Below are 288,358 nucleotides of genomic sequence, written 5' to 3' on the forward strand. Positions count from 1 at the left end.
CAATATGTCCTGAATTTTCTTACCCGAATATGGCGGGGGTATATATAATGAAACAATGCAAACCAAACGATTAAAGATTTTACACACTAAAAAAACATACTGACCATCCTTATCAATTTTAACCTCTATTTCCTCAAATGGAGTATTTGTATGGATTAAAACCGACACCCCCCTTGCATAGTTGGAGAACGTCGAGTGATATGCCTTGCTCACCCAACGCTTCTGTAACATAACTTTTTCCTCCACTAAGTGGGTTTCTTGCAGGCAAATCACCGAGGGCCTCTGTTTCAGCAAATACTGAAATATTGCCGCCCGTTTAGTAGCGTCCGCCAACCCCCTAACATTCCAACTTATAATTTTAACATTCCCTCCCATTTCCTAAAGAAAGACAACATGTGTGAACAGTCTCCCCCAGGTCTCCACCAATACCCACCTCCCCCCCTCCCTTCCCCCCAACCAAACCATCCTTCCCCATCTGAAACTCAACAAAATTCAGATATAACAAACTTTCTTTCTCTATATGAGAACTGAGAGCGCTTGGTACAACCTAGAACAATGTCCTTTACCATCCCTCTCTCCCCCTCCCACCGCGACCAATATGAACTATTCATTGCGCCGCCGAACACAGTATTTTAACTTTGGGGAGCATTTTGTCAGAAAACACAAAGCGCGCTCAAAAACCAAAAAGAGGCATAGCCAGTGGAATCACGAATCTTCAGAATCAGACTCAGCGGTTCCGGTCCGTGCCTATTTTCTTGGCATTAATATCCAGCCAGTGCATAGCCTCCTCCGGACCCTGAAAAAAGTGAACACGGTCCAGCGCTACCACCCTAAGCTTAGCCGGGTAGAGCATTGAATATTTTAGGTCCAGTTCTCGAAGCCGTCGCTTGACCTCACCAAACTTCATTCTAAGTTTTTGCACCGATGCCAATTAGTCCGGATAAATGGAGATCCGATTTCCGTCTATGCTCAGGCCGTCACTGATCCTGGCCTTCCTTAATAGGGTTTCCCGATCCCGGTAGTCCAAGATTTTTGCCAATATAGCTCGAGGGGGAGAACCAGGTGGCAGGGGCCGAGTGGGGACTCTATGAGCCCTCTCCACCGAGAAGTGATTTGTAAGGTCTTTGCCTCCCACCGAGTTCTTAAGCCATGCCTCAATATATTCAGTGGGATTATTCCCCTCCACCTTCTCCGGCACCCCAATTAGTCTTAAATTATTCCTGCGGGAACGGTTTTCCAAGTCATCTGTTTTAAATTCCAATTCTGCAATACGTTGGATGTATTTCTTTTCTCTTTTTAACAGTTCGTTAGTCTGATCCTCCACACTGCCCACACGTTCCTCCACCACCTCCACTGTCTTCTCCACCTTGCGCATAGCAGAGTTAAGGGACTTCATTTCGACTTTTGAATCATCCACCCTTATGTTCAGCGCAGCCAGGGCAGATTTGCAGTGTATAACAGAAAAAATGTCCTGCAGTGTTGGTTCCCCCATGTTTTGGTGCTGCACATCAGAATCATTAGTCAGCACTGGGCTGGCAGCAGGAGTCACACTATCAACGCTGTGCACTCCCTGAGGTCTTCCTGGGGAAAGCGGTTCCTCCCCCACACTGGGAATGTCCTCCCCTCCTCTCCTCTGCCTTTGCGGGGTCTCCCCTTCTCCAAGCCCCTCAGGATCCAGCAGCAGGGCACCCCCGTCCTCCGTGCGCGCAAACCGCTCCAGCCGGGCGATTACCTCCAGCCTCCGGCGGTATGAAGCGCTGGCTTTAGCCGCCTCCTCAGCCACGGCGCCATCTTGAATTTTCGCGCCTGCCGCCGGCGCTGACTGTTTTCGTGTGGCATCGCCGCTTCTCTCCGCCCGTTGCCTCCGGTGATTTCCTCCTTCCGCAGGGGTCCAGTGATGCCCCCCTGCCCAGTTTCGGCGTTCAGCGGCGCCTCCAAGGGTGAGTTATAGGAGCGGTGCGGGGAGAGAGAGCCGTCGCACGTCCTCTCACATGGCTCGCTAGGCCACGCCCCCGTGAAGTCTGTGTTTGGTGTTCGTGCGAGAACACTAGGTTTCAGTACAGACGCCGAACTTCACTGTTTGGGTTTGCCCATCTCTAATTTTTGCCACTAAAACATTGTCTTAGCCCCAAGTTTTAAATTTTTTTAAGAGCTAAAAGATTTTTTTTTTTTTTTAACATACTGAGGTCCATTTTTTCCGAGTGAGCCAATACCCTACATGTAAATCAGGAAATATTTTTAGGCACAGTGCAAAGCTCAGAAGGCAAGGATCGCCAGATTTTACTGTTATGGTTTGCAGGTGCCATGAACCACTGGGAGAGCCCATGAGGTGCCAGAACAGCAGAACCCCCTATAAGTGACCCCATTTTACAAACTACACCTCTCAATGAATTCATCTAGGGGTGCAGTGATCATACTGACATCATGGGTGTGTCACAGAATTTTATACCACTGGGCAGTGAAGAAAAAATAACTACATTTCAAAATTTCGTTTCAGCCCCAGATTTTACATTTTCACACAAGTGGGTAAAAATGACACCAAAATTTGTCCCACAATTTCTACTGAATGTGGCAATACCCCCATGTGTGGCTGTACAGTACTGCTTCGCCATACAGAGAGACTAAGGAGGGACGAGGCGCCATTTGCCTCCTGGCGCGTAGATGTTCCTAGAACAGTTTGCGGACTCCATATACAGAGCTCCTAAATGCTAGAAAAGCAGAATCCCCCCTCAAGTGACCCCTTTTTGGAAATTATACCTCTTGGGGAATTTATCTACAGCTGTAGTGACGATTTTGACTCCATGGGTGTTTTCCAGAAACAAGCAACAGTGGATGTTATCAAGTGAAAATTACAAAACTGCCGTTGTAGTCACCAGTACATTATGCCCAGCCCGTGCTTCTGGAGACACGCACCTGTAAATTAGGCGGGCTCTCATTGCTTCAGAAATGCAAAACATGGACGCAATATGTGGTTTAGGCACACTGGGGTTCAGAAGGGAGGAGGACATTTGGATTTGGGAGCACAGAATTTGCTGAATTTCTATTGGCGGGTGGGGAGCCATTTCGCTTTTCCAGAGACTTTGTGCTACCAGTAACGTGGAAACCCCCTATATTTCCATTAACAGATGACAGATCTGAGTGGGGACTTGCTTTCTTTGTGGATTGAGTTGAAGCTTTTATTGGGAACATTTTACATAACGTTTGGGATCACATTTATCCAGCGCTCTACGATGAGCACTTTGGGGTTTCCATCTAAATCTGAGTGACGCGACAGATGAAACCCCTGAGGGATCCATTCACTATAACGAGGCAGCAGAGTTACTCTGGGCTCCGTCTGGCCTCTGTTCAGCGGCGTCCTTTTCAGAAATGCACAAAACTGTGGCCAACTGTACTTTTATGCAATCCTAAAAAGACAGACACCGCCGGATCACAGGTCCTATGGCGCCCACAGTGCCTCCATCTGCCTCATTATAGAGAATCTTCCACCGGGGGATCTGTCTGAATCACTTATTTCAGAGATTTACACGGAAACCCCGATGCAAGCACTCAGAGCAGACCGCAGAATAAATGTGCGCTGAGCCTTACTGAGATCTTTGGGAGGCAGAATGAAAAAAAATAATGCATGTGCAGAATTGGTTTTATTAATTTTTTATGTGGTTCCTCATGCGGGATAAGTGATTAGGCGACTTTATTCTTCGGGTCGGTGTGATTACAGTAATACCAGATTTATAGCGGGTTTTTATGTTTGGCTCCTGTCACACACTAAAAGACGCTTTTTATTTTGGCCCACAGTCAAGTGAGGGCTTGTTTTTTGCGGGACGAGTTGACGTTTTTGTTGGCACCATTTTCGGGCACATGACATTTTTTGATCGCTTTCTATTCTGATTTTTGGGAGGCATAATGAACAAAAACAGCATTTCAGTGTGTGGCAAAATTGATAAGGCAGTTTTATTCTCCAGATCAGTACGATTACAGCGATACCTCATTTATATCTTTTTTATATTTTGGCACTTTTACACAATAAAAACCATTTAATAGAAAAGAGAATTACTTTTACATTGCTTTATTCTGAGGGCTATTACTTATTTTTCCTCTGATGGAGCTGTATGGCAGCTTGTTTTTTGTGGGACAAGATGACGTTTTCAGCAGTGCCATGTTTATTTATATCTGTCTTTTTGATGGCGTTTTATTCCACTTTTTGTTCGGCGGTAGGACGATCAAGCATTGTTTTTTGCCTTGTTTTTTTATTTTTAGTGGGACAGTTTTATAGGTCGGGTCGTTGCTTAAGTGGCGATACCAAATGTGTACTTTTATTGTTTATACTTTTTTCATACAAATTATTTATAGATACAATATCTTGATTTTTTTTCTATATTTTTACAATTCTTAAAAAAAAAAAAAAAAAAAAGTTTTACTTTTTTCCCCACTTTGTCCCACTGTGGGACTATCATTTTATGAAGGCTGATCGCTTGCACAGCATGGAGATGAAGCAGCATCCCCATGCTGTAGAAGCTGTCAGCGCTGCACTGACAGGGAAAGTTGCTGATCATGCACTGCGCATGATCACCAACTTTCCTAGCTTTTGTGACCCTGTGCTTCTCCGCTCTTCTAGTTATGAAGGGATGACCAATTTAAACAGTTTTGGAAAAAGGTTCAGGATAAATTTTACATCTTCTCCCATTCAATTAATGAGCACCTTGACTGCTGGAGTGTTGATGAGAAGGGGGAAAAACCCATGTATCAAACTATTTTTTTAAAGATTTGCATTAGTCCAAGGCTGCATATTTTATTGGATGAATGCTTAGTATGTTACATGATACAATTCAGTCCGGGATACACAACGACACATACAGCAAGTAGTTTGGCTCTTTTTATTAGGTTTTAAAAAAAAACAAATTCATGGAAAATTACATTAAGGTATTCATAAAAGTAATCAAATCTGCTACATCAAGAAGTGTTAGTGCTACATTAACATTATGCAGCCTGTTAATGCATTTTGATCAAGTTACTTATATCACAAGTTATTTTGTTACAGCTCACGTTCAGGATGTCTATAAACCGAACAGATATACGGTTAGAAAAAAAAACATTACATTCATGTTACAAAGTAAAAAGTGGCAAGTGAGAAAAAGCTTGCAGTATAGTATTTCATAAATAGGACTAGATATGGCACTTCTATATAAAGGCACTATAGAGCGGGGCACAGCCACGTACCCATCGAGGAAATTAGAAATAAAGGCGGCATTTATTCAACATCTATGAAATGCATTTGGCTTAAGTTGTATATCCCTGAAGAAGGTGTACCTGGGGCTAGCACTCACCACGATAGATACGGCTGCATGGATCCCATATATTTTGGGCCAGGAAACCATAAAATAGAAAAAATATAAGGCACTAACCGAATGTGATATTTGTAGCTCATACATTACAGGATATTGCAAAATGAGCAAGCTTCTTCTAGCATTTTACTGCACCATAAGGTCACTTTTTTTTTGCAACACACAAGCTAAAAGATTAGTAAAGTCTACAGAACCAAGACATTTAGCAGCAATAGTTGGGTTTCCAAGCTGCTCCTACGTAAGCCCGGACCAACAACTTAGTATTCAAAAGTCTGCAAATGCCACAAGAGTTCACCATTTAAAGGTGTTGTCTGATGCTAGGAAAGAGAATTTTCTTAGGGATGGGCTATTATAATTAGTGATGAGCGAATATACTCATTACGCGAGATTTCCCGAGTACACTCGGGTGTCCTCTGAGTATTTTTTAGTGCTCGGAGATTTAGTTTTCATAGCCTCAGCTGAATGATTTATAGCTATTAGCCAGGCTGAGTACATGTGGGGGTTGCCTGGTTGCTAGGGAATCCCCACATGTACTTATGCTGGCTAATAGCTGTAAATCATCCAGCTGCAGCAAAGAAAACAATCTCCGAGCACTAAAAAATACTCGGGAGGACACCCGAGCATGCTCAGGAAATCTTGAGTAACGAGTATATTCGCTCATCACTAATTCTAAACTAAAAAGAGGCATACTGCCTTACAGTCACCCTGTAGATCCAGCACAGGCAGCTGTGGTCAGAAATATCGGATGACGTGCTGTGCCAGTCACAGGCTTCCATGGTCCGGTGACATCTGGACGGCACAGTCACAGCTTCTAGAGCTTGAAGCGGATCGCCAGAGCAACCTGTGAGGTCCACGGGGTGGGTTGGGAGACAGCAGGCAAGTATATGCTGGCATTTCTTATTTTACAATTCATTTCAGTCACTGGGGCTCTTCCATTGATCCCGAGAACTGGGGCCCTAAGGAGCTCCATCTGAATGGAGCAGAGGTCAATCATGGGCACTGCCACTGCACTCGTCCCAATAGGATTGCTGAAGATCGGTTGAGCTCAGATCTCTAGTTATTGGATCGATCGGGGCTCTAGCTGTCAGACCTTCAGCGAACAGGAAGTCATCCTCCATTGCCACGGGTAAGTTGAGAACACCCTTTAAATTTGCCATAAATTAGGGATTTCAGTTCGTTATTCCACCAATTCAAAGTGTTTACATTCTAGTGCAAAATACTTTGAAAATGTCCTAAATTTTGCACAACATGGGGTTGTGTAAAAGTTGTGACACTGATATTTTCACACCAATTTCAGCTAGCTCTGACTGCAGTAAGATTTGTGGTGAGGCGTATGCCACATTTAAGACTCGCCTGATTCAATAAGAGGAGTGCACCTCCTAATGAATCCGGCAACTCTGACTTCTATACAACCCCTCAATCAAGACTGGAGTGAACAATGCACCAGCGTATTTTTTGGCTGTCCAAATTATAAGTTTATGACCATTACTCAGCATGAGAAAGGAGGGTCAACAACTTGTCGAGGTTAAAGGGTTTAACACTGTGGACAATCCCACAGCGTGTCTCAGGGAACATCCCTCTTCATGTGATCAGCAGCAATGTGAGGAGGAACCCAGGATTGAGTGTTCAGTTCATTTGCCCCATGCAAAGAAACAAAGCAGGAGATTTCATCATAGGACAGATCTATTCTAGCCAAGAAATGAGGGATTTGAGCAGTGCAATGCAGAGCTCCCTCTTAGGCCGGGGTCACACTTGCGAGTTAAATGCGAGAAACTCGTGAGTCTCTTGCATCAATACCCGGCACTTGGGACCAGAGAGTGCGGCTGCACGTATTTCTATGCAGCCGCACGCTCCAGCCCAGAGTGCCAGCGGCAGTGCTGGGTATTCAGGCGAGACTAGTGCGAGTTTCTCGCATTACACTCGCAAGTGTGTCCCTGGCCTTCAAATAAGTTTCTATACCAGATAACCCCTTTAAATTGCTCATTCTCGGCTTTAGTGGCACCTACATAATAGATGTGTTTTTATAATATACAATATGAAGCTGAGGGTTCATGTATAGTTTGCTTAATGCAAGATTTTTGGGGGCTCAAGAACAAACAAAAAAAATCAGAACAGCAATATATAAAGAACGTGCACAGTGGTTAACTATAAAACAAATGGAGTGTTCAAAAAGAAAAAAACGCAACCTGAAATATTGAAACCAACTCAAGGGTGACGAGAATTTGCACATTTGAAACTGGATAAGGAACACACTTGTAAAGTAGCTAGACCCAACCTAACATCGCATCAGGAGAAGAAGGATGGATGGTCTGATGTTTGGGAGGAGAGGGTTCTTTCACAGTTGGTCCCATCATTACCATCAAGGGGGAATGGTCACTGCTGGAGAAAGATGTGGGTTCACACAGTATTTACAAAGTGAAATCCTTAAGTTCTGAACGTTCCGGGCCTTAACTGTCAAACTTGGAGTAGGGATTATCTTCCTTAAACAAACCTACAAGTGAAAAGAGAAGTGAAGACATGTTATAAAGGAACCATAGCTTAAGTATGCCGTGAAAATTATTGGGAAAGTTGTTTTTTTTCTTTTCTTTAAGAAACATCAATTTGTTGTTATATAGCAATAAAGAACATTGTAGATTTTATTCATAGGCTATAGGTTGAGATTAATGGACTAATTTCTACCTTCAACCATAAAGCAAACCGGTCAGCAGGATTTTGCTAAGAAAACTATAGGCATTATCAGTTATACTGATTAAAATGATACCTCGGGTGTATAGAAATCTGTCTTGTGGTTCCTGTGTAATCAGTGTTAGAACTGTTCAGTTAATGATATGCCCATGCTCCGGGGTGAGACTGTATCCGTCTCTATGATGAGGAACATGTTTGTGCTTCGGGGGCAGCCTGTAGGCAGGTCTCTCCTTGGTTTCTCTGGCTTAGAGCAGGAAGATAAGACTCTGCCTACAGTCCTGCCCAAGAGCACAAGAATATCATTAACTGAAAACTTTTTAACACTGATTACACAGGAACAGCAAGACGATTACTTAGCAAAATCTTGCGGACAGGGTCGCTTTAAAGGCCAACTAGTTGGTCCTGAGGATGGCAAAAATCCCACGGGGTAGACACAAAATAGCTCCATATTAGGGGAAAATAATCTTGACTTCACATACGTCAAGCAGACTAGCTCCCTGGATCAACGCTCCAGGACAGAATCTAGTGCCTAGGACCTGTAATATATTTCAAGAAAGTCATCCAGACCCTCCTAGAATGTTCATAGTGAATCAACCATTACAACATCATGTGGGAGATTTCCATAGTCTCACTGCTCTTACAGTAAAGAATTTATATTACATACTCTGAAGAAATAAGTAGAAAAGTGGTTATTTATCCCTCACCAAAGAGTTCTATGGCTCACACATTTCCCATGACACCCACGTCAAGCCATAATAGAACAAAAAGGAGGGCTGACAGCACTCACTCAAGGGAGCACCCGTTCCATGTCCAGGGAACCATCATGGATACTTCAACAGTCCAAAAATCGATGAACAGCGCTCCAATCAACATGCTTGAAAAAGACCAGTTTCTGGTCGAAACGTTGCTGTTTTATGGCGAAATAAATACTCTTTTTGATACCATTACACCTGATTGGAGCGCTGTTCATCGATTTTTGGACCCATGTCAAGCCGACTCTGCTATCATTTTTCCCTAATCCTGATTCTACAGTTACCTCCAGAATCCTTATCTAGGCATACATGCCTACTGTAGTGGCCGCCATTTGAAAAAAATGTAAAATTGCATGATGGAACATGAAGGAATGCCACCACGATTCTGGCACTGAGACCTTATAAGAACCTTAGACCTGAGAATGGCTGCACCATCTCCAACTATTAGACATCTAATACAGGCTGGTTCATAGGGTTGTTTTTTTTTTAATTTGCATTTTACAGCTTATGGGCAGGGAGAGGCAGCATCCAAACATCAGTACATCCCAAAACCCTACTCTTATATTTTTGACTGACACTTTAACGTGCTGTGCTTTCTTAAACAGCTAAGGAGACAAAAAAAACCAAACCCTGAAACTTACCGTATTTCTTCCTTATTTCATCGTGTCGGGACTTCATCTGGACCCTCCTAAAAATACAGAAATACACACACAATATAATATGAAGCCATAAACCAACTGGAGCCCAGTTATACCATGTGCTAATGACAGGATGGACACCATCCAATTCCAGTCAGTTCATGGCACCCAACACATGTCCTGTCCTCCCCCTAGTATGAGCACAATACAGGGGGACCTCACCGTGAACGCACCTGATGGGATAACGGAGTAGCTCCAATCAGCTCTAACAAACGTGTTTTGTACTTTGAATAGTTCTGTTTATTGCCCGGGTGCCCTACTAAGTAGATCACATCGTTTCGCACTAATGGGACCAACAGGCATCAGATGAATATGTAAGGGAACCTGGCAAAGTTTTATAGTTTCTCTACAGTAACTGAAATCACACATTGCTCAGTCATATTGGAGGCTGTCGAGTTAACGAGGCCCACGGCTGATGTGTGAACTGAGGTCCATACTCTCACCACGAGACATGGATGAGCCAAATTAATTTTCTTCAGTCACAACATGGAGCTGTGCCACTGTCGCTTTAATCAGCTGATCACGAAGGTGCCAGGAGTCAGACCCCCATTGGTCTGATATCGATGATGCATCTTAAAATTAGTTAATCAATATTAGGAGTCCCAGAAAGGTCATCTAAGAAAGAACAAGCCAACTCTCTAATATTTCATTACATACAGAAGGAAGCCATGACTATGAAGAAACAAATCAGCAAGGCACTCGCATAAAACAAAAAATAAATAACATTATTACTTGCCATCATGAGTGGCAGTGCCTGTTCTTTAAATACATACACTACCGTTGAAAAGTTTAGGGTCACTTAGAAATTACATTATTTTTGAAAGAAAAGTACTGTTTTTTCCAATGAAGCTAACATTAAATGATTCAGAAATGCACTCTATACATTGTTAATGTGGTAAATGACTATTCTAGCTGCAAACGTCTGGTTTGTAATGCAATATCTTCATAGGTGTATAGAGGCCCATTTCCAACAACCAGCACTCCAGTGTTCTTATGGTACTTTGTGTTTTCTAACTGTGTAAGAAGGCTAATGGATGGTTAGAATACCCTTGAAAACCCTTGTGCAAGTATGTTAGCACAGCTGAAAACAGTTTGGCTGATTAGAGAACCTATAAACCTGACCTTCCTTTGAGCTAGTTGAGAATCTGGAGCATTACATTTGTTGGTTCCATTAAACTCTCAAAATGGCCAGGAAAAAATAACTTTCATGTGAAACTCAACAGTCTATTCTTGCTCTTAGAAATGAAGGCTATTGGGCGTGGTTTGCCAAGGGACAGGAGTGGACGTGCTTTTGCACTGCTCTTGTTAATCCCTTAATTGCTACTAATTCAGCATACGTAATTCTGGACTATTATATTCCCCAACATACATAAACATGCCAGGATCAAGAGGGAAGAGGAAAATCGCTGGCACACCTAAGAATTCTCCCTCATTTGGGCAGAGAAGTACCCGGGAGAAAAACAATGGCGGCAGCAGGCTTCCCCCTGGTGGGGAAGAAAGAAGTCCCGTGATCCAAAGCAGAGGAGCTGCCGGCCGAAAACCAACGGTCCTGCGGACCCAAGACTCACAGAAATTCACTCAGACAGCAGCTGCTCCGAGGTCCCCTGCCCCTGCACCAACTCTGACAAAGACCGCAGGTACATCGGTGGGAGGCAGAGGGACCACGGAGATCTGTGATGCAGCGTTGCGGCGGAGGGACACCTGGGACGGCGAGGAGGTGCCTACTACAAGAATCCCGGCGCCTGTCAAGTCAGCGTCGCCGGGCAAGTCAGCGACGCTGAGCGGTGAGGAGAGGAGGGGATCCTTGTCAGCGGCGCCAGCCACCGCGCCGCTGTGGGAGCCAGGAGCGGGGACATGGACGGAGCGACAGACCGGCAGCGGAGTGATCCACCCGAAGCACCGCGGCTCACTGAGGTATGACGCGAAGGAGTTCATACCCGGAAGTGACAGGAGCAGGAGACACCAGTTGCCGGGAGCCGCAGCAGGGGACAGAGAACCTGCAGAGGAGCGGCAGGTATCGCCTGCTAATGCATTGATTTATGAAGGAGGGTGCTTGGGGAGACGATCGCCCCCCCAGAACAAGGGGGGGAGGTTGCTCCCTAATAAAAGTAAAAACAGCAGTATTGTGAATGACATTCAAAAAGGGGGCAGGTCTATAAGAGATGGGGCAGAGCCATATTGTAAACAGGAACTCAGCCACAGTTATGGCTCCTTGTCACCCCCATTGATGAGCTATGATGGGAAGGAGGCAATGGAGATGAACCAAATGGACACCAACAATAAGTGCCTATTATCATTAAGGAATCCTAATCTGCATGAGGATGAATCCACTTCATTTGCAAAAATAGCAGAAATTACTGCTTTGCTGCCCAAATCATTTATTAAATCTATCGCCACAGGGCTTGAAGAGAAACTCAAAGAACAGCTTCACTCTGATAACCCTTTCTTGACCCCTGACCTTTCTATGACATCTTTGGTAGAGAGGGGTGCACAATCAGACAATCACACAGTTTCTTCAGCTTCCTCTGACCGTGATTATAATGATCTTATGGATGACTGTGACAATGAGGGGTTAACAGATTTAGAGGGGTGCTCAGAGGAGTCCAGTGATATGGAAGACTTAAGTGGTTCAGATGACATATCAATAACCTCAGATGTGAGCGTCATGGAGCAGGAGCAGCCTTGTACTGAGGTCCCTAATTACTCCCCGATTGATAAAATTGTGGCCTCTGACGAGTATCCCTCTATGAAATTCATGGTTAACCTGTGTAAGGCTCTTCTGTCATCTATGGAGCTAAAGGGAACTAGGTCATCTGAAAAAATATTCAAAAATCTATTCAGAGAAGTTTTTTCGCAAATTGATGGTGCCCCATTCTCTAACGTCAGCACGACCTCTGATGATTCCCCCAACATCCCGAATAAATCCTCTCCAAGCAAACACCAAAGGTTGGCGTTTTGTAATAATGCGGAGGGCGAGCCTGCACGTCCAGATCCCCTGGTCAATCTAAAAAAAGATATAGACTCCTTCAGGGCCAAATTAACTGATTTTGAAAATTACAAAAGAAAAAACAACTTGAAAGTCCGTGGTATCCCGGAATCGGTGGGGAAACTTCAGTTAGAAAAATATATTTCATCCATGATATCTTACATGCTCCCCGAGACTAAAGGTAAAAACCTAATAGTGAAAGCATTTAGGATACGGAGACCTCCCTTTCTCCCGCCTAATACTGCCGCGGATGTCATCGTCTCATTATACCCCAATTGGCTAAGAGACTCGCTGCTAGTCGCCGCAAGGGAGCCAAGGTTTCTCTCGTCTCAGTATGGACACTTGTCCTTGTACAGGGATCTATGCAAGGACACTATGCAAAAACGTAAACTGTTTCAGTTCGCCACCAATAGACTGCAACAGGCTGGAATGCAATACAACTGGCACCAGTTCTCTAGTCTAAGATTCCTCTTCGCGGCAAAATGGCGTACTTTTACTTCTCCAGCAGAGGCGATGGACTTTCTAAACCGTGCGGGTATAGGACATCCCGGGTCTTCTTCTGACCCTACTTTCAAACCCAAACTAAACCCTTGAATGTTTCTCTTCTCTTTGTATAGTCCAGATCACAACATGTGATTGAACCGAACTTGTTGCCCAATAAGTCTGTGGACCATCAATGATGGTCCTACCTTGACAGGCTTTCATTTTTTTCCCTCAGCTACTCAAACTTTGGTTACCAAATTTTTTCAAGATTTATTAAGCGATGTTACTCCTTTTATTATGCAGTTTTAGTTACAAATTTAGCTGCTGGCCTAAACTAACTTAGTTATTTCATAGCCTACTGCACCTTTAAAGTTGATATAATCATCCGTTATTCTACGCATATTTTACTTAACCCATTCTAAAGTATTACTTTTAAGCCACATTTATCATGTGAAATTCTACTGATCTAAATGTCTGCTTGTCTCCCCTATTGTATAGGGGTCTTTCCCTATCCTCATATCCCTCCCTCCCATCCTTCCCTCCCTTGTTTACCCTTCCCGGTTAAATACAAAATTTAATAAAGTTCCTTTGAAAAGAAATGAAGGCTATTACCGTGTATACTCGAGTATAAGCCGAGATTTTCAGCCCAAATTTTTGGGCTGAAAGTGCCCCTCTCGGCTTATACTCGAGTCATGATCGGTGGTGGGGTCGGCGGGTGAGCACTGTCATATACTTACCTGCTTCCGGGGCTCCTGGCGCTCCCCCTGCACGTCCCACTGTCTCCGGGTGCCGCAGCCTCTTCCCCTGAGCGGTCACGTGGGACCGCTCATTAGAGAAATGAATAGGCTGCTCCACCTCCCATAGGGGCGGAGCCGCCTATTCATTTCTCTAATCAGCGGTGCCGGTGACCGCTGACAGAGGAAGAGGCTGCGGCACCGAAGACCAGCTGTCCGGGGGAAGGAGCGGGACGCCGGGAGCAGGTAAGTATTACATATTCACCTGTCCTCGTTCCACATGCCGGGTGTCGCGCCATCTTCCCGGCGTCTCTCCGCACTGACTGTTCAGGTCAGAGGGCGCGATGACGCATATAGTGTGCGCGCCGCCCTCTGCCTGATCAGTCAGTGCAGAGAGACGCCGGGAAGATGGCGCCGAGGAGCTGCAAGCAAGAGAGGTGAGTATGTGTTTTTTTTTTTATTGCAGCAGCAGCACAGATTTATGTGGAGCATCTATGGGGCAACGGTGCAGAGCACTATATGTCAGAGCTATGGGGCAATAATGAACGGTGCAGAGCACTATATGGCAGAGCTATGGGGCAACGGTGCAGAGCACTATATGGCACAGCTATGGGGCAACGGTGCAGAGCACTATATGGCACAGCTATGGGGCAATGGTGCAGAGCGCTATATGGCACAGCTACGGGGCAACGGTGCAGAGCGCTATATGGCACAGCTATGGGGCAACGGTGCAGAGCACTATATGGCACAGCTATGAGGCAACGGTGCAGAGCACTATATGGCAGAGCTATGGGGCAATGGTGCAGAGCGCTATATGGCAGAGCTATGGGGCAACGGTGCAGAGCGCTATATGGCAGAGCTATGGGGCAACGGTGCAGAGCGCTATATGGCACAGCTATGGGGCAACGGTGCAGAGCGCTATATGGCACAGCTATGGGGCAACGGTGCAGAGCACTATATGGCACAGCTATGAGGCAACGGTGCAGAGCACTATATGGCAGAGCTATGGGGCAAAGGTGCAGAGCACTATATGGCACAGCTATGGGGCAATGGTGCAGAGCACTATATGGCACAGCTATGGGGCAATGGTGCAGAGCACTATATGGCACAGCTATGGGGCAACGGTGCAGAGCATTATATATATGGCACAGCTATGGGGCAACGGTGCAGAGCATTATATATATGGCACAGCCATCTATGGGGCAACGGTGCAGAGCATTGTATATATGGCACAGCTATCTATGGGGCAACGGTGCAGAGCATTGTATATATGGCACAGCTTTATGTGGAGTATCTATGGGGCAACGGTGCAGAGCATTGTATATGGCACAGCTTTCTATGGAGCATCTATGGGGCCATAATGAACGGTGCAGAGCATTATATATGGCACAGCTTTATGTGGAGCATCTATGGGGCCATAATGTGGTATGGAGCATCTATTTCTAATTTTGAAATTCATCGGTACCTGCTGCATTTCCTACCCTAGGCTTATACTCGAGTCAATAAGTTTTCCCAGTTTTTTGTGGCAAAATTAGGGGGGTCGGCTTATACTCGGGTCGGCTTATACTCGAGTATATACGGTACATGCGAGAACTTACCAAGAAACTGAGTATTTCCTACAACAGTGTGTACTACTCCCGTCAGAGGAGAGCACAAACAGGCTCTAACCAGAGTTGAAAGCAAAGTGGGAGGCCCCGCTGCACAACTGAGCAACAAGACAAGTACATTAGAGTCTGTAGTTTGAGAAATTGACGCCTTACAGGTCCTCAACTGGCAGCTTCATTAAATAGTACACGCAATACGCCAGTGTCAACGTCTACAGTGAAGCGGCGACTCCGGGATGCTGGCCTTCAGGGCAGAGTGGCAAAGAAAAAGCCATATCCGAGACTGGCTAATAAAAGGAAAAGATTAATATGGGCAAAAGAACAGACATTGGACAGAGGAAGATTGGACAAAAGTTATGGACAGACGAATCCACGTTTGATGTGTTTGGATCACACAGAAGAACATTTGTGAGACGCAGAACAACTGAAAAGATGCTGGAAGAGTGCCTGACGCCATCTGTCATGCATGGTGGAGGTAATGTGATGGTCTGGGGTTGCTTTGGTGCTGGTAAAGTGGGAGATTTGTACAAGGTAAAAGGGATTTTGAATAAGGAAGACTATCACTCCATTTTGAAATGCCATGCCCTGTGGACAGCGCTTGATTGGAGCCAATTTCATCCTACAACAGCACAATGACCCAAATCACACCTCCAAATTATGCAAAAACTATTTAGGGAAGAAGCAGACAGCTGGTATTCTATCTGTAATGGAGTGGCCAGCGAGGTCACCAGATCTCAACCCCATTGAGCTGCTGTGGGAGCAGCTTGGCAGTATGGTATGCAAAACGTGCCCATCAAGCCAAACCAACTTGTAAGAGGGGCTTCTGGAAGCATGGGGTGAAATTCCTCCAGATTGCCTCAGAAAATTAACTATTAGAATGCCAAGGGTCTGCAATGCTGGAATTGCTGCAAACGGAGCATTCTTTGACGAAAGCAAAGTTTGAAGGAAAAACTTATTTCATATTAAAACCTAGTCGAGACATTGACAAGGGTGGAAAAAAGTTTTTGGATTTATTTGGCAGCTCATTTGGTTAATAAAAATATGAATTTTCATGAAAAACACAAAACTGTGTGGGTGACCCTACATTTTGGAACCGTAATGTACTTAGGACAACCACTTCATGAACTAAATGCTTGGGCCCCAGTAAAATAAAAAAACTATACTCCCCTCCTGTGCCGATGCCATTCCAGCGGTGTCGGCACTTGTGGTCTGTGGCTCTCGTGCAGTGGACGACATGTGGTGCCCGGCGCCCATTCAGCGCTGGCGTCACAGTCCCCACATTAGCACAAAGTGAACACGAGTATGTCAGATCAGCTGCAGCCCAGACTTCCTCTTCATGATCAATCCTTGCACAGGGAGTATAGGCTTTTCTCATTTTAAATTGGGGCCAAACATTTATTGAAAGAAGGGGTTGTCCTAGTAGTGGACAACCGCTCTAAAAGGGAACCTGTCACCAAGTTTTCCTTATACAAAGTACAGCCAGCATCTGTAAGCTCTGATATACAGCATACTGGTCCAGTAGTTTGCTCTGCCAGTACGCCTGTGCAGGAGCGTAATGCTGGACTTTGTATGGACGCGTCATCCACATGAAGCGGAGAAGGAGGACGGCGATCATAAGAAGAGAGCAGGTATCAGGTTAACACCAGAAACACCCATCAGACAGGACCGTCTAAGTAAAATAAAAGCTATTTTTTTGTGCCTTGCCGAGCTGGTTGATGACAAGTATACTAGAACGATGTCACCCAGGACTTACCGGTGCTGGTCCTACTTTATATGGGGGAAACCCTGTTTAACCCCTTCAAGTCGCAGCCCTTTTTCATTTTTGCGTTTTCGTTTTTCACTCCCCTCCTTCCCAGAGCCATAACTTTTTTATTTTTCCGTCAATATGGCAATGTGAGGGCTTATTTTTTGCGGGACGAGTTGTACTTTTAAACGACACCATTGGTTTTACCATGTCTTTTACCAGAAAACGGGAAAAAAATTCCAAGTGCGGTGAAATTGCAAAAAAAGTGCAGTCCCACACTTTTTTGTTTGGCTTTTTTGCTAGGTTCACTAAATGCTAAAACTAACCTGCCATTATGATTCTCCAGGTCATTACGAGTTCATAGACACCTAACATGTCTAGGTTATTTTTTATCCAAGTGGTGAAAAAAGATTCAAAACTTTGCTTAAAATAAAAAAAGTGCAATTTTCTGATACCCGAAGTGTCTCCATTTTTCGTGATCTGGGGTCGGGTGAGGGCTTATTTTTTGCGTGCCGAGCTGATGTTTTTAATGATACCAATTCGGCGCAGATACGTTCTTTTAATGCAATGTCGCGGTGACAAAAAAAAACGTAATTCTGGCGTTTTGGATTTTTTTCTCGCTACGCTGTTTAGCGATCAGGTTAATGCTTTTTTTTAATTGATAGATCGGGCGATTCTGAATGCGGTGATACCAAATATGTGTAGGTTTGATTTTTTTTTATTGTTTTATTTAGGATGGGGCGAAAAGGGGGTGATTTAAACTTTTATATTTTTTATATTTTTTTCATATTTTTAAAAACTTTTTTTTTTTACTTGTGCCATGCTTCAATAGCCTCCATGGGAGGCTAGAAGCTGGCACAACTCGATTGGCTATGGTGGCCTCCTCTCCCAGCAATGCCAACTCCTCCTCGTACCACACAACCCACTGACTTTTTTGGGTATTTACCTCCGGCTGCAGTCTTTCCTCCATTTGCTGTGAGGATCCTTCCTCAGCGTCATCTTGCAGGCGAACTCCTTCCAAAGCCTCAATTAGCTGCTCCTTGGAGAGCCCCTTGTAGCTGACTCCCAGTTCACGGGCCTTTGTTTGTAAGTTCACCACAGTCCAGTTCTTGTACTCTGCAGTGCTGGTTCCCTATGTTGGGCCGTTGTCCTCCATTCCTTCTGCTCTGATCCCACTGCTGCCACGTTTGTGACGGGGTGTACGGCAGAGCAAGAAGGGACAACAGGCCAAGGGATGATTCCACAGATTTATTATCAAGAACGCTGGAACAACACATGCAGGTAGATCTACAGAGTCCACAATTAGTCCAACAGAACAGGTTCGGGGGCACCTCCCGATAATCCTTGTGCCAGCTAACAAAACAATAGTCCACACGAGTCCAAGCGATCACAAAAAGATCCCTCGAACGACGAGATATGTCCTCAGCTCATGTCTCGCCCCGTTCGCATCCGCAGTCACAGATGTACGTGGGGTCTTGCTTCAGCTAAGAATCCCCACTACTTCTCCTTCAAAAGTCAACTCACATCTGATCTCAAAATAAGAATGGATTGTCTGAGCTCCTGGGATCCACCCATGAAGGGGGGTAGGGGTCACACCTTCTATTCAATGGTTGGGTCCATCAGAAGATTCTAGACTGTTCGGCTCCGTAGTATGTACATTTGACTAGCCACCTGCTGTGAGGAAGAATGGCTATTCCTTCACTAGTTGACAAAGCTTAATTACATTATAGTTTAGGGCTGCAAGTATTGGGGGAAGGAGACATTGTTACAGGTAAACTCCTAGCACAAGAAAATACATAAACTACAGCTAATAGAAACCAGAGAACAGTTACATACATCAAATGGCATATTATTCAAATACAGGACAGGGCAAAAGTACAGATCATGACACACAGCCTGTATAGTATACGGCAATATAACTGTACACACAGCCTGTATAGTATACGGCCATATAACTGTACACACAGCCCTGTATAACATACGGCCATATAACTGTACACACACAGCCTGTATAGTATACGGCCATATAACTGTACACACAGCGCCTGTATAGCATACGGCCATATAACTGTACACACAGCCTGAATAGTATACGGCCATATAACTGTACACACAGCCTGTATAGTATACGGCCATATAACTGTACACACAACCTGTATAGTATACGGCCATATAACTGTACACACAGCCTGAATAGTATACGGCCATATAACTGTACACACAGCCTGTATAGTATACGGCCATATAACTGTACACACAACCTGTATAGTATACGGCCATATAACTATACACACAACCTGTATAGTATACGGCCATATAACTGTACACACAGCCTGTATAGTATACGGCCATATAACTGTACACACAGCCTGTATAGTATACGGCCATATAACTGTACACACAGCCCTGTATAGTATACGGCCATATAACTGTACACACAGCCCTGTATAGTATACGGCCATATAACTATACACACAACCCTGTAAAGTATACGGCCATATAACAGTACACACAGCCTGTATAGCATACGGCCACATAACTGTACACACAGCCCTTTATAGTATACGGCCATATAACTATACACACAACCTGTATAGTATACGGCCATATAACTGTACACACAGCCTGTATAGTATACGGCCATATAACTGTACACACAGCCCTGTATAGTATACGGCCATATAACTGTACACACAGCCCTGTATAGTATATGGCCATATAACTATACACACAACCCTGTAAAGTATACGGCCATATAACAGTACACACAGCCTGTATAGTATACGGCCATATAACTGTACACACAGCCCTGTATAGTATATGGCCATATAACTGTACACACAGCTCTGTATAGTATACGGCCATATAACTGTACACACAGCCTGTATAGTATACGGCCATATAACTGTACACACAACCTGTATAGTATACGGCCATATAACTGTACACACAGCCTGTATAGTATACGGCCATATAACTGTACACACAGCCCTGTATAGTATACGGCCATATAACTGTACACACAGCCCTGTATAGTATATGGCCATATAACTATATGCAGCGCCCCAGAGTCCTGGTCGTTGCAGTACTGTGGCTCCGCCACTAAGGGGAGCTATGGTGCGTCCGATGGCACTGAAGGAGTTCATCTGATCAGGTATCACAGACACCAATACATTTCACAGCCGGGCCTCCGGGGGGAGCTAAGGGTTCTATTCATTAGGCCACTCCCCACCATAGTGGGTAAACTGGGGGTCAGGCAGGAAGTTAGATCAGAAAGCTGACTGGATTGGAACCAGGCAACACCTTGTGGCAGAGGGTGTTGTGGGGGAAGAGACAGTAGGGTCTCTGTCAGGGGTGGGATCCTGACAGAGGCTTGGCAACTTGAACGAACGTAAAGGGAGCGTGCCTGCTCCGGGTAGCGGCGGTGCCCAAGAAAGGATTAGAAGAGAGATAGATTGTGCTGAGTGAGAAACGAGATCACGCAAAGGAGAAATACCAGTAGGAGTCGTGCTGTAAGACCGGAGCAACATCCTACTGAGGCGCACTACCGGTGGCCGGAACGCCGAGGGAGTATCATAACATTCAGCTTCAAGCAATACTCTAAACAGCGGCAGGACAGTCAGTCTAAGGCGGGCTGTCTAACTTAAATCACCTATGCAGTCTTGGGGGGCACCTTGTGGAGAGGGGCGACTCTAGGGTCCAGGAAAAGCTCCGAGCCTACCCGTCAAACGGGTGCCGTCCCAACCAGAACATCAGGGAGGGACGGAGGATTAGAAGAACATCATTTAATCGAGTTGTGAGGGAACTTAAGAAACAGACACAACAGTTGTGGGGGACTTTCTGTAAGCACAGCAGGGAAGGACCACAACACATAGCGCTAGAAGGAAGGCACTGATTTCCACCTGTGAAGAGAACTCTGGAGGTGCCATTGGACCGGCCGGACTTGCGCAGCCTGGTGAACCGTATTCTGGACTGTGGACTCAGAGATCTTCAGTAAAGAGGTAAAGAGACTGCACCCTGGTGTCCTCGTTATTTACTGCACCGCACCACCACTACCAACATCCGTCATACTTATCACTGTGCGCCCCTCGGCAGGGTCACGGACTGGGCCTAGCCACCGTGACGACCCCAGAGCAGAGACTCAGAGGCCCGGTACCGGGTACCCCTCGGCCCTGCGGCAGTGGGGGCGCTCCAACTTGGCGTCACGAACAGGATCTACTTAAGCCTAAAGAATCAGGTCATGTGTGCCTTGGAACTGTGATTTACTGTACTTTATTGCAAAGACTGCGGACTGTCATTTGCCACCAAAAGTTCGAGCCAAAAACCACCACCATTGCAGCGTCACAGGGAGCGCAGAGGAAGAAGGAGGGCGTGCCATGGGAGGAGACTGCCAAAGCAGCGCCAGAAGTAGCGACCGCCCCCTGTGCCTCTTGCTGCAAAGCGAGGACCTGCCTCAAAGCAGAGGAGAACCGCCCCCTGATTTGCAACGGCGGGAACGAGGTGAAGGAGGAGCCCGACCTCGGAGAAATGGTGGAGCCAGGTGCATGCGTTGCCGCCGAATGCCAGAGAGCGACGATGAACAGCAAGTGCCCGAGCAACGGCGAGGTGATCCCGGCTTGTCCTCACCCATCAGAAGCGGACTCGCGTCCACCGCCGGCGAGGGACCTGAACTCCTTGGAGACACCAGTGGAGGAGCCGAGCCTACCTATCCTAGCCACGGAACCATGGAGGGCGGAGCTACATCAAGAGGTGATTCTGTAGGAGCCGCGGTCCGGGCTGCAGCCGATTCCAGTGTCCTTGTCAACGGACCGGAGCGACATCGGTGGAACCACATCAGGCGCAGGTATGGACGGTGTTGTGAATTGTGTTTGTGAGCTCCCCAGGTGGTTATTCATGGTAGTGCTTCTTGTGTGCTTTCTGCAGTTTCTGCTCACCTGTGGCCACCTTTGAGGGGAGTTTCCTATTTAAGGCTGCTTGGCTGTTATTCCCATGCCGGTCATCAATGTATTCAGTATCTTTCTGTTGCATGCTCCTGCCTCAAGTTTCCAGTTCAGCTAAGTTGATTTTTGTTTTGAATATATGAGAAGTCTTTTGTCCAACTTGCCGTAATATTTTGTTTTGCAGTTGGAAGCTCTTGTTGGGCTGAAATTGCCACTCCAGGGACATGAGTTGTCACTGGAGTCTTAAAGTAATTTCAGGATGGTATTTTTGAATAGGGTTTTCAGTTGACCGTGAAGTTATACTTTCCTATCCTTCTGCTATCTAGAAAGTGGACCTCTCTGTGCTAAACCTGCTGTTCATCCTACGTATGTCATTTCTTCTGAACTCACCGTCAATATATGTGGGGGGCTGCTATCTCCTTTTGGGGTACTTCTCTGGAGGTAAGGCAGGCCTGTTTCTTCCTCTCATAGGGGTAGTTAGACCTCCGGCTGGCGCGTGGTGTCTAGGGCATCGTAGGTACACTCCCTGGCTGCTGCTAGTGTTGGGTATAGGTTTAGATCACGGTCAGCTCAGTTTCCATCACCCAAGAGCTAGTCTGTTGTTATTTAATGTTCCCCAGCCATTGGGAATCATGACAGTATGACCGGCCTGGAGTGTGTTAAAAACCATGCACTAAGCAGGAAAGAAATGAAAAGGTTTTGAAATTTTTTTTTTCCTTTTCCATCCTGACTATTTTTGAGATTGCTCCTTAGTTTCTTCATTTGTACTCTCTGCTTAAAACTGCAGTCTTCAGCCTTTTTTTTTTTTTTTCTCTCCTCTTAATCTCTGAATGGCTTTGGTTTCACCTGTTTGAATCATGGATCCACAGAGTCTGGCTGTAGGTTTGAATAACCTTGCTACAAGGGTTCAGAATTTGCAGGATTTTGTTGTGCATGCTCCAATCTCCGAACCTAAGATTCCTGTGCCTGAATTTTTCACCGGAGATAGGTCTCGTTTTTTGAATTTCAAAGAAAATTGTAAAATTATTTCTGTCTCTGAGATCTCACTCTGCTGGAGATCCTGCACAACAGGTTAAAATTGTGAGTTCTTTACTGCGGGGTGACCCGCAAAATTGGGCATTTGCATTGTTGCCAGGAGATCCCGCGCTGCTTAATGTGGATGCGTTTTTTCTGGCTTTGGGGTTGCTTTATGAAGAACCTAATTTAGAGATTTTGGCTGAGAAAGCCTTGATTGCCCTTTCCCAGGGGCAAGATGAAGCTGAGATTTACTGCCAAAAATTTCGTAAATGGTCCGTGCTTACTAAATGGAATGAGTGCGCTTTAGCGGCGAATTTCAGAGAGGGTCTCTCTGATGCCGTTAAGGATGTCATGGTGGGGTTCCCTGCGCCTACAGGGCTGAATGACTATGAAATTGGCCATTCAGATTGATCGGCGTTTACGGGAGCGCAAGCCTGTGCACCATTTGGCGGTACTTTCTGAGCAAAAACCTGTGCACCATTTGGCGGTGACCTCTGAGAAGGCGCCGGAGCATACGCAATGTGATAGCATTTTGTCTAGAGGCGAACGACAGAGTTACAGGCGTAAAAATGGGTTGTGCTTCTATTGTGGGGATCCAGCTCATGTTATATCAGCATGCTCTAAGCGCACAAAAAAGGTTGATAAAAAGGTTGACAAATCTTCCTCTATTAGTACTTTACAGTCTAAATTTATTTTGTCCGTGACATTGATTTGTACATTGTCATCTGTTGCCGTGGATGCCTATGTGGATTCTGGCGCCGCTCTGAGTCTTATGGATTGGTCCTTTGCCAGGCGTTGTGGGCTTGATTTAGAGCCTCTGGAAGTTCCTATACCCTTAAAGGGTATAGATTCTACACCTTTGGCTAGTGATAAGCCACAATACTGGACACAAGTGACTATGCGCCTTACCCCAGACCATCAGGAGGTTATTCGGTTCCTTGTGTTATATAATTTGCATGACGCTTTGGTGCTTGGATTGCCATGGTTGCAAATTCATAACCCAGTCTTGGACTGGAGAACAATGTCTGTGTTAAGCTGGGGATGTCGGGGGGTTCATGGGGATGTTTCTTTGGTTCCCATTTCTTCATCTATTCCCTCCAAGATCCCAGCATTTTTGTCTGATTATCATGATGTCTTTCAGGAGCCTAAAATTAATTCTCTCCCTCCTCACAGAGAGTGTGACTGTGCTATAGATCTGATTCCCGGTAGTAAATTTCCTAAGGGTCGTTTGTTTAATTTGTCTGTACCTGAGCATACTGCTATGCGGGAGTATATCAGAGAGTCTTTGGAAAAGGGTCATATTCGTCCCTCCTTGTCTCCTCTAGGGGCAGGTTTTTTCTTTGTGGGCAAGAAGGATGGTTCACTGAGACCTTGTATTGACTATCAACTTCTGAATAAGATTACAGTTAAATACCAGTACCCTCTACCTTTACTGACTGATCTGTTTGCTCGTATAAAGGGGGCTAAGTGGTTCACTAAGATCGATCTACGTGGTGCGTATAATTTGGTGCGGATTAAACAGGGGGACGAGTGGAAAACCGCATTTAATACGCCCGAGGGCCATTTTGAGTACTTGGTAATGCCTTTCGGTCTCGCAAATGCCCCTTCCGTTTTTCAGTCCTTTATGCACAATATTTTCCGTGAGTATCTGGATAAGTTTATGATTGTGTATTTGGATGATATTCTGATTTTTTCTGAGGACTGGGAATCTCATGTCCAACAGGTCAGGAGTGTTTTTCAGGTTTTGCGGGCTAATTCTCTTTTTGTGAAGGGCTCAAAGTGTATTTTTGGGGTTCAGAGAATTTCTTTTTTGGGATATATTTTTTCCCCTTCATCTATGGAGATGGACCCTGTTAAGGTTCAGGCTATTTGTGACTGGATACAACCTACTTCTCTTAAGAGCCTTCAGAAATTTTTGGGATTTGCTAATTTTTATCGCCGATTCATAGCTGGTTTTTCTGACATTGCTAAGCCTTTGACTGATTTGACTAAAAAGGGTGCTGATGTTGCTAATTGGTCCTCTGCTGCTGTGGAGGCCTTTCGGGAGCTCAAGCGCCGCTTTTCTTCTGCTCCAGTGTTGCGCCAGCCTGATGTTTCACTCCCTTTTCAGGTTGAAGTGGATGCTTCCGAGATTGGAGCGGGGGCGGTTTTGTCGCAGAAAAGTCCTGATTGCTCAGTGATGAGGCCATGTGCGTTCTTTTCTCAAAAATTTTCTCGAAGGATGTCTGTCATCTGGGTGGTGTGTGACCGTTTTTCCAAGATGGTTCATTTGGTACCTTTGCCCAAATTGCCCTCCTCATCTGAGTTGGTTCCTCTGTTTTTTCAGAATGTGGTGCGTTTGCATGGTATTCCTGAAAACATAGTTTCTGATAGGGGCACTCAGTTTGTGTCTAGATTCTGGCGGGCGTTCTGTGCCAGGATGGGCATTGATTTATCTTTTTCGTCTGCATTCCATCCTCAGACTAATGGCCAGACTGAGCGTACTAATCAGACCTTGGAGACCTATTTGAGGTGTTTTGTGTCCGCTGATCAGGATGATTGGGTTGATTTTTTGCCTTTGGCAGAGTTTGCCCTTAACAACCGGGCCAGTTCTGCCACTTTGGTTTCTCCTTTTTTTGTAATTCGGGGTTTCACCCTCGTTTTTCATCCGGTCAGTTGGAGTCTTCGGATTGTCCTGGAGTGGATGCTGTGGTGAATAAATTGCATCAGATTTGGGGACAGGTGGTGGACAATCTGAAGTTGTCTCAGGAGAGGACTCAGCGGTTCGCTAATCGTCATCGGCGTACTGGTTCTCGTCTTCGTGTTGGGGACTTGGTGTGGCTGTCTTCCCGTTTTGTCCCTATGAAGGTCTCTTCTCCTAAGTTTAAGCCTCGGTTCATTGGCCCTTATAAGATTCTGGAAGTTCTTAATCCTGTGTCCTTTCGTTTGGACCTCCCAGCGTCTTTTACTATTCATAATGTTTTCCATCGGTCATTATTGCGGAAGTATGAGGTGCCGGTTGTTCCTTCTGCCGAGCCTCCTGCTCCTGTGCTGGTTGAGGGTGAGCTGGAGTATGTTGTGGAGAAGATCTTGGACTCCCGTGTTTCCAGACGGAAGCTTCAGTATCTGGTTAAGTGGAAGGGCTATGGTCAGGAGGATAATTCTTGGGTTGCAGCATCTGATGTTCATGCCTCTGAGTTGGTTCACGCATTTCATAGTGCTCATCCGGATCGCCCTGGTGGTTCTGGTGAGGGTTCGGTGCCCCCTCCTTAAGGGGAGGGTACTGTTGTGAATTGTGTTTGTGAGCTCCCCCGGTGGTTATTCATGGTAGTGCTTCTTGTGTGCTTTCTGCAGTTTCTGCTCACCTGTGGCCACCTTTGAGGGGAGTTTCCTATTTAAGGCTGCTTGGCTGTTATTCCCATGCCGGTCATCAATGTATTGAGCATCTTTATGTTGCATGCTCCTGCCTCAAGTTTCCAGTTCAGCTAAGTTGATTTTTGTTTTGAATATATGAGAAGTAGTGTTGAGCATTCCGATGCTGCAAGTATCGGGTATCGGCCGATACTTGCTGTATCGGAATTCCGATACCGGGATTCCGATACTCTTGTGGTATCGGGTATCGGGTATCGGAACAACATTAATGTTAAAATGTGTAAAATAGAGAATTAAAATAAAAAATATCGCTATACTCACCTGTCCGACGCAGCCGGGACCTCAGCGCAGGAACCGGCAGCGTTGTTTGTTTAAAATTCCCGCTTTTACATGGTTACGCGAAGTCCCGGCTTGTGATTGGTCAGGGCGGCCATGTTGCCGGGCCGCGGACCAATCACAGCAAGCCGTGACGAAAATACGTCACGGCTTGCTGTGATTGGTCCGCGTCCCGGCAACATGGCCGCCATTAACCAATCACAAGCCGTGACGTCACGGGAGGCTGGAAACGCGCTCATTTTAAAAAGGGCGCGTGTCCAGCCTCCCGTGACGTCACGGCTTGTGATTGGTTGCGTCGCGGTCAACCAATCACAAGCCGGGAGGCTGGACACGCGCCCATTTCAAAATGAGCGCGTCCAGCCTCCCGGCTTGTGATTGGTTGCGCCGCGATCAACCAATCACAAGCCGTGACGTCACGGGAGGCTGGACACGCGCCCATTTCAAAATGAGCGCGTCCAGCCTCCCGGCTTGTGATTGGTTGCGCCGCGATCAACCAATCACAAGCCGTGACGTCACGGGAGGCTGGACACGCGCCCATTTTAAAATGAGCGCGTGTCCAGCCTCCCGTGACGTCACGGCTTGTGATTGGTCAGGGCGGCCATATTGCCGGGACGCGGACCAATCACAGCAAGCCGTGACGTAATTTCGTCACGGCTTGCTGTGATTGGTCCGCGTCCCGGCAACATGGCCGACCTGACCAATCACAAGCCGGGAATTCACGTAACCAAGTAATAGCGCGAATTTTAAACTAACAACGCTTCCGGTTCCCTCGCTGAAGTCCCGGCTGCGTCGGACAGGTGAGTATAGCGATATTTTTTATTTTAATTCTTTCTTTTACACATTTATATGGTTCCCAGGGCCTGAAGGAGAGTTTCCTCTCCTTCAGACCCTGGGAACCATCAGGAATACCGTCCGATACTTGAGTCCCATTGACTTGTATTGGTATCGGGTATCGGTATCGGATTGGATTCCGATACTGTGACGGTATCGGCCGATACTTTCCGATACCGATACTTTCCGATATCGGAAAGTATCGCTCAACACTAATGAGAAGTCTTTTGTCCAACTTGCCGTAATATTCTGTTTTGCAGTTGGAAGCTCTTGTTGGGCTGAAATTGCCACTCCAGGGACATGAGTTGTCACTGGAGTCTTAAAGTAATTTCAGGATGGTATTTTTGAATAGGGTTTTCAGTTGACCGTGAAGTTATACTTTCCTATCCTTCTGCTATCTAGAAAGTGGACCTCTCTGTGCTAAACCTGCTGTTCATCCTACGTATGTCATTTCTTCTGAACTCACCGTCAATATATGTGGGGGGCTGCTATCTCCTTTTGGGGTACTTCTCTGGAGGTAAGGCAGGCCTGTTTCTTCCTCTCATAGGGGTAGTTAGACCTCCGGCTGGCGCGTGGTGTCTAGGGCATTGTAGGTACACTCCCTGGCTGCTGCTAGTGTTGGGTATAGGTTTAGATCACGGTCAGCTCAGTTTCCATCACCCAAGAGCTAGTCTGTTATTTAATGTTCCCCAGCCATTGGGAATCATGACAGGACGGCATCCCTACTCCCCTGGCCGATTCTGCTCCCCCGACCGATCCCACTCCCGTGACCGCTCCTCATCCCAGCAATGATCGTTCCTTCCTGGTGGAGCGGGTTATCCTCACCTCCAACGCGATGGGGAAGCTAGTGCCTCCACTACCAACCAAGATGGGAGAACCCATAGGTGTGGGCCTAGACGGGGTGATTCTCCGGTGGGACACCCCCTGGACAGGGCCGGATGGGACCCGGGAGGATGGCCTCACCCTTGCGGTACTTACCTGGGAACAGTATAAGCAGTGTCTAATACAACACTGGAAAGATCGAGACGAGACCGAACCACCTGACACACAACGTAAGAAGTCTACTCCCAGCAGGAAAGACGTGGTAAAGCGGGGAACCGTGCTGGCCAACCACCCGAAGAGGGGATGGGGCTCCATACAGGAACCGGGGCTACCAACTGATGTCTTTGTTACTAGCAATAACGTGAAGACCCCCTGCTGCAGTCGAAATGGTGAACCATTACGAAAGGGGGATCAGGTGACTTACACCCGCCATCGGAGTGCACAAGGATGGTGTGCTCGGAACGTTCGACGGTGTGAGCCTGAGAGAGCGCCCCCTGTGGCCCCGATCGTGACTGATCCCGATTTGCCAGACCTTGTTCCTATCACCACCGTACGCCTTGTGGCGGCTGCCGAACTCGCAAGTAGGCTTAGCCTTCAGATCCAGGCGCCGGCTGATCTGATGACATCTGAGAGACCCACTACCAGTACGGGTGTTGCGTCGGCCGGGGGACAAAGATCACCCCCAGGCTTGGAAGAATAAACCTCGATACACTGAGCAATGTAAATAGTTGTTGTTTTACTGTTCTCTTATGTTGCTGCTAAAACCCGTTTAGGGTTAACTCTTAAGGGGATCCTTCTGTTGACCCGGGATCCCTATTGTTTTGTTTTTGTTTGTTTTTCCAAAGTTCTGCACAAGTTTTTAGTTGAAAAGAACTGCTGAAATCATGAACAGTGCATGATCCGAACTTTTTGTACATAGTTTGCACCTTATTAAAGGCGCCCCCTACTGGTTTTACTTCAAAAAGGACTCTTTGTGAAGATACCGCACTGGAACCTTTGATGAGTATGGACTGGTAGCTTGAGAAGATATGCTACCTCATAGAGACTTGGTCCCCTCTTAAAGGGGATGTTCACCTGTTGCACTTAAAAGAGTGGCATCGCTTTAAGACTGAGAGATAGCAATAATGCTTGATGAAGGAAAGTGATGATAATGTTTATATGAGAAAAGTTACATGTATTCAACTAGTTAATTGTGAAGAAATGCTGATGATGTTCTCTGAAAAGAAAAAGTGAAAGATAGAAGAAGGATGCAGTGGGCCCGTAGGGGTAGATGTGGTGTCCAGCATGCATGTTAGTGAAGAAGATAATGAGAAGGTTTAATGTTATACAAAGAAAATGGTTGATAATGTTGATAGATGATGAAGATAGAAGGTAAACCCTGAGTCCTCATAGGAGTCATGTAGAGATGGCTCAGTGCTCTTAAACTGAAAGTAATGTTATGTTCAATACTGTGTATAGTAGTTGAAAAGGCAGTAGGCCCTGGCTGAACGGGGCGGTCCTGTAACAGAAAGGAGAGGCAGAAGGTCTGGTGCCGATAGGACAGGCGGTCCTGCAGACTTAAAGAAGGAGAATGAAAAAAGTTAAATTGCCTTATAATGTGATTGTAAGAAGGTCTTTAGTGGATTTAGAGTGTAGGTCCTTAAAGGCAATGTTAAATTATTGTTCAACAATTGTGCACTTAGTAGAATACCCGGTTGGGTAAGAAAAGCTAGTTATAGCATGTTGCTATGATATTTTACCATGTTTGTAACGTTCAAGTGTCCTCACCTCCCATAAAGGGAAGCTCTGTTTAAATATACTTATTGTTATTGCACTCAACAAAATTGTATGTCTTTTTGCTAACTTGTATTGTTGTTTTCTTCCCAGTCCCGGAGTACTGTGTTTAACCAGGGGGGAGTGCAGCGCCCCAGAGTCCTGGTCGTTGCAGTACTGTGGCTCCGCCGCTAAGGGGAGCTATGGTGCGTCCGATGGCACTGAAGGAGTTCATCTGATCAGGTATCACAGACACCAATACATTTCACAGCCGGGCCTCCGGTGGGAGCTAAGGGTTCTATTCATTAGGCCACTCCCCACCATAGTGGGTAAACTGGGGGTCAGGCAGGAAGTTAGATCAGAAAGCTGACTGGATTGGAACCAGGCAACACCTTGTGGCAGAGGGTGTTGTGGGGGAAGAGACAGTAGGGTCTCTGTCAGGGGTGGGATCCTGACAGAGGCTTGGCAACTTGAACGAACGTAAAGGGAGCGTGCCTGCTCCGGGTAGCGGCGGTACCCAAGAAAGGATTAGAAGAGAGATAGATTGTGCTGAGTGAGAAACGAGATCACGCAAAGGAGAAATACCAGTAGGAGTCGTGCTGTAAGACCGGAGCAACATCCTACTGAGGCGCACTACCGGTGGCCGGAACGCCGAGGGAGTATCATAACATTCAGCTTCAAGCAATACTCTAAACAGCGGCAGGACAGTCAGTCTAAGGCGGGCTGTCTAACTTAAATCACCTATGCAGTCTTGGGGGGCACCTTGTGGAGAGGGGCGACTCTAGGGTCCCGGAAAAGCTCCGAGCCTACCCGTCAAACGGGTGCCGTCCCAACCAGAACATCAGGGAGGGACGGAGGATTAGAAGAACATCATTTAATCGAGTTGTGAGGGAACTTAAGAAACAGACACAACAGTTGTGGGGGACTTTCTGTAAGCACAGCAGGGAAGGACCACAACACATAGCGCTAGAAGGAAGGCACCGATTTCCACCTGTGAAGAGAACTCTGGAGGTGCCATTGGACCGGCCGGACTTGCGCAGCCTGGTGAACCGTATTCTGGACTGTGGACTCAGAGATCTTCAGTAAAGAGGTAAAGAGACTGCACCCTGGTGTCCTCGTTATTTACTGCACCGCACCACCACTACCAACATCCGTCATACTTATCACTGTGCGCCCCTCGGCAGGGTCACGGACTGGGCCTAGCCACCGTGACGACCCCAGAGCAGAGACTCAGAGGCCCGGTACCGGGTACCCCTCGGCCCTGCGGCAGTGGGGGCGCTCCAAATACACACAACCCTGTAAAGTATACGGCCGTATAACAGTACACACAGCCTGTATAGTATACGGCCTTAAAACTGTACACACAGCCCTTTATAGTATACGGCCATATAACTGTACACACAGCCCTGTATAGTATACGGCCATATAACAGTACACACAGCCTGTATAGTATACGGCCATATAAATGTACACACAGCCCTTTATAGTATACGGCCATATAACAGTACACACAGCCTGTATAGTATACGGCCATATAACTGTACACACAGCCCTGTATAGTATATGGCCATATAACTGTACACACAGCTCTGTATAGTATACGGCCATATAACTGTACACACAGCCTGTATAGTATACGGCCATATAACTGTACACACAGCCCTGTATAGTATACGGCCATATAACTGTACACACAGCCTGTATAGTATACAGCCATATAACTGTACACACAGTGTGACGGCGTGTACGGCAGAGCAAGAAGGGACAACAGGCCAATTGATGATTCCACAGATTTATTATCAAGAACGCTGGAACAACACATGCAGGTAGATCTACAGAGTCCACAATTAGTCCAACGGAACAGGTTCGGGGGCACCTCCCGATAATCCTTGTGCCAGCTAACAAAACAATAGTCCACACGTTTCCAAGCGATCACAAAACAATCCCTCGAATGACGAGATATGTCATCAGCTCAAGTCTCGCCCTGTTTGCTTCTGCAGTCACAGATGTACGTGGGGTCTTGCCTCAGCTAAGAATCCCCACTCCTTCTCCTTCAAAAGTCAACTCACATCTGATCTCAAAATAAGAATGGATTGTCTGAGCTCCTGAGATCCGCACATGAAGGGGGGTAGGGGTCACACCTTCTATTCAATGGTTGGGTCCATCAGAAGATTCTAGACTGTTCGGCTCCGTAGTATGTACATTTGACTAGCCACCTGCTGTGAGGAAGAATGGCTATTCCTTCACTAGTTGACAAAGCTTAATTACATTATAGCTTAGGGCTGCAAGTATTGGGGGAAGGAGACATTGTTACAGGTAAACTCCTAGCACAAGAAAATACATAAACTACAGCTAATAGAAACCAGAGAACAGTTACATACATCAAATGGCATATTATTCAAATACAGGACAGGGCAAAAGTACAGATCATGACAATCCCTTCCCCTCCCAATTTGTGTACGTACTAGGGACCTCTACAGGTCGCTGGTTAAGTACACACAGGCATGGCTGACCAGACTCACGGCTCCTCTTGCCTGGACAGTCCATCTGCATTTTGGTGTTGGCTGCCTCTTCTAGATTGTATGGTAAAGTTATAGGGCTGCAGAGCCAGGCTCCATCGTAGTAAGCGTCCATTGTCCCCAGAGACTCTGTTCAGCCAGATGAGGGGATTGTGATCAGTAACCACAGTGAATTCTCGTCCATACAGATACGGTCTTAGTTTCCTGAGGGCCCACACTACAGCCAGACATTCTTTTTCAACAGTTGCATAGGCCACTTCTCGGTCCAGCAATTTCCGGCTGAGGTAGGCAATGGGGTGCTCATCCCCAGCTGCATTCACCTTGCTGAGTACAGCTCCCAGTCCATAAGCAGAGGCGTCAGTCTGCACAATGAATCTCCTCTAGTTCGTGCTGCATGGTGTGTCGAACGGATTCAGGTACCCGGTAAGGAGCCTGTTGTATGGGACGGATACCCTGAGTGTCCACATGATGTTGAGTGATGGTGGTTCGACCTGGTTGGGATGAGAAAGCAGCCCGTCTCTGTTGAAGCACTCCCAGCATCTGTTTTTTCTGTAAGGAATCCAGGTGATCTCCCAGGGGAACCTGTTCCACAGTGGATGGGGCTCTCGCTGCTTCCACGAGATCAGGTAGAGAGTCCTCATCCTCTTGACCATCTTCTGAAGCCAGCTGGCAGCTTGCTATCATTGGAATGTTCCGGTCATGGTACTCCTTAATCATATTCACATGAACAGTCTTTTGTCTTAGCCCCTGATCATCTAAAGCAAGAAGATAATTGGTGTCATTTAGTTTTCTGAGAACCCGGAAGGGACCCTCCCATGTGGTCTGCAGTTTATTCTGCCGATGGGGAACAATCATTAAGACCTGTTGTCCTTCTACAAATTCCCGATAGCGTGCTTTACGTTCATACCATGTCTTCTGTCTGGTTTGAGCCATCCGCACATGACTCTGGGCAAAACTAGCAAGTTGAGCCAGGGTTTCTCGCAGCTTTAGGACATAAGGGACAACAGGGGCTCCTGTATCCTCAACTTGCCCCTCCCAGTATTCCTTGAGCAGGGTTAAGGGCCCTCGGATGTTGTGAATTTGGATTCTGGGCTCCCCCGGTGGCCACTGGTGGAATTGAACTTGTGTGCATCATCCCCTCTGTTCACCTGCTCCCATCAGGATGTGGGAGTCGCTATATAACCTTGCTCCTCTGTCAGTTTCATGCCGGTCAACAATGTAATCAGAAGCCTCTCTGTGCATGTTCCTGCTACCAGTCAACTCCCAGATAAGTTGGACTTTTGTCCTTGTTTGTTTTTGTATTTTTGCTCCAGTTCACAGCTGCTGTTTCGTTACTGTGTCTGGAAAGCTCTTGTGATCGGAAATTGCCACTCTAATGTTATGAGTTAATGCTAGAGTCTTAAAGTAATTTCTGGATGGTGTTTTGATAGTGTTTTTCTGCTGACCATGAAAGTGCCCTTTCTGTCTTCCTGCTATCTAGTAAGCGGACCTCGACTTTGCTAAACCTATTTTCATACTACGTTTGTCATTTCATCTAAAATCACCGCCAATATATGTGGGGGCCTCTGTCTGCCTTTGGGGAAAAATTCTCTAGAGGTGAGCCAGGACTATATTTTCTTCTGCCAGTATTAGTTAGTTCTCCGGCTGGCGCTGGGCATCTAGGAAATAAAAAAACGTAGGCATGCTACCCGGCCACTTCTAGTTGTGCGGCAGGTTTAGTTCATGGTCAGTATAGTTTCCATCTTCCAAGAGCTAGTTCTCATATATGCTAGGCTATGTTCTCTCCCCATTGAGAATCATGACAGTTTGACCGGCCCAAAAAGGGTTAAATTACTGCTGAGAAAGGAGAGAAAAAAGAAGTCTGCTACAATTTTTTTATTTTTTTTTTTCCCCCTCTAGTTCTGAGTGTGCTCATAATTGAATCACTTGCTAGTCTGCCTATACTGCAGCCTTCCTCTCTTTCTCTCCTTCTAATCCTTGAATGGCTCTGTGTTCACCTGTTTGAAATGGATCTTCAGAGTGTGGCTGCAGGTTTGAATAATCTCGCCACAAGGGTACAAAATTTGCAAGATTTTGTTGTTCAGGCACCTATGTCTGAGCCTAGAATTCCTTTGCCTGAATTCTTCTCGGGGAATAGATCTCACTTTCAAAAATTTAAAAATAATTGCAAATTGTTTTTGTCCCTGAAGTCTCGCTCTGCCGGAGACCCTGCACAGCAGGTCAGGATTGTAATTTCCTTGCTCCGGGGCGACCCTCAAGACTGGGCTTTTGCATTGGCACCAGGGGATCCTGCGTTGCTCAATGTGGATGCGTTTTTTCTGGCCTTGGGGTTGCTTTATGAGGAACCTCATTTAGAGCTTCAGGCGGAAAAGGTCTTGATGTCCCTATCTCAGGGGCAGGATGAAGCGGAAATATACTGCCAAAAATTCCGCAAATGGTCTGTGCTTACTCAGTGGAATGAGTGCGCCCTGGCGGCGATTTTCAGAGAAGGTCTCTCTGATGCCATTAAGGATGTTATGGTGGGGTTCCCTGTGCCTGCGGGTCTGAATGAGTCCATGACGATGGCTATTCAGATCGATAGGCGTCTGCGGGAGCGCAAACCTGTGCACCATTTGGCGGTGTCCACTGAGAAAACGCCAGAAAATATGCAATGTGATAGAATTCTGTCCAGAAGCGAGCGGCAGAATTTTAGACGAAAAAATGGGTTGTGCTTTTATTGTGGTGATTCATCTCATGTTATATCAGCATGCTCTAAGCGTACTAAGAAGCCTGACAAGTCTGTTTCAATTAGCACTTTACAGTCTAAGTTGATTCTATCTGTGACCCTGATTTGTTCTTTGTCATCTATTACCGCGGACGCCTATGTCGACTCTGGCGCCGCTTTGAGTCTTATGGATTGGTCCTTTGCCAAACACTGTGGGTATGATTTGGAGCCATTGGAGGCTCCGATACCTCTGAAAGGGATTGACTCCACCCCATTGGCTAGTAATAAACCACAATACTGGACACAAGTGACTATGCGTGTTAATCCAGATCACCAGGAGATTATTCGCTTTCTGGTGCTGTATAATCTACATGATGTTTTGGTGCTAGGATTGCCATGGCTGCAATCTCATAACCCAGTCCTCGACTGGAAAGCTATGTCTGTGTTAAGCTGGGGATGTAAAGGGACTCATGGGGACGTACCTTTGGTTTCCATTTCATCATCTATTCCCTCTGAGATTCCTGAATTCTTGTCCGAATTTCGTGACGTTTTTGAAGAACCCAAGCTTGGTTCACTACCTCCGCACCGGGAGTGCGATTGTGCCATAGACTTGATTCCGGATAGTAAATACCCTAAGGGTCGTTTATTTAATCTGTCTGTGCCTGAACACGCTGCTATGCGAGAATATATAAAGGAGTCCTTGGAAAAGGGACATATTCGTCCTTCGTCATCTCCCTTAGGAGCCGGTTTTTTCTTTGTCTCTAAAAAAGATGGCTCTTTGAGGCCGTGTATTGATTATCGACTTTTGAATAAAATCACGGTTAAATATCAATATCCGTTACCATTGCTTACTGATTTGTTTGCTCGTATAAAGGGGGCCAAGTGGTTCTCTAAGATTGATCTCCGTGGGGCGTATAATTTGGTGCGAATCAAGCAGGGGGATGAGTGGAAAACCGCATTTAATACGCCCGAGGGCCATTTTGAGTATTTGGTGATGCCTTTTGGTCTTTCAAATGCCCCTTCAGTCTTCCAGTCCTTTATGCATGACATTTTCCGCGATTATTTGGATAAATTTATGATTGTGTATCTGGATGATATTCTGATTTTTTCGGATGACTGGGACTCTCATGTCCAGCAGGTCAGGAGGGTTTTTCAGGTTTTGCGGTCTAATTCCTTGTGTGTGAAGGGTTCTAAGTGCGTTTTTGGGGTTCAGAAGATTTCCTTCTTGGGATACATTTTTTCCCCCTCTTCCATCGAGATGGATCCTGTCAAGGTTCAGGCTATTTGTGATTGGACGCAACCCTCTTCTCTTAAGAGTCTTCAGAAATTTTTGGGCTTTGCTAACTTTTATCGTCGATTTATTGCTGGTTTTTCTGATGTTGTTAAACCATTGACTGATTTGACTAAGAAGGGTGCTGATGTTGCTGATTGGTCCCCTGATGCTGTGGAGGCCTTTCGGGAGCTTAAGCGCCGCTTTTCTTCCGCCCCAGTGTTGCGTCAGCCTAATGTTGCTCTTCCTTTTCAGGTTGAGGTCGACGCTTCTGAAATCGGAGCTGGGGCGGTGTTGTCGCAGAGAAGTTCCGACTGCTCCGTGATGAGACCTTGTGCTTTTTTTTCCTGTAAATTTTCGCCCGCTGAGCGGAATTATGATATTGGGAATCGGGAGCTTTTGGCCATGAAGTGGGCTTTTGAGGAGTGGCGTCACTGGCTTGAGGGGGCCAGACATCAGGTGGTGGTATTGACTGACCACAAAAATTTAATTTACCTTGAGTCTGCCAGGCGCCTGAATCCTAGACAGGCGCGCTGGTCGTTGTTTTTCTCTCGGTTTAATTTTGTGGTGTCGTACCTACCGGGTTCTAAGAATGTTAAGGCGGATGCCCTTTCTAGGAGTTTTGAGCCTGACTCCCCTGGTAATTCTGAGCCCACAGGTATCCTTAAGGATGGAGTGATATTGTCTGCCGTTTCTCCAGACCTGCGGCGGGCCTTGCAGGAGTTTCAGGCGGATAGACCTGATCGTTGCCCACCTGGTAGACTGTTTGTTCCTGATGATTGGACCAGTAGAGTCATCTCTGAGGTTCATTCTTCTGCGTTGGCAGGTCATCCTGGAATCTTTGGTACCAGGGATTTGGTGGCAAGGTCCTTCTGGTGGCCTTCCCTGTCACGAGATGTGCGAGGCTTTGTGCAGTCTTGTGACGTTTGTGCTCGGGCCAAGCCTTGTTGTTCTCGGGCTAGTGGATTGTTGTTACCCTTGCCTATCCCGAAGAGACCTTGGATGCACATCTCGATGGATTTTATTTCGGATCTGCCTGTTTCTCAGAAGATGTCTGTCATCTGGGTGGTGTGTGACCGTTTCTCTAAGATGGTCCATCTGGTTCCCTTGCCTAAGTTGCCTTCTTCTTCCGAGTTGGTTCCTCTGTTTTTTCAAAATGTTGTTCGTTTGCATGGTATTCCGGAGAATATCGTTTCTGACAGAGGGACCCAATTCGTGTCTAGATTTTGGCGGGCATTCTGTGCTAGGATGGGCATAGATTTGTCTTTTTCGTCTGCTTTCCATCCTCAGACTAATGGCCAGACCGAGCGGACTAATCAGACCTTGGAGACATATTTGAGGTGTTTTGTGTCTGCGGATCAGGATGATTGGGTTGCTTTTTTGCCTTTGGCTGAGTTCGCCCTCAATAATCGGGCCAGCTCTGCCACCTTGGTGTCCCCGTTTTTCTGTAATTCGGGGTTTCATCCTCGATTTTCCTCCGGTCAAGTGGAATCTTCGGATTGTCCTGGAGTGGATGCTGTGGTGGAGAGGTTGCATCAGATTTGGGGGCAGGTGGTGGACAATTTGAAGTTGTCCCAGGAGAAGACTCAGCTTTTTGCCAACCGCCGTCGTCGTGTTGGTCCTCGGCTTTGTGTTGGGGACTTGGTGTGGTTGTCTTCTCGTTTTGTCCCTATGAGGGTTTCTTCTCCTAAGTTTAAGCCTCGGTTCATCGGCCCGTACAAGATATTGGAGATTCTTAACCCTGTGTCCTTCCGTTTGGACCTCCCTGCATCCTTTTCTATTCATAATGTTTTTCATCGGTCATTGTTGCGCAGGTATGAGGTACCGGTTGTGCCTTCCGTTGAGCCTCCTGCTCCAGTGTTGGTTGAGGGTGACTTGGAGTACGTTGTGGAAAAGATCTTAGACTCTCGGGTTTCCAGACGGAAACTCCAGTATCTGGTCAAATGGAAGGGATACGGTCAGGAGGATAATTCTTGGGTCACTGCCTCTGATGTTCATGCCTCCGATCTTGTCCGTGCCTTTCATAGGGCTCATCCTGATCGCCCTGGTGGTTCTGGTGAGGGTTCGGTGCCCCCTCCTTGATGGGGGGGTACTGTTGTGAATTTGGATTCTGGGCTCTCCCGGTGGCCACTGGTGGAATTAAACTTGTGTGCATCATCCCCTCTGTTCACCTGCTCCCATCAGGATGTGGGAGTCGCTATATAACCTTGCTCCTCTGTCAGTTTCATGCCGGTCAACAATGTAATCAGAAGCCTCTCTGTGCATGTTCCTGCTACCAGTCAACTCCCAGATAAGTTGGACTTTTGTCCTTGTTTGTTTTTGTATTTTTGCTCCAGTTCACAGCTGCTGTTTCGTTACTGTGTCTGGAAAGCTCTTGTGATCGGAAATTGCCACTCTAATGTTATGAGTTAATGCTAGAGTCTTAAAGTAATTTCTGGATGGTGTTTTGATAGTGTTTTTCTGCTGACCATGAAAGTGCCCTTTCTGTCTTCCTGCTATCTAGTAAGCGGACCTCGACTTTGCTAAACCTATTTTCATACTACGTTTGTCATTTCATCTAAAATCACCGCCAATATATGTGGGGGCCTCTGTCTGCCTTTGGGGAAAAATTCTCTAGAGGTGAGCCAGGACTATATTTTCTTCTGCCAGTATTAGTTAGTTCTCCGGCTGGCGCTGGGCATCTAGGAAATAAAAAACGTAGGCATGCTACCCGGCCACTTCTAGTTGTGCGGCAGGTTTAGTTCATGGTCAGTATAGTTTCCATCTTCCAAGAGCTAGTTCTCATATATGCTAGGCTATGTTCTCTCCCCATTGAGAATCATGACACTCGGACCTTTCTTCCATAGAGTAGTTCAAAGGGGGAAAACCCAGTGGACTCCTGGGGAACTTCCCGATAGGCAAACAAGAGATGGGGTAGGTACTTCTCCCAGTCTGAATCTCTGTCAGTGAAGGCCCTTAGCATATTCTTCTGAGTGCCATTGAATCGTTCACAAAGTCCATTTGTTTGGGGATGATACGGGGTCGTTCGGATCGCTCGTACTCCACAAGTGCGCCACAGGCACTGGACCAGCTCTGACATGAACTGGGAGCCTTGGTCTGACAAGATCTCACTGGGGAATCCTACTCGGGTAAAGATGGTAACCAAGGCCTCGGCCACCTTGGCTGCAGAAATACTTGACAAGGCCACAGCTTCTGGATATCGGGTGGCATAGTCCACGACAGTGAGAATGTACTGCTTTCCAGATTTACTTGGTTTAGCAAGAGGTCCAATGATATCGACAACTACTCTTTGAAAGGGTTCTTCTATTATAGGGAGAGGTTGCAGGGGTGCCTTTGGGTGATCTCCGGGTCGCCCTCTACACTGACATATGTCACAAGTTCGGCAGAAATGTGCTACGGCTTGGGAAATCCCCGGCCAATAGAAAGTTTGAGTCAATCGTCTCTCCGTGCGAGTTTTGCCTTGATGGCCAGCCGTAGGAATGTCATGAGCAAGGTGTAATAGGGGAATTCTGTACTTCTGAGGAATAATCAGCTGTTTGCTATAAGTCCAGGGCTTATCTAGGGAGTCGGCATTGGTAACCCGATATAGAAGTCTATTTTCTCGGATAATTCTTTCCCCGTTCTCCCCTAGCTGCCCTATCTCAGCTCGAGCTCTAAAACTAGCAAGGGTGGGGTCAGTCTCTACCTCTTGTCTAAACTGAACTTTATCCCAAGTAACATTCATATTATCCCCACAAGAAGAATCACTCACCGGCTGTGACGGCAGTTCTGGTGGCCTCATTTCCATGGATGGGTTGTACACGTCCACATCCGCTGCCCTCTTGGCTTGACTTCTGGTTACCGCACCGACAAAGTGGCAATGAAGATTTCCCACATCATTTCCTAGAAGAACATCTGCAGGGAGGCCGCTCTTCACACCGACCATGCATTGTTTGGCCCCAAAGCCATAATCCAGGGTCACACTTGCTCTTGGAATATATCTCTGGGTGCCTCCAGCCAATTCAATAGCAATTCCTGGTCCCTTTTGAATTGATTCTGGTTGAATTACTCGGGGATCGGCTATGGTGAGGAAAGCCCCAGTGTCACGGAAGCTAACAACTTTTTGGCCATCCAGCACGACCTCCTGTAGATGTTTTTGCTGAAGCTCAGAAGAACAGGTGGCTGGGGCTCGCACCCCATAGACTCCTGGTAGGGGATCCAGGGTATCCGAGTCACTTGGCAAGTCATCAGGGACTATATCCAGCTCTTCTCCTGGTGAGGGGGTCTGTAGATAATGAACGGGCAAAGGCGGTCTGTAGCGGTTCTGCCTCCGAACACCTGGACATTGGAATTGCAGATGCCCAGGCTGCCCACATCCATAACATCTGCGCTCTGGGATTCTTCCTCCATGTCGTATTCCCAAAGGTGGAGCAGGAGTAGTGCGATGCACAGTCACACGAAGGTCACCATGAGTTGGTGGTCTAGTGGGATGGTAAATATTGGAGGCCGAAGGACCAGGGGCTGCCAACGTTGGGGGGCTGGTAGTTTTTTTCTCACTGAGTAGTAGTTTTTTCCACTGAGGCTTGATGGTGAGAACCTCATCAGCTAGAGCTGCAGCTTCCTCCACAGTGGCTGGTCTCCTCTCACGCACCCATTCCCGGATCTCAGCAGGGCACTTGAAGTAAAACTGCTCTTTTGGGATAACCTGGAGAAAGGTCTCCCAGGTTAAGGCCTCCTCTGCTTCCAGCCAGCGATGACATATTTGTTTGAGTCTGTGGGCATACATCTTGAAAGACACTTCCTCATCGCAGGCTAAAGTACGGAACTGAGTCCTGTAAGTGTCTGGCGTCACAGCATAATGTTCTAGAATAGTCAGTTTAATCTCCGCATACTCACAGTTCTCTCAAGGGCCCATAGCTCTATAAGCTGCGGCAGCTCCACCCTCTAAGAGCCCCACCAGATGTCGGACTCGCTCCCTGTCCGGGACTTCCATTAATCGACACTGATGCTCAAAGTCCTGGAAGAAGCCCTCAATGTCACCTGCAGCCTCATTAAACGGCTTGATGTCTTTGCGGGACACTCTGGGGAGTTCCCTCATGGTGGGTGCTGGGGTTACAGTCTGTCTGGAGCTTCTAGCTGCTTCCAAAGCGATCTGCCTCTCCAGCAATGCCATCTCCTGAGCTCTGTCCTCGGCTCTGTGAATGGCCTCCCTCTCCTCGGCTCTGTGAATGGCCTCCCTCTCCTCAGCTCTGTGAATGGCCTCCCTCTCTCTCTCTCCTCGGCTCTGTGAATGGCCTCCCTCTCCCTCTCCTGAGCTCTGTGAATGGCCTCCCTCTTATCGGCTATGGTGGCCTCCTCTCCCAGCAATGCCAACTCCTCCTCGTACCACACAACCCACTGACTTTTTTGGGTATTTACCTCCGGCTGCAGTCTTTCCTCCATTTGCTGTGAGGATCCTTCCTCAGCGTCATCTTGCAGGCGAACTCCTTCCAAAGCCTCAATTAGCTGCTCCTTGGAGAGCCCCTTGTAGCTGACTCCCAGTTCACGGGCCTTTGTTTGTAAGTTCACCACAGTCCAGTTCTTGTACTCTGCAGTGCTGGTTCCCTATGTTGGGCCGTTGTCCTCCATTCCTTCTGCTCTGATTCCACTGCTGCCACCAGTTTGTGACGGGGTGTACGGCAGAGCAAGAAGGGACAACAGGCCAAGGGATGATTCCACAGATTTATTATCAAGAACGCTGGAACAACACATGCAGGTAGATCTACAGAGTCCACAATTAGTCCAACGGAACAGGTTCGGGGGCACCTCCCGATAATCCTTGTGCCAGCTAACAAAACAATAGTCCACACGAGTCCAAGCGATCACAAAACAATCCCTCGAACGACGAGATATGTCCTCAGCTCAAGTCTCGCCCCATTCGCTTCCGCAGTCACAGATGTACGTGGGGTCTTGCCTCAGCTAAGAATCCCCACTCCTTCTCCTTCAAAAGTCAACTCACATCTGATCTCAAAATAAGAATGGATTGTCTGAGCTCCTGGGATCCGCCCATGAAGGGGGGTAGGGGTTGTCAGAATGGGAAATATGAGCGACACTCACCGATACTAATTCCTGGAAAGACAGGATCTGGAGAGAGCCGCAGACTCCCAGGAATGCTGAGCAAGCAAGACTGGTTTCAGGCCTGAGAGGACCTGAATCACCTGACTGCAAGTGGGCGTGGCCTAAGCTCCAGGGAACTAGAAGCTGAAGGAAAACTCCTAGAAAGGCAAATAACAAGCAAAGCTACCAAGGGGCAAAGATAGAGACAAAAACAGATCAGGCCGGGGTCAGAGCACAGGATAGCGTTAAAGTACCAAGGGACTAGACAGCAAGGATAGTAGGGGCCAAGCCGGTGTCAACAACGAACGGACAGAGAAGGTACAAATAGGGAATCCAATAAGCAATATCCAGAGAACAGACCGAGTCAGAAAGCCAAGAGATCAAACAAACCAGCACACAGCACACTCAGGGGTCAACACACTTAGCCAAGGGCGGAAGTATAACTGACAAAGGAACCTCCCAGAAGGAGACTATATAAAGTCCACCCAGGACCAATGTGAGGCTACAGGAGTTAACCCTAAAAGAACCGAACCAGACAAACCGTGACAGTACCCCCCTCTCAACGGGGGAAACACTGGACCCCCAGGCTTACCAGGATACCTGGAATGAAAAGCACGAATCAAGCGATCTGCATGTACCGAGCGGGCAGCAACCCAGGACCTGTCCTCAGGCCCATACCCCTTCCAGTGAACCAGATACTGTACCGACCACCGCACCAACCTGGAATCCACGATGTGATCAATTTCATATTCCATGTGTCCCTCCACCAAGACAGGGGGCGCAGCAGACCCAGACTCCCCCCGAACTGGCATAAAAGGTTTCAGTAGGGATTTATGGAAGATATTAGGGATCTTGAATGAGACTGGTAAACACAACCTGTAAGCAACTGGATTGACCTTTTCTACAATCTTGTATGGGCCAATGAACTTAGGGCCCAATTTAGCTGAAGGAACCTTCAGCTTAATGTTTCGCGTGGAAAGCCAAACTTCGTCTCCAACCCGAAACACAGGACCTGGGGTTCTTTTCCTGTCAGCAAAAAATGTATATCTCCCTTGAGACCTGGAGATATTCCGCTGGACCTCTGCCCATGTATTTTTCAAACTCTGAACAGAACCCTCAGCCCCAGGACATCCAGAATCCATACGAGAAAACTCGCCGAAATGTGGATTAAAACCATAATTAATCATGAAAGGAGACATACCGGTAGCTTGGCTCACACGACTATTGAAAGCGAACTCCGCCAATGGCAGTACATCACACCAATCATTCTGTCTAGCGGAAATCAGACATCTGAGGATTTGTTCCAGAGACTGATTAGTGCGTTCTGTCTGACCATTGCTCTCTGGGTGGTATGCTGATGAAAAAGACAGAGAAACTCCCAATTTTTTACAGAAGGCGCGCCAAAACTTTGCCACAAACTGCACCCCACGATCAGACACCACATTCAGGGGTACCCCATGCAACCGGACCACATGCTGCACAAACAATCCGGATAAAGTCTCAGCAGAAGGTAATGCGGTCAAAGGAACAAAATGAGCCTGCTTCGAGAACCTGTCCACCACTACCCATACCACAGTATTGCCCCTAGACAGGGGAAGATTGGTAATAAAGTCCATGGACAAGTGAGTCCATGGCCTTTCAGGAACTGCCAAGGGCATAAGTTCCCCGGCCGGCCGTGAGAGTTTTTGGAACGAGCGCAGACCCCACAACCAGAAATGAATTTTTTTACATCAGAACTTAGAGTAGGCCACCAAAAAGTCTTAGTAATTGCTAGGCGTGTGGCTGAAATACCAGGATGAGCTGTAAGCTAGGACTTATGAAACTCCTGCAGGAGTTTAAGTCGAAGCTGGAGCGGGATAAACAACTTCCCCTCCGGCTTGGCAGCAGGAGCCAGAGACTGAGCCCCCTCAATCTCTAGTTCCAACTCAGACGAAACCCCTGCCAACACTACCCCAGGGCGAAGAATGGAGGACGGTGGCTCAGGTGGAGACACCGAATGAAAACTACGAGACAAGGCATCAGCCTTGATATTTTTTGACCCTGGCCGAAACGTTATGGTAAACTGAAAACGAGAGAAGAAAAGTGACCAACGGGCCTGTCTGGGTGTAAGTCTTTTAGCAGACTCAATATAAGATAAATTTTTATGATCGGTAATTACAGTGACCGGATGTTTGGCCCCCTCCAAAAAGTGCCTCCACTCTTCAAACGCCAATTTCACCGCAAGAAGCTCTCTGTTGCCTACATCATAATTCCTTTCAGCAGCAGAGAACTTCCTGGAAAAAACCCACATGGCCTGAGGTTGGTCAGAGTGACGGACCCTTGAGACAACACAGCACCCACCCCCACCTCAGAGGCGTCCACCTCCACAATAAAAGGTTTGGACGGATCTGGCTGTACCAAAACCGGGGCGGTAGTAAAGCATTTTTTCAGAGCAGCAAAGGCTTCCTCAGCAGGTGAGGACCAATTTTTTACATCCGCACCCTTGCGTGTTAAATCTGTGAGAGGTTTGACCACCTGCGAAAACCCCCGAATAAATTTACGGTAATAATTGGCGAACCCCAAGAAGCGCTGAAGCCCCTTAAGATCTCGGGGTTGTACCCAATCAGCAATGGCCTGCACTTTCTTGGGGTCCATACGAAAACCCTCACATGACACAATCAACCCCAAAAAAGATAATTCTTGAACAAAAAACAAACATTTCTCTAATTTAGCAAACAGATGATTTTCCCTAAGTCTTTGGAGGACGGTTCGTACATGAATCAGATGAGACTGACTGTCAGATGAGTATATCAGAATATCATCCAAGTAAATCACAACAAAACGACCAATAAGATCAGCAAACACAACATTGATGAAATTCTGAAATATAGCGGGGGCGTTGGTAAGACCAAATGGCATGACTAAATTTTCAAAAAGTCCCTCGGATGTGAGGAACGCAGTCTTCCATTCATCCCCCTCCCAGACTCTTATCAAATTATATGCTCCCCGAAGATCCAGTTTGGAGAACCATTTAGCCCCCGATAGTTGGTTACATAAATCAGGAATCAATGGGAGAGGATATGTATTCCGAACCGTTATTTTATTAAGTTCTCGAAAGTCGAGACAGGGACGTAAACCGACATCTTTTTTTTTTTTACAAAAAAGAACCCTGCAGCCACAGGTGAGACAGAAGGACGTATATGTCCCTTGCGAAGACTTTCAGCAATGTAATTTTTCATAGCCAAGCGTTCAGGGCCAGACAAATTAAACAGACGGGCTTTAGGTAGTTTAGCCCCTGGGACTAATTCGATGGCACAATCAAAAGGTCTATGTGGCGGTAACGTCTCCGCCTCGCTTTCTGAGAACACATCTTCGAAGTCTATCAGGTACTCCGGAATACCTTCCAGCTCGACAGATGACACAGACACAGATTTGACAGGTTTAACCAAAAATGCAGATTTAGAACACAAGTTAGAACAATTAGACCCCCATTGAACAATCTCCCCCGTTTTCCAATTAATAACTGGATTATGACGTTGAAGCCAGGGCATACCCAACACCAAGCCTGCTGGCAGATTGTCCAAAACAAAACAACTTAATTTCTCCTCGTGAGCAGCGCCCACTCTGAGCGAAAACAAATCAGACATAAAGAGAATTCCCTCTTTTGTGAGGGGGGAGGAGTCAATGGTCACCACTTTGATTGGAGACTTGAGCCTAACTGTCCCTATCTTGCAACGTGTGACCAATTGGGAGTCAATCAGATTGATAGATGAGCCGCAGTCCACAAATGCTGTCGAAAAAGAAGAACAACCATCCACTAACAGTTCCACATGAAGCAACACCTTAGAAAATGAGGACAAATGTACCTGCGGGTCTGAGTAGTCTCCTCGATAACTACCCAGACCTAGTCGTTTCCCGCCGACCGGGTCGATGATGGGCAAGAAAGACACTCCTTCTTCCAATGTCCAGCTTCACCACAGTAAAAACATAACTGCTTTTCCCGCCAGCGTTTTCTCTCTTTTTCTTTTAAGCTGAGGGCACCTACTTCCATAGGCTCAGAAACAGTCTCTTTTCCACTGAGAAATAACGGAGTCTCCACCTGCATCGCCCCTCTGGCCCGCAACCTGCGGTCCATCCGGACGGCCTGAGTCATGGCATCCTCGAGGGTGTTTGGTGGAGGGTGTAACGCCAGGGCATCTTGCAGCCGCTCGGACAAGCTTCTACGAAAAAGTCCTCGGAGAGCGGCATCGTTCCAAGAAATCTCCGCGGCCCAGCGGCGGAACTCTGTACAAAACCACTCGGCCGAGTGCTTCCCCTGACAGACACTCATCACCATATCCTCTGCCAATCGCACACGGTCAGGCTCATCATATATATGCCCGAGGGCCTCAAAGAACGCATTCACCGACATTCTCTCAGGAGCGGTGGGAGGAAGGGAGAAAGCCCAAGCTTGAGGGGACCCCCTTAACAAGGACATGACGACCCCTACCCTCTGACTTTCATCCCCAGAGGACCGTGGTCTCAAATTGAAAAAAAGTTTACAACCCTCTTTAAAAACCCTGAACTCCTTCTTATTCCCAGAAAAAAAGTCAGGCAATTTAACAGGGGGTTCTGGAGACACCAGCGCAACATCACTCGCCATAGCCCCCTGAACACCAGAAGACAATGCTCCCTGCACAGTCTCAGTGACCTGCTGTTGAGAACGAGCAAGGGCCTGCTGCTCCAGGGTTAAAGCCTGAAACATCTGACTCAGTTTTTTCATCTGCTCAGATAAAGACTGTATGGGATCCATAACCCTCCAAACAATACACGCCCAAAACTGCAGAAACACAGAAATAACTTAGTGGTCAGTTATAATGTCAGAATGGGAAATATGAGCGACACTCACCGATACTAATTCCTGGAAAGACAGGATCTGGAGAGAGCCGCAGACTCCCAGGAATGCTGAGCAAGCAAGACTGGTTTCAGGCCTGAGAGGACCTGAATCACCTGACTGCAAGTGGGCGTGGCCTAAGCTCCAGGGAACTAGAAGCTGAAGGAAAACTCCTAGAAAGGCAACTAACAAGCAAAGCTACCAAGGGGCAAAGATAGAGACAAAAACAGATCAGGCCGGGGTCAGAGCACAGGATAGCGTTAAAGTACCAAGGGACTAGACAGCAAGGATAGTAGGGGCCAAGCCGGGGTCAACAACGAACGGACAGAGAAGGTACAAATAGGGAATCCAATAAGCAATATCCAGAGAACAGACCGAGTCAGAAAGCCAAGAGATCAAACAAACCAGCACACAGCACACTCAGGGGTCAACACACTTAGCCAAGGGCGGAAGTATAACTGACAAAGGAACCTCCCAGAAGGAGACTATATAAAGTCCACCCAGGACCAATGTGAGGCTACAGGAGTTAACCCTAAAAGAACCGAACCAGACAAACCGTGACAGGGGTCACACCTTCTATTCAATGGTTGGGTCCATCAGAAGATTCTAGACTGTTCCGCTCCATAGTATGTACATTTGACTAGCCACCTGCTGTGAGGAAGAATGGCTATTCCTTCACTAGTTGACAAAGCTTAATTACATTATAGCTTAGGGCTGCAAGTATTGGGGGAAGGAGACATTGTTACAGGTAAACTCCTAGCACAAGAAAATACATAAACTACAGCTAATAGAAACCAGAGAACAGTTACATACATCAAATGGCATATTATTCAAATACAGGACAGGGCAAAAGTACAGATCATGACACACAGCCTGTATAGTATACGGCCATATAACTGTACACACAGCCTGTATAGTATACGGCCATATAACTGTACACACAGCCCTGTATAATATACGGCCATATAACTGTACACACATCCCTGTATAGTATACGGCCATATGACTGCACACACAGCCTGTATAGTATACGGCCATATAACTGTACACACACAGCCTGCATAGTATACGGCCATATAACTGTACACACACAGCCTGTATAGTATACGGCCATATAACTGTACACACAGCCTGTATAGTATACGGCCATATAACTGTACACACAGCCCTGTATAGTATATGGCCATATAACTGTACACACAGCCTGTATAGTATACGGCCATATAACTGTACACACAGCCCTGTATAGTATACGGCCATATAACTGTACACACAGCCCTGTATAATATACGGCCATATAACTGTACACAAAGCCTGTATAGTATACGGCCATATAACTGCACACACAGCCTGTATAGTATACGGCCATATAACTGTATACACAGCCTGTATAGTATACGGCCATATAACTGCACACACAGCCTGTATAGTATACGGCCATATAACTGTACACACAGCCCTGTATAGTATACGGCCATATAACTGTACACACAGCATGTATAGTATACGGCCATATAACTGCACACACAGCCTGTATAGTATACAGCCATATAACTGTATACACAGCCTGTATAGTATACGGCCATATAACTGCACACACAGCCTGTATAGTATACGGCCATATAACTGTACACACAGCCCTGTATAGTATACGGCCATATAACTGTACACACAGCATGTATAGTATACGGCCATATAACTGTACACACAGCCCTGTATAGTATACGGCCATATAACTGCACACACAGCCTGTATAGTATACAGCCATATAACTGTACACACAGCCTGTATAGTATACGGCCATATAACTGTACACACAGCCCTGTATAGTATACGGCCATATAACTGCACACAGTCTGTATAGTATACGGCCATATAACTATACACACAGCCTGTATAGTATACTGCCATATAACTGTACACAGCCTGTATAGTATACGGCCATATAACTGTACACACAGCCTGTATAGTATACGGCCATATAAGTGCACACACAGCCCTGTATAGTATACGGCCATATAACTGCACACACAGCCTGTAATGTATACGGCCATATAACTGTACACACAGCCCTGTATAGTATACGGCCATATAACTGTACACACAGCCCTGTATAGTATACGGCCATATAACTGTACACACAGCCCTGTATAGTATATGGCCATATAACTGTACACACAGTCTGTATAGTATACGGCCATATAACTATACACACAGCCTGTATAGTATACTGCCATATAACTGTACACAGCCTGAATAGTATACGGCCATATAACTGTACACACAGCCCTGTGTAGTATACGGCCATATAACTGCACACACAGCCCTGTATAGTATACGCCATATAACTGTACACACATCCTGTATAGTACACGGCCATATAACTGTACACACAGCCCTGTATAGTATACGACCATATAACTGTACACACAGCCCTGTAAAGTATATGGTCATATAACTGTACACACAGCCCTGTATAGTATATGGCCATATAACTGTACACACAGCCCTGTATAGTATACAGCCATATAACTGTACACACAGCCTGGATAGTATACGGCCATATAACTGCACACACAGCCCTGTATAGTATACGGCCATATAACTGTACACACAGCCCTGTATAGTATACGGCCATATAACTGTACCCACAGCCTGTATAGTATACGGCCATATAACTGTACACACAGCCCTGTATAGTATACGGCCATATAACTGTACAAACAGCCCTGTATAGTATACGGCCATATAACTACACACACAGCCTGTATAGTATACGGCCATATAACTGTACACACAGCCTGTATAGTATACGGCCATATAACTGTACACACAGCCTGTATAGTATACGGCCATATAACTGTACACACAGCCCTGTATAGTATACGGCCATATAACTGTACACACAGCCCTGTATAGTATAAGGCCATATAACTGCACACACAGCCTGTATAGTATACAGCCATATAACTGTATACACAGCTGTGACGGGGTGTATGGCAGAGCAACAAGGGACAACAGGCCAAGGGATGATTCCACAGATTTATTATCAAGAATGCTGGAACAACACATGCAGGTAGATCTACAGAGTCCACAATTAGTCCAACGGAACAGGTTTGAGGGCACCTCCCGATAATCCTTGTGCCAGCTAACAAAGCAATAGTCCACACGAGTCCAAAGGATCCCAAAACAATCTCACGAACGACGAGATATGTCCTCAGCTCAAGTCTCGCCCCGTTCACTTCCGCAGTCACAGATGGACATGGGGTCTTGCCTCAGCTAAGAATCCCCACTCCTTCTCCTTCCAGCATCAACTCACATCTGATCTCAAAATAAGAATGGCTTGTCTGAGCTCCTGGGATCCGCCCATGAAGGGGGGTAGGGGTCACACCTTCTATTCAATGGTTGGGTTCACCAGAAGATTCTATTCTGGTCGGCTCCGCTTAGTCTACGTAGTATGTACATTTGACTAGCCACCTGCTGTGAGGAAGAATGGCTATTCCACTAGAGGTGTTGACAAAGCTTAATTACATTATAGCTTAGGGCTGCAAGTATTGGGGGAAGGAGACATTGTTTCAGGTGACTCCCAGCACAAGAAAATACATAAATTACAGCTTATAGAAACCATATAACAGTTACATACATCAAATGGCATATTACTCAAATACAGGACAGGGCAAAAGTACATACCATGACAATCCCTTCCCCTCCCAATTTGTGTACGCACTAGGGACCTCTACAGGTCGCTGGTTAAGTACACACAGGCAGAGCGTAACTTACATGTGGCTTCATGCAGCCACGAATTGGCATCGTAGCTCTCCCACATCATTGCCCAGGAGAACATCTGCAGGAAGACCACCCATCACCCCAACCACACATCGCCTGACCCCAAAACCAAAGTTCAGATCCACAGTGGCTGTGGGAATAGTCCTCCATTGTCCACCAGCCAGTTCAATGACAATCCCAGGTCCTCTATGGATTGCCTCAGGCCGAACCACTCGGGGATCAGCCACTGTGAGGAAAGCCCCTGAGTCACAAAATCCAATAAGTCTCTGTCCATCCAGCACGACCTCCTGCAAGTGCTTACCTCGATGAGCAGAAGTCGTTATAGCTGCGGGTCGCACACCATAAACTCCTAGTGGTGCAACATGGGTGGGTGAGGCACTAGGCCGGTCCTCACGTAGTGGTGACACGTCTTCCTCCATGGCACTTGGCTGTACATAATTAATAATACGACTGGGTACAGGATCAATCCTCATTTGAACAGCTGGGCAGGAGGCTTGCAGATGCCCCGGCTGCCCACATCGATAGCATCTGTGCTGGGTCTCACTCCATCCAAGGCGTCCTCTTGGGCGAGGGGTAAAGGAACCTGGAGGCCGGCTCCCACTTGAAGGTGCTGGAGGGGTTTGAGGACGACTCCTCCATGGGCTGGCTGGGCATGAGGCCTGCAGATGCCCCGGATGCCCACAACCATAACACCTGCGCTCTGCTACTTCCTCTCCTCGTCGTATTCCAGAAAATGCAGAAGCAACTGGAGGCACATTTACACGGGTATCAGCGTGAGGTGGTGGCTTAGAGGAATGGGGAACAATGGGGACAGAAGAACTGGGGGCAGCGGTGTTGTGGAGCTGTTAGGCCTCTCTCGATCCTCTAACAGAACCCTCCACTGAGGCTTGATGGTGAGAGCCTCAACAGCGAGAGATGCAGCTTCTTCCACTGTCACTGGTCTCCTCTCACGCACCCATTCCCGGATCTCAGTAGGGCACTTGAAGTAAAACTGCTCTTTTAGGATAACCTGGAGGAAGGTCTCCCAGGTTAAGGCCTCCTCTGCCTCCAGCCAGCGATGACATATTTGTTTGAGTCCATGAGCATATATCTTAAAAGACACTTCTCCATCACAGGCCAAAGTACGGAACTGAGTCCTGTAAGTGTCTGGCGTCACAGCATAATGTTCTAGAATAGTCTGTTTAATCTCCGCATACTCACAGTTCTCTCGAGGGCCCATAGCTCTATAGGCTGCGGCAGCTCCACCCTCTAAGAGTCCCACCAGATGTCGGACTCGCTCCCTGTCCGGGACTTCCATTAATCGACACTGATGCTCAAAGTCCTGGAAGAAGCCCTCAATGTCACCTGCAGCCTCATTAAATGGCTTGAAGTCTTTGCAGGACACTCTGGGGAGTTCCCTCATGGTGGGTGCTGGGGTTACAGTCTGTCTGGAGCTTCTAGCTGCTTCCAAAGCGATCTGCCTCTCCAGCAATGCCATCTCCTGAGCTCTGTCCTCAGCTCTGTGAATGGCCTCCCTCTCCTCGGCTCTGTGAATGGCCTCCCTCTCCTCGGCTCTGTGAATGGCCTCCCTCTCCTCGGCTCTGTGAATGGCCTCCCTCTCCCTCTCCTGAGCTCTGTGAATGGTCTCCCTCTTATCATCTATGGTGGCATTTTCTACCAGCAATGCCAACTCCTCCTCGTACCACACAACCCACTGACTTTTTGGGGTATTTACCTCCGGCTGCAGTCTTTCCTCCATTTGCTGTGAGGATCCTTCCTCAGCGTCATCTTGCAGGCGAACTCCTTCCAAAGCCTCAATTAGCTGCTCCTTGGAGAGTCCTTTAAAATGGACTCCTACTTCACGGGCCTTTGAGTGTAGGCTTCCCAAAGTCCAGTTCTTGTACTCTGCGGTGCTGGTTCCCGATGTTGGGCCATTGTCCTCCATTCCTTCTGCTCTGATCCCACCGCTGCCACCAGTTTGTGACGGGGTGTATGGCAGAGCAAGAAGGGACAACAGGCCAAGGGATGATTCCACAGATTTATTATCAAGAATGCTGGAACAACACATGCAGGTAGATCTACAGAGTCCACAATTAGTCCAACGGAACAGGTTCGAGGGCACCTCCCGATAATCCTTGTGCCAGCTAACAAAGCAGTAGTCCACACGAGTCCAAAGGATCCCAAAACAATCTCACGAACGACGAGATATGTCCTCAGCTCAAGTCTCGCCCCGTTCGCTTCCGCAGTCACAGATGGACATGGGGTCTTGCCTCAGCTAAGAATCCCCACTCCTTCTCCTTCCAGCATCAACTCACATCTGATCTCAAAATAATAATGGCTTGTCTGAGCTCCTGGGATCTGCCCATGAAGGGGGTAGGGGTCACACCTTCTATTCAATGGTTGGGTTCACCAGAAGATTCTATTCTGGTCGGCTCCGCATAGTCTACGTAGTATGTACATTTGACTAGCCACCTGCTGTGAGGAAGAATGGCTATTCCACTAGAGGTGTTGACAAAGCTTAATTACATTATAGCTTAGGGCTGGAAGTATTGGGGGAAGGAGACATTGTTACAGGTGACTCCCAGCACAAGAAAATACATAAATTTCAGCATAGAAACCAGAGAACAGTTACATACATCAAATGGCATATTACTCAAATACAGGACAGGGCAAAAGTACATACCATGACAACAGCCTGTATAGTATACGGCCATATAACTGCACACACAGCCTGTATAGTATACTGCCATATAACTGTACACACAGCCCTGTATAATATACGGCCATATAACTGTACACACAGCCCTGTATAGTATACGGCCATATAACTGCACACACAGCCCTGTATAGTATACGGCCATATAACTGCACACACAGCCTGTATAGTATACGGCCATATAACTGCACACACAGCCCTGTATAGTATACGGCCATATAACTGTACAAACAGCCCTGTATAGTATACGGCCATATAACTACACACACAGCCTGTATAGTATACGGCCATATAACTGTACACACAGCCTGTATAGTATACGGCCATATAACTGTACACACAGCCTGTATAGTATACGGCCATATAACTGCACACACAGCCTGTATAGTATACGGCCATATAACTGTACACACAGCCTGTATAGTGTTGTGAATTCTGTTTTTGGGCTCCCTCTGGTGGCTACTGGTGGTACTGGCTGACTTTTGTCTTTTATTTCCAGTGCACCTGTTCCCATCAGGAATTGGGAGTTTCCTATTTAGTCTGGCTTCTTAGTCATTCTAGTGCCGGCTATCAATGTTACCAGAATACCTCTGTTGCTTGCTACCTGCTCCAAGTCTGCTATTCAGCTAAGTTGGATCATTTGCATTTTTTGTGTTTGTTTGTCCAGCATGCATTTATATGACTCTTGCTGCTGGAAGCTCTAGTGAACTGAAATTACTACTCCGGTGTCATGAGTTGATATCGGAGTTAAAGTAATTTCAGGATGGTTTTTTAGGGTTTTGAGTTGATCGCGAAGTCCTCTTTTGTATTTTCTGCTATCTAGTTAGAGGGCCTCACTTTGCTGAACCTATATTCATACTACGTACGTGTTTTCCTCTTACCTACCCGTCATTATATGCGGGGGGCTACTATCACTTTTGGGGTTTCCCTGGAGGCAAGCCAGGTCTGTGTTTTCCTCTACTAGGGGTAGCTAGATCTCCGGCTGGTGCGAGACGTCTAGGGATAAAACGCAGGTACGCCCCCCGGCTGCTATTAGTTGTGTGTTAGGTTCAGCATCGCGGTCAGCTGAGATTCCATCATCCTAGAGCTTGTCCGTTTTTTGCCTAAGTCCCTGCCATTGGGAATCATGACAGTATAGCCGGCCAGTAATGTGTTAAATGTATTGGCTGAAGAAAGAGAGAAAAAGAAGTTTCTGACACTTTTTTTTTTACTCTGAAGTTCTGTCTAGCCATAATTGCAGTCTGCTGCTTTTTCTCTCCTCTTAATCCCTGAATGGCTCAGATCTCAGCTGTTGAGAAATGGATATCCAGAGTTTAGCTTCAAATCTGAATATTCTTGCTTCTTAAGTTCAAAATATCCAAGACTTTGTTATACATGCTCCTATGTCTGAACCTAAGATTCCTACACCTGAGTTTTTTTCTGGAGATAGATCTCGTTTTTTGAATTTTAAGCACAATTGTAAATTGTATCTTTCTCTGAGATCTCACTCCACTGGAAACCCCGCTCAGCAGGTTAAAATTGTTATTTCCTTGCTGCGGGGTGACCCCCAGAATTGGGCATTTGCATTGGCACCAGGGGATCCTGCGCTGCTCAATGTGGATGCGTTTTTTCTGGCGCTGGGGTTGCTCTATGAGGAACCTAATTTGGAGATTCAGGCTGAAAAAGCCTTGATAGCCCTCTCTCAAGGGCATGATGAAGCTGAAATATATTGTCAAAAATTTCGAAAATGGTCTGTGCTTACTCAGTGGAATGAGTGCGCCCTGGCGGCGAATTTCAGAGAGGGTCTCTCTGACGCCGTTAAAGATGTCATGGTGGGGTTTCCTACGCCCACAGGTCTGAATGAGTCCATGACAATGGCTATTCAGATTGATCGGCGTTTACGGGAGCGCAAACCTGTGCACCATTTGGCGGTGTCTTCTGAGCAGGCACCAGAGAATATGCAATGTGATAGAATTCTGTCCAGAAGTGAACGGCAGAATTATAGGCGTAAAAATGGGTTGTGCTTCTATTGTGGTGATTCTGCTCATGTTATATCAGCATGCTCTAAACGCACAAAAAAGGTTGATAAGTCTTTTGCAATTAGCACTTTACAGTCTAAGTTTATTTTGTCTGTGACTTTGATTTGTTCATTATCATCTATTACCGTGGATGCCTATGTGGATTCTGGCGCCGCCTTGAGTCTTATGGATTGGTCTTTTGCCAGGCGCTGTGGGTTTAGTCTAGAGCCTTTGGAAGTCCCTATCCCTTTGAAGGGTATCGACTCCACACCATTGGCTAGGAATAAACCACAGTACTGGACGCAAGTGACTATGTGTATGACTCCAGACCATCGGGAGGTGATTCGCTTCCTTGTGTTGCATAACTTGCATGATGTCTTAGTGCTTGGATTGCCATGGTTGCAAACTCATAATCCAGTCCTTGACTGGAAAACAATGTCTGTGTTAAGCTGGGGATGTCAGGGGGCTCATGGGGAATTGTACCTTTGGTTTCCATTTCTTCATCTACTCCCTCTGAAGTTCCGGCATTTTTGTCTGACTATTGTGATGTTTTTGAGGAGCCTAAACTTAGTTCTCTCCCTCCTCACAGGGATTGCGATTGTGCTATAGACTTGATTCCTGGCAGCAAATTTCCTAAGGGTCGTTTGTTCAATCTGTCTGTGCCTGAGCATGCTGCTATGCAAGAGTATATTAAGGAGTCCTTGGAAAAGGGACATATCCGTCCATCCTCATCCCCTTTAGGAGCAGGTTTTTTTTTCGTGGGTAAGAAAGATGGCTCCCTGAGGCCTTGTATTGATTATCGCCTGTTGAATAAGATTACAGTCAAATACCAGTATCCTTTGCCACTATTGACTGATTTATTTGCTCGTATTAAAGGGGCAAAGTGGTTCTCTAAGATTGATCTTCGGGGTGCGTATAATTTGGTGCGGATTAAGCAGGGAGATGAGTGGAAAACTGCATTTAATACGCCCGAGGGCCATTTTGAGTATTTGGTAATGCCTTTTGGTCTTTCTAATGCCCCTTCAGTCTTTCAGTCCTTTATGCACAATATTTTCCGTGAATATCTGGATAAATTTATGATTGTGTATTTGGATGATATTTTGATTTTTTCGGATGACTGGGAGTCGCATGTTCAACAGGTTAGGAGGGTTTTTCAGGTTTTGCGGGCCAATTCTTTGTTTGTAAAGGGTTCAAAGTGTATTTTTGGGGTTCAGAAGATCTCTTTTTTGGGGTACATTTTTTCCCCTTCTTCTATTGAGATGGATCCTGTCAAGGTTCGGGCTATTTGTGATTGGACGCAGCCTACTTCCCTGAAGAGTCTTCAGAAATTCTTGGGCTTTGCTAATTTCTATCGTCGATTTATAACTGGGTTTCCAAGTGTTGCTAAGCCTCTGACTGATTTGACTAAGAAGGGTGCTGATGTTGCCAATTGGTCCTCTGCGGCTGTGGAGGCCTTTCGGGAGCTTAAGCGCCGCTTAACTTCTGCCCCTGTGTTGCGCCAGCCTGATGTTTTGCTCCCTTTTCAGGTCGAGGTCGATGCTTCCGAGATTGGAGCGGGGGCGGTTTTGTCGCAGAGAAGTCCCGATTGCTCCGTGATGAGACCATGTGCATTCTTCTCTCGAAAGTTTTCGCCCGCCGAGCGAAATTATGATGTCGGTAATCGGGAGCTCTTGGCTATGAAGTGGGCATTTGAGGAGTGGCGTCATTGGCTTGAGGGTGCTAGACATCAGGTGGTGGTCTTGACTGATCACAAGAATCTGATTTACCTTGAGTCTGCCAGGCGTCTGAATCCTAGACAGGCGCGCTGGTCGTTGTTTTTCTCCCGGTTTAATTTTGTGGTCTCATACTTGTCAGGTTTGAAAAATGTGAAGGCAGATGCCCTTTCTAGGAGTTTTGAGCCTGACTCCCCTGGTGATTCTGAACCTACGGGTATCCTTAAGGATGGGGTGATATTGTCTGCTGTCTCCCCAGACTTGCGACGTGCTTTGCAGGAGTTTCAGACTGATAGGCCTGATCGTTGTCCGCCTGGGAGACTGTTTGTTCCAAATAAGTGGACCAGTAGAGTCATCTCGGAGGTTCATTCTTCTGTGTTGGCAGGCCACCCTGGAATCTTTGGTAAAAGAGATTTGGTGGCCAGGTCCTTCTGGTGGCCTTCCCTGTCTCGGGATGTGCGTACTTTTGTACAGTCTTGTGATGTTTGTGCTCGGGCCAAGCCTTGCTGTTCTCGGGCTAGTGGATTGTTGTTGTCCTTGCCTATTCCGAAGAGGCCGTGGACGCACATCTCTATGGACTTTATCTTGGACCTCCCGGTTTCTCAGAAAATGTCCGTCATTTGGGTGGTGTGTGACCGTTTTTCTAAGATGGTTCATTTGGTACCCTTGCCCAAATTGCCTTCTTCATCGGAGTTGGTTCCTTTATTTTTTCAGAATGTGGTTCGTTTACATGGTATCCCGGAAAACATCGTTTCTGACAGGGGATCTCAATTTGTGTCTAGGTTCTGGCGAGCGTTCTGTGCCAGGATGGGCATTGATTTGTCTTTTTCGTCTGCATTCCATCCTCAGACTAATGGCCAGACGGAGCGAACTAATCAGACCTTGGAGACTTATTTGAGGTGTTTTGTGTCTGCTGATCAGGATAATTGGGTCGCCTTTTTGCCGTTGGCAGAGTTTGCCCTCAATAATCGGGCTAGTTCTGCCACTCTGGTTTCTCCTTTCTTTTGCAATTCAGGGTTTCACCCTCGTTTTTCATCTGGCCAGGTGGAATCTTCGGATTGCCCTGGAGTGCACACTGTGGTGGATAGACTGCACTGGATTTGGAGTCCTGTGGTGGACAATTTGAAGTTGTCTCAGGAGAAGACTCAGCAGTTTGCTAATCGTCATCGTCGTGTGGGTCATCATCTTCGTGTTGGGGACTTGGTGTGGATGTCTTCTCGTTTTGTCCCTATGAAGGTCTCTTCTCCTAAGTTTAAACCTCGGTTCATAGGTCCTTATAAGATTTTGGAGATTCTTAATCCTGTATCTTTTCGTTTGGACCTACCATCATCTTTCACCATTCATAATGTCTTCCATCGGTCGTTGTTGCGGAGGTACGAGGTACCGGTTGTTCCTTCTGTTGAGCCTCCTGCTCCTGTGCTGGTGGAGGGTGAATTGGAGTATGTTGTGGAAAAGATTTTGGACTCTCGTGTTTCCAGACGGAGACTTCAATATTTGGTTAAATGGAAGGGATACGGTCAGGAAGATAATTCTTGGGTGACTGCCTCTGATGTTCATGCCTCTGATTTGGTCCGCGCCTTTCATAGGGCGCATCCAGATCGCCCTGGTGGTTCTCATGAGGGTTCGGTGCCCCCTCCTTAAGGGGGAGGTACTGTTGTGAATTCTGTTTTTGGGCTCCCTCTGGTGGCTACTGGTGGTACTGGCTGACTTTTGTCTTTTATTTCCAGTGCACCTGTTCCCATCAGGAATTGGGAGTTTCCTATTTAGTCTGGCTTCTTAGTCATTCTAGTGCCCGCTATCAATGTTACCAGAATACCTCTGTTGCTTGCTACCTGCTCCAAGTCTGCTATTCAGCTAAGTTGGATCGTTTGCATTTTTTGTGTTTGTTTGTCCAGCATGCATTTATATGACTCTTGCTGCTGGAAGCTCTAGTGAACTGAAATTACTACTCCGGTGTCATGAGTTGATATCGGAGTTAACCCCTTCACCCCCGGAGCTTTTTCCGTTTTTCCGTTTTCGTTTTTCGCTCCCCTCCTTCCCAGAGCCATAACTTTTTTATTTTTCCGTCAATTTGGCCATGTGAGGGCTTATTTTTTGCGGGACAAGTTGTACTTTTGAACGACATCATTGGTTTTACCATGTCGTGTACTAGAAAACGGGAAAAAAATTCCAAGTGCGGTGAAATTGCAAAAAAAGTGCAATCCCACACTTGTTTTTTGCTTGCCTATTTTGCTAGGTTCACTAAATGCTAAAACTGACGTGCCATTATGATTCTCCAGGTCATTACAAGTTTATAGACACCTAACATGACTAGGTTATTTTTCACCTAAGTGGTGAAAAAAAATTCCAAACTTTGCAAAAAACGAAACAAAACAAAATTGCGCCATTTTCCGATACTCGTAGCATCTCCATTTTTCGTGATCTGGGGTCAGGTGAGGGCTTATTTTTTGCGTGCCGAGCTGCCGTTTTTAATGATAGCATTTTGGTGCAGATAAGTTCTTTTGATCGCCCGTTATTGCATTTTAATGCAATGTCGTGGCGACCAAAAAAACGTAAATCTGGCGTTTCGAATTTTTTTCTCATTACGCCATTTAGCGATCAGGTTAATGCTTTTTTTTATTGATAGATCGGGCGATTCTGAACGCGGCGATACCAAATATGTGTAGGTTGGGGTTTTTTTTTATTGATTTATTTTGATTGGGGGGAAAGGGGGGTGATTTAAACTTTTATATTTTTTTTATTTTTTTCACATTTTTAAAAACTTTTTTTTTTTACTTTTGCCATGCTTCTATAGCCTCCATGGGAGGCTAGAAGCATGCACAACCCGATCGGCTCTGCTACATAACAGCGATCATCAGATCGCTGTTATGTAGCTAAAATGCAGGTGTGCTGTGAGCGCCGACCACAGGGGGGCGCTCACAGCTACCTGCCATCAGTAACCATAGAGGTCTCCAGGACCTCTATGGTTACAATGGAGGAGCATCGCCGACCCCCGATCATGTGACGGGGGTCGGCGATGCGCTCATATCCGGCCGCACGGCCGGATGCGGTAGTTAAATGCCGCTGTCTGCGTTTGACAGCGGCATTTAACTAGTTAATAGGCGCGTGCAGATCGCGATTCTGCTCGCGCCTATTGCGGGGACATGTCAGCTGTTCATAACAGCTGACATGTCCCGGCTTTGATGTGCGCTCACCGCCGGAGCGCACATCAAAGCGGGGGTCCCGACATCTGACGTACTATCCCGTCAGATGTCGGGAAGGGGTTAAAGTAATTTCAGAATGGTTTTTTAGGGTTTTGAGTTGATCGCGAAGTCCTCTTTTGTATTTTCTGCTATCTAGTTAGAGGGCCTCACTTTGCTGAACCTATATTCATACTACGTACGTGTTTTCCTCTTACCTACCCGTCATTATATGTGGGGGGCTACTATCACTTTTGGGGTTTCCCTGGAGGCAAGCCAGGTCTGTGTTTTCCTCTACTAGGGGTAGCTAGATCTCCGGCTGGTGCGAGACGTCTAGGGATAAAACGCAGGTACGCCCCCCAGCTGCTATTAGTTGTGTGTTAGGTTCAGCATCGCGGTCAGCTGAGATTCCATCATCCTAGACCTTGTCCATTTTTTGCCTAAGTCCCTGCCATTGGGAATCATGACAGTATAGTATACGGCCATATAACTGCACACACAGCCTGTATAGTATACGGCCATATAACTGTACACACAGCCTGTATAGTATACGGCCATATAACTGTACACACAGCCCTGTATAGTATACGGCCATATAACTGTACACACACAGCCTGTATAGTATACGGCCATATAACTGTACACACAGCCTGAATAGTATATGGCCATATAACTGTACACACAGCCCTGTATAGTATACGGCCATATAACTGTACACACAGCCCTGTATGGTATACGGCCATATAACTGCACACGCAGCCTGTGTAGTATACGGCCATATAACTGTACACACAGCCTGAATAGTATACGGCCATATAACTGTACACACAGCCCTGTATAGTATACGGCCATATAACTGTACACACAGCCCTGTATAGTATACGGCCATATAACTGCACACACAGCCTGTATAGTATACGGCCATATAACTGTACACACAGCCCTGTATAGCATACGGCCATATAACTGTACACACAGCCCTGTATAGTATATGCCATATAACTGCACACAGAGCCTGTATAGTATACGGCCATATAACTGTACACACAGCCCTGTATAGTATACGGCCATATAACTGTACACAGCCCTGTATAGTATAAGGCCATATAACTGCACACACAGCCTGTATAGTATACAGCCATATAACTGTATACACAGCTGTGACGGGGTGTATGGCAGAGCAAGAAGGGACAACAGGCCAAGGGATGATTCCACAGATTTATTATCAAGAATGCTGGAACAACACATGCAGGTAGATCTACAGAGTCCACAATTAGTCCAACGGAACAGGTTTGAGGGCACCTCCCGATAATCCTTGTGCCAGCTAACAAAGCAATAGTCCACACGAGTCCAAAGGATCCCAAAACAATCTCACGAACGACGAGATATGTCCTCAGCTCAAGTCTCGCCCCGTTCGCTTCCGCAGTCACAGATGGACATGGGGTCTTGCCTCAGCTAAGAATCCCCACTCCTTCTCCTTCCAGCATCAACTCACATCTGATCTCAAAATAAGAATGGCTTGTCTGAGCTCCTGGGATCCGCCCATGAAGGGGGGTAGGGGTCACACCTTCTATTCAATGGTTGGGTTCACCAGAAGATTCTATTCTGGTCGGCTCCGCTTAGTCTACATAGTATGTACATTTGACTAGCCACCTGCTGTGAGGAAGAATGGCTATTCCACTAGAGGTGTTGACAAAGCTTAATTACATTATAGCTTAGGGCTGCAAGTATTGGGGGAAGGAGACATTGTTTCAGGTGACTCCCAGCACAAGAAAATACATAAATTACAGTTTATAGAAACCAGAGAACAGTTACATACATCAAATGGCATATTACTCAAATACAGGACAGGGCAAAAGTACATACCATGACAATCCCTTCCCCTCCCAATTTGTGTACGCACTAGGGACCTCTACAGGTCGCTGGTTAAGTACACACAGGCAGAGCGTAACTTACATGTGGCTTCATGCAGCCACGAATTGGCATCGTAGCTCTCCCACATCATTGCCCAGGAGAACATCTGCAGACAGACCACCCATCACCCCAACCACACATCGCCTGACCCCAAAACCAAAGTTCAGATCCACAGTGGCTGTGGGAATAGTCCTCCATTGTCCACCAGCCAGTTCAATGACAATCCCAGGTCCTCTATGGATTGCCTCAGGCCGAACCACTCGAGGATCAGCCACTGTGAGGAAAGCCCCTGAGTCACAAAATCCAATAAGTCTCTGTCCATCCAGCATGACCTCCTGCAAGTGCTTACCTCGATGAGCAGAAGTCGTTATAGCTGCGGGTCGCACACCATAAACTCCTAGTGGTGCAACATGGGTGGGTGAGGCACTAGGCCGGTCCTCACGTAGTGGTGACACGTCTTCCTCCATGGCACTTGGCTGTACATAATTAATAATACGACTGGGTACAGGATCAATCCTCATTTGAACAGCTGGGCAGGAGGCTTGCAGATGCCCCGGCTGCCCACATCGATAGCATCTGTGCTGGGTCTCACTCCATCCAAGGCGTCCTCTTGGGCGAGGGGTAAAGGAACCTGGAGGCCGGCTACCACCTGAAGGTGCTGGAGGGGTTTGAGGATGACTCCTCCATGGGCTGGCTGGGCATGAGGCCTGCAGATGCCCCGGATGCCCACAACCATAACACCTGCGCTCTGCTACTTCCTCTCCTCGTCGTATTCCAGAAAATGCAGAAGCAACTGGAGGCACATTTACACGGGTATCAGCGTGAGGTGGTGGCTTAGAGGAATGGGGAACAATGGGGACAGAAGAACTGGGGGCAGCGGTGTTGTGGAGCTGGTAGGCCTCTCTCGATCCTCTAACAGAACCCTCCACTGAGGCTTGATGGTGAGAGCCTCATCAGCGAGAGATGCAGCTTCTTCCACTGTCGCTGGTCTCCTCTCACGCACCCATTCCCGGATCTCAGTAGGGCACTTGAAGTAAAACTGCTCTTTTAGGAAAACGTGGAGGAAGGTCTCCCAGGTTAAGGCCTCCTCTGCCTCCAGCCAGCGATGACATATTTGTTTGAGTCTATGAGCATATATCTTAAAAGACACTTCTCCATCACAGGCCAAAGTACGGAACTGAGTCCTGTAAGTGTCTGGCGTCACAGCATAATGTTCTAGAATAGTCTGTTTAATCTCCGCATACTCACAGTTCTCTCGAGGGCCCATAGCTCTATAGGCTGCGGCAGCTCCACCCTCTAAGAGTCCCACCAGATGTCGGACTCGCTCCCTGTCTGGGACTTCCATTAATCGACACTGATGCTCAAAGTCCTGGAAGAAGCCCTCAATGTTGCCTGCAGCCTCATTAAACGGCTTGAAGTCTTTGCAGGACACTCTGGGGAGTTCCCTCATGGTGGGTGCTGGGGTTACAGTCTGTCTGGAGCTTCTAGCTGCTTCCAAAGCAATCTGACTCTCCAGCAATGCCATCTCCTGAGCTCTGTCCTCAGCTCTGTGAATGGCCTCCCTCTCCTCGGCTCTGTGAATGGCCTCCCTCTCCTCGGCTCTGTGAATGGCCTCCCTCTCCTCGGCTCTGTGAATGGCCTCCCTCTCCTCGGCTCTGTGAATGGCCTCCCTCTCCCTCTCCTGAGCTCTGTGAATGGCCTCCCTCTTATCGTCTATGGTGGCATTTTCTCCCAGCAATGCCAACTCCTCCTCGTACCACACAACCCACTGACTTTTTGGGGTATTTACCTCCGGCTGCAGTCTTTACTCCATTTGCTATGAGGATCCTTCCTCAGCGTCATCTTGCAGGCGAACTCCTTCCAAAGCCTCAATTAGCTGCTCCTTGGAGAGTCCTTTAAAACGGACTCCTACTTCACGGGCCTTTGATTGTAGGCTCCCCAAAGTCCAGTTCTTGTACTCTGCGGTGCTGGTTTCCGATGTTGGGCCATTGTCCTCCATTCCTTCTGCTCTGATCCCACCGCTGCCACCAGTTTGTGACGGGGTGTACGGCAGAGCAAGAAGGGACAACAGGCCAAGGGATGATTCCACAGATTTATTATCAAGAATGCTGGAACAACACATGCAGGTAGATCTACAGAGTCCACAATTAGTCCAACGGAACAGGTTCGAGGGCACCTCCCGATAATCCTTGTGCCAGCTAACAAAGCAATAGTCCACACGAGTCCAAGGGATCCCAAAACAATCTCACGAACGACGAGATATGTCCTCAGCTCAAGTCTCGCCCCGTTTGCTTCCGCAGTCACAGATGGACATGGGGTCTTGCCTCAGCTAAGAATCCCCACTCCTTCTCCTTCCAGCATCAACTCACATCTGATCTCAAAATAAGAATGGCTTGTCTGAGCTCCTGGGATCCGCCCATGAAGGGGGGTAGGGGTCACACCTTCTATTCAATGGTTGGGTTCACCAGAAGATTCTATTCTGGTCGGCTCCGCTTAGTCTAGGTAGTATGTATATTTGACTAGCCACCTGCTGTGAGGAAGAATGGCTATTCCACTAGAGGTGTTGACAAAGCTTAATTACATTGTAGCTTAGGGCTGCAAAAGTATTGGGGGAAGGAGACATTGTTACAGGTGACTCTCAGCACAAGAAAATACATAAATTACAGCTTATAGAAACCAGAGAACAGTTACATACATCAAATGGCATATTACTCAAATACAGGACAGGGCAAAAGTACATACCATGACAACCGTGTTGTGAATTCCGTTTTAGGGCTCCCCCGGTAGTGTTTGATGGTAGTGCACCTTGTGTGCCTTTTGCAAGCTATGTTCACCTGTTGCCACAAATTAGGGGAGTTCCCTATTTAAGGCTGCTTGGCTGTTAGTCCTATGCCGGCCATCAATGTATCAGTATCATTCTGTTGCATGTTCCTGCCTCAAGTTCCAGTTCAGCTAAGTTGAATTTTGTTTGAGTTTTGCTATTTCCTTGTCCAGCTCGCAGTTATGTGACCTTCTGCAGCTGGAAGCTCTTTGGACTGAAATTGCCACTCCAGTGGCATGAGTTGTCACTGGAGTTTTAAAGTAATTTCAGGATGGTGTTTTTGAATAGTGTTTTGAGTTGACCGTGAAGTAACACTTTCCTATCTTTCTGCTATCTAGAAAGTGGACCTCTCTTTGCTAAATCTGCTGTTCATCCTACGTATGTCATTTCTTCTGAACTCACCGTCAATATTCGTGGGGGGCTGCTATCTCCTTTTTGGGGTACATCTCTGGAGGTAAGACAGGCCTGTTTATTCCTCTGATAGGAGTAGTTAGTTCTCCGGCTGGCGCGTGGGGTCTAGGGCATCGTAGGTACCCTCCCTGGCTACTGCTAGTGTTGTGTGAGGTTCAGGTCACGGTCAACTTAGTTTCCATCATCCGAGAGCTAGTCCGTTTTTGTTACTTTGATTTCCTTGCCATTGGAAATCATGACAGTATGGCCGGCCGAATGTGTTAAAACCATGCACTAAAGCAGGAAAGGATAAGAAAGGTTTTTTTTTTTCCCTTCTGTGTTTGAGATTGCTCCTTAGTTGGCTCGTTTGTACTCCTTGCTTAAACTGCAGTCTTCAGCCTTTTTTTTTTTTCCTCTCCTCTTAATCTCTGAATGGCTTTGGTTACACCCGTTTGAATCATGGATCCACAGAGTCTGGTTGCAGGTTTGAATAATCTTGCTATAAAGGTTCAGAATTTACAGGATTTTGTTGTACATGCTCCAATGTCTGAACCTAAGATCCCTATGCCTGAATTTTTTACCGGTGACAGATCTCGTTTTTTGAATTTTAAAGAGAATTGTAGATTGTTTTTGTCTCTGAGATCTCACTCCGCTGGTGATCCTGCACAACAGGTTAAAATTGTTATTTCTCTACTGCGGGGTGACCCGCAAAATTGGGCATTTTCATTGTCACCAGGGAATCCTGCGTTACTAAATGTGGATGCGTTTTTTCTGGCCTTGGGGTTGCTTTATGAGGAACCTAATTTGGAGATTTTGGCTGAGAAAGCATTAATAGCCCTTTCCCAAGGGCAAGACGAAGCTGAGATATACTGCCAAAAATTTCGCAAATGGTCAGTACTTACTAAATGAAATGAGTGCGCTCTAGCAGCAAATTTCAGAGAAGGTCTCTCTGATGCCGTGAAGGATGTCATGGTAGGGTTCCCTGCGCCTACAGGTCTGGATGATGCCATGAAATTAGCCATCCAGATTGATCGGCGTTTACGGGAGCGCAAATCTGTGCACCATTTGGCGGTATTCTCTGAGCAAAAATCTGTGCACCATTTGGCGGTATCTTCAGAGCAAAGGCCTGTGCACCATTTGGCGGTGACCTCTGAAAAGGCACCAGAGCATATGCAATGTGATAGTGTTCTGTCTAGAGGCGAACGCCAGAATTACAGGCGTAAAAATGGGTTGTGCTTCTATTGTGGGGATTCAGCTCATGTTATATCAGCATGCTCTAAACGCATAAAGAAGGTTGAAAAAAAAGGTTGATAAATCTTTTTCTATGGGTACCTTGCAGTCTAAATTTATTTTGTCCGTGACATTGATTTGTACATTATCATCTATTACCGTGGATGCTTATGTGGATTCTGGCGCCGCTCTGAGTCTCATGGATTGGTCCTTTGCCAAGCGTTGTGGGTTTGATTTAGAGCCTCTGGAAGTTCCTATACCCCTAAAGGGTATTGATTCTACACCTTTGGCTAGTAATAAACCACAATACTGGACACAAGTGACTATGCATCTTACCCCAGACCATCAGGAGGTTATTCGTTTCCTTGTGTTATATAATTTACATGATGTTCTAGTGCTTGGATTACCATGGTTACAAATTCATAATCCAGTTTTGGATTGGAGATCTATGTCTGTGTTGAGCTGGGGATGTCGGGGGGTTCATGGGGATGCACCTTTGGTTCCCATTTCTTCATCTACTCCCTCTGAGATCCCAACATTTTTGTCAGATTTTCATGATGTCTTTCAGGAGCCTAAAATTAATTCTCTTCCCCCTCATAGAGAGTGTGACTGCGCTATAGAGTTGATCCCCGGTAGTAAATTTCCTAAGGGTCGTTTGTTTAATTTGTCTGTACCTGAACATGCTGCTATGCGGGAATATATCAAAGAATCTTTGGAGAAGGGTCATATTCGCCCCTCTTTGTCTCCTCTAGGGGCAGGTTTTTTCTTTGTGGGTAAAAAGGATGGTTCATTGAGACCTTGTATTGACTATCGACTTCTGAATAAGATTACAGTTAAATACCAGTACCCTTTGCCTTTACTGACTGATTTGTTTGCTCGCATAAGGGGGGCTAAGTGGTTCACGAAGATCGATCTACGTGGTGCGTATAATTTGGTGCGGATTAAACAGGGGGATGAGTGGAAGACCGCATTTAATACGCCTGAAGGCCATTTTGAGTATTTGGTAATGCCTTTCGGTCTCGCGAATGCCCCTTCCGTTTTTCAGTCCTTTATGCACGATATTTTCCGTGAATATCTGGATAAATTTATGATTGTGTATTTGGATGATATTCTGATTTTTTCAGAGGACTGGGAATCTCATGTTCAGCAGGTCAGGAGAGTTTTTCAGGTCTTGCGGGCTAATTCTCTTTATGTGAAGGGTTCAAAGTGTATTTTTGGGGTTCAGAGAATTTCCTTTCTGGGATATATTTTTTCCCCTTCATCTATGGAAATGGACCCTGTTAAGGTTCAGGCTATTTGTGATTGGATACAGCCTACTTCTCTTAAGAGTCTTCAGAAGTTCTTGGGATTTGCTAATTTTTATCGCCGATTCATAGCTGGTTATTCTGCTATTGCTAAACCTTTGACGGATTTGACTAAGAAGGGTGCTGATGTTGCTAATTGGTCCTCTGCGGCTGTGGAGGCCTTTCGGGAGCTTAAGCGCTGTTTTTCTTCTGCTCCTGTGTTGCGCCAGCCTGATGTGTCTCTCCCTTTCCAGGTTGAAGTAGATGCTTCCGAGATCGGAGCAGGGGCAGTTTTGTCGCAGAAAAGTCCTGACCGCCCAGAGATGAGACCATGTGCGTTCTTTTCTCGAAAATTTTCGCCCGCCGAGCGAAATTATGATGTTGGTAATCGGGAGCTCTTGGCTATGAAGTGGGCATTTGAGGAGTGGCGTCATTGGCTTGAGGGTGCTAGACACCAGGTGGTGGTCTTGACTGATCAAAAGAATCTGATTTATCTTGAGTCAGCCAGGCGTCTGAATCCTAGACAGGCGCGCTGGTCGTTATTTTTCTCCCGGTTTAACTTTGTGGTTTCATATCTGCCTGGTTCTAAAAATGTGAAAGCAGATGCCCTTTCTAGGAGTTTTGAGCCTGACTAGCCTGGTGATTCTGAACCTACTGGCATCTTGAAGGATGGGGTGATATTGTCAGCTGTCTCCCCAGACCTGCGACGTTCATTGCAGGAGTTTCAGGTTGATAGGCCTGATCGCTGTCCGCCCGGTAGACTGTTTGTCCCTGATGACTGGACCAGTAGCGTTATCTCGGAAGTTCATTCTTCCGCATTGGCAGGTCATCCTGGAATTTTTGGTACCAGGGATTTAGTGTCTAGGTCCTTCTGGTGGCCTTCCCTGTCTCGGGATGTGCGTATGTTTGTGCAGTCTTGTGATGTTTGTGCTCGGGCCAAGCCTTGCTGTTCTCGGGCTAGTGGTTTGTTGTTGCCCTTGCCTATCCCCAAGAGGCCTTGGACTCACATCTCGATGGACTTTATTTCTGACCTTCCTGTTTCTCGTAGGATGTCTGTCATCTGGGTGGTGTGTGACCGTTTTTCCAAGATGGTTCATTTGGTACCCTTGCCCAAATTGCCCTCCTCCTCTGAGCTGGTTCCTCTATTTTTTCAGAATGTGGTGCGTTTGCATGGTATTCCTGAAAATATAGTTTCTGATAGGGGCACTCAGTTTGTGTCTAGATTTTGGCGGGCGTTCTGTGCCAGGATGGGCATCGATTTGTCTTTTTCGTCTGCATTCCATCCTCAGACTAATGGCCAGACTGAGCGTACTAATCAGACTCTGGAGACTTACTTGAGGTGTTTTGTATCCGCTGATCAGGATGATTGGGTTGATTTTTTGCCATTGGCAGAGTTTGCCCTTAACAATCGGGCCAGTTCTGCCACCTTGGTTTCTCCTTTTTTTTGTAATTCTGGGTTTCATCCTCGTTTTTCGTCCGGTCAGTTGGACTCTTCGGATTGTCCTGGAGTGGATGCCGTGGTGGATAGGATACATCAGATTTGGGGACAGGTTGTGGACAATTTGAAGTTGTCCCAGGAGAAGACTCAACGTTTCACTAATCGTCATCGGCGTGCTGGTTCTCGTCTTTGTGTTGGGGACTTGGTGTGGCTGTCTTCTCGATTTATTCCTATGAAGGTGTCTTCTCCTAAATTTAAGCCTCGGTTTATCGGCCCTTATAAGATTCTGGAAGTTCTTAACCCTGTGTCCTTTCGTTTGGACCTCCCAGCATCTTTCACTATTCATAATGTTTTTCATCGGTCATTGTTGCGGAAGTATGAGGTGCCGGTTGTTCCTTCTGCTGATCCTCCTGCTCCGGTGCTGGTTGAGGGTGAATTGGAGTATGTGGTAGAGAAGATCTTGGACTCCCGTGTTTCCAGGCGGAAACTTCAGTATCTGGTTAAGTGGAAGGGCTATGGTCAGGAGGATAATTCTTGTGTTACAGCATCTGATGTTCATGCTCCTGATTTGGTTCACACATTTCATAGTGCTCATCCAGATCGCCCTGGTGGTTCTGGTGAGGGTTCGGTGCCCCCTCCTTAAGGGGGGGGTACTGTTGTGAATTCCGTTTTAGGGCTCCCCCGGTGGTGTTTGATGGTAGTGCACCTTGTGTGCCTTTTGCAAGCTATGTTCACCTGTTGCCACAAATTAGGGGAGTTCCCTATTTAAGGCTGCTTGGCTGTTAGTCCTATGCCGGCCATCAATGTATCAGTATCATTCTGTTGCATATTCCTGCCTCAAGTTCCAGTTCAGCTAAGTTGAATTTTGTTTGAGTTTTGCTATTTCCTTGTCCAGCTCGCAGTTATGTGACCTTCTGCAGCTGGAAGCTCTTTGGACTGAAATTGCCACTCCAGTGGCATGAGTTGTCACTGGAGTTTTAAAGTAATTTCAGGATGGTGTTTTTGAATAGTGTTTTGAGTTGACCGTGAAGTAACACTTTCCTATCTTTCTGCTATCTAGAAAGTGGACCTCTCTTTGCTAAATCTGCTGTTCATCCTACGTATGTCATTTCTTCTGAACTCACCGTCAATATTCGTGGGGGGCTGCTATCTCCTTTTTGGGGTACATCTCTGGAGGTAAGACAGGCCTGTTTATTCCTCTGATAGGAGTAGTTAGTTCTCCGGCTGGCGCGTGGGGTCTAGGGCATCGTAGGTACCCTCCCTGGCTACTGCTAGTGTTGTGTGAGGTTCAGGTCACGGTCAACTTAGTTTCCATCATCCGAGAGCTAGTCCGTTTTTGTTACTTTGATTTCCTTGCCATTGGAAATCATGACACAACCGCCTGTATAGTATACGGCCATATAACTGCACACACAGCCTGTATAGTATACTGCCATATAACTGTACACACAGCCCTGTATAATATATGGCCATTTAACTGTGCACACAGCCCTGTATAGTATACGGCCATATAACTGCACACACAGCCCTGTATAGTATACGGCCATATAACTGTACACACAGCCTGTATAGTATACGGCCATATAACTGTACACACAGCCTGTATAGTATAAGGCCATATAACTGTACACACAGCCTGTATAGTATACGGCCATATAACTGCACACACAGCCTGTATAGTATACGGCCATATAACTGTACACACAGCCCTGTATAGTATACGGCCATATAACTGTACACACAGCCTGTATAGTATACGGCCATATAACTGTACACACAGCCCTGTATAGTATACGGCCATATAACTGTACACACACAGCCTGTATAGTATACGGCCATATAAGGGTATGTTTCCACGTTCAGGAAACGCTGCGTTTATGACGCTGCGTTTTTCTGCTGCGTCAAAAACGCAGCGTCCAGATGTTACAGCATAGTGGATGGGATTTTATGAAATCCAGACTCCACTATGCGTTTAAAAACGCATGCGTTTTTGCTGCGAAAACGCATGCGTTGTGCGTTTTTTCAAAACGCAGCATGTTGCTACTATGAGCAAAACACGCAGGTACACCGCAGGTGACCTGCCAGTGACCTCAGGTGCAGTTTTGGTCAGGATTTTACTTGCATAAAATCCTGACCAAAGACTGATGCAATCCTGAACGTCGAAACATACCCTTACTGTACACACACAGCCTGTATAGTATAAGGCCATATAACTGCACACACAGCCCTGTATAGTATAAGGCCATATAACTGTACACACAGCCTGTATAGTATAAGGCCATATAACTGTACACACAGCCTGTATAGTATAAGGCCATATAACTGTACACACAGCCTGTATAGTATACGGCCATATAACTGTACACACAGCCTGTATAGTATACGGCCATATAACTGCACACACAGCTTGTATAGTATACGGCCATATAACTGTACACACAGCCCTGTATAGTATACGGCCATATACATGTACACACAGCCTGTATAGTATACGGCCATATAACTGCACACACAGCTTGTATAGTATACGGCCATATAACTGTACACACAGCCCTGTATAGTATACGGCCATATACATGTACACACAGCCTGTATAGTATACGGCCATATAACTGTACACACACAGCATGTATAGTATATGGCCATATAACTGTACACACAGCCTGAATAGTATACAGCCATATAACTGTACACACAGCCCTGTATAGTATACGGCCATATAACTGTACACACAGCCCTGTATAGTATACGGCCATATAACTGTACACACAGCCTGTATATTATACGGCCATATAACTGTACATACAGCCCTGTATAGTATACGGCCATATAACTGTATACACAGCCTGTATAGTATACGGCCATATAACTGCACACACAGCCTGTATAGTTTACGGCCATATAACTGTACACACACCCTGTATAGTATACGGCCATATAACTGTACACACAGCCCTGTATAGTATACAGCCATATAACTGTACACACAGCCCTGTATAGTATACGGCCATATAACTGTACACACAGCCCTGTATAGTATACGGCCATATAACTGTACACACAGCCCTGTATAGTATACGGCCTTATAACTGCACATACAGCCCTGTATAGTATACGGCCATATAACTGTACACACAGCCCTGTATAGTATACGGCCATATAACGGTACACACACAGCCTGTATAGTATACGGCCATATAACTGTACACACACAGCCTCTATAGTATACGGCCATATAACTGTACACACAGCCTGAATAGTATACGGCCATATAACTGTACACACAGCCTGAATAGTATACGGCCATATAACTGTACACACAGCCCTGTATAGTATACGGCCATATAACTGTACACACAGCCCTGTATAATATACGGCCATATAACTGTACACAAAGCCTGTATAGTATACGGCCATATAACTGCACACACAGCCTGTATAGTATACAGCCATATAACTGCACACACAGCCTGTATAATATACGGCTATATAACTGTACACACAGCCTGTATAGTATACGGCCATATAACTGTATACACAGCCTGTATAGTATACGGCCATATAATTGTACACACAGCCTGTATAGTTTACGGCCATATAACTGTACACACAGCCTGAATAGTATACGGCCATATAACTGTACACAGCCTGAATAGTATACGGCCATATAACTGTACACAGCCCTGTATAGTATACGGCCATATAACTGTACACACAGCCTGTATAGTTTACGGCCATATAACTGTACACACAGCCTGAATAGTATACGGCCATATAACTGTACACAGCCTGAATAGTATACGGCCATATAACTGTACACAGCCCTGTATAGTATACGGCCATATAACTGTACACACAGCCCTGTATAGTATACGGCCATATAACTGTACACACAGCCTGTATAGTATACGGCCATATAACTGTATACACAGCCTGTATAGTATACGGCCATATAACTGTACACACAGCCTGTATAGTTTACGGCCATATAACTGTACACACAGCCTGAATAGTATACGGCCATATAACTGTACACAGCCTGAATAGTATACGGCCATATATCTGTACACACAGCCCTGTATAGTATACGGCCATATAACTGCACACACAGCCCTGTATAGTACACGGCCATATAACTGTACACAGAGCCCTGTATAGTATACGGCCATATAACTGTACACACACAGCCTGTATAGTATACGGCCATATAACTGTATACACAGCCTGTATAGTATACGGCCATATAACTGTACACACAGCCCTGTATAGTATACGGCCATATAACTGCACACACAGCCCTGTATAGTATACGGCCATATAACTGTACACACAGCCTGTATAGTATACGGCCATATAACTGTACACACAGCCCTGTATAGTATACGGCCATATAACTGCACACACAGCCCTGTATAGTATACGGCCATATAACTGTACACACAGCCTGTATAGTATACGGCCATATAACTGTACACACAGCCTGAATAGTATACGGCCATATAACTGTACACACAGCCCTGTATAGTATACGGCCATATAACTGTACACACAGCCCTGTATAGTATACGGCCATATAACTGTACACACAGCCCTGTATAGTATATGGCCATATAACTGTACACACAGCCTGTATAGTATACGGCCATATAACTGTACATACAGCCCTGTATAGTATACGGCCATACAACTGTATACACAGCCTGTATAGTATACGGCCATATAACTGCACACACAGCCTGTATAGTTTACGGCCATATAACTGTACACACAGCCTGTATAGTATACGGCCATATAACTGTACACACAGCCCTGTATAGTATACGGCCATATAACTGTACACACAGCCCTGTATAGTATACGGCCATATAACTGTACACACAGCCCTGTATAGTATACGGCCATATAACTGTACACACAGCCCTGTATAGTATACGGCCATATAACTGTACACACAGCCTGTATAGTATACGGCCATATAACTGCGCACACAGCCTGTATAGTATACGGCCATATAACTGCACACACAGCCCTGTATAGTATACGGCCATATAACTGCACACACAGCCTTTATAGTATACGGCCATATAACTGTACACACAGCCCTGTATAGTATACGGCCATATAACTGCACACACAGCCTGTATAGTATACTGCCATATAACTGTACACACAGCCTGTATAGTATACGGCCATATAACTGTACACACAGCCTGAATAGTATACGGCCATATAACTGTACACACAGCCCTGTATAGTATACGGCCATATAACTGCACACACAGCCTGTATAGTGTACGGCCATATAACTGTACACACAGCCCTGTATAGTATACGGCCATATAACTGTACACACACAGCCTGTATAGTATACGGCCATATAACTGTACACACACAGCCTGTATAGTATACGGCCATATAACTGTACACACAGCCTGAATAGTATACGGCCATATAACTGTACACACAGCCCTGTATAGTATACGGCCATATAACTGCACACACAGCCTGTATAGTTTACGGCCATATAACTGTACACACAGCCTGTATAGTATACGGCCATATAACTGCACACACAGCCCTGTATAGTATACGGCCATATAACTGCACACACAGCCCTGTATAGTATACGGCCATATAACTGCACACACAGCCTGTATAGTATCTGCCATATAACTGTACACACAGCCTGTATAGTATACGGCCATATAACTGTACACACAGCCTATATAGTATACGGCCATATAACTGTACACACAGCCCTGTATAGTATACGGCCATATAACTGTACACACACAGCCTGTATAGTATGCGGCCATATAACTGTACACACACAGCCTGTATAGTATACGGCCATATAACTGTACACACAGCCTGAATAGTATACGGCCATATAACTGTACACACAGCCCTGTATAGTATACGGCCATATAACTGTACACACAGCCCTGTATAGTATACGGCCATATATCTGTACACACAGCCCTGCATAATATACGGCCATATAACTGTACACAAAGCCTGTATAGTATACGGCCATATAACTGCACACACAGCCTGTACAGTATACGGCCATATAACTGTATACACAGCCTGTATAGTATACGGCCATATAACTGTACACACAGCCTGTATAGTATACAGCCATAGTAACATAGTAACATAGTTAGTAAGGCCGAAAAAAGACATTTGTCCATCCAGTTCAGCCTATATTCCATCATAATAAATCCCCAGATCTACGTCATTCTACAGAACCTAATAATTGTATGATACAATATTGTTCTGCTCCAGGAAGACATCCAGGCCTCTCTTGAACCCCTCGACTGAGTTCGCCATCACCACCTCCTCATGCAAGCAATTCCAGATTCTCACTGCCCTAACAGTAAAGAATCCTCTTCTATGTTGGTGGAAAAACCTTCTCTCCTCCAGACGCAAAGAATGCCCCCTTGTGCCCGTCACCTTCCTTGGTATAAACAGATCCTCAGCGAGATATTTGTATTGTCCCCTTATATACAGGTCCTTCTCAAAAAATTAGCATATAGTGTTAAATTTCATTATTTACCATAATGTAATGATTACAATTAAACTTTCATATATTATAGATTCATTATCCACCAACTGAAATTTGTCAGGTCTTTTATTGTTTTAATACTGATGATTTTGGCATACAACTCCTGATAACCCAAAAAACCTGTCTCAATAAATTAGCATATTTCACCCGTCCCATCAAATAAAAGTGTTTTTTAATAACAAACCAAAAAACCATCAAATAATAATGTTCAGTTATGCACTCAATACTTGGTCGGGAATCCTTTGGCAGAAATGACTGCTTCAATGCGGCGTGGCATGGAGGCAATCAGCCTGTGACACTGCTGAGATGTTATGGAGGCCCAGGATGCTTCAGTAGCGGCCTTAAGCTCATCCAGAGTGTTGGGTCTTGCGTCTCTCAACTTTCTCTTCACAATATCCCACAGATTCTCTATGGGGTTCAGGTCAGGAGAGTTGGCAGGCCAATTGAGCACAGTAATACCATGGTCAGTAAACCATTTACCAGTGGTTTTGGCACTGTGAGCAGGTGCCAGGTCGTGCTGAAAAATGAAATCTTCATCTCCATAAAGCATTTCAGCCGATGGAAGCATGAAGTGCTCCAAAATCTCCTGATAGCTAGCTGCATTGACCCTGCCCTTGATGAAACACAGTGGACCAACACCAGCAGCTGACATGGCACCCCACACCATCACTGACTGTGGGTACTTGACACTGGACTTCAGGCATTTTGGCATTTCCTTCTCCCCAGTCTTCCTCCAGACTCTGGCACCTTGATTTCCGAATGACATGCAAACAGTCCAGTGCTGCTTCTCTGTAGCCCAGGTCAGGCGCTTCTGCCGCTGTTTATGGTTCAAAAGTGGCTTTACCTGGGGAATGCGGCACCTGTAGCCCATTTCCTGCACACGCCTGTGCACGGTGGCTCTGGATGTTTCCACACCAGACTCAGTCCACTGCTTCCTCAGGTTCCCCAAGGTCTGGAATCGGTCCTTCTCCACAATCTTCCTCAGGGTCCGGTCACCTCTTCTCGTTGTACAGCGTTTTCTGCCACATTGTTTCCTTCCAACAGACTTACCATTGAGGTGCCTTGATACAGCACTCTGGGAACAGCCTATTTGTTGAGAAATTTCTTTCTGGGTCTTACCCTCTTGCTTGAGGGTGTCAATGATGGCCTTCTTGACATCTGTCAGGTCGCTAGTCTTACCCATGATGGGGTTTTTGAGTAATGAACCAGGCAGGGAGTTTTTAAAAGCCTCAGGTATCTTTTGCATGTGTTTAGAGTTAATTAGTTGATTCAGAAGATTAGGGTAATAGGTCGTTTAGAGAACCTTTTCTTGATATGCTAATTTATTGAGACAGGTTTTTCCTGTCAGGAGTTGTAGGCCAAAATCATCAGTATTAAAACAATAAAAGACCTGACAAATTTCAGTTGGTGGATAATGAATCTATAATATATGAAAGTTTAATTGTAATCATTACATTATGGTAAATAATGAAATTTAACACTATATGCTAATTTTTTGAGAAGGACCTGTACTTATACATGGTTATTAGATCGCCCCTCAGTCGTCTTTTTTCTAGACTAAATAATCCTAATTTCGCTAATCTATCTGGGTATTGTAGTTCTCCCATCCCCTTTATTAATTTTGTTGCCCTCCTTTGTACTCTCTCTAGTTCCATTATATCCTTCCTGAGCACCGGTGCCCAAAACTGGACACAGTACTCCATGTGCGGTCTAACTAGGGATTTGTACACAGGCAGTATAATGGTCTCATCATGTGTATCCAGACCTCTTTTAATGCACCCCATGATCCTGTTTGCCTTGGCAGCTGCTGCCTGGCACTGGCTGCTCCAGGTAAGTTTATCATTAACTAGGATCCCCAAGTCCTTCTCCATGTGAGATTTACCCAGTGGTTTCCCGTTCAGTGTGTAATGGTGATATTGATTCCTTCTTCCCATGTGTATAACCTTACATTTATCATTGTTAAACCTCATCTGCCACCTTTCAGCCCAAGTTTCCAACTTATCCAGATCCATCTGTAGCAGAATACTATCTTCTCTTGTATTAACTGCTTTACATAGTTTTGTATCATCTGCAAATATCAATATTTTACTGTGTAAACCTTCTACCAGATCATTAATGAATATGTTGAAGAGAACAGGTCCCAATACCGACCCCTGTGGTACCCCACTGGTCACAGCGACCCAGTTAGAGACTATACCATTTATAACCACCCTCTGCTTTCTATCACTAAGCCAGTTACTAACCCATTTACACACATTTTCCCCCAGACCAAGCATTCTCATTTTGTGTACCAACCTCTTGTGCAGTACGGTATCAAACGCTTTGCAAAAATCGAGATATACCACGTCCAATGACTCACCGTGGTCCAGCCTATAGCTTACCTCTTCATAAAAACTGATTAGATTGGTTTGACAACAGGAGCGATTTCTCATAAACCCATGCTGATATGGAGTTAAATAGTTATTCTCATTGAGATAATCCAGAATAACATCCTTCAGAAACCCTTCAAATATTTTACCAACAGTAGAGGTTAGACTTACTGGCCTATAATTTCCAGGTTCACTTTTAGAGCCCTTTTTGAATATTGGCACCATATTTGCTATGCGCCAGTCCTGCGGAACAGACCCCGTCGCTATAGAGTCCCTAAAAATAAGAAATAATGGTTTATCTATTACATTACTTAGTTCTCTTAGTACTCGTGGGTGTATGCCATCCGGACCCGGAGATTTATCTATTTTAATCTTATTTAGCTGGTTTCGCACCTCTTCTTGGGTTAGATTGGTGACCCTTAATATAGGGTTTTCATTGTTTCTTGGGATTTCACCTAGCATTTCATTTTCCACCGCGAATACCGTGGAGAAGAAGGTGTTTAATATGTTAGCCTTTTCCTCGTCATCTACAACCATTCTTTCCTCACTATTTTTTAAGGGGCCTACATTTTCAGTTTTTATTCTTTTACTATTGATATAGTTGAAGAACAGTTTGGGATTAGTTTTGCTCTCCTTAGCAATGTGCTTCTCTGTTTCCTTTTTGGCAGCTTTAATTAGTTTTTTAGATAAAGTATTTTTCTCCCTATAGTTTTTTAGAGCTTCAATGGTGCCATCCTGCTTTAGTAGTGCAAATGCTTTCTTTTTACTGTTAATTGCCTGTCTTACTTCTTTGTTTAGCCACATTGGGTTTTTCCTATTTCTAGTCCTTTTATTCCCACAAGGTATAAACCGCTTACAGTGCCTATTTAGGATGTTCTGAAACATCTCCCATTTTTTATCTGTATTCTTATTTCTGAGGATATTGTCCCAGTCTACCAGATTAAGGGCATCTCTAAGCTGGTCAAACTTTGCCTTTCTAAAGTTCAGTGTTTTTGTGACTCCCTGACAAGTCCCCCTAGTGAAAGACAGGTGAAACTGTACAATATTGTGGTCGCTATTTCTTAGATGCCCGACCACCTGCAGATTTGTTATTCTGTCAGGTCTATTAGATAGTACTAGGTCTAAAAGTGCTGCTCCTCTGGTTGGATTCTGCACCAATTGTGAAAGATAATTTTTCTTGGTTATTAGCAGAAACCTGTTGCCTTTATGGGTTTCACAGGTTTCTGTTTCCCAGTTAATATCCGGGTAGTTAAAGTCCCCCATAACCAGGACCTCATTATGGGTTGCAGCTTCATCTATCTGCTTTAGAAGTAGACTTTCCATGATTTCTGTTATATTTGGGGGTTTGTAACAGACCCCAATGAGAATTTTGTTACCATTTTTCCCTCCATGAATTTCGACCCATATGGACTCGACATCCTCATTCCCTTCGCTAATATCCTCCCTTAAAGTGGACTTTAGACAAGACTTTACATAGAGACAAACCCCTCCCCCTCTCTGATTTTTACGATCCTTTCTAAACAGACTGTAACCCTGTAAGTTAACTGCCCAGTCATAGCTTTCATCTAACCATGTCTCGGTTATTCCCACTATGTCAAAGTTACCTGTAGATATTTCTGCTTCTAGTTCTTCCATCTTGTTTGTCAGGCTTCTGGCGTTTGCGAGCATGCAGTTTAGAGGATTTTGTTTTGTTCCAATCTCCTCGCTGTGGATTGTTTTAGAAATGTTCTTACCTCCCTTCTGAGTATGTTTTCCTGGGTCTTCTTTTTTCGAGTCTACTGTTTTTCTTCCCGTCCCCTCTTCTTCTAGTTTAACGCCCTCCTGATGAGTGTAGCGAATCTTCTGGCGAATGTGTATTTCCCAGGTTTGTTGAGGTGTAGTCCATCTCTGGCGAGGAGTCCATCGTACAAGTAATTCACACCGTGGTCCAGGAATCCGAATCCTTGTTGTCTGCACTATCGTCTCAGCCAGTTGTTCGCATCAAGGATCCTGTTCCATCTCCTGGTGCCATGCCCGTCTACTGGAAGGATAGAAGAAAAAACTACCTGTGCATCCAGCTCCTTTACCTTCTTCCCCAACTCTTCAAAGTCCTTGCAGATTGTCGGTAGGTCCTTCCTTGCCGTGTCATTGGTGCCAACATGTATCAGAAGAAATGGGTGGACGTCCTTGGAGCTGAAGAGCTTTGGTATCCTATCGGTCACATCCTTGATCATCGCACCTGGAAGGCAGCATACTTCTCTTGCGGTTATATCCGGTCTGCAGATGGCTGCTTCTGTGCCTCTCAGTAGTGAGTCTCCCACCACCACCACTCTTCGTTGCTTCTTGGCTGTACTTTTTGCTGTCACTTGTTGCTGTGTACCCTTTTCTTTTTTGCTTGCTGGTAGTGCTTCATCCTTAGGTGTGCCATCTTCATCCTCTACAAAGATTTGATATCAGTTCTTCAGTTGTGTGATTGGTGATTTCTCCATGGTATTCTTGCTTCTTTTGGTCACATGCTTCCACTCATCTGCTTTTGCAGGTTCTCTGACACTTTTTCAACTTCTGTGACCAGTAGAGATGCTTCTGTTCTGTCTAGGAAGTCTTCATTCTCTTTGAGTTTTAAAGTTGCTATTCTTTCTTCCAGACCCCGCACCTTTTCTTCTAAAAGGGCCACTAGTCTACACTTCTGACAGGTGAAATTGGATTCTTCTGGTCGATCTGTGAACATGTAGCACATGCTGCAGCTCACCATGTAGGTTGTCACATCTGCCATGTTGCTCCTAGATCCTGCTGACTTGCTGTGTGTTTTCCTTCTTGTGTAATCTACTCAGCCAAGCTTTCTTGCAATAATGTCCTACAGGCAAAAATTTGCGCGCTGAAAGGCGCGCAGTTTGGTGATGCTTTCCAAGCAGCTGGTCCCGGCTGTACCCAATGATCTTCTTGCTGAGGGAGACTCTTCGCTTTTCCCAGAAGGCACCTGGAATATGCAAATTATCCTCCTCAAGCTTGAATCCCTGGTTTGGTGATGCTTTCCAAGCAGCTGGTCCCGGCTGTACCCAACGATCTTCTTGCTGAGGGAGACTCTTCGCTTTTCCCAGAAGGCACCTGGAATATGCAAATTATCCTCCTCAAGCTTGAATCCCTGGTTTGGTGATGCTTTCCAAGCAGCTGGTCCCGGCTGTACCCAACGATCTTCTTGCTGATGGAGACTCTTCGCTTTTCCCAGAAGGCACCTGGAATATGCAAATTATCCTCCTCAAGCTTGAATCCCTGGTTTGGTGATGCTTTCCAAGCAGCTGGTCCCGGCTGTACCCAACGATCTTCTTGCTGAGGGAGACTCTTCGCTTTTCCCAGAAGGCACCTGTAATATGCAAATTATCCTCCTCAAGCTTGAATCCCTGGTTTGGTGATGCTTTCCAAGCAGCTGGTCCCGGCTGTACCCAATGATCTTCTTGCTGAGGGAGACTCTTCGCTTTTCCCAGAAGGCACCTGGAATATGCAAATTATCCTCCTCAAGCTTGAATCCCTGGTTTGGTGATGCTTTCCAAGCAGCTGGTCCCGGCTGTACCCAACGATCTTCTTGCTGAGGGAGACTCTTCGCTTTTCCCAGAAGGCACCTGGAATATGCAAATTATCCTCCTCAAGCTTGAATCCCTGGTTTAGCCATATAACTGTATACACAGCCTGTATAGTATACGGCCATATAACTGTACACACAGCCTGTATAGCCTGTATAGTATTTGGCCATATAACTGTACACACAGCCTGTATAGTATACGGCCATATAACTGTACACACAGCCTGTATAGTATACGGCCATATAACTGTACACACAGCCCTGTATAGTATACGGCCATATAACTGTACACACAGCCCTATATAATATACGGCCATATAACTGCACACAAAGCCTGTATAGTATACGGCCATAAAACTGCACACACAGCCTGTATAGTATATGGCCATATAACTGTATACACAGCCTGTATAGTATACGGCCATATAACTGCACACACAGCCTGTATAGTATACGGCCATATAACTGTACACACAGCCTGTATAGTATACAGCCATATAACTGTACACACAGCCTGTATAGTATACGGCCATATAACTGTACACACAGCCTGTATAGTATACGGTCATATAACTGTACACACAGCCCTGTATAGTATACGGCCATATAACTGTACACACAGCCCTGTATAGTATACGGCCATATAACTGTACACACAGCCCTGTATAGTATACGGCCATATAACTGTACACACAGCCTGTATAGTATACGGCCATATAACTATACACACAGCCTGTATAGTATACGGCCATATAACTGTACACACAGCCCTGTATAGTATACGGCCATATAACTGCACACACAGCCCTGTATAGTATACGCCATATAACTGTACACACAGCCTGTATATTATACGGCCATATAACTATACACACAGCCTGTATAGTATACGGCCATATAACTGCACACACAGCCCTGTATAGTATACGGCCATATAACTGCACACACAGCCTGTATAGTATACTGCCATATAACTGTACACACAGCCCTGTATAGTATACGGCCATATAACTGTACACACAGCCCTGTATAGTATACTGCCATATAACTGTACACACAGCCCTGTATACTATACGGCCATATAACTGTACACACAGTGTCACGATTCACACTGTGACTGTCAAGATCCCTTAGCCGCTGCCCACAATATGTCACGGATTGGGGTGACTTTAGACCAACAGACGGCTATCACATGTGCAGGGGGCTTATCCTAGTTATCCCTCCACTGCCACAATGTGATGAAAAAAACACACACGAGGCTATTGACCTCTTAGTTTACAGCAGGGGCTTATTTTAGGTATCCCACTGCTCTTCAATATACCATGAACTGCAGGGATTTGTGTATATCCCGCTTACAGTTCCACTTAAACCTTGCAGCTCTCTGGCGCCCCCCTTACTTTCAGGTCAGGTTAGGTACTGCACCTAGGGTGATTAGTCGCCAGAAACGCTGTCTGCTATGTACTGGCTATTGGGCTCGCTGCAGCGACGCGATAACTACTCCCACTCAGGCAGGAACAATAATTATCAAGCCGCAGTCGCTGAAACAACCCCCAAAAGCCTGCACACGGTAAGCTGCCACCAGCTCCGATTAAACGGGTCCGGAGCTAACCCAAAACAGTAGCGTAATTCCCTTCAGAGACAGGGTACGGTTTAGGGCAGGAAGAACGAACTAGTATTAAATATTATACCCCATAAATGATTTTTAGGCAGTGTTTATAAAATATTTTACAAAGATGTTACAAATGAGACAATTGCAAATATATACAAGGTAATTATGAAAATAAAAGGATTAAGGCCATGTTCACACAGTGCGTTTTTTACAGCGGAACCGCAGCGGTTTTGCCGCTGCGGTTCCGCAGCTTTTTTCCATGCAGGGTACAGTACAATGTACCCTATGGAAAACAGGAACCACTGTGCACATGATCCTGAATTAAAAAAAAAAAGCCGCGCTGAATAGCTGTGGGAAAAAAGAAGGAGCATGTCACTTCTTTGTCCGAAACAGCAGCGGTTCTGCACCCATAGACCTCCATTGTGAGGTCAAACCCGCAGTAAAACCCGCAGATCAAAAATATATCTGCGGGTTTTATTGCGGTTTGTGGTGCAGAACCGCTGCAGCAGGAAGTGCGGGGAAGCGGGCGGAAGTGCATGGGCGGAGTGTCGTTCCCGAAGAGACTGTCATGGAGGCATACCGTCGCATGGGGATCGATGTCGGGCGTCTGATTGATTTGGTATGTATGTGTGTGTGTGTGTGTGTGTGTGTGTGTGTGCGTGTGTGTCCCCATGCGACGATAGTGCCACCATTGTGCTAAGTCGCCGTATGGGACTACTACTCCCATCCGGTATTAGGATGGGAGAGTTGTCCCTGTGTCCGGCGACTTAGCACAATTGTAAAGTTACACAAAACACACACAATACACATACATGACACACAGTACATACAACATATAACACAGAGTATATACTCACCAACAGCACACTTGTAGGCGAAGCCCTCGATCCTCCAGGAAAAAATCACAAAATAAAAAATCAAATTCATACTCCCTGTCCGCAGAATCCATAAAACGAGTGTCCCACGCCGATCCCCTGCTCTCCGGCGATACACTGCCAGGAGCGAAGCTCCTAGCAGTGTATCGCGTACTGTTCCGGAGTTCAATGGCTCCGGCGTCTCGGTTAACGGCAGTACAGCTGCGTTGAACTTTCCCACGCAGCACTGCCGTTAAGCGAGAGTGCCGGGGTCAATGACCGCCGGTAAACTCGCTCGCGCAAGCGCAGTGACACACCGACAGGAACTATGGCTCCTGTCAGTGTGTTGCTACAGCTGTGGAGAGCAGACATATCTCTGGATGTGTCTGTTCTCCATGGAAGATCTTCGTGGGACCCTCGATGGATTTCTGCGGACAGGGCCAGGGAGTATGAATTTGTTTTTTTATTTTTCATCTTTTTCAGGTCGAGGGTCTTCAGGACGGATTGAGCGTACAATAAAATATGGTCAAAAAGTGGGTGTCTTTATTTCATTAAAATATTTTTTTTCTAGTGTTTGTGGTTTTTTTTTTAACCCTTTCATTGGGTTAATAATGGATAGGCATCTTATTGACGCCTCTCCATTATTAACCGGGCTTAATGCCACCTTACAATAGCAAGGTGGCATTAACCCCTCATTACCCCATATCCCACCGCTACAGGGAGTGGGAAGAGTGGCCAAGTGCCAGAATAGGCGCATCTTCCAGATGTGCCTCTTCTGGGGTGGCTGGGGGCAGATGTTTGTAGCCAGGGGGGGGCAATAACCATGGACCCTCTCCTGGCTATTAATATCTGCCCTCAGTCACTGGCTTTACCATTCTGGCGGAGAAAATTGCGCGGGAGCCCACGCCAATTTTTTCCGCCATTTAACCCTTTAATAACATTAATAATGGATAGGCGTCTTATTGACGCCTCTCCATTATTAACCGGGATTAATGCCACCTTACAATAGCAAAAATACGTGCAACTGAAATATGTGGCACTTAAATACGTGATACGTGGCACTTAAATACATGGCACGTATATACGTGGCACTGAAATACGTGAAACGAGGCACTTAAATACGTGGCACTGAAATACGTGGCACTTAAATACGTGATATGTGGCACTTAAATACGTGGCACGTCTGTACGTGGCACTAAAATACGTGGCACGTATATACGTGGCACTGAAATACGTGGCACTGAAATACGTGGCACGTATATACATGGCACTGAAATACGTGGCACTTAAATACGTGGCACTGAAATACGTGGCCCTTAAATACGTGGCACGTATATACGTGCCACTGAAATATGTGGCACGTATATACGTGGCACTGAAATACGTGGCACTTAAATACGTGGCACGTATATACGTGGCACTGAAATACGTGAAACGAGGCACTTAAATACGTGGCACTGAAATACGTGGCACTTAAATACGTGATATGTGGCACTTAAATACGTGGCACGTATGTACGTGGCACTAAAATACGTGGCACGTATATATGTGGCACTGAAATATGTGGCACTGAAATACGTGGCACGTATATACATGGCACTGAAATACGTGGCACTGAAATACGTGGCCCTTAAATACGTGGCACGTATATACGTGCCACTGAAATACGTGGCACGTATATACGTGGCACTGAAATACGTGGCACTTAAATACGTGGCACGTATATACGTGGCACTGAAACACGTGAAACGTGGCACTTAAATACGTGGCACTGAAATACGTGGCACTGAAATACGTGCCTCAAATATTGGCCCACGGCTGTCTGCCTAGCCTTTCTGGCCTAAAAATATAGGGGGACCCTATGTATTTTTTTTGGGGGGGTCCACATATATTATAGTAACCCTTTAATAGTATTAATAATGGATAGGCGTCTTATTGACGCCTCTCCATTATTAACCGTGCTTAATGCCACCTTACAATAGCAACCCTATCACTAACCCTAGGATCCCCAATCTGCAGAGAAAACTGCATCAAAAACCGCATCAAAAACCGCATAAAAAAACGCACCAAAAACGCACCAAAAACCGCACCTGCGTTTTCTGCCAAGAGCTGCGGTTTTTAGTCCTGAAAAAAAAGGATTGAAATCAGGAACGTGTGAACATACCCTTACAGTTGTTCAAAGCATTGCAGGCAACAGGCTAGGAGGACTTTCCATCTATCCCAGTGCATCAGGGCGTGCACTCTGGGCTCTTCAGGTAAAGACTCAAAATCTCCCTCCTGAAAGTCTCCCAGCAACTTAAAACCTGCAGTCTGTGACCTCACAGAAAGGGCTGGCTTTTCCAACCCCTCCTCTCTCTACATTCTGAGTACTTCAACCTTAAATTTATCTACTTTCTATAACTTCGCTCTACAACATGTCATAGTCCTAGCAAACCCAGCATTCATCTCGGATTAACGTGGGCATTCCAATGAGATCAAATATGTTCTATCTGGGATACATATTTGCAGAGAAATCCCTACTTCTGTACTAGATGGAGTTAGAAACCCGTGTTTCGAGGGATGGGTAGATCCTCCGAGTGTGATTATGACGATATATTTTTGAGTTCCTATCTCACATGATTGGCCTAATATCTTACAAAAACAAAACAAAGAACTTCCATGTGTTCTAGAATTTTATAGTCCAGTTATAGCTGGACAAGAGCTTACACGGCAGGAAATGACGGTCGTAAATACCTTTCGTCAATAAAACTCTCTTCCCCCATGTACATTGACAAGGCAGCTCTTGGCTGAGTGAAAGGGAAGGGGAGCTTTTTTGCCCACAGCTTGCTAGCAACAGAACTAAACTTATATGATATTTCATACCATATTGTGACAACTCCCCGTTTTGGCGTGCGCTACGGTGGCAGAACCTCTCGGTATGCCTCCATGCGCACCTCCGTGGGTTCACCCTGGCGGGAGAGTCCATCTGCATTCTCATGCTCTTTGCCCGCTTTGTGTTTAATAGTGAAGTCAAATTGCTGAAGGGCAAGGCTCCAGCGTAGCAACCTGCCGTTGGTTCCACACATGGTGCTTAGCCAGCGCAGAGGGTCGTGGTCGGTCACCACGGTGAAGGTGCGACCGTACAAGTAGGGCTGCAAGCGCTGCAGGGCCCAGACTATGGCCAGGCACTCCTTCTCAATGGTGGAGTAGGCCACTTCCCTCGGCAAAAGTTTCCGGCTCAGGTACAGCACGGGGTGCTCTTGGTCCTCCGAGTCGACCTGGCTGAGCACAGCACCAAGGCCAAACTCGCTGGCATCGGTCTGTACCAAGAACGGTCGACTGCTGTCGACTGCTTTCAACACAGGGGCGTTGCACAGTGCAGTTTTCAACGCCTGGAAGGCCCCCTCACAGCCATCTGTCCAGTTGACGATGTGGGGTAGCTTCTTCCTGGTGAGGTCCGTCAAAGGTTTTGCCAGGCTACTATAGTGCTGCACAAAGCGCCTATAGTACCCTGCAGTGCCCAGGAAGGACATCACCTGTTTCTTGGTCCCAGGAGTGGGCCAGTTCACGATCGCACCCACTTTCTCAGGCTCCGGTTTCAGGGTGCCTCCGCCTACCCGGTGCCCCAGGTAGTGGACCTCCCTCATGCCCATCTGGCACTTTCCCAGCTTGATAGTCAGTCCTGCTCGGTGGATTCGCCTGAGCACCTTCTCGAGATGCTGCAGGTGTTCATCCCAGGAGGGACTGAAGATGGCAATGTCATCCAAGTATGCCACGGCATACTTCTCCAGTCCCTGAAGCAGGAGATTGACCATCCGCTGGAAAGTAGCAGGGGCATTCTTCATGCCGAAGGGCATGACCGTGGACTCGTACAGTCCAAAGGGTGTGATTAAGGCGGACTTCTCCTGCGCCTTGGGGCCCAGGGGAATCTGCCAGTATCCGCGACTCAGATCCATTATTGTCAGGTATTTTGCGCCAGCTAACTTCTCAAGCAGCTCCTCGATGCACGGCATTGGGTGCGCGTCAGAGGCTGTAATGGCGTTGAGCCCCCTGTAGTCCACGCAGAACCGGGTGGTCCGGTCTTTCTTGGGCACGAGAACTACAGGTGAGGCCCACGCGCTCTTTGACCGTCGAATCACCCCCAGCTGTAACATCTCATCGATCTCTCGGCGCATAGTCTGCTGCACCTGGTCAGAGATTCGATAGGGTGTTCGTCGTAGTAGGGCGTGATTCCCGGTGTCCACCTCCTGGACCGCTAACTCAGTCCTTCCAGGCCGGTTGGAGAACACAACCCGGAAGGGTTCCAGTGTGGTTTGCAACTGCAACCGCTGTGGTTCATCTAGCGAGGCGCTTACCTCCATGTCCTCAATGGACCCACGGGCCTTGGCTTGGGCCAGCATGTCCAGGAGGGTGTCTTCCTCCCCTTCTTCGGGTGCGCTGCAGACCGGTAGGACGAAAGGTTCACGTTCGTGGTGAGTGTTGTGAATTCTGTTTGTGGGCTCCCTCTGGTGGCTACTGGTGGTACTGGCTGACTTTTGTCTTTTATTTCCAGTGCACCTGTTCCCATCAGGAATTGGGAGTTTCCTATTTAGTCTGGCTCCTCAGTCATTCTAGTGCCGGCTATCAATGTTACCAGAATACCTCTGTTACTTGCTACCTGCTCCAAGTCCGCTGATTCAGCTAAGTTGGATCATTTGCATTTTTTGTGTTTGTTTGTCCAGCATGCATTTATTTGACTCTTGCTGCTGGAAGCTCTAGTGAACTGAAATGACTACTCCGGTGTCATGAGTTGATATCGGAGTTAAAGTAATTTCAGGATGGTTTTTGTAGGGTTTTGAGTTGACCGCGAAGTCCTCTTTTGTATTTTCTGCTATCTAGTTAGTGGGCCTCTATTTGCTGAACCTATATTCATACTACGTACGTGTTTTCCTCTTACCTACCCGTCATTATATGTTGGGGGCTACTATCACTTTTGGGGTTTCCCTGGAGGCAAGCCAGGTCTGTGTTTTCCTCTATTAGGGGTAGCTAGATCTCCAGCTGGTGCGAGACATCTAGGGATAAAACGCAGGTATGTCCCCTGGCTACTGTTAGTTGTGCGTTAGGTTCAGCATCGCGGTCAGCTTAGATTCATCATCCTAGAGCTAGTCCTGATTTTGACTACATCCCTGCCATTGGGAATCATGACAGTATAGCCGGCCACAATGTGTTAAATGTATTGGCTGAAGAAAGAGAGAAAAAGAAGTTTCTGACACCTTTTTTTTTTTTTTTTTTACTCTGAGGTTCTGTCTAGCCATAATTGCAGTCTGCTGCTTTTCTCTCCTCTTAACCCCTGAATGGCTCAGATCTCAGCTGTTGAGAAATGGATATCCAGGGTTTAGCTTCAAATCTAAATAGTCTTGCTTCTAAAGTTCAAAATATACAAGACTTTGTCATTCATGCTTCTATGTCTGAGCCTAAAATTCCTACACCAGAGTTTTTTTCTGGAGATAGATCTCATTTTTTGAATTTTAAGCACAATTGTAAATTGTATCTTTCTCTGAGATCTCACTCCGCTGGAAACCCCACTCAGCAGGTTAAGATTGTTATTTCCTTGCTGCGGGGTGACCCCCAGAATTGGGCATTTGCATTGGCGCCAGGGGATCCTGCGCTGCTCAGTGTGGATGCATTTTTTCTGGCGCTGGGGTTGCTCTATGAGGAACCTAATTTGGAGATTCAGGCTGAAAAAGCCTTGATAGCCCTCTCTCAAGGGCATGATGAAGCTGAAATATATTGTCAAAAATTTCGAAAATGGTCTGTGCTTACTCAGTGGAATGAGTGGGCCCTGGCGGCGAATTTCAGAGAGGGTCTCTCTGATGCCGTTAAAGATGTCATGGTGGGGTTTCCTGCGCCCACAGGTCTGAATGAGTCCATGACAATGGCTATTCAGATTGACCGGCGTTAACGGGAGCGCAAACCTGTGCACCATTTGGCGGTGTCTTCTGAGCAGGCACCGAAGAATATGTAATGTGACAGAATTCTGTCCAGAAGTGAACGGCAGAATTACAGGCGTAAAAATGGGTTGTGCTTCTATTGTGGTGATTCTGCTCATGTTATATCAGCATGCTCTAAACGCACAAAAAAGGTTGATAAGTCTTTTGCAATTGGCACTTTACAGTCTAAGTTTATTTTGTCTGTGACTTTGATTTGTTCGATATCATCTATTACCGTGGATGCCTATGTGGATTCTGGCGCCGCCTTGAGTCATATGGATTCGTCCTTTGCCAGGCGCTGTGGGTTTAGTCTAGAGCCTTTGGAAGTCCCTATCCCTTTGAAGGGTATCGACTCCACACCATTGGCTAGGAATAAACCACAATACTGGACACAAGTGACTATGTGTATGACTCCAGACCATCGGGAGGTGATTCGCTTCCTTGTGTTGCATAACTTGCATGATGTCTTAGTGCTTGGATTGCCATGGTTGCAAACTCATAATCCAGTCCTTGACTGGAAAACAATGTCTGTGTTAAGCTGGGGATGTCAGGGGGCTCATGGGGAAGTACCTTTGGTTTCCATTGCTTCATCTACTCCCTCTGAGGTTCCGGCATTTTTGTCTGACTATTGTGATGTTTTTGAGGAGCCTAAACTTAGTTCTCTCCCTCCTCACAGGGATTGTGATTGTGCTATAGACTTGATTCCTGGCAGCAAATTTCCTAAAGGTCGTTTGTTCAATCTGTCTGTGCCTGAGCATGCTGCTATGCGAGAGTATATTAAGGAGTCCTTGGAAAAGGGACATATCCGTCCATCCTCCTCCCCTTTAGGAGCAGGTTTTTTTTTCGTGGGTAAGAAAGATGGCTCCCTGAGGCCTTGTATTGATTATCGCCTGTTGAATAAGATTACAGTCAAATACCAGTATCCTTTGCCACTATTGACTGATTTATTTGCTCGTATTAAAGGGGCAAAGTGGTTCTCTAAGATTGATCTTCGGGGTGCGTATAATTTGGTGCGGATTAAGCAGGGAGATGAGTGGAAAACTGCATTTAATACGCCCGAGGGCCATTTTGAGTATTTGGTAATGCCTTTTGGTCTTTCTAATGCCCCTTCAGTCTTTCAGTCCTTTATGCACAATATTTTCCGTGAATTTCTGGATAAATTTATGATTGTGTATTTGGATGATATTTTGATTTTTTCGGATGACTGGGAGTCGCATGTTCAACAGGTTAGGAGGGTTTTTCAGGTTTTGCGGGCCAATTCTTTGTTTGTAAAGGGTTCAAAGTGTATTTTTGGGGTTCAGAAGATCTCTTTTTGGGGGTACATTTTTTCCCCTTCTTCTATTGAGATGGATCCTGTCAAGGTTCGGGCTATTTGTGATTGGACGCAGCCTACTTCCCTGAAGAGTCTTCAGAAATTCTTGGGCTTTGCTAATTTCTATCGTCGATTTATAACTGGGTTTTCAAGTGTTGCTAAGCCTCTGACTGATTTGACTAAGAAGGGTGCTGATGTTGCCAATTGGTCCTCTGCGGCTGTGGAGGCCTTTCGGGAGCTTAAGCGCCGCTTTTCTTCTGCCCCTGTGTTGCGCCAGCCTGATGTTTCACTCCCTTTTCAGGTTGAGGTTGATGCTTCCGAGATTGGAGCGGGGGCGGTTTTGTCGCAGAGAAGTCCTGATTGCTCAGTGATGAGACCATGTGCGTTCTTCTCTCGAAAGTTTTCGCCCGCCGAGCAAAATTATGATGTCGGTAATCGGGAGCTCTTGGCTATGAAGTGGGCATTTGAGGAGTGGCGTCATTGGCTTGAGGGTGCTAGACATCAGGTGGTGGTCTTGACTGATCACAAGAATCTGATTTACCTTGAGTCTGCCAGGCGTCTGAATCCTAGACAGGCGCGCTGGTCGTTGTTTTTCTCCCGGTTTAATTTTGTGGTCTCATACTTGCCAGGTTCAAAAAATGTGAAGGCAGATGCCCTTTCTAGGAGTTTTGAGCCTGACTCCCCTGGTGATTCTGAGCCTATGGGTATCCTTAAGGATTGGGTAATATTGTCTGCTGTCTCCCCAGACTTGCGACGTGCTTTGCAGGAGTTTCAGGCGGATAGGCCTGATCGTTGTCCGCCTGGGAGACTGTTTGTTCCAGATGAGTGGACCAGTAGAGTCATCTCGGAGGTTCATTCTTCTGTGTTGGCAGGCCACCCTGGAATCTTTGGTACCAGAGATTTGGTGGCCAGGTCCTTCTGGTGGCCTTCCCTGTCTCGGGATGTGCGTACTTTGTACAGTCCTGTGATGTTTGTGCTCGGGCCAAGCCTTGCTGTTCTCGGGCTAGTGGATTGTTGTTGTCCTTGCCTATTCTGAAGAGGCCGTGGACGCACATCTCTATGGACTTTATTTCGGATCTCCCGGTTTCTCAGAAAATGTCCGTCATTTGGGTGGTGTGTGACCGTTTTTCTAAGATGGTTCATTTGGTACCCTTGCCCAAATTGCCTTCTTCATCGGAGTTGGTTCCTTTATTTTTTCAGAATGTGGTTCGTTTACATGGTATCCCGGAAAACATCGTTTCTGACAGGGGATCTCAATTTGTGTCTAGGTTCTGGCGAGCGTTCTGTGCCAGGATGGGCATTGATTTGTCTTTTTCAACTGCATTCCATCCTTAGACGAATGGCCAGACGGAGCGAACTAATCAGACCTTGGAGACTTATTTGAGGTGTTTTGTGTCTGCTGATCAGGATGATTGGGTCGCCTTTTTGCCGTTGGCAGAGTTTGCCCTCAATAATCGGGCTAGTTCTGCCACTCTGGTTTCTCCTTTCTTTTGCAATTCAGGGTTTCACCCTCGTTTTTCATCTGGCCAGGTGGAGTCTTCGGATTGCTCTGGAGTGGACACTATGGTGGATAGACTGCACCGGATTTGGAGTCATGTGGTGGACAATTTGAAATTGTCTCAGGGGAAGACTCAGCAGTTTGCTAATCGTCATCGTCGTGTGGGTCATCGTCTTCGTGTTGGGGACTTGGTGTGGTTGTCTTCTCGTTTTGTCCCTATGAAGGTCTCTTCTCCTAAGTTTAAACCTCGGTTCATAGGCCCTTATAAGATTTTAGAGATTCTTAATCCTGTATCTTTTCGTTTGGACCTACCAGCATCTTTCACCATTCATAATGTCTTCCATCGGTCGTTGTTGCGGAGGTACGAGGTACCGGTTGTTCCTTCTGTCGAGCCTCCTGCTCCTGTGCTGGTGGAGGGTGAATTGGAGTATGTTGTGGAAAAGATTTTGGACTCTCGCGTTTCCAGACGGAGACTTCAATATTTGGTTAAATGGAAGGGATACGGTCAGAAAGATAATTCTTGGGTGACTGCCTGACGTTCATGCCTCTGATTTGGTCCGCGCCTTTCATAGGGCGCATCCAGATCGCCCTGGTGGTTCTCATGAGGGTTCGGTGCCCCCTCCTTAAGGGGGGGGTACTGTTGTGAATTCTGTTTGTGGGCTCCCTCTGGTGGCTACTGGTGGTACTGGCTGACTTTTGTCTTTTATTTCCAGTGCACCTGTTCCCATCAGGAATTGGGAGCTTCCTATTTAGTCTGGCTCCTCAGTCATTCTAGTGCCGGCTATCAATGTTACCAGAATACCTCTGTTACTTGCTACCTGCTCCAAGTCCGCTGATTCAGCTAAGTTGGATCATTTGCATTTTTTGTGTTTGTTTGTCCAGCATGCATTTATTTGACTCTTGCTGCTGGAAGCTCTAGTGAACTGAAATGACTACTCCGGTGTCATGAGTTGATATCGGAGTTAAAGTAATTTCAGGATGGTTTTTGTAGGGTTTTGAGTTGACCGCGAAGTCCTCTTTTGTATTTTCTGCTATCTAGTTAGTGGGCCTCTATTTGCTGAACCTATATTCATACTACGTACGTGTTTTCCTCTTACCTACCCGTCATTATATGTTGCGGGCTACTATCACTTTTGGGGTTTCCCTGGAGGCAAGCCAGGTCTGTGTTTTCCTCTATTAGGGGTAGCTAGATCTCCGGCTGGTGCGAGACATCTAGGGATAAAACGCAGGTATGTCCCCTGGCTACTGTTAGTTGTACGTTAGGTCCAGCATCGCGGTCAGCTTAGATTCATCATCCTAGAGCTAGTCCTGATTTTGACTACATCCCTGCCATTGGGAATCATGACAGATGAGCCTTCATCATGTTGACGTGAAAGGCCTTTCGCCTACCCTGAGCGTGGTCAAGAGTGACCACGTAGGTGACCGGGTTGAGCTGTTGGTGGACGACGTACGGGCCCTCCCAGGCTGCCTGAAGCTTATCCGTTGGTACGGGAACCAGCACCCACACCTTTTGACCCACGTGGTAGGTCCGCTCCCGGGCGTTCTGGTCGTACCAGTGTTTCTGATCAGCCTGAGCCTGCGTCATGTTGTCATGCACCAACTGCGTCAAGGTCTGCATCTTGTCACAGAAGCGCATGACATACTCCACTATAGACACTTCAGAAGGGTTCGGCTCTTCTTCCCAGGATTCTCTTACCAACCCAAGGGGTCCCCGGACTCGCCTGCCGTACAGGAGCTCGAAGGGGGAGAACCCCGTTGAGGCCTGCGGAACCTCTCGGTAAGCGAATAGCAGGTGTGGGAGGTACCGCTCCCAGTCGCGCCCTTGTGTCTCAACCAGCATGCGTAGCATCTGTTTGAGGGTACCATTGAAGCGTTCACACAAGCCATTGGTTTGTGGGTGATACGCACTCGATACCAGGTGTTTCACCTGCATTTTCTTACAGAGAGCCTCCATTAGGTGAGACATAAATTGGGTCCCTTGATCAGTAAGCATTTCTCTGGGAAATCCTACACGTGAAAAGATGGCCAACAGGGCATCCGCCACCTTATCTGCCCTAGTTGAAGACAGAGCTACTGCCTCTGGGTACCGGGTAGCGTAGTCTACCACAGTAAGAATATATCGCTTTCCAGAGCTGCTGGGGACGGCCAGCGGGCCCACAATGTCCACCGCAATCCTCTGGAAAGGCTCCTCTATCACTGGCAAAGGGATCAGAGGAGCCTTAAGAGCAGGCCCCGCCTTCCCCACTCTTTGACAGGTGACACAGGAGCGGCAGTAGTTTGACACATCTGTCCCCATCTTAGGCCAATAGAAGTGTTGAGACAGCCTGGCCTTAGTTTTGTTGATCCCTGTTGTGAACTCTGTTTTCGGGCCCCCTCTTGTGGTCACGGGTGGTATTGTGTGAGTTTTGTTTTTGGGCTCCCCCCTGGTGGCTTTGTTTGTTATCCTGCGGGTCTGTGGCTGGATCAGCTGCCTCGTTATTCACTAGGGAGGTTCCTATTTAGCTCTGCTTCACCTCCACTTGTATTCAGTGCTCTTATGATTACTCCTGACTATCTTCGTTTTCAGTCTCTTCATGAGAAGCTAAGTTTCTGTTTGATTATTTTTTGCTCATCAGTCTGCAATATGATTTCTGTGTATGATGAGTTTAGTCCAGCTTGCTAATATGTGATTTCTTGCTGCTGGTAATCTCTGGGGTACGGAGTTGCTTCCCCCGCACCGTTAGTTGGTGCGGGGGCTCGAGCATCTCTGCGTGGATATTTTGAATAGGGTTTTCCATTGACCGCACAGTTCCCTTCCTATTTTCTGCTATCTAGTGTTAGCGGGCCTCATTTGCTAAATCTATTTAATCTCTGCGTTTGTGCTTTCCCCTTAACTCACCGTTAATATTTGTCGGGGCTTTTCTATATCTTTGGGGTCATTTCTCTGAGGCTAATGAGGACTTTACTTTCCCTCTAGGAATAGTCAGTTTCTCAGGCCGTGAAGAGACGTCTAGGATTTCTAGGTAACGTTCCACAGCTACCTATAGTTGTGTGCGGATAGGATCAGGTTGCGGTCAATCCAGTTACCACTTCCCCAGAGCTAGTCGTCGGTTTAGTTTCTTAGCTAGTCAGATTTGCGATCCTTGCCACTAGGATCATAACAGATCCCCAAGTGTCCAGCTAGCGGGATCTCATGGGCAATCCGCAACAACTCACCCTGGAATTTCTGCGGGACGACCAGCTGTCTTTCCCTCAACCACTCCTTTTGTGATTCTCCGGGTACTGTCTCCCGGTACAACCTTCCTCCTTCCCAGAACACCTTCTCCTTATCAGTCTTGGAGAATGACGTCCCGGCGAGTTGTCTCAAACTCTCTAGGCTCGCATCTGTGTGCAGAGTGGCCTGAAACTCCTGGCTAGGGGAAGCCAGAAGCGATGTCAGGGTCCCTTCCCCATGGGAACCCTCTGGGACCTGCACTGGGTCCACCTCTGGTTCAGTCATACTGATGACTGAGGAGGGTCCGGGAGGCAGACAGTTATCTGCGTTCCGGGCCCTCTGACTGCGGGTGACAGCAGCTACGTAGGCTGTCTCCCCGGGGGTTTCTACAGACCCATCAGCCGACGCTGCTATGGGCTCTACCTCCCCAGCCACCCCCATTACCTCAGGAGCATTGCTACTTATGGGCCAGTTACCTTTCTCGGTGGCACTGGTCAATTGCATGGCATCACCTTCCTCACGGTTCCCATGTATCTCCCCATTTCTTGTAGCACCGACACTTGCCCCTGCTAGGGGTTCCTCAGCCGTCTCACTCCGCAGAGCGACGTGGCTGAGAACTCCTGTACCTATGGACACATCAACTTTCACAGAAACATCATTATCAGATACAGTTGGCACAGGTACAACATTTCCACCATCAATCCTAGTGAAAAAATGGTTATCAGATGCAACATTACAAGATAAAGCAAGGTCAGGTAACACATGCGATTTCCCATCATCATCATCATCATCAGGGTTGACTTTACCCTCATTAGTAGATTGGGGAGGGGTGTCAATGACGAAGTGTGCCACCAACCTCCCCAAATCAGTCCCCAACAAAACATCAGTGGGCAAATTATCAGACAGCCCCACTTCCTTCACCCCGCTCCCGGCACCCCAATCAATATAAACCCGGGCCATCGGTAAGGGACAGCTGATGCCCCCAATCCCAGTGACAGTTAGGGTTTTCCCCAGAATGATTTCTTCAGGGGCCGCCAGTTCGGGTCGGATGAGGGCTCGTTCAGCCCCGGTGTCCTTGAGGCCTGTAGCAACATGACCTCCCACAATGACATGCTGTACGTTATCACACCCCCTCCCAGCCACACCACCCACCAAAAGAACTGCTGCATTAGGCCCTGGGATGAGGGGTTCTTCTGCTTGGCTGGACATCGGGGACTGATGTGACCAGTCTGCCTACAGTGGTAACACTGGCGAAGTTCGGTGGTAGGTCTGGTGCTGTTGGCCATGGGGACAGGACCTCTGGTATGTTGGCTGGCAGGGGTACTGGCGTTGGATGCAGGCTTACCCCCTCTCCAGCTGGAGGTGACTGGCTTCCGCACTTCCGATCTATGGTTGGCCTAATAGGCATTGGCCATCTGCGCTGCTTTCGTCACGTCTTTGGGTTCTCTGTCCATCACGAACTGTCGCACCTCAGTTGGGCAAAGATGGAAGAACTGGTCTTTGATCATCAGGTCTCGCAGCTGTGCAAAGGTGGTCACTGACAGTCCTTGGGTCCACTGGTCAAAGTGGGTCCCCAGTCCATGCACCACATCACTGTAAATGTCGTGTGGGCCACGTTAGAGGGACCAGAACTTCTTACGGTACACCTCGGGTGTAAGCTGGTACTTGGTTATAAGGGCCTGCTTGATGGCCTCATAGTCACCATCTTGTTCTTGAGGGAGTGCAGCGAACACCTCCAGAGCTTTGCCTCTCAGCCCTGGTGTCAGGTATCGTGCCCATTCTTGTGTAGGCAACTGGTACTGCCTGCAGGCTTTCTCAAAGGCCCGCAGAAACGTGTCCAAGTCGCCATCCTTTTCCATAACAGGAAAGTGGTCGGGCCGGGGCTTCGGTATCTGAGTGCTTCTGGGCTCATGGCTGTGGGCAGTGGAAAGCATCCCCCCCTGCCGGATCATCTCCCGTTCATGTTCTCGCTGGGCTTGGTGCTCGGCTCTCTCAGCCTCCCGCTCGGCTCGCTGAGCCTGGGCCTCTCGCTCGGCTCTCTCAGCCTCCCGCTCGGCTCGCTGGTATTGCTGGATCAGCTGCAGACGTCTCTCTAGGTCATCTGCTGAGCCTTGTTGCAGAGCCAGCTGCAGGAGGAGGTCTGCGCCCCCTTGGGTGCCAGTAGGGCCCGTATTCAGTGGTTGGACCTCTGCTGCAGCACCATGTTCGCTTGTGCCGGCTTCTGCGGCCTCTGGGCTCTGTGGCCTGGCTTGGTCTGCTTCAAATTGCACCAGTTCAGCGACCATTTGAGCCTTGGTTTTGTTTGTACAATCAATCTGCTGTGACATGCACAAGGCCATAAGAGTGTCCTTGGACTGCTTCTTATAAAAGGTTTCTCCCAGCACAACCATGGTTGCCAAATAAAAGATAGGATAGAAAAACGAAGAGGAAGGGAGGGGATAATTACCAGTACACAATTGTCTCACAACTAATAAACACTGAGTTCGTTCTCCAAACTTATTTGCGCAGAGTTCTCGCAAGAACTTTCTGCAAGTTTTTAGTGAGAGGAATGATCGCTCAAACCAAATCACTAATGCTCTAATATCCCACCGCCTTGCCACCAATTGTCACGATTCACACCGTGACTGTCAAGATCCCTTAGCCGCTGCCCACAATATGTCACGGATTGGGGTGACTTTAGACCAACAGACGGCTATCACATGTGCAGGGGGCTTATCCTAGTTATCCCTCCACTGCCACAATGTGATGAAAAAAACACACATGAGGCTATTGATCTCTTAGTTTACAGCAGGGGCTTATTTTAGGTATCCCATTGCTCTTCAATATACCATGAACTGCAGGGATTTGTGTATATCCCGCTTACAGTTCCACTTAAACCTTGCAGCTCTCTGGCGCCCCCCTTACTTTCAGGTCAGGTTAGGTACTGCACCTAGGGTGATTAGTCGCCAGAAACGCTGCCTGCTATGTACTGGCTATTGGGTGCGCTGCAGCGACACGATAACTACTCCCACTCAGGCAGGAACAATAATTATCAAGCCGCAGTCGCTGAAAAAACCCCCAAAAGCCTGCACACGGTAAGCTGCCACCAGCCCTGATTAAACGGGTCCGGAGCTAACCCAAAACAGTAGCGTAATTCCCTTCAGAGACAGGGTACGGTTTAGGGCAGGAAGAACGAACTAGTATTAAATATTATACCCCATAAATGATTTTTAGGCAGTGTTTATAAAATATTTTACAGAGATGTTACAAATGAGACAATTGCAAATATGTACAAGGTAATTATGAAAATAAAAGGATTAAAGGAAGAAAAGATAACATGTACAGTTGTTCAAAGCATTGCAGGCAACAGGCTAGGGGGACTTTCCATCTATCCCAGTGCATCAGGGCATGCACTCTGGGCTCTTCAGGTAAAGACTCAAAATCTCCCTCCTGAAAGTCTCCCAGCAACTTAAAACCTGCAGTCTGTGACCTCACAGAAAGGGCTGGCTTTTCCAACCCCTCCTCTCTCTACATTCTGAGTACTTCAACCTTAAATTTATCTACTTTCTATAACTTCGCTCTACAACATGTCATAGTCCTAGCAAACCCAGCATTCATCTCGGATTAACGTGGGCATTCCAATGAGATCAAATTTGTTCTATCTGGGATACATATTTGCAGAGAAATCCCTACTTCCGTACTAGATGGAGTTAGAAACCCGTGTTTCGAGGGATGGGTAGATCCTCCGAGTGTGATTATATATATTTTTGAGTTCCTATCTCACATGATTGGCCTAATATCTTACAAAAACAAAAGAAAGAACTTCCATGTGTTCTAGAAGTTTATAGTCCAGTTATAGCTGGACAAGAGCTTACACAGCAGGAAATGCCGGTCGTAAATACCTTTCGTCAATAAAACTCTCTTCCCCCATGTACATTGACAAGGCAGCTCTTGGCTGTGTGAAAGGGAAGGGGGGCTTTTTTGCCCACAGCTTGCTAGCAACAGAACTAAACTTATATGATATTTCATACCATATCGTGACACACAGCCTGTATAGTATACGGCCATATAACTGCACACACAGCCCTGTATAGCATACGACCATATAACTGTACACACAGCCCTGTATAGTATACAGCCATATAACTGTATACACAGCCTGTATAGTATACGGCCATATAACTGCACACACAGCCTGTATAGTATACGGCCATATAACTGCACACACAGCCTGTATAGTATACGGTCAAATAACTGTACACACAGCCTGTATAGTATACAGCCATATAACTGTATACACAGCCTGTATAGTATACGGCCATATAACTGTACACACAGCCTGTATAGTTTACGGCCATATAACTGTACACACAGCCTGAATACTATACGGCCATATAACTGTACACACAGCCCTGTATAGTATACGGCCATATAACTGTACACAGCCTGTATAGTATACGGCCATATAACTGTACACACAGCCTGTATAGTATACGGCCATATAACTGTACACACAGCCCTGTATAGTATACGGCCATATAACTGTACACACAGCCCTGTATAGTATACGGCCATATAACTGTACACACAGCCCTGTATAGTATACGGCCATATAACTGTACACACAGCCCTGTATAGTATACGGCCATATAACTGTACACACAGCCCTGTATAGTATACGGCCATATAACTGTACACACAGCCCTGTATAGTATACGGCCATATAACTGTACACACAGCCCTGTATAGTATACGGCCATATAACTGTACACACAGCCCTGTATAGTATACGGCCATATAACTGTACACACAGTCCTGTATAGTATACGGCCATATAACTGTACACACAGCCTGTATAGTATACGGCCATATAACTGTACACACTGTAAGAGTCATGTCGGTCTGGTAGTCGGGGGCAGATATATCTCACCCAGGTACTTGTCCTATGTGAGTTAGACCACTCAGTAACTTCAGGATACCGAGGGGTTAATAAGTGCAGGAATAAAGGATGTCCAGCTGGGGGTTTCCATGGTCAGCCTGGGGCACACAGATTGCCTGTCTGTGTGAGACAAACGTGAGTGAGAGCTGTGCTCAAGGACTGTGTGTTGTTAGCTGGGTGGGAGCAGCCCCCCCCCATTTGTTAGATAGCTACGTATTGGTTTAGTTAGAGCCGGACAGGCTAGGATTTATTTTTATGTTTTGTTTTTTCTATGTTGCTTTCACTTTAATAAACCTGACCTAAGGTCAGCGAACTCGGAAACCTGCTGTCGCCTCAGAGTTCAATGCACAAACCACGTGACCTTTGACCCCAGCAAAGGCGATCCCGGAGTGTTTTGTTACATTATGGTGGAGAATGTGGGCATTTACGTGGCACAGGCGACAGTATGGAAGACGTGGTGAAAGCCCTAGTACAGTCCACTGCCGTACAGCAGCAGGCCACTGCCACACAGCATGAAGCTAATCGCTTGATGGCCGCACAGCTGAAGGAGTTAGTGGATATGACGGGTGCACACCGCCAGCTTCTCCAACAGGTGGCGCAGCGCCTGGTGAGCATGCCTGAGGTGGACCCGGAAGCAGAGTCCAGAAGGATCCATGTGAGTCGATACTGGCAAAAGCTGACTGCAGAAGATGACGTCGAGGCATACCTGACAACGTTTGAGCGGACGGCCTTGAGGGAGAAGTGGCCGAAGACACGTTGGGCCGATTTGATTGCCCCGTTTCTCTCCGGCGAGGCCCAAAAAGCTTACCATGACTTGGACCCGGGAGACGCTCAGGACTTTGAGAAGCTGAAAGCTGAGATCCTGGCCCGGCTGGGGGTGACGACGGCTGTCTGTGCACAGAGGGTACACCAGTGGACATACCAGCCAGATAAACCGCCGCGGTCTCAGATGTTCGACCTGATCTACTTAACAAAGAAATGGTTGCAACCCGAGGTACTGACCACAACAGAAATAATCCAGCGGATTGTCCTGGATAAATACCTGAGGGTACTACCACCCGCGCTGAGAAGGTGGGTAAGCCAAGGAAATCCCACGACCGCGGATCAACTTGTGGAGTTGGTCGAGCGTTATTCCGTGGCGGAAGGACTTCCCGACTAAACCGCTAGCACCCGGTCCGTGCCTCCTCCTCGCGGAACCGGTAAGACTGTTCCAGGGACTGCGGGTGAAGGAAAATCGCCTAAAACTGTGGGGGAGGAACACGGGACTGCTCGCACTCCGAGACCGAGAGTGTTGGACGGTGGTCTCAGTAGGGAGCCTGTTAGGTGTTTCCGCTGCCATGAGAAGGGCCATGTTTCTGCGAACTGTCCTGTTACTGAATTATCTGTGGATGGGAAGAATGTTGTGGCATTACTAGACTCTGGAAGTGTGGTGACTCTGGTGAAAGCAAGCCTGGTGGCACTTCCATCTGGTCCGTCTGACAAGTTTTTTGTAATGTGTGTGCATGGTGACACTTGCTCGTACCTAACAGCAGTCATATGGATTTCCACTCCCTATGGGTCTGTGCAACACAAAGTGGGACTCGTACCCGCATTGTTACAGGATATAATCCTAGGCAGGGATTTTCCCCATTTCTGGCAGTTGTGGGAGAATCAGTTGCTCCTTCACGGTAGCTGTGCCCGTGAATCTTCTCCCATGCCATCGGGAGGTCCTGAGCCCCTAGAGGACGCCCCACAGGAAGACGTTGCTGGGGAGGGTGTTAAATCTAACTTTCAGTTCCCCTTCTCAGTTATGGCGGGGGAAACTGAGGAAACTCAGCGAGAGGCAGAAGCAGACTGCCGTCCAGAACCCTGCCTACCAGATTTGGAAGTCCAGTCGGATGACTTCCACAGCGAGCAAATGAAAGATCCTACCCTGTCTCCAGCTAGGAAAAATGTAAAAATGATAGATGGGGTACCCGTAGAACCTGACACTAGTCTGGCATACCCATACATGGTACTTGAGAATGATTTGCTCTACCAGGTAGAGAAAAAAGGGGAAGACACGGTACAACGGTTAGTGGTACCAAAACCTTATCGCCGGAAGGTACTCGACCTGGCCCACGGGCATATAATGGGGGGACATCAGGGGGTACAGAAAACCACAAAAAGGATATCACATTGTTTTGTGTGGCCCGGTATGCATAATGATGTGCGTAATTATTGTGAGTCCTGTCCAGAGTGCCAAATCTCTGCACCTAAACCTCGGTTCTGTAGTCCTTTGGTACCCCTCCCTATCATAGAAGTCCCATTTGAGAGGATTGGGATGGATTTGGTTGGGCCCCTTCCCCGGTCCGCACGTGGGCACCAACATATTCTCGTCATCGTGGACTATGCCACTCATTACCCAGAAGCCATCCCTTTGCGTAACACAGCTACCAAGACGATTGCTGTTGTGAAATTTGATTCTGGGCTCCCCCGGTGGCCACTGGTGGAATTGAACTTGTGTTCATCATCCTCTCTGTTCACCTGTTCCCATCAGGATGTGGGAGTCTCTATTTAACCTTGCTCCTCTGTCAGTTCCATGCCGGTCAACAATGTAATCAGAAGCCTTTCTGTGCATGTTCCTGCTTCTAGACAACTCCCAGCTAAGTTGGACTTTTGTCCTTATTGGTTTTTGCTTTTTGTTCCAGTTCACAGCTGTTGTTTCGTTTCTGTGTCTGGAAAGCTCTTGTGAACTGAAATTGCCACTCTGGTGTTATGAGTTAATTCTAGAGTCTTAAAGTAATTTCAGGATGGTGTTTTGATAGGGTTTTTAGCTGACCATGAAAGTTCCCTTTCTGTCTTCCTGCTATCTAGTAAGCGGACCTCAATTTTGCTAAACCTATTTTCATACTACGTTTGTCATTTCATCTTAAATCACCGCCAATATATGTGGGGGCCTCTGTCTGCCTTTTTGGGAAATTTCTCTAGAGGTGAGCCAGGACTGTATTTTCCTCTGATAGGATTAGTTAGTCCTCCGGCTGGCGCTGGGCGTCTAGGGATAAAACGTAGGCACGCTACCCGGCCACTGTTAGTTGTGCGGCAGGTTTAGTTCATGGTCAGTTTTAGTTCCCATCTTCCAGGAGCTAGTTCTTGTATATGCTGGGCTATGTTCTCTTGCCATTGAGAATCATGACAGTTTGACCGGCCATAAAAGGGTTAAAATGTTGACAGAGAAAGGAGAGGAAAAAGAAGTCTGCTGAAAATTTTTTTTTTTTTTTTTTTTCTTCAGTTCTGAGCGTTCTCATAATTGAATCACTTGCAAGTCTGCCTATACTGCAGCCTTCCTCTCTCACTCTCCTTCTAATCCTTGAATGGCTCTGTGTTCACCTGTTTGAAATGGATCCTGTGAGTTTAGCTACAGGTTTGAATAACCTCGCCACGAAAGTTCAAAATTTACAAGATTTTGTTGTTCAGGCTCCTGTGTCTGAACCTAGAATTCCTTTGCCTGAATTTTTCTCGGGGAATAGATCTTGTTTTCAAAATTTCAAAAATAATTGCAGATTGTTTTTGTCCCTGAAGTCTCGCTCTGCTGGAGATCCTGCACAGCAGGTCAGGATTGTAATTTCCTTGCTCCGGGGCGACCCTCAAGATTGGGCTTTTTCATTGGCTCCAGGGGATCCTGTGTTGCTCAATGTGGATGCGTTTTTTCTGGCCCTGGGGTTGCTTTATGAGGAACCTCATTTAGAGCTTCAGGCGGAAAAAGCCTTGATGTCCCTATCTCAGGGGCAAGATGAAGCTGAAATATACTGCCAAAAATTCCGTAAATGGTCTGTGCTTACTCAGTGGAATGAATGCGCCCTGGCGGCGAATTTCAGAGAGGGTCTCTCTGATGCCATTAAGGATATTATGGTGGGGTTCCCTGTGCCTGTGGGTCTGAATGAGTCCATGACAATGGCTATTCAGATCGATAGGCGTCTGCGGGAGCGCAAACCTGTGCACCATTTGGCGGTGTCTACTGAGAAGACGCCAGAGAATATGCAATGTGATAGAATTCTGTCCAGAAGTGAGCGGCAGAATTTTAGACGGAAAAATGGGTTGTGCTTCTATTGTGGTGATTCAACTCATGTTATATCAGCATGCTCTAAGCGTACTAAGAAGCTTGACAAGTCTGTTTCAATTAGCACTTTACAGTCTAAGTTTATTCTTTCTGTGACCCTGATTTGTTCTTTATCATCTATTACCGCGGACGCCTATGTCGACTCTGGCGCCGCTTTGAGTCTTATGGATTGGTCCTTTGCCAAGCGTTGTGGGTTTGATTTAGAGCCTCTGGAAGTTCCTATACCTCTGAAGGGGATTGACTCCACCCCATTGGCTAGTAATAAACCACAATACTGGACACAAGTAACTATGCGTATTAATCCGGATCATCAGGAGATTATTCGCTTTCTTGTGCTGTATAATCTACATGATGTTTTGGTACTTGGATTGCCATGGCTGCAATCTCATAACCCAGTCCTCGACTGGAAAGCTATGTCTGTGTTAAGCTGGGGATGTAAGGGGACTCATGGGGACGTTCCTTTGGTTTCCATTTCATCATCTATTCCCTCTGAGATTCCTGAATATTTGTCTGACTATCGCGACCTTTTTGAAGAACCCAAGCTTGGTTCACTACCTCCGCACCGGGAGTGCGATTGTGCTATTGATTTGATTCCGGGTAGCAAATACCCTAAGGGGCGTTTGTTTAATCTATCTGTGCCTGAGCATGCTGCCATGCGAGAATATATAAAAGAGTCCTTGGAAAAGGGACATATTCGTCCTTCGTCATCTCCCTTAGGAGCCGGTTTTTTCTTTGTGTCTAAGAAAGATGGCTCTTTGAGGCCGTGTATTGATTATCGGCTTCTGAATAAAATCACGGTTAAATATCAATATCCGTTGCCACTGCTGACTGATTTGTTTGCTCGTATAAAGGGGGCCAAGTGGTTCTCTAAGATTGATCTCCGGGGGGCGTATAATTTGGTGCGAATTAAGCAGGGGGATGAGTGGAAAACCGCATTTAATACGCCCGAGGGTCACTTTGAGTATTTGGTGATGCCTTTTGGTCTTTCAAATGCCCCTTCAGTCTTTCAGTCCTTTATGCATGACATATTCCGCGATTATTTGGATAAATTTATGATTGTTTATCTGGATGATATTCTGATTTTTTCGGATGACTGGGACTCTCATGTCCAGCAGGTCAGGAGGGTTTTTCAGGTTTTGCGGTCTAATTCCTTGTGTGTGAAGGGTTCTAAGTGCGTTTTTGGGGTTCAGAAGATTTCCTTTTTGGGATACATTTTTTCCCCTTTTTCCATCGAGATGGATCCTGTCAAGGTTCAGGCTATTTGTGATTGGACGCAGCCCTCTTCTCTTAAGAGTCTTCAGAAATTTTTGGGCTTTGCTAATTTTTATCGGCGATTTATTGCCGGTTTTTCTGATGTTGTTAAACCATTGACTGATTTGACTAGGAAGGGTGCTGATGTTGCTGATTGGTCCCCTGCTGCTGTGGAAGCCTTTCAGGAGCTTAAGCGCCGCTTTTCTTCCGCCCCTGTGTTGCGTCCGCCTGATGTTGCTCTTCCTTTTCAGGTTGAGGTCGACGCTTCTGAAATCGGAGCTGGGGCGGTGTTGTCACAGAGAAGTTCCGACTGCTCCGTGATGAGACCTTGTGCTTTTTTTTCTCGTAAATTTTCGCCCGCCGAGCGGAATTATGAGATTGGGAATCGGGAGCTTTTGGCCATGAAGTGGGCTTTTGAGGAGTGGCGTCATTGGCTTGAGGGGGCCAGACATCAGGTGGTGGTATTGACCGACCACAAAAATTTAATTTATCTTGAGTCCGCCAGGCGCCTGAATCCTAGACAGGCGCGCTGGTCGTTGTTTTTCTCTCGGTTTAATTTTGTGGTGTCATACCTACCGGGTTCTAAGAATGTTAAGGCGGATGCCCTTTCTAGGAGTTTTGAGCCTGACTCCCCTGGTAATTCTGAACCTACAGGTATCCTTAAGGATGGAGTGATATTGTCTGCCGTTTCTCCAGACCTGCGGCGGGCCTTGCAGGAGTTTCAGGCGGATAGACCTGATCGTTGCTCACCTGGTAGACTGTTTGTTCCTGATGATTGGACCAGTAAAGTCATCTCTGAGGTTCATTCGTCTGTGTTGGCAGGTCATCCTGGAATCTTTGGTACCAGGGATTTGGTGGCAAGGTCCTTCTGGTGGCCTTCCCTGTCACGAGATGTGCGAGGCTTTGTGCAGTCTTGTGACGTTTGTGCTCGGGCCAAACCTTGTTGTTCTCGGGCTAGTGGATTGTTGTTGCCCTTGCCTATCCCGAAGAGGCCTTGGACGCACATCTCGATGGATTTTATTTCGGATCTTCCTGTTTCTCAGAAGATGTCTGTCATCTGGGTGGTGTGTGACCGTTTCTCTAAGATGGTCCATTTGGTTCCCTTGCCTAAGTTGCCTTCCTCTTCCGAGTTGGTTCCTCTGTTTTTTCAAAATGTGGTCCGTTTGCATGGTATTCTGGAGAATATCGTTTCTGACAGAGGAACTCAATTCGTGTCTAGATTTTGGCGGGCATTCTGTGCTAGGATGGGCATAGATTTGTCTTTTTCGTCTGCTTTCCATCCTCAGACTAATGGCCAGACCGAGCGGACTAATCAGACCTTGGAGACATATTTGAGGTGTTTTGTGTCTGCAGATCAGGATGATTGGGTTGCTTTTTTGCCGTTGGCGGAGTTCGCCCTCAATAATCGGGCCAGCTCTGCCACCTTGGTGTCTCCTTTTTTCTGTAATTCGGGGTTTCATCCTCGATTTTCCTCCGGTCAGGTGGAATCTTTGGATTGTCCTGGAGTGGATGCTGTGGTGGAGAGGTTGCATCAGATTTGGGGGCAGGTGGTGGACAATTTGAAGTTGTCCCAGGAGAAGACTCAGCTTTTTGCCAACCGCCGTCGTCGTGTTGGTCCTCGGCTTTGTGTTGGGGATTTGGTGTGGTTGTCTTCTCGTTTTGTCCCTATGAGGGTTTCTTCTCCTAAGTTTAAGCCTCAGTTCATCGGCCCTTACAAGATATTGGAGATTCTTAACCCTGTGTCCTTCCGTTTGGACCTCCCTGCATCTTTTTCTATTCATAATGTTTTTCATCGGTCATTATTGCGCAGGTATGAGGTGCCGGTTGTGCCTTCCGTTGAGCCTCCTGCTCCGGTGTTGGTTGAGGGTGAGTTGGAGTACGTTGTGGAAAAGATCTTGGACTCCCGTGTTTCCAGACGGAGACTCCAGTATCTGGTTAAATGGAAGGGATACGGTCAGGAGGATAACTCTTGGGTCACTGCCTCTGATGTTCATGCCTCCGATTTGGTCCGTGCCTTTCATAGGGCTCATCCTGATCGCCCTGGTGGTTCTGGTGAGGGTTCGGTGCCCCCTCCTTGAGGGGGGGGTACTGTTGTGAAATTTGATTCTGGGCTCCCCCGGTGGCCACTGGTGGAATTGAACTTGTGTTCATCATCCTCTCTGTTCACCTGTTCCCATCAGGATGTGGGAGTCTCTATTTAACCTTGCTCCTCTGTCAGTTCCATGCCGGTCAACAATGTAATCAGAAGCCTTTCTGTGCATGTTCCTGCTTCTAGACAACTCCCAGCTAAGTTGGACTTTTGTCCTTATTGGTTTTTGCTTTTTGTTCCAGTTCACAGCTGTTGTTTCGTTTCTGTGTCTGGAAAGCTCTTGTGAACTGAAATTGCCACTCTGGTGTTATGAGTTAATTCTAGAGTCTTAAAGTAATTTCAGGATGGTGTTTTGATAGGGTTTTTAGCTGACCATGAAAGTTCCCTTTCTGTCTTCCTGCTATCTAGTAAGCGGACCTCAATTTTGCTAAACCTATTTTCATACTACGTTTGTCATTTCATCTTAAATCACCGCCAATATATGTGGGGGCCTCTGTCTGCCTTTTTGGGAAATTTCTCTAGAGGTGAGCCAGGACTGTATTTTCCTCTGATAGGATTAGTTAGTCCTCCGGCTGGCGCTGGGCGTCTAGGGATAAAACGTAGGCACGCTACCCGGCCACTGTTAGTTGTGCGGCAGGTTTAGTTCATGGTCAGTTTTAGTTCCCATCTTCCAAGAGCTAGTTCTTGTATATGCTGGGCTATGTTCTCTTGCCATTGAGAATCATGACAGATTGCTAAGGAATTGGTACAAGTGTTTAGTCGGGTGGGAATTCCAAAACAGATACTCACCGACCAGGGGACTCCCTTTATGTCGAGGGTAATGAAGGAGCTCTGCCAACTCTTACAAATAGATCTGTTGCGTACATCTGTCTATCACCCCCAAACAGATGGCCTGGTTGAGCGGTTCAACAAAACCTTAAAACAGATGCTCCGGAAGGCGATAGACAAAGATGGGAAGAACTGGGATTACTTGTTACCCTATTTGCTGTTTGCCATTAGGGAAGTTCCCCAGTCTTCCACAGGCTTTTCGCCCTTCGAGCTGTTGTACGCCCGTCATCCCCGTGGACTGTTGGACGTCGCAAAAGAGACTTGGGAAGGACAAGTCACTCCCTTTAAAACGGTGATCGACCATGTTACACAAATGCAGGACCGTATTGCCGCTGTGATGCCCATTGTTAAGGACCATATGTTACAGGCCCAGGGAGCCCAGAGGCAAAGTTATGATAGAGGCGCTAAGGTCCGTACATTTGCATCTGGGGATAGGGTGTTGATCCTGATCCCTACGGCAGATAGTAAATTTCTGACAAAATGGCAGGGCCCCTTTGAGATCGTAGGTAGAGTTGGTGAAGTGAACTATAAAGTATACCAGCCTGGTAAGAGAAAACCAGAACAGATTTATCATGTGAATCTGATAAAGCCCTGGAAAGATGGAAAGACCGCTCTGCCCTAACGGAAGATCTGCCCCGTCCGGTTTGCTCTCCAACCGTACCGGAGGTGCAGACGGCCGAGACTCTCTCGGAACTACAGAAATCTATCTGAAGTTAAGTAGTTTTTGTTACAGAACCGACAGGTTTTTCTCGGAAAAACCTGGCCAGACTAAGCTGGTGAAACATGAGATTGTCACCGACCTTGAGGTCACAGTTCATACGAAGCCCTACCGGATCCCGGAAGCGCGCCGTGAAGCCGTCTCCCGGGAAGTAAGGGCAATGTTGGACTTAGGAGTCATTGAGGAGTCGCACAGCGCCTGGTCCAGTCTAATCGTGTTGATACCTAAACCGGATGGCTCCATCCGGTTTTGTAATGACTTTAGGAAACTGAATGCGGTTTCTAAATTTGATGCGTACCCTATGCCTCGGGTCGATGAGTTAATTGACCGGCTTGGTAAAGCCTGATACATTACGACCCTGGATCTAACAAAGGGGTACTGGCAGATCCCTCTAGCGGAGGCGGCCAGAGAGAAGACGGCATTTGCTACACCGGAAGGTCTGTTCCAGTATGTCTACATGCCGTTTGGACTTCATGGAGCTCCAGCAACGTTCCAGAGATTGATGGATCAAGTCTTGAGGCCCCACAGGCAGTACGCTTCGGCCTACCTGGATGACATCGTAATTTACAGCATGGACTGGGAAACTCACCTCCGGAAGGTACAGGCAGTGATTGATGACCTACGAGGCGCGGGCTTAACAGCGAACCCCAAGAAATGCCACATCAGACTTGAAGAAGCCCGCTACTTGGGCTACGTGATTGGCAGAGGAGTGGTTAAACCACAGATCGACAAAATACAGGCAATTCAGGGCTGGCCGCAACCAGTAAACAAGAAACAAGTACAAGCTTTCCTGGGGATTGCCGGCTATTATCGCCGGTTCATACCCAATTTTGCAGCCATGGCTACCCCTTTGACGGACCTCACCAAAGGGAAGGGTTCCGTTATGGTAAAATGGACCTCGGCTGCTGAATAGGCCTTCCACAGCCTGAAACGGGCTTTGTGCTCTCAGCCCGTGCTAGTGGCTCCTGATTTCAGCAGCGAGTTTGTGGTGCAAACTGATGCCTCTGATACGGGTGTCGGAGCTGTACTTTCGCAGGTGAGGGAAGGAGTGGAACACCCGGTCCTCTACCTCAGCCGGAAACTGAATGTACATGAGCAGAGGTATGCCGTAGTTGAAAAAGAGTGCCTAGCCATTAAATGGGCTCTCGACTCCTTCAAGTATTACCTGGCGGGTAGGAAGTTTAGGCTGGTCACGGACCATGCCCCTCTCAAGTGGATGCACCTCCACAAGGACCGTAATAGTCGAGTAACCCGGTGGTTCCTTGCTCTGCAGGCGTACTCTTTTACGGTGGAGCACCGCCCCGGAATGCAGATGGGGAACGCTGATGCCCTGTCCCGAGTGCACTGTTTCGGAAGTGCTCTTGCTCGACCGGAGTGGTCTGAGCAAAGGGGGGGATATGTAAGAGTCATGTTGGTCTGGTAGTCCGGGGCAGATATATCTCGCCCAGGTACTTGTCCTATGTGAGTTAGACCGCTCAGTAACTTCAGGATACCGAGGGGTTAATAAGTGGAGGAATAAAGGATGTCCAGCTGGGGGTTTCCATGATCAGCCTGGGGCACACAGAATGCCTGTCTGTGTGAGACAAACGTGAGTGAGAGCTGTGCTCAAGGACTGTGTGTTGTTAGCTGGGTGGGAGTAGCCCCCCCAGTTGTTAGATAGCAACGTATTGGTTTAGTTAGAGCCGGACAGGCTAGGATTTATTTTTATGTTTTGTTTTTTCTATGTTGCTTTCTGACCTAAGGTCGGCGAACTCGGAAACCTGCTGTCGCCTCAGAGTTCAATGCACAAACCACGTGACCTTTGACCCCAGCAAAGGCGATCCCGGAGTGTTTTGTTACAACACAGCCTGAATAGTATACGGCCATATAACTGTACACACAGTCCTGTATAGTATACGGCCATATAACTGTACACACAGCCCTGTATAGTATACGGCCATATAACTGCACACACAGCCTGTATAGTATACGGCCATATAACTGTACACACAGCCCGTATAGTATACGGCCATATAACTGTACACACAGCCCTGTATAGTATACTGCCATATAACTGTACACACAGCCCTGTATAGTATACGGCCATATAACTGCACATGCAGCCCTGGATAATATACGGCCATATAACTGTACACCCAGCCTGTATAGTATACGGCCATATAACTGTACACACAGCCTGTATAGTATACGGCCATATAACTGTACACACAGCCTGTATAGTATACGGCCATATAACTGTACACACAGCCCTGTATAATATACGGCCATATAACTGTACACACAGCCTGTATATTATACGGCCATATAACTGTACACACAGCCTGTATAGTATACGGCCATATAACTGTACAAACAGCCCTGTATAATATACGGCCATATAACTGTACACACAGCCTGTATAGTATACGGCCATATAACTGTACACACAGCCCTGTATAGTATACGGCCATATAACTGTACACACACAGCCTGTATAGTATACGGCCATATAACTGTACACACAGCCTGTATAGTATACGGCCATATAACTGTACACACAGCCTGAATAGAATACGGCCATATAACTGTACACAAAGCCCTGTATAGTGTATGGCCATATAACTGTACACACAGCCCTGTGTAGTGTACGGCCATATAACTTTACACACAGCCCTGTATAGTATACGGCCATATAACTGCACACACAGCCTGTATAGTATACTGCCATATAACTGTACACACAGCCTGTATAGTATACGGCCATATAACTGTACACACAGCCTGAATAGTATACGGCCATATAACTGTACACACAGCCCTGTATAGTATACGCCATATAACTGTACACACAGCCCTGTATAGTATACGGCCATATAACTGCACACACAGCCTGTATAGTATACGGCCATATAACTGTACACACAGCTGTCATGATCTGTACTTTTGCCCTGTCCTGTATTTGAATAATATGCCATTTGATGTATGTAACTGTTCTCTGGTTTCTATTAGCTGTAGTTTATGTATTATCTTGTGCTAGGAGTTTACCTGTAACAATGTCTCCTTCCCCCAATACTTGCAGCCCTAAGCTTTAATATAATTAAGCTTTGTCAACTAGTGAAGGAATAGCCATTCTTCCTCACAGCAGGTGGCTAGTCAAATGTACATACTACGGAGACGAACAGTCTAGAATCTTCTGATGGACCCAACCATTGAATAGAAGGTGTGACCCCTACTTCCCTTCATGGGCGGATCCCAGGAGCTCAGACAATCCATTCTTATTTTGAGATCAGATGTGAGTTGACTTTTGAAGGAGAAGGAGTGGGGATTCTTAGCTGAGGCAAGACCCCACGTACATCTGTGACTGCGGAAGCGAATGGGGCGAGACTTGAGCTGAGGACATATCTCGTCGTTCGAGGGATTGTTTTGTGATCGCTTGGACTCGTGTGGACTATTGTTTTGTTAGGTGGCACAAGGATTATCGGGAGGTGCCCATAAACCTGTTCCGTTGGACTAATTGTGGACTCTGTAGATCTACCTGCATGTGTTGTTCCAGCGTTCTTGATAATAAATCTGTGGAATCATCCCTTGGCCTGTTGTCACTTCTTGCTCTGCCGTACACCCCGTCACAAACTGGTGGCAGCAGTGGGATCAGAGCAGAAGGAATGGAGGACAACGGCCCAACATAGGGAACCAGCACTGCAGAGTACAAGAACTGGACTGTGGTGAACTTACAAACAAAGGCCCGTGAACTGGGAGTCAGCTACAAGGGGCTCTCCAAGGAGCAACTAATTGAGGCTTTGGAAGGAGTTCGCCTGCAAGATGACGCTGAGGAAGGATCCTCACAGCAAATGGAGGAAAGACTGCAGCCGGAGGTAAATACCCAAAAAAGTCAGTGGGTTGTGTGGTACGAGGAGGAGTTGGCATTGCTGGGAGAGGAGGCCACCATAGCCGATAAGAGGGAGGCCATTCACAGAGCTCAGGAGAGGGAGAGGGAGGCCATTCACAGAGCCGAGGAGAGAGAGAGAGGGAGGCCATTCACAGAGCTGAGGAGAGGGAGGCCATTCACAGAGCCGAGGAGAGGGAGGCCATTCACAGAGCCGAGGACAGAGCTCAGGAGATGGCATTGCTGGAGAGGCAGATCGCTTTGGAAGCAGCTAGAAGCTCCAGACAGACTGTAACCCCAGCACCCACCATGAGGGAACTCCCCAGAGTGTCCCGCAAAGACTTCAAGCCGTTTAATGAGGCTGCAGGCGACATTGAGGGCTTCTTCCAGGACTTTGAGCATCAGTGTCGATTAATGGTAGTCCCGGACAGGGAGCGAGTCCGACATCTGGTGGGGCTCTTAGAGGGTGGAGCTGCCGCAGCCTATACAGCTATGGGCCCTTGAGAGAACTGTGAGTATGTGGAGATTAAACTGACTATTCTAGAACATTATGCTGTGACGCCAGACACTTACAAGACTCAGTTCCGTACTTTAGCCTTCGATGAGGAAGTGTCTTTCAAGATGTATGCCCACAGACTCAAACAAATATGTCATCGCTGGCTGGAAGCAGAGGAGGCCTTAACCTGGGAGACCTTTCTCCAGGTTATCCTAAAAGAGCAGTTTTACTTCAAGTGCCGTGCTGAGATCCGGGAATGGGTGCGTGAGAGGAGACCATCCACTGTGGAGGAAGCTGCAGCTCTAGCTGATGAGGTTCTCACCATCAAGCCTCAGTGGAAAAAACTACTACTCAGTGAGAAAAAAACTACCAGCCCCCCAACGCTGGCAGCCCCTGGTCCTTCGGCCTCCAATATTTACCATCCCACTAGACCACCAACTCATGGTGACCTTCGGGTGACTGTGCCTCGCACTACTCCTGCTCCACCTTTGGGAATACGACATGGAGGAAGAATCCCAGAGCGCAGATGTTATGGATGTGGGCAGCCTGGGCATCTGCAATTCCAATGTCCAGGTGTTCGGAGGCAGAACCGCTACAGACCGCCTTTGCCCGTTCATTATCTACAGACCCCCTCACCAGGAGAAGAGCTGGATATAGTCCCTGATGACTTGCCAAGTGACTCGGATCCCCTGGATCCCTTACCAGGAGTCTATGGGGTGCGAGCCGCAGCCACCTGTTCTTCTGAGCTTCAGCACAAACATCTACAGGAGGTCGTGCTGGATGGCCAAAAAGTTGTTGGCTTCCGTGACACTGGGGCGTTCCTCACTGTCACGATTCACACCGCGACTGTCAAGATCCCTTAGCCGCTGCCCACAATATGTCACGGATTGGGGTGACTTTAGACCAGCAGACGGCTATCACATGTGCAGGGGGCTTATCCTAGTTATCCCTCCACTGCCACAATGTGATGAAAAGAACACACACAAGTTTATTTACCTCTTAGGTTACAGCAGGGGCTTATTTTAGGTATCCCACTGCTCTCCAATATACCATGAACTGCAGGGATTTGTGTATCCCGCTTACAGTTCCACTTAACACTTGCAGCTCTCTGGCGCCCCCCTTACCGTCAGGTCAGATTAGGTACTGCACCTAGGGTAATTAGTCGCCAGAATGGCTGCCTGCTATGTACTGGCTATTGGGCAGGCTGCAGCGACGCGATAAATACTCCCGCTCAGGCAGGAACAATAATTATCAAGCCGCAGTCGCTACAATCACCCAAAAGTCTGCACACGGTATCACCGCCACCAGCTCCGATCAACCGGGTCCGAAGCAAACCCAAAACAGTAGCGTAATTCCCTTCAGAGACAGGGTACAGTTTAGGGCAGGAAGAACGAACTAGTATTAAATATTATACCCCATAAATGATTTTTAGGCAGTGTTTATAAAATATTTTACAAAGATGTTACAAATGAGACAATTGCAAATATGTACAAGGTAATTATGAAAATAAAAGGATTACATGAAGAAAAGATAACACTCACATATTCTCAGATCATTGCATTGCAGGCAACCAGACATCCCAATGCATGAGGTACAGCCCTCCAGGTCAGACCCACATGTTCTTCCAGCAACAGACTCAAAATCTCCTCCTGAAGGGCTGCCCACAACTTAAAACCTACAGTCTGTGACCTCACAGAAAGGGCTGGCTTTTCCAGATCCTCCTACCTTTCAGTCTGAATACTTTGAATACAAATTGGTCTAATGCTTATAACTCAGTTCCAGTACATATCAGAATCATATCACACCCAGCATTCCGCTTCTATTAACATGAGCTTTCTTATGAGATCAAATATGCCCTGTTATTTCCAGAGCAATCTCTACTTCTTCACCTGATGGAGTTAGACGCCCGTATTTAGAGTGATGCGTAGATCCACCGAGTGTGATTATGACGATATATTTTGGTGTTCGTATTTTAAATCGTTTGCCTAATATCTTCCAAACACAGAACAAAGAACTTCCATGCATTCTAGAAGTTTCTCTAACGGTTCCTGCTAACACAAATTTCCCTTACCGCTATGCCAGTCGTAAATACCTTTCGTCAATAAAACTCCCCCACAAGGCAAGCTCTTCTACACAGACAGCTAGAAACACAGGGAAGGAAAGAGAACCAGAGAGAGGGGGGTTTTAGCCCCCGCATGCTAGCAAGAAAACTAACTTATGATATTTCATACCATATCGTGACACCTCCCCCTTTTGGCGTGCGCTACGGTGGCAGAACCTCTCGGTATGCCTCCATGCGCACCTCCGTGGGTTCACCCTGGCGGGAGAGCCCATCTGCATTCCCATGCTCTTTGCCCGCTTTGTGTTTAATGGTGAAGTCAAATTGCTGAAGGGCAAGGCTCCAGCGTAGCAACCTGCCATTGGTTCCACACATGGTGCTTAGCCAGCGCAGAGGGTTGTGGTCGGTCACCACCGTGAAGGTGCGACCGTACAAGTAGGGCTGCAAGCGCTGCAGGGCCCAGACTATGGCCAGGCACTCCTTCTCAATGGTGGAGTAGGCCACTTCCCTCGGCAAAAGTTTCCGGCTCAGGTACAACACGGGGTGCTCTTGGTCCTCCGAGTCAACCTGGCTGAGGACAGCACCAAGGCCAAACTCGCTGGCGTCGGTCTGTGCCAAGAACGGTCGACTGCTGTCGACTGCTTTCAACACAGGAGCGTTGCACAGTGCTGTTTTCAACGCCTGGAAGGCCCCCTCACAGCCATCTGTCCAGTTGACGATGTGGGGTAGCTTCTTCCTGGTGAGGTCCGTCAAAGGTTTTGCCAGGCTACTATAGTGCTGCACAAAGCGCCTATAGTACCCTGCAGTGCCCAGGAAGGACATCACCTGTTTCTTGGTCCCAGGAGTGGGCCAGTTCACGATCACGCCCACTTTGTCAGGCTCCGGTTTCAGGGTGCCTCCGCCTACCCGGTGCCCCAGGTAGTGGACCTCCCTCATGCCCATCTGGCACTTTCCCAGCTTGATAGTCAGTCCTGCTCGGTGAATTCGCCCGAGCACCTCCTCGAGATGCTGCAGGTGTTCCCCCCAGGAGGGACTGAAGATGGCAATGTCATCCAAGTACGCCACGGCGTACTTCTCCAGTCCCTGAAGCAGGAGATTGACCATCCGATGGAAGGTGGCAGGGGCATTCTTCATGCCGAAGGGCATGACCATGGACTCGTACAGTCCAAAGGGCGTGATAAAGGCGGACTTCTCCTGCGCCTCGGGGCTCAGGGGAATCTGCCAGTATCCGCGACTCAGATCCATTATTGTCAGGTATTTTGCGCCCGCTAATTTCTCAAGCAGCTCTTCGATGCGCGGCATTGGGTGCGCGTCAGAGGCTGTAATGGCGTTGAGCCCCCTGTAGCCCACGCAGAACCGGGTGGTCCGGTCCTTCTTTGGCACGAGAACTACAGGTGAGGCCCACGCGCTCTTTGACCGTCGAATCACCCCCAGCTGTAACATCTCATCGATCTCCTGGCGCATAATCTGCTGCACCTGGTCAGAGATTCGATAGGGTGTTCGCCGTAGTGGGGCGTGATTCCTGGTGTCCACCTCATGGACCGCTAACTCAGTCCTTCCAGGCCGGTTGGAGAACACGACCCGGAAGGGTTCCAGTGTGGTTTGCAACTGCAACCGCTGTGGTTCATCTAGCGAGGCGCTTACCTCCACGTCCTCAATGGACCCACGGGCCTTGGCTTGGGCCAGCATGTCCAGGAGGGTGTCTTCCTCCCCTTCTTCGGGTGCGCTGCAGACTGGTAGGACGAAGGGTTCACGTTCGTGATGAGCCTTCATCATGTTGACGTGAAAGGCCTTTCGCCTACCCCGAGTGTGGTCAAGCGTGACCACATAGGTGACCGGGTTGAGCTGTTGGTGGACGACGTACGGGCCCTCCCAGGCTGCCTGAAGCTTATACGTTGGTACAGGAACCAGCACCCACACCTTTTGACCCACGTGGTAGGTCCGCTCCCGGGCGTTCTGGTCGTACCAGTGCTTCTGATCAGCCTGAGCCTGCGTCATGTTGTTATGCACCAACTGCGTCAAGGTCTGCATCTTGTCACGGAAGCGCATGACATACTCCACTATGGACACTTCGGAAGGGTTCGGCTCCTCTTCCCAGGATTCTCTTACCAACCCAAGGGGTCCCCGGACTCGCCTGCCATACAGGAGCTCGAAGGGGGAGAACCCCGTCGAGGCCTGCGGAACCTCTCGGTAAGCGAATAGCAGGTGTGGGAGGTACCGCTCCCAGTCGCGCCCTTGTGTCTCAACCAGCATGCGTAGCATCTGTTTGAGGGTACCATTGAAGCGTTCACACAAGCCATTGGTCTGTGGGTGATACGCACTCGATACCAGGTGCTTCACCTGCATTTTCTTACAGAGAGCCTCCATTAGGTGAGACATAAATTGGGTCCCTCGATCAGTAAGCATTTCCCTGGGAAAACCTACACGTGAAAAGATGGCCAACAGGGCATCCGCCACCTTATCTGCCCTAGTTGACGACAGAGCTACCGCCTCTGGGTACCGGGTAGCGTAGTCTACCACAGTAAGAATATATTGCTTTCCAGAGCTGCTGGAGACGGCCAGCGGGCCCACAATGTCCACCGCAATCTTCTGGAAAGGCTCCTCTATCACTGGCAAAGGGATCAGGGGAGCCTTAAGAGCAGGCCCCGCCTTCCCCACTCTTTGACAGGTGACACAGGAGCGGCAGTAGTTTGACACATCTGTCCCCATCTTAGGCCAATAGAAGTGTTGAGACAGCCGGGCCTTAGTTTTGCTGATCCCCAAGTGTCCAGCTAGCGGGATCTCATGGGCAATCCGCAACAACTCACCCCGGAATTGCTGCGGGACGACCAGCTGTCTTTCCCTCAACCACTCCTTTTGTGATTCTCCGGGTACTGTCTCCCGGTACAACCTTCCTCCTTCCCAGAACACCTTCTCCTTATCAGTCTCGGAGAATGACGTCCCGGCGAGTTGTCTCAAACTCTCTAGGCTCGCATCTGTGTGCAGAGCGGCCAGAAACTCCTGGCTAGGGGAAGCCAGAAGTGACGTTAGGGTCCCTTCCCCACGGGAGCCCTCTTGGACCTGCTCTGGGTCCACCTCTGGTTCCGTCATACTGATAACTGAGGAGGGTCCGGGAGGCAGACCGTTATCTGCGTTCCGGGCACTCTGACTGCGGGTGACAGCAGCTACGTAGGCTGTCTCCCCGGGGATTTCTACAGACCCATCAGCTGATGCTGCTTTGGGCTCTACCTCCCCATCCACCCCCGTTACCTCAGGAGCATTGCTACTTATGGGCCAGTTACCTTCCTCGGTGGCACTGGTCGATTGCATGGCATCACCTTCCTCATGGTTCCCATGTATCTCCCCATTTCCTGTAGCACCGGCACTTGCCCCTGCTAGGGGTTCCTCAGCCGTCTCACTCCGCAGAGCGACGTGGCTGAGCACTCCTGTACCTATGGACACAGCAACTTTCACAGAAACATCATTATCAGATACAGTTGGCACAGGTACAACATTTTCACCATCAATCCTAGGGAAAAAATGGTTAACAGATGCATCATTACAAGATAAAGCATGGTCAGGTAACACATGCGATTTCCCATCATCATCATCATCAGGGTTAGCTTTACCCTCATTAGTAGATTGGGGAGGAGGGTCATCCACGAAGTATGCAACCAACCTCCCCAAATCAGTCCCCAACAAAACATCAGTGGGCAAATTATCAGACAGCCCCACTTCCTTCACCCCGCTCCCGGCACCCCAATCAATAAAAACCCGGGCCATCGGTAAGGGACAGCTGATGCCCCCAATCCCAGTGACAGTTAGGGTTTTCCCCGGAATGATTTCTTCAGGGGCCGCCAGTTCGGGTCGGATGAGGGTTCGTTCAGCCCCGGTGTCCTTGAGGCCGGTATCAACACGACCTCCCACAGTGACAGGCTGTACATTGTCACACACCCTCCCAACCACACCACCCACCAAAAGAACTGCTGCATTCGGCCCTGGGGCCTTGGCTGGGGGATTCTTCTGCTTGGCTGGACATTGGTGACTGAGGTGTCCAGTCTGCCTGCAGTGGTAACACTGGCGAAGTTCGATGGTAGGTCTGGTGCTGTTGGCCACGGGGACAGGACCTCTGGTGTGTTGGCTGGCAGGGGTACTGGCGTTGGCTGCAGGCTTACCCCCTCTCCAGCTGGAGGTGACTGGCTTCCGCACTTCCGATCTACGGTTGGCCTCATCGGCATCGGCAATCTGTGCTGCTTTCGTCACGTCTTTGGGTTCTCTGTCCATCACGAACTGTCGCACCTCAGTTGGGCATAGACGGAAGAACTGGTCTTTGATCATCAGGTCTCGCAGCTGTGCAAAGGTGGTCACTGACAGTCCTTGGGTCCACTGGTCAAAGTGGGTCCCCAGTCCATGCACCACATCACTGTAACTGTCGTGTGGGCCACGTTGGAGGGTCCGAAGCTTTTTACGGTACACCTCGGGTGTAAGCTGGTACTTGGCTATGAGAGCCTGCTTGATGGCCTCATAGTCACCATCTTGTTCTTGAGGGAGGGCAGCAAACGCCTCCAGAGCTTTTCCTCTCAGCCCTGGTGTCAGGTATCGTGCCCATTCTTGTGTAGGTAGCTGGTACTGTCTGCAGGCTTTCTCAAAGGCCCGCAGAAAAGTGTCCAAGTCCCCATCCTTTTCCATAACAGGAAAGTGGTCGGGCCGGGGCTTTGGTGTCTGAGCGCTGCTTGTTGTGAATTTGGATTCTGGGCTCCCCCGGTGGCTACTGGTGGAATTGAACTGGTGTCTTCATCTTCTCTGTTCACCTGTTCCCATCAAGATGTGGGAGTCGCTATGTAGCCTTGCTACTCTGTTAGTTGCTTGCCGGTCAACAATGTTATCAGAAGCCTCTCTGTGCTTGTTCCTGCTCCTAGACAACTACTAGATAAGTTGGACTCTTGTCCATGTTTGTTTTTGCATTTTTGTTCCAGTTCACAGCTGTAGTTTCGTTACTGTGTCTGGAAAGCTCTTGTGAACAGGAATTGCCACTCTGGTGTTATGAGTTAATGCCAGAGTTTTAAAGTAATTTCTGGATGGTTTTTTGATAGGGTTTTCAGCTGACCATGAAAGTGTCCTTTCTGTCTTCTGCTATGTAGTAAGTGGACCTCAAATTTGCTAAACCTATTTTCATACTACGTTTGTTATTTCATCTTAATTCACCGCCAATACATGTGGGGGGCCTCTGTCTCCTTTCGGGGTATTTCTCTAGAGGTGAGCTAGGACTAATATTTTCCTCTGCTAGCATTATTTAGTCCTCCGGCTGGTGCTGGGCATCTAGAATCAACGTAGGCATGCTACCCGGCCACTGCTAGTTGTGTGTTAGGTTTAGTTCATGGTCAGCTCAGTTCCCATCTTCCAAGAGCTAGTTCCTATATACGCTGATGCTATGTTCTCTTGCCATTGAGAACATGACAGTTTGACCGGCCACCTAAAGGGTTAAAATCCTTGGCTGAGAAAGGAGAGAAATAAGAAGTCTGCTGAGATTTTTTTTTTTTTTTTTTTTTTTTTTTCTCCTTCTAATCTTTGAATGGCTCTGTGTCCACCTGTTTGTAATGGATCTTCAGAGTGTAACTGCAGGTTTGAATAATCTCGCCACGAAGGTACAAAATTTGCAAGACTTTGTTTGTCATGCACCTGTATCTGAGCCGAGAATTCCTTTGCCGGAATTTTTCTCGGGGAATAGATCTGGGTTTCAGAATTTTCGAAATAATTGCAAATTATTTTTGTCCCTGAAATTTCGCTCTGCCGGAGACCCTGCACAGCAGGTCAGGATTGTGATTTCCTTGCTCCGGGGCGACCCTCAAGACTGGGCTTTCTCATTGACACCAGGGGATCCTGCGTTGCTCAATGTGGATGCGTTTTTTCTGGCCTTGGGGTTGCTTTATGACGAACCTCATTTGGAGCTTCAGGCAGAAAAAACTTTGATGTCCCTATCTCAGGGGCAAGATGAAGCGGAAATTTACTGCCAAAGATTCCGTAAATGGTCTGTACTTACTCAGTGGAATGAGTGCGCCTTGGCGGCGACTTTCAGAGAGGGTCTCTCTGATGCCATTAAGGATGTTATGGTGGGGTTCCCTGTGCCTGCGGGTCTGAATGAGTCCATGACAATGGCTATTCAGATCGATAGGCGTTTGCGGGAGCGCAAACCAGTGCACCATCTGGCGGTGTCCACTGAGAAGTCGCCAGAGAGTATGCAGTGTGATAGAATTCTGTCCCGAAGCAAGCGGCAGAATTTTAGACGGAAAAATGGGTTGTGTTTCTATTGTGGTGATTCTACTCATGTTATATCAGCATGCTCTAAGCGCACTAAAAAGCTTGATAAATCTGTTTCCATTTGCACCTTACCATCTAAGTTTATTCTATCTGTGACCCTGATTTGCTCCTTGTCATCTATTACCACGGATGCCTATGTCGACTCTGGCGCCGCTTTGAGTCTTATGGATTGGTCCTTTGCCAAACGCTGTGGGTATGATTTAGAGCCTTTGGAGACTCCTATTCCTCTGAAGGGGATTGACTCCACCCCATTGGCTAATAATAAACCACAATACTGGACACAAGTAACTATGCGTATTAATCCGGATCACCAGGAGATTACTCGCTTTCTGGTGCTGTATAATCTACATGATGATTTGGTGCTAGGATTGCCTTGGCTGCAATCTCACAACCCAGTCCTCGACTGGAGAGCTATGTCTGTGTTGAGCTGGGGATGTAAGGGGGCTCATGGGGATGTACCTGTGGTTTCCATTTCATCATCTATTCCCTCTGAAATTCCTGAGTTTCTGTCTGACTATCGTGACGTCTTTGAAGAATCCAAGCTTGGTTCGTTACCTCCGCACCGAGAGTGCGATTGTGCCATAGATTTAATCCCGGGTAGTAAATACCCAAAGGATCGTTTGTTTAATCTGTCTGTGCCTGAACATGCTGCTATGCGAGAATATATAAAGGAGTCCTTGGAAAAGGGACATATTCGTCCATCATCATCTCCCTTAGGAGCCGGTTTTTTCTTTGTGTCAAAAAAAGACGGCTCTTTGAGACCATGTATCGATTATCGGCTTTTGAACAAAATCACTGTTAAATATCAATACCCATTGCCGTTGCTGACTGATTTGTTTGCTCGCATAAAGGGGGCCAAGTGGTTCTCTAAGATTGACCTTCGTGGGGCGTATAATTTGGTGCGAATCAGGCAGGGGGATGAGTGGAAGACCGCATTTAATACGCCCGAGGGCCACTTTGAGTATTTAGTGATGCCTTTTGGTCTTTCAAATGCTCCGTCAGTTTTCCAGTCCTTTATGCATGATATTTTTCGCGATTATTTGGATAAATTTATGATTGTGTATCTGGATGATATTCAGATTTTTTCGGATGACTGGGACTCTCATGTCCAGCAAGTCAGGAGGGTTTTCCAGGTTTTGCGGTCTAATTCTTTGTGTGTGAAGGGTTCTAAGTGTGTTTTTGGGGTACGGAGAATTTCCTTTTTGGGATATATTTTTTCTCCCTCTTCCATTGAAATGGATCCTGTCAAGGTTCAAGCTATTTGTGATTGGACGCAGCCCTCTTCTCTTAAGAGTCTTCAGAAATTTTTGGGCTTTGCTAACTTTTATCGTCGATTTATTGCTGGTTTTTCGGATATTGCTAAGCCATTGACCGATTTGACTAAGAAGGGTGCTGATGTTGCTGATTGGTCCCCTGACGCTGTGGAGGCCTTTCGGGAGCTTAAGCGCCGTTTTTCCTCTGCCCCTGTGTTGCGTCAGCCTGATGTTGCTCTACCTTTTCAGGTTGAGGTCGACGCTTCTGAGATCGGAGCTGGGGCAGTGTTGTCGCAGAAAAGTTTTGACTGCTCCGTGATGAGGCCTTGTGCCTTCTTTTCCCGTAAATTTTCGCCCGCTGAGCGGAATTATGATGTTGGGAATCGGGAGCTTTTGGCCATGAAGTGGGCTTTTGAGGAGTGGCGCCATTGGCTTGAGGGGGCCAGACATCAGGTGGTGGTATTGACTGACCACAAAAATTTGATTTATCTTGAGACCGCCAGGCGCCTGAATCCTAGACAGGCGCGCTGGTCATTATTTTTCTCTCGGTTTAATTTTGTGGTGTCATACCTACCGGGTTCTAAGAATGTTAAGGCGGATGCCCTTTCTAGGAGTTTTGAGCCTGACTCGCCTGGTAACTCTGAGCCCACAGGTATCCTTAAGGATGGAGTGGTTTTGTCAGCCGTTTCTCCAGACCTGCGGCGGGCCTTGCAGGAGTTTCAGGCGGATAGACCGGATCGTTGCCCACCTGATAAACTGTTTGTTCCTGATGATTGGACCAGTAGAGTCATCTCTGAGGTTCATTCTTCTGCGTTGGCAGGTCATCCTGGCATTTTTGGTACCAGGGATTTGGTGGCAAGGTCCTTCTGGTGGCCTTCCCTGTCACGAGATGTGCGAGGCTTTGTGCAGTCTTGTGACGTTTGTGCTCGGGCCAAGCCTTGTTGTTCTCGGGCTAGTGGATTATTGTTGCCCTTGCCTATTCCTAAGAGGCCTTGGACGCACATCTCGATGGATTTTATTTCTGATCTGCCTGTTTCTCAGAAGATGTCTGTCATCTGGGTGGTGTGTGACCGTTTCTCTAAGATGGTCCATTTGGTTCCTCTGCCCAAGTTGCCTTCTTCTTCCGAGTTGGTTCCTCTGTTTTTTCAGAATGTTGTTCGTTTGCATGGTATTCCTGAGAATATCATTTCTGACAGAGGGACCCAATTCGTGTCTAGATTTTGGCGGGCATTCTGTGCTAGGATGGGCATAGATTTGTCTTTTTCGTCCGCTTTCCATCCTCAGACGAATGGCCAGACCGAGCGGACTAATCAGACCCTGGAGACATATCTGAGGTGTTTTGTGTCTGCTGACCAGGATGATTGGGTTGCTTTTTTGCCATTGGCAGAGTTCGCTCTCAATAATCGGGCCAGCTCTGCCACTTTGGTGTCCCCGTTTTTCTGTAATTCGGGGTTTCATCCTCGATTTTCCTCCGGTCAGGTGGAATCTTCGGATTGTCCTGGAGTGGATGCTGTGGTGGAGAGATTGCATCAGATCTGGGGGCAGGTGGTGGACAATTTGAGGTTGTCCCAGGAGAAGACTCAGCTTTTTGCCAACCGCCACCGTCGTGTTGGTCCTCGGCTTTGTGTTGGGGATTTGGTGTGGTTGTCTTCTCGTTTTGTCCCTATGAGGGTCTCTTCTCCTAAGTTTAAGCCTCGGTTCATCGGCCCGTATAAGATATTGGAGATTCTTAACCCTGTTTCCTTCCGTTTGGACCTCCCTGCATCCTTTTCTATTCATAACGTTTTTCATCGGTCATTATTGCGCAGGTATGAGGTACCGGTTGTGCCTTCCGTTGAGCCTCCTGCTCCGGTGTTGGTTGAGGGTGAGTTGGAGTACGTTGTGGAGAAAATCTTAGACTCTCGTGTTTCCAGACGGAGACTCCAGTATCTGGTCAAGTGGAAGGGATACGGCCAGGAGGATAATTCTTGGGTGAATGCATCTGATGTTGATGCCTCTGATTTGGTTCGTGCCTTTCGTAGGGCCCATCCTGATCGCCCTGGTGGTTCTGGTGAGGGTTCGGTGCCCCCTCCTTGAGGGGGGGGTACTGTTGTGAATTTGGATTCTGGGCTCCCCCGGTGGCTACTGGTGGAATTGAACTGGTGTCTTCATCTTCTCTGTTCACCTGTTCCCATCAAGATGTGGGAGTCGCTATGTAGCCTTGCTACTCTGTTAGTTGCTTGCCGGTCAACAATGTTATCAGAAGCCTCTCTGTGCTTGTTCCTGCTCCTAGACAACTACTAGATAAGTTGGACTCTTGTCCATGTTTGTTTTTGCATTTTTGTTCCAGTTCACAGCTGTAGTTTCGTTACTGTGTCTGGAAAGCTCTTGTGAACAGGAATTGCCACTCTGGTGTTATGAGTTAATGCCAGAGTTTTAAAGTAATTTCTGGATGGTTTTTTGATAGGGTTTTCAGCTGACCATGAAAGTGTCCTTTCTGTCTTCTGCTATGTAGTAAGTGGACCTCAAATTTGCTAAACCTATTTTCATACTACGTTTGTTATTTCATCTTAATTCACCGCCAATACATGTGGGGGGCCTCTGTCTCCTTTCGGGGTATTTCTCTAGAGGTGAGCTAGGACTAATATTTTCCTCTGCTAGCATTATTTAGTCCTCCGGCTGGTGCTGGGCATCTAGAATCAACGTAGGCATGCTACCCGGCCACTGCTAGTTGTGTGTTAGGTTTAGTTCATGGTCAGCTCAGTTCCCATCTTCCAAGAGCTAGTTCCTATATACGCTGATGCTATGTTCTCTTGCCATTGAGAACATGACAGCTGCTGGGCTCACGGCTGGACTGGGACGACCTCTGCGTTTGCAGTTGGGCCATCTGTAGCCGGTACTCCCGCTCCGCTTGGGCCTCCCGCTCGGCTCGGGCCTCGGCTCGCTCCTGGTATTGCTGGATCAGCTGTCGACGTCCCTCATGGTCGTCAGCGGGGAATTCTTTCAAGGCCGCCTGCAGGTGGGGGTCCAATTCGCCCGGATTGCTAACGGGGCGAGCATTCAGTGGTTGGACCTCTGCTGCAGCACCATGTTCGCTGGTGCTGGCATCTGCGGCTTCTGGGCTCTGTGAGTGGTCTAGAGCGGCTTCCCATTGCATCAGGGCTGCGACCAGTTCGCTTTTGTTTTTGCTTGCATAGTCAATGTGCTGTGACTTGCATAAGGCAACAAGGGTGTCTCTGGTCTGCTGTTCATAAAAGGCTTCTCCCAGCCCAACCATGGTTGCCAAATAAAAGATAGGATAGAAAAACGAAGAAAAAGGGAAGGGATAATTACCAGTACACAATTGTCTCACAACTAATAAACACTGATTTCGTTCTCCAAACTTATTTGCGCAGAGTTCTCGCAAGAACTTTCTGCAAGTTTTTAGTGAGAGGAATGATTGCTCAAACCAAATCACTAATGCTCTAATATCCCACCGCCTTGCCACCAATATGTCACGATTCACACCGCGACTGTCAAGATCCCTTAGCCGCTGCCCACAATATGTCACCGATTGGGGTGACTTTAGACCAGCAGACGGCTATCACATGTGCAGGGGGCTTATCCTAGTTATCCCTCCACTGCCACAATGTGATGAAAAGAACACACACAAGTTTATTTACCTCTTAGGTTACAGCAGGGGCTTATTTTAGGTATCCCACTGCTCTCCAATATACCATGAACTGCAGGGATTTGTGTATCCCGCTTACAGTTCCACTTAACACTTGCAGCTCTCTGGCGCCCCCCTTACCGTCAGGTCAGATTAGGTACTGCACCTAGAATGGCTGCCTGCTATGTACTGGCTATTGGGCAGGCTGCAGCGATGCGATAAATACTCCCGCTCAGGCAGGAACAATAATTATCAAGCCGCAGTCGCTACAATCACCCAAAAGTCTGCACACGGTATCGCCGCCACCAGCTCCGATCAACCGGGTCCGAAGCAAACCCAAAACAGTAGCGTAATTCCCTTCAGAGACAGGGTACAGTTTAGGGCAGGAAGAACGAACTAGTATTAAATATTATACCCCATAAATGATTTTTAGGCAGTGTTTATAAAATATTTTACAAAGATGTTACAAATGAGACAATTGCAAATATGTACAAGGTAATTATGAAAATAAAAGGATTACATGAAGAAAAGATAACACTCACATATTCTCAGATCATTGCATTGCAGGCAACCAGACATCCCAATGCATGAGGTACAGCCCTCCAGGTCAGACCCACATGTTCTTCCAGCAACAGACTCAAAATCTCCTCCTGAAGGGCTGCCCACAACTTAAAACCTACAGTCTGTGACCTCACAGAAAGGGCTGGCTTTTCCAGATCCTCCTACCTTTCAGTCTGAGTACTTTGAATACAAATTGGTCTAATGCTTATAACTCAGTTCCAGTACATATCAGAATCATATCACACCCAGCATTCCGCTTGTATTAACATGAGCTTTCTTATGAGATCAAATATGCCCTGTTATTTCCAGAGCAATCTCTACTTCTTCACCTGATGGAGTTAGACGCCCGTATTTAGAGTGATGCGTAGATCCACCGAGTGTGATTATGACGATATATTTTGGTGTTCGTATTTTAAATCGTTTGCCTAATATCTTCCAAACACAGAACAAAGAACTTCCATGCATTCTAGAAGTTTCTCTAACGGTTCCTGCTAACACAAATTTCCCTTACCGCTATGCCAGTCGTAAATACCTTTCGTCAATAAAACTCCCCCACAAGGCAAGCTCTTCTACACAGACAGCTAGAAACACAGGGAAGGAAAGAGAACCAGAGAGAGGGGGGTTTTAGCCCCCGCATGCTAGCAAGAAAACTAACTTATGATATTTCATACCATATCGTGACACTCACCATAGCAGATCACCGAGTAATTCAACCAGAAGCAATTCAAAAGGGACCAGGAATTGCTATTGAATTGGCTGGAGGCACCCAGAGATATATTCCAAGAGTGAGTGTGACCCTGGATTATGGCTTTGGGGCCAAACAATGCATGGTCGGTGTGATGAGCGGCCTCCCTGCAGATGTTCTTCTAGGAAATGATGTGGGAAATCTTCATTGCCACTTTGTCGGTGCGGTAACCAGAAGTCAAGCCAAGAGGGCAGCGGATGTGGACGTGTACAACCCATCCATGGAAATGAGGCCACCAGAACTGCCGTCACAGCCGGTGAGTGATTCTTCTTGTGGGGATAATATGAATGTTAGTTGGGATAAAGTTCAGTTTAGACAAGAGGTAGAGACTGACCCCACCCTTGCTAGTTTTAGAGCTCGAGCTGAGATAGGGCAGCTAGGGGAGAACGGGGAAAGAATTATCAGAGAAAATGGACTTCTATATCGGGTTACCAATGCCGACTCCCTAGATAAGCCCTGGACTTATAGCAAACAGCTGATTATTCCTCAGAAGTACAGAATTCCCCTATTACACCTTGCTCATGACATTCCTACGGCTGGCCATCAAGGCAAAACTCGCACGGAGAGACGATTGACTCAAACTTTCTATTGGCTGGGGATTTCCCAAGCCGTAGCGCATTTCTGCCGAACTTGTGACATATGTCAGCATAGAGGGCGACCCGGAGATCACCCAAAGGCACCCCTGCAGCCTCTCCCTATAATAGAAGAACCCTTTCAAAGAGTAGCTGTCGATATCATTGGACCTCTTGCTAAACCAGGTAAATCTGGAAAGCAGTACATTCTCACTGTCGTGGACTATGCCACCCGATATTCAGAAGCTGTGGCCTTGTCAAGTATTTCTGCAGCCAAGGTGGCCGAGGCCTTGGTTACCATCTGTACCCGAGTAGGATTCCCCAGTGAGATCTTGTCAGACCAAGGCTCCCAGTTCATGTCAGAGCTGGTCCAGTGCCTGTGGCGCACTTGTGGAGTACGAGCGATCCGAACGACCCCGTATCATCCCCAAACAAATGGACTTTGTGAACGATTCAATGGCACTCTGAAGAATATGCTAAGGGCCTTCACTGACAGAGATTCAGACTGGGAGAAGTACCTACCCCATCTCTTGTTTGCCTATCGGGAAGTTCCCCAGGAGTCCACTGGGTTTTCCCCCTTTGAACTTCTCTATGGAAAAAAGGTCCGAGGACCCTTAACCCTGCTCAAGGAATACTGGGATGGGCAAGTTGAGGATACAGGAGCCCGTTGTCCCTTATGTCCTAAAGCTGCGAGAAACCCTGGCTCAACTTGCTAGTTTTGCCCAGAGTCATGCACGGATGGCTCAAACCAGACAGAAGACATGGTATGACCGTAAAGCACGCTATCGGGAGTTTGTAGAAGGACAACAGGTCTTAATGATTGTTCCCCATCGGCAGAATAAACTGCAGACCACATGGGAGGGTCCCTTCCGGGTTCTCAGAAAACTAAATGACACCAATTATCTTCTTGCTTTAGATGATCAGGGGCTAAGACAAAAGACTGTTCATGTTTATATGATTAAGGAGTACCATGACCGGAACATTCCAATGATAGCAAGCTGCCAGCTGGCTTCAGAAGATGGTCAAGAGGATGAGGACTCCCTACCCGATCTCGTGGAAGCAGCGAGAGCCCCATCCACTGTGGAAAAGGTTCCCCTGGGAGATCACCTGGATTCCTTACAGAAATAACAGATGCTGGGAGTGCTTCAACAGAGACGGGCTGCTTTCTCATCCCAACCAGGTCGAACCACCATCACCCAACATCATGTGGATACTCAGGGTATCCGTCCCATACAACAGGCTCCTTACCGGGTACCTGAATCAGTTCGACACACCATGCAGCATGAACTGGAGGAGATGTTACAGCTTGGGGTAATCCAGGCCTCCCATAGCCCTTGGGCCTCTCCTGTGGTGTTAGTACCCAAGAAGGATGGGAGTACTCGGTTTTGTGTGGACTATCAATGACTAAACGACCATACCGTCAGTGATCCATACCCAATGCCCCGTATTGACGAACTTCTAGACCGCCTGGCTGGGTCCCGATATGTCACTACCTTGGATCTCAGTAAGGGCTACTGGCAAATCCCTCTGACGGAGGAAGGGAGAGAACGGTCCGCTTTTATAACCCCTTTGGTCTGTATGAATTTCTAAACATGCCCTTTGGAATGAAGACTGCCCCTGCAACCTTCCAGAGAATGGTGGACCAGATCCTCCGGGGATGTGGTGACTTTGCTTGTGCCTACTTGGATGATATCGCAATCTTCAGTTAGACGTGGGAAGAACATCTGAACCAAGTTGCCGTTATTCTTGACCTGCTTCTTGCAGCAGGCCTAACCATTCGACCAGATAAATGCCAATTGGGGATGGGTGAAGTTCAGTACCTAGGGCATAGAGTGGGAGGAGGGAAGCTCCGTCCTGAACCTGCCAAAATCCAAGCTATTAGAGACTGACCTGTACCCCAAACTAAGAAACAAGTTATGGCTTTTTTGGGCACTGCCAGTTATTACCGAAAATTTGTTTCTCATTTCAGCACGGTGGCCAAGCCTCTTACCGACCTGACCAAGAAAACGATGCCCCGGCTGGTGGTCTGGACTCCAGCCTGTGATGAGGCTTTTAACAGGCTGAAGGACGCTCTGGTCTGCGACCCTGTTCTGGCTGCTCCAGACTACAAGAGGAGATTCATTGTGCAGACTGACGCCTCTGCTTATGGACTGGGAGCTGTACTCAGCCAGGTGAATGCAGCTGGGGATGAGCACCCCATTGCCTACCTCAGCCGGAAATTGCTGGACCGAGAAGTGGCCTATGCAACTGTTGAAAAAGAATGTCTGGCTGTAGTGTGGGCCCTCAGGAAACTAAGACCGTATCTGTATGGACGAGAATTCACTGTGATTACTGATCACAATCCCCTCATCTGGCTGAACAGAGTCTCTGGGGACAATGGACGCTTACTACGATGGAGCCTGGCTCTACAGCCCTATAACTTTACCATACAGTATAGAAGAGGCAGCCAACACCAAAATGCAGATGGACTGTCCAGGCAAGAGGAGCCCTGAGTCTGGTCAGCCAAGCCTGTGTGTACTTAACCAGCGACCTGTAGAGGTCCCTAGTACGTACACAAATTGGGAGGGGAAGGGATTGTCATGATCTGTACTTTTGCCCTGTCCTGTATTTGAATAATATGCCATTTGATGTATGTAACTGTTCTCTGGTTTCTATTAGCTGTAGTTTATGTATTTTCTTGTGCTAGGAGTTTACCTGTAACAATGTCTCCTTCCCCCAATACTTGCAGCCCTACGCTTTAATGTAATTAAGCTTTGTCAACTAGTGAAGGAATAGCCATTCTTCCTCACAGCAGGTGGCTAGTCAAATGTACATACTATGGAGCTGAACAGTCTAGAATCTTCTGATGGACCCAACCATTGAACAGAGGTGTGACCCCTACCCCCCTTCATGGGTGGATCCCAGGAGCTCAGACAATCCATTCTTAAGGTACCGTCACACTAGGCGAGGTTGCAGCGATATCGCCAGCGATCCGTGACGTTGCAGCGTCCTGCATAGCGATATCGCTATGTTTGGCACGCAGCAGCGATCTGGATCCTGCTGGGATATCGCTGGTTGCAGGGAGAGTGCACGAACTTTCTTTCGTCGCAACTCTCCCGCTGACATCGCTGGATCGCCGTGTGTGACGCCGATCCAGCGATGTCTTCACTGGTATCCATGGTAAACATCGGGTTACTAAGCGCAGGGCCGCGCTTAGTAACCCAATATTTACCATGGATACTATGGTAAAAGTAAAAAAAAAACACTACATACTCACCTTCAGTTGTCCGTCACGTCCCCTGGAGCTTCCCGCACTGACTGTCTCAGCGCCAGCCGGCCGTAAAGCAGAGACTGCGGTGAACCTGCAGTAACAGCGGTTCACCGCTGGGCACCGCTGTTACGGCCGGCCGGCGCTGAGACACAGTCAGTGCGGGAAGCGCCGAGGGACATGAAGGACGACAGAAGGTGCGTATGTAGTGTTTTTTTTTTTTTTTTTACAGGGGGACTTCGGCATCGCTGAAGACAGTTTCAGCGATGCCGAAGTCGCTCCCCTGATCGCTGGTCGCTGGAGAGAGCGGTCTGTGTGACAGCTCTCCAGCGACCAAACAGCGACGCTGCAGCGATCGACATCGCTGTCGCTATCGCTGCAGCGTCGCTTAATGTGACGGTACCTTTATTTTGAGATCAGATGTGAGTTGACTTTTGAAGGAGAAGCAGGGGTGAACCTAGCCTCCCTGCTGCCTGAGGCGAAAGGAAAAATGGCGCCCCCCCCCCCACACACACACACACAGTCCCTGCCTCACTGCCTGTGCACACACATCTCCCCACCGAACCCGGTAATCGCCGCTCACAGTAGCATACCAGCAGAGGTGTATCTAGGGTTTCTGGCACCCAGGGCAAGTATTCATTTCCCCCCCCCCCTCCACCAAGGACATATGCGATTTGCACACTTAGTCATGTACCCACGAGCTCCTCTCCCTAATGCTCTCAATGTTCAGTGAAAAACTGAGAGAAGCAGAAGAGAAGCTCGTTGTCACAGGACCATGAGTATGAAAATCACATATGAGTGAAGTGTCCATGTGACGACTACTGGAACCTGCAGAGCTGAATACTGACATCACAGGCTTCTGAATTCTCACAACTCATGCACTGCACACTTTTAGGATTGTCCCTTGCCTGTGGACAGTCATGTCAGCACAAGCACAAGCATGTGATTTGTATACTTCTGACCACATTCCGACTAGACTTGCCCGGCCTCGCTCAGTTCATTTTCATTGAGTGAGGCCACACATGTCTAGTCAGCACGTGACCGCATGTATGTAAATCGCCAGCACGAGGGAATCCTGACAGCGTGCAGTGCGCACTGTGAGAACTCAGAAGTCTGCAGTCACAAAGAATGACTGCAGACTCATCACAGACCTGTCCATAATGTAAAAAAGAGGACAGCGCCACAACGGTTAGTGATGAGAAGAAAACTTACAGCTTTAATCTGCCAACTGCGGCCTAGGAAGGCCATAAGGGACATAGGGTGCGGTTTAACCTATTTTTTGGATTTGTTCATCACAGACCTGGACATTTCCTTCAATGCTCCTAACATAAATAAAAACATGAGAGTTAGTCAGTATCACAAATAACATTTACATCCAGGTACCTTATAGATGACGTTGCCTCTGGAGCCGTTCTCCTTTTCTTCATCTTGTCCAGACCCCATGATGAGTTTTCTCATCCACAGCCGTCTCTGCAGACTTCCATCTTCTCCGCTCTTTTGCAGAAAGTCTCCACATGATGCCCTTAAAGATACAAGTGTCATTATAATGCTCCTGAATGAAAAATTGCCCCTCACTATATTGTCTGCACAAAATATGACCCCCACACTGTCCCTCTTATGGTACATGCTCTTTACACTGACCTCTCCTTTTTATACACACTGCGTCCCCCCTATAGGGCCTAGTATTTATACTCCATATTAATACTCCATCCTCCCACCCTGTGTGCGTGGCTCCCCCATTCTCCCCTGCGTTCATGGATCCCCATCCTTCTCCCCTGCGTTTATGGCTCTCCATCCTTCTCCCCTGCGTTCATGGCTCCCCATCCTTCTCCCCTGCGTTCATGGCTCCCCATCCTTCTCCCCTGCGTTCATGGCTCCCCATCCTTCTCCCCTGCGTTCATGGCTCCCCCATCCTTCGCCCCTGTGTGCGTGGCTCCCCCATACTTTTTCCCTGTCATACTCACCTCTCACCGGGCGGTGCAGAACTTCCCGGCATCTCTGCAGGCTGCAGCATCTTCCTTCCTGTCTTCAGCGGTCACATGGTAGCCCTCATTAAGGTGATGAATATGCGCATATTCATGACCTTAATGACGGTACCATGTGACCGCTGAAGACAAGACGCACTGCCGGCGCTGAGACGAGACAAAGACACAGTTGCAGCCACCGCTGGAGCCTGGAGGAAGGTGAGTATTACGTCTTCAGGGGGGGGGGGCGGGGAGGGAGGAGAGGGGCGGGCACTTGAACCCGGAGTTAAAAAAAAAACAAAAAAAAAACCTAGCAGCGCAAATCCACTTACAGAATCTGCTGCTCCCTCTCTTCTGCCGCCTGAAGCAAAGAGATCAAGTCGCCTCATGGTAGCGGCATCCCTGAGGAGAAGGAGTGGGGATTCTTAGCTGAGGCAAGACCCCACGTACATCTGTGACTGCGGAAGCGAACGGGGCGAGACTTGAGCTGAGGACATATCTCGTCGTTCGAGGGATTGTTTTGTGATCGCTTGGACTCGTGTGGACTATTGTTTTGTTAGCTCAGCTGACACAAGGATTATCGGGAGGTGCCCCCGAACCTGTTCCGTTGGACTAATTGTGGACTCTGTAGATCTACCTGCATGTGCTGTTCCAGCGTCCTTGATAATAAATCTGTGGAATCATCCCTTGGCCTGTTGTCCCTTCTTGCTCTGCCGTACACCCCGTCACAACAGCCTGTATAGTATACGGCCATATAACTGTACACACAGCCCTGTATAGTATACGGCCATATAACTGCACACACAGCCCTGTATAGTATACGGCCAAATAACTGCACACACAGCCTGTATAGTATACGGCCATATAACTGTACACACAAAGCCTGTATAGTATACGGCCATACAACTGTACACACAGCCTGTATAGTATACGGCCATATAACTGTGCACACAGCCTGTATAGTATACGGCCATATAACTGCACACACAGCCCTGTATAGTATACGGCCATATAACTGCACACACAGCCTGTATAGTATACGGCCATATAACTGTACACACAAAGCCTGTATAGTATACGGCCATACAACTGTACACACAGCCTGTATAGTAAACGGCCATATAACTGTACACACAGCCTGTATAGTATACGGCCATGTAACTGTACACACAGCCTGTATAGTATACGGCCATATAACTGTACACACAGCCTGTATAGTATACGGCCATATAACTGTGCACACAGCCTGTATAGTATACGGCCATATAACTGTACACACAGCCCTGTATAGTATACGGCCATATAACTGTACACACAGCCTGTATAGTATACGGCCATATAACTGCACACACAGCCCTGTATAGTATACGGCCATATAACTGCACACACAGCCTGCATAGTATACGGCCATATAACTGTACACACAAAGCCTGTATAGTATACGGCCATATAACTGTATACACAGCCTGTATAGTATACGGCCATACAACTGTTCACACAGCCTGTATAGTATACGGCCATATAACTGTACACACAGCCTGTATAGTATACGGCCATGTAACTGTACACACAGCCTGTATAGTATACGGCCATATAACTGTACACACAGCCTGTATAGTATACGGCCATATAACTGCACACACAGACTCTATCGTATACGGCCATATAACTGTACACACAGCCCTGTATAGTATACGGCCATATAACTGTACACACAGCCTGTATAATATACGGCCATATAACTGTACACACAGCCTGTATAGTATACGGCCATATAACTGTACACACAGCCCTGTATAGTATACGGCCATATAACTGTACACACAGCCCTGTATAGTATACGGCCATATAACTGTACACACAGCCCTGTATAGTATACGGCCATATAACTGTACACACACAGCCTGTATAGTATACGGCCATATAACTGTACACACACAGCCTGTATAGTATACGGCCATATAACTGTACACACAGCCTGATTAGTATACGGCCATATAACTGTACACACAGCCTGTATAGTATACGGTCATATAACTGTACACACAGCCCTGTATAGTATACGGCCATATAACTGTACACACAGCCTGATTAGTATACGGCCATATAACTGCACACACAGCCCTGTATAGTATACGGCCATATAACTGTATACACAGCCCTGTATAGTATACGGCCATATAACTGTACACACAGCCCTGTATAGTATACGGCCATATAACTGTACACACAGCCTGTATAGTATACGGCCATATAACTATACACACAGCCCTGTATAGTATACGGCCATATAACTGCACACACAGCCCTGTATAGTATACGGCCATATAACTGTACACACAGCCCTGTATAGTATACGGCCATATAACTGCACACACAGCCCTGTATAGTATACGGCCATATAACTGTACACACAGCCTGTATAGTATACGGCCATATAACTGTACACACAGCCCTGTATAGTATACGGTCATATAACTGTACACACAGCCTGTATAGTGTCACGATATGGTAGGAAACAGGGCCGGACTGGGACTAAAATTCAGCTCTGGCATTTGAAGTCACACAGGCCCACTTGTCGCATGGTGACCCATAGACTATAATACAGCACAGCCCCCATAGACTATAATACAGCACAGCCTCCATAGAATGTAATACAGCACAGCCCCCATAGAATGTAATACAGCACAGCCCCCATAGAATGTAATGCAGCCAGCCCCATAGAATGTAATACAGAACAGCCCCATAGAATTTAATGCAGCACAGTCCCCATAGAATGTAATGCAGCACAGCCCCCATAGAATGTAATGCAGCCAGCCCCATAGAATTTAATGCAGCACAGCCCCCATAGAATGTAATGCAGCACAGCCCCATAGAATTAAATGCAGCACAGCCCCATAGAATGTAATACAGCACAGCCCCATAGAATGTAATACAGCACAGCCCCATAGAATATAATGCAGCACAGCCCCATACAATATAATGCAGCACAGCCCCATACAATATAATGCAGCACAGCCACCATACAATGTAATGCAGCCAGCCCCATAGAATATAATGCAGCACAGGCCCATAGAATGGAATGCAGCCAGCCCCATAGAATATAATGCAGCACAGGCCCATGGAATGGAATGCAGCCAGCCCCATAGAATATAATGCAGCGCAGGCCCATGGAATGGAATGCAGCCAGCCCCCATAGAATGCAATGCATGCAGCCACCATACAATATAATGCAGCACAGCCCCCATAGAATGTAATGCAGGCAGCCCCATAGAATGTAATGCAGCACAGCCCCATAGAATGTAATGCAGCACAGGCCCATAGAATGGAATGCAGCCAGCCCCATAGAATATAATGCAGCACAGGCCCATGGAATGGAATGCAGCCAGCCCCATAGAATATAATGCAGCACAGGCCCATGGAATGGAATGCAGCCAGCCCCCATAGAATGTAATGCAGGCAGACACCATACAATATAATGCAGCACAGCCCCCATAGAATGTAATGCAGGCAGGCAGCCCCCATAGAATGTAATGCAGGCAGGCAGCCCCCATAGAATGTAATGCAGGCAGGCAGCCCCCATAGACTGTAATGCAGGCAGGCAGCCCCCATAGACTGTAATGCAGGCAGGCAGCCCCCATAGACTGTAATGCAGGCAGGCAGCCCCCATAGACTGTAATGCAGGCAGGCAGCCCCCCATAGAATGTAATGCAGGCAGGCAGCCCCCCATAGAATGTAATGCAGGCAGGCAGCCCCCCATAGAATGTAATGCAGGCAGGCAGCCCCCCATAGAATGTAATGCAGGCAGGCAGCCCCCATAGAATGTAATGCAGGCAGGCAGCCCCCATAGAATGTAATGCAGGCAGGCAGCCCCCATAGAATGTAATGCAGGCAGGCAGCCCCCATAGAATGTAATGCAGGCAGGCAGCCCCCATAGAATGTAATGCAGGCAGGCAGCCCCCATAGAAAGTAATGCAGGCAGCCCCCCCATAGCTCCACAATCCAGTCATCACTCATTGATAAAAAAACAAAAAAACAAACACACTACTCACCTCTCTCCTCGTGTCCCGCGCTGCTCCTGGCTCCAGCCTCAGCAGTCGCAGTCTGCCCGCCCGGTCACACTGCTGGTGCACGATTGTCACGATTCACACCGTGACTGTCACCAATTGTCACGATCCCTTAGCCGTGGCCCGCAGTTTGTCACGAAAATCCACAGGGATTCCTGACCACTGCCACCATTAGGTCACGGATTGGGGTAACTTTAGACCAGCAGACGGCTATCACATGTGCAGGGGGCTTATCCTCGTTATCCCTCTACTGCCACAATGTGATAAAAACACACACAATGCTATTGACCTCTTAGTTTACAGCAGGGGCTTATTTTAGGTATCCCACTGCTCTTCAATATACCATGAACTGCAGGGATTTGAGTATCCCGCTTACAGTTCCACTTAACACTTGCAGCTCTCTGGCACCCCCTAGGTCAGATTAGGTACTGCACCTAGGGTAATTAGTCGCCAGAAAGGCTGCCTGCTATGTACTGGCTATTGGGCGCGCTGCAGCGACGCGATAACTACTCCCACGCAGGCAGGAACAATAATTATCAAGCCGCAGTCGCTACAGTGACCCCCCCAAAAGCCAGCACACGGTAAGCTGCCACCAGCTCCGATTAAACGGGTCCGGAGCTAACCCAAACAGTAGCGTAATTCCCCTTCAAGAGACTTAGGGTACGTTTTTAGAGCAGGGAGAAAGGACTGGCATGAAATAATATACCCCACAGAATGTAGGCAGTGCTTTTTATAAAAATATTTTACAAAGATGTTACAAATGAGACAATTGCAAATATGTACAAGGTAATTATGAAAATAAAAGGATTAAAGGAAGAAAAGATAACTCACATGTTCTTAGTTCATATCAGTTCAGGCAAACACCATGCTAGGGGGAGGGTCTCCCAAAAATCCCAATGCATGAGGTACAGCTCTTCAGGTCAGACCCACATGTTCTTCCAGCAACAGACTCACTGCTGGAGTCCGGCCAAAACAGTTATAGCTTAGGTCGGTGACATCACCAAAAAGGCTGGCTATCCCAGACCCTCCTCTCTCTACATTCTGACTAAGTATAAGCTAAATCTTTCTAAGACTTGTAATTCCGCTGCTGAACATATCATAATCGCACCATACCCCTCATTCATCTCGTATCATCGCCGGCATTCCAGTGAGACCAAACATGTCCCACCTGTCACGCACACTGACAGAGAAATCCCTACCTCTGTACCAGATGGAGCTAGAAACCTGTGTTTCGAGGGCTGGGTAGATCCTCCGAGTGTGATTATGACGATATATTTTTGTGTTTGTATTTTAAATCGTTTGCCTAATATCTTACAAAAACAGAACAAAGGACTTTCATGATTCTAGAATCTTCTCTAACAGTTAAAGCTGAGCACTTTCTACTACAGGAAATGCCGGTCGTAAATGCCTTTCGTCAATAAAACTCTCTTCTCACATACATTGGCACGGCAAGCTCAACTCTGAAGTAAAATACAAGGGGGGTTTCTTAGCCCACATCCTGGGCTGACCAGAGAAACTAAACTTATGATATTTCATACCATATCGTGACACCTCCCCCTTTTGGCGTGCGCTATGGCAGCAGAACCTCTCGGTATGCCTCCATGCGCACCTCCGTGGGTTCACCCTGGCGGGAGAGTCCATCTGCATTCCCATGCTCCTTGCCCGCTTTGTGTTTAATGGTGAAGTCAAATTGCTGAAGGGCAAGGCTCCAGCGTAGCAACCTGCCATTGGTTCCACACATGGTGCTTAGCCAGCGCAGAGGGTTGTGGTCGGTCACCACCGTGAAGGTGCGACCGTACAAGTAGGGCTGCAAGCGCTGCAGGGCCCAGACTATGGCCAGGCACTCCTTCTCAATGGTGGAGTAGGCCACTTCCCTCGGCAAAAGTTTCCGGCTCAGGTACAACACGGGGTGCTCTTGGTCCTCCGAGTCAACCTGGCTGAGCACAGCACCAAGGCCAAACTCGCTGGCGTCGGTCTGTACCAAGAACGGTCGACTGCTGTCGACTGCTTTCAACACAGGGGTGTTGCACAGTGCTGTCTTCAACGCCTGGAAGGCCCCCTCACAGCCATCTGTCCAGTTGACGATGTGGGGTAGCTTCTTCCTGGTGAGGTCCGTCAAAGGTTTTGCCAGGCTACTATAGTGCTGCACGAAGCGCCTATAGTACCCTGCAGTGCCCAGGAAGGACATCACCTGTTTCTTGTTCCTGGGAGTGGGCCAGTTCACGATCACGCCGACTTTGTCAGGCTCTGGCTTTAGGGTGTTTCCACCTACCCAGTGCCCCAGGTAGTGAACCTCCCTCATGCCCATCTGGCACTTTCCCGGCTTGATAGTCAGTCCTGCTCGGTGAATTCGCCCGAGCACCTCATCGAGATGCTGCAGGTGTTCATCCCAGGAGGGACTGAAGATGGCAATGTCATCTAAGTACGCCACAGCGTACTTCTCCAGTCCCTGAAGCAGGAGATTGACCATCCGCTGGAAAGTGGCAGGGGCATTCTTCATGCCGAAGGGCATGACCGTGGACTCGTACAGTCCAAAGGGTGTGATAAAGGCGGACTTCTCCTGCGCCTCGGGGCTCAGGGGAATCTGCCAGTATCCGCGACTCAGATCCATTATTGTCAGGTATTTTGCGCCAGCTAACTTCTCAAGCAGCTCCTCGATGTGCGGCATTGGGTGCGCATCAGAGGCTGTAATGGCGTTGAGCCCCCTGTAGTCCACGCAGAACCGGGTGGTCCGGTCCTTCTTTGGCACGAGAACTACAGGTGAGGCCCACGCGCTCTTTGACCGTCGAATCACCCCCAGCTGTAACATCTCATCGATCTCCTGGCGCATAATCTGCTGCACCTGGTCAGAGATTCGATAGGGTGTTCGCCGTAGTGGGGCGTGATTCCCGGTGTCCACCTCGTGGATGGCTAACTCAGTCCTTCCAGGCCGGTTGGAGAACACGACCCGGAAGGGTTCCAGTGTGGTTTGCAACTGCAACCGCTGTGGTTCATCTAGCGAGGCGCTTACCTCCACGTCCTCAATGGACCCACGGGCCTTGGCTTGGGCCAGCATGTCCAGGAGGGCGTCTTCCTCCCCGTCTTCGGGTGCGCTGCAGACCGGTAGGACGAAAGGTTCACGTTCGTGATGAGCCTTCATCATGTTGACGTGAAAGGCCTTTCGCCTACCCTGAGTGTGGTCAAGCGTGACCACATAGGTGACCGGGTTGAGCTGTTGGTGGACGACGTACGGGCCCTCCCAGGCTGCCTGAAGCTTATCCGTTGGTACAGGAACCAGCACCCACACCTTTTGACCCACGTGGTAGGTCCGCTCCCGGGCGTTCTGGTCGTACCAGTGCTTCTGATCAGCCTGAGCCTGCGTCATGTTGTCATGCACCAACTGCGTCAAGATCTGCATCTTGTCACGGAAGCGCATGACATACTCCACTATGGACACTTCAGAAGGGTTCGGCTCCTCTTCCCAGGATTCTCTTGCCAACCCAAGGGGTCCCCGGACTCGCCTGCCGTACAGGAGCTCGAAGGGGGAGAACCCCGTCGAGGCCTGCGGAACCTCTCGGTAAGCGAATAGCAGGTGTGAGAGGTACCGCTCCCAGTCACGCCCTTGTGTCTCAACCAGCTTGCGTAGCATCTGTTTGAGGGTACCATTGAAGCGTTCACACAAGCCATTGGTCTGTGGGTGATACGCACTCGATACCAGGTGCTTCACCTGCATTTTCTTACAGAGAGCCTCCATTAGGTGAGACATAAATTGGGTCCCTCGATCAGTAAGCATTTCCCTGGGAAATCCTACCCGTGAAAAGATGGCCAACAGGGCATCCGCCACCTTATCTGCCCTAGTTGATGACAGAGCTACTGCCTCTGGGTACCGGGTAGCGTAGTCTACCACAATAAGAATATATCGCTTTCCAGAGCTGCTGGAGACGGCCAGCGGGCCCACAATGTCCACCGCAATCCTCTGGAAAGGCTCCTCTATCACTGGCAAAGGGATCAGGGGAGCCTTAAGAGCAGGCCCCGCCTTCCCCACTCTTTGACAGGTGACACAGGAGCGGCAGTAGTTTGACACATCTGTCCCCATCTTAGGCCAATAGAAGTGTTGAGACAGCCGGGCCTTAGTTTTGCTGATCCCCAAGTGTCCAGCTAGCGGGATCTCATGGGCAATCCGCAACAACTCACCCCGGAATTGCTGTGGGATGACCAGCTGTCTTTCCCTCAACCACTCCTTTTGTGATTCTCAGGGTACTGTCTCCCGGTACAACCTTCCTCCTTCCCAGAACACCTTCTCCTTATCAGCCTCGGAGAATGACGTCCCGGCGAGTTGTCTCAAACTCTCTAGGCTTGCATCTGTGTGCAGAGCGGCCTGAAACTCCTGGCTAGGGGAAGCCAGAAGCGACGTCAGGGTCCCTTCCCCACGGGAGCCCTCTGGGACCTGCTCTGGGTCCACCTCTGGTTCAGTCATACTGATGACTGAGGAGGGTCCGGGAGGCAAACAGTTTTCTGCGTTCCGGGCACTCTGACTGCGGGTGACAGCAGCTACGTAGGCTGTCTCCCCGGGGGTTTCTACAGACCCATCAGCCGACGCTGCTATGGGCTCTACCTCCCCATCCACCCCCGTTACCTCAGGAGCATTGCTACTTATGGGCCAGTTACCTTCCTCGGTGGCACTGGTCAATTGCATGGCATCACCTTCCTCACGGTTCCCATGTATCTCCCCATTTCCGGTAGCACCGACACTTGCCCCTGCTAGGGGTTCCTCAGCCGTCTCACTCCGCAGAGCGACGTGGCTGAGCACTCCTGTACCTATGGACACATCAACTTTCACAGAAACATCATTATCAGATACAGTTGGCACAGGTACAACATTTTCACCATCAATCCTAGGGAAAAAATGGTTAACAGATGCATCACTACAAGATAAAGCATGGTCAGGTAACACATGCGATTTCCCATCATCATCATCATCATCACCAGGGTTAACTTTACCCTCATTAGTAGATTTTGGAGGGGTGTCAATGACGTAGTATGCAAACAACCTCCCCAAATCAGTCCCCAACAAAACATCAGTGGGCAAATTATCAGACAGCCCCACTTCCTTCACCCCGCTCCCGGCACCCCAATTAATATAAACCCGGGCCATCGGTAAGGGACAGCTGATGCCCCCAATCCCAGTGACAGTTAGGGTTTTCCCCGGAATGATTTCTTCAGGGGCCGCCAGTTCGGGTCGGATGAGGGTTCGTTCAGCCCCGGTGTCCTTGAGGCCTGTAGCAACACGACCTCCCACAATGACATGCTGTACGTTATCACACCCCCTCCCAGCCACACCACCCACCAAAAGAACTGCTGCATTAGGGCCTGGGATGAGGGGTTCTTCTGCTTGGCTGGACATCGGGGACTGATGTGACCAGTCTGCCTGCAGTGGTAACACTGGCGAAGTTCGGTGGTAGGTCTGGTGCTGTTGGCCACGGGGACAGGACCTCTGGTATGTTGGCTGGCAGGGGTACTGGCGTTGGCTGCAGGCTTACCCCCTCTCCAGCTGGTGGTGACTGGCTTCCGCACTTCCGATCTACGGTTGGCTTCATAGGCATCGGCAATCTGCGCTGCTTTCGTCACGTCTTTGGGTTCTCTGTCCATCACGAACTGTCGCCCCTCGGTTGGGCAAAGATGGAAGAACTGGTCTTTGATCATCAGGTCTCGCAGCTGTGCAAAGGTGGTCACTGACAGTCCTTGGGTCCACTGGTCAAAGTGGGTCCCGAGTCCATGCACCACATCACTGTAACTGTCGTGTGGGCCACGTTGGAGGGTCCGAAACTTTTTACGGTACACCTCGGGTGTAAGCTGGTACTTGGCTATGAGAGCCTGCTTGATGGCCTCATAGTCACCATCTTGTTCTTGAGGGAGGGCAGCAAACGCCTCCAGAGCTTTGCCTCTCAGCCCTGGTGTAAGGTATCGTGCCCATTCTTGTGTAGGCAGCTGGTACTGTCTGCAGGCTTTCTCAAAGGCCCGCAGAAAAGTGTCCAAGTCCCCATCCTTTTCCATAACAGGAAAGTGGTCGGGCCGGGGCTTTGGTGTCTGAGCACTGCTGGGCTCACGGCTCTTGGCGGTGGAAGGCGTCCCCCCCTGCCGGAGCATCTCCAGTGCATGTTCTCGCTGGGCTTGGCGCTCGGCTCGCTGGGCCTGGGCCTCTCGCTCGGCTCGCTGGGCCTCTAGCTCGGCTCTCTCTGCCTCTCGCTGGGCCTCTCGCTCGGCTCGGGCCTCGGCCTCCTGCCGGTATTGCTGAATCAGCTGCCGACGTCCCTCATGGTCGTCAGTGGGGAATTCTTTCAAGGCCGCCTGCAGGTGGGGGTCCAATTCGCCCGGATTGCTAACGGGGCGAGCATTCAGTGGTTGGACCTCTGCTGCAGCACCATGTTCGCTGGTGCTGGCATCTGCGGCCTCTGGGCTCTGTGAGTGGTCTAGAGCGGCTTCCCATTGCATCAGGACTGCGACCAGTTGGCTTTTGTTTTTGTTTGCATAGTCAATGTGCTGTGACTTGCACAAGGCCACAAGGGTGTCTTTGGTCTGCTGCTCATAAAAGGTTTCTCCCAGCACAACCATGGTTGCCAAATAAAAGAAAGGATAGAAAAACGAAGAAAAAGGGAAGGGATAATTACCAGTACACAATTGTCTCACAACTAATAAACACTGAGTTCTTTCTCCAAACTTATTTGCGCACAGATCTCGCAAGAACTTTCTGCAAGTTTTTAGTGAGAGGAATGATTGCTCAAACCAAATCACTAATGCTCTAATATCCCACCGCTGCCACCACTATTGTCACGATTCACACCGTGACTGTCACCAATTGTCACGATCCCTTAGCCGTGGCACGCAGTTTGTCACGAAAATCCACAGGGATTCCTGACCACTGCCACCATTAGGTCACGGATTGGGGTGACTTTAGACCAGCAGACGGCTATCACATGTGCAGGGGGCTTATCCTCGTTATCCCTCTACTGCCACAATGTGATAAAAACACACACAATGCTATTGACCTCTTAGTTTACAGCAGGGGCTTATTTTAGGTATCCCACTGCTCTTCAATATACCATGAACTGCAGGGATTTGAGTATCCCGCTTACAGTTCCACTTAACACTTGCAGCTCTCTGGCGCCCCCCGTACTCTCAGGTCAGATTAGGTACTGCACCTAGGGTAATTAGTCGCCAGAAAGGCTGCCTGCTATGTACTGGCTATTGGGCGCGCTGCAGCGACGCGATAACTACTCCCACGCAGGCAGGAACAATAATTATCAAGCCGCAGTCGCTACAGTGACCCCCCCAAAAGCCGGCACACGGTAAGCTGCCACCAGCTCCGATTAAACGGGTCCGGAGCTAACCCAAACAGTAGCATAATTCCCCTTCAAGAGACTTAGGGTACGTTTTTAGAGCAGGGAGAAAGGACTGACATGAAATATACCCCACAGAATGTAGGCAGTGCTTTTTATAAAAATATTTTACAAAGATGTTACAAATGAAACAATTGCAAATATGTACAAGGAAATTATGAAAATAAAAGGAATAAAGGAAGAAAAGATAACTCACATGTTCTTAGTTCATATCAGTTCAGGCAAACACCATGCTAGGGGGAGTGTCACGATTCACACCGTGACTGTCAGGATCCCTTAGCCGCTGCCCACAAGATGTCACGGATTGGGGTGACTTTAGACCAGCAGATGGCTATCACATGTGCAGGGGGCTTATCCTAGTTATTCCTCCACTGCCACAATGTGATGAAAAGAACACACACAATGCTATTGACCTCTTAGTTTACAGCAGGGGCTTATTTTAGGTATCCCACTGCTCTTCAATATACCATGAACTGCAGGGATCCGGGTATCCCGCTTACAGTTTCACTCAACACTTGCAGCTCTCTGGCGCCCCCCTTACTCTCAGGTCAGATTAGGTACTGCACCTAGGGTAATTAGTCGCCAGAAAGGCTGCCTGCTATGTACTGGCTATTGGGCGCGCTGCAGCGACGCGATAACTACTCCCACTCAGGCAGGAACAATAATTATCAAGCCGCAGTCGCTACAGTGACCCCCCAAAAGCCGGCACACGGTAAGCTGCCTGTAATGGTTCCCAATGGCTGGGGAACATAGGAACACAAAAATAACTTGGGTGATGGAAACTGGAGCTGACCGTGAGCTAAACCTACACACCACACTAACAGTAGCCGGGGGACGTGCCTACGTTGGTTCTAGACGTCTCGCGCCAGCCGGAGGTCTAACTACCCCTAGTAGAGGAAGAAACAGGCCTGCCTTACCTCCAGAGAAATTCCCGAAAAGGAGATAGTAGCCCCCCACATATAATAACGGTGAGTTCAGAGGAAATGACAAACGCAGTATGAAAGTAGGTTTAGCAAAGAGAGGTCCACTTTCTAGATAGCAGAAAAATACAAAAGGAAACTTCATGGTCAGCTGAAAACCCTATTAAAACACCATCCTGAAATTACTTTAAAACTCCAGTGTCAACTCATGACCCTGGAGTGGCAATTTCAGTCCACAAGAGCTTCCAACTGCAGAGAGTCACATAACTGCAGACTGGACAAAAGTATTCAAATACATTTGAGACAAAAATCCAACTTAGCTGAACAACGAACTTGGAGCAGGTAACATGCAACAAAAAGGTTCTGGTTACATTGATGGCCGGCATGGGAATAACTGAGAAGCAAGGTTAAATAGGATACTCCCCTCTCCAGATGGCCACAGGTGAGCTGAGACTGCAAAAAGCACACAAGTCACAGTACCACCAGTAACCACCGGGGGAGCCCACAAACAGAATTCACAACAGTACCCCCCCCTTAAGGAGGGGGCACCGAACCCTCACGAGAACCACCAGGGCGATCTGGATGAGCCCTATGAAATGCACGGACCAAATCAGAAGCATGAACATCAGATGCTGTTACCCAAGAATTATCTTCCTGACCGTAGCCCTTCCACTTAACCAGATACTGGAGTTTCCGTCTGGAAACACGGGAGTCCAAGATCTTTTCCACAACATACTCCAATTCACCCTCAACCAGCACAGGAGCAGGAGGCTCAACGGAAGGAACAACCGGTACCTCATACCTCCGCAATAACGACCGATGGAAGACATTATGGATAGTAAAAGATGCCGGGAGGTCCAAACGAAAGGACACAGGATTAAGAATTTCCAAAATCCTATAAGGACCGATGAACCGAGGCTTAAACTTAGGAGAAGAGACCTTCATAGGGACAAAACGGGAAGACAACCACACCAAGTCCCCAACACGAAGACGAGGACCAGCACGCCGACGGCGATTAGCAAACTGCTGAGTCTTCTCCTGGGACAACTTTAAATTGTCCACCACCTGTCCCCAAATCTGATACAATCTATCCACCACCGTATCCACTCCAGGACAATCCGAGGATTCCACCTGACCGGATGAAAAACGAGGGTGAAACCCCGAATTGCAAAAAAAAGGAGAAACCAGAGTGGCAGAACTAGCCCGATTATTAAGGGCAAATTCTGCCAAAGGCAAAAAGGCAACCCAGTCATCCTGATCAGCGGACACAAAACACCTCAAATAAGTCTCCAAGGTCTGATTAGTGCGCTCAGTCTGGCCATTAGTCTGAGGATGGAATGCAGATGAAAAAGACAAATCAATGCCCATCCTGGCACAGAACGCTCGCCAAAATCTAGACACAAACTGGGATCCCCTGTCAGAAACTATGTTTTCAGGAATACCATGCAAACGCACCACATTCTGAAAAAATAGGGGAACCAACTCAGATGAAGAAGGTAATTTGGGCAAAGGTACCAAATGAACCATTTTAGAAAAACGGTCACACACCACCCAGATGACAGACATCTTTTGAGAAACAGGGAGATCAGAAATAAAGTCCATAGAGATGTGCGTCCAAGGCCTCTTCGGGATAGGCAAGGGCAACAACAAACCACTAGCCCGAGAACAGCAAGGCTTGGCCCGAGCACAAACATCACAAGACTGTACAAAGTTACGCACATCCCTAGACAGGTAAGGCCACCAGAAGGACCTAGACACCAAATCCCTGGTACCAAAAATTCCAGGATGACCTGCCAACGCAGAAGAATGAACCTCCGAGATGACTCTACTGGTCCAATCATCAGGAACAAACAGTCTACCAGGCGGACAGCGATCAGGCCTATCCGCCTGAAACTCCTGCAAAGCACGTCGCAGGTCTGGGGAGACAGCAGACAATATCACCCCATCCTTAAGAATACCCGTAGGTTCGGAATCACCAGGGGAGTCAGGCTCAAAACTCCTAGAAAGGGCATCTGCCTTCACATTTTTAGAACCTGGTAGATATGAAACCACAAAATTAAACCGGGAGAAAAATAACGACCAGCGCGCCTGTCTAGGATTCAGACGCCTGGCCGACTCAAGATAAATCAGATTCTTGTGATCAGTCAAGACCACCACCTGATGTCTAGCACCCTCAAGCCAATGACGCCACTCCTCAAATGCCCACTTCATAGCCAAGAGTTCCCGATTACCAACATCATAGTTTCGTTCGGCGGGCGAAAACTTTCGAGAAAAGAACGCACATGGTCTCATCACTGAGCAATCAGAACTTTTCTGCGACAAAACAGCCCCTGCTCCGATCTCGGAAGCATCAACCTCAACCTGAAAAGGGAGTGAAACATCAGGCTGGCGCAATACAGGGGCGGAAGAAAAGCGGCGCTTAAGCTCCCGAAAGGCCTCCACAGCCGCAGAGGACCATCTGGCAACATCAGCACCCTTCCTAGTCAAATCAGTCAAAGGCTTAGCAATGCTAGAAAAACCAGCTATGAATCGACGATAAAAATTAGCAAATCCCAAGAATTTCTGAAGGCTCTTAAGAGAAGCAGGTTGCGTCCAGTCACAAATAGCCCGAACCTTAACCGGATCCATCTCAATAGAAGATATCTTCTGAACCCCAAAAATACACTTTGAACCCTTTACAAACAGAGAATTGGCCCGCAAAACCTGAAAAACCTTCCTGACCTGCTGGACATGAGACTCCCAGTCATCCGAAAAAATCAAAATATCATCCAAATACACAATCATAAATTTATCCAGATATTCACGGAAAATATTGTGCATAAAGGACTGAAAAACTGAAGGCGCATTCGAGAGACCGAAAGGCATTACCAAGTACTCAAAATGGCCCTCGGGCGTATTAAATGCGGTTTTCCACTCATCCCCTTGCTTAATTCGCACCAGATTATACGCACCACGAAGATCAATCTTAGAGAACCACTTAGCCCCCTTAATGCGAGCAAATAGATCAGTCAGTAGTGGCAAAGGATATTGATATTTAACAGTAATCTTATTCAAAAGTCGATAATCAATACAAGGCCTCAGGGAACCATCTTTTTTTCCCACAAAAAAAAAACCTGCCCCTAGAGGAGATGAAGAAGGACGAATATGTCCCTTTTCCAAGGACTCCTTAACCCCTTCATGACCCAGCCTATTTTGGCCTTAATGACCTTGCCGTTTTTTGCAATTCTGACCAGTGTCCCTTTATGAGGTAATAACTCAGGAACGCTTCAACGGATCCTAGCGATTCTGAGATTGTTTTTTCGTGACATATTGGGCTTCATGTTAGTGGTAAATTTAGGTCGATAATTTTTGAGTTTATTTGTGAAAAAAACGGAAATGTGGCAAAAAATTTGAAAATTTCGCAATTTTCACATTTTGAATTTTTATTCTGTTAAACCAGAGAGTTATGTGACACAAAATAGTTAATAAATAACGTTTCCCACATGTCTACTTTACATCAGCACAATTTTGGAAACAATTTTTTTTTTTGCTAGGAAGTTATAAGGGTTAAAATTTGACCAGTGATTTCTCATTTTTACAACAAAATTTACAAAACCATTTTTTTTAGGGACCACCTCACATTTGAAGTCATTTTGAGGGTTCTATATGGCTGAAAATACCCAAAAGTGACACCATTCTAAAAACTGCACCCCTCAAGGTGCTCAAAACCACATTCAAGAAGTTTATTAACCCTTCAGGTGTTTCACAGCAGCAGAAGCAACATGGAAGTAAAAAATGAACATTTAACTTTTTAGTCACAAAAATGATCTTTTAGCAACAATTTTTTTATTTTCCCAAGGGTAAAAGGAGAAACTGGACCAGGGACGTTGTTGTCCAATTTGTCCTGAGTACGCTGATACCTCATATGTGGGGGTAAACCACTGTTTGGGCGCACGGCAGGGCTCGGAAGGGAAGGAGCGCCATTTGACTTTTTTAATGAAAAATTGGCTCCAATCTTTAGCGGACACCATGTCGCGTTTGGAGAGCCCCCGTGTGCCTAAACATTGGAGCTCCCCCACAAGTGACCACATTTTGGAAACTAGACCCCCCAAGGAACTTATCTAGAAGCATAGTGAGCACTTTAAACCCCCAGGTGCTTCACAAATTGATCCGTAAAAATGAAAAAGTACTTTTTTTTCACAAAAAAATTATTTTAGCCTCAATTTTTTCATTTTCACATGGGCAACAGGATAAAATGGATCCTAAATTTTGTTGGGAAATTTCTCCTGAGTACACCAATACCTCACATGTGGGGGTAAACCACTGTTTGGGCACATGGTAAGGCTCGGAAGGGAAGGAGCGCCATTTGACTTTTTGAATGGAAAATTATCTCCATCGTTAGCGGACACCATGTCGCGTTTGGAAAGCTCCTGTGTGCCTAAACATTGGAGCTCCTCCACAAGTGACCCCATTTTGGAAACTAGACCCCCCAAGGAACTCATCCAGAGGCATAGTGAGCACTTTAAACCCCCAGGTGCTTCACAAATTGATCCGCAAAAATGAAAAAGTACTTTTTTTTCACACAAAATTTCTTTTAGCCTCAATTCTTTCATTTTCACATGGGCAACAGGATAAAATGGATCCTAAAATTTGTTGGGCAATTTCTCCTGAGTATGCCGATACCTCATATGTGGGGGTAAACCACTGTTTGGGTGCACGGCAAGGCTCGGAAGGGGAGGCGTGCCATTTGACTTTTTCAATGGAAAATTAGCTCCAATCGTTAGCGGACACCATGTCGCGTTTGGAGAGCCCCTGTGTGCCTAAACATTGGAGCTCCCCTACAATTGACCCCATTTTGGAAACTAGACCCCCCAAGAAACTTATCTAGATGCATAGTGAGCACTTATAACCCCCAGGTGCTTCACAGAAGTTTATAACGCAGAGCCGTGAAAATAAAAAAATAATTTTTCTTTCCTCAAAAATGATTTTTAGCCCAGAATTTTTTATTTTCCCAAGGGTAATAGGAGAAATTGGACCCCAAATGTTTTTGTCCAGTTTGTTCTGAGTACGATGATACCCCATATGTGGGGGTAAACCACTGTTTGGGCGCACGGCAGGGCTCGGAAGGGAAGGCACGCCATTTGGCTTTTTGAATGGAAAATTAGCTCCAATCATTAGCGGACACCATGTCGCGTTTGGAGAGCCCCTGTGTGCCTAAACATTGGAGCTCCCGCACAAGTGACCCCATTTTGGAAACTAGACCTCCCAAGGAACTAATCTAGATGTGTGGTGAGCACTTTGAACCCCCAAGTGCTTCACAGAAGTTTATAACGCAGAGCCATGAAAATAAAAAATAATTTTTCTTTTCTCAAAAATGATTTTTTAGCCCACAATTTTTTATTTTCCCAAGGGTAACAGGAGAAATTGGACCCCAAAAGTTGTTGTCCAGTTTCTCCTGAGTACGCTGATACCCCATATGTGGGGGTAAACCACTGTTTTGGCACACGTCAGGGTTCGGAAGGGAAGTAGTGACGTTTTGAAATGCAGACTTTGATGGAATGCTCTGCGGGCGTCAGGTTGCGTTTGCAGAGCCCCTGATGTGCCTAAACAGTAGGAACTCCCCACAATTGACTCCATTTTGGAAACTAGACCCCTGTCATGATCTCTGCAGGCAGAGATCATAGCAAGCCTATAGAGGGACAAGCTCTCGGAAGATGGAACTATACTGACCATGAACTAAGCCTGCCGCGCAACTAGAAATAGCCAGGTAGCATTTCCTATTTATCGCTAGATGCCCAGCTCTGGCCTAAGACCTAAATAGCTAGCAGAGGGAAATATAAGACCTGGCTCACCTCTAGAGAAATATTCCAAAGAAGACAGTAGCCCCCCACATATAATGACGGTGAGTTCAGATGAAACAACAAACGCAGCAGGAAAATAGTCTTAGCAAATTTGAGGTCCGCTTACTAGATAGCAGAAGACAGATAGTATACTTTCATGGTCAGCAGAAAAACACTAACAAAACACCATCCAGAGATTACCTTAAACTCTGGCATTAACTCATAACGCCAGAGTAGCAATCCCTGATCAACGAGAGCTTTCCAGACACAGTAACAAAACTTCAGCTGTGAACTGGAACAAATAGGCAAAACGAAACATGGACAAAAGTCCAACTTATCTAGTAGTTGTCAGAAGCAGGAACAAGCACTGAGAGGCATCAGATAACATTGTAGACCGGCAAGAAACCACCAGAGAAATGAGCTTAAATAGCGACACCCACTACTGATGGAACCAGGTGAAACAGGAAAGAGGATGACAAGTCCAATTCCACAAGCGGCCACCGGGGGAGCCCAGAATCCAAATTCACAACAGTACCCCCCCCTCAAGGAGGGGGCACCGAACCCTCACCAGATCCACCAGGGCGACCAGGATGAGCCCTATGGAAGGCACGAACAAGATCAGAAGCATGAACATCAGATGCATTGACCCAAGAATTATCCTCCTGGCCGTAACCCTTCCAGTTGACCAGATACTGGAGTCTCCGTCTGGAAACACGAGAGTCCAAAATTTTCTCCACAACGTACTCCAACTCACCCTCAACCAACACCGGAGCAGGAGGCTCAACTGAAGGTACAACAGGTACCTCATACCTGCGCAATAACGACCGATGAAAAACGTTATGAATGGAAAAGGACGCAGGGAGGTCCAAACGGAAAGAAACAGGATTCAGAATCTCCAATATTCTATAAGGGCCGATGAACCGAGGTTTAAACTTAGGAGAGGAGACCCTCATAGGGACAAAACGAGAAGACAACCACACCAAATCTCCAACACAAAGCCGAGAACCAACACGACGATGACGGTTGGCAAAACGCTGAGTCTTCTCCTGGGACAACTTCAAATTGTCCATAACCTGCCCCCAGATGTGATGCAATCTCTCCACCACCGCATCCACTCCAGGACAATCCGAGGATTCCACCTGACCGGAGGAAAATCGAGGGTGAAACCCCGAATTACAGAAAAACGGGGACACCAAGGTGGAAGAGCTGGCCCGATTATTGAGGGCGAACTCTGCCAATGGCAAAAAAGCAACCCAATCATCCCGGTCAGCAGAGACAAAACACCTCAGATATGTCTCCAGGGTCTGATTAGTCCGCTCGGTCTGGCCATTAGTCTGAGGGTGAAAAGCAGATGAAAAAGACAAATCTATGCCCATCCTAGCACAGAATGCCCGCCAAAATCTAGACACAAATTGGGTACCTCTGTCAGAAACAATATTCTCAGGAATACCGTGCAATCGGACAACATTCTGAAAAAACAGAGGAACCAACTCAGAAGAAGAAGGCAACTTGGGCAGAGGAACCAAATGGACCATTTTAGAGAAACGGTCACAGACCACCCAGATGACAGACATCTTCTGGGACACAGGCAGATCTGAAATAAAATCCATCGAGATGTGTGTCCAAGGCCTCTTAGGAATAGGCAAGGGCAACAGCAGTCCGCTAGCCCGAGAACTACAAGACTTGGCCCGAGCACAAATGTCACATGACTGCACAAAGACTCGCACATCTCGTGACAGGGAAGGCCACCAGAAGGATCTTGCCACCAAATCCCTGGTACCAAAAATTCCGGGATGACCTGCCAATGCAGAAGAATGTACCTCAGAGATGACTCTACTGGTCCAATCATCCGGAACAAACAGTCTATCAGGCGGACAACGATCCGGTCTATCCGCCTGAAACTCTTGCAAGGACCGCCGCAGATCAGGAGAAACGGCCGACAAAATTACTCCCTCCCTAAGGATACCTGTGGGTTCAGCATTACCAGGAGAGTCCGGGTCAAAACTCCTAGAAAGGGCATCTGCCTTAACATTCTTAGAACCCGGTAGGTATGACACCACAAAATTAAAACGAGAAAAAAATAAAGACCAGCGCGCCTGTCTAGGATTCAGGCGCCTGGCAGTCTCAAGATAAATCAAATTTTTGTGGTCAGTCAATACCACCACCTGATGCTTAGCCCCCTCTAGCCAATGGCGCCACTCCTCAAACGCCCACTTCATGGCCAAAAGCTCCCTATTCCCAACATCATAATTCCGCCCTGCGGGCGAAAATTTGCGAGAAAAGAAGGCACAAGGCCTAATGACGGAGCAGTCGGAACCTTTCTGCGACAACACTGCCCCAGCTCCGATCTCCGAAGCGTCAACCTCAACCTGAAAAGGCAGATTCACATCAGGCTGACGTAACACAGGGGCAGAGGCAAAACGGTGCTTAAGCTCCTGAAAGGCCTCTACAGCATGAGGGGACCAATTAGCAACATCAGCGCCATGTCTGGTCAAATCAGTCAGTGGTTTAACGACATCCGAAAAACCAGCAATAAATCGGCGGTAAAAGTTGGCAAAGCCCAAAAATCTCTGAAGACCCTTAAGAGAGGAGGGCTGAGTCCAGTCACAAATAGCTTGCACCTTGACGGGATCCATCTCAATGGAAGAGGGAGAAAAAATATACCCCAAAAAGGAAATTTTCTGGACCCCAAAAACGCACTTAGACCCCTTCACACATAAAGAATTAGACCGCAGAACCTGAAAAACTCTCCTGACCTGCTGGACATGAGAGTCCCAGTCATCAGAAAAAATCAGAATATCATCCAGATATATTATCATAAATTTATCCAAAAAATCGCGGAAAATATCATGCATAAAAGACTGGAAAACTGAAGGGGCATTAGAAAGACCAAAAGGCATGACCAAATACTCAAAGTGGCCCTCCACATATAACTGTCATGATCTCTGCAGGCAGAGATCATAGCAAGCCTATAGAGGGACAAGCTCTCGGAAGATGGAACTATACTGACCATGAACTAAGCCTGCCGCGCAACTAGAAATAGCCAGGTAGCATTTCCTATTTATCGCTAGATGCCCAGCTCTGGCCTAAGACCTAAATAGCTAGCAGAGGGAAATATAAGACCTGGCTCACCTCTAGAGAAATATTCCAAAGAAGACAGTAGCCCCCCACATATAATGACGGTGAGTTCAGATGAAACAACAAACGCAGCAGGAAAATAGTCTTAGCAAATTTGAGGTCCGCTTACTAGATAGCAGAAGACAGATAGTATACTTTCATGGTCAGCAGAAAAACACTAACAAAACACCATCCAGAGATTACCTTAAACTCTGGCATTAACTCATAACGCCAGAGTAGCAATCCCTGATCAACGAGAGCTTTCCAGACACAGTAACAAAACTTCAGCTGTGAACTGGAACAAATAGGCAAAACGAAACATGGACAAAAGTCCAACTTATCTAGTAGTTGTCAGAAGCAGGAACAAGCACTGAGAGGCATCAGATAACATTGTAGACCGGCAAGAAACCACCAGAGAAATGAGCTTAAATAGCGACACCCACTACTGATGGAACCAGGTGAAACAGGAAAGAGGATGACAAGTCCAATTCCACAAGCGGCCACCGGGGGAGCCCAGAATCCAAATTCACAACAGACCCCCAAGGGAACTTATCTAGATGTGTAGTGAGCACTTTGAACCCCCAAGTGCTTCACAGAAGTTTATAACGCAGAGCCGTGAAAATAAAAAATGTGTTTCCTTTCCTCAAAAATATTTTTTTAGCCCAGAATTTTTTTATTTTTGCAAGAGTAACAGGAGAAATTGGACCCCAAAAGTTGTTGTCCAGTTTCTCCTGAGTACGCTGATACCCCATATGTGGGGGTAAACCACTGTTTTGGCACACGTCGGGGTTCGGAAGGGAAGTAGTGACGTTTTGAAATGCAGACTTTGATGGAATGCTCTGCGGGCGTCAGGTTGCGTTTGCAGAGCCCCTGATGTGCCTAAACAGTAGGAACTCCCCACAATTGACTCCATTTTGGAAACTAGACCCCCAAGGGAACTTATCTAGATGTGTAGTGAGCACTTTGAACCCCCAAGTGCTTCACAGAAGTTTATAACGCAGAGCCGTGAAAATAAAAAATGTGTTTCCTTTCCTCAAAAATATTTTTTTAGCCCAGAATTTTTTTATTTTTGCAAGAGTAACAGGAGAAATTGGACCCCAAAAGTTGTTGTCCAGTTTCTCCTGAGTACGCTGATACCCCATATGTGGGGGTAAACCACTGTTTTGGCACACGTCGGGGTTCGGAAGGGAAGTAGTGACGTTTTGAAATGCAGACTTTGATGGAATGCTCTGCGGGCGTCAGGTTGCGTTTGCAGAGCCCCTGATATGCCTAAACAGTAGAAACCCCCCACAAGTGACCCCATTTTGGAAACTAGACCCCCCAAGGAACTTATCTAGATGTGTGGTGAGCACGTTCAACCCCCAAGTGCTTCACAGAAGTTTACAACGCAGAGCCGTGAAAATAAAAAATCATTTTTCTTTCCTCAAAAAAGATGTTTTAGCAAGCAATTTTTTATTTTCACAAGGGTAACAGGAGAATTTGGACCCCAATATTTGTTGCCCAGTTTGTTGTGAGTACGCTGATACCCCATATGTGGGGGTAAACCACTGTTTGGGCACACGTCAGGGCTCGGAAGGGAAGTAGTGACATTTGAAATGCAGACTTTGATGGAATGGTCTGCGGGCGTCACATTGCATTTGCAGAGCCCCTGATGTACCTAAACAGTAGAAACACCCCACAAGTGACCCCATTTTGGAAACTAGACCCCCGAAGGAACTTATCTAGATGTGTGGTGAGCACTTTCAACCCCCAAGTGCTTCACAGAAGTTTATAACGCAGAGCCGTGAAAATAAAAAATAATTGTTCTTTCCTCAAAAATTATGTTTTAGCAAGTAATTTTTTATTTTTGCAAGGGTAACAGGAGAAATTAGACCCCAGCAGTTGTTGCCCAGTTTGTCCTGAGTACGCTGGTACCCCAAATGTGGGGGTAAACCACTGTTTGGGCGCACGTCGGGGCTTGGAAGGGCGGGAGCACCATTTGACTTTTTGAACGCAAGATTGGCTGGAATCAATGGTGGCGCCATGTTGCGTTTGGAGACCCCTGATGTGCCTAAACAGTGGAAACCCCTCAATTCTAACTTCAACACTAACCCCAACACACCCCTAATCCTAATCCCAACTGTAGCCATAACCCTAATCACAACCTTAACCCCAACACACCCCTAACCACAACCCTAACCGCAACACACCCGTAACCCTAATTCCAACCCTAATCCTAACCCTAATCCCAACCGTAACCCTAATCCCAACCCTAACCACAACTGTAACCCCAACACACCCCTAACCCTATCCGTAACCCTAACCACAAGCCTAATCTTAACCCTATTTCAAACCCTAGCCCTAATTCCAACCCTAACTCTAATTCCAACCCTAACCCTAAGGCTATGTGCCCACGTTGCGGATTCGTGTGAGATTTTTCCTCATGATTTTTGAAAAATCTGCAGGTAAAAGGCACTGCGTTTTACCTGCGGATTTACAGCAGATTTCCAGTGTTTTTTTGTGCAGATTTCACCTGCGGATTCCTATTGAGGAACAGGTGTAAAACGCTGCGGAATCCGCACAAAGAATTGACATGCTGCGGAAAATACAACGCAGCGTTTCTGCACGGAATTTTCCGCACCATGGGCACAGCGGATTTGGTTTTCCTTAGGTGTACATGGTACTGTAAACCTGATGGAAAACTGCTTCGAATTCGCAGCGGCCAATCCGCTGCGGATCCGCGGCCAATCCGCTGCCAATCCGCTGCGGATCCGCGGCCAATCCGCTGCGGATCCGCTGCCGATCCGCTGCGGATCCGCTGCCGATCCGCTGCCGATCCGCGGTGGATCCGCTGCCGATCCGCGGCGGATCCGCTGCCGATCCGCGGCCGATCCGCTGCCGATCCGCGGCCGATCCGCTGCGGATCCGCGGCCGATCCGCGGCGGATCCGCTGCCGATCCGCTGCGGATCCGCGGCGGATCCGCTGCCGATCCGCTGCCAATCCGCTGCGGATCCGCTGCCGATCCGCTGCCGATCCGCTGCGGATCCGCGGCCGATCCGCGGCGGATCCGCTGCCGATCCGCTGCCGATCCGCTGCGGATCCGCGGCGGATCCGCTGCCGATCCGCTGCGGATCCGCTGCGGATCCGCGGCCGATCCGCTGCGTATCCGCGGCCGATCCGCTCTGTGTGCACATGCCATAACCCTACCCCTAACCCTAACCCTACCTGTAACCCTAACCCTACCCCTAACCCTACCCCTAGTTCTAACCCTAGTTCTAACCCTAACCCTAGTGGAAAAAGAAAAAAAAATATTTTCTTTATTTTATTATTGTCCCTACCTATGGGGGTGATAAAGGGGGGGGTTTATTTATTATTTTTTTATTTTGATCGCTGTGATAGAACCTACCACAGCGATCAAAATGTACCTCTAATGAATCTGCCGGCCGGCGGGCGCACTGAGCATGCGCCCGCCATTTTGGAAGATGGCGGCGCCCATGATGGAGGCGGACGGGGACCGGGAGCCTCGGTAAGTATAAGGGGGGGGAGATCGGGGCACGGGGGGGGCGTCGGAGCACGGGGGGGTGACATAGGAGCAGGGGGGGAGCGGGCAGGAGGACGGGGGAGCGGACAGCAGGACGGGGGAGCCGGCAGGCGGACGGAGGGGACCGGACCCTATAACGGAGCACTGGGGGGGCGATCGGTGGGGTGGGGGGGGGTTACATTAGTGTTTCCAGCCATGGCCGATGATATTGCAGCATCGGCCATGGCTGGATTGTAATATTTCACCAGTTTTTTAGGTGAAATATTACAAATCGCTCTGATTGGCAGTTTCACTTTCAACAGCCAATCAGAGCGATCGTAGCCGCGGGGGGGTGAAGCCACCCCCCCTGGGCTGAAGTACCACTCCCCCTCTCCCTGCAGATCGGGTAAAATAGGAGTTAACCCCTTCACCCGATCTGCAGGGACGCGATAATTCCATGACGCCACATAGGCGTCATGGGTCGGATTGGCACGGGTTTTCATGACGCCTATGTGGCGTCATGGGTCGGGAAGGGGTTAATATATTCCCGCATAGCAGCATGTTCAGGCACAGACAGATTGAACAAACGACCTTTAGGAAATCTACTGCCAGGGATCAAATCTATGGCACAATCACACTCTCTGTGAGGAGGGAGCGAATTTAGTTTAGGCTCCTCAAAAACGTCACAAAAATCAGACAAAAATGCCGGCACCTCCGAGGGAATAGATGAAGCAATAGAAACCAAAGGTGTATCCCCATGAGTTCCCCGACATCCCCAGCTTAACACAGACATTGTTTTCCAGTCCAGGACTGGATTATGAATTTGCAACCATGGTAATCCAAGCACTAGGACGTCATGTAGGTTATACAACACAAGGAAGCGAATCACCTCCTGATGATCTGGAGTCAAGCGCATAGTCACTTGTGTCCAGTATTGTGGTTTATTACTAGCCAATGGTGTAGAGTCAATACCCTTCAAAGGTATAGGGACTTCCAGAGGCTCTAAATTAAACCCACAACGCTTGGCAAAGGACCAATCCATCAGACTCAGAGCGGCACCAGAATCCACATAGGCATCCACAGTAATAGCAGTTAATGAACAAATCAAAGTCACAGACAAAATAAACTTAGACTGCAAAGTGCCGATCGCAAAAGATTTATCAACCTTTTTTGTGCGTTTAGAGCATGCTGATATAACATGAGCTGGATCCCCACAATAGAAGCACAACCCATTTTTACGCCGATAATTCTGTCGTTCGCTTCTAGACAGAATTCTATCACATTGCATATTCTCTGGTGCCTTCTCAGAGGTCACCGCCAAATGGTGCACAGGTTTTTGCTCAAAAGACATCGCCAAATGGTGCACAAGTTTTTGCTCAGAAGACACCGCCACATGGTGCACAGGCTTGCGCTCCCGCAAATGCCGATCAATCTGAATGGCCATTGTCATGGACTCACTCAGACCTACAGGCGCAGGGAACCCCACCATGACATCTTTTATGGCATCAGAGAGACCTTCTCTGAAATTCGCCACCAGGGCGCACTCATTCCACTGAGTAAGCACAGTCCATTTTCGAAATTTTTGGCAATATATTTCAGCTTCATCTTGCCCTTGAGAGAGGGCTATCAAGGCCTTCTCAGCCTGAACCTCTAAATTAGGTTCCTCATAAAGCAACCCCAAAGCCAGAAAAAACGCATCCACATTGAGCAACGCAGGATCCCCTGGCGTCAATGCAAATGCCCAATTCTGAGGGTCACCCCGCAATAAGGAAATTATAATCTTAACCTGCTGAGCGGGATCTCCAGCAGAGTGAGATCTCAGAGAAAGGAATAATTTACAATTATATTTGAAATTCAGAAAACGAGATCTATCTCCGGAGAAAAACTCTGGTACAGGAATTTTAGGTTCAGACATAGGAGCACGTACAACAAAATCTTGCAAATTTTGAACCTTAGTAGCGAGATTATTCAAACCTGCAGCCAAACTTTGAAGATCCATTTTTAAACAGGTGAAATCAGAGCCATTCAGGGATTAAGAGGAGAGAAAAGCTGAGACTGCAATTAAGGCTGAAGTACAACTGATTCCACTATAGAGCAAACCCAAACACAGTGGGAGAGGGAAAAGAAAAAAAAAAAAAATTTCACAGACTTATTTTCTCTCATGCTTTAGTGAATAGTTTTAACACGTGGCCGGCCATACTGTCATGATTCCCAATGGCAAGGGAATCTCAGGAAACACAAAATAACGAACTTGCTCTCGGGTGATGGAACCTGGAGCTGACCGTGACCTAAACCTACACACAACACTAGAAGTAGCCAGGGGACGTGCCTGCGTTTCCTAGACGACTGGCGCCGGCCGGAGGTCTAACTATCCCTAGTAGAGGAAATAACAGCCTGTCTTACCTCCAGAGAAATACCCCAAAGATGATAGCAGCCCCCCACATGTAATGACGGTGAGTGGAGAGGAAGGTACATACGCAGGATGAAAGTAGGTTTAGCAAAGCGAGGTCCACTTACTAAATAGCGAGAAAATACAAAAAGGGAGCTTCACGGTCAGCTAGAAAACCCTTCAAAACACCATCCTGAAATTACTTTAAAACTCATGTGTCAACTCATGACACAGGAGTGGTAATTTCAGCTCACAAGAGCATTCCAGCTGCAGAGTGTCACATAACTGCAAGCTGGACAAAAGATACAAAAATATAATTAGGAAAAATCCAACTTAGCTGATGAGCAGACTAGGAGCAGGCAACATGCAACAGAATGGTTCTGGTCACATTGATGGCCGGCAAGGAAATAACTGAGAAGCAAGCTTAAATAGGATACTCCCCTCTCCAGATGGCCACAGGTGAACTGAGACAGCAAAAGACACACAAGTCACCAGTACCACCAGTAACCACCGGGGGAGCCCACAAACAGAATTCACAACAGGAATCCTTGTGGATTTTCGTGACAAACTGCGGGCCACGGCTAAGGGATCGTGACAATTGGTGACAGTCACGGTGTGAATCCTGACATATAGTATACGGCCATATAACTGTACACACAGCCCTGTATAGTATACGGCCATATAACTGTATACACAGCCCTGTATAGTATACGACCATATAACTGTACACACAGCCTGTATAGTATACGGCCATATAACTATACACACAGCCCTGTATAGTATACGGCCATATAACTGCACACACAGCCTGTATAGTATAAGGCCATATAACTGTACACACAGCCTGTATAGTATACGGCCATATAACTTTACACACAGCCTTTATAGTATACGGCCATATAACTGCACACACAGCCCTGTATAGTATACGGCCATATAACTGCACACACAGCCTGTATAGTATACGGCCATATAACTGTACACACAGCCCTGTATAGTATACGGCCATATAACTGTACACACAGCCTGTATAGTATACGGCCATATAACTGCACACACAGCCTGTATAGTATACGGCCATATAACTGTACACACAGCCCTGTATAGTATACGGCCATATAACTGTACACACAGCCTGTATAGTATACGGCCATATAACTGTACACACAGCCTGTATAGCATACGGCCATATAACTGTACACACAGCCTGTATAGTATACGGCCATATAACTGTACACACAGCCCTGTATAGTATACAGCCATATAACTGTACACACAGCCCTGTATAGTATACGGCCATATAACTGTACACACAGCCCTGTATAGTATACGGCCATATAACTGTACACACAGCCTGTATAGTATACGGCCATATAACTATACACACAGCCTGTATAGTATACGGCCATATAACTGCACACACAGCCTGTATAGTATACGGCCATATAACTGCACACACAGCCTGTATAGTATACGGCCATGTAACTGTACACACAGCCTGTATAGTATACGGCCATATAACTGTACACACAGCCCTGTATAGTATACGACCATATAACTGTACACACAGCCTGTATAGTATACGGCCATATAACTATACACACAGCCCTGTATAGTATACGGCCATATAACTGCACACACAGCCTGTACAGTATACGGTCATATAACTGTACACACAGCCTGTATAGTATACGGCCATATAACTGTACACACAGCCCTGTATAATATACGGCCATATAACTGCACACACAGCCCTGTATAGTATACGGCCATATAACTACACACACAGCCCTGTATAGTATACGGCCATATAACTGCACACACAGCCCTGTATAGTATACGGCCATATAACTGTACACACAGCCTGTATAGTATACGGCCATATAACTGCACACACAGCCCTGTATAGTATACGGCCATATAACTGTACACACAGCCCTGTATAGTATACGGCCATATAACTGTACACACAGCCTGCATCGTATACGGCCATATAACTGTACACACAGCCCTGTATAGTATACGGCCATATAACTGTACACACAGCCCTGTATAGTATACGGCCATATAACTGTACACACAGCCCTGTATAGTATACGGCCATATAACCACACACAGCCCTGTATAGTATACAGCCATATAACTGTACACACAGCCCTGTATAGTATACAGCCATATAACTGTACACACAGCCCTGTATAGTATACGGCCATATAACTGTACACACAGCCTGTATAGTATACGGCCATATAACTATACACACAGCCTGTATAGTATACGGCCATATAACTGTACACACAGCCCTGTATAGTATACGGCCATATAACCACACACAGCCCTGTATAGTATACAGCCATATAACTGTACACACAGCCCTGTATAGTATACAGCCATATAACTGTACACACAGCCCTGTATAGTATACGGCCATATAACTGTACACACAGCCTGTATAGTATACGGCCATATAACTATACACACAGCCTGTATAGTATACGGCCATATAACTGCACACACAGCCTGTATAGTATACGGCCATATAACTGCACACACAGCCTGTATAGTATACGGCCATGTAACTGTACACACAGCCTGTATAGTATACGGCCATATAACTGTACACACAGCCCTGTATAGTATACGGCCATATAACTGTATACACAGCCCTGTATAGTATACGACCATATAACTGTACACACAGCCTGTATTGTATACGGCCATATAACTATACACACAGCCCTGTATAGTATACGGCCATATAACTGCACACACAGCCTGTATAGTATACGGCCATATAACTGTACACACAGCCTGTATAGTATACGGCCATATAACTGTACACACAGCCCTGTATAGTATACGGCCATATAACTGCACACACAGCCCTGTATAGTATACGGCCATATAACTGCACACACAGCCCTGTATAGTATACGGCCATATAACTGCACACACAGCCCTGTATAGTATACGGCCATATAACTGCACACACAGCCCTGTATAGTATACGGCCATATAACTGCACACACAGCCCTGTATAGTATACGGCCATATAACTGTACACACAGCCTGTATAGTATACGGCCATATAACTGCACACACAGCCTGTATAGTATACGGCCATATAACTGTACACACAGCCCTGTATAGTATACGGCCATATAACTGTACACACAGCCTGCATAGTATACGGCCATATAACTGTACACACAGCCCTGTATAGTATACGGCCATATAACTGCACACAGCCCTGTATAGTAAACGGCCATATAACTGTACACACAGCCTGTATAGTATACGGCCATATAACTGTACACAAAGCCTGTATAGTATACGGCCATATAACTATACACACAGCCTGTATAGTATACGGCCATATAACCACACACAGCCCTGTATAGTATACAGCCATATAACTGCACACACAGCCTGTATAGTATACTGCCATATAACTGTACACACAACCTGTATAGTATACGGCCTGTAGTATAGCGACCCCTGTGGCAGCTAGGGGGCGCTGTGTGTGCTTCTTGAGATATGCATTGAGGCACGTATATGGTGTGCAAGGACCTGTGGTGATGTCACGCTCACCTGACTAGCCATGTGAAAGGTACCTTGGTGTGGTTACACCTATGTAAAGGAGGTGTGTGGAGCACATGGTGGAATGGGAATGTGAGTGAGTGTCTGTTAGGACACTGCAAAGTGGCCTGTGTGCTGGACGGTTCCAGGTGGGGACAGACGTCCTGGAAGCACACAGTGACCATTCCAGGCTGGAGAGCCTGCGTGCTGGACATAGCACGGACGGTTGGTGTTGGAGGCTCCGGCGAGTCGAGTCGTCCTGGAAGCACCTGGAGACCGTAGACCTGGGAGGTCTGTGTTGAGGACCTGGTACTGACCGGGGTCAGTGTGAGAATGTCGGAAGGATGCCTCTAGTGGAGAGAGGTATCCGACAACCTGTGCAGCAATGGCAGGTAACGAATGGAGATTCGTGTATATTACTGACCGGGGTCAGAGAAAAGGAAAGACTGAGTGGAAACGTCTGAAGGATGCCTCTAGTGGAGAGAGGAATCCGAGCACCTGTGCGGCACCAACAGGTAACGGGAAGGAACCGTGTGACACTGACTGGGGTCAGAGTGAGAGACATTGTGTATGGGCACCTCTGAGGCCAACGGGTGTCCAGGAACCCGTAAAGGTTGCCAACGGGTAACGGTCTGAAAACCGTGTATAATGCTGACTGGGGTCAGAGATGAACTGTGGTAAAGATGAATATATGTCCAGATACTGTTCAAACTGTTACTAAGTTCCTGTGGATGTGGTTTACATTGTGTGAAATAAACCATATGGACTGTGTTTTGATAGAAAACCGTGCCCGAGTGCTTTGATTCTGCTGCCAAGCGAGTGTCCCCCAAGATACGTAGTAGGCGCTATGCTACAATTGGTGGTGCTCGAAGCGGGCAAAACGGTTCCCTAAGAAGCACATGGGCGGTGCTGGCTAAGCCAGAGGAGTCGAACGGTCTGACAACCGTGTGATACTGGTCGGGATCAGTGAGCAAAATGTGTTTGTGCTGTAATGCTGTAACTCGGCGGGGTTACGAAGGTGACAAGTGTCTTGTTGTGGATCGGCGAGTCCATGAAGGTGACAAGCGTCTTGCTGTAACTCGGCGGGGTTACGAAGGTTGCTGTGGATCGGCGGGTCCACGAAGTCTGCAGTGGAGCCGTCCAGAGCATTGTGGAGTGCAGCTGCAGTTGCAGCAAGAGGTTCTGCAGCAGCCGGAGCTGCAGTTGCAGCAAAGAAAGAGAAGAAAAAAAAAAAAAAGGCCTTTTTTTTTCTGTGTATAGACTCTTAAAGGGCCAGTGCGACCCAAAGAGACATGGTTTTTTTTCTCTGTACTGTGTGAATTGGTACTGTTGGGTGTACCCCAGGGAAGGAGCTGGTGTCCCTAAAAGGGCGGAGACCAAAAGGGTGGCGGTAACCCAAATGGTGGTTTCCCAAAAAAAAAAAAAAAGGTGGAGTTCCGCCAAATGGTGGTTTCCGAAAGGGATGGAGTTCCGCCAAATGGTGGTTTCCAAAAAAGGGGGTGGAGTCCCAAAAGGGAGCGGTAACCCGGAGAATGCCAGTGTCCAAAAAGGGCCGGAGCCTCCTGAAGTTAAAGGGGTGGCGTAGACTGGTGGGCTCCAGGGGAAATTGTACTAGGCAGGTCCATGTTATACTGTGGATTGCTCAGCTGGTGGTTTATCACGACAGTGCTTCTGTTTGTTGGATGGAGAATGTGTGATAGGGCTGATAGACCCAGTGGGACTGGTGGTTAAAAGGTAAAGTGTCTGTGGAGTTAGTGTATGAAAATTAATGCAGATAATGCAACCCCTATAGTTGACAGTCCTAAGTCAGGCGTGACCGGGGAAGATTGTAGACGATCCCAACTTACGGACTTGACATTGGTGGGAAACCTTGTTACAAAAATGTGGTGACTTGTCGGCTAAAGCTCAGGGTTTACATGTTGACCGCTGGGGGCGGGGAAAAGACCTGACAAAGGTGTGATGATGAGGATGGTGTGTGATAAGTGTTCAACCCTATGGGTTTGAACAGAGGGGGGGAAAATGTAGTATAGCGACCCCTGTGGCAGCTAGGGGGCGCTGTGTGTGCTCCTTGAGATATGCAATGAGGCATGTATATGGTGTGCAAGGACCTGTGGTGATGTCACGCTCACCTGACTAGCCATGTGACAGGTACCTGGGTGTGGTTACACCTATGTAAAGGAGGTGTGTGGAGCACATGGTGGAATGGGAATGTGAGTGAGTAAGTGTCTGTCAGGACACTGCAAAGTGGCCTGTGTGCTGGACGGTTCCAGGTGGGGATAGACGTCCTGGAAGCACACAGTGACCATTCCAGGCTGGAGAGCCTGCGTGCTGGACATAGCACGGATGGTTGGTGTTGGAGGCTCCGGCGAGTCGAGTCGTCCTGGAAGCACCTGGAGACCGTAGACCTGGGAGGTCTGTGTTGAGGACCTGGTACTGACCGGGGTCAGTGTGAGAATGTCGGAAGGATGCCTCTAGTGGAGAGAGGTATCCGACAACCTGTGCAGCAATGGCAGGTAACGAATGGAGATTCGTGTATATTACTGACCGGGGTCAGAAAAAAGGAAAGACTGAGTGGAAACGTCTGAAGGATGCCTCTAGTGGAGAGAGGAATCCGAGAACCTGTGCGGGACCAACAGGTAACGGGAAGGAACCGTGTGACACTGACTGGGGTCAGAGTGAGAGACATTGTGTATGGGCACCTCGGAGGCCAAGGGGTGTCCAGGAACCCGTAAAGGTCTGAAAACCGTGTATAATGCTGACTGGGGTCAGAGATGAACTGTGGTAAAGATGAATATATGTCCAGATACTGTTCAAACTGTTACCAAGTTCCTGTGGATGTGGTTTACATTGTGTGAAATAAACCATATGGACTGTGTTTTGATAGAAAACCGTGCCCGAGTGCTTTGATTCTACTGCCAAGCGAGTGTCCCCCAAGACACGTAGTAGGCGCTATGCTACAGGCACACACAGCCTGTATAGTATACGGCCATATAACTGTACACACAGCCTGTATAGTATACGGCCATATAACTGCACACACAGCCTGTATAGTATACAGCCATATAACTGTACACACAGCCTGTATAGTATATGGCCATATAACTGCACACACAGCCTGTATAGTATACGACCATATAACTGTACACACAGCCCTGTATAGTATACGGCCATATAACTGTACACACAGCCTGTATAGTATACGGCCATATAACTGTACACACAGCCCTGTATAGTATACGGCCATATAACTGCACACACAGCCCTGTATAGTATACGGCCATATAACTGCACACACAGCCTGTATAGTATACGGCCATATAACTGTACACACAGCCCTGTATAGTATACGGCCATATAACTGCACACACAGCCCTGTATAGTATACGGCTATATAACTGCACACACAGCCTGTATAGTATACGGCCATATAACTGTACACACAGCCCTGTATAGTATACGGCCATATAACTGCACACACAGCCTGTATAGTATACGGCCATATAACTGTACACACAGCCCTGTATAGTATACGGCCATATAACTGCACACACAGCCTGTATAGTATACGGCCATATAACTGCACACACAGCCCTGTATAGTATACGGCCATATAACTGCACACACAGCCTGTATAATATACGGCCATATAACTGCACACACAGCCCTGTATAGTATACGGACATATAACTGTACACACACAGCCTGTATAGTATACGGCCATATAACTGTACACACAGCCTGTATAGTATACTGCCATATAACTGCACACACAGCCCTGTATAGTATACGGCCATATAACTGTACACACAGCCTGTATAGTATACGGCCATATAACTGCACACACAGCCCTGTATAGTATACGGCCATATAACTGTACACACAGCCCTGTATAGTATACGGCCATATAACTGCACACACAGCCCTGTATAGTATACGGCCATATAACTGCACACACAGCCTGTATAGTATACGGCCATATAACTGCACACAAAGCCCTGTATAGTATACGGCCATATAACTGCACACAAAGCCCTGTATAGTATACGGTGTCATGATTCTCAATGGGGAGAGAACATAGCCTAGCATATATGAGAACTAGCTCTTGGAAGATGGAAACTATACTGACCATGAACTAAACCTGCCGCACAACTAGAAGTGGCCGGGTAGCATGCCTACGTTTTTTATTTCCTAGATGCCCAGCGCCAGCCGGAGAACTAACTAATACTGGCAGAAGAAAATATAGTCCTGGCTCACCTCTAGAGAATTTTTCCCCAAAGGCAGACAGAGGCCCCCACATATATTGGCGGTGATTTTAGATGAAATGACAAACGTAGTATGAAAATAGGTTTAGCAAAGTCGAGGTCCGCTTACTAGATAGCAGGAAGACAGAAAGGGCACTTTCATGGTCAGCAGAAAAACACTATCAAAACACCATCCAGAAATTACTTTAAGACTCTAGCATTAACTCATAACATTAGAGTGGCAATTTCCGATCACAAGAGCTTTCCAGACACAGTAACGAAACAGCAGCTGTGAACTGGAGCAAAAATACAAAAACAAACAAGGACAAAAGTCCAACTTAACTGAGAGTTGACTGGTAGCAGGAACATGCACAGAGAGGCTTCTGATTACATTGTTGACCGGCATGAAACTGACAGAGGAGCAAGGTTATATAGCGACTCCCACATCCTGATGGGAGCAGGTGAACAGAGGGGATGAAGCACACAAGTTCAATTCCACCAGTGGCCACCGGGGGAGCCCAGAATCCAAATTCACAACAGTACCCCCCCCTCAAGGAGGGGGCACCGAACCCTCACCAGAACCACCAGGGCGATCAGGATGAGCCCTATGAAAGGCACGGACAAGATCGGAGGCATGAACATCAGAGGCAGTGACCCAAGAATTATCCTCCTGACCGTATCCCTTCCATTTGACCAGATACTGGAGTTTCCGTCTGGAAACCCGAGAGTCTAAGATCTTTTCCACAACGTACTCCAAGTCACCCTCAACCAACACTGGAGCAGGAGGCTCAACGGAAGGCACAACCGGTACCTCATACCTGCGCAACAATGACCGATGAAAAACATTATGAATAGAAAAGGATGCAGGGAGGTCCAAACGGAAGGACACAGGGTTAAGAATCTCCAATATCTTGTACGGGCCAATGAACCGAGGCTTAAACTTAGGAGAAGAAACCCTCATAGGGACAAAACGAGAAGACAACCACACCAAGTCCCCAACACAAAGCCGAGGACCAACACGACGACGGCGGTTGGCAAAAAGCTGAGTCTTCTCCTGGGACAACTTCAAATTGTCCACCACCTGCCCCCAAATCTGATGCAACCTCTCCACCACAGCATCCACTCCAGGACAATCCGAAGATTCCACCTGACCGGAAGAAAATCGAGGATGAAACCCCGAATTACAGAAAAACGGGGACACCAAGGTGGCAGAGCTGGCCCGATTATTGAGGGCGAACTCAGCCAAAGGCAAAAAAGCAACCCAATCATCCTGATCCGCAGACACAAAACACCTCAAATATGTCTCCAGGGTCTGATTAGTCCGCTCGGTCTGGCCATTAGTCTGAGGATGGAAAGCAGACGAAAAAGACAAATCTATGCCCATCCTAGCACAGAATGCCCGCCAAAATCTAGACACGAATTGGGTCCCTCTGTCAGAAACGATATTCTCCGGAATACCATGCAAACGAACAACATTTTGAAAAAACAGAGGAACCAACTCGGAAGAAGAAGGCAACTTAGGCAAGGGAACCAGATGGACCATCTTAGAGAAACGGTCACACACCACCCAGATGACAGACATCTTCTGAGAAACAGGCAGATCCGAAATAAAATCCATCGAGATGTGCGTCCAAGGTCTCTTCGGGATAGGCAAGGGTAACAACAATCCACTAGCACGAGAACAACAAGGCTTGGCCCGAGCACAAACGTCACAAGACTGCACAAAGCCTCGCACATCTCGTGACAGGGAAGGCCACCAGAAGGACCTTGCCACCAAATCCCTGGTACCAAAGATTCCAGGATGACCTGCCAACGCAGAAGAATGAACCTCAGAGATGACTCTACTGGTCCAATCATCAGGAACAAACAGTCTACCAGGTGGGCAACGATCAGGTCTATCCGCCTGAAACTCCTGCAAGGCCCGCCGCAGGTCTGGAGAAACGGCAGACAATATCACTCCATCCTTAAGGATACCTGTGGGCTCAGAATTACCAGGGGAGTCAGGCTCAAAACTCCTAGAAAGGGCATCCGCCTTAACATTCTTAGAACCCGGTAGGTACGACACCACAAAATTAAACCGAGAGAAAAACAACGACCAGCGCGCCTGTCTAGGATTCAGGCGCCTGGCAGACTCAAGGTAAATTAAATTTTTGTGGTCAGTCAATACCACCACCTGATGTCTGGCCCCCTCAAGCCAGTGACGCCACTCCTCAAAAGCCCACTTCATGGCCAAAAGCTCCCGATTCCCAATATCATAATTCCGCTCAGCGGGCGAAAATTTACGGGAAAAAAAAGCACAAGGTCTCATCACGGAGCAGTCGGAACTTCTCTGCGACAACACCGCCCCAGCTCCGATTTCCGAAGCGTCGACCTCAACCTGAAAAGGAAGAGCAACATCAGGCTGACGCAACACTGGGGCGGAAGAAAAGTGGCGCTTAAGCTCCCGAAAGGCCTCCACAGCATCAGGGGACCAATCAGCAACATCAGCACCCTTCTTAGTCAAATCAGTCAATGGTTTAACAACATCAGAAAAACCAGCAATAAATCGACGATAAAAGTTAGCAAAGCCCAAAAATTTCTGAAGACTCTTAAGAGAAGAGGGTTGCGTCCAATCACAAATAGCCTGAACCTTGACAGGATCCATCTCGATGGAAGAGGGGGAAAAAATGTATCCCAAGAAGGAAATCTTCTGAACCCCAAAAACGCACTTAGAACCCTTCACACACAAGGAATTAGACCGCAAAACCTGAAAAACCCTCCTGACCTGCTGGACATGAGAGTCCCAGTCATCCGAAAAAATCAGAATATCATCCAGATACACAATCATAAATTTATCCAAATAATCGCGGAAAATGTCATGCATAAAGGACTGGAAGACTGAAGGGGCATTTGAAAGACCAAAAGGCATCACCAAATACTCAAAATGGCCCTCGGGCGTATTAAATGCGGTTTTCCACTCATCCCCCTGCTTGATTCGCACCAAATTATACGCCCCACGGAGATCAATCTTAGAGAACCACTTGGCCCCCTTTATACGAGCAAACAAATCAGTAAGCAATGGTAACGGATATTGATATTTAACCGTGATTTTATTCAAAAGTCGATAATCAATACACGGCCTCAAAGAGCCATCTTTTTTAGAGACAAAGAAAAAACCGGCTCCTAAGGGAGATGACGAAGGACGAATATGTCCCTTTTCCAAGGACTCCTTTATATATTCTCGCATAGCAGCGTGTTCAGGCACAGACAGATTAAATAAACGACCCTTAGGGAATTTACTACCCGGAATCAAGTCTATGGCACAATCGCACTCCCGGTGCGGAGGTAGTGAACCAAGCTTGGGTTCTTCAAAAACGTCACGAAATTCGGACAAGAATTCAGGAATCTCAGTCTGTGTTAATCCCCAGCTTAACACAGACATAGCTGTGTTCAGGAGTCTCAGGAGTCTCAGTCTGTGTTAATCCCCAGCTTAACACAGACATAGCTTTCCAGTCGAGGACTGGGTTATGAGATTGCAGCCATGGCAATCCTAGCACCAAAACATCATGTAGATTATACAGCACCAGAAAGCGAATAATCTCCTGGTGATCTGGATTAACACGCATAGTCACTTGTGTCCAGTATTGTGGTTTATTACTAGCCAATGGGGTGGAGTCAATCCCTTTCAGAGGTATCGGAGCCTCCAATGGCTCCAAATCATACCCACAGTGTTTGGCAAAGGACCAATCCATAAGACTCAAAGCGGCGCCAGAGTCGACATAGGCGTCCGCGGTAATAGATGACAAAGAACAAATCAGGGTCACAGATAGAATAAACTTAGACTGTAAAGTGCTAATTGAAACAGACTTGTCAGGCTTCTTAGTACGCTTAGAGCATGCTGATATAACATGAGATGAATCACCACAATAAAAGCACAACCCATTTTTTCGTCTAAAATTCTGCCGCTCGCTTCTGGACAGAATTCTATCACATTGCATATTTTCTGGCGTTTTCTCAGTGGACACCGCCAAATGGTGCACAGGTTTGCGCTCCCGCAGACGCCTATCGATCTGAATAGCCATCGTCATGGACTCATTCAGACCCGCAGGCACAGGGAACCCCACCATAACATCCTTAATGGCATCAGAGAGACCTTCTCTGAAAATCGCCACCAGGGCGCACTCATTCCACTGAGTAAGCACAGACCATTTGCGGAATCTTTGGCAGTATATTTCCGCTTCATCTTGCCCCTGAGATAGGGACATCAAGGCTTTTTCCGCCTGAAGCTCTAAATGAGGTTCCTCATAAAGCAACCCCAAGGCCAGAAAAAACGCATCCACATTGAGCAACGCAGGATCCCCTGGTGCCAATGCAAAAGCCCAGTCTTGAGGGTCGCCCCGGAGCAAGGAAATTACAATCCTGACCTGCTGTGCAGGGTCTCCGGCAGAGCGAGACTTCAGGGACAAAAACAATTTGCAATTATTTTTAAATTTTTGAAAGTGAGATCTATTCCCCGAGAAGAATTCAGGCAAAGGAATTCTAGGCTCAGACATAGGTGCCTGAACAACAAAATCTTGCAAATTTTGTACCCTTGTGGCGAGATTATTCAAACCTGCAGCCACACTCTGAAGATCCATTTCAAACAGGTGAACACAGAGCCATTCAAGGATTAGAAGGAGAGAAAGAGAGGAAGGCTGCAGTATAGGCAGACTAGCAAGTGATTCAATTATGAGCACACTCAGAACTAGAGGGAAAAAAAAAAAAAAAAAAAAAAAAAAAATTGTAGCAGACTTCTTTTTTCTCTCCTTTCTCAGCAGTAATTTAACCCTTTTTGGTCCGGTCAAACTGTCATGATTCTCAATGGGGAGAGAACATAGCCTAGCATATATGAGAACTAGCTCTTGGAAGATGGAAACTATACTGACCATGAACTAAACCTGCCGCACAACTAGAAGTGGCCGGGTAGCATGCCTACGTTTTTTATTTCCTAGATGCCCAGCGCCAGCCGGAGAACTAACTAATACTGGCAGAAGAAAATATAATCCTGGCTCACCTCTAGAGAATTTTTCCCCAAAGGCAGACAGAGGCCCCCACATATATTGGCGGTGATTTTAGATGAAATGACAAACGTAGTATGAAAATAGGTTTAGCAAAGTCGAGGTCCGCTTACTAGATAGCAGGAAGACAGAAAGGGCACTTTCATGGTCAGCAGAAAAACACTATCAAAACACCATCCAGAAATTACTTTAAGACTCTAGCATTAACTCATAACATTAGAGTGGCAATTTCCGATCACAAGAGCTTTCCAGACACAGTAACGAAACAGCAGCTGTGAACTGGAGCAAAAATACAAAAACAAACAAGGACAAAAGTCCAACTTAACTGAGAGTTGACTGGTAGCAGGAACATGCACAGAGAGGCTTCTGATTACATTGTTGACCGGCATGAAACTGACAGAGGAGCAAGGTTATATAGCGACTCCCACATCCTGATGGGAGCAGGTGAACAGAGGGGATGAAGCACACAAGTTCAATTCCACCAGTGGCCACCGGGGGAGCCCAGAATCCAAATTCACAACAATACGGCCATATAACTGCACACAAAGCCCTGTATAGTATACGGCCATATAACTGCACACAAAGCCCTGTATAGTATACGGCCATATAACTGCACACAAAGCCCTGTATAGTATACGACCATATAATTGCACACACAGCCTGTATAGTATACGGCCATATAACTATACACACAGCCCTGTATAGTATACAGCCATATAACTGTACACAAAGCCTGTATAGTATGTCACGATTCACACCATGACTGTCAAGATCCCTTAGCCGCTGCCCACAATATGTCACGGATTGGGGTGACTTTAGACCAACAGACGGCTATCACATGTGCAGGGGGGCTTATCTTAGGTATCCCTCCACTGCCACAATGTGATGAAAAAAACACACACCAGTTTATTGACCTCTTAGGTTACAGCAGGGGCTTATTTTAGGTATCCCACTGCTCTTCAATATACCATGAACTGCAGAGATTTGTGTATCCCGCTTACAGTTTCACTTAACACTTGCAGCTCTCTGGCGCCCCCCTTACTCTCAGGTCAGATTAGGTACTGCACCTAGGGTAATTAGTCGCCAGAAAGGCTGCCTGCTATGTACTGGCTATTGGGCACGCTGCAGCGACGTGATAACTACTCCCACTCAGGCAGGAACAATAATTATCAAGCCGCAGTCGCTGCAATGTCACCCAAAGGCCTGCACACGGTAGTGCCGCCACCAGCTCCGATCAAACGGGTCTGGAGCTAACCCAAAACAGTAGCGTAATTTCCCTTCAAGAGACAGGGTACGGTTTAGGGCAGGAAGAAAGAACTAGTATTAAATATTATACCCCATAAATGATTTTTAGGCAGTGTTTATAAAATATTTTACAAAGATGTTACAAATGAGACAATTGCAAATATGTACAAGGTAATTATGAAAATAAAAGGATTAAAGGAAGAAAAGATAACACGTACAGTTGTTCAAAGCATTGCAGGCAACAGGCTAGGGGGACTTTCCATCTATTCCAGTGCATCAGGGTGTGCACTCTGGGCTCTTCAGGTAAAGACTCAAAAACTCCCTCCTGAAAGTCTCCCAGCAACTTAAAACCTGCAGTCTGTGACCTCACAGAAAGGGCTGGCTTTTCCAACCACTCCTCTCTCTACATTCTGAGTACTTCAACCTTAAATTTATCTACTTTCTATAACTTCGTTCTACAACATGTCATAGTCCTAGCAAACCCAGCATTCATCTCGGATTAACGTGGGCATTCCAATGAGATCAAATATGTTCTATCTGGGATACATATTTGCAGAGAAATCCCTACTTCTGTACTAGATGGAGTTAGAAACCTGTGTTTCGAGGGATGGGTAGATCCTCCGAGTGTGATTATGACGATATATTTTGGTGTTTGTATTTTAAATGGTTTGCCTAATATCTTACAAAAACAGAACAAAGGACTTTCATGATTCTAGAAGGTTCTAGTCCAGTGATAGCTGGACAAGAGCTTACACGACAGGAAATGCCGGTCGTAAATACCTTTCGTCAATAAAACTCTCTTCCCCCATGTACATTGACAAGGCAGCTCTTGGCTGAGTGAAAGGGAAGGGGGGCTTTTTTTGCCCACAGCTTGTTAGCAACAGAACTAAACTTATATGATATTTCATACCATATCATGACAAATGATTTTTAGGAGGTGTTTATAAAATATTTTACAAAGATGTTACAAATGAGACAATTGCAAATATGTACAAGGTAATTATGAAAATAAAAGGATTAACCCCTTAGTGACAGAGCCAATTTGGTACTTAATGACCGAGCCAATTTTTACAATTCTGACCAGTGTCACTTTAAGAGGTTATAACTCTGGAACGCTTTATCGGATCCCGCTGATTCTGAGATTGTTTTTTCGTGACATATTGTACTTCAAGTTAGTGGTAACATTTCTTCGATATTACTTGCGATTATTTATGAAAAAATTTGTATTTTTATGCCCTTAAATCAGAGAGATATGTCACAAAAAATAGTTAATAAATAACATTTCCCACATGTCTACTTTACATCAGCACAATTTTGGAAACAATTTTTTTTTTTTTTAGGGAGTTATAAGGGTTAAAAGTTGACCAGCAATTTCTCATTTTTACAACACCATGTTTTTTTAGGGACCACATCACCTTTGAAGTCATTTTGAGGGGTCTATATGATAGAAAATAACCAAGTTTGACACCATTCTAAAAACTGCACCCCTCAAGCTGCTCAAAACCACATTCAAGAAGTTTATTAACCCTTTATGTACTTCACAGGAACTGAAACAATGTGGAAGAAAAAAATGAACATTTAATTTTTTTTTGCAAATATTTTACTTCAGAACCATTTTTTTTAATTTTCACAAGTGTAAAAACAGAAATTTAACCACAAATTTTGTTGTGCAATTTTTCCTGAGTACGCCAGTACCCCATATGTGGAGGTAAACCACTGTTTGGGCGCACCGCAGAGCTTGGAAGTGAAGGAGCACCGTTTGACTGTTTCAATGCAGAATTGGCTGGAATTGAGATCAGACGCCATGTCGCGTTTGGAGAGCCCTCAATGTGCCTAAACAGTGGAAACCCCCCACAATTGATACCATTTTGGAAACTAGACCCCTTAAGGAACTTATCTAGATGTGTGGTGAGCACTTTGAACCCCCAAGTGCTTCACAGAAGTTTATAACGTAGAGCCGTGAAAATAAAAAAATCGCATTTGTTTTCACAAAAATGATTTTTTCGCCCACAAATTCTTATTTTCACAAGGGTAACAGGAGAAATTAGACAACAAAAGTTGTTGTGCAATTTCTCCTGAGTACGTCGATACCCCATATGTGGAGGTAAACCACTGTTTGGGCGCACCGCAGAGCTTGGAAGTGAAGGAGCACCGTTTGACTTTTTCAATGCAGAATTGGCTGGAATTGAGATCGGATGCCATGTCGCGTTTGGAGAGCCCCTGATGTGCCTAAACAGTGGAAACCCCCACAAGTGATACCATTTTGGAAACTAGACCCCTTAAGGAACTTATCTAGATGTGTGGTGAGTAGTGTTGAGCGATACCGTCCGATACTTGAAAGTATCGGTATCGGAAAGTATCGGCCGATACCGGCAAAGTATCGGATCCAATCCGATAACGATACCCGATACCAATACAAGTCAATGGGACTCATGTATCGGACGGTATCCCTGATAGTTCCCAGGGTCTGAAGGAGAGGAAACTCTCCTTCAGGCCCTGGGATCCATATAAATGTTTAAAATAAAGAATTAAAATAAAAAAAAAGGGATATACTCACCCTCTGAGGCGCCCTGGACTTTACCGCCGTAACCGGGAGCCTTCTTTGCTTCAAATGCGCGCGTTTTCTTCATTCAGTGACGTCACGGCTTGTGATTGGTCACGTGCCGCCCATGTGGCCGCGACGCAACCAATCACAGCAAGCCGTGACGTAATTTTCAGGTCCTTCTAGGCATTCAGTATTTTAAAATTACGTTCCGGCTTTGTGATTGGTCGCGTCGCGGTCACATGGGCGACGCGACCAATCACAAGCCGTGACGACACGGGAGGCAGGAAACGCGCGCATTTTTAAAATTACGTCGCGGCTTGTGATTGGTTGCATGCCGCCCATGTGACCGCGACGCGACCAATCACAGCAAGCCGTGACGTAATTTCAGGTCCTGAATGCAGAAATAGGCATTCAGGACCTGAAATTACGTCACGGCTTGCTGTGATTGGTCGCGTCGCAGTCACATGGGCGGCACGCAACCAATCACAAGCCGCAACGTAATTTAAAAAATGCGTGCGTTTCCTGCCTCCCGTGACGTCACGGCTTGTGATTGGTCGCGTCGCCCATGTGACCGCGACGCGACCAATCACAAAGCCGGAACGTAATTTTAAAATACTGAATGCCTAGAAGGACCTGAAAATTACGTCACGGCTTGCTGTGATTGGTCGCGTCGCGGCCACATGGGCGGCACGCGACCAATCACAAGCCGTGACGTCACAGAATGAAGAAAACGCGCGCATTTGAAGCAAAGAAGGCTCCCGGTTACGGCGGTAAAGTCCAGGGCGCGTCACAGGGTGAGTATATCCCTATTTTTTTATTTTAATTCTTTATTTTACACATTAATGTTGTTTCGATACCGATACCCGATACCACAAAAGTATCAGGTCTCGGTATCGGAATTCCGATACCCGCAAGTATCAGCCGATACCCGATACTTGCGGTATCGGAATGCTCAACACTAGTGGTGAGCACTTTGAACCCCCAAGTGCTTCACAGAAGTTTATAACGTAGAGCCGTGAAAATAAAAAAATCTCATTTTTTCTACAAAAATAATCTTTTTGCCTCCAAATTTTTATTTTACCAAGGGTAACAGGAGAAAATGGACCCCAGAAGTTGTTGTACAATTCGTCTTGAGTACGCCGACACCCCATATGTGGGGGTAAACCACTGTTTGGGCGCATGGCTGAGCTCGGAAGCAAAGGAGCGCCATTTGACTTTTCAATGCAAAATTGACTGGAATTGAGATCGGACGCCATGTCGCGTTTGGAGAGCCCCTGATGTGCCTAAACAGTAGAAACCCCCCAAAAGTGACCCCATTTTGGAAACTAGACCCCCCCATGGAACTTATCTAGATGTGTAGTGAGAACTTTGAATGCCCAAGTGCATCACAGAAGTTTATAATGCAGAGTCGTGAAAATAAAAAATATTTTTTTTAACAATAAAGATTTTTTAGCCCCCAAGTTTTTATTTTCACAAGGGTAACAAGAGAAATTGGACCCCAAAAGTTGTTGTCCAATTTGTCCTGAGTATGCTGGTACCCCATATGTGGGGGTAAACCACTGTTTTGGCACACGACAGAGCTCGGAAGAGAAGGAGCGCCATTTTGGAATTCAGACTTTGATAGAATTGTCTGTGGGTGTTATGTTGCGTTTGCAGAGCCCCTGATGTACCTAAACAGTAGAAACCCCCCACAAGTGACCAAATTTTGGAAACTAGACCCCCTAAGGAACCTATCTAGATATGTGGTGAGAACTTTGAATGCTCAAGTGCTTCACAGAAGTTTATAATGCAGAGTAGTGAAAATAAAAAATATTTTTTTTTCCCACAAAAGATTTTTTTAGCCCCCAAATTTTTATTTTCACAAGGGTAACAAGAGAAATTGGATGCCAATATTTGTTCTCCAATTTGTCCTGAGTATGCTGGTACCCCATATGTGGGGGTAAACCACTGTTTTGGCACACAGCAGAGCTCGGAAGAGAAGGAGCGCCATTTTGGAATTCAGACTTTGATAGAATTGTCTGTGGGTGTTATGTTGCGTTTGCAGAGCCCCTGATGTACCTAAACAGTAGAAACCCCCCACAAGTGACCAAATTTTGGAAACTAGACCCCATATGGAACTTATCTAGATATGTGGTGAGAACTGTGAATGCTCAAGTGCTTCACAGAAGTTTATAATGCAGAGTAGTGAAAATAAAAATAAAAAATTTTTTCCCACAAAAAAGATTTTTAGCCCCCAAGTTTTTATTTTCACAAGGGTAACAGGAGAAATTGGACCCCAAAAGTTGTTGTCCAATTTATCCCGAGTACGCTGATGCCCCATATGTGGGGGTAAACCACTGTTTGGGCGCACGGCAGAGCTCAGAAGGGAGGGAGCACCATTTTACTTTTTTAGCGCAAAATTGGCTGTTTGGAGACCCCCTGATGTACCTAAACAGTGGAAACCCCCAAATTATAACTCCAACCCTAACTCCAACACACCCCTAACCCTAATCTTAACCCGATCCATAATCCTAATCACAACCCTAACGATAATCACAACCCTAACCCCAAAACAGCCCTAATCTCAACCCTAACCATAACCCTAATCAAAACCCTAAATCCAACACACCCCTAACCCTAATCCCAAACGTAACCCTAATCCCAACCCTAATCCCAAACGTAACCCTAATCCCAACCCTAATCCAAACCCTACCCCTAACTTTAGCCACAAGCCTAACCATATCTTTAGCCCCGTCGTCACAAAAAAAGTTCAATGTAACCTTTTTTTGTACGTCGCGTCCGCCATTTCCACGCATGCGTGGCCGTAACTCTGCCCCCTCCTCCCCAGGACATAGACTGGGCAGCGGATGCGTTGAAAAACTGCATCCGCTGCCCACGTTGTGCACAATTTTCACAACGTGCGTCGGTACGTCGGGCCGACGCATTGCGACCGCCCCATACCGACGCAAGTGTGAAAGAAGCCTAAGGCTACTTTCACACTAGCGTCGTACTCGGCCCATCGCAGTGTGTCGGGCCGACGTACCGACGCTAGCGTTGTAAGCACCACACAACGGGTGCAGCGGATGCTGTTTTTTCAACGCATCCGCTGCCCCATTGTGAGGTGCGGGGAGGCGGGGGCGGAGTTCCGGCCGCGCATGCGCGGTCTTAAATGGCGGACACGTCGCACAAAAAAGTTACATGTAGCTTTTTTTGTGCCGACGGTCCGCCAAAGCACGACGCATCCGTCGCACGACGGATGCGACATGTGGCAATCTGTCGCAATGCGTCGCTAATGCAAGCCAATGGAGATAAAACGCATCCTGCAAGCACTTTTGCAGGATGCGTTTTTTCTCCAACGACGCATTGCGACGGAAGCCAAAAAACGCTAGTGTGAAAGTAGCCTAACCCTAACCCTAGCCCTAACCCTAACCCTAAATTTAGCCCCAACCCTAACTCTAACCCTAACTCTAACCCTAACTCTAACCCTAACTCTAACCCTAACTCTAACCCTAACCCTAACTCTAACCCTAACTCTAACCCTAACCCTAACTCTAACCCTAACTCTAACCCTAACTCTAACCCTAACTCTAACCCTAACTCTAACCCTAACTCTAACCCTAACTCTAACCCTAACTCTAACCCTAACTCTAACCCTAACCCTAACTCTAACCCGTCTCTCCTGCCGGATGGCAGATGGCAGCAGATGACGGGCGCACTGCGCATGCGCCCGCCATTTTCTTTCCCGACGAAGAAGCCGGCCGGCAAGAGGAGACACAGGAGGACCCAGGGACACCGGGTGAGTATGTTAGGGTCCCCGAATCCCCCTATTTCTCTGTACTCTGATGTGCGATCACATCAGAGGACAGAGAATTACAGATTGCTTTTTTTTTTTTGCGGTCGCCGGTAAACTGTTAATTACCGGCGATCGCAAAACAGGGGTCGGTGCAAACCGACGCCGATCATGTTCTTTGGGGTCTCGGCTACCCCCGGCAGCCGAGACCCCAAAGATCTTCCGGGTGCCGGGCGGCGGGCGTACTGCGCGTGCGCCCGCCATTTTTTCCCGGAAAAAAGATGGCGGCGCCCATCGGGAGCCACGAGTAGCACCGGGTGAGATAGGTGAGTATTGGTGGGCTATCGGGGGCCATCGGGGACCCTATTTCTCTGTCCTCCGATGTGCAATCACATCGGAGGACAGAGAAATTAAAAGGCAAATCGCGTTTTTTTTTGTTGCGACCGCTGGTAAACGGTTAATTACCGGCGATCGCAACTCGGGGGTCGGTAAAACCCCCCGAATCATGTTCTCTGGGGTCTCGGCTACCCTCGGCAACCGAGACCCCAGAGAAAATCCGACTCTGGGGGGCGCTATTCACTTTTTCCACAGCGCCGTTAATTAACGGTGCTGTGGTTTAAGTACCCTTAGCGGCCGCCGTTAAAAGGCGTATCGGCGGTCATTAAGGGGTTAAAGGAAGAAAAGATAACACTTACAGTTGTTCAAAGCATTGCAGGCAACAGGCTAGGGGGACTTTCCATCTATCCCAGTGCATCAGGGCGTTCACTCTGGGCTCTTCAGGTAAAGACTCAAAATCTGCCTCCTGAAAAGTCTCCCAGCAACTTAAAACCTGCAGTCTGTGACCTCACAGAAAGGGCTGGCTTTTCCAACCCCTCCTACTTCTTCAGTATTACTCACTGGGCATTAAATATATCTGATGCCCGTAACTTCGCCACAGAACATATCATAATCGTACCATACCCAGCATTCATCTCGTATTATCGCTGGCATTCTAGTGAGATCAAATATGTCCTATCATTTACAAAGCAATCCCTACTTCTTCCCCCGATGGAGTTAGATGCCCGTGTTTAGAGTGATGCGTAGATCCTCCGAGTGTGATTATGACAATATATTTTGGTGTTCGTATTTTAAATCGTTTGCCTAATATCTTACAAAAACAGAACAAAGGACTTTCATGATTCTAGAACGTTCTAGTCCAGTGATAGCTGGACAAGAGCTTACACGGCAGGAAATGACGGTCGTAAATACCTTTCGTCAATAAAACTCTCTTCCCCCATGTACATTGACAAGGCAGCTCTTGGCTGAGTGAAAGGGAAGGGGGGCTTTTTTGCCCACAGCTTGCTAGCAACAGAACTAAACTTATATGATATTTCATACCATATCATGACACCTCCCCCTTTTGGGTGCGCTACGGCGGCAGAACCTCTCGGTATGCCTCCATGCGCACCTCCGTGGGTTCACCCTGGTGGGAGAGTCCATCTGCATTCCCATGCTCTTTGCCCGCTTTGTGTTTAATGGTGAAGTCAAATTGCTGAAGGGCAAGGCTCCAGCGTAGCAACCTGCCGTTGGTTCCACACATGGTGCTTAGCCAGCGCAGAGGGTCGTGGTCGGTCACCACGGTGAAGGTGCGACCGTACAAGTAGGGCTGCAAGCGCTGCAGGGCCCAGACTATGGCCAGGCACTCCTTCTCAATGGTGGAGTAGGCCACTTCCCTCGGCAAAAGTTTCTGGCTCAGGTACAACACGGGGTGCTCTTCGTCCTCCGAGTCGACCTGGCTGAGCACAGCACCAAGGCCAAACTCGCTGGCGTCGGTCTGTACCAAGAACGGTCGACTGCTGTCGACTGCTTTCAACACAGGGGCGTTGCACAGTGCAGTTTTCAACGCCTGGAAGGCCCCCTCACAGCCATCTGTCCAGTTGACGATGTGGGGTAGCTTCTTCCTGGTGAGGTCCGTCAAAGGTTTTGCCAGGCTACTATAGTGCTGCACAAAGCGCCTATAGTACCCTGCAGTGCCCAGGAAGGACATCACCTGTTTCTTGGTCCCAGGAGTGGGCCAGTTCACGATCACGCCCACTTTCTCAGGCTCCGGTTTCAGGGTGCCTCCGCCTACCCGGTGCCCCAGGTAGTGAACCTCCCTCATGCCCATCTGGCACTTTCCCGGCTTGATAGTCAGTCCTGCTCGGTGGATTCGCCTGAGCACCTCCTCGAGATGCTGCAGGTGTTCATCCCAGGAGGGACTGAAGATGGCAATGTCATCCAAGTACGCCACGGCGTACTTCTCCAGTCCCTGAAGCAGGAGATTGACCATCCGCTGGAAAGTGGCAGAGGCATTCTTCATGCCGAAGGGCATGACCGTGGACTCGTACAGTCCAAAGGGTGTGATAAAGGCGGACTTCTCCTGCGCCTCGGGGCTCAGGGGAATCTGCCAGTATCCGCGACTCAGATCCATTATTGTCAGGTATTTTGCGCCAGCTAACTTCTCAAGCAGCTCCTTGATTCGTGGCATTGGGTGCGCGTCAGAGGCTGTAATGGCGTTGAGCCCCCTGTAGTCCACGCAGAACCGGGTGGTCCGGTCCTTCTTGGGCACGAGAACTACAGGTGAGGCCCACACGCTCTTTGACAGTCGAATCACCCCCAGCTGTAACATCTCATCGATCTCCCGGCGCATAGTCTGCTGCACCTGGTCAGAGATTCGATAGGGTGTTCGCCGTAGTGGGGCATGATTCCCGGTGTCCACCTCATGGACCGCTAACTCAGTCCTTCCAGGCCGGTTGGAGAACACGACCCGGAAGGGTTCCAGTGTGGTTTGCAACTTCAACCGCTGTGGCTCATCTAGCGAGGCGCTTACCTCCACGTCCTCAATGGACCCACGGGCCTTGGCTTGGGCCAGCATGTCCAGGAGGGTGTCTTCCTCCCCTTCTTCGGGTGCGCTGCAGACCGGTAGGACAAAAGGTTCACGTTCGTGATGAGCCTTCATCATGTTGACGTGAAAGGCCTTTCGCCTACCCCGAGCGTGGTCAAGAGTGACCACATAGGTGACCGGGCTGAGCTGTTGGTGGACGACGTACGGGCCCTCCCAGGCTGCCTGAAGCTTATCCGTTGGTACGGGAACCAGCACCCACATCTTTTGACCCACGTGGTAGGTCCGCTCCCGGGCGTTCTGGTCGTACCAGTGCTTCTGATCAGCCTGAGCCTGCGTCATGTTGTCATGCACCAACTGCGTCAAGGTCTGTATCTTGTCACGGAAGCGCATGACATACTCCACTATAGACACTTCAGAAGGGTTCGGCTCCTCTTCCCAGGATTCTCTTACCAACCCAAGGGGTCCCCGGACTCGCCTGCCGTACAGGAGCTCGAAGGGGGAGAACCCCGTCGAGGCCTGCGGAACCTCTCTGTAAGCGAATAGCAGGTGTGGGAGGTACCGCTCCCAGTCACGCCCTTGTGTCTCAACCAGCATGCGTAGCATCTGTTTGAGGGTACCATTGAAGCGTTCACACAAGCCATTGGTCTGTGGGTGATACGCACTCGATACCAGGTGCTTCACCTGCATTTTCCTACAGAGAGCCTCCATTAGGTGAGACATAAATTGGGTCCCTGTTATGATCCTTAATGGCTGAGGATCACAAATAGACCAGCAAGTGAATAAACTTAAGACTAGCTCTAGGGAGATGGTAACTGGACTGATCGCAAATCTGAACCTATCCAACACAACTAGAGGTAGCTGGTGAACGTGCCTAAAAAATTTCCTAGACGTCTCGAGCCAGCCTGAGGAACTAGCTACCCCTAAAGAGAAAGAAAGACCTCGCTTGCCTCCAGAGAAATAATCCCCAAAGATATAGAAGCCCCCAACAAATATTAACGGTGAAGTAAGAGGAAGGCACATACGTAGGGATGAAATCAGATCTAGCAAAAGAGGCCCACTAGTACTAGAAAGCAGAAAATAGAGCAGGGGTCTATGTGATCAATAAAAAACCCTTACAAAATATCCATCCTGAGATTTCAAGAACCCACGCACCGACTCACGGTGTGTGGGGAGAAACTTAGTCCACTAGAGCAACCAGCAAGGCAGGGAATCACATTTTAGCAAGCTGGACAAGAAATCATAATAAACACTGCTGATCAAAAAATGAGCAAACAAAACTTAGCTTGTCCTGGATGGACTGGGAGCAAGGTAGTCAGAAGGAATCTGAGTAGCACTGATTACATCGACAGCCGGCAACAAGTGAAAGAAAAACAGAGCTATATAGGAACCTCCCAGAGGATAACGAACCAGCTGATAGCCAGAGACCAGCAGGATAACAAACAAAGCCACCAGGGGGAGCCCGAAGCAAAAGTCACACCATACCGCCAGTGACCACAAGAGGGAGCCTGAAAACAGAGTTCACAACAGTACCCCCCCTTGAGGAGGGGTCACCGAACCCTCATCAAAACCCCCAGGGCGATCAGGATGAGCTGCGTGGAAGGCACGAACCAAATCGGCCGCATGAACATCAGAGGCGACAACCCAAGAATTATCCTCCTGACCATAGCCCTTCCACTTAACCAAATACTGGAGCCTCCGTCTAGAAATACGAGAATCCAAGATCTTCTCCACCACGTATTCCAATTCTCCCTCAACCAGCACCGGGGCAGGAGGCTCAACCGGAGGAACCACAGGCACCACATACCTCCGCAACAACGAGCGATGGAACACATTATGAATAGCAAATGATGCCGGGAGGTCCAGACGAAATGACACAGGGCCAAGGACTTCCAGAATTTTATAAGGACCGATAAACCGAAGCTTGAACTTAGGAGAGGAGACCTTCATAGGAACGAAGCGAGAAGACAACCACACCAAGTCCTCAACGCAAAGTCGGGGACCCACACAGCGACGGCGGTTGGCAAAGAGCTGAGCCTTCTCTTGTGACAGCTTCAAATTGTCCACCACATGATTCCAAATCTGATACAACCTATCAACCGCAACATCCACTCCAGGACAGTCAGAAGGCTCCACCTGACCCGAGGAAAAACGAGGATGAAACCCCGAATTACAAAAAAAAGGAGAAACCAAAGTAGCAGAACTAGCCCGATTATTAAGGGCAAACTCGGCCAACGGCAAAAAAGTAACCCAGTCGTCCTGATCAGCAGAAACAAAACATCTTAAATAAGTCTCCAAGGTCTGATTAGTTCGCTCGGTTTGGCCATTCGTCTGAGGATGGAAGGCCGACGAAAAAGACATATCAATGCCCAATTTAGCACAAAAGGTCCGCCAAAATCTAGACACAAACTGGGATCCTCTGTCAGAAACAATGTTCTCAGGAATCCCGTGCAAACGAACCACATTTTGAAAAAACAGTGGAACCAACTCGGAAGAGGAAGGCAATTTAGGCAAGGGCACCAAATGGACCATCTTAGAAAAACGATCACACACCACCCAGATGACAGACATTCTCTGAGAGACAGGGAGATCTGAAATAAAATCCATGGAAATGTGCGTCCAAGGCCTCTTCGGGACAGGCAAAGGCAACAGCAAACCACTGGCACGAGAACAGCAAGGCTTAGCCCGAGCACAAACCCCACAAGACTGCACAAAGGAACGCACATCCCGCGACAAGGAAGGCCACCAAAAAGACCTGGCCACCAAGTCTCTGGTACCAAATATTCCAGGATGGCCTGCCAACACCGAAGAATGAACCTCGGAGATGACTCTGTTGGTCCATCTATCCGGGACAAACAGTCTCTCCAGTGGACAGCGGTCAGGTCTATCCGCCTGAAACTCTTGCAGCACACGTCGCAAATCTGGGGAGATGGCAGACAAAATCACCCCTTCTCTCAGGATATCAGCCGGCTCAGAATCTCCAGGAGAGTCAGGCACAAAACTCCCAGAAAGAGCATCCGCCTTCACATTCTTCGAACCAGGCAGGTACGAGACCACAAAATCAAAACGAGAGAAAAACAACGACCAACGAGCCTGTCTGGGATTCAGCCGTTTGGCCGACTAGAGATAAATCAAATTCTTGTGATCAGTCAAGACCACCACACGATGCTTAGCTCCCTCGAGCCAATGTCGCCACTCCTCAAATGCCCACTTCATAGCCAACAGCTCCCGATTACCAACATCATAATTCCGCTCGGCAGGCGAAAACTTTCTTGAAAAGAAAGCACATGGCTTCATCACAGAGCCATCGGAACTTCTCTGCGACAAAACAGCCCCTGCTCCAATCTCGGAAGCATCAACCTCCACCTGGAAGGGAAGTGAGACATCTGGCTGACACAAGACCGGAGCTGAAGAAAACCTACGCTTCAGCTCCCGAAAGGCCTCCACAGCCGCAGAGGACCAATTAGTCACATCAGAACCTTTCTTGGTCAAATCCGTCAAAGGCTTAACAACACCAGAAAAATTAGCTATGAAGCGATGGTAAAAATTAGCAAAACCCAAGAACTTCTGAAGACTCTTAACAGATGTAGGCTGCGTCCAGTCATGAATAGCCTGAACCTTGACTGGGTCCATCTCAATAGTAGAAGGAGAAAAAATGAAACCCAAAAAAGAAATCTTCTGGACTCCAAAAAGACATTTTGAGCCCTTCACAAATAAGGCATTGTCACGCAGGACCTGAAAGACCATCCTGACCTGCTTAACATGAGACTCCCAATCATCCGAAAAAACCAGAATATCATCCAGATACACAATCATAAACTTATCCAGATATTCACGGAAGATGTCATGCATAAAGGACTGAAAGAATGAAGGAGCATTAGAAAGTCTGTAAGGAGTTAAAAGTACAAGAAGAGTCTGGGGGCGGTTACCTTCTCGGCTCTGTGCCCGGAACCTTTGAGCTGTGCCGCAGGTTCCCTAGGCTTGTAGACTGGGACAGCAGGGAAGCAGCCAGAGAGCGGGAAAGGGACGCATGCAGGAGAGAGAGCAGCTTGCAGAGCAGCATGCAGAGCCGGGTGCAGCTGCGCTCCAGAAGAGAGAGAGAAAGAGACTGCCCAGAAAGACTGCATCTTGTAGAGACTGCCCAGAAAGACTGCATCTTGTAGAGACTGCCCAGAAAGACTGCATCCAGTGAGTACTTAAAGCGGACTCTGCTGTGACTTTAGGGGGGCGCTTTGAGACCCGTTGAGAGACTACTACACCCTGGCCCCTGACTCCTGGTACAGAGACTTAACAGTGCAGAGCCCCTGTTTTCCTGGTACAGAGACTTAACAGTGCAGAGCCCCTTGTTTTCCTGGTACAGAGACAACCGTGCGGAGCCCTGATTTTCTGGCTGTGCTATAAAAGTTAAAGACTCAGAGCCTGTGCATACCACATTAACTCCCGAAACCCCAGGCAGCAGGCTCTCAGAGACTACTCTGCTCACGGACCACAGAGGGACGACAAGTGCCACTGATTCTTGGCGCCTACGTTGGAGAAGACGACCCTCCAAGCAAGTCCTCATGAGACTGATAAGTGTTCTTTTCTCAAGAAATCCTGCTTAATTCTGTTTTATTGTTTAACTCCCGTATTCTTGCATTGTTTTATTGCTAGTTATTTTCCATTGCTTCCTCCCTGCGAGGAGAACCTAATTCCTGTTATTAAACCCCTCAACTGTTGGTCTGTCTGTTCTGTGGTGACATACTCAGTACCTGCACGTTATTACATTTGGCGTAGTCGGCAGGATGTCACACGGTAGTGCGGATAGGGCAGACCAAGCAGCGGGGGAAGTTCCCAGGTCTAGCATTTCCCTGGGAGCCATGTTGAATAATTTGCCAAGGTTCACTGGGAACAATGTAATGTTGTGGAGTTGGACAGAGCGTATCCGGGGAATGATGCGGATGCACCCCATGACACCAGCCCTGGAGGCAGAAATTGCATTGATGGCTCTGGAGGGGGAGGCGCGGGATTCTGTCATGCATAGGTCCTCCGGGAGAGAGATACCCTGGACAAAGTGCTGCGCATACTTGAGGAAACGCGTGGGGACCCCACTGACGTAGGGGAACTTCGCATGTGACTGTTTCACCGGGTACAACTGGAGGGGGAGACCGTGACCCAATTCATGAACGCCCTACAAGAGCTTCACACTGCTATCAGACGAAAGGACGGTGTAGGGGTAGGGTCAGTTGATGTGGTGCTCAGAGATCAGCTAGTGACAGGACTGCGTGACGCAATGATGAAACAGGCACTGCGAGAGCGCATGCGAGTAAAGCCAGACATGACGTTCTCTGAGGTTGGCAGTGAGGCGCGTGTTCGAGAACAAGAACAGGGAGTGACGGGGCTGGTAGGAAGGGTGCAGAGCGGGGAGGTAACCACCCCCGCAGGCAATATTCCCCAGTGGGTGGAGGACCTGAGAATGGAGATTAGACAGGTCCGTGAAGAAATGGCGGCCTCCAGAAGAACTCTGGCAGAGGGGCCCGGCCCTCTGGTGCGAGACAGAGAAGCTGCCCCCCGAAGGGAGGGTGAAACTACCAGGAGGAGAAGCCCTCTTACATGCTACACTTGTGGAGAGTCCGGCCACATTGCTCGATGGTGTCCCCGGCGGAGCCGACCATCCCCGCATCCTCCTTTAAACTAGGTGGCTCTGGGCTTGAGGGGCGCCGCTCAGAGCGTGAAGAACAGAGGAGGAGGAGTAAAAGTCCCCACAGCCTTGTTTCCACTTGCCCTCTGGTCTGGGCAGAAATCAATGGAAGAGCAGTGCGATGCTTGATAGACACCAGCTCACAAGTGACCACCATGCCTGAGAGATATTTCCTCCATCACTTCACAGAGGCGCTACGGCCCGAATGGGGACCTGTGATCAATCACTTGCCCATCCCGGTCGCAGGGGTGGTATGGATGAACATAGAGGTATGCGGAAAAGACCTCGGGAGGAGAGGAGTGGTATTGATGGATGGAGAGGTAGCTAAAGACCATACCGTGACCCTGGGCATGAATGTGTTAAAAGACCTCGGAAGCCTCATTTTCAACGAGTCCCCAGAACAGTTCCTACAACAATGGAGCGACCAAACTCCCCAGAGAAGGGTCTTCCAACAACTGATACGGACCGCCCAGGTCCGGGAAGCATACAGTGACGGAAAGGAACTTGGCAAAGTCGTCGTCCCCGCCTCAGTCAATCGAGTGTTGCCCCCTGGGCAGACAGTGCTTCCCCTGCCTGTACGAGCTGGCATCCCGCTGGAGGGAGTCGAAGTCCAAATTGAGCCCAGCAGAGCCGACCAGCTGCCGTCAGGAATATTGGTCGCATGGTCCCTGGCTACCGTGCGGGATGGAACTGTCCTTGTGCGCTGCATCAATTTGGGGGAGACAGATATAACTTTGCCCCCTAGAAGCAAAGTCGCTCAAGTCCTGGGCCTTCCAGACGAATTGGTCCCCACTGAGGCGGTACAGCTGACAGCAAGGCCAGAAGATCCGTGGCTGGTGACCGTCAAGGCGGAGGCAGCTCCGGACCCCAGGTTAATGCAAGAAGGGCGCCAGATACTGGAACGCATGAGGGCGGAGCTCTCGGAACTTACTCCGCAGCAGGTACCTCAGGTAGAAGCTGTATTGGGGAAATTTCAGGATGCGTTCGCCAAAGATGAAGATGACTTTGGACGTACCACGGCCATTACCCACGAGATACCCACCGGGGATGCGGCGCCAATCCGGGAACGGTACCGCCAAATACCTCCACAGATGTACCAGGAGGTGAAGGGAATGCTATCACACATGCTGAAGAAGGGAGTTATACGTGAGAGTCAGAGCCCGTGGGCTGCCCCTATCGTCTTGGTGAGAAAGAAAGACGGGTCCCTGCGGTTCTGTGTGGACTATCGGCGGCTCAATACTTGCACAGTGCGGGACTCGTACCCACTGCCCAGGATAGAGGAGTCCCTGACGGCACTAGGGAATGCCAGATATTTCTCCACGTTAGACTTGGCCAGCGGCTACTGGCAGGTGCCCATGTCTGAGCAAGACCGAGCCAAGACGGCCTTCATCCTTCCGATGGGACTGTATGAGTTTGACCAGATGCCCTTCGGCCTAGCAAACACCCCAGGAACATTTCAGCGACTCATGGAGAGATGTCTGGGAGACCTGAACTTTGAAGCCACTTTGATCTACTTGGATGATATCATTGTCTTTGCCCCCACCTTTGAGGAGCATCTGCAGAGATTAGAGCAAGTTCTGAGTCGGCTACAAAAGTATGGCTTGAAAGTGAAACCCCAGAAATGTCACCTCTTCCATACCGAGATTGAATACTTGGGACATGTTGTCTCCGCTGAAGGGGTGAAGCCTTCCCAGGAGAAGATCGCTGCGGTACAAGAGTGGCCAACTCCAAAAACGGTGAAAGATGTGCGTGAATTCCTGGGACTCACGGGATACTTCAGACGCTTTGTAAAAGACTTTACCCGCCTTGCTAATCCACTCCAGGAGTTGTTGAGGGGAGTGCCCTCTTGCGCCAAAAACAGGAACATACAGTGGGGGAAGCATCAGGAGGAGGCATTCTTGGCTTTGAAGAAGGCATTGACGGAGGCCCCCGTGCTGGCCTACGCTGACTTCACACAACCGTTCATCTTGCACACTGACGGGAGCCTGCAGGGCCTCGGGGCTGTACTGTCGCAGATGCAGGACGGGAAAGAGCGCGTCATCGCATACGCCAGTCGGTCTCTGCATGACTCAGAAAGGAATCCAGAAAATTACAGTTCATTCAAGCTGGAGTTGTTGACGCTGCTGTGGGCAATGACTGAGAAGTTCGCGGAATATCTGGCTGGCTCAGAAGTTCATGTACGCACCGATAACAATCCGTTGGCCCATCTCGAGAATGCCAAGTTAGGCGCCCTAGAACAACGTTGGGTAGCCCGAATGGCCAAGTTCCGATACAGAATTTCGTATAAAAGAGGAGCTGAGAATGTACATGCTGATGCCCTCTCTCGAGTAAACTATCGCAAACCAGCACCCACCCAGGATGAAGAACTGGAAGATGTAGAGGTTCCAGGTTTTGGAAAGACTGCCAGGACGGTGGCAGCGGCGCGGGAAATTGAACAGGAAGAGGCCTGTGTGAATTTGCTGGAGCAGCCCCGCGATGAGTGGGTCCGAGTACAACAGGAGGATCCGGAGCTAGCTCAGTTGAGAAGGTGGGTCGTGTCTGAACAAATGCCCAATCAACGTGAGAGGAGGTCCATGTCACCTGAAGTACTGAAGATGCTACGCCAGTGGGAGAGGCTTGAGTTGCGGGATGGTATCCTGTACCGGAAGGTATTCCTGCAAACAGAACTCAGTCTTGTATGGCAGACAGTGATTCCCTCGTCCATGATAGACCAGGTGGCTAAGGAAGCACATGAGAAAGGAGCACACTTTGGGCCAGAAAAGACTTTCCAGTGGTTACAGCGCCTATTTTATCACCCCCACTTAAGAAACACTGTGGATAAAGTATGTCGGCAATGCAGAAGTTGTGAGCTGGTCAAACCACCAGAACAAAGAGCTCCCACAGAGACGGTGAGGTCTTCTGGCCCCATGGACCTACTGGCAATAGATTACTTGACAATTGGACCAGCACATCAAGGTTATGAGCATTGTTTAGTGATGATAGACCACTTTACTAAATTTGCCGTAGTGACGCCCACGCGGGACCAAACTGCCGAGTCTGCGGCTCACGCAATCTGCAAACACTTCATTCAGGTGTACGGGTTTCCCAAGCGCTTCCATTCTGATCAAGGGGCCTGCTTCCTCGGAAGAGTGATGGAGGAGCTGCACCAGCTGTACAAAATAGATAAGTCCCGGACCACCCCTTATCATCCACAGGGGAATAGGGCTTGTGAAAGATTTAACCGCACTCTGATTCAAATGCTGAGGACTTTGGAGGAGGACCAGAAGGCGAAGTGGACTGAGTCCATCCCTGAATTGGTATGGGCATATAACAATCGTAAACACAGCACTACCGGATTCACCCCCTACTCTCTGTTCTTTGGCCGACCCGGGAAGGGACTGGCACAGCTGGCGCTGGAACCCGAGGAGGACTACCCACGGACGGGGGTGTACTCCTGGGTTCAAGAACATCATCGTCGGCTGCGGACAATTCAACGTCTAGTGCAGGACCGGCTACAAGAATTGGAGCATCCCCAGGTAGCTCCTAAAAAGGGGACAGCCCTGTGGCCTGGAGACCGAGTCTTAGTGAGGGAAAAGCGCCCACACAACAAACTGGAGTACCGATGGGAGAAAAGGCCGTACCGAGTGAAGAGGCGGCTCGGCAACGGGGGTCCCGTTTATGAGGTCCAGCCCGAAACGGAAGAAGGGACTCCCACCCGCACGCTGCACAGGAATATGTTGCGTCCATGTTTGTCTCGAGATCCTGAATCAGTCCAATTGGCTCCAGCACCCCCACCGGTTGCGCCAGTGATCAATGTAGATGTGGAAGATGAGGAAGACTTCGAATCTCCTCCAGTGAACCCAGGAACAGGGCTGGTGCCAGATTCTACCAACGTATCGGAGGAAGCCTCGACTCCTCCCACAGCAGCTGACACCACCGCCCCTGCTGGTTTTAGACGCTCTGAACGTTCAACGGCTGGTGTACCCCCTGTTCACTACAATCAGGATGAGTTCATCTGGCAGCAGATTGTGCAAGGACTAGAAGATTGCCAACAGGAGCTCCTGAAGATCTCGCCCGTGGAATGGCGAGCAGAAAGAGGGGGGGAATGTAAGGAGTTAAAAGTACAAGAAGAGTCTGGGGGCGGTTACCTTCTCGGCTCTGTGCCCGGAACCTTTGAGCTGTGCCGCAGGTTCCCTAGGGGAGAGACTTGTAGACTGGGACAGCAGGGAAGCAGCCAGAGAGCGGGAAAGGGACGCATGCAGGAGAGAGAGCAGCTTGCAGAGCAGCGTGCAGAGCCGGGTGCAGCTGCGCTCCAGAAGAGAGAGAGAAAGAGACTGCCCAGAAAGACTGCATCTTGTAGAGACTGCCCAGAAAGACTGCATCTTGTAGAGACTGCCCAGAAAGACTGCATCCAGTGAGTACTTAAAGCGGACTCTGCTGTGACTTTAGGGGGGCGCTTTGAGACCCGTTGAGAGACTACTACACCCTGGCCCCTGACTCCTGGTACAGAGACTTAACAGTGCAGAGCCCCTGTTTTCCTGGTACAGAGACTTAACAGTGCAGAGCCCCTTGTTTTCCTGGTACAGAGACAACCGTGCGGAGCCCTGATTTTCTGGCTGTGCTATAAAAGTTAAAGACTCAGAGCCTGTGCATACCACATTAACTCCCGAAACCCCAGGCAGCAGGCTCTCAGAAACTACTCTGCTCACGGACCACAGAAAGACGACAAGTGCCACTGATTCTTGGCGCCTACGTTGGAGAAGACGACCCTCCAAGCAAGTCCTCATGAGACTGATAAGTGTTCTTTTCTCAAGAAATCCTGCTTAATTCTGTTTTATTGTTTAACTCCCGTATTCTTGCATTGTTTTATTGCTAGTTATTTTCCATTGCTTCCTCCCTGCGAGGAGAACCTAATTCCTGTTATTAAACCCCTCAACTGTTGGTCTGTCTGTTCCGTGGTGACATACTCAGTACCTGCACGTTATTACAAGTCCAAAAGGCATCACCAAGTACTCAAAATGGCCTTCAGGCGTATTAAATGCAGTTTTCCATTCATCACCCTGTTTTATACGCACAAGGTTATACGCACCACGAAGATCTACCTTGGTGAACCAACTAGACCCCTTAATGCGAGCGAACAAATCAGTTAACAATGGCAAAGGATACTGAAATTTGACTGTGATTTTATTCAAAAGGTGATAATCAATACAAGGTCTCAGGGAACCATCCTTCTTAGCCACAAAAAAGAATCCTGCACCAAGAGGGGATGAGGACGGGCGAATATGTCCCTTCTCCAAAGACTCCTTTATATAACTCCGCATGGCAGCATGTTCCGGCACAGATAAATTGAAAAGTCGTCCCTTAGGAAACTTACTACCAGGAATCAAATCTATAGCACAATCACAGTCCCTATGAGGAGGTAGAGAATTGAGTTTAGGCTCCTCAAATACATCCTGGTAGTCTGACAAAAACGTAGGGACTTCAGAAGGAGTGGACAAAGCAATTGACACCACAGGAGCGTCACCATGAATTCACTGACAACCCCAACTTGACACAGACATAGCTTTCCAATCCAGGACTGGATTATGAGTCTGCAACCATGGCAGACCCAACACGACCACATCATGCAAATTATGCAATACAAGAAAGCGAATCACCTACTGATGAACAGGAGTCATGCACATGGTCACTTGTGTCCAGTACTGAGGTCTATTCGAAGCCAATGGTGTAGAATCAATTCCCCTTAGTGGAATAGGGAATTTCAAAGGCTCCAAATCAAAACCACAGCGCCTGGCAAACGACCAATCCATTAGACTCAGGGCAGCACCCGAATCTACAAAAGCATTAACCGGGTAAGATGACAGGGAACAAATCAGGGTAACAGACAGTAGTAGAGCGTAGGGAGGTTTCGTCAAACTCAATTTGACAGGTGGACACGCCCCTATCAAAGTGTATCAAAGTGTGTAACCCTCCCTGTCAGCCAGCTGTCCTCCTTGTCTGCTGACAGCAGCTGTGTGCCTGCTCCCCCCCTCCCTTTTTGATATAGATTAATATTATTATCACAGTGTTTTAATATTGTTAATACTGTGATTATTATCACAGTAAGTGTTTTTTATATTAGATCTTTCGTTTACTGGTTTGGGATTATTGAGTCTGATACTATATTTGCTAGATTATCCCAGCTCGCTGTCTATTCTGATTGAGACTGTGTACAGGATGCAGGGCTGCAGTCAGAAAGTGTGTGAGTCTCCTCTATTCCTTAAATAAACACAAAACAGGTGTATGACTGCGTGACATAAACTCAGAAGCGCTGGCTTGAATGTAGCAAGATATAGTATCACTGATTTACAAGTGTCCAGAAAGCGGTGATAGAATAATTTTCAACATTGTCAGGGTGTGTGTTAAGAGGTGTTTACCAAATATGTGCTCTGACCAGCAGATAATTAATTAAAATCGCATAAAGCGTGTTAAATAGGCATCATACGGATATCGTAGTGAAACAAAATGTATTAAATCGGTTGCTGATACGATTCCAGCAAAGCGATAATAAATTGTTATCAAAGTGGCAGCAAAGTATATTAAATAGCTATCGTACCGAAATCATAGTGTATCAAAGTGTATTATTACACCCATTATTATATAGGACCTTTTATTTATAGTTAAATAATATTTTTCTCTCTTATTGACAATTTGATACACCTACAGTATTTATATAGGTAGGACCCTCTTTTATTGACAGTTTGATACTATAAACAGTACTGATCTTTGTAAAATTAAATAGCTATCGCACCGAAATCATAGTGTATCAAAGTGTATTATTACACCCATTATTATATAGGACCTTTTATTTATAGTTAAATAATATTTTTCTCTCTTATTGACAATTTGATACACCTACAGTATTTATATAGGTAGGACCCACTTTTATTGACAGTTTGATACTATAAACAGTACTGATCTTTGTAAAATAAAGAACGAGAGAACTTTTTCAGATAAAAGTAATAACGTTTATTGAACAAAATCAATTACATTTTCTAAAAAAAAGTCATGTGAATAAATTTCGCTGTTCAATTAGATTCAAAAAGCTACTTCTTGAAATCCACAATACATCGCAAATAAGCAAATCAAATCAAATAGCACTGAACACTCATTATTACATTCCAAGCCATCTATATGAGTGTATTTCTCCATCAAGATGTTGACTAACACTCTGGCGTATGTTGGTTGTAATAGGGGTTCTTACTTTAATTAGTTCCTGCTTGGGAACAAGATACATTTTCTCGGCATGATCCATTAATTATCTCTGAGAAACTTGTTAATATCGTAGTCGCAAAACCTAAAAGAGGCCCTATAAAGCCACTGGTCTAAAGAGTTTCTGTGATGGTGATACAAAACATTCCACTTGCTAGCAGCTGTTAAAATGTGTCTGTACTGATCACTAACTAGACAGGCAGACTTTCTGTGTCGGGGATACAAACATTCCACACAAGCACTCCTTAAACCACACAGAAATAATTTGATGTTGTGATTATTATGTATTATTTTATTTATAGTCCCAATAATATTTATTCTCTTTTATTGACATTTTCGTAAACCTATAGACCCAATAATATTTATTTGACCAGCAGATAATTAATTAAAAACGCATAAAGTACGTAAGAAACAAATGCATGACTTTTAGCACCGCCACAGTCACGTATATTATTCCATCTTTCTTTAATTCAACATTATTTTATCATATATTAATTTCGCAGCTGTCTGTGCCGTCTATTTGCACACAACCATTTTGAATCCATGTTTTGCTGACCTTAAACATTTTTGTATAACAGATGTGTTTCTCCTGATTTTTCTAGCGCAGCTCGCTGAGCGTTACCACTGTACTCATTTCTCATTGCTGCTTCTGAATGTACACTATTCTCAGCCATGGACGGTTTTCCTTTAAAAAATGTGAATATTATTGAATATAATGTTTTACATATGTTACAGTATTTTATTTTTATTAATAGTTACTTTTAACTATTCTTTTAGAGGGTCTAGTAGTTTTATATTCTTTGCATGGTATATTTCTACACAAAGCTTCAAAACTATTTTGTAATTTATAAGAACTTGTTGGATTAGTGAACATAATAACGTTTGTCATATTTTATAACGTGCAGCTAATGATTCTTGCTTCCAACTTGTATGTAACTGGATTAAAATAAAGAATAATGACCTAGCTGATTGTTTGGGTGATATTGTAAAACCATTTATTGTTTCTACTACTTGGCAATTGTTACATTCAGTTATTTTTATTTATTTATTTATTTATTTATTTATTATCATTATTTTTATTTATTTTTTATTTTTATTTATTTATTTATTTATTTTTATTTTTTTTCCTTGGAATTTGTTATTATCACAGTAAGTGTTTTTTATATTAGATCTTCCGTTTACTGGTTTGGGATTATTGAGTCTGATACTATATTTGATAGATTATCCCAGCTCACTGGCTATTCTGAATGAGTCTGTGTACAGGATGCAGGGCTGCAGTCAGAAAAAATGTGTGAGTCTCCTCTATCCCTTAAATAAACACAATAAAATGGCTCCTACATAATCACATAAGGAGATGTGATCGTAATGCTTGGGATATGTCCTAGCAGCTGTTTCTCTGGTATCCCCAGCTAGCTGAGCAAACAGGACAGACATTTATCAGTTTTTTGTTTTTTTTTCATACGTATCACAGAAAGATTTTAGTTTGATCTGATTTAAAATCATATAGTTCAGCGATAATGTCAGGTGTTGGACAGTCATTTATCAGATTTTCATACGTATCACAGAAAGATTCAGCTTGATCTGTGCGAGTTTGCTGGCATATTATGTACATTCTGTGTTTATGCAGCACTATTTCATACTGTGATTCTCATTTTATGAGATTTATAACAGATCAGACTGATTTACGGACATATTATGTATAATTATTAGTTAATTGGACAGTCATAATAATAATAATCATACACCGCAAAACTGTGTCAATATTGGGCTACTATGAAATTTTCCATAAAAATCTTCTTGGTTATCCCAAGACACGTAAGAAACAAATGCATGACTTTTAGCACCACCACAGTCACGTATATTATTCCATCTTTCTTTAATTCAACATTATTTTATCATATATTAATTTCACAGCTGTCTGTGCCGTCTATTTGCACACAACCATTCTGAATCCATGTTTTGCTGACCTTAAACATTTTGTATAACAGATGTGTTTCTCCTGATTTTTCTAGCGCAGCTCGCTGAGTGTTACCACTGTACTCATTTCTCATTGCTGCTTCTGAATGTACACTATTCAAAACATGGACGGTTTTCCTTTAAAAAATATGAATATTATTGAATATAATGTTTTACATATGTTACAGTATTTTATTTTTATTAATAGCTACTTTTAACTATTCTTTTAGAGTGTCTAGTAGTTTTATATTCTTTGCCTGATATATTTCTACACAAAGCTTCAAAACTATTTTGTAATTTATAAGAACTTGTTGGATTAGTGAATATAATAACGTTTGTCATATTTTATAACGTGCAGCTAATGATTCTTGCTTCCAACTTGTATGTATCCGGATTAAAATAAAGAATAATGACCTAGCTGATTGTTTGGGTGATATTGTAAAACCATTTATTGACATTTTGTATAGCAGCTGTGTTTCTCCTGATTTTTCCAAACACACATAACATACAGAACACACACACATCACATACAACACACACAACAAACATACACACAGCATACAGAACACATACAACACATACAACACACACACACACAGCATACAGAACACATACAACACATACAACACACACACGCAACATACAGAACACACACAGCACATACAACACACACACAACAAACATACACACTTGTGTGTGTTGTGTGTGTGTTCTGTGTGCTGTGTGTATGTGTGTATGTGTTCTGTGTGCTGTGTGTATGTTTGTTGTGTGTGTTGTATGTGATGTGTGTGTGTTCTGTATGTTATGTGTGTTTGTTGTGCTTGTGTTCTGTGCGTGTTTGTTGTGCGTGTTCTGTGTGTTTGTTGTGTGTTTGTGTTTCTTGTGTGTGTTGTGTGTGTGTTCTGTGTGTTTGTTGTGTGTATGTTTGTTGTGTGTGTTGCATGTGTTGTGTGTGTTCTGTATGTTGTGTGTGTATGTTTGTTGTGTGTGTGTGTTGTATGTGCTGATGCCTCCATCAGCACAAAGATGGATTTTTGCATTATTTCACAGTGAATGATGAGTTCGGGAGGCAAAGGTGGAAGAGAAGCGGCCATGAGTGCGGAAGTATTGTTTCTATAAAGATATATTGCAGGGTTTCTTATGTATGCACTGTTATTTATTCAACGTTTATTAAAACATCAGTGCTCCCTTAACCAAGGATAAAGGGATAAACACATCTGTTATACAAAATGTTTAAGGTCTACAAAACATGTATTCAAAATGGTTCTATAATGGACAATTCATTTACCCATATTTATATAGAAAAGGTTCGAATCACAACTGCAGAAGAGCCCAGTAATACATGAACAAAAGTAACACCAGGAAAATATAATACTGTAACATAAGTAAAACATTATATTCAATAATATTCATATTTTAAAGGAGAACTCTCCATGGGTGAGAATAGTGTACATTCAGAAACAGCAAAGAGAAGTGTGTACAGTGGTAGTGCTCAGCGAGCTGCGGGTACGCACACATCTTGTGCCGTACTACCTTATATGTTTTGTTTGCGACAGTTCAGAGAAACCAAAAACCATATCATGTTTGATGCTCTATATTAAGTCACTACAAGACCACATGTATTTATGTTACACAGCATGGTGTTGACTGGCTAGAAATGTAACAAAGCTTTAAAAGTATACATAAGTTAGATGTTTTTGAATAAAAATAATTTGTCTTATATTATTCACTGAAAGGAAGCAAAATTTACGGTATACATAGAACGTCAAAGAACTGAAACAAACTATAACTAAAAGTCAAATTATAAAGAAATTAAGATTTATTATCTGCAAAAAGTGGAGAAACAAACTTTGAATGTTTTGTAATATTCAGGAGCCTGCACATTTATGTAACTTGGTGACTCTAAAACCTATCTTGGGAGCAAAAATAATTGTAATGACTAACAAATTCCAAGGGAAAAAATAAAAAAAAATAAAAAAATAAAATAAAAAAAAATAAATAAAAATAAAAAATAAAAAATAAATAAAAATAATGATAATAAATAAATAAATAAATAAAAATAACTGAATGTAACAATTGCCAAGTAGTAGAAACAATAAATGGTTTTACAATGTCGCCCAAACAATCAGCTAGGTCTTTATTCTTTATTTTAATCCAGTCACATACAAGTTGAAAGCAAGAATCATTAGCTTCATATTATAAAATATGACAAACGTTATTATATTCACTAATCCAACAAGTTCTAGATCCAAATTTCTACACATGGTGTTTATTGTAGAGATCCATAAACCCACTGCATAAGCCTTTTTCACATTATCATCATAGATAATTTTCATCATTTTTGTTTTATAACTGGAGCGGCCAAATCTGTAGCATTATTCTTTCCATAACTATTATGTGGAAACCTTGATAGAAACCCCTTAGACCCCTTTAAAATCAATGCTGTATGTCCGGATTTGTAAGTAGCTATTTGGCTCTATTTTAAGCTACAGATATTACAATAGTCTGAATGGGGCCTAAGATGTAACTTCATATGAAACTACTGTGATACATTATAAATTACAAAATAGTTTTGAAGCTTTGTGTAGAAATATATCAGGCAAAGAATATAAAACTACTAAACACTCTTTTGTTGTGTGTTTGTGTTTCTTGTGTGTGTTGTGTGTGTGTTCTGTGTGTTTGTTGTGTGTATGTTTGTTGTGTGTGTGTTGTATGTGTTGTATGTGTTCTGTATGCTGTGTGTGTGTGTTGTATGTGTTGTATGTGTTCTGTATGCTGTGTGTATGTTTGTTGTGTGTGTTGTATGTGATGTGTGTGTGTTCTGTATGTTATGTGTGTTTGGAAAAATCAGGAGAAACACAGCTGCTATACAAAATGTCAATAAATGGTTTTACAATATCACCCAAACAATCAGCTAGGTCATTATTCTTTATTTTAATCCGGATACATACAAGTTGGAAGCAAGAATCATTAGCTGCACGTTATAAAATATGACAAACGTTATTATATTCACTAATCCAACAAGTTCTTATAAATTACAAAATAGTTTTGAAGCTTTGTGTAGAAATATATCAGGCAAAGAATATAAAACTACTAGACACTCTAAAAGAATAGTTAAAAGTAGCTATTAATAAAAATAAAATACTGTAACATATGTAAAACATTATATTCAATAATATTCATATTTTTTAAAGGAAAACCGTCCATGTTGTGAATAGTGTACATTCAGAAGCAGCAATGAGAAATGAGTACAGTGGTAACACTCAGCGAGCTGCGCTAGAAAAATCAGGAGAAACACATCTGTTATACAAAATGTTTAAGGTCAGCAAAACATGGATTCAGAATGGTTGTGTGCAAATAGACGGCACAGACAGCTGTGAAATTAATATATGATAAAATAATGTTGAATTAAAGAAAGATGGAATAATATACGTGACTGTGGCGGTGCTAAAAGTCATGCATTTGTTTCTTACGTGTCTTGGGATAACTGTCATGTTCTCAATGGCAAGAGAACATAGCATCAGCATATATAGGAACTAGCTCTTGGAAGATGGGAACTGAGCTGACCATGAACTAAACCTAACACACAACTAGCAGTGGCCGGGTAGCATGCCTACGTTGATTCTAGATGCCCAGCACCAGCCGGAGGACTAAATAATGCTAGCAGAGGAAAATATTAGTCCTAGCTCACCTCTAGAGAAATACCCCGAAAGGAGACAGAGGCCCCCCACATGTATTGGCGGTGAATTAAGATGAAATAACAAACGTAGTATGAAAATAGGTTTAGCAAATTTGAGGTCCACTTACTACATAGCAGAAGACAGAAAGGACACTTTCATGGTCAGCTGAAAACCCTATCAAAAAACCATCCAGGAATTACTTTAAAACTCTGGCATTAACTCATAACACCAGAGTGGCAATTCCTGTTCACAAGAGCTTTCCAGACACAGTAACGAAACTACAGCTGTGAACTGGAACAAAAATGCAAAAACAAACATGGACAAAAGTCCAACTTATCTAGTAGTTGTCTAGGAGCAGGAACAAGCACAGAGAGGCTTCTGATAACATTGTTGACCGGCAAGCAACTAACAGAGCAGCAAGGTTATATAGCGACTCCCACATCTTGATGGGAACAGGTGAACAGAGAAGATGAAGACACCAGTTCAATTCCACCAGTAGCCACCGGGGGAGCCCAGAATCCAAATTCACAACAGTACCCCCCCCTCAAGGAGGGGGCACCGAACCCTCACCAGAACCACCAGGGCGATCAGGATGGGCCCTATGAAAGGCACGAACCAAATCAGAGGCATGAACATCAGATGCATTCACCCAAGAATTATCCTCCTGGCCGTATCCCTTCCACTTGACCAGATACTGGAGTCTCCGTCTGGAAACACGAGAGTCCAAGATTTTCTCCACAACGTACTCCAACTCACCCTCAACCAACACCGGAGCAGGAGGCTCAACGGAAGGCACAACCGGTATCTCATACCTGCGCAATAATGACCGATGAAAAACGTTATGAATAGAAAAGGATGCAGGGAGGTCCAAACGGAAGGAAACAGGGTTAAGAATCTCCAATATCTTATACGGGCCGATGAACCGAGGCTTAAACTTAGGAGAAGAGACCCTCATAGGGACAAAACGAGAAGACAACCACACCAAATCCCCAACACAAAGCCGAGGACCAACACGACGGTGGCGGTTGGCAAAAAGCTGAGTCTTCTCCTGGGACAACCTCAAATTGTCCACCACCTGCCCCCAGATCTGATGCAATCTCTCCACCACAGCATCCACTCCAGGACAATCCGAAGATTCCACCTGACCAGAGGAAAATCGAGGATGAAACCCCGAATTACAGAAAAACGGGGACACCAAAGTGGCAGAGCTGGCCCGATTATTGAGAGCGAACTCTGCCAATGGCAAAAAAGCAACCCAATCATCCTGGTCAGCAGACACAAAACACCTCAGATATGTCTCCAGGGTCTGATTAGTCCGCTCGGTCTGGCCATTCGTCTGAGGATGGAAAGCGGACGAAAAAGACAAATCTATGCCCATCCTAGCACAGAATGCCCGCCAAAATCTAGACACGAATTGGGTCCCTCTGTCAGAAACGATATTCTCAGGAATACCATGCAAACGAACAACATTTTGAAAAAACAGAGGAACCAACTCGGAAGAAGAAGGCAACTTGGGCAGAGGAACCAAATGGACCATCTTAGAGAAACGGTCACACACCACCCAGATGACAGACATCTTCTGAGAAACAGGCAGATCTGAAATAAAATCCATCGAGATGTGCGTCCAAGGCCTCTTAGGAATAGGCAAGGGCAACAATAATCCACTAGCCCGAGAACAACAAGGCTTGGCCCGAGCACAAACGTCACAAGACTGCACAAAGCCTCGCACATCTCGTGACAGGGAAGGCCACCAGAAGGACCTTGCCACCAAATCCCTGGTACCAAAAATGCCAGGATGACCTGCCAACGCAGAGGAATGAACCTCAGAGATGACTCTACTGGTCCAATCATCAGGAACAAACAGTTTATCAGGTGGGCAACGATCCGGTCTATCCGCCTGAAACTCCTGCAAGGCCCGCCGCAGGTCTGGAGAAACGGCTGACAATACCACTCCATCCTTAAGGATACCTGTGGGCTCAGAGTTACCAGGCGAGTCAGGCTCAAAACTCCTAGAAAGGGCATCCGCCTTAACATTCTTAGAACCCGGTAGGTATGACACCACAAAATTAAACCGAGAGAAAAATAATGACCAGCGCGCCTGTCTAGGATTCAGGCGCCTGGCGGTCTCAAGATAAATCAAATTTTTGTGGTCAGTCAATACCACCACCTGATGTCTGGCCCCCTCAAGCCAATGGCGCCACTCCTCAAAAGCCCACTTCATGGCCAAAAGCTCCCGATTCCCAACATCATAATTCCGCTCAGCGGGCGAAAATTTACGGGAAAAGAAGGCACAAGGCCTCATCACGGAGCAGTCAGAACTTTTCTGCGACAACACTGCCCCGGCTCCGATCTCAGAAGCGTCGACCTCAACCTGAAAAGGTAGAGCAACATCAGGCTGACGCAACACAGGGGCAGAGGAAAAACGGCGCTTAAGCTCCCGAAAGGCCTCCACAGCGTCAGGGGACCAATCAGCAACATCAGCACCCTTCTTAGTCAAATCAGTCAATGGTTTAACAACATCAGAAAAACCAGCAATAAATCGACGATAAAAGTTAGCAAAGCCCAAAAATTTCTGAAGACTCTTAAGAGAAGAGGGCTGCGTCCAATCACAAATAGCTTGAACCTTGACAGGATCCATTTCAATGGAAGAGGGAGAAAAAATATATCCCAAAAAGGAAATTCTCTGTACCCCAAAAACACACTTAGAACCCTTCACACACAAAGAATTAGACCGCAAAACCTGGAAAACCCTCCTGACTTGCTGGACATGAGAGTCCCAGTCATCCGAAAAAATCAGAATATCATCCAGATACACAATCATAAATTTATCCAAATAATCGCGAAAAATATCATGCATAAAGGACTGGAAAACTGACGGAGCATTTGAAAGACCAAAAGGCATCACTAAATACTCAAAGTGGCCCTCGGGCGTATTAAATGCGGTCTTCCACTCATCCCCCTGCCTGATTCGCACCAAATTATACGCCCCACGAAGGTCAATCTTAGAGAACCACTTGGCCCCCTTTATGCGAGCAAACAAATCAGTCAGCAACGGCAATGGGTATTGATATTTAACAGTGATTTTGTTCAAAAGCCGATAATCGATACATGGTCTCAAAGAGCCGTCTTTTTTTGACACAAAGAAAAAACCGGCTCCTAAGGGAGATGACGATGGACGAATATGTCCCTTTTCCAAGGACTCCTTTATATATTCTCGCATAGCAGCATGTTCAGGCACAGACAGATTAAACAAACGACCCTTTGGGTATTTACTACCCGGGATTAAATCTATGGCACAATCGCACTCTCGGTGCGGAGGTAACGAACCAAGCTTGGATTCTTCAAAGACGTCACGATAGTCAGACAGGAACTCAGGAATTTCAGAGGGAGTAGATGATGAAATGGAAACCACAGGTACATCTCCATGAGCCCCCTTACATCCCCAGCTCAACACAGACATAGCTCTCCAGTCAAGGACTGGGTTGTGAGATTGCAGCCAAGGCAATCCTAGCACCAAATCATCATGTAGATTATACAGCACCAGAAAGCGAATAATCTCCTGGTGATCCGGATTAATACGCATAGTTACTTGTGTCCAGTATTGTGGTTTATTATTAGCCAATGGGGTGGAGTCAATCCCCTTCAGAGGAATAGGAGTCTCCAAAGGCTCTAAATCATACCCACAGCGTTTGGCAAAGGACCAATCCATAAGACTCAAAGCGGCGCCAGAGTCGACATAGGCGTCCGTGGTAATAGATGACAAAGAGCAAATCAGGGTCACAGATAGAATAAACTTAGACGGTAAGGTGCAAATGGAAACAGATTTATCAAGCTTTTTAGTGCGCTTAGAGCATGCTGATATAACATGAGTAGAATCACCACAATAGAAACACAACCCATTTTTCCGTCTAAAATTCTGCCGCTCGCTTCGGGACAGAATTCTATCACACTGCATACTCTCTGGCGACTTCTCAGTGGACACCGCCAGATGGTGCACTGGTTTGCGCTCCCGCAAACGCCTATCGATCTGAATAGCCATTGTCATGGACTCATTCAGACCCGCAGGCACAGGGAACCCCACCATAACATCCTTAATGGCATCAGAGAGACCCTCTCTGAAAGTCGCCGCCAAGGCGCACTCATTCCACTGAGTAAGCACAGACCATTTACGGAATCTTTGGCAGTAAATTTCCGCTTCATCTTGCCCCTGAGATAGGGACATCAAAGTTTTTTCTGCCTGAAGCTCCAAATGAGGTTCGTCATAAAGCAACCCCAAGGCCAGAAAAAACGCATCCACATTGAGCAACGCAGGATCCCCTGGTGTCAATGAGAAAGCCCAGTCTTGAGGGTCGCCCCGGAGCAAGGAAATCACAATCCTGACCTGCTGTGCAGGGTCTCCGGCAGAGCGAAATTTCAGGGACAAAAATAATTTGCAATTATTTCGAAAATTCTGAAACCCAGATCTATTCCCCGAGAAAAATTCCGGCAAAGGAATTCTCGGCTCAGATACAGGTGCATGACAAACAAAGTCTTGCAAATTTTGTACCTTCGTGGCGAGATTATTCAAACCTGCAGTTACACTCTGAAGATCCATTACAAACAGGTGGACACAGAGCCATTCAAAGATTAGAAGGAGAGAAAAAAAAAAAAAAAAAAAAAATCTCAGCAGACTTCTATTTTCTCTCCTTTCTCAGCCAAGGATTTTAACCCTTTAGTGGGCCGGTCAAACTGTCATGTTCTCAATGGCAAGAGAACATAGCATCAGCATATATAGGAACTAGCTCTTGGAAGATGGGAACTGAGCTGACCATGAACTAAACCTAACACACAACTAGCAGTGGCCGGGTAGCATGCCTACGTTGATTCTAGATGCCCAGCACCAGCCGGAGGACTAAATAATGCTAGCAGAGGAAAATATTAGTCCTAGCTCACCTCTAGAGAAATACCCCGAAAGGAGACAGAGGCCCCCCACATGTATTGGCGGTGAATTAAGATGAAATAACAAACGTAGTATGAAAATAGGTTTAGCAAATTTGAGGTCCACTTACTACATAGCAGAAGACAGAAAGGACACTTTCATGGTCAGCTGAAAACCCTATCAAAAAACCATCCAGGAATTACTTTAAAACTCTGGCATTAACTCATAACACCAGAGTGGCAATTCCTGTTCACAAGAGCTTTCCAGACACAGTAACGAAACTACAGCTGTGAACTGGAACAAAAATGCAAAAACAAACATGGACAAAAGTCCAACTTATCTAGTAGTTGTCTAGGAGCAGGAACAAGCACAGAGAGGCTTCTGATAACATTGTTGACCGGCAAGCAACTAACAGAGCAGCAAGGTTATATAGCGACTCCCACATCTTGATGGCAACAGGTGAACAGAGAAGATGAAGACACCAGTTCAATTCCACCAGTAGCCACCGGGGGAGCCCAGAATCCAAATTCACAACAGATAACCAAGAAGATTTTTATGGAAAATTTCATAGTAGCCCAATATTGACACAGTTTTGCGGTGTATGATTATTATTATTATGACAGTCCAATTAACTAATAATTATACATAATATGTCCGTAAATCAGTCTGATCTGTTATAAATCTCATAAAATGAGAATCACAGTATGAAATAGTGCTGCATAAACACAGAATGTACATAATATGCCAGCAAACTCGCACAGATCAAGCTGAATCTTTCTGTGATACGTATGAAAATCTGATAAATGACTGTCCAACACCTGACATTATCGCTGAACTATATGATTTTAAATCAGATCAAACTAAAATCTTTCTGTGATACGTATGAAAAAAAAACAAAAAACTGATAAATGTCTGTCCTGTTTGCTCAGCTAGCTGGGGATACCAGAGAAACAGCTGCTAGGACATATCCCAAGCATTACGATCACATCTCCTTATGTGATTATGTAGGAGCCATTTTATTGTGTTTATTTAAGGGATAGAGGAGACTCACACATTTTTTCTGACTGCAGCCCTGCATCCTGTACACAGACTCATTCAGAATAGCCAGTGAGCTGGGATAATCTATCAAATATAGTATCAGACTCAATAATCCTTGAATTTCAGGGGTGTTTTTATCACAGGTGTCCCATGTGCTATAATGAAAATGGCAGGAATAAGGTCACAAACACGTCCTACGGTCAGTTATATTACACCTTTTTAGCTAAAAAGCGCTACTTACAGGCCTGCGGCTACACAATAAGAGTGATGTGGGAGCATGAGTGGAATGAAATGGTTGAAAATGATTCTAACCTTCAATCATTTCTCCACCAGATGGAATTCCCCGTTCCTTTAGACCCCCGTGATGCGCTTTATGGCGGACGAACTAACGCCATTAAGCTCTATCACCAGCTGGAAGATGGAGAGACTTTACATTACTACGATTTCACCAGTCTGTACCCCTTTGTAAACAAAACTAAAACATACCCTGTAGGTCATCCAGACATCATCTATGACAATTTTGGATTCATTAAAAAATACTTTGGCATTGCTAAAGTCAAGGTCTACCCACCGAGAGATTTATTTTTTCCAGTTCTACCGGTAAAACTCAACAAAAAATTAATGTTTCCCCTTTGCTACACATGCGCTGTAAATTCCCAGGCAGATATTTGTGCGCATAGTGATGAAGAGCATGCATTGTCAGGCACCTGGTGCACTATAGAGCTCGAGCTGGCGATAGAAAAAGGGTATCGGATCGCCCACATCTATGAAATATGGCATTTTCCTAAAACCACTGATGATCTGTTTGCACCCTACATTAAATTACATCTGAGGGAGAAGCAGGAAGCCTCTGGGTACCCTAGCTGGTGCACTGATGAGATCAAGAAAAGGCAGTACATTGACTCCTTTCTTGAAAAAGAAGGTGTGCAATTACGGCCTGAAAATATAGCGGTCAACCCTGCTAAGAGACAGATCTCCAAGCTTTTCTTAAATTCTTTATGGGGGAAGTTTGCTCAGAGATCTAATCTATCATGTACCAGCATTGTTAGGGATCCCGATGAGCTTTTTAAGTATTTGTTCCTGCCTTACTATGACATCTCGATGTTACATTTCCTTGATGATGACACCGCAACCATTAACTGGACATACGCAAAAGGTCACCACACCGTCAACAAAAACACAAACATTTTTATAGCGTGTTTTACAACAGCGTATGCTCGGCTAGAGCTCTATTCGCTGCTGGACCGCCTGCAGGAGAGGTGCCTTTATCACGACACAGATTCTGTTATTTTTGTACAGAGAGATGGTGAGTGGCAGCCGCCTTTAGGCGATTACCTGGGGGAACTGACCAGCGAAATACCCGCTGGTACACACATCACAGAATTTGTATCCGCGGGCCCCAAAACTTACGGGTACAAACTCAACACGGGTAAAACTGTCTTAAAAGTTAAGGGTATAACACTAAATGTTGGTAACTCTCAATCTATTAATTTCAACAGTCTAAAAGATCTAGTTCTGGACTACCCGAGCAATTCTGACACAGATACGCAGAAACGTATTGTCGTACAACAGCCGTCCATTGTAAGAAATAAAAAGTACTGGGAGATTGAAACGAGGCCGTTACGCAAAACACAAAAGTGCGTTTATACAAAGCGGCGACTAATTGACGGTTTCACAACCCTGCCTTTTGGGTATTAGCCGAGTATTGTGCTGATGGATACACGCTTGCAACACCCATTCTCGTGCATTCTAGCAGGACCGTCTAATTCTGGAAAGAGCTATTTTGTAAAACAACTGCTGTATAATATTGAAACAAATTTTTCTCAGAAGCCTGATAATATTGTTTGGTTTTATTCGTGTTGGCAAAAACTATATGATGAAATCTCTCTCTCTTTTCCCCACGCCAGATTTGTGGAGGGTCTGCCGAATACATTCGTAGATGATGAATTATTCCCACCGGAGAAGGTGAATTTGGCTATTGTTGATGATCTCATGGAGAGTGCTAGTGAAAATTGTGAGATAGAAAAAGCCTTTACCAAGTATGTGCACCACAGAAATCTCAGCATTTTCTACCTGGTTCAAAACATATTTTGCCAGGGTAAGAAAAGCCGTACAATAAATTTAAACACAAAATACATGGTGCTTTTTAATAACCCCCGAGATAAATTACAAATTTTAACTCTAGCTCGGCAGATGTACCCCGGAAAAACACGTTTTTTCCTAGAAGCTTTTGAGGATGCCACGCGGGGACCTTATGGGTATTTGCTTGTAGATTTGAGAGCTAATACCCCTGAGGACCTTCGCTTAAGGACCGGCTTGTTTCCACCAGCGTTGCCTGCTGTTTATGTTCAAAAGAAAAACACTTCTAAAAAGTGAATTTTACCCGGTATCAGACATTCTACGCTGTGTGCGTTGTGCTGTAAAGATGTCTGAGAGACTCCGGCGTAACTGGGCTCTCTTAAAAACTCTGGTGAAGGCAACCCCGGCTGTCCGAAAGTCTATTTTGCGCAATGCGAGCAATGATTTAATTACAGCCATAGGCGAGATTGCTTTAAACATCTTAAAAGGCAGGATCCCGCTGAAAGAGCGTCAAAAAGGCATATTAAAGAAGTGGCGTAAAGCTATAAGAACCCTGAGCGACAGATCTCAGCCCATAAAGAAAAAGAAGCGGCTATTAAAGCAGGCCGGCGGGTTTATCGGCCCTCTTTTAGCTTTTGCAATCCCTATAATAACAAGCCTGCTCGCAGGAAGATAATGGAGCATACAGAGAAAATGTATCTAGTCCCCAAACAGGAGCTAGACAAACTAAGACCCGGCGCTACAGCTAACATACGCGACAGTGTTATTCAACGCCTTGATGGCGAAATTAGTGACATTTTACAACGTCGCGACATTCCCGATGATGTGAAAATTAAAATGTATAGCACAACGCTACAACGATACTTGGTGCATACGCGGCACAGCTCAAAAGAAGTAACGGCTTTAAATCTCGTTAGCACTCCTGATCCTGGTCAGCAACAATTGTCAAATACCGTCTGTGATAAAAATCAAGAGATCGCTGAAATTGTCAGCCACATAAACCAAAGATATAAAAAGAATGCTGAATTTTTACTAAACAGGTTACTACAGAATAAAAATGTTACAGACTGGAATAATAAAGCTGAATTTATTTTCAAAGGATCTGTAATACCGGGGTCTAACTTACTGGATTTGGTACGTAGTACTACGCAGAGTCATGCTTTGACCGGCAGAAATTTACCGCCGGGGTGGGAAACATTTATGCAGGCTATGGCCGAGCTAAATATACCGTCTACAGTTGTTGGTAATCCCACTACTAGGAAGCTTTTAGATGAACTAAAAATTTCCAGCAGCGAGACACACGCTGTATCTACGCCGCAGAAACTAGCTACGACGCCGCGTACAATCCAATCTCTACATTCCCCGTCATTAGGTACCACACGCGGAACTCTGCTACCTAAAAGAAGGTCTCTACCGATGCTACAAACCATGTGGCTCACGATGTAAAGAATGTACTTGATAAATATGTCGTACATGACTTGTAACATGTTATTTTGTAAGAAGTTTGCTGCTGTATATTCAAGCGATACTATTTATTTTGTAACACATCGTGCTATTTAATGTGACTGCTTTTATACTCTGCAAGAATTTTTTTATACTCTGCAAGAATTTTACAGCATTGAAGAAATGTCTTTGGTTGAAATGTATTTGAGATGTGCTTATTTTACAATAAAAAATCTTTTACGTTTTACATTACCCTGTCTTTTGCTTTTTTATAAACGTATAAAACACCACGCTTCATACTTGCGGGTGTTGTAACATGCCCACATACATAATGTGCGCATTATAAATCACATATAAATGAGATATAAACCTCTAATATAAAACAATTAGGGGGATAACATTCACTGTATTAACAAATTAAACTATATCAAAACAGCCAGACAAGGAGGACAGCTGGTTGACTGGGAGGGGTTACACACTTTGATACACTTTGATATGGGCGTGTCCACCTGTCAAATTGAGTTTGACGAAACCTCCCTACGCTCTACTACTACAGACAAAATGAACTTAGGCTGTAAAGTACAAATGGTGACAGATTTATCAACCTTTTTTTTGCGCTTAGAGCATGCTGAGATAACATGAGCTGAGTCACCACAGTAAAAGCACAACCCATTTTGCCGCCTATAATTTTGCCGTTCACTTCTGGTCAGAATTCTGTCACATTGCATAGATTCAGGTGTCTGTTCAGAAGACACCGCCAAATGATGCACAGGTTTGCGCTCCCGCAAACGCCGATCAATCTGAATGGCCAGAGTCATTGACTCATTCAGACCTGCAGGCGTAGGGAACCCCACCATGACATTTTTAATGGTTTCAGAAAGACCTTCTCTGAAATTTGCAGCCAGGGCACACTCATTCCACTGAGTAAGCACCGACCATTTCCAAAATTTCTGGCAGTACACCTCTGCTTCATCTTGCCCCTGCGAGAGGGCCAATAACGCTTTTTCAGCCTGGTTCTCAAGATTAGGTTCCTCATAGAGCAATCCAAGGGCCAGAAAAAATGCATCCACACTAAGCAATGCAGGATCCCCTGGCGCCAATGCGAAAGCCCAATCTTGAGGGTCACCCCGCAAAAAAAGAAATGATAATTTTAACTTGCTGAACGGAATCACCAGAGGAATGAGATTTCAAAGAAAGATACAACTTACAATTGTTCTTAAAATTCAGGAACCTAGATCTATCTCCAGAAAACAACTCCGGAATAGGTATTCTAGGCTCAGACATAGGACTGTGAACAACAAAATCCTGAATACTTTGAACCCTAGCAGCAAGATGATCCAGACTGGAAGCCAAGCTCTGGACATCCATGTCAGCAGCTGAACTCAGAGCCACACCAAGATTAAGAGGAGGAGAGAAGCTAGCACAGCAGCTAGACACACGGCAACAAAAAAAAAAAATTCTCAAGGCTTCTTTTCTCCTGCTTCTGCCATGCAATTAACACTTTGCAGGCCGGCTGTACTGTTATGATCCTTAATGGCTGAGGATCACAAATAGACCAGCAAGTGAATAAACTTAAGACTAGCTCTAGGGAGATGGTAACTGGACTGATCGCAAATCTGAACCTATCCAACACAACTAGAGGTAGCCGGTGAACATGCCTAAAAAATTTCCTAGACGTCTCGAGCCAGCCTGAGGAACTAGCTACCCCTAAAGAGAAAGAAAGACCTCGCTTGCCTCCAGAGAAATAATCCCCAAAGATATAGAAGCCCCCAACAAATATTAACGGTAAAGTAAGAGGAAGGCACATACGTAGGGATGAAATCAGATCTAGCAAAAGAGGCCCACTAGTAGTAGAAAGCAGAAAATAGAGCAGGGGTCTATGCGATCAATAAAAAACCCTTACAAAATATACATCCTGAGATTTCAAGAACCCACGCACCGACTCACGGTGTGTGGGGAGAAACTCAGTCCACTAGAGCAACCAGCAAGGCAGGGAATCACATTTTAGCAAGCTGGACAAGAAAACATAATAAACACTGCTGATCAAAAAATGAGCAAACAAAACTTAGCTTGTCCTGGATGGACTGGGAGCAAGGTAGTCAGAAGGAATCTGAGTAGCACTGATTACATCGACAGCCAGCAACAAGTGAAAGAAAAACAGAGCTATATAGGAACCTCCCAGAGGATAACGAACCAGCTGATAGCCAGAGACCAGCAGGATAACAAACAAAGCCACCAGGGGGAGCCCGAAGCAAAAGTCACACCATACCGCCAGTGACCACAAGAGGGAGCCTGAAAACAGAGTTCACAACAGGTCCCTTGATCAGTAAGCATTTCCCTGGGAAATCCTACACGTGAAAAGATGGCCAACAGGGCATCCGCCACCTTATCTGCCCTAGTTGACGACAGAGCTACTGCCTCTGGGTACCGGGTAGCGTAGTCTACCACAGTAAGAATAAATCGCTTTCCAGAGCTGCTGGGGACGGCCAGCGGGCCCACAATGTCCACCGCAATTCTCTGGAAAGGCTCCTCTATCACTGGCAAAGGGATCAGGGGAGCCTTAAGAGCAGGCCTCGCCTTCCCCACACTTTGACAGGTGACACAGTAGCGGCAGTAGTTTGACACATCTGTCCCCATCTTAGGCCAATAGAAGTGTTGAGACAGCCGGGCCTTAGTTTTGCTGATCCCCAAGTGTCCAGCTAGCGGGATCTCATGGACAATCCGCAACAACTCACCCCGGAATTTCTGCGGGACGACCAGCTGTCTTTCCCTCAACCACTCCTTTTGTGATTCTCCGGGTACTGTCTCCCGGTACAACCTTCCTCCTTCCCAGAACACCTTCTCCTTATCAGTCTCGGAGAATGACGTCCCGGCGAGTTGTCTCAAACTCTCTAGGCTCGCATCTGTGTGCAGAGCGGCCTGAAACTCCTGGCTAGGGGAAGCCAGAAGTGATGTCAGGGTCCCTTCCCCACGGGAACCTTCTGGGACCTGCACTGGGTCCACCTCTGGTTCAGTCATACTGATGACTGAGGAGGGTCCGGGAGGCAGACAGTTGTCTGCGTTCCGGGCACTCTGACTGCGGGTGACAGCAGCTACGTAGGCTGTCTCCCCGGGGGTTTCTACAGACCCATCAGCCGACGCTGCTATGGGCTCTACCTCCCCAGCCACCCCCATTACCTCAGGAGCATTGCTACTTATGGGCCAGTTACCTTCCTCGGTGGCACTGGTTAATTGCATGGCATTACCTTCCTCACGGTTCCCATGTATCTCCCCATTTCTTGTAGCACCGACACTTGCCCCTGCTAGGGGTTCCTCAGCCGTCTCACTCCGCAGAGCGACGTGGCTGAGCACTCCTGTACCTATGGACACATCAACTTTCACAGAAACATCATTATCAGATACAGTTGGCACAGGTACAACATTTCCACCATCAATCCTAGGGAAAAAATGGTTATCAGATGCAACATTACAAGATAAAGCATGGTCAGGTAACACATGCGATTTCCCATCATCATCATCATCATCAGGGTTAATTTTACCCTCATTAGTAGATTGGGGAGGGGTGTCAATGACGAAATGTGCCACCAACCTCCCCAAATCAGTCCCCAACAAAACATCAGTGGGCAAATTATCAGACAGGCCCACTTCCTTCACCCCGCTCCCGGCACCCCAATCAATATAAACCCGGGCCATCGGTAAGGGACAGCTGATACCCCCAATCCCAGTGACAGTTAGGGTTTTTCCCGGAATGATTTCTTCAGGGGCCACCAGTTCGGGTCGGATGAGGGTTCGTTCAGCCCCGGTGTCCTTGAGGCCTGTAGCAACATGACCTCCCACAATGACATGCTGTACGTTATCACACCCCCTCCCAGCCACACCACCCACCAAAAGAACTGCTGCATTGGCCATGGGGACAGGATCTCTGGTATGTTGGCTGGCAGGGGTACTGGCGTTGGATGCAGGCTTACCCCCTCTCCAGCTGGAGGTGACTGGCTTCCGCACTTCCGATCTACGGTTGGCCTCATAGGCATTGGCAATCTGTGCTGCTTTCGTCACGTCTTTGGGTTCTCTGTCCATCACGAACTGTCGCACCTCAGTTGGGCAAAGATGGAAGAACTGGTCTTTGATCATCAGGTCTCGCAGCTGTGCAAAGGTGGTCACTGACAGTCCTTGGGTCCCCTGGTCAAAGTGGGTCCCCAGTCCATGCACCACATCACTGTAACTGTCGTGAGGGCCACGTTGGAGGGTCCGGAACTTCTTACGGTACACCTCGGGTGTAAGCTGGTACTTGGCTATAAGGGCCTGCTTGATGGCCTCATAGTCACCATCTTGTTCTTGAGGGAGTGCAGCGAACGCCTCCAGAGCTTTGCCTCTCAGCCCTGGTGTCAGGTATCGTGCCCATTCTTGTGTAGGCAGCTGGTACTGCCTGCAGGCTTTCTCAAAGGCCCGCAGAAACGTGTCCAAGTCCCCATCCTTTTCCATAACAGGAAAGTGGTCGGGCCGGGGCTTCGGTATCTGAGTGCTGCTGGGCTCACGGCTGTGGGCAGTGGATGGCATCCCCCCCTGCCGGAGCATCTCCCGTTCATGTTCTCGCTGGGCTTGGCGCTCGGCTCTCTCAGCCTCCCGCTCGGCTCGCTGAGCCTGGGCCTCTCGCTCAGCTCTCTCAGCCTCCCGCTCGGCTCGCTGGTATTGCTGAATCAGCTGCAGACGTCTCTCTAGGTCATCTGCGGAGCCTTGTTGCAGAGCCAGCTGCAGGAGGAGGTCTGCACCCCCTTGGTTGCCAGTAGGGCCCGTATTCAGTGGTTGGACCTCTGCTGCAGCACCATGTTCACTTGTGCCGGCTTCTGCGGCCTCTGGGCTCTGTGGCCTGGCTTTGTCTGCTTCAAATTGCACCAGTTCAGCGACCATTTGAGCCTTGGTTTTGTTTGTACAGTCAATCTGCTGTGACTAGTGTTGAGCGATACCGTCCGATACTTGAAAGTATCGGTATCGGAAAGTATCGGCCGATACCGGCAAAATATCGGATCCAATCCGATACCGATACCCGATACCAATACAAGTCAATGGGACTTCAAGTATCGGACGGTATTCCTGATGGTTCCCAGGGTCTGAAGGAGAGGAAACTCTCCTTCAGGCCCTGGGAACCATATTAATGTGTAAAAGAGAGAATTAAAATAAAAAATATTGCTATACTCACCTCTCCGACGCAGCCGGCACCTTACCGAGGGAAGCGGCAGCGTTCTTTGTTTAAAATTCGCGCTTTTCTTGCCTTACGTGAAGTCCCGGCTTTGTGATTGGTTGCGTGCCGCCCATGTGACTGCGACGCAACCAATCACAGCAAGCCGTGACGTAATTTCAGGTCCTTAAGGATTTTAAAATTACGTCCCGGCTTTGTGATTGGTTGCGTCGCAGTCACATGGGCGGCGCAACCAATCACAGCAAGCCGTGACGTAATTTCAGGTCCTTAAGGATTTTAAAATTACGTCACGGCTTGTGATTGGTTGCGCCGCGGTCAACCAATCACAAGCCGGGAAGCCATTTTAAAAAGCGCGCGTGTCCAGCCTCCAGTGAAGTCCCGGCTTGTGATTGGTCAGGGCGGCCATGTTGCCGGGACGCGGACCAATCACAGCAAGCCGTGACGAAATTACGTCACGGCTTGCTGTGATTGGTCCGCATCCCGGCAACATGGCCGCCATTAACCAATCACAAGCCGTGACGTCACTGGAGGCTGGACATGCGCGCATTTTAAAAAAGCGCGCGTGTCCAGCCTCCAGTGAAGTCCCGGCTTGTGATTGGTCCGCGTCCCGGCAACATGGCCGCCCTGACCAATCACAGCAAGCCGTGACGAAATTACGTCACGGCTTGCTGTGATTGGTCCGCATCCCGGCAACATGGCCGTCATTAACCAATCACAAGCCGTGACGTCACGGGAGGCTGGACATGCGCGCATTTTAAAAAAGCGCGCGTGTCCAGCCTCCAGCGACGTCCCGGCTTATGATTGGTCACGGCGCCATGTTGCCGGGACGCGGACCAATCACAGCAAGCCGTGACGATATTACGTCACGGCTTGCTGTGATTGGTCCGCATCCCGGCAACATGGCCGTCATTAACCAATCACAAGCCGTGACGTCACGGGAGGCTGGACATGCGCGCATTTTAAAAAAGCGCGCGTGTCCAGCCTCCAGCGACGTCCCGGCTTATGATTGGTCACGGCGCCATGTTGCCGGGACGCGGACCAATCACAGCAAGCCGTGACGATATTACGTCACGGCTTGCTGTGATTGGTCCGCATCCCGGCAACATGGCCGTCATTAACCAATCACAAGCCGTGACGTCACTGGAGGCTGGACATGCGCGCATTTTAAAAAAGCGCGCGTGTCCAGCCTCCAGTGAAGTCCCGGCTTGTGATTGGTCCGCGTCCCGGCAACATGGCCGCCCTGACCAATCACAGCAAGCCGTGACGAAATTACGTCACGGCTTGCTGTGATTGGTCCGCATCCCGGCAACATGGCCGTCATTAACCAATCACAAGCCGTGACGTCACGGGAGGCTGGACATGCGCGCATTTTAAAAAAGCGCGCGTGTCCAGCCTCCAGTGAAGTCCCGGCTTGTGATTGGTCCGCGTCCCGGCAACATGGCCGCCCTGACCAATCACAGCAAGCCGTGACGAAATTACGTCACGGCTTGCTGTGATTGGTCCGCATCCCGGCAACATGGCCGTCATTAACCAATCACAAGCCGTGACGTCACGGGAGGCTGGACATGCGCGCATTTTAAAAAAGCGCGCGTGTCCAGCCTCCAGCGACGTCCCGGCTTATGATTGGTCAGGGCGGCCATGTTGCCGGGACGCGGACCAATCACAGCAAGCCGTGACGAAATTACGTCACGGCTTGCTGTGATTGGTCCGCATCCCGGCAACATGGCCGCCATTAACCAATCACAAGCCGTGACGTCACTGGAGGCTGGACATGCGCGCATTTTAAAAAAGCGCGCGTGTCCAGCCTCCAGTGAAGTCCCGGCTTGTGATTGGTCCGCGTCCCGGCAACATGGCCGCCCTGACCAATCACAGCAAGCCGTGACGAAATTACGTCACGGCTTGCTGTGATTGGTCCGCATCCCGGCAACATGGCCGTCATTAACCAATCACAAGCCGTGACGTCACGGGAGGCTGGACATGCGCGCATTTTAAAAAAGCGCGCGTGTCCAGCCTCCAGCGACGTCCCGGCTTATGATTGGTCACGGCGCCATGTTGCCGGGACGCGGACCAATCACAGCAAGCCGTGACGATATTACGTCACGGCTTGCTGTGATTGGTCCGCATCCCGGCAACATGGCCGTCATTAACCAATCACAAGCCGTGACGTCACGGGAGGCTGGACATGCGCGCATTTTAAAAAAGCGCGCGTGTCCAGCCTCCAGCGACGTCCCGGCTTATGATTGGTCACGGCGCCATGTTGCCGGGACGCGGACCAATCACAGCAAGCCGTGACGATATTACGTCACGGCTTGCTGTGATTGGTCCGCATCCCGGCAACATGGCCGTCATTAACCAATCACAAGCCGTGACGTCACGGGAGGCTGGACATGCGCGCATTTTAAAAAAGCGCGCGTGTCCAGCCTCCAGCGACGTCCCGGCTTATGATTGGTCACGGTGCCATGTTGCCGGGACGCGGACCAATCACAGCAAGCCGTGACGAAATTACGTCACGGCTTGCTGTGATTGGTCCGCATCCCGGCAACATGGCCGTCATTAACCAATCACAAGCCGTGACGTCACGGGAGGCTGGACATGCGCGCATTTTAAAAAAGCGCGCGTGTCCAGCCTCCAGCGACGTCCCGGCTTATGATTGGTCACGGCGCCATGTTGCCGGGACGCGGACCAATCACAGCAAGCCGTGACGAAATTACGTCACGGCTTGCTGTGATTGGTCCGCATCCCGGCAACATGGCCGCCATTAACCAATCACAAGCCGTGACGTCACGGGAGGCTGGACATGCGCGCATTTTAAAAAAGCGCGCGTGTCCAGCCTCCAGCGACGTCCCGGCTTATGATTGGTCACGGCGCCATGTTGCCGGGACGCGGACCAATCACAGCAAGCCGTGACGAAATTTCGTCACGGCTTGCTGTGATTGGTCCGCGTCCCGGCAACATGGCGCCGTGACCAATCATAAGCCGGGACGTCGCTGGAGGCTGGACACGCGCGCTTTTTTAAAATGCGCGCATGTCCAGCCTCCCGTGACGTCACGGCTTGTGATTGGTTAATGGCGGCCATGTTGCCGGGATGCGGACCAATCACAGCAAGCCGTGACGTAATTTCGTCACGGCTTGCTGTGATTGGTCCGCGTCCCGGCAACATGGCCGCCCTGACCAATCACAAGCCGGGACTTCACGTAACCAAGTAAAAGCGCGAATTTTAAACAAACAACGCTGCCGCTTCCCTCGCTGAGGTCCAGGCTGCGTCGGAGAGGTGAGTATAGCAATATTTTTTATTTTAATTCTTTCTTTTACACATTTTTACATTAATGTTGTTGCGATACCCGATACCCGATACCACAAAAGTATCGGATCTCGGTATCGGAATTCCGATACAGCAAATATCGGCCGATACCCGATACTTGCAGTATCGGAATGCTCAACACTAGCTGTGACATGCACAAGGCCATAAGAGTGTCCTTGGACTGCTTCTTATAAAAGGTTTCTCCCAGCACACCCATGGTTGCCAACTAAAAGATAGGATAGAAAAATGAAGAGGAAGGGAGGGGATAATTACCAGTACACAATTGTCTCACAACTAATAAACACTGAGTTCGTTCTCCAAACTTATTTGCGCAGAGTTCTCGCAAGAACTTTCTGCAAGTTTTTAGTGAGAGGAATGATCACTCAAACCAAATCACTAATGCTCTAATATCCCACCGCCTTGCCACCAATATGTCACGATTCACACCGTGACTGTCAAGTTCCCTTAGCCGCTGCCCACAATATGTCACGGATTGGGGTGACTTTAGACCAGCAGACGGCTATCACATGTGCAGGGGGCTTATCCTAGTTATCCCTCCACAATGCCACAATGTGATGAAAAGAACACACACCAGTTTATTGACCTCTTAGGTTACAGCAGGGGCTTATTCTAGGTATCCCACTGCTCTTCAATATACCATGAACTGCAGGGATTTGTGTATCCCGCTTACAGTTTCACTCAACACTTGCAGCTCTCTGGCGCCCCCCTTACACTCAGGTCAGATTAGGTACTGCACCTAGGGTAATTAGTCGCCAGAAAGGCTGCCTGCTATCTACTGGCTATTGGGCATGCTGCAGCGACGCGATAACTACTCCCACTCAGGCAGGAACAATAATTATCAAGCCGCAGTCGCTGCAATGTAACACAAAGGCCTGCACATGGTAGTGCCGCCACCAGCTCCGATTAAACGGGTCCGGAGCTAACCCAAAACAGTAGCTTAATTCCCTTCAGAGACAGGGTACGGTTTAGGGCAGGAAGAACGAACTAGTATTAAATATTATACCCCATAAATGATTTTTAGGCAGTGTTTATAAAATATTTTACAAAGATGTTACAAATGAGACAATTGCAAATATGTACAAGGTAATTATGAAAATAAAAGGATTAAAGGAAGAAAAGACAACACTTACAGTTGTTCAAAGCATTGCAGGCAACAGGCTAGGGGGACTTTACATCTATCCCAGTGCATCAGGGCGTGCACTCTGGGCTCTTCAGGTAAAGACTCAAAATCTGCCTCCTGAAAAGTCTCCCAGCAACTTAAAACCTGCAGTCTGTGTCCTCACAGAAAGGGCTGGCTTTTCCAACCCCTCCTCTCTCTACATTCTGAGTACTTCAACCTTAAATTTATCTACTTTCTATAACTTCGCTCTACAACATGTCATAGTCCTAGCAAGCCCCCCTGCACATGTGATAGCCGTCTGTTGGTCTAAAGTCACCCCAATCCGTGACATATTGGTGGCAGTGGTCAGGAATCCCTGTGGATTTTCGTGACAAACTGCTGGCCACGGCTAAGGGATCTTGACAGTCAAGGTGCGAATCGTGACAATTGGTGGCGAGGCGGTGGGATATTAGAGCATTAGTGATTTGGTTTGAGTAATCATTCCTCTCACTAAAAACTTGCAGAAAGTTCTTGCGAGAACTCTGCGCAAATAAGTTTGGAGAACGAACTCAGTGTTTATTAGTTGTGAGACAATTGTGTACTGGTAATTATCCCCTCCCTTCCTCTTCGTTTTTCTATCCTATCTTTTATTTGGCAACCATGGTTGTGCTGGGAGAAACCTTTTATAAGAAGCAGTCCAAGGACACTCTTATGGCCTTGTGCATGTCACAGCAGATTGACTGTACAAACAAAACCAAGGCTCAAATGGTCGCTGAACTGGTGCACTTTGAAGCAGACCAAGCCAGGCCACAGAGCCCAGAGGCCGCAGAAGCCGGCACAAGCGAACATGGTGCTGCAGCAGAGGTCCAACCACTGAATAGAGGCCCTACTGGCAACCAAGGGGGTGCAGACCTCCTCCTGCAGCTGGCTCTGCAACAAGGCTCCGCAGATGACCTAGAGAGACGTCTGCAGCTGATCCAGCAATACCAGCGAGCCGAGCGGGAGGCTGAGAGAGCCAAGCGAGAGGCCCAGGCTCAGCGAGCCGAGCAGGAGGCTGAGAGAGCCGAGCGCCAAGCCCAGCGAGAACATGAACGGGAGATGCTCCGGCAGGGGGGGATGCCTTCCACTGCCCACAGCCGTGAGCCCAGCAGCACTCAGATACCGAAGCCCCGGCCCGACCACTTTCCTGTTTTGGAAAAGGATGGGGACTTGGACACGTTTCTGCGGGCCTTTGAGAAAGCCTGCAGGCAGTACCAGCTGCCTACACAAGAATGGGCACCGAGACCTGACACCAGGGCTGAGAGGCAAAGCTCTGGAGGCATTCGCTGCACTCCCTCAAGAACAAGATGGTGACTATGAGGCCATCAAGCAGGCTCTGATAGCCAAGTACCCGCTTACACCCGAGGTGTACCGAAAAAAGTTCCGGACCCTCCAACGTGGCCCACACGACAGTTACAGTGATGTGGTGCATGGACTGGGGACCCACTTTGACCAGCGGACCCAAGGACTGTCAGTGACCACCTTTGCACAGCTGCGGACCTGATGATCAAAGACCAGTTCTTCCATCTTTGCCCAACCGAGGTGCGACAGTTCGTGATGAACCCAAAGACGTGACGAAAGCAGCGCAGACGGCCGATGCCTATGAGGCCAACCGTAGATTGGAAGTGCGGAAGCCAGTCACCTCCAGCTGGAGAGGGGGTAAGCCTGCATCCAACGCCAGTACCCCTGCCAGCCAACACACCAGAGGTCCTGTCCCCGTGGCCAACAGCACCAGACCTACCACCGAACTTCGCCAGTGTTACTGTAATAACAGGCAGGTACTGAGTATGTCACCACGGAACAGACAGACCAACAGTTGAGGGGTTTAATAACAGGAATAGGGTTCTCCTCGCATGGAGGAAGCAATGGAAAATAACTAACAATGAAACCGTGCCAAAAATATGGGAGTTAAACGATGTGAAAGAATTAAGCAGGACTTCTTGAGAAAAGAGCACTTATCAGTCTGATGAGGACTTGCTTGGAGGGTCGTCTTCTCCAACGGAGGCGCCGAGAAACAGCGGCACTTGTCTTTCCTCTGTTGTCCGTGGGCAGAGTAGTCTCTGGGAGCCTGCTGCCTGGGGTTTAGGGAGTCAATGTGATATGCACAGGCTCTGAGTCTTTAACTTTTACAGCACAGCAGGAAATCAGGGCTCTGCACTGTTGTCTCAGTGCCGGGAAAATAGGGGCTCTGCATTGTTAAGTCTCTGTACTGTTAGTCTCTGTGCTGTTAAGTCTCTGTACCGATACCGCGGGGACTAGGGTGTAGTAGTCTCTAAACGGGTCTCAAAGCGCCCCTCTCCAAACACAGCCGAGTCCGCTTTTATGTACTCACAAGAGGCAGTCTCTCTGGGCAGTCTCTCTGGGCAGTCTCTCTCTCTCTTCTGTAGCGCAGCTGCACACTGCTCTTCAAACTGTTCTGCACGTGGCTCTGCACGCTGCTCTGCACACTGTTCTGCACACGGCTCTGCACGCTGCTCTGTCCCCTGCGTGCGTCCCTTTCCCGCCCTCTGGCTGCTTCCCTTCTGTCCCAGTCTACCAGTCTCCCCCTAGGGAACCTGCAGCTCAGCTCAATAGTTCCGGGCACAGAGCCGAGAAGGTAACCGCCCCCAGACTCTTCTTGTGCTTTTAACTCCTTACATTCCCCCCCTCTTTCTGCTCGCCATTCCACGGGCGAGATCTTCAGGAGTTCCTGTTGGCAATCTTCCAGTCCTTGCACAATCTGCTGCCAGATGAACTTGTCCTGATTGTAGCAAACAGGGGGTACACCAGCCGTTGAACGTGCAGAGCGTCTCAAACCAGCAGGGGCAGAGGTGTCAGCTGCTGCGGGAGGAGTCGAGGCTTCCTCCGATATGTTGGTAGATTCTGGCACCAGTCCGGTTTCTGGGTTCACTGGGGGAGATTCGGAGTCTTCCTCGTCTTCCACATCTACATTGACCACTGGCGAAGCCGGTGGGGGTGCTGGAGCCAATTGGACTAATTCAGGATCTCGAGACAAACATGGACGCAACATATTCCGGTGCAGCGTGCGGGTGGGAGTCCCTCCCTCCGTTTCGGGCTGGACCTCATAAACGGGACCCCCGTTGCCGAGCCGCCGCTTCACTCGGTACGGCCTTTTCTCCCACCGGTACTCTAGTTTGTTGTGTGGGCGCTTTTCCCTCACTAAGACTCGGTCTCCAGGCCGCAGGGCTGTCCCCTTTTGAGGAGCTACCTGGGGATGCTCCAATTCTTGCAGCCGGTTCTGCACTAGACGTTGAATTGTCCGCAGCCGACGACGATGTTCTTGAACCCAGGAGTACACCCCCGTCCGTGGGTAGTCCTCCTCGGGTTCCAGCGCCAGCTCTGCCAGTCCCTTCCCGGGTCGGCCAAAGAACAGAGAGTAGGGGGTGAATCCGGTGGTGCTGTGTTTACGATTGTTATACGCCCACACCAATTCAGGGACGGACTCAGTCCACTTCGCCTTCTGGTCCTCCTCCAGGGTCCTCAGCATTTGAATCAGAGTGCGGTTAAATCTTTCACAAGCCCCATTCCCCTGTGGATGATAAGGGGTGGTCCGGGACTTATCTATTTTGTACAGCTGGTGCAGCTCTTCCATCACTCTTCCGAGGAAGCAGGCCCCTTGATCAGAATGGATGCGCTTGGGACACCCGTACACCTGATTGAAATGTTTGCAGATTGCGTGAGCCGCAGACTCGGCAGTCTGGTCGGCTCTGCTGGGCTCAATTTGGACTTCAACCCCCTCCAGCGGGATGCCAGCTCGTACGGGCAGGGGAAGCACTGTCTGCCCAGGGGGCAACACTCGATTGACTGAGGCGGGGGCGACGACTTTGCCGAGTTCCTTCCCGTCGCTGTAGGCTTCCCGGACCTGGGCGGTCCGTATCAGTTGTTGGAAGACCCTTCTCTGGGGGGTTTGGTCGCTCCATTGTTGTAGGAACTGTTCCGGGGACTCGTTGAAAACAAGGCTTCCGAGGTCTTTTAACACATTCATGCCCAGGGTCACGGTATGGTCTTTAGCTACCTCTCCATCCACCAGTACCACTCCTCTCCTCCCGAGGTCTTTTCCGCAGACCTCTATGTTCATCCATACCACCCCTGCGACCGGGATGGGCAAGTGATTGGCCGCCATAAGTTTGATCACAGGGCCCCATTCGGGCTGTAGCGCCTCTGGGAAGTGATGGCGGAAATACCTCTCAGGCATGGTGGTCACCTGTGAACCGGTGTCTATCAAGCATCGCACTGCTCTTCCATTGATTTCTGCCCAGACCAGAGGGCACGTGGAAACAAGGCTGTGGGGACTTTTACTCCTCCTCCTCTGTTCTTCACGCTCTGAGCGGCGCCCCTCAAGCTCAGAGCCACCTAGTTTAAAGGAGGATGCGGGGATGGTCGGCTCCGCCGGGGACACCATCGAGCAATGTGGCCTGTCTCTCCACAAGTGTAGCATGTAAGAGGGCTTCTCCTCCTGGTAGTTTCACCCACCCTTCGGGGGGCAGCTTCTCTGTCTCGCACTAGAGGGCCGGTCCCCTCTGCCGGAGTTCTTCTGGAGGCCGCCATTTCTTCACGGACCTGTCTAATCTCCATTCTCAGGTCCTCCACCCACTGGGGAATATTGCCTGCGGTGGCGGTTACCTCCCCGCTCTGCACCCTTCCCACCAGCCCCGTCACTCCCTGTTCTTGTTCTCGCACACGCGCCTCACTGCCAACCTCAGAGAAAGTCATGTCTGGTTTTACTCGCATGCGATCTCGCAGTGCCTGTTTCATCATTGCGTCACGCAGTCCTGTCACTAGCTGATCTCTGAGCATTACATCAACTGACCCAACCCCTACACCGTCCTTCCGTCTGATAGCAGTGTGAAGCTCCTGTAGGGCGTTCATGAATTGGGTCACGGACTCCCCCTCCCGTTGTACCCGGTGAAACAGTCGCATTCGGAGTTCCCCTACTTCAGTGGGGTCCCCATGTGTCTCCTCAAGTATGCGCAGCACTTTGTCCAGGGTATCTCTCTCCTGGGGGGACCTATGCATGACAGAATTCCGCGCCTCCCCCTCCAGGGCCATCAATGCAATTTCTGCCTCCAGGGCTGGTGTAATGGGGTGCATCCGCATCATTCCCCGGATACGCTCTGTCCAACTCCACAACATTACATTGTTCCCAGTGAACTTTGGCAAATTATTCAACATGGCTCCCAGGGAAATGCTAGACCTGGGAGCTTCCCCAGCTGCTTGGTCTGCCCTATTCGCGCTACCGTGTGACATCCTGCCGACTACGCCAAATGTAATAACAGGCAGGTACTGAGTATGTCACCACGGAACAGACAGACCAACAGTTGAGGGGTTTAATAACAGGAATAGGGTTCTCCTCGCAGGGAGGAAACAATGGAATATAACTAACAATGAAACAGTGCCAAAAATATGGGAGTTAAACGATGTGAAAGAATTAAGCAGGACTTCTTGAGAAAAGAGCACTTATCAGTCTGATGAGGACTTGCTTGGAGGGTCGTCTTCTTCAACGGAGGCGCCGAGAAACAGCGGCACTTGTCTTTCCTCTGTTGTCCGTGGGCAGAGTAGTCTCTGGGAGCCTGCTGCCTGGGGTTTAGGGAGTCAATGTGATATGCACAGGCTCTGAGTCTTTAACTTTTACAGCACAGCAGGAAATCAGGGCTCTGCACTGTTCTCTCAGTGCCGGGAAAACAGGGGCTCTGCATTGTTAAGTCTCTGTACTGTTAGTCTCTGTGCTGTTAAGTCTCTGTACCGATACCGCGGGGACTAGGGTGTAGTAGTCTCTAAACGGGTCTCAAAGCGCCCCTCTCCAATCACAGCCGAGTCCGCTTTTATGTACTCACAAGAGGCAGTCTTTCTGGGCAGTCTCTCTGGGCAGTCTCTCTCTCTCTCTTCTGGAGAGCAGCTGCACCCTGCTCTGCAAACTGTTCTGCACGCGGCTCTGCACGCTGCTCTGCACACTGTTCTGCACACGGCTCTGCACGCTGCTCTGTCCCCTGCGTGCGTCCCTTTCCCGCCCTCTGGCTGCTTCCCTTCTGTCCCAGTCTACCAGTCTCCCCCTAGGGAACCTGCAGCTCAGCTCAATAGTTCCGGGCACAGAGCCGAGAAGGTAACCGCCTCCAGACTCTTCTTGTGCTTTTAACTCCTTACATTACCACTGCAGGCAGACTGGTCACATCAGTCCCCAATGTCCAACCAAGCAGAAGAACCCCCCAGCCAAGGCCCCAGGGCCGAATGCAGCAGTTCTTTTGGTGGGTGGTCTGGTTGGGAGGGTGTGTGACAACGTATAGCCCGTCACTGTGGGAGGTCGTGTTGCTACAGGCCTCAAAGACACCGGGGCTGAACGAACCCTCATCCGACCCGAACTGGCGGCCCCTGAAGAAATCATTCCGGGGAAAACCCCAACTGTCACTGGGATTGGGGGCATCAGCTGTCCCTTACTGATGGCTCGGGTTTTTATTGATTGGGGTGCCGGGAGCGGGGTGAAGGAAGTGGGGCTGTCTGATAATTTGCCCACTGATGTCTTGTTGGGGACTGATTTGGGGAGGTTGGTGGCACACTTCGTCATTGACACCCCTCCCCAATCTACTAATGAGGGTAAAGTTAACCCTGATGATGATGATGATGATGATGGGAAATCGCATGTGTTACCTGACCATGCTTTATCTTGTAATGTTGCATCTGATAACCAGTTTTTCCCTAGGATTGATGGTGGAAATGTTGTACCTGTGCCAACTGTATCTGATAATTATGTTTCTGTGAAAGTTGATGTGTCCATAGGTACAGGAGTGCTCAGCCACGTCGCTCTGCGGAGTGAGACGGCTGAGGAACCCCTAGCAGGGGCAAGTGTCGGTGCTACAAGAAATGGGGAGATACATGGGAACCGTGAGGAAGGTGATGCCATGCAATTGACCAGTGCCACCGAGGAAGGTAACTGGCCCATAAGTAGCAATGCTCCTGAGGTAATGGGTTTGGCTGGGGAGGTAGAGCCCATAGCAGCGTCGGCTGATGGGTCTGTAGAAACCCCCGGGGAGACAGCCTACGTAGCTGCTGTCACCCGCAGTCAGAGTGCCCGGAACGCAGATAACTGTCTACCTACCGGACCCTCCTCAGTCATCAGCATGACTGAACCAGAGGTGGACCCAGTGCAGGTCCAAGAGGGTTCCCGTGGGGAAGGGACCCTGACGTTGCTTCTGGCTTCCCCTAGCCAGGAGTTTCAGGCCGCTCTGCACACAGATGCGAGCCTAGAGAGTTTGAGACAACTCACCGGGACGCGCTTCTCCGAGACTGATAAGGAGAAGGTGTTCTGGGAAGGAGGAAGGTTGTACCGGGAAACAGTACCCGGAGAATCACAAAAGGAGTGGTTGAGGGAAAGACAGCTGGTCGTCCCGCAGCAATTCCGGGGTGAGTTGTTGCGGATTGCCCATAAGATTCCGCTAGCTGGACACTTGGGGATCAGCAAAACTAAGGCCCGGCTGTCTCAACACTTCTATTGGCCTAAGACGGGGACAGATGTGTCAAACTACTGCCGCTCCTGTGTCACCTGTCAAAGAGTGGGGAAGGCGGGGCCTGCTCTTAAGGCTCCCCTGATCCCTTTGCCAGTGATAGAGGAGCCTTTCCAGAGGATTGTGGTGGACAATGTGGGCCCGCTGGCCATCCCCAGCAGCTCTGGAAAGCAACATATCCTTACTGTGGTAGACTACGCTACCTGGTACCCAGAGGCAGTAGCTCTGTCGTCAACTAGGGCAGATAAGGTGGCGGATGCCCTGTTGGCCATCTTTTCACGTGTAGGATTTCCCAGGGAAATGCTTACTGATCAAGGGACCCAATTTATGTCTCACCTAATGGAGGCTCTCTGTAAGAAAATGCAGGTGAAACACCTGGTATCGAGTGCGTATCACCCACAGACCAATGGCTTGTGTGAACGCTTCAATGGTACCCTCAAACAGATGCTACGCATGCTGGTTGAGACACAAGGGCGCGACTGGGAGCGGTACCTCCCAAACCTGCTATTCGCTTACCGAGAGGTTCCGCAGGCCTCGACGGGGTTCTCCCCCTTCGAGCTCCTGTATGGAAGGCGAGTCCGGGGACCCCTTGGGTTGGTAAGAGAATCCTGGGAAGAGGAGCCGAACCCTTCTGAAGTGTCCATAGTGGAGTATGTCATGCGCTTCCGTGACAAGATGCAGACCTTGACGCAGTTGGTGCATGACAACATGACGCAGGCTCAGGCTGATCAGAAGCACTGGTACGACCAGAACGCCCGGGAGCGGACCTACCACGTGGGTCAAAAGGTGTGGGTGCTGGTTCCCATACCAACGGATAAGCTTCAGGCAGCCTGGGAGGGCCCGTACGTCGTCCACCAACAGCTCAACCCGGTCACCTACGTGGTCACACTTGACCACGCTCGGGGTAGGCGAAAGGCCTTTCACGTCAACATGATGAAGGCTCATCACGAACGTGAACCTTTCGTCCTACCGGTCTGCAGCGCACCCGAAGAAGGGGAGGAAGACACCCTCCTGGACATGCTGGCCCAAGCCAAGGCCCGTGGGTCCATTGAGGATGTGGAGGTAAGCGCCTCGCTAGATGAACCACAGCGGTTGCATTTGCAAACCATGCTGGAACCCTTCCGGGTCATGTTCTCCAACAGGCCTGGAAGGACTGAGTTAGCGGTCCACGAGGTGGACACCGGGAATCACGCCCCACTACGGCGAACACCCTATCGAATCTCTGACCAGGTGCAGCAGATTATGCGCCAGGAGATCGATGAGATGTTACAGCTGGGGGTGATTCGACGGTCAAAGAGCGCGTGGGCCTCACCTGTAGTTCTCGTGCCCAGGAAGGACCGGACCACCCGGTTCTGCGTGGACTACAGGGGGCTCAATGCCATTACAGCCTCTGACGCGCACCCAATGCTGCGCATCGAGGAACTGCTTGAGAAGTTAGCTGGCGCAAAATACCTGACAATAATGGATCTGAGTCGCGGATACTGGCAGATTCCCCTGAGCCCCGAGGCGCAGGAGAAGTCCGCCATTATCACACCCTTTGGACTGTACGAGTCCACGGTCATGCCCTTCGGCATGAAGAATGCCCCTGCCACTTTCCAGCAGATGGTCAATCTCCTGCTTCAGGGACTGGAGAAGTACGCCGTGGCGTACTTGGATGACATTGCCATCTTCAGTCCCTCCTGGGATGAACACCTGCAGCATCTCGAGGAGGTACTCAGGCGAATCCACCGAGCAAGACTGACTATCAAGCCGGGAAAGTGCCAGATGGGCATGAGGGAGGTCCACTACCTGGGGCACCGGGTAGGCGGAGGCACCCTGAAACCGGAGCCTGAGAAAGTGGGCGCGATCGTGAACTGGCCCACTCCTGGGACCAAGAAACAGGTGATGTCCTTCCTGGGCACTGCAGGGTACTATAGGCGCTTTGTGCAGCACTATAGTAGCCTGGAAAAACCTTTGACGGACCTCACCAGGAAGAAGCTACCCCACATCGTCAACTGGACACATGGCTGTGAGGTGGCCTTCCAGGCGTTGAAAACTGCACTGTGCAACGCCCCTGTGTTGAAAGCAGTCGACAGCAGTCGACCGTTCTTGGTACAGACCGATGCCAGCGAGTTTGGCCTTGGTGCTGTGCTCAGCCAGGTCGACTCAGAGGACCAAGAGCACCCCGTGCTGTACCTGAGCCGGAAACTTTTGCCGAGGGAAGTGACCTACTCCACCATTGAGAAGGAGTGCCTGGCCATAGTCTGGGCCCTGCAGCGCTTGCAGCCCTACTTGTACGGTCGCACCTTCACCGTGGTGACCGACCACGACCCTCTGCGCTGGCTAAGCACCATGTGTGGAACCAATGGCAGGTTGCTACGCTGGAGCCTTGCCCTTCAGCAATTTGACTTCACCATTAAACACAAAGCGGGCAAAGAGCATGGGAATGCAGATGGACTCTCCCGCCAGGGTAAACCCACGGACTTGCGCATGGAGGCATACCGAGAGGTTCTGCCGCCGTAGCGCACGCCAAAAGGGGGAGGTGTCATGATATGGTATGAAATATCATATAAGTTTAGTTCTGTTGCTAGCAAGCTGTGGGCAAAAAAAAAGCCCCCCCTTCCCATTCACTCAGCCAAGAGCTGCCTTGTCAATGTACATGGGGGAAGAGAGTTTTATTGACGAAAGGTATTTACGACCGGCATTTCCTGCCGTGTAAGCTCTTGTCCAGCTATAACTGGACTATAAACTTCTAGAACACATGGAAGTTCTTTGTTTTGTTTTTGTAAGATATTAGGCCAATCATGTGAGATAGGAATTCAAAAATATATCGTCATAATCACACTCGGAGGATCTACCCATCCCTCGAAACACGGGTTTCTAACTCCATCTAGTACAGAAGTAGGGATTTCTCTGCAAATATGTATCCCAGATAGAACATATTTGATCTCATTGGAATGCCCACGTTAATCCGAGATGAATGCTGGGTTTGCTAGGACTATGACATGTTGAAGAGCGAAGTTATAGAAAGTAGATAAATTTAAGGTTGAAGTACTCAGAATGTAGAGAGAGGAGTGTTGTGAACTCTATTTTTGGGCTCCCTCTAGTTGTCACAAGCGGTACTGTGTAGTGTTGTCTTTCTGCAGGTTGCTGCATCAGCTGGTTCGTTATCCTTGGTTGGTTTCCTATTTAACTCACCTGGATACTCAGTTCCTTGCCTGCTATCAATGTATTCAGTGCTCTTCAGATTCCTTGTTGACTACCTTGCTCCCAGTCTCTCCAAGACAAGCTAAGTTCTTGTTTGTTCATTTTCTGATTATCAGTGTTCATCATGTTTTTTTGTCCAGCTTGCTAAAATGTGATTTCATGCTTGCTGGTTGCTCTAGGGGACTGAGTTTCTCCCCCCACACCGTTAGTTGGTGCGGGGGTTCTTGAAATCTCAGGGTGGATATTTTGTAAGGGTTTTTTACTGACCGCATAGATCCCTTTTCTATTTTCTGCTATCTAGAATTAGTGGGCCTCATTTGCTGAATCTGCTTTCACCCCTGTGTATGTGCCTTCCTCTTACCTCACCTTTATTATTTGTTGGGGGCTTCTATATCTTTGGGGATTATTTCTCTGAAGGCAAGAGAGGTCTTTCTTTCTCTCTAGGGGTAGTTAGTTCCTCAGGCTGGCTCGAGACATCTAGGAATTTTAGGCACGTTCACCGGCTACCTCTAGTGTGTTTGGATAGGTTCAGATTTGCGGTCAGTCCAGTTTACCACCTCCCTAGAGCTTGTCCTATGTTTAGTCACCCTGCTGGAGTAATTTTTGATCCTCAACCACTAAGGATCATAACAGAGGAGGGGTTGGAAAAGCCAGCCCTTTCTGTGAGGTCACAGACTGCAGGTTTTAAGTTGCTGGGAGACTTTCAGGAGGCAGATTTTGAGTTTTTACCTGAAGAGCCCAGAGTGCACGCCCTGATGCACTGGGATAGATGGAAAGTCCCCCTAGCCTGTTGCCTGCAATGCTTTGAACAACTGTAAGTGTTATCTTTTCTTCCTTTAATCCTTTTATTTTCATAATTACCTTGTACATATTTGCAATTGTCTCATTTGTAACATCTTTGTAAAATATTTTATAAACACTGCCTAAAAATCATTTATGGGGTATAATATTTAATACTAGTTAGTTCTTCCTGCCCTAAACCATACACTGTCTGTGAAGGGAATTACGTTACTGTTTTGGGTTGCTTCGGACCCGTTTAATCGAGGCTGGTGGCAGTGATACCGTGTACTGTGCAGGCCTTTGGGTGTCACTGTAGCGACTGCGGCTTGATAATTATTGTTCCTGCCTGAGCGGGAGTAGTTATCGCGTCGCTGCAGCGCGCCCAATAGCCAGTACATAGCAGGCAGCCTTTCTGGCGACTAATTACCCTAGGTGCAGTACCTAATCTGACCTGACAGAAAGGGGGCGCCAGAGAGCTGCAAAGATCAAGTGGAGCTGTAAGCGGGATATACACAAATCCCTGCAGATCATGGTATATTGAAGAGCAGTGGGATACCTAAAATAAGCCCCTGCTGTAAACTAAGAGATCAATAGCATTGTGTGTGTTTTTTTTCATCACATTGTCGCAGTGGAGGGATAACTAAGATAAGCCCCCCTGCACATGTGATAGCCGTCTGTTGGTCTAAAGTCACCCCAATCCGTGACATATTGGTGGCAGAGGTCAGGAATCCCTGTGGATTTTCGTGACAAACTGCTGGCCACGGCTAAGGGATCTTGACAGTCACGGTGCGAATCGTGACATATACTGTCACGATTCACACCGTGACTGTCACCAATTGTCACGATCCCTTAGCCGTGGCCCGCAGTTTGTCACGAAAATCCACAGGGATTCCTGACCACTGCCACCATTAGATCACGGATTGGGGTGACTTTAGACCAGCAGATGGCTATCACATGTGCAGGGAGGCTTATCCTCGTTATCCCTCTACTGCCACAATGTGATAAAAAAAAACACACACAATGCTATTGACCTCTTAGTTTACAGCAGGGGCTTATTTTAGGTATCCCACTGCTCTTCAATATTGTTGTGAATTCTGTTTGTGGGCTCCCCCGGTGGTTGCTGGTGGTACTGGTGACTTGTGTGCTTTGGTCTTCTCTATTCACCTGTGGCCATCAGTGGAGGGGAGTATCCTATTTAACCTGGCTTCCCAGTTATTCCCATGCCGGCCATCAATGTGACCAGAACCATTCTGTTGCATGTTACCTGCTCCTAGTTTGCTCATCAGCTAAGTTGGATTTTTCCTAAATATATTTTTGTATCTTTTGTCCAGCTTGCAGTTATGTGACTCTCTGCAGTTGGAATGCTCTTGTGGGCTGAAATTACCACTCCTGTGTCATGAGTTGACACATGAGTTTTAAAGTAATTTCAGGATGGTGTTTTAAAGGGTTTTCTAGCTGACCGTGAAGCTCCCTTTTGAATTTTCTCGCTATCTAGTAAGTGGACCTCGCTTTGCTAAACCTACTTTCATACTGCGTATGTTTTTTCCTCTTGACTCACCGTCATTACATGTGGGGGGCTGCTATCATCTTTGAGGTATTTCTCTGGAGGTAAGACAGGCTTGTTTCTTCTTCTACTAGGGGTAGTTAGACCTCCGGCTGGCGCGAGACGTCTAGGAAACGCAGGCACGTCCCCTGGCTACTTCTAGTGTTGTGTATAGGTTTAGATCACGGTCAGCTCCAGGTTCCATCACCCGAGAGCTAGTTCGTTATTTTTGTGCCCTGAGGTTCCCCTGCCATTGGGAATCATGACAGTATGGCCGGCTCATGGTAAAATCTCTCCACAGAAGCAGGAGTGAAAAGAAGACTGTGAAATTTTTTTTTTTTTTTTCCCTCACTACCACTGTGCTTGGGTTGCTTAGTTGGACCACGTGCATTTCAGCTTTGGTTGCAGTCTGCAGCTTTCTCTCCTCTTAATCTCTGAATGGCTCTGATCTCACCTGTTTAATTATGGATCCCCAGAGTCTGGCTGCAGGTTTGAATAACCTCGCTACTAAGGTTCAAAATTTACAAGATTTTGTTATACATGCTCCTATGTCTGAACCTAAAATTCCCGTACCAGAGTTTTTTTCCGGAGATAGATCTCGTTTTCTGAATTTCAAATATAATTGTAAATTATTTCTTTCTCTGAGATCTCACTCCGCTGGAGATCCTGCTCAGCAGGTTAAGATTATAATTTCTTTATTGCGGGGTGACCCTCAAAATTGGGCATTTGCATTGGCGCCAGGGGATCCTGCGTTGCTTAATGTGGATGCGTTTTTTCTGGCTTTGGGGTTGCTTTATGAGGAACCTAATTTAGAGATTCAGGCTGAAAAAACGTTGATAGCCCTCTCTCAAGGGCAAGATGAAGCTGAAATATATTGCCAAAAATTTCGAAAATGGTCTGTGCTTACTCAGTGGAATGAGTGCGCCCTGGCGGCGAATTTCAGAGAGGGTCTCTCTGACGCCATTAAAGATGTCATGGTGGGGTTCCCTGCGCCTACAGGTCTGAATGAGTCCATGACAATGGCCATTCAGATTGATCGGCGTTTGCGGGAGCGCAAACCTGTGAACCATTTGGTGGTGCCTTCTGAGCAAAGACCGGTGCACCATTTGGCGGTGTCCTCTGAGAAGGCACCAGAGAATATGCAATGTGATAGAATTCTGTCTAGAAGCGAACGACAGAATTATAGGCGTAAAAATGGGTTGTGCTTCTATTGTGGTGACCCAGCTCATGTTATATCAGCATGCTCTAAACGCACAAAAAAGGTTGATAAATCTTTTGCAATTGGTACTTTACAGTCTAAGTTTATCCTGTCTGTGACTTTGATTTGTTCCTTATCATCTATTGCTGTGGATGCCTATGTGGATTCTGGCGCCGCTCTGAGTCTTATGGATTGGTCGTTTGCCAAGCGTTGTGGGTTTAATTTAGAGCCTCTGGAAGTCCCTATACCTTTGAAGGGTATTGATTCTACACCATTGGCTAGTAATAAACCACAATACTGGACACAAGTGACTATGTGCATGACTCCAGACCATCAGGAGGTGATTCGCTTCCTTGTGTTGTATAACCTACATGACGTCCTAGTGCTTGGATTACCGTGGTTACAAATTCATAACCCAGTCTTGGACTGGAAAACAATGTCTGTGTTAAGCTGGGGATGTCGGGGATCTCATGGGGATAAACCTATGGTTTCTATTGCTTCATCTATTTCCTCTGAGGTTCCGGCATTTTTGTCTGATTATTGTGATGTTTTTGAGGAACCGAAATTGAATTCGCTTCCTCCTCACCGAGAGTGTGATTGTGCCATAGATTTGATCCCTGGCAGTAAATTTCCTAAAGGTCGTCTATTCAATCTGTCTGTGCCTGAGCATGCTGCTATGCGGGAGTATATTAAGGAGTCCTTGGAAAAGGGACATATTCGTCCTTCTTCATCCCCTTTAGGGGCAGGTTTTTTTTTTGTGGGCAAGAAAGATGGCTCTCTGAGGCCTTGTATTGATTATCGACTTTTGAATAAGATTACAGTTAAATATCAGTATCCTTTGCCACTACTGACTGATTTATTTGCTCGCATTAGGGGGGCTAAGTGGTTCTCTAAGATTGATCTTCGTGGTGCGTATAATCTGGTGCGAATTAAACAGGGGGACGAGTGGAAAACCGCATTTAATACGCCCGAAGGTCATTTTGAGTACTTGGTAATGCCTTTCGGTCTCTCTAATGCGCCTTCAGTTTTTCAGTCCTTTATGCATGATATTTTCCGTGAATATCTGGATAAATTTATGATTGTGTATTTGGATGATATTATGATTTTTTCGGATGACTGGGAGTCTCATGTCCAACAGGTTAGGAAGGTTTTTCAGGTTTTGCGGGCCAATTCTTTGTGTGTAAAGGGCTCAAAGTGTATCTTTGGGGTTCAGAAGATTTCTTTTTTGGGGTACATTTTTTCCCCTTCTTCTATTGAGATGGATCCTGTTAAGGTTCAGGCTATTTGTGACTGGACGCAACCTGTTTCTCTTAAGAGCCTTCAGAAATTCTTGGGATTTGCTAATTTTTATCGTCGATTCATTGCTGGCTTTTCTGGTATTGCTAAGCCTTTGACTGATATGACTAGGAAGGGTGCTGATGTTTCCAATTGGTCCTCTGCGGCTGTGGAGGCCTTTCGGGAGCTTAAGCGCCGCTTTTCTTCTGCCCCTGTGTTGCGCCAGCCTGATGTTTCTCTTCCTTTTCAGGTTGAGGTTGATGCTTCCGAGATTGGAGTGGGGGCTGTTTTGTCGCAGAAAAGTTCGGATTGCTCAGTGATGAGACCATGTGCGTTCTTTTCTCGAAAATTTTCGCCCGCCGAATGAAACTATGATGTTGGTAATCGGGAGCTCTTGGCTATGAAGTGGGCATTTGAGGAGTGGCGTCATTGGCTCGAGGGTGCTAGACATCAGGTGGTGGTCTTGACTGATCACAAGAATCTGATTTATCTTGAGTCGGCCAGGCGTCTGAATCCTAGACAGGCACGCTGGTCGTTGTTTTTCTCCCGGTTTAATTTTGTGGTTTCATATCTACCAGGCTCTAAAAATGTGAAGGCAGATGCTCTTTCCAGGAGTTTCGAGGCCGACTCCCCTGGTGATTCCGAACCTACTGGTATCCTTAAGGATGGGGTGATATTGTCTGCTGTCTCCCCAGACCTGCGACGTGTCTTGCAGGAGTTCCAGGCGGATAGGCCTGATCGCTGTCCGCCTGGTAGACTGTTTGTTCCTGGTGATTGGACCAGTAGAGTCATCTCGGAGGTCCATTCTTCTGCGTTGGCAGGTCATCCTGGAATTTTTGGTACCAGGGATTTGGTGTCTAGGTCCTTTTGGTGGCCTTCCTTGTCTTGGGATGTGCGTACTTTTGTACAGTCTTGTGATGTTTGTGCTCGGGCCAAGCCTTGCTGTTCTCGGGCTAGTGGTTTGTTGTTGCCCTTGCCCATTCCGAAGAGGCCTTGGACGCACATCTCTATGGACTTTATTTCTGATCTCCCGGTTTCTAAAAAGATGTCTGTCATCTGGGTGGTGTGTGACCGTTTTTCTAAAATGGTTCATTTGGTACCTTTGCCCAAATTGCCTTCCTCATCCGAGTTGGTTCCCCTATTTTTTCAGAATGTAGTGCGTTTGCATGGTATTCCTGAAAATATAGTATCTGATAGGGGATCCCAGTTTGTGTCTAGATTTTGGCGGTCGTTCTGTGCCAGAATGGGCATTGATTTGTCTTTTTCGTCTGCATTCCATCCTCAGACTAATGGCCAGACGGAGCGCACTAATCAGACCTTGGAGACTTATTTGAGGTGTTTTGTGTCCGCCGATCAGGATGATTGGGTTGCCTTTTTGCCGTTGGCAGAGTTTGCCCTTAATAATCGGGCTAGTTCCGCCACTCTGGTTTCTCCTTTCTTTTGCAATTCGGGGTTTCACCCTCGATTTTCATCCGGTCAGGTGGAGTCTTCGGATTGCCCTGGAGTGGATGCGGTGGTGGATGGATTGCATCGGATTTGGGGACAGGTGGTGGACAATTTGAAGTTGTCCCAGGAGAGGACTCAGCAGTTTGCTAATCGCCGTCGGCGTGCTGGTCCTCGTCTTCGTGTTGGGGACTTGGTGTGGTTGTCTTCCCATTTTGTCCCTATGAAGGTCTCTTCTCCTAAGTTTAAGCCTCGGTTCATCGGTCCTTATAGGATTTTGGAAGTTCTTAATCCTGTGTCCTTTCGTTTGGACCTCCCAGCATCATTTACTATCCATAATGTCTTCCATCGGTCGTTATTGCGGAGGTATGAGGTACCGGTTGTTCCTTCCGTTGAGCCTCCTGCCCCTGTGCTGGTTGAGGGTGAATTGGAGTATGTTGTGGAAAAGATCTTGGACTCCCGTGTTTCCAGACGGAAACTTCAATATCTGGTTAAGTGGAAGGGCTACGGTCAGGAGGATAATTCTTGGGTGACAGCATCTGATGTTCATGCTTCTGATTTGGTCCGTGCATTTCACAGGGCTCATCCAGATCGCCCTGGTGGTTCTCGTGAGGGTTCGGTGCCCCCTCCTTAAGGGGGGGGGTACTGTTGTGAATTCTGTTTGTGGGCTCCCCCGGTGGTTGCTGGTGGTACTGGTGACTTGTGTGCTTTGGTCTTCTCTATTCACCTGTGGCCATCAGTGGAGGGGAGTATCCTATTTAACCTGGCTTCCCAGTTATTCCCATGCCGGCCATCAATGTGACCAGAACCATTCTGTTGCATGTTACCTGCTCCTAGTCTAGTAAGTGGAACTCGCTTTGCTAAACCTACTTTCATACTGCGTATGTTTTTTCCTCTTGACTCACCGTCATTACATGTGGGGGGCTGCTATCATCTTTGGGGTATTTCTCTGGAGGTAAGACAGGCTTGTTTCTTCCTCTACTAGGGGTAGTTAGACCTCCGGCTGGTGCGAGACGTCTAGGAAATGCAGGCACGTCCCCTGGCTACTTCTAGTGTTGTGTATAGGTTTAGATCACGGTCAGCTCCAGGTTCCATCACCCGAGAGCTAGTTCGTTATTTTTGTGCCCTGAGGTTCCCCTGCCATTGGGAATCATGACACAATATACCATGAACTGCAGGGATTTGTGTATCCCGCTTACAGTTCCACTTAACACTTGCAGCTCTCTGGCGCCCCCCTTACTCTCAGGTCAGATTAGGTACTGCACCTAGGGTAATTAGTCGCCAGAAAGGCTGCCTGCTATGTACTGGCTATTGGGCGCGCTGCAGCGACGCGATAACTACTCCCACACGGGCAGGAACAATAATTATCAAGCTGCAGTCGCTGAAACAACACCCCAAAAGTCTGCACACGGTAAGCTGCCACCAGCTCCGATCAAACGGGTCCGGAGCTAACCCAAAACAGTAGCGTAATTTCCCTTCAAGAGACAGGGTATGTTTTTAGAGCAGGGAGGAAGAACTAGCATTAAATAAAAATAAACTGTACACACAGCCTGTATAGTATACGGCCATATAACTGCACACACAGCCTGTATAGTATACGGCCATATAACTGCACACACAGCCTGTATAGTACACGGACATATAACTGTGCACACAGCCCTGTAGAGTATACGGCCATATAACTGCACACACAGCCTGTATAGTATACGGCCATATAACAGTACACACAGCCCTGTATAGTATACGGCCATATAACTGCACACACAGCCTGTATAGTATACGGCCATATAACTATACACACAGCCCTGTATAGTATACGGCCATATAACTGTACGCACAGCCTGTATAGTATACGACCATATAACTGTACACACACAGCCTGTATAGTATACGGCCATATAACTGTACACACAGCCCTGTATAGTATACAGCCATATAACTGCACACACAGCCTGTATAGTATACAGCCATATAACTGCACACACAGCCTGTATAGTATACGGCCATATAACTGTACACACAGCCTGTATAATATACGGTCATATAACTGTACACACAGCCTGTATAGTATACGGCCATATAACTGTACACACAGCCTGTATAGTATACGGCCATATAACTGCACACACAGCCTGTATAGTATACGGCCATATAACTGTACACACAGCCTGTATAGTATACGGCCATATAACTGTACACACAGCCCTGTATAGTATACAGCCATATAACTGCACACACAGCCCTGTATAGTATACGGCCATATAACTGTACACACAGCCTGTATAATATACGGTCATATAACTGTACACACAGCCTGTATAGTATACGGCCATATAACTGTACACACAGCCTGTATAGTATACGGCCATATAACTGTACACACAGCCCTGTATAGTATACAGCCATATAACTGCACACACAGCCTGTATAGTATACGGCCATATAACTGCACACACAGCCCTGTATAGTATACGGCCATATAACTGTACACACAGCCTGTATAGTATACGGCCATATAACTGCACACACAGCCTGTATAGTATACGGCCATATAACTGTACACACAGCCCTGTATAGTATACGGCCATATAACTGTACACACAGCCCTGTATAGTATACGGCCATATAACTGTACACACAGCCTGTATAGTATACGGCCATATAACTGTACACACAGCCTGTATAGTATATGGCCATATAACTGTACACACAGCCTGTATAGTATACGGCCATATAACTGTACACACAGCCTGTATAGTATGCGGCCCTATAACTGTACACACAGCCCTGTATAGTATACGGCCATATAACTGTACACACATCCTGTATAGTATACGGCCATATAACTGTACACACAGCCCTGTATAGTATACGGCCATATAACTGTACACACAGCCCTGTATAGTATACGGCCATATAACTGTACACACAGCCCTGTATAGTATACGGCCATATAACTGCACACACATCCTGTTTAGTATACGGCCATATAACTGCACACACAGCCTGTATAGTATACGGCCATATAACTGTACACACAGCCTGTATAGTATACGGCCATATAACTGTACACACAGCCCTGTATAGTATACGGCCATATAACTGTACACACAGCCCTGTATAGTATACGGCCATATAACTGTACACACAGCCCTGTATAGTATACGGCCATATAACTGTACACACAGCCCTGTATAGTATACGGCCATATAACTGCACACACAGCCTTTATAGTATACGGCCATATAACTACACACACAGCCTGTATAGTATACGGCCATATAACTGCACACACAGCCTGTATAGTATACGGCCATATAACTGCACACACAGCCTGTATAGTATACAGCCATATAACTGTACACACAGCCCTGTATAGTATATGGCCATATAACTGTACACACAGCCCTGTATAGTATACGGCCATATAACTGTACACACAGCCTGTATAGTATACGGCCATATAACTGTACACACAGCCCTGTATAGTATATGGCCATATAACTGTACACACAGCCTATATAGTATACGGCCATATAACTGCACACACAGCCTGTATAGTATACGGCCATATAACTGTACACACAGCCTGTATAGTATACAGCCATATAACTATACACACAGCCCTGTATAGTATACGGCCATATAACTGCACACACAGCCTTTATAGTATACGGCCATATAACTGCACACACAGCCTGTATAGTATACGGCCATATAACTGTACACACAGTGTCACGATATGGTATGAAATATCATAAGTTAGTTTTCTTGCTAGCATGCGGGGGCTAAACCCCCCCTCTCTCTGGTTCTCTTTCCTTCCCTGTGTTTCTAGCTGTCGGTGTAGAAGAGCTTGCCTTGTGGGGGAGTTTTATTGACGAAAGGTATTTACGACTGGCATAGCTGCAAGGGAAATTTGTGTTAGCAGGAACTGTTAGAGAAACTTCTAGAATGCATGGAAGTTCTTTGTTCTGTTTTTGGAAGATATTATGCAAACCGTTTAAGTTATGGACATGAAAATATATATTCTTATTTTTCCTCGATGGATCTACCCCTCACTCAAAACACAGGTTTCTAGCTCCATCTGGTACAGAGGTAGGGATTTCTCTGTCAGTGTGCGTGACAAATAGGACATATTTGATCTCCTCGGAATGCCCACGATACTACGAGATGAATGATGGGTATGGTGCGATTATTTTATGTTCTGTAGCGAAGTTACGGGCATCAGATATATTTAATGCCCAGTGAGTATTACTGAAGAAGTAGGAGGGGTTGGAAAAACCAGCCCTTTCTGTGAGGTCACAGGCTGTAGGTTATAAAGTTGCTGGCCGGCTTCCAGGGGGGGAAGTTGTGAGTTTTTACTGAAGCGACCTGACTGCGAGTGCTAATGCACTGGGATAGATGGAAACCCCCCTAACCTGTTGCCTGCAATGCTTTGAACAACTGTAAGTGTTATCTTTTCTTCCTTTAATCCTTTTATTTTCATAATTACCTTGTACATATTTGCAATTGTCTCATTTGTAACATCTTTGTAAAATACTTTTATAAACACTGCCTAAAAATCATTTATGGGGTATAATATTTAATACTAGTTCGTTCTTCCTGCCCTAAACCGTACCCTGCCTCTGAAGGGAATTACGCTACTGTTTTGGGTTTGCTTCGGACCCGTTTGATCGGAGCTGGTGGCGGCGATACCGTGTGCAGACTTTTGGGTGGTTGCAGCGACTGCGGCTTGATAATTATTGTTCCTGCCTGAGCGAGAGTATTTATTGCATAACTGCAGCCTGCCCAATAGCCAGTACATAGCAGGCAGCCATTCTGGCGACTAATTACCCTAGTGCAGTACCTAATCTGACCTGAGAGTAAGGGGGGCGCCAGAGAGCTGCAAGTGTTAAGTGGAACTGTAAGCGGGATACACAAATCCCTGCAGTTCATGGTATATTGGAGAGCAGTGGGATACCTAAAATAAGCCCCTGCTGTAACCTAAGAGGTAAATAAACTTGTGTGTGTTCTTTTCATCACATTGTGGCAGTGGAGGGATAACTAGGATAAGCCCCCCTGCACATGTGATAGCCGTCTGCTGGTCTAAAGTCACCCCAGTCCGTGACATATTGTGGGCAGCGGCTAAGGGATCTTGACAGTCACGGAGTGAATCGTGACATATTGGTGGCAAGGCGGTGGGATATTAGAGCATTAGTGATTTGGTTTGAGCAATCATTCCTCTCACTAAAAACTTGCAGAAAGTTCTTGCGAGAACTCTGCGCAAATAAGTTTGGAGAACGAACTCAGTGTTTATTAGTTGTGAGACAATTGTGTACTGGTAATTATCCCCGCCCTTTTTCTTCGTTTTTCTATCCTATCTTTTATTTGGCAACCATGGTTGTGCTGGGAGAAACCTTTTATAAGAAGCAGTCCAAGGACACTCTCATGGCCTTGTGCATGTCACAGCAGATTGACTGTACAAACAAAACCAAGGCTCAAATGGTCGCTGAACTGGTGCAATTTGAAGCAGACCAAGCCAGGCCACAGAGCCCAGAGGCCGCAGAAGCCGGCACAAGCGAACATGGTGCTGCAGCAGAGGTCCAACCACTTAATACGGGCCCTACTGGCAACCAAGGGGGCGCAGACCTCCTCCTGCAGCTGGCTCTGCAACAAGGCTCCGCAGATGACCTAGAAAGACGTCTGCAGCTGATCCAGCAATACCAGCGAGCCGAGCGGGAGGCTGAGAGAGCCGAGCGAGAGGCCCAGGCTCAGCGAGCCGAGCGGGAGGCTGAGAGAGCCGAGCACCAAGCCCAGCGAGAACATGAACGGGAGATGCTCCGGCAGGGGGGGATGCTTTACACTGCCCACAGCCATGAGCCCAGCAGCACTCAGATACCGAAGCCCCGGCCCGACCACTTTCCTGTTATGGAAAAGGATGGGGACTTGGACACGTTTCCGAGCCGAGCGGGAGGCTGAGAGAGCCGAGCAAGAGGTCCAGGCCCAGCGAGCCGAGCGAGAGGCCCAAGCGCAGCGGGAGTACCAGCTGCAGATGGCCCGACTGCAAATGCAGGGGTCATCCCAGTCCAGCCGTGAGCCCAGCAGCGCTCAGATGCCGAAGCCCCGGCCTGATCACTTCCCTGTTATGGAAAAGGATGGGGACTTGGACACTTTTCTGCGGGCCTTTGAGAAAGCCTGCAGACAGTACCAGCTGCCTACCCAAGAATGGGCACGATACCTGACACCAGGGCTGAGAGGTAAAGCTCTGGAGGCGTTTGCTGCCCTCCCTCAAGAACAAGATGGTGACTATGAGGCCATCAAGCAGGCTCTGATAGCCAAGTACCAGCTTACACACCCTCCAACGTGGCCCACACGACAGTTACAGTGATGTGGTGCATGGACTGGGGATCCACTTTGACCAGTGGACCCAAGGACTGTCAGTGACCACCTTTGCACAGCTGCGAGACCTGATGATCAAAGACCAGTTCTTCCGTCTTTGCCCAACTGAGGTGCGACAGTTCGTGATGGACAGAGAACCCAAAGACGTGACGAAAGCAGCGCAGATTGCCGATGCCTATGAGGCCAACCGTAGATCGGAAGTGCGGAAGCCAGTCACCACCAGCTGGAGAGGGGGTAAGCCTGCAGCCAATGCCAGTACCCCTGCCAGCCAACCTACCAGAGGTCCTGTTCCCGTGGCCAACAGCACCAGACCTACCACCGAACTTCGCCAGTGTTACCACTGCAGGCAGATCGGTCACCTCAGTCCCCAATGTCCAGCCAAGCAGAAGAACCCCTCATCCAAGGCCCCAGGGCCTAATGCAGCAGTTCTTTTGGTGGGTGGTGTGGTTGGGAGGGTGTGTGACAACGTACAGCCTGTCACTGTGGGAGGTCGTGTTGCTACAGGCCTCAAGGACACCGGGGCTGAACGAACCCTCATCCGACCCGAACTGGCGGCCCCTGAAGAAATCATTCCGGGGAAAACCCTAACTGTCACTGGGATTGGGGGCATCAGCTGTCCCTTACCGATGGCCCGGGTTTTTATTGATTGGGGTGCCGGGAGCGGGGTGAAGGAAGTGGGGCTGTCTGATAATTTGCCCACTGATGTTTTGTTGGGGACTGATTTGGGGAGGTTGGTTGCACACTTCGTGGATGATCCTCCTCCCCAATGTACTAATGAGGGTAAAGCTAACCCTGATGATGATGATGATGGGAAATCGCATGTGTTACCTGACCATGCTTTATCTTATAATGTTGCATCTGATAACCATTTTTTCCCTAGGATTGATGGTGGAAATGTTGTACCTGTGCCAACTGTATCTGATAATGATGTTTCTATGAAAGTTGATGTGTCCGTAGGTACAAGAGTGCTCAGCCACGTCACTCTGCGGAGTGAGACGGCTGAGGAACCCCTAGCAGGGGCAAGTGTCGGTGCTACAAGAAATGGGGAGATACATGGGAACCGTGAGGAAGGTGATGCCATGCAATTGACCAGTGCCACCGAGGAAGGTAACTGGCCCATAAGTAGCAATGCTCCTGAGGTAACGGGGGTGGATGGGGAGGTAGAGCCCATAGCAGCATCAGCTGATGGGTCTGTAGAAATCCCCGGGGAGACAGCCTACGTAGCTGCTGTCACCCGCAATCAGAGTGCCCGGAACGCAGATAACTGTTTGCCTCCCGGACCCTCCTCAGTCATCAGTATGACTGAACCAGAGGTGGACCCAGAGCAGGTCCCAGAGGGTTCCCGTGGGGAAGGGACCCTGACGTCACTTCTGGCTTCCCCTAGCCAGGAGTTTCAGGCTGCTCTGCACACAGATGCGAGCCTAGAGAGTTTGAGACAACTCGCCGGGACGCGCTTCTCCGAGACTGATAAGGAGAAGGTGTTCTGGGAAGGAGGAAGGTTGTACCGGGAGACAGTACCCGGAGAATCACAAAAGGAGTGGTTGAGGGAAAGACAGCTGGTCGTCCCGCAGCAATTCCGGGGTGAGTTGCTGCGGATTGCCCATGAGATCCCGCTAGCTGGACACTTGGGGATCAGCAAAACTAAGGCCCGGCTGTCTCAACACTTCTATTGGCCTAATATGGGGACAGATGTGTCAAACTACTGCCGCTCCTGTGTCACCTGTCAAAGAGTGGGGTAGGCGGGGCCTGCTCTTAAGGCTCCCCTGATCCCTTTGCCAGTGATAGAGGAGCCTTTCCAGAGGATCGCGGTGGACATTGTGGGCCCGCTGGCCGTCTCCAGCAGCTCTGGAAAGCAATATATTCTTACTGTGGTAGACTACGCTACCCGGTACCCAGAGGCAGTAGCTCTGTCGTCAACTAGGGCAGATAAGGTGGCGGATGCCCTGTTGGCCATCTTTTCACGTGTAGGATTTCCCAGGGAAATGCTTACTGATCGAGGGACCCAATTTATGTCTCACCTAATGGAGGCTCTCTGTAAGAAAATGCAGGTGAAGCACCTGGTATCGAGTGCGTATCACCCACAGACCAATGGCTTGTGTGAACGCTTCAATGGTACCCTCAAACAGATGCTACGCATGCTGGTTGAGACACAAGGGCGCGACTGGGAGCGGTACCTCCCACACCTGCTATTCGCTTACCGAGAGGTTCCGCAGGCCTCGACAGGGTTCTCCCCCTTCGAGCTCCTGTACGGCAGGCGAGTCCGGGGACCCCTTGGGTTGGTAAGAGAATCCTGGGAAGAGGAGCCGAACCCTTCCGAAGTGTCCATAGTGGAGTATGTCATGCGCTTCCGTGACAAGATGCAGACCTTGACGCAGTTGGTGCATGACAACATGACGCAGGCTCAGGCTGATCAGAAGCACTGGTACGACCAGAACGCCCGGGAGCGGACCTACCACGTGGGTCAAAAGGTGTGGGTGCTGGTTCCTGTACCAACAGATAAGCTTCAGGCAGCCTGGGAGGGCCCGTACGTCGTCCACCAACAGCTCAACCCAGTCACCTACGTGGTCACGCTTGACCACACTCGGGGTAGGCGAAAGGCCTTTCACGTCAACATGATGAAGGCTCATCACGAACGTGAACCTTTCGTCCTACCGGTCTGCAGCGCACCCGAAGAAGGGGAGGAAGACACCCTCCTGGACATGCTGGCCCAAGCCAAGGCCCGTGGGTCCATTGAGGACGTGGAGGTAAGCGCCTCGCTAGATGAACCACAGCGTTTGCAGTTGCAAACCATGCTGGAACCCTTCCGGGTCGTGTTCTCCAACCGGCCTGGAAGGACTGAGTTAGCCGTCCACGAGGTGGACACCGGGAATCACGCCCCACTACGGCGAACACCCTATCGAATCTCTGACCAGGTGCAGCAGATTATGCGCCAGGAGATCGATGAGATGTTACAGCTGGGGGTGATTCGACGGTCAAAGAGCGCGTGGGCCTCACCTGTAGTTCTCGTGCCAAAGAAGGACCGGACCACCCGGTTCTGCGTGGACTACAGGGGGCTCAACGCCATTACAGCCTCTGACGCGCACCCAATGCCGCGCATCGAAGAGCTGCTTGAGAAGTTAGCGGGCGCAAAATACCTGACAATAATGGATCTGAGTCGCGGATACTGGCAGATTCCCCTGAGCCCCGAGGCGCAGGAGAAGTCTGCCTTTATCACGCCCTTTGGACTGTACGAGTCCACGGTCATGCCCTTCGGCATGAAGAATGCCCCTGCCACTTTCCAGCGGATGATCAATCTCCTGCTTCAGGGACTGGAGAAGTACGCCGTGGCGTACTTAGATGACATTGCCATCTTCAGTCCCTCCTGGGATGAACACCTGCAGCATCTCGAGGAGGTGCTCGGGTGAATTCACCGAGCAGGACTGACTATCAAGCCGGGAAAGTGCCAGATGGGCATGAGGGAGGTTCACTACCTGGGGCACCGGGTAGACGGAAACACCCTAAAACCAGAGCCTGACAAAGTGGGCGTGATCGTGAACTGGCCCACTCCCAGGACCAAGAAACATGTGATGTCCTTCCTGGGCACTGCAGGGTACTATAGGCGCTTCGTGCAGCACTATAGTAGCCTGGCAAAACCTTTGACGGACCTCACCAGGAAGAAGCTACCCCACATCGTCAACTGGACCGATGGCTGTGAGGGGGCCTTCCAGGCGTTGAAAACAGCACTGTGCAACGCCCCTGTGTTGAAAGCAGTCGACAGCAGTCGACTGTTCTTGGTACAGACCGACGCCAGTGAGTTTGGCCTTGGTGCTGTGCTCAGCCAGGTTGACTCGGAGGACCAAGAGCACCCCGTGTTGTACCTGAGCCGGAAACTTTTGCCGAGGGAAGTGGCCTACTCCACCATTGAGAAGGAGTGCCTGGCCATAGTCTGGGCCCTGCAGCGCTTGCAGCCCTACTTGTACGGTCGCACCTTCACCGTGGTGACCGACCACAACCCTCTGCGCTGGCTAAGCACCATGTGTGGAACCTATGGCAGGTTGCTACGCTGGAGCCTTGCCCTTCAGCAATTTGACTTCACCATTAAACACAAAGCGGGCAAAGAGCATGGGAATGCAGATGGACTCTCCCGCCAGGTTGAACCCACGGAGGTGCGCATGGAGGCATACCGAGAGGTTCTGCCGCCGTAGCGCACGCCAAAAGGGGGAGGTGTCACGATATGGTATGAAATATCATAAGTTAGTTTTCTTGCTAGCATGCGGGGGCTAAACCCCCCCTCTCTCTGGTTCTCTTTCCTTCCCTGTGTTTCTAGCTGTCGGTGTAGAAGAGCTTGCCTTGTGGGGGAGTTTTATTGACGAAAGGTATTTACGACTGGCATAGCTGCAAGGGAAATTTGTGTTAGCAGGAACTGTTAGAGAAACTTCTAGAACGCATGGAAGTTCTTTGTTCTGTTTTTGGAAGATATTATGCAAACCGTTTAAGTTATGGACACGAAAATATATATTCTTATTTTTCCTCGATGGATCTACCCCTCACTCGAAACACAGGTTTCTAGCTCCATCTGGTACAGAGGTAGGGATTTCTCTGTCAGTGTGCGTGACAAATAGGACATATTTGATCTCCTCGGAATGCCCACGATACTACGAGATGAATGATGGGTATGGTGCGATTATTTTATGTTCTGTAGCGAAGTTACGGGCATCAGATATATTTAATGCCCAGTGAGTAATACTGAAGAAGTAGGAGGGGTTGGAAAAACCAGCCCTTTCTGTGAGGTCACAGGCTGTAGGTTATAAAGTTGCTGGCCGGCTTCCAGGGGGGGAAGTTGTGAGTTTTTACCTGAAGCAACCTGACTGCGAGTGCTAATGCACTGGGATAGATGGAAACCCCCCTAACCTGTTGCCTGCAATGCTTTGAACAACTGTAAGTGTTATCTTTTCTTCCTTTAATCCTTTTATTTTCATAATTACCTTGTACATATTTGCAATTGTCTCATTTGTAACATCTTTGTAAAATACTTTTATAAACACTGCCTAAAAATCATTTATGGGGTATAATATTTAATACTAGTTCGTTCTTCCTGCCCTAAACCGTACCCTGCCTCTGAAGGGAATTACGCTACTGTTTTGGGTTTGCTTCGGACCCGTTTGTTCGGAGCTGGTGGCGGCGATACCGTGTGCAGACTTTTGAGTGGTTGCAGCGACTGCGGCTTGATAATTATTGTTCCTGCCTGAGCGGGAGTATTTATTGCATCGCTGCAGCCTGCCCAATAGCCAGTACATAGCAGGCAGCCATTCTGGCGACTAATTACCCTAGTGCAGTACCTAATCTGACCTGAGAGTAAGGGGGGCGCCAGAGAGCTGCAAGTGTTAAGTGGAACTGTAAGCGGGATACACAAATCCCTGCAGTTCATGGTATATTGGAGAGCAGTGGGATACCTAAAATAAGCCCCTGCTGTAACCTAAGAGGTAAATAAACTTGTGTGTGTTCTTTTCATCACATTGTGGCAGTGGAGGGATAACTAGGATAAGCCCCCCTGCACATGTGATAGCCGTCCGCTGGTCTAAAGTCACCCCAGTCCGTGACATATTGTGGGCAGCGGCTAAGGGATCTTGACAGTCACGGAGTGAATCGTGACATATTGGTGGCAAGGCGGTGGGATATTAGAGCATTAGTGATTTGGTTTGAGCAATCATTCCTCTCACTAAAAACTTGCAGAAAGTTCTTGCGAGAACTCTGCGCAAATAAGTTTGGAGAACGAACTCAGTGTTTATTAGTTGTGAGACAATTGTGTACTGGTAATTATCCCCGCCCTTTTTCTTCGTTTTTCTATCCTATCTTTTATTTGGCAACCATGGTTGTGCTGGGAGAAACCTTTTATAAGAAGCAGTCCAAGGACACTCTCATGGCCTTGTGCATGTCACAGCAGATTGACTGTACAAACAAAACCAAGGCTCAAATGGTCGCTGAACTGGTGCAATTTGAAGCAGACCAAGCCAGGCCACAGAGCCCAGAGGCCGCAGAAGTCGGCACAAGCGAACATGGTGCTGCAGCAGAGGTCCAACCACTTAATACGGGCCCTACTGGCAACCAAGGGGGCGCAGACCTCCTCCTGCAGCTGGCTCTGCAACAAGGCTCCGCAGATGACCTAGAAAGACGTCTGCAGCTGATCCAGCAATACCAGCGAGCCGAGCGGGAGGCTGAGAGAGCCGAGCGAGAGGCCCAGGCTCAGCGAGCCGAGCGGGAGGCTGAGAGAGCCGAGCACCAAGCCCAGCGAGAACATGAACGGGAGATGCTCCGGCAGGGGGGGATGCTTTACACTGCCCACAGCCATGAGCCCAGCAGCACTCAGATACCGAAGCCCCGGCCCGACCACTTTCCTGTTATGGAAAAGGATGGGGACTTGGACACGTTTCCGAGCCGAGCGGGAGGCTGAGAGAGCCGAGCAAGAGGTCCAGGCCCAGCGAGCTGAGCGAGAGGCCCAAGCGCAGCGGGAGTACCAGCTGCAGATGGCCCGACTGCAAATGCAGGGGTCATCCCAGTCCAGCCGTGAGCCCAGCAGCGCTCAGATGCCGAAGCCCCGGCCTGATCACTTCCCTGTTATGGAAAAGGATGGGGACTTGGACACTTTTCTGCGGGCCTTTGAGAAAGCCTGCAGACAGTACCAGCTGCCTACCCAAGAATGGGCACGATACCTGACACCAGGGCTGAGAGGTAAAGCTCTGGAGGCGTTTGCTGCCCTCCCTCAAGAACAAGATGGTGACTATGAGGCCATCAAGCAGGCTCTGATAGCCAAGTACCAGCTTACACACCCTCCAACGTGGCCCACACGACAGTTACAGTGATGTGGTGCATGGACTGGGGATCCACTTTGACCAGTGGACCCAAGGACTGTCAGTGACCACCTTTGCACAGCTGCGAGACCTGATGATCAAAGACCAGTTCTTCCGTCTTTGCCCAACTGAGGTGCGACAGTTCGTGATGGACAGAGAACACAAAGACGTGACGAAAGCAGCGCAGATTGCCGATGCCTATGAGGCCAACCGTAGATCGGAAGTGCGGAAGCCAGTCACCACCAGCTGGAGAGGGGGTAAGCCTGCAGCCAATGCCAGTACCCCTGCCAGCCAACCTACCAGAGGTCCTGTTCCCGTGGCCAACAGCACCAGACCTACCACCGAACTTCGCCAGTGTTACCACTGCAGGCAGATCGGTCACCTCAGTCCCCAATGTCCAGCCAAGCAGAAGAACCCCTCATCCAAGGCCCCAGGGCCTAATGCAGCAGTTCTTTTGGTGGGTGGTGTGGTTGGGAGGGTGTGTGACAACGTACAGCCTGTCACTGTGGGAGGTCGTGTTGCTACAGGCCTCAAGGACACCGGGGCTGAACGAACCCTCATCCGACCCGAACTGGTGGCCCCTGAAGAAATCATTCCGGGGAAAACCCTAACTGTCACTGGGATTGGGGGCATCAGCTGTCCCTTACCGATGGCCCGGGTTTTTATTGATTGGGGTGCCGGGAGCGGGGTGAAGGAAGTGGGGCTGTCTGATAATTTGCCCACTGATGTTTTGTTGGGGACTGATTTGGGGAGGTTGGTTGCACACTTCGTGGATGATCCTCCTCCCCAATGTACTAATGAGGGTAAAGCTAACCCTGATGATGATGATGATGGGAAATCGCATGTGTTACCTGACCATGCTTTATCTTATAATGTTGCATCTGATAACCATTTTTTCCCTAGGATTGATGGTGGAAATGTTGTACCTGTGCCAACTGTATCTGATAATGATGTTTCTATGAAAGTTGATGTGTCCGTAGGTACAAGAGTGCTCAGCCACGTCACTCTGCGGAGTGAGACGGCTGAGGAACCCCTAGCAGGGGCAAGTGTCGGTGCTACAAGAAATGGGGAGATACATGGGAACCGTGAGGAAGGTGATGCCATGCAATTGACCAGTGCCACCGAGGAAGGTAACTGGCCCATAAGTAGCAATGCTCCTGAGGTAACGGGGGTGGATGGGGAGGTAGAGCCCATAGCAGCATCAGCTGATGGGTCTGTAGAAATCCCCGGGGAGACAGCCTACGTAGCTGCTGTCACCCGCAATCAGAGTGCCCGGAACACAGATAACTGTTTGCCTCCCGGACCCTCCTCAGTCATCAGTATGACTGAACCAGAGGTGGACCCAGAGCAGGTCCCAGAGGGTTCCCGTGGGGAAGGGACCCTGACGTCACTTCTGGCTTCCCCTAGCCAGGAGTTTCAGGCTGCTCTGCACACAGATGCGAGCCTAGAGAGTTTGAGACAACTCGCCGGGACGCGCTTCTCCGAGACTGATAAGGAGAAGGTGTTCTGGGAAGGAGGAAGGTTGTACCGGGAGACAGTACCCGGAGAATCACAAAAGGAGTGGTTGAGGGAAAGACAGCTGGTCGTCCCGCAGCAATTCCGGGGTGAGTTGCTGCGGATTGCCCATGAGATCCCGCTAGCTGGACACTTGGGGATCAGCAAAACTAAGGCCCGGCTGTCTCAACACTTCTATTGGCCTAATATGGGGACAGATGTGTCAAACTACTGCCGCTCCTGTGTCACCTGTCAAAGAGTGGGGAAGGCGGGGCCTGCTCTTAAGGCTCCCCTGATCCCTTTGCCAGTGATAGAGGAGCCTTTCCAGAGGATCGCGGTGGACATTGTGGGCCCGCTGGCCGTCTCCAGCAGCTCTGGAAAGCAATATATTCTTACTGTGGTAGACTACGCTACCCGGTACCCAGAGGCAGTAGCTCTGTCGTCAACTAGGGCAGATAAGGTGGCGGATGCCCTGTTGGCCATCTTTTCACGTGTAGGATTTCCCAGGGAAATGCTTACTGATCGAGGGACCCAATTTATGTCTCACCTAATGGAGGCTCTCTGTAAGAAAATGCAGGTGAAGCACCTGGTATCGAGTGCGTATCACCCACAGACCAATGGCTTGTGTGAACGCTTCAATGGTACCCTCAAACAGATGCTACGCATGCTGGTTGAGACACAAGGGCGCGACTGGGAGCGGTACCTCCCACACCTGCTATTCGCTTACCGAGAGGTTCCGCAGGCCTCGACAGGGTTCTCCCCCTTCGAGCTCCTGTACGGCAGGCGAGTCCGGGGACCCCTTGGGTTGGTAAGAGAATCCTGGGAAGAGGAGCCGAACCCTTCCGAAGTGTCCATAGTGGAGTATGTCATGCGCTTCCGTGACAAGATGCAGACCTTGACGCAGTTGGTGCATGACAACATGACGCAGGCTCAGGCTGATCAGAAGCACTGGTACGACCAGAACGCCCGGGAGCGGACCTACCACGTGGGTCAAAAGGTGTGGGTGCTGGTTCCTGTACCAACAGATAAGCTTCAGGCAGCCTGGGAGGGCCCGTACGTCGTCCACCAACAGCTCAACCCAGTCACCTACGTGGTCACGCTTGACCACACTCGGGGTAGGCGAAAGGCCTTTCACGTCAACATGATGAAGGCTCATCACGAACGTGAACCTTTCGTCCTACCGGTCTGCAGCGCACCCGAAGAAGGGGAGGAAGACACCCTCCTGGACATGCTGGCCCAAGCCAAGGCCCGTGGGTCCATTGAGGACGTGGAGGTAAGCGCCTCGCTAGATGAACCACAGCGTTTGCAGTTGCAAACCATGCTGGAACCCTTCCGGGTCGTGTTCTCCAACCGGCCTGGAAGGACTGAGTTAGCCGTCCACGAGGTGGACACCGGGAATCACGCCCCACTACGGCGAACACCCTATCGAATCTCTGACCAGGTGCAGCAGATTATGCGCCAGGAGATCGATGAGATGTTACAGCTGGGGGTGATTCGACGGTCAAAGAGCGCATGGGCCTCACCTGTAGTTCTCGTGCCAAAGAAGGACCGGACCACCCGGTTCTGCGTTGACTACAGGGGGCTCAACGCCATTACAGCCTCTGACGCGCACCCAATGCCGCGCATCGAAGAGCTGCTTGAGAAGTTAGCGGGCGCAAAATACCTGACAATAATGGATCTGAGTCGCGGATACTGGCAGATTCCCCTGAGCCCCGAGGCGCAGGAGAAGTCTGCCTTTATCACGCCCTTTGGACTGTACGAGTCCACGGTCATGCCCTTCGGCATGAAGAATGCCCCTGCCACTTTCCAGCGGATGATCAATCTCCTGCTTCAGGGACTGGAGAAGTACGCCGTGGCGTACTTAGATGACATTGCCATCTTCAGTCCCTCCTGGGATGAACACCTGCAGCATCTCGAGGAGGTGCTCGGGTGAATTCACCGAGCAGGACTGACTATCAAGCCGGGAAAGTGCCAGATGGGCATGAGGGAGGTTCACTACCTGGGGCACCGGGTAGACGGAAACACCCTAAAACCAGAGCCTGACAAAGTGGGCGTGATCGTGAACTGGCCCACTCCCAGGACCAAGAAACATGTGATGTCCTTCCTGGGCACTGCAGGGTACTATAGGCGCTTCGTGCAGCACTATAGTAGCCTGGCAAAACCTTTGACGGACCTCACCAGGAAGAAGCTACCCCACATCGTCAACTGGACCGATGGCTGTGAGGGGGCCTTCCAGGCGTTGAAAACAGCACTGTGCAACGCCCCTGTGTTGAAAGCAGTCGACAGCAGTCGACTGTTCTTGGTACAGACCGACGCCAGTGAGTTTGGCCTTGGTGCTGTGCTCAGCCAGGTTGACTCGGAGGACCAAGAGCACCCCGTGTTGTACCTGAGCCGGAAACTTTTGCCGAGGGAAGTGGCCTACTCCACCATTGAGAAGGAGTGCCTGGCCATAGTCTGGGCCCTGCAGCGCTTGCAGCCCTACTTGTACGGTCGCACCTTCACCGTGGTGACCGACCACAACCCTCTGCGCTGGCTAAGCACCATGTGTGGAACCTATGGCAGGTTGCTACGCTGGAGCCTTGCCCTTCAGCAATTTGACTTCACCATTAAACACAAAGCGGGCAAAGAGCATGGGAATGCAGATGGACTCTCCCGCCAGGTTGAACCCACGGAGGTGCGCATGGAGGCATACCGAGAGGTTCTGCCGCCGTAGCGCACGCCAAAAGGGGGAGGTGTCACGATATGGTATGAAATATCATAAGTTAGTTTTCTTGCTAGCATGCGGGGGCTAAACCCCCCCTCTCTCTGGTTCTCTTTCCTTCCCTGTGTTTCTAGCTGTCGGTGTAGAAGAGCTTGCCTTGTGGGGGAGTTTTATTGACGAAAGGTATTTACGACTGGCATAGCTGCAAGGGAAATTTGTGTTAGCAGGAACTGTTAGAGAAACTTCTAGAACGCATGGAAGTTCTTTGTTCTGTTTTTGGAAGATATTATGCAAACCGTTTAAGTTATGGACACGAAAATATATATTCTTATTTTTCCTCGATGGATCTACCCCTCACTCGAAACACAGGTTTCTAGCTCCATCTGGTACAGAGGTAGGGATTTCTCTGTCAGTGTGCGTGACAAATAGGACATATTTGATCTCCTCGGAATGCCCACGATACTACGAGATGAATGATGGGTATGGTGCGATTATTTTATGTTCTGTAGCGAAGTTACGGGCATCAGATATATTTAATGCCCAGTGAGTAATACTGAAGAAGTAGGAGGGGTTGGAAAAACCAGCCCTTTCTGTGAGGTCACAGGCTGTAGGTTATAAAGTTGCTGGCCGGCTTCCAGGGGGGGAAGTTGTGAGTTTTTACCTGAAGCAACCTGACTGCGAGTGCTAATGCACTGGGATAGATGGAAACCCCCCTAACCTGTTGCCTGCAATGCTTTGAACAACTGTAAGTGTTATCTTTTCTTCCTTTAATCCTTTTATTTTCATAATTACCTTGTACATATTTGCAATTGTCTCATTTGTAACATCTTTGTAAAATACTTTTATAAACACTGCCTAAAAATCATTTATGGGGTATAATATTTAATACTAGTTCGTTCTTCCTGCCCTAAACCGTACCCTGCCTCTGAAGGGAATTACGCTACTGTTTTGGGTTTGCTTCGGACCCGTTTGTTCGGAGCTGGTGGCGGCGATACCGTGTGCAGACTTTTGGGTGGTTGCAGCGACTGCGGCTTGATAATTATTGTTCCTGCCTGAGCGGGAGTATTTATTGCATCGCTGCAGCCTGCCCAATAGCCAGTACATAGCAGGCAGCCATTCTGGCGACTAATTACCCTAGTGCAGTACCTAATCTGACCTGAGAGTAAGGGGGGCGCCAGAGAGCTGCAAGTGTTAAGTGGAACTGTAAGCGGGATACACAAATCCCTGCAGTTCATGGTATATTGGAGAGCAGTGGGATACCTAAAATAAGCCCCTGCTGTAACCTAAGAGGTAAATAAACTTGTGTTTGTTCTTTTCATCACATTGTGGCAGTGGAGGGATAACTAGGATAAGCCCCCCTGCACATGTGATAGCCGTCCGCTGGTCTAAAGTCACCCCAGTCCGTGACATATTGTGGGCAGCGGCTAAGGGATCTTGACAGTCACGGAGTGAATCGTGACATATTGGTGGCAAGGCGGTGGGATATTAGAGCATTAGTGATTTGGTTTGAGCAATCATTCCTCTCACTAAAAACTTGCAGAAAGTTCTTGCGAGAACTCTGCGCAAATAAGTTTGGAGAACGAACTCAGTGTTTATTAGTTGTGAGACAATTGTGTACTGGTAATTATCCCCGCCCTTTTTCTTCGTTTTTCTATCCTATCTTTTATTTGGCAACCATGGTTGTGCTGGGAGAAACCTTTTATAAGAAGCAGTCCAAGGACACTCTCATGGCCTTGTGCATGTCACAGCAGATTGACTGTACAAACAAAACCAAGGCTCAAATGGTCGCTGAACTGGTGCAATTTGAAGCAGACCAAGCCAGGCCACAGAGCCCAGAGGCCGCAGAAGCCGGCACAAGCGAACATGGTGCTGCAGCAGAGGTCCAACCACTTAATACGGGCCCTACTGGCAACCAAGGGGGCGCAGACCTCCTCCTGCAGCTGGCTCTGCAACAAGGCTCCGCAGATGACCTAGAAAGACGTCTGCAGCTGATCCAGCAATACCAGCGAGCCGAGCGGGAGGCTGAGAGAGCCGAGCGAGAGGCCCAGGCTCAGCGAGCCGAGCGGGAGGCTGAGAGAGCCGAGCACCAAGCCCAGCGAGAACATGAACGGGAGATGCTCCGGCAGGGGGGGATGCTTTACACTGCCCACAGCCATGAGCCCAGCAGCACTCAGATACCGAAGCCCCGGCCCGACCACTTTCCTGTTATGGAAAAGGATGGGGACTTGGACACGTTTCCGAGCCGAGCGGGAGGCTGAGAGAGCCGAGCAAGAGGTCCAGGCCCAGCGAGCTGAGCGAGAGGCCCAAGCGCAGCGGGAGTACCAGCTGCAGATGGCCCGACTGCAAATGCAGGGGTCATCCCAGTCCAGCCGTGAGCCCAGCAGCGCTCAGATGCCGAAGCCCCGGCCTGATCACTTCCCTGTTATGGAAAAGGATGGGGACTTGGACACTTTTCTGCGGGCCTTTGAGAAAGCTTGCAGACAGTACCAGCTGCCTACCCAAGAATGGGCACGATACCTGACACCAGGGCTGAGAGGTAAAGCTCTGGAGGCGTTTGCTGCCCTCCCTCAAGAACAAGATGGTGACTATGAGGCCATCAAGCAGGCTCTGATAGCCAAGTACCAGCTTACACACCCTCCAACGTGGCCCACACGACAGTTACAGTGATGTGGTGCATGGACTGGGGATCCACTTTGACCAGTGGACCCAAGGACTGTCAGTGACCACCTTTGCACAGCTGCGAGACCTGATGATCAAAGACCAGTTCTTCCGTCTTTGCCCAACTGAGGTGCGACAGTTCGTGATGGACAGAGAACCCAAAGACGTGACGAAAGCAGCGCAGATTGCCGATGCCTATGAGGCCAACCGTAGATCGGAAGTGCGGAAGCCAGTCACCACCAGCTGGAGAGGGGGTAAGCCTGCAGCCAATGCCAGTACCCCTGCCAGCCAACCTACCAGAGGTCCTGTTCCCGTGGCCAACAGCACCAGACCTACCACCGAACTTCGCCAGTGTTACCACTGCAGGCAGATCGGTCACCTCAGTCCCCAATGTCCAGCCAAGCAGAAGAACCCCTCATCCAAGGCCCCAGGGCCTAATGCAGCAGTTCTTTTGGTGGGTGGTGTGGTTGGGAGGGTGTGTGACAACGTACAGCCTGTCACTGTGGGAGGTCGTGTTGCTACAGGCCTCAAGGACACCGGGGCTGAACGAACCCTCATCCGACCCGAACTGGCGGCCCCTGAAGAAATCATTCCGGGGAAAACCCTAACTGTCACTGGGATTGGGGGCATCAGCTGTCCCTTACCGATGGCCCGGGTTTTTATTGATTGGGGTGCCGGGAGCGGGGTGAAGGAAGTGGGGCTGTCTGATAATTTGCCCACTGATGTTTTGTTGGGGACTGATTTGGGGAGGTTGGTTGCACACTTCGTGGATGATCCTCCTCCCCAATGTACTAATGAGGGTAAAGCTAACCCTGATGATGATGATGATGGGAAATCGCATGTGTTACCTGACCATGCTTTATCTTATAATGTTGCATCTGATAACCATTTTTTCCCTAGGATTGATGGTGGAAATGTTGTACCTGTGCCAACTGTATCTGATAATGATGTTTCTATGAAAGTTGATGTGTCCGTAGGTACAAGAGTGCTCAGCCACGTCACTCTGCGGAGTGAGACGGCTGAGGAACCCCTAGCAGGGGCAAGTGTCGGTGCTACAAGAAATGGGGAGATACATGGGAACCGTGAGGAAGGTGATGCCATGCAATTGACCAGTGCCACCGAGGAAGGTAACTGGCCCATAAGTAGCAATGCTCCTGAGGTAACGGGGGTGGATGGGGAGGTAGAGCCCATAGCAGCATCAGCTGATGGGTCTGTAGAAATCCCCGGGGAGACAGCCTACGTAGCTGCTGTCACCCGCAATCAGAGTGCCCGGAACGCAGATAACTGTTTGCCTCCCGGACCCTCCTCAGTCATCAGTATGACTGAACCAGAGGTGGACCCAGAGCAGGTCCCAGAGGGTTCCCGTGGGGAAGGGACCCTGACGTCACTTCTGGCTTCCCCTAGCCAGGAGTTTCAGGCTGCTCTGCACACAGATGCGAGCCTAGAGAGTTTGAGACAACTCGCCGGGACGCGCTTCTCCGAGACTGATAAGGAGAAGGTGTTCTGGGAAGGAGGAAGGTTGTACCGGGAGACAGTACCCGGAGAATCACAAAAGGAGTGGTTGAGGGAAAGACAGCTGGTTGTCCCGCAGCAATTCCGGGGTGAGTTGCTGCGGATTGCCCATGAGATCCCGCTAGCTGGACACTTGGGGATCAGCAAAACTAAGGCCCGGCTGTCTCAACACTTCTATTGGCCTAATATGGGGACAGATGTGTCAAACTACTGCCGCTCCTGTGTCACCTGTCAAAGAGTGGGGAAGGCGGGGCCTGCTCTTAAGGCTCCCCTGATCCCTTTGCCAGTGATAGAGGAGCCTTTCCAGAGGATCGCGGTGGACATTGTGGGCCCGCTGGCCGTCTCCAGCAGCTCTGGAAAGCAATATATTCTTACTGTGGTAGACTACGCTACCCGGTACCCAGAGGCAGTAGCTCTGTCGTCAACTAGGGCAGATAAGGTGGCGGATGCCCTGTTGGCCATCTTTTCACGTGTAGGATTTCCCAGGGAAATGCTTACTGATCGAGGGACCCAATTTATGTCTCACCTAATGGAGGCTCTCTGTAAGAAAATGCAGGTGAAGCACCTGGTATCGAGTGCGTATCACCCACAGACCAATGGCTTGTGTGAACGCTTCAATGGTACCCTCAAACAGATGCTACGCATGCTGGTTGAGACACAAGGGCGCGACTGGGAGCGGTACCTCCCACACCTGCTATTCGCTTACCGAGAGGTTCCGCAGGCCTCGACAGGGTTCTCCCCCTTCGAGCTCCTGTACGGCAGGCGAGTCCGGGGACCCCTTGGGTTGGTAAGAGAATCCTGGGAAGAGGAGCTGAACCCTTCCGAAGTGTCCATAGTGGAGTATGTCATGCGCTTCCGTGACAAGATGCAGACCTTGACGCAGTTGGTGCATGACAACATGACGCAGGCTCAGGCTGATCAGAAGCACTGGTACGACCAGAACGCCCGGGAGCGGACCTACCACGTGGGTCAAAAGGTGTGGGTGCTGGTTCCTGTACCAACAGATAAGCTTCAGGCAGCCTGGGAGGGCCCGTACGTCGTCCACCAACAGCTCAACCCAGTCACCTACGTGGTCACGCTTGACCACACTCGGGGTAGGCGAAAGGCCTTTCACGTCAACATGATGAAGGCTCATCACGAACGTGAACCTTTCGTCCTACCGGTCTGCAGCGCACCCGAAGAAGGGGAGGAAGACACCCTCCTGGACATGCTGGCCCAAGCCAAGGCCCGTGGGTCCATTGAGGACGTGGAGGTAAGCGCCTCGCTAGATGAACCACAGCATTTGCAGTTGCAAACCATGCTGGAACCCTTCCGGGTCGTGTTCTCCAACCGGCCTGGAAGGACTGAGTTAGCCGTCCACGAGGTGGACACCGGGAATCACGCCCCACTACGGCGAACACCCTATCGAATCTCTGACCAGGTGCAGCAGATTATGCGCCAGGAGATCGATGAGATGTTACAGCTGGGGGTGATTCGACGGTCAAAGAGCGCGTGGGCCTCACCTGTAGTTCTCGTGCCAAAGAAGGACCGGACCACCCGGTTCTGCGTGGACTACAGGGGGCTCAACGCCATTACAGCCTCTGACGCGCACCCAATGCCGCGCATCGAAGAGCTGCTTGAGAAGTTAGCGGGCGCAAAATACCTGACAATAATGGATCTGAGTCGCGGATACTGGCAGATTCCCCTGAGCCCCGAGGCGCAGGAGAAGTCCGCCTTTATCACGCCCTTTGGACTGTACGAGTCCACGGTCATGCCCTTCGGCATGAAGAATGCCCCTGCCACTTTCCAGCGGATGATCAATCTCCTGCTTCAGGGACTGGAGAAGTACGCCGTGGCGTACTTAGATGACATTGCCATCTTCAGTCCCTCCTGGGATGAACACCTGCAGCATCTCGAGGAGGTGCTCGGGTGAATTCACCGAGCAGGACTGACTATCAAGCCGGGAAAGTGCCAGATGGGCATGAGGGAGGTTCACTACCTGGGGCACCGGGTAGACGGAAACACCCTAAAACCAGAGCCTGACAAAGTGGGCGTGATCGTGAACTGGCCCACTCCCAGGACCAAGAAACATGTGATGTCCTTCCTGGGCACTGCAGGGTACTATAGGCGCTTCGTGCAGCACTATAGTAGCCTGGCAAAACCTTTGACGGACCTCACCAGGAAGAAGCTACCCCACATCGTCAACTGGACCGATGGCTGTGAGGGGGCCTTCCAGGCGTTGAAAACAGCACTGTGCAACGCCCCTGTGTTGAAAGCAGTCGACAGCAGTCGACTGTTCTTGGTACAGACCGACACCAGTGAATTTGGCCTTGGTGCTGTGCTCAGCCAGGTTGACTCGGAGGACCAAGAGCACCCCGTGTTGTACCTGAGCCGGAAACTTTTGCCGAGGGAAGTGGCCTACTCCACCATTGAGAAGGAGTGCCTGGCCATAGTCTGGGCCCTGCAGCGCTTGCAGCCCTACTTGTACGGTCGCACCTTCACCGTGGTGACCGACCACAACCCTCTGCGCTGGCTAAGCACCATGTGTGGAACCTATGGCAGGTTGCTACGCTGGAGCCTTGCCCTTCAGCAATTTGACTTCACCATTAAACACAAAGCGGGCAAAGAGCATGGGAATGCAGATGGACTCTCCCGCCAGGTTGAACCCACGGAGGTGCGCATGGAGGCATACCGAGAGGTTCTGCCGCCGTAGCGCACGCCAAAAGGGGGAGGTGTCACGATATGGTATGAAATATCATAAGTTAGTTTTCTTGCTAGCATGCGGGGGCTAAACCCCCCCTCTCTCTGGTTCTCTTTCCTTCCCTGTGTTTCTAGCTGTCGGTGTAGAAGAGCTTGCCTTGTGGGGGAGTTTTATTGACGAAAGGTATTTACGACTGGCATAGCTGCAAGGGAAATTTGTGTTAGCAGGAACTGTTAGAGAAACTTCTAGAACGCATGGAAGTTCTTTGTTCTGTTTTTGGAAGATATTATGCAAACCGTTTAAGTTATGGACACGAAAATATATATTCTTATTTTTCCTCGATGGATCTACCCCTCACTCGAAACACAGGTTTCTAGCTCCATCTGGTACAGAGGTAGGGATTTCTCTGTCAGTGTGCGTGACAAATAGGACATATTTGATCTCCTCGGAATGCCCACGATACTACGAGATGAATGATGGGTATGGTGCGATTATTTTATGTTCTGTAGCGAAGTTACGGGCATCAGATATATTTAATGCCCAGTGAGTAATACTGAAGAAGTAGGAGGGGTTGGAAAAACCAGCCCTTTCTGTGAGGTCACAGGCTGTAGGTTATAAAGTTGCTGGCCGGCTTCCAGGGGGGGAAGTTGTGAGTTTTTACCTGAAGCAACCTGACTGCGAGTGCTAATGCACTGGGATAGATGGAAACCCCCCTAACCTGTTGCCTGCAATGCTTTGAACAACTGTAAGTGTTATCTTTTCTTCCTTTAATCCTTTTATTTTCATAATTACCTTGTACATATTTGCAATTGTCTCATTTGTAACATCTTTGTAAAATACTTTTATAAACACTGCCTAAAAATCATTTATGGGGTATAATATTTAATACTAGTTCGTTCTTCCTGCCCTAAACCGTACCCTGCCTCTGAAGGGAATTACGCTACTGTTTTGGGTTTGCTTCGGACCCGTTTGTTCGGAGCTGGTGGCGGCGATACCGTGTGCAGACTTTTGGGTGGTTGCAGCGACTGCGGCTTGATAATTATTGTTCCTGCCTGAGCGGGAGTATTTATTGCATCGCTGCAGCCTGCCCAATAGCCAGTACATAGCAGGCAGCCATTCTGGCGACTAATTACCCTAGTGCAGTACCTAATCTGACCTGAGAGTAAGGGGGGCGCCAGAGAGCTGCAAGTGTTAAGTGGAACTGTAAGCGGGATACACAAATCCCTGCAGTTCATGGTATATTGGAGAGCAGTGGGATACCTAAAATAAGCCCCTGCTGTAACCTAAGAGGTAAATAAACTTGTGTGTGTTCTTTTCATCACATTGTGGCAGTGGAGGGATAACTAGGATAAGCCCCCCTGCACATGTGATAGCCGTCCGCTGGTCTAAAGTCACCCCAGTCCGTGACATATTGTGGGCAGCGGCTAAGGGATCTTGACAGTCACGGAGTGAATCGTGACATATTGGTGGCAAGGCGGTGGGATATTAGAGCATTAGTGATTTGGTTTGAGCAATCATTCCTCTCACTAAAAACTTGCAGAAAGTTCTTGCGAGAACTCTGCGCAAATAAGTTTGGAGAACGAACTCAGTGTTTATTAGTTGTGAGACAATTGTGTACTGGTAATTATCCCCGCCCTTTTTCTTCGTTTTTCTATCCTATCTTTTATTTGGCAACCATGGTTGTGCTGGGAGAAACCTTTTATAAGAAGCAGTCCAAGGACACTCTCATGGCCTTGTGCATGTCACAGCAGATTGACTGTACAAACAAAACCAAGGCTCAAATGGTCGCTGAACTGGTGCAATTTGAAGCAGACCAAGCCAGGCCACAGAGCCCAGAGGCCGCAGAAGCCGGCACAAGCGAACATGGTGCTGCAGCAGAGGTCCAACCACTTAATACGGGCCCTACTGGCAACCAAGGGGGCGCAGACCTCCTCCTGCAGCTGGCTCTGCAACAAGGCTCCGCAGATGACCTAGAAAGACGTCTGCAGCTGATCCAGCAATACCAGCGAGCCGAGCGGGAGGCTGAGAGAGCCGAGCGAGAGGCCCAGGCTCAGCGAGCCGAGCGGGAGGCTGAGAGAGCCGAGCACCAAGCCCAGCGAGAACATGAACGGGAGATGCTCCGGCAGGGGGGGATGCTTTACACTGCCCACAGCCATGAGCCCAGCAGCACTCAGATACCGAAGCCCCGGCCCGACCACTTTCCTGTTATGGAAAAGGATGGGGACTTGGACACGTTTCCGAGCCGAGCGGGAGGCTGAGAGAGCCGAGCAAGAGGTCCAGGCCCAGCGAGCCGAGCGAGAGGCCCAAGCGCAGCGGGAGTACCAGCTGCAGATGGCCCGACTGCAAATGCAGGGGTCATCCCAGTCCAGCCGTGAGCCCAGCAGCGCTCAGATGCCGAAGCCCCGGCCTGATCACTTCCCTGTTATGGAAAAGGATGGGGACTTGGACACTTTTCTGCGGGCCTTTGAGAAAGCCTGCAGACAGTACCAGCTGCCTACCCAAGAATGGGCACGATACCTGACACCAGGGCTGAGAGGTAAAGCTCTGGAGGCGTTTGCTGCCCTCCCTCAAGAACAAGATGGTGACTATGAGGCCATCAAGCAGGCTCTGATAGCCAAGTACCAGCTTACACACCCTCCAACGTGGCCCACACGACAGTTACAGTGATGTGGTGCATGGACTGGGGATCCACTTTGACCAGTGGACCCAAGGACTGTCAGTGACCACCTTTGCACAGCTGCAAGACCTGATGATCAAAGACCAGTTCTTCCGTCTTTGCCCAACTGAGGTGCGACAGTTCGTGATGGACAGAGAACCCAAAGACGTGACGAAAGCAGCGCAGATTGCCGATGCCTATGAGGCCAACCGTAGATCGGAAGTGCGGAAGCCAGTCACCACCAGCTGGAGAGGGGGTAAGCCTGCAGCCAATGCCAGTACCCCTGCCAGCCAACCTACCAGAGGTCCTGTTCCCGTGGCCAACAGCACCAGACCTACCACCGAACTTCGCCAGTGTTACCACTGCAGGCAGATCGGTCACCTCAGTCCCCAATGTCCAGCCAAGCAGAAGAACCCCTCATCCAAGGCCTCAGGGCCTAATGCAGCAGTTCTTTTGGTGGGTGGTGTGGTTGGGAGGGTGTGTGACAACGTACAGCCTGTCACTGTGGGAGGTCGTGTTGCTACAGGCCTCAAGGACACCGGGGCTGAACGAACCCTCATCCGACCCGAACTGGCGGCCCCTGAAGAAATCATTCCGGGGAAAACCCTAACTGTCACTGGGATTGGGGGCATCAGCTGTCCCTTACCGATGGCCCGGGTTTTTATTGATTGGGGTGCCGGGAGCGGGGTGAAGGAAGTGGGGCTGTCTGATAATTTGCCCACTGATGTTTTGTTGGGGACTGATTTGGGGAGGTTGGTTGCACACTTCGTGGATGATCCTCCTCCCCAATGTACTAATGAGGGTAAAGCTAACCCTGATGATGATGATGATGGGAAATCGCATGTGTTACCTGACCATGCTTTATCTTATAATGTTGCATCTGATAACCATTTTTTCCCTAGGATTGATGGTGGAAATGTTGTACCTGTGCCAACTGTATCTGATAATGATGTTTCTATGAAAGTTGATGTGTCCGTAGGTACAAGAGTGCTCAGCCACGTCACTCTGCGGAGTGAGACGGCTGAGGAACCCCTAGCAGGGGCAAGTGTCGGTGCTACAAGAAATGGGGAGATACATGGGAACCGTGAGGAAGGTGATGCCATGCAATTGACCAGTGCCACCGAGGAAGGTAACTGGCCCATAAGTAGCAATGCTCCTGAGGTAACGGGGGTGGATGGGGAGGTAGAGCCCTGTCATGATCTCTGCAGGCAGAGATCATAGCAAGCCTATAGAGGGACAAGCTCTCGGAAGATGGAACTATACTGACCATGAACTAAGCCTGCCGCGCAACTAGAAATAGCCAGGTAGCATTTCCTATTTATCGCTAGATGCCCAGCTCTGGCCTAAGACCTAAATAGCTAGCAGAGGGAAATATAAGACCTGGCTCACCTCTAGAGAAATATTCCAAAGAAGACAGTAGCCCCCCACATATAATGACGGTGAGTTCAGATGAAACAACAAACGCAGCAGGAAAATAGTCTTAGCAAATTTGAGGTCCGCTTACTAGATAGCAGAAGACAGATAGTATACTTTCATGGTCAGCAGAAAAACACTAACAAAACACCATCCAGAGATTACCTTAAACTCTGGCATTAACTCATAACGCCAGAGTAGCAATCCCTGATCAACGAGAGCTTTCCAGACACAGTAACAAAACTTCAGCTGTGAACTGGAACAAATAAGCAAAACAAAACATGGACAAAAGTCCAACTTATCTAGTAGTTGTCTAGAAGCAGGAACAAGCACTGAGAGGCATCAGATAACATTGTTGACCGGCAAGAAACCACCAGAGAAATGAGCTTAAATAGCGACACCCACTACTGATGGAACCAGGTGAAACAGGAAAGAGGATGACAAGTCCAATTCCACAAGCGGCCACCGGGGGAGCCCAGAATCCAAATTCACAACAGTACCCCCCCCTCAAGGAGGGGGCACCGAACCCTCACCAGATCCACCAGGGCGACCAGGATGAGCCCTATGGAAGGCACGAACAAGATCAGAAGCATGAACATCAGATGCATTGACCCAAGAATTATCCTCCTGGCCGTAACCCTTCCAGTTGACCAGATACTGGAGTTTCCGTCTGGAAACACGAGAGTCCAAAATTTTCTCCACAACGTACTCCAACTCACCCTCAACCAACACCGGAGCAGGAGGCTCAACTGAAGGTACAACAGGTACCTCATACCTGCGCAATAACGACCGATGAAAAACGTTATGAATGGAAAAGGACGCAGGGAGGTCCAAACGGAAAGAAACAGGATTAAGAATCTCCAATATTCTATAAGGGCCGATGAACCGAGGTTTAAACTTAGGAGAAGAGACCCTCATAGGGACAAAACGAGAAGACAACCACACCAAATCTCCAACACAAAGCCGAGAACCAACACGACGATGACGGTTGGCAAAACGCTGAGTCTTCTCCTGGGACAACTTCAAATTGTCCATAACCTGCCCCCAGATGTGATGCAATCTCTCCACCACCGCATCCACTCCAGGACAATCCGAGGATTCCACCTGACCGGAGGAAAATCGAGGGTGAAACCCCGAATTACAGAAAAACGGGGACACCAAGGTGGAAGAACTGGCCCGATTATTGAGGGCGAACTCTGCCAATGGCAAAAAAGCAACCCAATCATCCTGGTCAGCAGAGACAAAACACCTCAGATATGTCTCAAGGGTCTGATTAGTCCGCTCGGTCTGGCCATTAGTCTGAGGGTGAAAAGCAGATGAAAAAGACAAATCTATGCCCATCCTAGCACAGAATGCCCGCCAAAATCTAGACACAAATTGGGTACCTCTGTCAGAAACAATATTCTCAGGAATACCGTGCAATCGGACAACATTCTGAAAAAACAGAGGAACCAACTCAGAAGAAGAAGGCAACTTGGGCAGAGGAACCAAATGGACCATTTTAGAGAAACGGTCACAGACCACCCAGATGACAGACATCTTCTGGGAAACAGGCAGATCTGAAATAAAATCCATCGAGATGTGTGTCCAAGGCCTCTTAGGAATAGGCAAGGGCAACAGCAGTCCGCTAGCCCGAGAACTACAAGACTTGGCCCGAGCACAAACGTCACATGACTGCACAAAGACTCGCACATCTCGTGACAGGGAAGGCCACCAGAAGGATCTTGCCACCAAATCCCTGGTACCAAAAATTCCGGGATGACCTGCCAATGCAGAAGAATGTACCTCAGAGATGACTCTGCTGGTCCAATCATCCGGAACAAACAGTCTATCAGGCGGACAACGATCCGGTCTATCCGCCTGAAACTCTTGCAAGGACCGCCGCAGATCAGGAGAAACGGCCGACAAAATTACTCCCTCCCTAAGGATACCTGTGGGTTCAGAATTACCAGGAGAGTCCGGGTCAAAACTCCTAGAAAGGGCATCTGCCTTAACATTCTTAGAACCCGGTAGGTATGACACCACAAAATTAAAGCGAGAAAAAAATAAAGACCAGCGCGCCTGTCTAGGATTCAGGCGTCTGGCAGTCTCAAGATAAATCAAATTTTTGTGGTCAGTCAATACCACCACCTGATGCCTAGCCCCCTCGAGCCAATGGCGCCACTCCTCAAAAGCCCACTTCATGGCCAAAAGCTCCCGATTCCCAACATCATAATTCCGCTCTGCGGGCGAAAATTTGCGAGAAAAGAAGGCACAAGGCCTAATGACGGAGCAGTCGGAACCTTTCTGCGACAACACTGCCCCAGCTCCGATCTCCGAAGCGTCAACCTCAACCTGAAAAGGCAGATTCACATCAGGCTGACGCAACACAGGGGCAGAGGCAAAACGGCGCTTAAGCTCCCGAAAGGCCTCTACAGCATGAGGGGACCAATTAGCAACATCAGCGCCTTGTCTGGTCAAATCAGTCAGTGGTTTAACGACATCCGAAAAACCAGCAATAAATCGGCGGTAAAAGTTGGCAAAGCCCAAAAATCTCTGAAGACCCTTAAGAGAGGAGGGCTGAGTCCAGTCACAAATAGCTTGCACCTTGACGGGATCCATCTCAATGGAAGAGGGAGAAAAAATATACCCCAAAAAGGAAATTTTCTGGACCCCAAAAACGCACTTAGACCCCTTCACACATAAAGAATTAGACCGCAGAACCTGAAAAACTCTCCTGACCTGCTGGACATGAGAGTCCCAGTCATCAGAAAAAATCAGAATATCATCCAGATATATTATCATAAATTTATCCAGAAAATCGCGGAAAATATCATGCATAAAAGACTGGAAAACTGAAGGGGCATTAGAAAGACCAAAAGGCATGACCAAATACTCAAAGTGGCCCTCGGGCGTATTAAATGCGGTCTTCCACTCATCCCCCTGCCTGATCCGCACCAAATTATACGCCCCACGAAGATCAATTTTAGAGAACCACTTAGCACCCTCTATACGAGCAAACAAATCAGTAAGCAATGGCAATGGGTATTGATACTTAACAGTGATCTTATTCAGAAGCCGATAATCAATACATGGTCTCAAAGAGCCGTCTTTTTTTGAGACAAAGAAAAACCCAGCTCCCAAGGGAGAAGAAGATGGACGAATATGTCCCTTTTCCAAAGACTCCTTTATATATTCCCGCATAGCAGCATGTTCCGGCACAGACAAATTAAACAAACGACCCTTTGGATATTTACAACCCGGTATCAAATCTATGGCACAATCGCACTCACGGTGCGGAGGTAACGACCCAAGCTTGGGTTCGTCAAAGACGTCTTGATAATCAGAGAGGAACTCAGGGACTTCAGAGGGAATGGACGACGAAATAGAAACCAAAGGTACGTCCCCATGAATACCCTTACATCCCCAGCTCAACACAGACATTGCTCTCCAGTCCAAGACTGGGTTGTGAGACTGCAACCATGGCAATCCCAGTACCAAATCGTCATGTAAATTATACAGCACCAGGAAACGAATAATCTCCTGGTGATCCGGATCGATACGCATGGTTACTTGTGTCCAGTATTGTGGTTTATTATTAGCCAATGGGGTGGAGTCAATCCCCTTCAGAGGAATAAGAGTCTCCAAAGGCTCTAAATCAAAACCACAACGATTGGCAAAGGACCAATCCATAAGACTCAGAGCGGCGCCAGAGTCAACATAGGCGTCCGTGGCAATGGATGACAAAGAACAAATCAGGGTTACAGACAAAATAAACTTAGACTGAATGGTGCCAATGGAAACAGACTTATCAAGCTTCTTTGTACGCCTAGAGCATGCTGATATAACATGAGTAGAATCCCCACAATAGAAACACAATCCATTCTTCCGTCTAAAATTCTGTCGCTCGCTCCTGGACAGAATTCTATCACACTGCATACTTTCTGGCGTCTTTTCCATAGACACCGCCAGATGGTGCACCGGTTTGCGCTCCCGCAGACGCCTATCAATCTGAATAGCCATTGTCATGGACTCATTCAGACCTGCAGGCAAAGGGAACCCCACCATAACATCCTTAACGGCATCAGAGAGACCTTCTCTGAAAGTTGCCGCCAAGGCGCACTCATTCCACTGAGTAAGCACAGACCATTTACGGAATTTTTGGCAGAAAACTTCAGCTTCGTCTTGCCCCTGAGATAGTGCCATCAAAGTTTTTTCTGCCTGAAGTTCCAAATGAGGTTCCTCATAAAGCAAGCCCAAGGCCAGAAAAAACGCATCCACATCGCGTAACGCAGGATCCCCTGCTGGCAATGAGAAGGCCCAATCTTGAGGGTCACCCCTGAGCAAGGAAATCACAATCCTAACCTGCTGAGCAGGGTCTCCAGCTGAACGAGACTTCAGGGACAAATAAAGCTTACAATTATTTCGGAAATTCTGGAAGCTAGCTCTATTCCCTGTGAAGAACTCCGGCAAAGGAATTCTCGGCTCAGATACCGGAGCATGTACCACAAAATCTTGTAAATTTTGTACTTTCGTGATGAGATTATTCAAACCCGCAGTTACACTCTGGAGATCCATTATTGTCAGGTGCACACAGAGCATACAGAGATTAGGAGGAGAGAGAGAAAAAAGACTGCAGCAAGGCAGACTGGAGGAAAAAAAAAAAAAAAAAATTCCAGCAGACTTCTTATAACTCTCCTTTCTCAACCTGGGTCTTTAACACTTTATGGTCCGGTCAAACTGTCATGATCTCTGCAGGCAGAGATCATAGCAAGCCTATAGAGGGACAAGCTCTCGGAAGATGGAACTATACTGACCATGAACTAAGCCTGCCGCGCAACTAGAAATAGCCAGGTAGCATTTCCTATTTATCGCTAGATGCCCAGCTCTGGCCTAAGACCTAAATAGCTAGCAGAGGGAAATATAAGACCTGGCTCACCTCTAGAGAAATATTCCAAAGAAGACAGTAGCCCCCCACATATAATGACGGTGAGTTCAGATGAAACAACAAACGCAGCAGGAAAATAGTCTTAGCAAATTTGAGGTCCGCTTACTAGATAGCAGAAGACAGATAGTATACTTTCATGGTCAGCAGAAAAACACTAACAAAACACCATCCAGAGATTACCTTAAACTCTGGCATTAACTCATAACGCCAGAGTAGCAATCCCTGATCAACGAGAGCTTTCCAGACACAGTAACAAAACTTCAGCTGTGAACTGGAACAAATAAGCAAAACAAAACATGGACAAAAGTCCAACTTATCTAGTAGTTGTCTAGAAGCAGGAACAAGCACTGAGAGGCATCAGATAACATTGTTGACCGGCAAGAAACCACCAGAGAAATGAGCTTAAATAGCGACACCCACTACTGATGGAACCAGGTGAAACAGGAAAGAGGATGACAAGTCCAATTCCACAAGCGGCCACCGGGGGAGCCCAGAATCCAAATTCACAACAGAGCCCATAGCAGCATCAGCTGATGGGTCTGTAGAAATCCCCGGGGAGACAGCCTACGTAGCTGCTGTCACCCGCAATCAGAGTGCCCGGAACGCAGATAACTGTTTGCCTCCCGGACCCTCCTCAGTCATCAGTATGACTGAACCAGAGGTGGACCCAGAGCAGGTCCCAGAGGGTTCCCGTGGGGAAGGGACCCTGACGTCACTTCTGGCTTCCCCTAGCCAGGAGTTTCAGGCTGCTCTGCACACAGATGCGAGCCTAGAGAGTTTGAGACAACTCGCCGGGACGCGCTTCTCCGAGACTGATAAGGAGAAGGTGTTCTGGGAAGGAGGAAGGTTGTACCGGGAGACAGTACCCGGAGAATCACAAAAGGAGTGGTTGAGGGAAAGACAGCTGGTCGTCCCGCAGCAATTCCGGGGTGAGTTGCTGCGGATTGCCCATGAGATCCCGCTAGCTGGACACTTGGGGATCAGCAAAACTAAGGCCCGGCTGTCTCAACACTTCTATTGGCCTAATATGGGGACAGATGTGTCAAACTACTGCCGCTCCTGTGTCACCTGTCAAAGAGTGGGGAAGGCGGGGCCTGCTCTTAAGGCTCCCCTGATCCCTTTGCCAGTGATAGAGGAGCCTTTCCAGAGGATCGCGGTGGACATTGTGGGCCCGCTGGCCGTCTCCAGCAGCTCTGGAAAGCAATATATTCTTACTGTGGTAGACTACGCTACCCGGTACCCAGAGGCAGTAGCTCTGTCGTCAACTAGGGCAGATAAGGTGGCGGATGCCCTGTTGGCCATCTTTTCACGTGTAGGATTTCCCAGGGAAATGCTTACTGATCGAGGGACCCAATTTATGTCTCACCTAATGGAGGCTCTCTGTAAGAAAATGCAGGTGAAGCACCTGGTATCGAGTGCGTATCACCCACAGACCAATGGCTTGTGTGAACGCTTCAATGGTACCCTCAAACAGATGCTACGCATGCTGGTTGAGACACAAGGGCGCGACTGGGAGCGGTACCTCCCACACCTGCTATTCGCTTACCGAGAGGTTCCGCAGGCCTCGACAGGGTTCTCCCCCTTCGAGCTCCTGTACGGCAGGCGAGTCCGGGGACCCCTTGGGTTGGTAAGAGAATCCTGGGAAGAGGAGCCGAACCCTTCCGAAGTGTCCATAGTGGAGTATGTCATGCGCTTCCGTGACAAGATGCAGACCTTGACGCAGTTGGTGCATGACAACATGACGCAGGCTCAGGCTGATCAGAAGCACTGGTACGACCAGAACGCCCGGGAGCGGACCTACCACGTGGGTCAAAAGGTGTGGGTGCTGGTTCCTGTACCAACAGATAAGCTTCAGGCAGCCTGGGAGGGCCCGTACGTCGTCCACCAACAGCTCAACCCAGTCACCTACGTGGTCACGCTTGACCACACTCGGGGTAGGCGAAAGGCCTTTCACGTCAACATGATGAAGGCTCATCACGAACGTGAACCTTTCGTCCTACCGGTCTGCAGCGCACCCGAAGAAGGGGAGGAAGACACCCTCCTGGACATGCTGGCCCAAGCCAAGGCCCGTGGGTCCATTGAGGACGTGGAGGTAAGCGCCTCGCTAGATGAACCACAGCGTTTGCAGTTGCAAACCATGCTGGAACCCTTCCGGGTCGTGTTCTCCAACCGGCCTGGAAGGACTGAGTTAGCCGTCCACGAGGTGGACACCGGGAATCACGCCCCACTACGGCGAACACCCTATCGAATCTCTGACCAGGTGCAGCAGATTATGCGCCAGGAGATCGATGAGATGTTACAGCTGGGGGTGATTCGACGGTCAAAGAGCGCGTGGGCCTCACCTGTAGTTCTCGTGCCAAAGAAGGACCGGACCACCCGGTTCTGCGTGGACTACAGGGGGCTCAACGCCATTACAGCCTCTGACACGCACCCAATGCCGCGCATCGAAGAGCTGCTTGAGAAGTTAGCGGGCGCAAAATACCTGACAATAATGGATCTGAGTCGCGGATACTGGCAGATTCCCCTGAGCCCCGAGGCGCAGGAGAAGTCTGCCTTTATCACGCCCTTTGGACTGTACGAGTCCACGGTCATGCCCTTCGGCATGAAGAATGCCCCTGCCACTTTCCAGCGGATGATCAATCTCCTGCTTCAGGGACTGGAGAAGTACGCCGTGGCGTACTTAGATGACATTGCCATCTTCAGTCCCTCCTGGGATGAACACCTGCAGCATCTCGAGGAGGTGCTCGGGTGAATTCACCGAGCAGGACTGACTATCAAGCCGGGAAAGTGCCAGATGGGCATGAGGGAGGTTCACTACCTGGGGCACCGGGTAGACGGAAACACCCTAAAACCAGAGCCTGACAAAGTGGGCGTGATCGTGAACTGGCCCACTCCCAGGACCAAGAAACATGTGATGTCCTTCCTGGGCACTGCAGGGTACTATAGGCGCTTCGTGCAGCACTATAGTAGCCTGGCAAAACCTTTGACGGACCTCACCAGGAAGAAGCTACCCCACATCGTCAACTGGACCGATGGCTGTGAGGGGGCCTTCCAGGCGTTGAAAACAGCACTGTGCAACGCCCCTGTGTTGAAAGCAGTCGACAGCAGTCGACTGTTCTTGGTACAGACCGACGCCAGTGAGTTTGGCCTTGGTGCTGTGCTCAGCCAGGTTGACTCGGAGGACCAAGAGCACCCCGTGTTGTACCTGAGCCGGAAACTTTTGCCGAGGGAAGTGGCCTACTCCACCATTGAGAAGGAGTGCCTGGCCATAGTCTGGGCCCTGCAGCGCTTGCAGCCCTACTTGTACGGTCGCACCTTCACCGTGGTGACCGACCACAACCCTCTGCGCTGGCTAAGCACCATGTGTGGAACCTATGGCAGGTTGCTACGCTGGAGCCTTGCCCTTCAGCAATTTGACTTCACCATTAAACACAAAGCGGGCAAAGAGCATGGGAATGCAGATGGACTCTCCCGCCAGGTTGAACCCACGGAGGTGCGCATGGAGGCATACCGAGAGGTTCTGCCGCCGTAGCGCACGCCAAAAGGGGGAGGTGTCACGATATGGTATGAAATATCATAAGTTAGTTTTCTTGCTAGCATGCGGGGGCTAAACCCCCCCTCTCTCTGGTTCTCTTTCCTTCCCTGTGTTTCTAGCTGTCGGTGTAGAAGAGCTTGCCTTGTGGGGGAGTTTTATTGACGAAAGGTATTTACGACTGGCATAGCTGCAAGGGAAATTTGTGTTAGCAGGAACTGTTAGAGAAACTTCTAGAACGCATGGAAGTTCTTTGTTCTGTTTTTGGAAGATATTATGCAAACCGTTTAAGTTATGGACACGAAAATATATATTCTTATTTTTCCTCGATGGATCTACCCCTCACTCGAAACACAGGTTTCTAGCTCCATCTGGTACAGAGGTAGGGATTTCTCTGTCAGTGTGCGTGACAAATAGGACATATTTGATCTCCTCGGAATGCCCACGATACTACGAGATGAATGATGGGTATGGTGCGATTATTTTATGTTCTGTAGCGAAGTTACGGGCATCAGATATATTTAATGCCCAGTGAGTAATACTGAAGAAGTAGGAGGGGTTGGAAAAACCAGCCCTTTCTGTGAGGTCACAGGCTGTAGGTTATAAAGTTGCTGGCCGGCTTCCAGGGGGGGAAGTTGTGAGTTTTTACCTGAAGCAACCTGACTGCGAGTGCTAATGCACTGGGATAGATGGAAACCCCCCTAACCTGTTGCCTGCAATGCTTTGAACAACTGTAAGTGTTATCTTTTCTTCCTTTAATCCTTTTATTTTCATAATTACCTTGTACATATTTGCAATTGTCTCATTTGTAACATCTTTGTAAAATACTTTTATAAACACTGCCTAAAAATCATTTATGGGGTATAATATTTAATACTAGTTCGTTCTTCCTGCCCTAAACCGTACCCTGCCTCTGAAGGGAATTACGCTACTGTTTTGGGTTTGCTTCGGACCCGTTTGTTCGGAGCTGGTGGCGGCGATACCGTGTGCAGACTTTTGGGTGGTTGCAGCGACTGCGGCTTGATAATTATTGTTCCTGCCTGAGCGGGAGTATTTATTGCATCGCTGCAGCCTGCCCAATAGCCAGTACATAGCAGGCAGCCATTCTGGCGACTAATTACCCTAGTGCAGTACCTAATCTGACCTGAGAGTAAGGGGGGCGCCAGAGAGCTGCAAGTGTTAAGTGGAACTGTAAGCGGGATACACAAATCCCTGCAGTTCATGGTATATTGGAGAGCAGTGGGATACCTAAAATAAGCCCCTGCTGTAACCTAAGAGGTAAATAAACTTGTGTGTGTTCTTTTCATCACATTGTGGCAGTGGAGGGATAACTAGGATAAGCCCCCCTGCACATGTGATAGCCGTCCGCTGGTCTAAAGTCACCCCAGTCCGTGACATATTGTGGGCAGCGGCTAAGGGATCTTGACAGTCACGGAGTGAATCGTGACATATTGGTGGCAAGGCGGTGGGATATTAGAGCATTAGTGATTTGGTTTGAGCAATCATTCCTCTCACTAAAAACTTGCAGAAAGTTCTTGCGAGAACTCTGCGCAAATAAGTTTGGAGAACGAACTCAGTGTTTATTAGTTGTGAGACAATTGTGTACTGGTAATTATCCCCGCCCTTTTTCTTCGTTTTTCTATCCTATCTTTTATTTGGCAACCATGGTTGTGCTGGGAGAAACCTTTTATAAGAAGCAGTCCAAGGACACTCTCATGGCCTTGTGCATGTCACAGCAGATTGACTGTACAAACAAAACCAAGGCTCAAATGGTCGCTGAACTGGTGCAATTTGAAGCAGACCAAGCCAGGCCACAGAGCCCAGAGGCCGCAGAAGCCGGCACAAGCGAACATGGTGCTGCAGCAGAGGTCCAACCACTTAATACGGGCCCTACTGGCAACCAAGGGGGCGCAGACCTCCTCCTGCAGCTGGCTCTGCAACAAGGCTCCGCAGATGACCTAGAAAGACGTCTGCAGCTGATCCAGCAATACCAGCGAGCCGAGCGGGAGGCTGAGAGAGCCGAGCGAGAGGCCCAGGCTCAGCGAGCCGAGCGGGAGGCTGAGAGAGCCGAGCACCAAGCCCAGCGAGAACATGAACGGGAGATGCTCCGGCAGGGGGGGATGCTTTACACTGCCCACAGCCATGAGCCCAGCAGCACTCAGATACCGAAGCCCCGGCCCGACCACTTTCCTGTTATGGAAAAGGATGGGGACTTGGACACGTTTCCGAGCCGAGCGGGAGGCTGAGAGAGCCGAGCAAGAGGTCCAGGCCCAGCGAGCCGAGCGAGAGGCCCAAGCGCAGCGGGAGTACCAGCTGCAGATGGCCCGACTGCAAATGCAGGGGTCATCCCAGTCCAGCCGTGAGCCCAGCAGCGCTCAGATGCCGAAGCCCCGGCCTGATCACTTCCCTGTTATGGAAAAGGATGGGGACTTGGACACTTTTCTGCGGGCCTTTGAGAAAGCCTGCAGACAGTACCAGCTGCCTACCCAAGAATGGGCACGATACCTGACACCAGGGCTGAGAGGTAAAGCTCTGGAGGCGTTTGCTGCCCTCCCTCAAGAACAAGATGGTGACTATGAGGCCATCAAGCAGGCTCTGATAGCCAAGTACCAGCTTACACACCCTCCAACGTGGCCCACACGACAGTTACAGTGATGTGGTGCATGGACTGGGGATCCACTTTGACCAGTGGACCCAAGGACTGTCAGTGACCACCTTTGCACAGCTGCAAGACCTGATGATCAAAGACCAGTTCTTCCGTCTTTGCCCAACTGAGGTGCGACAGTTCGTGATGGACAGAGAACCCAAAGACGTGACGAAAGCAGCGCAGATTGCCGATGCCTATGAGGCCAACCGTAGATCGGAAGTGCGGAAGCCAGTCACCACCAGCTGGAGAGGGGGTAAGCCTGCAGCCAATGCCAGTACCCCTGCCAGCCAACCTACCAGAGGTCCTGTTCCCGTGGCCAACAGCACCAGACCTACCACCGAACTTCGCCAGTGTTACCACTGCAGGCAGATCGGTCACCTCAGTCCCCAATGTCCAGCCAAGCAGAAGAACCCCTCATCCAAGGCCTCAGGGCCTAATGCAGCAGTTCTTTTGGTGGGTGGTGTGGTTGGGAGGGTGTGTGACAACGTACAGCCTGTCACTGTGGGAGGTCGTGTTGCTACAGGCCTCAAGGACACCGGGGCTGAACGAACCCTCATCCGACCCGAACTGGCGGCCCCTGAAGAAATCATTCCGGGGAAAACCCTAACTGTCACTGGGATTGGGGGCATCAGCTGTCCCTTACCGATGGCCCGGGTTTTTATTGATTGGGGTGCCGGGAGCGGGGTGAAGGAAGTGGGGCTGTCTGATAATTTGCCCACTGATGTTTTGTTGGGGACTGATTTGGGGAGGTTGGTTGCACACTTCGTGGATGATCCTCCTCCCCAATGTACTAATGAGGGTAAAGCTAACCCTGATGATGATGATGATGGGAAATCGCATGTGTTACCTGACCATGCTTTATCTTATAATGTTGCATCTGATAACCATTTTTTCCCTAGGATTGATGGTGGAAATGTTGTACCTGTGCCAACTGTATCTGATAATGATGTTTCTATGAAAGTTGATGTGTCCGTAGGTACAAGAGTGCTCAGCCACGTCACTCTGCGGAGTGAGACGGCTGAGGAACCCCTAGCAGGGGCAAGTGTCGGTGCTACAAGAAATGGGGAGATACATGGGAACCGTGAGGAAGGTGATGCCATGCAATTGACCAGTGCCACCGAGGAAGGTAACTGGCCCATAAGTAGCAATGCTCCTGAGGTAACGGGGGTGGATGGGGAGGTAGAGCCCATAGCAGCATCAGCTGATGGGTCTGTAGAAATCCCCGGGGAGACAGCCTACGTAGCTGCTGTCACCCGCAATCAGAGTGCCCGGAACGCAGATAACTGTTTGCCTCCCGGACCCTCCTCAGTCATCAGTATGACTGAACCAGAGGTGGACCCAGAGCAGGTCCCAGAGGGTTCCCGTGGGGAAGGGACCCTGACGTCACTTCTGGCTTCCCCTAGCCAGGAGTTTCAGGCTGCTCTGCACACAGATGCGAGCCTAGAGAGTTTGAGACAACTCGCCGGGACGCGCTTCTCCGAGACTGATAAGGAGAAGGTGTTCTGGGAAGGAGGAAGGTTGTACCGGGAGACAGTACCCGGAGAATCACAAAAGGAGTGGTTGAGGGAAAGACAGCTGGTCGTCCCGCAGCAATTCCGGGGTGAGTTGCTGCGGATTGCCCATGAGATCCCGCTAGCTGGACACTTGGGGATCAGCAAAACTAAGGCCCGGCTGTCTCAACACTTCTATTGGCCTAATATGGGGACAGATGTGTCAAACTACTGCCGCTCCTGTGTCACCTGTCAAAGAGTGGGGAAGGCGGGGCCTGCTCTTAAGGCTCCCCTGATCCCTTTGCCAGTGATAGAGGAGCCTTTCCAGAGGATCGCGGTGGACATTGTGGGCCCGCTGGCCGTCTCCAGCAGCTCTGGAAAGCAATATATTCTTACTGTGGTAGACTACGCTACCCGGTACCCAGAGGCAGTAGCTCTGTCGTCAACTAGGGCAGATAAGGTGGCGGATGCCCTGTTGTCCATCTTTTCACGTGTAGGATTTCCCAGGGAAATGCTTACTGATCGAGGGACCCAATTTATGTCTCACCTAATGGAGGCTCTCTGTAAGAAAATGCAGGTGAAGCACCTGGTATCGAGTGCGTATCACCCACAGACCAATGGCTTGTGTGAACGCTTCAATGGTACCCTCAAACAGATGCTACGCATGCTGGTTGAGACACAAGGGCGCGACTGGGAGCGGTACCTCCCACACCTGCTATTCGCTTACCGAGAGGTTCCGCAGGCCTCGACAGGGTTCTCCCCCTTCGAGCTCCTGTACGGCAGGCGAGTCCGGGGACCCCTTGGGTTGGTAAGAGAATCCTGGGAAGAGGAGCCGAACCCTTCCGAAGTGTCCATAGTGGAGTATGTCATGCGCTTCCGTGACAAGATGCAGACCTTGACGCAGTTGGTGCATGACAACATGACGCAGGCTCAGGCTGATCAGAAGCACTGGTACGACCAGAACGCCCGGGAGCGGACCTACCACGTGGGTCAAAAGGTGTGGGTGCTGGTTCCTGTACCAACAGATAAGCTTCAGGCAGCCTGGGAGGGCCCGTACGTCGTCCACCAACAGCTCAACCCAGTCACCTACGTGGTCACGCTTGACCACACTCGGGGTAGGTGAAAGGCCTTTCACGTCAACATGATGAAGGCTCATCACGAACGTGAACCTTTCGTCCTACCGGTCTGCAGCGCACCCGAAGAAGGGGAGGAAGACACCCTCCTGGACATGCTGGCCCAAGCCAAGGCCCGTGGGTCCATTGAGGACGTGGAGGTAAGCGCCTCGCTAGATGAACCACAGCGTTTGCAGTTGCAAACCATGCTGGAACCCTTCCGGGTCGTGTTCTCCAACCGGCCTGGAAGGACTGAGTTAGCCGTCCACGAGGTGGACACCGGGAATCACGCCCCACTACGGCGAACACCCTATCGAATCTCTGACCAGGTGCAGCAGATTATGCGCCAGGAGATCGATGAGATGTTACAGCTGGGGGTGATTCGACGGTCAAAGAGCGCGTGGGCCTCACCTGTAGTTCTCGTGCCAAAGAAGGACCGGACCACCCGGTTCTGCGTGGACTACAGGGGGCTCAACGCCATTACAGCCTCTGACGCGCACCCAATGCCGCGCATCGAAGAGCTGCTTGAGAAGTTAGCGGGCGCAAAATACCTGACAATAATGGATCTGAGTCGCGGATACTGGCAGATTCCCCTGAGCCCCGAGGCGCAGGAGAAGTCCGCCTTTATCACGCCCTTTGGACTGTACGAGTCCACGGTCATGCCCTTCGGCATGAAGAATGCCCCTGCCACTTTCCAGCGGATGATCAATCTCCTGCTTCAGGGACTGGAGAAGTACGCCGTGGCGTACTTAGATGACATTGCCATCTTCAGTCCCTCCTGGGATGAACACCTGCAGCATCTCGAGGAGGTGCTCGGGTGAATTCACCGAGCAGGACTGACTATCAAGCCGGGAAAGTGCCAGATGGGCATGAGGGAGGTTCACTACCTGGGGCACCGGGTAGACGGAAACACCCTAAAACCAGAGCCTGACAAAGTGGGCGTGATCGTGAACTGGCCCACTCCCAGGACCAAGAAACATGTGATGTCCTTCCTGGGCACTGCAGGGTACTATAGGCGCTTCGTGCAGCACTATAGTAGCCTGGCAAAACCTTTGACGGACCTCACCAGGAAGAAGCTACCCCACATCGTCAACTGGACCGATGGCTGTGAGGGGGCCTTCCAGGCGTTGAAAACAGCACTGTGCAACGCCCCTGTGTTGAAAGCAGTCGACAGCAGTCGACTGTTCTTGGTACAGACCGACGCCAGTGAGTTTGGCCTTGGTGCTGTGCTCAGCCAGGTTGACTCGGAGGACCAAGAGCACCCCGTGTTGTACCTGAGCCGGAAACTTTTGCCGAGGGAAGTGGCCTACTCCACCATTGAGAAGGAGTGCCTGGCCATAGTCTGGGCCCTGCAGCGCTTGCAGCCCTACTTGTACGGTCGCACCTTCACCGTGGTGACCGACCACAACCCTCTGCGCTGGCTAAGCACCATGTGTGGAACCTATGGCAGGTTGCTACGCTGGAGCCTTGCCCTTCAGCAATTTGACTTCACCATTAAACACAAAGCGGGCAAAGAGCATGGGAATGCAGATGGACTCTCCCGCCAGGTTGAACCCACGGAGGTGCGCATGGAGGCATACCGAGAGGTTCTGCCGCCGTAGCGCACGCCAAAAGGGGGAGGTGTCACGATATGGTATGAAATATCATAAGTTAGTTTTCTTGCTAGCATGCGGGGGCTAAACCCCCCCTCTCTCTGGTTCTCTTTCCTTCCCTGTGTTTCTAGCTGTCGGTGTAGAAGAGCTTGCCTTGTGGGGGAGTTTTATTGACGAAAGGTATTTACGACTGGCATAGCTGCAAGGGAAATTTGTGTTAGCAGGAACTGTTAGAGAAACTTCTAGAACGCATGGAAGTTCTTTGTTCTGTTTTTGGAAGATATTATGCAAACCGTTTAAGTTATGGACACGAAAATATATATTCTTATTTTTCCTCGATGGATCTACCCCTCACTCGAAACACAGGTTTCTAGCTCCATCTGGTACAGAGGTAGGGATTTCTCTGTCAGTGTGCGTGACAAATAGGACATATTTGATCTCCTCGGAATGCCCACGATACTACGAGATGAATGATGGGTATGGTGCGATTATTTTATGTTCTGTTGCGAAGTTACGGGCATCAGATATATTTAATGCCCAGTGAGTAATACTGAAGAAGTAGGAGGGGTTGGAAAAACCAGCCCTTTCTGTGAGGTCACAGGCTGTAGGTTATAAAGTTGCTGGCCGGCTTCCAGGGGGGGAAGTTGTGAGTTTTTACCTGAAGCAACCTGACTGCGAGTGCTAATGCACTGGGATAGATGGAAACCCCCATAACCTGTTGCCTGCAATGCTTTGAACAACTGTAAGTGTTATCTTTTCTTCCTTTAATCCTTTTATTTTCATAATTACCTTGTACATATTTGCAATTGTCTCATTTGTAACATCTTTGTAAAATACTTTTATAAACACTGCCTAAAAATCATTTATGGGGTATAATATTTAATACTAGTTCGTTCTTCCTGCCCTAAACCGTACCCTGCCTCTGAAGGGAATTACGCTACTGTTTTGGGTTTGCTTCGGACCCGTTTGTTCGGAGCTGGTGGCGGCGATACCGTGTGCAGACTTTTGGGTGGTTGCAGCGACTGCGGCTTGATAATTATTGTTCCTGCCTGAGCGGGAGTATTTATTGCATCGCTGCAGCCTGCCCAATAGCCAGTACATAGCAGGCAGCCATTCTGGCGACTAATTACCCTAGTGCAGTACCTAATCTGACCTGAGAGTAAGGGGGGCGCCAGAGAGCTGCAAGTGTTAAGTGGAACTGTAAGCGGGATACACAAATCCCTGCAGTTCATGGTATATTGGAGAGCAGTGGGATACCTAAAATAAGCCCCTGCTGTAACCTAAGAGGTAAATAAACTTGTGTGTGTTCTTTTCATCACATTGTGGCAGTGGAGGGATAACTAGGATAAGCCCCCCTGCACATGTGATAGCCGTCCGCTGGTCTAAAGTCACCCCAGTCCGTGACATATTGTGGGCAGCGGCTAAGGGATCTTGACAGTCACGGAGTGAATCGTGACATATTGGTGGCAAGGCGGTGGGATATTAGAGCATTAGTGATTTGGTTTGAGCAATCATTCCTCTCACTAAAAACTTGCAGAAAGTTCTTGCGAGAACTCTGCGCAAATAAGTTTGGAGAACGAACTCAGTGTTTATTAGTTGTGAGACAATTGTGTACTGGTAATTATCCCCGCCCTTTTTCTTCGTTTTTCTATCCTATCTTTTATTTGGCAACCATGGTTGTGCTGGGAGAAACCTTTTATAAGAAGCAGTCCAAGGACACTCTCATGGCCTTGTGCATGTCACAGCAGATTGACTGTACAAACAAAACCAAGGCTCAAATGGTCGCTGAACTGGTGCAATTTGAAGCAGACCAAGCCAGGCCACAGAGCCCAGAGGCCGCAGAAGCCGGCACAAGCGAACATGGTGCTGCAGCAGAGGTCCAACCACTTAATACGGGCCCTACTGGCAACCAAGGGGGCGCAGACCTCCTCCTGCAGCTGGCTCTGCAACAAGGCTCCGCAGATGACCTAGAAAGACGTCTGCAGCTGATCCAGCAATACCAGCGAGCCGAGCGGGAGGCTGAGAGAGCCGAGCGAGAGGCCCAGGCTCAGCGAGCCGAGCGGGAGGCTGAGAGAGCCGAGCACCAAGCCCAGCGAGAACATGAACGGGAGATGCTCCGGCAGGGGGGGATGCTTTACACTGCCCACAGCCATGAGCCCAGCAGCACTCAGATACCGAAGCCCCGGCCCGACCACTTTCCTGTTATGGAAAAGGATGGGGACTTGGACACGTTTCCGAGCCGAGCGGGAGGCTGAGAGAGCCGAGCAAGAGGTCCAGGCCCAGCGAGCCGAGCGAGAGGCCCAAGCGCAGCGGGAGTACCAGCTGCAGATGGCCCGACTGCAAATGCAGGGGTCATCCCAGTCCAGCCGTGAGCCCAGCAGCGCTCAGATGCCGAAGCCCCGGCCTGATCACTTCCCTGTTATGGAAAAGGATGGGGACTTGGACACTTTTCTGCGGGCCTTTGAGAAAGCCTGCAGACAGTACCAGCTGCCTACCCAAGAATGGGCACGATACCTGACACCAGGACTGAGAGGTAAAGCTCTGGAGGCGTTTGCTGCCCTCCCTCAAGAACAAGATGGTGACTATGAGGCCATCAAGCAGGCTCTGATAGCCAAGTACCAGCTTACACACCCTCCAACGTGGCCCACACGACAGTTACAGTGATGTGGTGCATGGACTGGGGATCCACTTTGACCAGTGGACCCAAGGACTGTCAGTGACCACCTTTGCACAGCTGCAAGACCTGATGATCAAAGACCAGTTCTTCCGTCTTTGCCCAACTGAGGTGCGACAGTTCGTGATGGACAGAGAACCCAAAGACGTGACGAAAGCAGCGCAGATTGCCGATGCCTATGAGGCCAACCGTAGATCGGAAGTGCGGAAGCCAGTCACCACCAGCTGGAGAGGGGGTAAGCCTGCAGCCAATGCCAGTACCCCTGCCAGCCAACCTACCAGAGGTCCTGTTCCCGTGGCCAACAGCACCAGACCTACCACCGAACTTCGCCAGTGTTACCACTGCAGGCAGATCGGTCACCTCAGTCCCCAATGTCCAGCCAAGCAGAAGAACCCCTCATCCAAGGCCTCAGGGCCTAATGCAGCAGTTCTTTTGGTGGGTGGTGTGGTTGGGAGGGTGTGTGACAACGTACAGCCTGTCACTGTGGGAGGTCGTGTTGCTACAGGCCTCAAGGACACCGGGGCTGAACGAACCCTCATCCGACCCGAACTGGCGGCCCCTGAAGAAATCATTCCGGGGAAAACCCTAACTGTCACTGGGATTGGGGGCATCAGCTGTCCCTTACCGATGGCCCGGGTTTTTATTGATTGGGGTGCCGGGAGCGGGGTGAAGGAAGTGGGGCTGTCTGATAATTTGCCCACTGATGTTTTGTTGGGGACTGATTTGGGGAGGTTGGTTGCACACTTCGTGGATGATCCTCCTCCCCAATGTACTAATGAGGGTAAAGCTAACCCTGATGATGATGATGATGGGAAATCGCATGTGTTACCTGACCATGCTTTATCTTATAATGTTGCATCTGATAACCATTTTTTCCCTAGGATTGATGGTGGAAATGTTGTACCTGTGCCAACTGTATCTGATAATGATGTTTCTATGAAAGTTGATGTGTCCGTAGGTACAAGAGTGCTCAGCCACGTCACTCTGCGGAGTGAGACGGCTGAGGAACCCCTAGCAGGGGCAAGTGTCGGTGCTACAAGAAATGGGGAGATACATGGGAACCGTGAGGAAGGTGATGCCATGCAATTGACCAGTGCCACCGAGGAAGGTAACTGGCCCATAAGTAGCAATGCTCCTGAGGTAACGGGGGTGGATGGGGAGGTAGAGCCCATAGCAGCATCAGCTGATGGGTCTGTAGAAATCCCCGGGGAGACAGCCTACGTAGCTGCTGTCACCCGCAATCAGAGTGCCCGGAACGCAGATAACTGTTTGCCTCCCGGACCCTCCTCAGTCATCAGTATGACTGAACCAGAGGTGGACCCAGAGCAGGTCCCAGAGGGTTCCCGTGGGGAAGGGACCCTGACGTCACTTCTGGCTTCCCCTAGCCAGGAGTTTCAGGCTGCTCTGCACACAGATGCGAGCCTAGAGAGTTTGAGACAACTCGCCGGGACGCGCTTCTCCGAGACTGATAAGGAGAAGGTGTTCTGGGAAGGAGGAAGGTTGTACCGGGAGACAGTACCTGGAGAATCACAAAAGGAGTGGTTGAGGGAAAGACAGCTGGTCGTCCCGCAGCAATTCCGGGGTGAGTTGC

The sequence above is a fragment of the Ranitomeya variabilis genome, chromosome 7 (assembly GCF_051348905.1).
Source record: "Ranitomeya variabilis isolate aRanVar5 chromosome 7, aRanVar5.hap1, whole genome shotgun sequence".
NCBI lineage: Eukaryota > Metazoa > Chordata > Amphibia > Anura > Dendrobatidae > Ranitomeya > Ranitomeya variabilis.